General features: G+C 39.6%; 1 long non-coding RNA gene across 1 annotated transcript; it reads right to left on the bottom strand.

The window, feature by feature from the left end:
* Nucleotides 1-54862: 54862 nt before the first annotated feature.
* On the bottom strand, nt 54863-198463 carry LOC127544654 (uncharacterized). Its single transcript, XR_007949503.1, has 3 exons — nt 198102-198463; nt 87798-87903; nt 54863-54958 (listed from the first exon to the last, which is right to left on the bottom strand). It is a non-coding gene; the product is annotated as an uncharacterized LOC127544654 (long non-coding RNA).
* Nucleotides 198464-208203: the final 9740 nt, after the last annotated feature.

The following is a 208203-nucleotide window of genomic DNA, read 5'->3' as shown; positions in this document are numbered from 1 at the left end:
CCCAGCTTATCAAAATCCTTAATAATGATGGTAGATGGTACATGGTATTCCCTATGGCAGAATAGGGATGCTATCACCTCTTATTCCTAGAAGCTGTATATCTCAATGTAACCCCAGAAGATGACTTTTTTTGGTTGCCACCTCACAATGCTGACTAATTGAAACCCCTAACCCTGATTCCCCAATCCTCTACTTGTGAAGTTGATTTTTTTGAAATCAAATATAAGACTACATTTTTTTATTGAGTTTAATTATATTAGGTTTAGTCAAATATTCAAATCCATCAAAGTTTTTTTTTTTTTTAATCCTGTCATTTGAATAATTTGGCTCTTCCTCACAGCTTTGAATTTGTAAATTTGTTGAGTAAGCCATTTATGCTGTTAAATTCTGGGTTGTGACCCCATATGAAGTCACTTAACTGAACATGGGAGTTGAAAAATTATGATTTATTATCAGTGATGTTTTATTTGTATATCTATTTTATATTTCTGCCCAGCAATGCATAAAAATTTCTCAGGTGAAAAGGATTCCTAAGTGGAAAAAGTTAAAGAAGCCCTGATTGATCTATACCTATCCAAGTTATTGATAAAAGTGTTGACACAGCCAAACATGGATCCTACTACAGATCTGCCAAGGTGACATTGAACTATTGTTTTAAGGAAAAGTCCATTTATTCCTATACTCTCTAGTATTTTTAATAGGAATTAATGTTGGATTTTATCAAATGTTTTTTCTGCATCTATTGAGATAATCATATGGTTTTTGTTAATTTGGTTATTGATATAGTCAATTATGCTAATAGTTTTCCTAATATTCCTAATTTCCTAATATGCAGTCCTGCATTCCTGGTATAAATCCTACATCTATGACAAGCTGATCAGGGCATATGATGTGATTTTCCTAAGCCAATTATATTTCCGAATTGCTCTCCAGGACTTCCTGACTCCGGGTCCCACATCATATCTATTCATGCCAATACCTTGTTCCTTCAAATAGCCAACGTTTATAAAGTGCTTTAAGATTTGTAGAGTCCTCAATTACTCCATCATTTGATGAAACTCCATAAACGTATAGTTTGCATTGTTGCAGTTTGAAAATGATCATTCCTTATCTTCCTAATATTCAGCTCAGCTCAGTCATCCCTGCTTCCCAGAAGACTTTCCTGCTCCCACCGATTGAGATTTGTCTCTCCTGTCCTTCATTGCACGGCTTGACCTCCCCCACCCACTTATCCTATTGTAATCATAATTCTGTCTCTCTCTCTCTCTGGGTCTCCGAATCTATGTTTCTCTCCGTGTCTCTTCCTCTTACTAGGTCTCTATCTCTGTCTGTCTGTCTGTTTCCCCTTCCCTGCGTGTCTCTGTCTCTCCCCCTCTACTCTGTCTCCCATTGCTGAAAACCAAGCCCTTCCTATAGAAAGCCCCTAATACATGCTTGTTGTCTTGAAACTGGATGCTCGGGATGAGCAGCGCACCTTTTCAGTGAGTGGGTGCCTTCCCCTCCCCCCCGGGATCCTGTGATCGGTTTCCATGCGGTTTGTTCCTCCGCTCTAGTTAATTGCAGCCTGTCACCAACAAAGCCACATGGGGCACAGACAGGACGGAGGGACCACAAGGAACAGACAGAAGAAGAACCCGCGGCGGCAGACACCCCCAGTTTAAGGTTTTGTCAGAGACTGTCCCTAATGCTGCCTTGTACAGCCTTTATCTTGAGTCTCACTTTCCCTTCCCAATAGCTTTTGATTCCACATCACCTTTTTTTTTTTTTCATACAACAGAACTGCTTCCAGTCCAGTCCATCTGCAGACAGTTCACATGTTCTGTGCCCAGATATTGCTCTAGAGCGCCACCTCCTGGGTGACAGTGACCAAGGTTTGTCATCTGTCCCGCCCCTACCCAATGGGCTTCTGCCATTTCACAGTCACTGACTTTCTGTAGCTTAGTTGAGCTTTCACTTTCAGACAGAACTCTGGGATCTCTCCCATAGATGCCGAGGTAGGCAATGTCCCAGACATCCCTAAGTCTCCTGGCTTTGGGCGGGTTTTTCTATGATAAGATGGGCGGACTGGGGGAAGGGGGAGGGGGATGGCGAGCCAGGTGCGAGTGTTTCGGGAGGGATGTTGGACTTAAGCATCTCCAAGGTCCCTTCGGGACGCTCAGTGCTGTGATGCCCCCGCCCGCATCTGCCCTTTCCCCAGTACTTCATTGAGGGAAATGGACCAGAAAGCCTGAGCCTTGGGAGAGGGCTCTTGGGGAGGTCCAGGCGTCTGCTAGGGGAGGGGTGTGTGTGAGAATGTGGGGCAGAGGCGGGAATAGCCGGGAGTGGAGAACACAGGAGGGGCGAATAGAACCTTGGAATCCAGGAAACACGGGCTCCTGTCCTGCAGCGGACTCTGTGAGTGTGGGAAAAGTTCTTCAAGTCTTTGATGATTACTGAATTCGGTTTTGAAACGGAGACAATGAGATGTCTGCAACTCGGAATTCTGTGTGATTTACTTGAGGGGAGCAGAGCCAGGACGGCGGAGAGTGCACGGGGCTTTGTCTGACCCGTTCCTGCTTTCCCTCAGATCAATACCACATCCAGCCTATGAACAGATTTTGGAGTATTAGGAACCGCAAATATATGGAGTGTAACACATTTCCAGCAGAGGAACTTTTGGAAAAACTTCATAAAAGGTCTGTTTCAAAAAAGATTTACTTGAAATCATGTCTATAAAATGTTTTGCAATTTTTAATTGTTGTACAAAAAGTTTATTACTATTATTATTTGAGAAAGAATGACTATTAAATTCTTCTCTTTATGACACCTCGGGTCACATGATATTAGATTCAAATAGATTCAAAATATAAATTCTGGTCATGTCTCTAATAGACGTTGAAATGCTTCAGGCTTTTGAATGGACACAAAGACTCAGGACCAAAACAGAGCTAAAGGAATTTGCAAATTGAAAGCACTTCAGGAATAGGGGACTAAGCAGACTCAGGAGATGAGGGACTGAATTGTTAAAAAATAATATTGTTTTATTTTCAATTGGGGTTAAGTGACTTGCCTAGGGTCACACAGCTAGAAAGTGCTAAGTGCCTGAGGCCAGATTTGAACTGAGATCCTCCTGACTTCAGGAGCTCTAACCACTGCACTACCTAGCTGCCCCTAAAGATAGTTTTCAACATTCATCCTTGCAAAAAGGTAACTAGGATTAGTAATTAATAATCATTCTAGCAGCAAATTAGCAGTTGCCATTTTCCAATGTGAAAGCTGAATTCCTTTTCACAAATGGGACTCACTCAGGAACTGGAAGCAGCCTTTAAGTACTGATCCTTTCCAATATCTCAGAGGGGGGCACTTTTCACCTTTGAGCTCAGGTCTGTTCTCAGGTTTCTAACATCATCCATGATCAAAGATCCACAAGAGGGAGAGGCAGCATCAGAGGCTAGCCTGAAGGGAGAGGCCCAGACACAGGATCTACCATGTCGTAGCTCTTTTCTACCTAAGAAGGAGAGGATAGAGTATCCACTTCCCCAGACAGGGCACATTCTCTCTCAGGAAGGAAACAACTCCCTTCCCATAAAACACAGAAAAGAAATAGATACTAAGTCACCCTCTCCTAGAAAGGAAGAAAGTATATCATGCCCATTTGGCGATATCTGAACCTAATTATATGGTCTTGAGAAGAAAGACAGCTTCTCTCTATCAGACAAAGCCCTGACCATCACCCCAACTTCAACACATACAGTGGGACCATTGTATAGAACATGACTTATCTCTATTTCCCCAATAAATTCTTGTCTCTATCCCAGTTTACATTTCTGATTCCTGGGGAATTGAACTTAAGTTAGATGTGTTGTCACCCTCCCCCAAAGGATTCACTCTCCCCAAGGAATGTCCTCTTCTCCCTAGGCTCATATTGGTCAATGCTCCTGAGACTGGTTAAGGATGCTACCTTCCTTCCCTCAAGTTTCATACACCATCTCTGCTTGAATCTCTGGGGCCAGACTTGCTCCCTTGCTCTTTGTTGGAAACATGTATGAAGAGACACAGACATCCTTCTACAGAGAAGGAAGCTGATCTTGATCCAGATTCAAGTCAGAGTTATTTGCATTTAACTCAGAGATGCAGCTTATCTGTGTCTTTTTCAAAACCTTCCTCTGTCTTCAAGGAAAATTACCCCAGGCCATTACTAGCAGTTACTTGATCCTAGACTTATAATTGATATACTTGTACCATTTACTGATTAGCACTCCTCCTATAAAAATCATTTATTTTCCCTACTCTCCTCCATGTCATAAAGACTGAATCTCCATATCCCTGTCATAGACATGGACTTAGTTATGTTACCATGTTAACACCCCATGTTTCATCACCAGTACCAACTCCCTGTCTTCCTATCACACATTTCCATTCTTCTCTCTTCTGTTTCCTCCAGGTATAATGAAGACTATCAGACCATGGGGCTCCATTTTCTCACTTTTTTCAGTTTCCTTCTTCTTCCAGATGCTCACATTGACCTCAGGTAAGATTTCTGCTCTTATTCATTTTCCAGGACTTAAAAAATGTTTCTTGAGAACTGAATTATGATCCTATTAAGATTTGGTTCTCTCTGCCACATGATCACTTGTTGCAATCAACAATTCTCTTATTACCAAAAATTACTCCAAGTTCTTTCATATTTCTCCCTATTTTTCCTTTTCCCCCTCTTGGATTCTTCCTGGGACCCTATCTTTTTCTACATATCTAGCAAACCTGGATTTCATCTCAACATTTGAACAAAGCATGATGATGATATTTAAGCTCCTAGCTATTATGTCTAGTTAGAATTCTTGAAATCTTTTTTGCCTCTTCTGTGATTATCTGGTAACAAAGAATGATTATTCAAGGAGTTTGCCACATTGGAATGAATCAGAGGGCTGGGTTTAAGTCACATTTCTGATACTCACTTATCTACCTAACCTCCCTAGATACTCACTTATGTACCTAACCCCCCCGGATGTTTCCTCATCTATATTACTGGTGTTGGCATAAATGCCTTGTAAGGTGCTTTTAGCACTAGCTATATAATCCTAAGAATGGCCTCTTCTACCACCATACCTCCAATCTGTTCTACAACGCACAGGATAGAGGTTCTTCACTCATCCTTTAATCCTTTGTTCAAACATAGACAATCAGAAAGTGTCAGCATAATGTTAGGTGCTCAAGTAGCATACCCAGGTATTGGGTGAACTTTGAATGTCCCACTCATATTATATCCCTAGTATTATGGAAATCCTTAGACAATATATTAGTTCTCGGCTTTGCCCCCCGAAAGGAGAAGACATAAAAAAAATTTCCCCCAGCACCACCACACTTTGATACTTGAGACACTCCAACGGTGTCATTTTCTTGTAAACATTATAAATTGTCTATTGAGCAATTTCCTTAAAATTTCCAAAGAGTCATATGGCATGATATTCCATAGTGAGAGAGAGTTCAGTCTTATTTATCTGTTAGATAACACTCTACTAAAGCCAAGAAGTCTCTTGTGAGCCATGAGACATCTTTCCAAAAGACTGTAGTATCCACTCTGTCAATCGAAAGTATGTGTTATGTGTTAGACATTTTTCTAAGGGCTGGGGATATAAAGGAAGGTAAAATATGGTACCTATTCTCAAGGTCTTGACAGTCTAATCAGCAAGACAACATATAAATACTTATTTACATACAAACTAGAATTAAAGGGGACAGAGAAAGACTTCCATTTGAAGGAAGAATTTTGAACTGATAGCTGAAGGAAACTAGAAGCTGGAGAGAGGAAGAGTCGGCATGCCAGAGAGTCATGCAAACAGCCAAAGAAAATGCCAAGGGTCAGGATAAATTGTCTTATTTGAATAACTGCAGTTAGGCCAGTGGCACAGGATTGCAAAATATCTCTGAGTGTGAAACATCTCAAAAGAATCATTCTGGGACAGCAAGTGTTTTTGCCAATATAGAAATAATTGGTTTTTTTATATTTACTTTAAACCATCAAAAACCAATCAGAAACAAACATCAAAAACCAAATGAGGCTTGTGCTCAGGTCAATTATTGTCCAGTCATTGAGAACAAGAGTGATAAAGGCATCATCAAGAAGCTCTATTTGAATCCCAATGATCTTTATTAATGCCTGCTTTATTTATTTATTTAAAAAAAAAAGAAGCCAAAACTAGATGACTGAAAAGAGTTAAATGACCTTGTTCATGTGTGTGCATAGAAAATGACAGTACAAATAAATAAATAAATAGAGAAGAAGAAAAAAAAAAGTTGCCAAACCCAAAGATATCCCACAAAGTTTAAGCAATCAAAATGACATGTCAGTATATGATTTCTCAGGTGAACAGAAGGGGGAAAGAAAGAGAAGGGAAGAGGGGAAAGAATAGGAGCAAGAGAAAAAAGATGAGGAAGAGGAAGAGGAGGGAAGAAACAGCAGCATTGCTCAACTGAAAGTGCTCACTTTGGTGCTGGGAGAGGGAGAGATAGGAGGAGAAGGGCAGGTACTACTACTCACAGATTGCTGTTCCTCTTCTATTCTGGAAGAGGATCAGTGACACATCAGAAGGATGATATTTTGTTTTCTTTAGTAACTTTTTCTTGACAGAACCCATGCCAAGGTAATTTTTTTACAACATTATCCCTTGCACTCACTTCTATTCTGATTTTTCCCCTCCCTCCCTCCACCCCCTCCCCCAGATGGCAAGCAGTCCTTTACATGTTAAAAAGGTTACAGTATAGGATGATGTTTTTACTTGCAAGTGAATTGGATTTAAGTGAGACAGGACTGCAAAGAAATCTGCCTCACATCTCCAGAATCAACAAAGTCTAATAACAAGACATACATCAGGATGATTGAAAATGTCGCCACTTCTAGTGGATTTTAGCTAAAAAAAAAAAGAAGAAGAAGAAGAGATAACTGGGATCAATGAGCCAAGTGAGGGGTTTTTGAGGATGGGTGTTTGTGGGAACTGAAGAAGTGGCCAGTAAATACATCACTGAGAGAGAGAGAATAATAGAAATGAACTGAACTATAATGGGCTTACTTTTGCATGTAAGCTGTCTGCCTTTGCAAGAAAAAGAATGAAGATAGTAACAGAATCATCTGAGTGATGTGGGAGGAGGAGGAGTGAAAAAAGAGTTATTAATGAATCCCCTCAATTCTTTTTTTCAGTAAAATATGGGTCAGAGTTTTTAGCTAGGAGGGGAGGGGAAAACAGGAAAGAAGAGGTGTAAGTTTTGGAAGAGCCATAGTGAAGAATAGAATAGTGAGATGATGTGCAAGTTGGAAATGAATATCCTTTCTTAAGGCTCAAATGAGGTTATAGAACATCAATTTGTAATGAACCTAGTCAGCAGAGTTTCCTAATTTTCTCCAGCTTCCTTCAGCAGCAGTGTGTAGTAGACAAGGAAGCAAAGAGTGGGAGTAATCCCAGGGTGAAGTAAGGCAGTGCAAGGTTTGCAAGAGGATGAGGGGTAAAGGACTCAGAGGAAGAGAAATGGCCACCAGTGGGCACACACATTTCACATCTTGATCAAAATATCTGCTTGGCCATGATACCTCTAGAGGCACTATCCTGTTCTTAAAATCTCTTTGGTCAGTCAACTAAATCTGTTTCTCACATTCAAAGGACTCAGTTACTCAACTTATTCTGTTCATATAGTCAACTACACCTAGCAAAAATGAACAGAAAAAAACAAGTACTTCTACATGGAACCCTTATCATCCCCCCCTTTTCTCCCTCCTCCCCTTCCCGCCCCCCCCCCCCCTCCAATCTGCTCCTACACTCACAGGCAATGAGTGTAGGATTAAAGGCCAGTCATATTCAGTATCTTAGGGAATGGGAAGCACTACAGGAAAGATCTACCTCCTCTTTTATTTCAACAACTAATTGGACTTTTAATAGTTGCTAGGCCCAGCCACCCTAGTCTTGATCTTCACGGGCCTCAAGTTGAGGGAAACACTGGTCATGGTCTCAGCTTTTCCTTCCCTGGCCCCAACACCAGAAGAAAGAGTCTTGGCCTAAACTCCAGCCTCATGGTTCCAATTCTAAAGTGTCAATCTGAGGATGACCTTCACAGCTTGATTACCCTGCCCCATGGGGCAGCTTTGGGGTATACAAAACCCTAGGGCACAATGAAGATAAATTTCGTTTATCTAGAGTAACAAGGCTTAACAAAAGTTACTTTTAAACGTTAAAGAACAATTCAAATGGAACTAGAAATTTTGGATTTAAAGTCTCTGTCCAAAAAGGTGGAAGAGAAGGGGAAGAGACAGTGGGAGGAGAAAAAAGAAGCTTCTTCCATCACCTAGATTCATGGTTGGGGCTGAGAAGGGAATCCATGAATGATCAGGCTTATCTTCTATTTTGGTGCTGCCATCCCGGAATCTCCCTACGGCAGATGAAGGCCTTAGTTGCCATGGTGCCAGACTCTACACCAGGTCCCCATATTTGCCACAATCACTGGCTGTCTCTGTCTTCTTCCTTATTCAGTCAAACCTCCTTCCTCATTTCAACTATCTCTTGTGTGCCTCATTCTCATCTCTTAGTTCCCAATATTTCCCTGGGCAGGGAAATGGGCAAAACTCCAAATTACAAAATTTTCAGAGCAGTTTTACATTACTTCTCCCATAAGATTTCTAGCACTGCCCTCTTAATCCAGAAAGGGATCAGATATATAAATTTTTTTGTTTATTCATTTCCCACAACATGATTAGAAATTGAGTAGAGAAATCATTGAAAACTGAGAAAGAAAGTTGAAAGATTCTATTTTTCCTTCCCATAATCTTTCAAGTCATAAAATGTATTATTATTTCACAACTTTCCCAGTAACTAATCCTGGATTCCTCTCTTTGTCTCTTCTTTCTCTCTCCATGTCTTCACTAAGCTATATCTAGCCACTTTTTTGCTGCTTCTAAGACGTCACATAAGTGAAAAAGACAGTTTTGGGAATTCTTATTATCTAGAAGATAAAGACTGAATGTGATTCTGCCATTATATGAACCAAAATGCTCTCGAATTGATAACTAGTTGCTATTGAGGAGATCCAGGATGTTTTTTCCCCTTCTCATTTTCTCATTCTTTACTAGCTCAAATCAGTCCCTGAAAAACAGGACTAATAAGGAAATTGGACTTAAATGCCCCTCAGTCTTCTTTAGCCCCCACTTTTCTCCCTGGGAAGCCTATTGTCTTCTACTCAGGCTTAAGTGGCTAAGAGTGGGGGAAAATCCTTCATTTAGATATTCAAGTGCTTTGGGATGGTCTGGGAGTAACAGTGACATGATCAAAGTCATCCCTCATTAGAATAAATCAGTCTCTCAATATGATATTCATTCTTCTCATTAATTGTTAACTACTCAGAGTTGATTGCCATCTCTCTGAAACATCCACTCTTCTAAGGGCATATAAGCCAAAATAGGTTTCTATGATCCATCTTTGGTTTCTGAGAGACAGCAAATTACTATCCTTTAATCAATTATTCACTAGTTGCAATTAAAAAACAATAAATTACCCAGAAAATTTGTCTCTCAAACTTTTTCATCTGTCATATGAGAATGGGGGAACAGATTTGTTCTGTTTTCTGATGAGACAAGACTTTGAATTCTGTCTCTTGGTAGCATGGAGTCACTCTTCATTAAACAAATATGTCCTCTTAAACAAGAGAGACAAAAGGATTCTACTCTGAGGGAATATAAGCAGGGCAGTTCCAAGAATAACCAAAGCTAAAGAGCTAGACTGGTGTGGCAAAGGAGTTTGTAACTCTGATGTGATGTCAAAAAAATTAGTCCCAAGTTGGTCTTGGGAAACACACCATGAAGGGTGTGTTCTAGGTAAGATACCTTATTCCTCTCCTGCACCTCTCCTGCACCTATGTAGATGTGAGATTTCATTCCCAGTTTTTTTTTTTCAATGTAGTGTTAAGTTCCAATGTTAATTTTTCAGACTTAAACAGACAGGGGAAAGAAAAGGGGAAGATTTAGAGGAAGAGAGAGAAAAGGGGAAACCAAGAAAGAAAGAAGAAAGTAGCCAGGGAAGGATATAGAAGAAGCATCATTTTGCCCAATTTCTAGTTATCCAGTACACATATATACACAAAGTGGAGGGGGGAGGAGAGAGAGAGAGAGAAAGAGACAGAGAGAGAGAGAGACAGAAAGAAGAAGGAGCTAGTATATTGATAAGATGGAAGAAGTATCAAATACCAGACATTCCCAAATCAATTTGAGTAAAGCATACTTTGGGTCTTTAAATATCCTGAGAAAACCCATAATTCTAATTAGAATAGGCCAAGGGATATGGCATAGGATTAAGGAACCTTGATGATGTTGAGTTAGGGAAAGGGAGGACCCCAGAAGTTTGGAATCCCAGACAGTGTTGCCAGGTGTCTCAAAAGAATTTGCAGGCTCGAACACATCTCCTTAGCTAAGGGGCAAAAAATTTATTGTAGTACTAAGGCCATTACAACTGTGGGCTGGAATTCTAAGGGCTTTCCACAGAGAAAGAGAAGCAAGGAGATACATTTATCCAGCTTTCAATCATAGATATGCTAATTCCATGGCTCATAGATAGGAAGGAGTGGTCTCCAGAATTTGGTTCTACCATTGGCATATTAATTGTATGGCCCAAGGGTAGGTCTAGGGAGGAGTCTCTGGAATTTGGTTCTCAATGACCAGATTATTGGTCAGCAATGAATTGTGGGGTGGCTCTGGAACATGCGTTCCATTGATAAGATTATCAGTCATCAATGAACTGGGAAACAGTCTATTCAGAATCAGACAGATTGTTGTCCTCAGTTTGGGAATTGTAGGAAGTTTCTGAGGCAGACTCCAAAACCAAAAGATTTAAGATTTCTCTACTTAGTGTTAGAACAGAAGCCCCCCCCTTAAATCAGAGAACCACAAAATCATATTTTATCAGTGGAATTACCAAATATGTTACCTTGCTGTTATTTTGTAGGAAGTGGCTGATATTATTCTGATCTGAATAAGTATTACATTTATTTGATACATACAAGATTTTAATGGCTAATAATTTAATGGGAAAAGATTCACTGGTCGGAACATTATTTCTTGGTTCTCTTCCTCAGAGGTGCCATAAAACACAGTTAAGGAAGTGAGACCCTGAACACAGTGGTTGGAAAGCCTGGCTTATTTGACTATGGTCTCTCTTCCATCTATGTTCAGCTAGATCTTCACCTTTCTCTCTGAGCTAGACCCAGAATATTCCTCTCTTCTGGAAGGATGTCTTTATAACTGACCTTTTCCTTCTTGGGGAGAAGATTCCCAAAGACCAATATGAAATGCCTTTTTCTGTGCCAAGACAGAGTTTGAAGGTCACATTATCCTCAGTTGGTATGATGTGTTTCAGGTGAGGAAGAGATGATGTCAATGGATCCCGAGGTGGGAAAGATTATGAGGAATGTCATTAGCTTCTGGATACTATCACAAATATTTAGTACAGCTATATTCCTCACTGATGAATGTAAGTATGATAAAAATTAAGGCAGAGAATTCATCTTGATCCCCATCGGGCAGTTTGAGTAGGAAAGGTACAAGGATATGAATGCTCACTGCCTCCCCCTTTCTCTAAGCCATTTAACACAACAATAGCAACAGTAGGCTCTGTAATAAACAATCTTTGGGGTTTTCTAGTGTGCTTAGCTCATAAACTAATAAATATAGAAAATTACAGGAGCACAAGATGTATCACAGTCCTAGAGTTCTTTTTGCTCAGGGATCTATGGCTAGAGTCAAGGAATTCTTTCTGAGTCCCTGGAACCTCCCAGTCTTTTAACCCTGGGCTTGGATGTCTCTTTCCTCTTCTGGAATGTTCCCTGTATGAGAAAAAAAAATGGGTGCAAAGAAGTGGTAATGAGCTGTCTTTGGAGACCATAAGATCATAGGAGATTCATGTCTCTCCACTTCAGTACCTTCCCTCCTCAGCAGGAGAGCTGGGCTAATGGTCATCTTTTATGAGACAGATTTAGTTGGAGAAAACTCCTGCTCCCAGTTTTTTAAAAGCTCCTGAGTCCTTTAGACAGAATTGACAGTTCAGAGGGTGGGGGAAAGTCTGAGTAGGTGCCCTTGACTCTTAATTACTTCTTGCAGTGTTATGCCACAGTTCTCTTTAACTGTCCTGACTCAGTTTCCCTGTCCCAGTTTCATTTACTGTTCTGTCTCTTCGCTCTCTCGGGTTATAAATTAGCAAGATAAAAGAATAGATCTCCTGATTCTTTTATGGATTTACAATATTCCTTTAGAATATTCCAACTTTACTTCTTTGTCTCTGGAATTTTTAAGTTTTATGGCTTCCCCTCCCTGATAAAAACTTTCCCTCCCTTTCTCTTCTTTGTCTCCAAAAAGGTATTTAAGAAGTTGGGGTTCCTCCATTCATGGCTGGAGAATGGCGTCTGGCAGCTGTATGCTGGACGCTGGATTCTTTGGGTCCTCCAGCCCTGGGACCAATATGGATTCCTTGATCCCAGTATACTTATCTCTGTCTGACTGGATAATCTGAGATGAGAGTCCTGTCCAGTCAATCTTACTCTCCTATTAATAAAATATTAAAAACTCTCTAATCTCTCTCCTGCCTCAGTTTCTCCGGCATTACAATTTGGAGGTCCTACCGAGATAATAGAAACTGAGAACTGGATTAGAGATTAGAGACCTTTCTGTCTCCACCTAGGCCTGGGCTCAGGACCTGGGTCTGTTCCTTGGGATCAGCACTCTGGATAGAAAAGGAAGCAGTTCTTCAGCCTCAGTCCGGCCTACAGTGGACAATGAAATTGATTCGGCATTTGGGAGAGTAAGTCTGTCTGGGTACCTTTTGGGGTACCATCTGGTTCTGGTTCTGGTTCTGGTCTGTTCTGTTGCTAGCAACCTGTGGTCTCAGAATAAATACCGACGGGTTTAAAAATTCTGAGACGGGTATTTTCTGGGATGCTGGAAAATATCCTCTGGGTATGTTATATGTTTGCTTAATGTTGTAACTGTGTAGTCTGTGTGATATATGTTCTATGTTCTGTGTGGTTTGTCTGTTATGTTGTTGGTTGGAAAACAACATTGCAACTGTGCATAGTAAATTGGAGCTCCATGTTTGTCTGTGTGTGTCTGTGCTAAAATTTAGGAACCTTGTAAGAGATAAGGATTCAGCCTCTGTGTTGCTGCAGGCTTAGAAAATATCAAGAAGTTGAAAAATCTTTCTCTCTCTCTCTCTGTCTCTGGCTGACTGCAGCAGCCTGTGAGAAAAAGGGAGAAAAGGGAGAGAAAGGAAGAAAAAAAGGAAATGAAAAAAAAATAGATTGAAAGGGATTTGAAAGTTCGGAAAGTTAAAAAATATATATAGAAGAGCAAGTGCTAACATTTAAAGGAAAGACTTTTGGGAGTAGGTGAAGAGGTGGGGGAAGGAGTCACCCATCCCCACTGCCTTCTTCTACTTTACCAGAGGAGCATCTGGGAAGGAAAGTTCTTTAAGGAGATTGTTCATGTAGTCAGGGAGAAAGAAAGTTGGAACTGGGTGGATTTGGGAAGAAACCTGATCTTGGGAAACTGATGGGTTAAATCTTGAAAAGGATCCCCATGTAGGAAATTGAGTGGGGAACCTGAGGGAAGTTTTTTCTAGGGGGCAGGAGTCGGGGAAGGGTGGCCACGTGGAATCCTCTCCTCCCCTCACCCCTCTAAAGTGTGTTCCTGCCGTTTTTTTCTTATCTGATTATGGCCAGTTCAGCAAACTGACTTTTAAGGACATGCTTACTTTTAGGTTAATTGATTGAATATTTGTTTCTTCATAAAGGTTTTCTTGGTTGAGGAATATGGTCATAAATGTGATCCATACGTTGGTACGAATATTTCTAAGAATTTAATTGCTATGTTTAAAAAACCTTGAATTCTTTTATGTGGAATTGGGTGTTTTGTATAAGTTTAAATTGATTGTATTGGGTCATTCTGAGGTTATTTAAAGGGCCTCTGGACATAAGTTTTTCTTTGTCCTTTTGAAAATGTTTTTGTTATGGACAATATGCAATTTGGGATATTTTTCTATGTATTGGGTATTTTAAAAGCAAAATGATTTGTATGTATAATGTTCACTTATGTAACATCTACTCAGATATGATAATTGTTCTAAGTTGTGAACTTACTGAGACAAAATTTCTTTCTGTTATTGCTGTAAAGTTATGATAAATCTTTATTTAAGATTTATCAGAAATTTGATTAATGAAATTTGTTATTGGAGGCAAAAGTTTTTGGGCTTAGAGTTAATTAGCTAATGCTATTTGGGAGTTTTAAAGCTCCACCCTCTGACAATTACTGGGACAATTGATAAGCAGTTAAAATTCAACTGCTTATGTTATTATGTTCTTGCATTTTTCCTTATGTAACTGATCTCTCTGATCAGAGCAATGGTCAATAGAATTGTGAATGCAATTCAATTATGTCATGCCTTGCTATTTTAGTCTGGTTGGTTATATGTAATCATTGTATCCTAAATGCTTGGGCAACTATTTCGCCTGGTCATCTGTGTGTTACTGGATATTTATGTTTTGTTTCTATAAGGTTTCTACATAAGTGGACAATTAACAGGGGTCTGTAAGACTGCAGCCGTTTGCTTGGCCTGTAAAGCAAACTCGTCTCTTCACACAGGAAACTGCTGGCCAATCCATTTTGGCCTCCTCATGTTTTGCAGCAGTCTGGTGAACAGAGTCTTTCTATCTGAGACTGATCCAATCTTTATTTGCTAGATCTGTGTTTTTGTTCTAGATTTTGATCAAATTACAGATATTGGTTTGCTTCTGGAACCTGGATCAGCTTTGATCAGCTTTGATTGTCAGCATGACGCACCCACTCTGCATGGAATAAGAGACTCCTATCACTTCACAGCCTGAAGCAGCAGTTTTAAATGAGACCATGGACTGGACCCTGCATCGACTGTACTTTGGACTGATATGAGGGACTTTGGGAATGGTTGATGACTGACTGTTAAACCTTGCCTGGATCATCTATTACTGTGTGTTTAAGACTTGGGATGGGATTTGTTAAAACTGTGTAATTATTGCTGTTATGTTTGAGGGCTTTTAAGGAAATGCTATTGTATTAGTCTGTTATGTACAGGGATTTTGATTTGCTCTTGGGATTTATATGGGGAATGGTCATTTGATAATTCCTTTCCGTGAGAAAAAAAAGAGGGGGGAGGTAGAGATAGAACATTGGGGAAACTGGTATTTTTTTTCAAAATACCAAAAAGAATGGGAACCCCTAGCTCCTATTCACTTTGCCTTAGGCATTTCTGCCCCACCCCCTATCTCACTAGTTCAGATTGAATTTGGATGCTTTAGTTTTAGAATCCCTTATTTTGTTAAAAGTGCCCTGGCAGACTCAGTTTTTGGGATTATTTTTTTTAGAAAAGTTTTAGAAATCAGACACCTGTTGTGACACTAGCAGTCTCTCCGATCTGTTTTTCCATTCCTGTAACCCCAGTTCATTAAGTATTTCAGCATTTCAAAGGACCTTGAAGTTTGGAGTTTTCCTGCCTTGATGGTCTAACTGTGCATAATCTGCTCAGAAATCTGTATTCTAATAGCAGTCCTGTTTCTCTGGGTGGGGACGGGTGGAGCTACTACAAGCCTCATCCTTCCCCCATGCAGAGGGCTGCCTCTCTGAATGGGCCTTGGACCCTGCTGCTTTGTAAGCAGAGACTGAGTTAAGTGCACAAATGACCACAGACCTAACTGTCCATCTCAAACTGGATTCTCTGGCTGAGATGGTGCTCCAGAACTGGAAAGGACCTGACATGCTTGCAACAAGGGAGCCTTTGTACAGCTGTTAACTCTGGGGTTATCAGGGAGAGACTTGCTCTTGCCATATGAGTCCTTACATTTTTTCTAGTTTTATTTTTGGCTCATTTGCTTTACATAAGGTGGGACAAAGACCTCCTGGGTATCTAGAGGAAGGTGCTAAGATTCAAAGGTTTGAATATTTAGGAGAAAGAGTGTGGAATGTTATGCCACAGTTCTCTTTAACTGTCCTGACTCAGTTTCCCTGTCCCAGTTTCATTTACTGTTCTGTCTCTTTGCTCTCGGGTTATAAATTAGCAAGATAAAAGAGTAGATCTCCTGATTCTTTTATGGATTTACAATATTCCTTTAGAATATTCCAAGATTAACCCATGATATCTTTACTTCTTTGTCTCTGGAATTTTTAGGTTTTATGGCTTCCCCTCCCTGATAAAAACTTTCCCTCCCTTTCTCTTCTTTTTCTCCAAAAAGGTATTTAAGAAGTTGGGGTTCTTCCATTCATGGCTGGAGAATGGCGGCTGGCAGCTGTATGCTGGACGCTGGATTCTTTGGGTCCTCCAGCCCTGGGACCAATATGGATTCCTTGATCCCAGTATACTTATCTCTGTCTGACTGGATAATCTGAGATGAGAGTCCTGTCCAGTCAATCTTATTCTCCCATTAATAAAATATTAAAAACTCTCTAATCTCTCTCCTGCCTCAGTTTCTCCGGCATTACAGCAGATTTTAAGAAACATGCCGCTGCATGGCAGATAAATGGGATCCTGGCAGTGACAGGCTCACTGGAAGTGTGTATTTGTATTTGTTATTTGTGGACAAGGCACAGTTGTTCAGGTAATGGTGACTGGGGGCAGAAACTGGGGGATGGTAATTGTGCAATAATAAAGGGCAGTCTTCATGAAATACTCCCTTTCTACATTCTGTTCTTACTCCAACCTCCGTACAGTTCTGATCCCAAGGGTCCTTTTTGTTTCCTTTCAAAGGCAGATGTAAGTTAACGCAAGTTCCCACTTGTGGATTTTTCTTCTTCACATATATTGTGACCCAGAGATCTCTTGAAGAATTTGGGGTGGGGAAAGGGGAGGGTTCATGAGGATGGAACAGATTGTATATAACAATGTGTTAGGTAATTCAGAGATGGAGAAATCTAGCTGTGGGCTATCACTGGGAATGAGGGAAGAGAGAAATGATTCCAGTCATCCTAGAGGTGGGCACTGAGAAGGGATAATAGTCTACCGTGCAACACTTTCTAAGAGGTAACAATCCTTGTTTTACTCTGCAGGATTTATTTTTAAGGAAGAATGGATGAACTGGTTTGTTTGGAGTGTCACGATGATCTTCATCTTACTCTTAGGAATAATAGTTTTGCAAAGTGGCTATGGGTATACTTCTTTTTTTATACTAATGCTTTCACTGGATTTCTACAGCACTGAGAGCATCATCTTTGCACTTCCTACAACAAGGATAGTTCTTTCTTTTCTTATTTCTGAAATGTAATTTAATAAGAAAACTACAGTGAAATTCTCTTCTTCCAACTGTAAAGGAGTTTCTGATTTAATTTCAATAATCAATACAATAACAGCTAGATTCCACAATGGTTGTATCAGTACCCAAATATTCTTACATCATTCTGAAGCATTTAATGTCCTGATTTTTTACAGATATATAGTTAATAAAAAACATATGACTATGCCAAATGCTCATTTACCTAATTGTTCAGGATATAATTACATATTTTCAGATTGAAAACAGATAGATCTATAATACTTTCCTTGTGCTCATGTCTTCTACTGACCATTGATTATAGAACTGGGCTTTGATTATAGAAATGGGCTTTAAAAGAAAAAAGAAAGTACACGATTATAAGAGAATCAAACTGATCCTTCAGCTTAAGTTTAAAGACACATGTGTGGCAGAATAAAGCATTCTCAGCTCAGCTTGACTTCAGGTAAGAGGCAAAGATGACAACCAATGATGCAATAACAAAGCAAGGGTTGTCCTTTGTAAGGGTCTGGAGAGGAAACTCACACAGTGCAATCAGGAAGTAAAGAGACCTTAATGTCTGAGACACCCAGATGTGGTCTCTGTGATCAACATGGACCATCTGGTGAGCAGAAGCTCTGGTTGCATTGAAATTGCATCATCAATGGGAGATGTCTCCTTCCCTTATTGGCTTTGTGTGTGACCTTGTAGATCCCATATAAGCAGTGGGGACCAGGAAGTAGGTGGAGTTCAACAGGATTCAGCGGGAGGCCAGTAAGAGTGCAGGATGTGAACACATGGAATAAAGACCTTAGCTTGCGAGCCTCTGTCTTTGGGTGCTCTGTTGGATGGGAGAACCACCACTCGGAGAGGTGGTGGCCAGAGATATCTGACAACCTATGATTAGGCAAGGTTGGTAAAGAACCACTGTACGAGACTGGCTAGAGATTTCTGAAGGCCTGGGAAATAGGCAAGACTGATAATTGATAACCTCTGTGTGGGAGGTTACAGTCCTTCTAGCTTTTATCCAGGTATAAACCTCCACTTCCTCTGGGGAGTTTATGGCATTTCTCTTGAATGGTGGATTACTGACTTGATGACCCATCAGGCAATCATATGTGAATTCAGAACTTGAAACAGTATCAATTATAGTTCCAAGAGATTTTATCTCAAATAGCAAGTTTTACTAGTCACAGCTTAAAGCTGAATGCAGTGATTTTTACTCCCTTGGAATAATAACAAGCAATAGAAACTTACCAGGAGTCACACGCATAAGAACTTTCATTTAGCATCTTTCATTTTCTTTTCTTTTCTTCTTCTCCTCAAAAAACTCACTCCCCCTGTTCCCCAAAGTGGAATACTTTGAATAAGCAGAACCAATCCAGATAAGGATTTCACTTCATCCTTTCCTTTCCACACACAGTAATTGCCAGTTTTCAGTTGTCACAATATAATGATAACCCCCCAAAATTTAATAATCTTACAATTTCCATAAGTCATAGCCCAATTGTTTTAGCTGTATCTTTCTCTTAACTATCAGCAGAGATCCCCAGCAGCCACTAGCAGGTGTCTCCCATAACAGTAGACAGTCATTTAATTTCTCCATTCTTTTTACTCATTTAGGTAGATGAGTATGATGAAAAGTCAAGGCAGAGAATTCCTCTTGAGCACTATGGATCAGATTAAGCAGGGAAAGTACAAAGATAAAAGAATCCTGTGCACTTCACCCAATCCATTTAACCCAATAATGGCACCAGTAACCCTTAGAATAAATGCCTTTGTGGTTTTTTGTGATTTATCATTTCAGTGTTTCTCTTTCCTGGGAGATCTATGACAGAAGCTAAGGAATTCTCTCTGCATCCCTGGATCCTTCTCCCTAACACCTTCTATCCCTGAGGCTGGTGGTCTCTATCATTTTTCTGGAATGTTCCTAGTATGAAAAAATATGGGTATAAAAAGTGGGAATGAACTTACTCTGGGGACCATGAAATCTCCCCACTTTGGTACCTTCTCTCTTCAATGGGAGAGTTGAGTGTGGTCATCATCTATGAGAGATTTAGTTGGAGAAAACTCCTAACCCCAGTCTTTTGGGAGCTCGAATCCTTTTGCCTGAGCTTGTAGTCCAGAGGGTGGGAGAAAGAGTCTATGTAGTTCTGTCCTTGATCCTTGGCGACCTCTCGCAGATTTTCAGAAAAATCCCTTTTGGTGTCAATTGGTCAGGATCTTGGCAGTGACTTAATCAACAGAAGTAAGTGTTTATATTTGTTACTTGTGGACATATATAGTTGCGAAGGTAATGGGGACCCAGAGGTCAGAATTGGGGAAGGGGAAGTGGGTAATATTGAAGGGTAGTTCTCATCAAATGCTCACTGGGTGTAGAGGGCCTGAGCTCTGGAAAGGTATACTTGAATCAAGGACAGCAGGATGCTTATAGTTAAGCACGTACTCAGTGTGAGATAATGGTTCTCTAAACATACCCTCAATGTAATATGGTGATGTAATAGTTGCACATGTTCAGTTGCTGTAGTGATGTAATTGTATTGAAATATTTAAGGGCTGGAAATACTGGGAATGAACCTCTTAGCCACAGATGCAAAGAATGCCCACAGCCACAGCCACAGACACAAAGAAGACTCCAGACTTCTTCTTTGATCATCCATCCTTGTGAGTCTCCTGCCTCCTTCACTCTCCACTAAGACCAAGGACTCAAGTCCTCCAGAGACCTAGTCAGGACATTTACAACTGGGTGTCAACTACCTGTCCTCATTCTATCCTCACTTCAATCTCTAGACAGCCCTGACTCCAAGCATCCGTTTTTCCCTCTCAAAGGCAGGTGTGACTTGTCCTAGTTTATCATAACAGCATCTGGATTTTCCTTCTCCTGTGGATTTCACTATCACCCGGATAGTTGACCCGTCCTGCAGGTCATCAGAGTGTGGGCCCTGAGGCTGGCATTTGTCTGTAAGGCTATGCCTGAAAAGTAATGGGGTTAGAAATGAGGAGGGAGACCAGTTGGGGTGAAACAAAGTCTCAGTTTAATGAGTGAAAAGAGTCCAGTTATATACATTTCTGAGTGGGGGGTTGAAAAGGTGAGGGGTGTCAAACCAAAAGTGTAGCAGACATTCTGGAGCCTGGAAATTATCTTGCACCTGGCTGATGGGGGCAATTTCCTGGGACTCACACTATCTTGTCTCAGGAATTTGGGAGGAATAGTTTTATTTATGGCAAGGTTATAGCTTCAGTGTCAGTGTGAGAACTTCCCGGGCTTTCTGGTTCCCAGGGCAGGCAGCTCTTTGATTCCAAGGACATGGTCTCTGGCATGTCCCCCTTTAATTTTTTATTTTTGTGCACGGGTGGGAGGCCTGTCTTAGGCTATGTGGCCGGCATCCATATTCAGTACCCAAGTAATCTAACCTGAAAAGGTCAGAAGAGGGCAGGACCCCTGTCTTAGGCTATGTGGGTGGCCCCCGTCCCAGCACCCCAGCATCAAACTTCCAGGGTGTGCATCTGGTAAACGGACCCACAATAATCCCGTCATCGGGTGTACCTGCAGCCGGTGGGTATGATGATCCTGAAATATGGGACCACAATAATCCCGTCATTGGCTCACCCACAGCTGGCACAGGGGGACTTCAGCCAAGCCCACCATCTACGGTACCAGGGGTCATTAGTGACCAGGGTAGAAAATTGTAAGGCTGCATTAGGCTCGTCGGTGGTAAGGTTTTCATGGGGGTCTGCCTTAGGAAGGTTTTGATAGTAGATTTGAACTTTCTTCTGAACAGCTGTGTCCACCTGAGATTTAACAAATGTGGTTAATCGAGAAAAGGCCCAGGGGCCGAAAGATATTAAAAGAAGGATACCAATGAGGGGTCCCAAGAGGCTTGTGAGCAAGGTAGTGAGCCAAGAGGAAGAGGAGAACCAATTTCCATACCAATACTGCTGTTGTTCTCGCTCATTCTTACGTTTTTCTAGACTATCTTTCACTTTCTGAATGCTGTTTTCCACTAGACCAAGTTTGTTTACAAAGAAACAGCATTCCTCTTTTAATGCAGCACAAAGACCTCCTTGGTGTAAAAATAACAGGTCTAATCCCCTTCTGTTTTGTAGAACCACTTCTGCTAAGGAGGCAACTGAGTCTTTGAGATGTTCTAGACCTGCCTGAAGGTCTTGGATATCCCTATCTATAGCAGCACTAAGTTGAGAATATTGCTGATTAGAGGTGATTAGGGAGGCTATCCCGGTACCGGCCCCCGCCAACCCAATTACAACAGCCAGTGAAATGGCGGTCAGGGGTTCCCTTTTGTATCTGGCATGGGGGAGGGTGCCCGTGTTCCAAAAAGACAGAAGGTCTTCAGGTGGACGAATGGTAATGTGGGGGAAGAGTGCGATGAGAACACAATAGTCCTGGGAGGAGATAAACGCTTGAGAGGGGACAAAGGTGGTGAGCCCAGAGGAACAAGCGAAGTAAGACCCATTTGGGGCAGCCACATATATGTAGGAAAAGTCAATTTCTATTACTGTACTACAAACAGGCTCAAGGGCGAGAGGGAGGGGTTGATGCGGAGCTGTTATACAAAGCCCAAAACCAGTAATCTTACTCAGGGTGAGTCCTTTGGTTGAGCCTGTATTCCATCGGAAATGGGAGGGGTCGTCTGTAAATATCAGGTCTCCTTGGCAGGCTATGCCTTCATAGAAGGGTGGCATGGCCGAGTAACAAATCCAGCATTCCTTATCATGGGTGTAATTAAGATTGTGCAGAGTATGCGCTGAGGTGTGCACAAGAGACAGTAACAACTGGGAGGAGGTCGAAGGACTGGTAGGTAAGGTAGGTCTAGGAGTAATAGAAAAGGGAGGTACTGCAGGGGATACAGGGATCACGGAACGGGGAGATCTGAGGAGGGGAGGGGAATTTTTCTTGAGCACAGTCTCAAGACTTATGAAAGGAGGGTAGGTTCCTTTTGTGGGCACAGGTTGGAAGCTTATGAGAGGAGGGTAAACTTCCTTTTTGGGCACAGTTCTGGGACCTATGAAAGGTGGGTAGATGTCTTTTCTGAGCACAGTTCTGGGGCCTATGAAGGGGGGATAGATTTCTTTTCTAAGCACGGTGCTATGGCTTATAGTTGTTATTGTTGGGCTCTGGCTAGGAACTTCCTTCCTAAGTTTTATAGTGAAGGATAGGCCATCATCATGACGTTCTTTATACAGTCTTAGTCCCCATGAGACACCTCGAGTCCATCCCTTATGTCTTTTGCCTGAGTCAGTGAATTGGATACGCAGGGGATGACACCATCCTGCACACTCTGGCAAATTTGTCCATCCTGCGGTTCCTGGACTGTGGTGTGTATAGTTAGCTTTTACAGTAATAAAATCCCATGTGGAGGAGGGGGCCCAATAAATGTCTCCTGTTGTTTCACACCCCCAACTACGGCAGTAAAAATCAGCTAAGCCACCGCATTTCGTATTCCAAGAACGGTCCCTATGGAAACCGGGGCAGACATAGAAGGTGATTGTTCTTAACATGCTTCTCCTGCTATGCGCACCACAGCCTCCCCATGGGTCAAGGCCGAGTCTCCCGGGAGGGGAGGGATAGGAGGGGGCCTTATGTTGGTCATAATATCCTTCTAAATCCCAGTTGGCAGGAGCCCCCAGGGCTAATTTACAAAGGTCTGGATATAATGTGGGCCACCAGGTCTCGTGTGTGAGTTTAGATGTGCTCCAGATAATATCACCTGCGCCATTACTGACTGTCCAGGTGTAGTTCATGATGGCGTACTGTGCCTCGATGATATGAACGATGTCCCAGGTCAGAAGGGAGATTAGCAGAGCGTAAACCGGAGCCATCTGAAAGAGAGCAGAGGAGAAATATAACCTCAGGGGGGGTCCCTGGGTGAATTAAAGAGTTTTATTAAGCGTTCTGGGAGCCATCTAGCATTTTGAGCTAGGGAATCATAAACACAGGCGTGTCCTTTTCCCCATATGAGGACAGGGTCTGGACCATGCCATTGGTTGGTTATTGGGTCTCTCCACTTTGCTTGTGCATAATTGTTTGCTGTGGAGGGGTGCCAAAGGCGATCTGCTGCAGACTTTCCATCTGCATCAAGAGTTAAGTAGTTCAGCACAAAAAGTGCATGGTGTAACAAGGTTTTTGAATTGCCAGCGCGAGGATATAGAATTTCAGCGCCTGATTGTAATTTTGAAATCATCCTTTTCAGAGTTTGATGGGCCCTTTCGACAATACCTTGGCCTTGAGGGTTATAAGGAATCCCAGTAATATGTTTGATACCCATGTGAGCACAGAATTGTTTAAAAGAAGTACTGGTATATCCTGGCCCATTGTCAGTTTTAAGAAGTTTGGGCTTAGGTACGGTAGCCAAAGATGCCAAGATATGATAAATAACATGCTTAGAAGCTTCTCCTGTCTGTAAGGAGGCAAAAATAAATCCACTAAATGTGTCAATAGAGACATGAATATATTTAAGTTTACCAAAGGATGGGAAATGGGTGACATCCATCTGCCAGAGGTCACCAGGGATAAGGCCACGGGGGTTGACTCCTAAGTGCTGTTCAGGTAACTGGACTAAACAGCCTGGGCACTGTTTTACTATTTGTCTAGCTTGTTCTCTTGTGAGCCCAAACTGCAGGCGAAGTGTTTGAGCATTGAGATGGTGTAACTCATGGGCCTTTGTGGCCGCAGACACAGAGGGGGTGGGGGTCATAGCTACTGCGATAGTGGTATCCCTGGTCGCTTGATCAACAGCATCATTGCCCTCAGCGAGAGGACCCGGAAGGTCAGAGTGAGCCCTGATATGACCGATAAAAAAGGGTTCTGTTCGACCAAGGATGAGCGTTTGGATTTTTGAAAACAAAGGAGAGGCATTGGAGGAGGGTTTGATATAAGGGACAGTTTCAAGTAAAGGAATAGAGTTGGCAATATAAGCACTATCAGTGTAAATATTTAAAGGTCCCGCAAATCTTTCAAAAGCCCAAATGACTGCAGAGAGCTCTACCAATTGAGCTGAGGTAAAGGGGGTTTGGAATGCTGTAAGTTTCCCATCTGCTTTAACTGCTGCTTTACCTGTGGAGGACCCATCAGTGAATATGAGATGGGCATCTCTGAGTGGAGAGGTTTTAGTAATGTGAGGGAAGACTATGGGGGTATGTTTGAAAAATTGAATAAGCTTGTCTGAAGGGAAGTGGTCAGAAATAGTTCCCATGAAGGAAACAGAGGCCGTTGCCCAGTCATCACTATTTTGTTGAAGCCATTGTACCTGTGTTGTTGTATATGGGCAGGCAATATGATCGGGCTCTTTCCCAAAGATTTTTACAGAGAGGATTCGTCCCTCTCTCATGAGGTCTGCAGTTAATTGGAGATAGGTGGGGAGAATTTTGTTGGGTGTAGCAGAGCCATGAACCCAGTATAAAGGACATTTTTGCCATAACAAGCCTGTGGGGGAAAGAGTGGTGGGAAATAAAAGAAGCCAGAGTGGCTCCTGTGGGTTAAAATAACCAATTCTCTGACTGTCAATAGCTTTTTCTACCTTTTTTAGCGCGATTTTTCCTTCCTGTGTCAGTTGTCTGAGTGATGTAGGGTCAGAATCGCCTTTTAAAATATCAAATAGGGGTTTGAGATCTCCTGTGGTGAGTTTCAAGTAGGGACGTAACCAGTTTATATCCCCTAATAATTTTTGGAAATCATTAAGTGTGCAAAGCTTATCAGTACGAATTTGAGCCTTTTGGGTGGTGACTCCGTTAGGTTGCAGCTCAAAACCAAGAAAAAAATGAGGAGAGGTCAACTGAACTTTTTCAGGAGAAATATAGAGTCCTCTGGCTCCTAGATCTGAAATTAATTTCCGAGAAATGATAGACAACTCCTGCTCTGAGGGGCCAGCAAGAAGGATATCATCCATGTAATGGATTATATACAAGTGGGGGTATTGGAGCCTGAAGGGATCAATAGTTTGGGCTACATACTTTTGACAGAGGGTGGGACTATTGGTCATGCCTTGGGGAAGGACTTTCCATTGAAACTGCGGGGAGGGACCTATGCAATTGGTGATAGGGATAGTGAAAGCAAAACGTTTAGAATCCTCAGGGTGCAAGGGTATGGAAAAGAAACAATCTTTGAGATCAATAACAATTTTTTGAAAACCAGCAGGAATAGCTATAGGAGCAGGCAGCCCTGGTTGCAGGGGGCCCATAGGGATCATAGTTTTATTAACAGCTCTTAAGTCGTGGAGAAGCCTCCATGTACCTGACCTTTTTTTAATAACAAAAATGGGTGTATTCCATGGGGAAGTGGATGGTACAATGTGTCCTGCGGTAAGTTGTTCTTGAACTAGTTTTAAAGCAGCCTCAAGTTTTTCTTTAGGGAGAGGCCACTGGTCAACCCAGACGGGGCTGTCAGATTTCCACGAGATTTTATCTGCCTGGAGGGCAGGGGGACCAGTGGCCCTTATAAAAAATGGTGCGGGTAGCCGAGGCCAGCGCGCCCAAGTTTGGGTTGTACCTGTAATGGCTGGGGGTCGCCTTGATTATGTTTACCCAGCCCTTGATTGGGGAGAAAGCCTTGGGCAAGCATTTGTTTAGTAACGACCGAATTAGGGCTGCACATGATTACTCCCATTTGTGAAAGTATATCTCTTCCCCACAGATTAACAGGGAGATTGGGGACTACAAAGGGGCGAACTGTTCCTTTATTACTCTCCATGTCTTCCCATTGTAGTAGCTGAGAAGACTGCATAACATCGGAGGTTTGGCCTATGCCTTGCAAATGGGTAAGGGACTGTTGCAGAGGCCAAGCAGGAGGCCAGTGATTGCTAGATATAACGGTGGAATCGGCCCCTGAATCTAAAAGACCTGAAAAAGAACATCCCTGAATCTTAAGGGTCAGTGTGGGGCGCTCTTGAGACAGAGCTTGAGCCCAGTAAATATCTGAGGACCCAGGGTTGGACTTTCCTCTTTGTTCTGATAGCGTGGGAAAAGTGGTATCAAGGGGGAGGGGCAAGGCTTGGGCTAGGCGCTGACTGGGTTGAATATCAATGGTACGATTAGCAGCTGAGGCAATGATCTTAATTTCCCCTTCATAATCATTGTCAACCAGTGTGGGGTGGATAATTAACCCCTGAAGGGTAGCGGAAGCGCGGCCAATGATAAGAAAAAAGGAGTTAGGGGGTGGGGGGCCATAGATGCCCGTGGGAATGGGCTGAGGACCTTCCTCAGGTTTTAATATCGTGTGGGTGGTGGCACACAAGTCCACCCCTGCGCTCCCTGCAGTTGCCCTGTACAGTTGTGGGAGGGCAGGTTGATCCCCGTGGCTGCCTGTGCATATCCTTAAGGGGTCCGGGGCTGACCCTGCTTCCCGTTTCCCGAAGAAGGGAAAAGGGGACACCCGTTTGCATCATGTGTGGATCGGCAAGTATTAGCCCAGTGAAGGCCTCTTTTACACCTTGGGCAGGGGGTGGTAGGGGGCGAGCGCTGGGGACATTGTTTAGAAAAGTGTCCTTCCAAGCCACATTTGAAACATGTTTTAGGAGCCCCGGGGTTTTGAAACGCGGCGCCGATAGCTAAGTGGGCTGCCGGAGGTGTTCTAGTGGGAGCAGGGTCAATGTCTCTACAAAGCTTAATCATATCATTTAAGGTTTTTTCCCTCCACTGACCGCGCAGCGCAGCACGGCAAGTTGCATTAGCATTTTCGTAAGCTAATCTTTTCATGATCTGATCATCAGCTGCATGCGCTCCCAATGTCCTTTCAGCAGTTTCAAGTAATCTACTAACAAATTCAGAATAGTCTTCCTGATTTCCCTGCAAGATTTTATTCAGGGGGGCAAAAGGAGACCCCGTCTGGGGTAACGCTCTCCACGCACCGATCGCTGCCCCAGTTGTCTGTGCCAGGAGGCCTAGGGGCAAGCGCCGCTGTTTAGATTCTGCATCATATTTGCCTTGACCTGATATCTTATCAAATGTCCAAGATCTTGTGGGAGCAGTTTTTAGATTAGTTTTTTGAGCTGCTTCGCATCTATCAAAGAATTCAGCTTTCCAGGAGAGGAACTGTCCCCTTGAAAGTGCTGCCTGAACTATCCTTATCCATTCTGCAGGCAATAGATACCCGCCCTGTCCGATTGCTTCTAGAGCAGACAAAGTGAATGGAGCAGTCGACCCGTAGGCCTTTACTGCAGAATGGAGATCCTTTATGCTTTTGAATTTAATACTCTTGAATCTACCACCCTTTTCTGCGTCAATATCAGCTTCGCTATCATGATCACTATCCTCTGCTATTTCTTCCTCTGAAGCCTCTATCTCTGCTTCATCCCCGCCTTCCTCCTCTATCTCCTTTGATGCTGCTGAAGCCTTTTTACTTTTTAACACAGGAAAGGCAATCTGCGCAGGGGCGGGGCCCTTGAATCTTGTGAGTGAGAGGGGAGTTCCCTTATTTCTCAATAGCCTTGCTATTTTGGGTAATTGTCTTTGGTGTTCCGACATGGGGAGGGACAGGTTTTTTCGTAAGGTTTGTTGTAATTCCGAGAGTTCCCCTGTCATTGGAACATATTGAGATTGCAAGTCTAGATACTCTCGGAGGTCTTTTAGTCTCTCAGTTAAATCCTGCTTAGCTATAGTGAGATCAACGATCGGGGGGAGCGCTGACTGTCTGAGCTGTGATTAAAGGCAGGCTCTGAGGAGGTGTTATATACCCTGCGGTTTTGCATTCAAATTCATCAATCTCTGGGGCGCTAGGGGCATTTTGAAATACACTTTCTTTCTTCATTGAGAGTTCGGTTTCTATAACAGGAAAGACGGGGAATGCGAGATTGCTCTCTGTCCTCTTTTTAGTCCTCTCTTTGGGGATTGGGGGGTAGATAGGTTTAACAGAGGAGATCTCAAGGATTTCTGGCTTGTCAGGGGGGTCCTTAATAATCCCTAGCTTGTCAAGGGGGGTTTCAATGGTCTCTGACTGAGGTTGCGGAGACGGCTTCTCTGTCTTTTGGAGAGACTGAGTAGAACCCGTTCGGGATAAGGGGCGGAGACAAGACTCTGCAGAGATGAGTAACTGACATGAATCCCCATCAAGGGAGGCACATTCTACAATGTCATTGATCAATTTCCAATATGAAAGAATCTGAACGGGTACTGACTCGGACCCTTCGGTTTTCATTTTGTTATTAAGATCTCTTCCCAGCATTTGCCATTTTGCAGGGTGGATGTCAGGGCCACTGATAATGAACCAGGGGCTAACTTTATCAATAAAAAGAAAAAATTGAATTAGATCTTTCTTTATGACTTTTACTCCTCTTTCTCTAATGCTACTCTTAAGGTCCTTAATAAAGGCCTGTTCTTTGGATAAACTAGTTCCCATGAATGCGGCAGATTATGTACTCACGTTTCAGTCGCGTACTCTTCTGTGAAGCGAACTGCGGGTCTCTGCTGCTCTCTGTGGAGCGTGGCTCTTTGCGGTAGAGCTGACTTGTCTGCGCTGCTCTCAGTGGAGCGTGGCTCTTTGCGGTAGAGCTGACTTGTAGTGGTCCGGCCGGACGAACTTCTTCTTCTCTCTTCTTAATCTGCCGGGCAAATGTTCAGCCTCGGTGCCCCACGTTGGGCGCCAATTGACCCGTCCTGCAGGTCATCAGAGTGTGGGCCCTGAGGCTGGCATTTGTCTGTAAGGCTATGCCTGAAAAGTAATGGGGTTAGAAATGAGGAGGGAGACCAGTTGGGGTGAAACAAAGTCTCAGTTTAATGAGTGAAAAGAGTCCAGTTATATACATTTCTGAGTGGGGGGTTGAAAAGGTGAGGGGTGTCAAACCAAAAGTGTAGCAGACATTCTGGAGCCTGGAAATTATCTTGCACCTGGCTGATGGGGGCAATTTCCTGGGACTCACACTATCTTGTCTCAGGAATTTGGGAGGAATAGTTTTATTTATGGCAAGGTTATAGCTTCAGTGTCAGTGTGAGAACTTCCCGGGCTTTCTGGTTCCCAGGGCAGGCAGCTCTTTGATTCCAAGGACATGGTCTCTGGCAGATAGTGAGTCGGATATCTCTTGAGAAATTTGTTGGTGGAGACAGGGAACCGTTCTTAAGGATAATTTGGCATATCAGTTAATACAGGGATGATAAAGACAATTTTAAGCTGTTACTGGAGGTGAAACAACAGACAAGTGGTTCCATTCATCCTATAGAAGGGCACTGGTCAGAGAAGCTAAATAGTTTATCTTGCATCAGTATCTAAGAGGTACTAAGCTTGGTCTACTCTGCAGGGATTATTCGCAGGGAGGACTGGATGGACTGACTTGCTTGGAGCCTCATGGTGATCTTTATCACCCTTTTAGGAATAATAATTTGAGAAACTCTTCCTAGATATTTCCCTTCTTTCTTATGATACTGATGTTTTCCACAAGTTTCACCAATATTGAGAGCAGAATCCTTGTGCTGCCTGCACTTCAGATAATTTTAACCCATAATCAGTTTATCTGCACAAGATAGGAATTCAGGTAACTGAGGTTTGTTCCCTTGATTGACTTATGTACTTAAAATACAGCCCTGGAGAAGTTTAGAGTCATCCAGAGCTCCACCTTCAGAGTCACTGATGTTCTACTTGGGAGGGAATGGATGAATGTTCACAAGGGGGAGGCAACCAGAAATGAATTAAGGGAAAAAAGGATGACTCAAGGAAGAAAATAATTCAGGAGGCCCAGCACACAACTTCAAGTCATCTAAGGAAGAAGGTGTGGACTATGATAATAAGATGACAATCCCTTTTTGTTCCCTGTCCCTACTCCTTCCCTCCTTTTTTGTCACTTTCTGTCATTATATCCATTTCCTTCACTTCTTCATGCTCACTCTTTCCTTTCTTCTGTCTAAAGCTAGAACTAGCACCTAACAATCAGGACTAGGTCCCTTATTCCTACATCCTTCCCGGGATGGGAGGGGTGTTGCTTCCCCCTTTCTGTCCTTTTTTCTTCTAATACCAGCTAGTCCATAACCTCACCATGCCTTCAACCCCCAAGTTCTTCATGGTGATATACTCCTTCCAAAGGGGAACAGAAGACTGCACTTCTCTCCTCCTACCTCAAGGAAACTGCTGATATCAAGATTTGTGCTTCTATTTCCAATTTGTATTAACAATACAAATTGGAGCAGTTAGTATACCTTGGACTTGGTCTCTAAAGCAACACATACTTTTCATATTCCTACCCTCCCCGCCCCCCCCCCCCCCAGGGAATTTGCCTCAGGACCTATAACTCCACATTAAGTCTCTTGTTTCCCTTGATCACTCTCTTGTCCTCCCTTCATCCTTCTCAGCAGAAGGAACCAGGACTCTGAACATGACTCTGTCATCTTTGCTCATTTACTAGGGGGAATGTGATGGTGCAAAATTTTATGGTATTTAGTCATTCCCCTGTTCATATTCGTTGACCAATCATCCACTAGGGAATGGCTCTTAGCCTGTCATACTTCTATTGGCTCCCTATACATATTGGCTATCATACACTTAGAAAAGAGATAACATGATGCCGATTCTTCCTAGTTGACAGTTTCTTTTTTAAATCCCTGTGATGTTCATTTTATTCACACAACACAATGTCAGTTTCATGTAACAGATTATTTATCTTTTGTTTGGTGATCAGTGTAATCCTCTCTGACTGACTGTTGCTCTGTCTCTCTCCTTCTCTTCCTCTTTCTTCCAATTATAACTGTGAAAAATACCTGATAAGCATTTTTAATGACATGCTCTTTAATATTCAAGTCACACATCTATGACAAGCTTCTTAGGCATATGATGTGATTTTCCTAAGCCAAATTTGTGTTCCCAAAATGCTTTCCAGGTCTTCCTGACTCCAGGTCCAACATTATATCTACTCACTACAACATCTTGCCCCTTCAAATAGCTAGTGTTTAAATAGCACTTTAAGGTTTGTAAAGTCCTTGATTCCTGCATCATTTAATGAGTCTGAGAAAAGGTACAGTTTGCATTATTGTGATCTGAGAACGATCATTTTTCATTCCTTAACTTTTTTATTTCCAGCTCAGTCATTTCTGCTTCCAAGAAGCCTTTCTTGATTCCACAGATAGGAAGAGATTCCTCTCTCCACAGCCTCTCATTTCATTGCATGACCTCCCCATCCACTTATCATATTGTAACCATAAGTCTCTTTGTCTCTGTCTGTCTGTCTGTTTTTCTGGGTCTCTGAATCTACCTGTCTGTGTCTCTCTGTTTTTCTTCCTTTTTACTAGGTCTCTGTCTGTCTGTCTGTTTTTCTGGGTCTCTGAATCTGCCTGTCTGTGTCTCTCTGTTTTTCTTCCTTTTTACTAGGTCTCAGTCTGTCTGTCTGTCTCCCCTTCTCTGCGTGTCTCTCTGTCTCTCCCCCTCTACTATTTTTCTTGTTACTGAAAACCAAGCCCTTCCTGTAGAAAGCACCTAATACATGTTTGTTTTCTTGAACTTGAATGCTTTGGATGAGCAGCTCACCTTTTCGATGAGTGTCTTCCCCTCCCCCTCACCCCCCTGTGATCCTGTGATCGGTTTGCATGCTGTTTATTCCTTCGCTCCAGTTAATTACAGCCTGTCACAAGCCAGAGGCCACTTTATCACTGAGCACAAATAGGATGGAAAGACCACAAGGAACAGACAGAAGAATAACCCGCAGCGGCAGACACCCCCAGTTTAAGGTTTTGTCAGAGACTGTCCCTAATGCTGCCTTGTACAACCACTGTACTTTATCTTGAGCCTCACTTTCCCTTCCCAATAGCTTTTGACTCCATATCACATTTTTTACACCAGAACTGCTTCCTGTCCAGAGTCCATCTGAATTCATGTTTCACATTTTCTATGCCCAGGTAGTGCTCTAGAGTTCCACCCACTGGATAACAGTAACCAAGGGTTGTCATCTGACCCTCCCCTAACCAATGGGCTTCTGCCATTTCACAATCATTGAGTTGACTTTCTGTATATTATTTGAACTTTCGCTTTTAGATGGAACACAGAATATAGCCACACTCTGGGATATCTCCCCTGGATGCCAAGGTAGGCAATGTCACAAATACCATGGGGGATCTTCCTTAAGTCTCCTCTTTTGGCTGTTTTTTCCTATGATGAAATGTGTGGACTGGGTGAATGGGGAGGGGGATGGCATGCCAGGTGTGAGTGTTTAGGGAGGGATGTTGGACTTAAGGATCTCCAAGGTCCCATTCATCTTTGTGACACTCAATGGTATGCTTTCCCACGCCCTCATTTACCCTTTTCCCAATACTTTATTGAAGAAAATGGACCAGAAAGTCTGATGACTTGAGAGAGGGCTCCCTGGAAGGTCCATCGAGTCTGCTAGGGGAGGGGAGTGTGTGAGAATTTGAGGTTGAAGTGGGGAATATCTGGGAGTGGAGAACACATGAGGTGGTGAATAGAAAATTGGAATCCAGGAAACATGGGCTCATATCCTGCTGGTGACTAAATTCTGTGTGTGTGGAAAAAGCCCTTAAAGTTTTTGATGATCAGTTATCTCAGTTTTACAAGAGATAATAAGGTACCTACAGGTCAGAATTATTTAAGATTTACTTTTTTTTGGGGGGGGGGCGCGGGGAGAGAGACAGGATGGCAGAGAGTAGACTGGTCTTTGATTTCTTCCTGCTTTCCCTCAGATCAATATCAGATCAAGCCTCTAAACCGGTTTTGGAGTGACAGAACCCACAAATATTTGGAGTATAACAAATTTCCAGCAGAAAATATTTTGGAAGAACTTCATAAAAGGTCTGTTTCAAAAAAGATTTAGTTGAAATGATATCTATAAAATGTTTTGCAATTTTCAAATTGTTGTACAAAAAATTTATTAGTATTATTATTTGAGAAAGAATGACTATTATATTCTTCTCTGTGAGACCCAAGGCTACACTATATCAGATACTTCCAAATAGATTCAAAATACAAACTCTTAGTCATGACCAAAACAGAAATTTGCAAGTTGAAGGCACTTCAGAAATAGGGGAGTATGGGGACTCAGGAGATGAGGAATTGGATTTTTTAATAGTAGCTTTTTATTTTCAAAATACATGTAAAAATAGTTTTCAACATTCATCCTTGCAAAACTTTGTATTCCAATTTTTTTTTCTCCCTCCCCTCCTTTTTTCCCTTGACAGCAAATAATCCAATATATGTGAAACATGGGGACACTGCATTAAGGGGTGTGAAGCCCAGTCCCTGAAAATTTTTTCAGAGCAGAGAAAGGAGGATAATGAGACTTTGGCAGGAGCCCTAGATGGAATTAACTAATATAAGAAATTATCTGTCCAAGTGCAAATTAGCAGTTGCCAGGCCAGTCAATGTGACAGCTGAATTTCTTTTGACAAATGGGACTCACTCACAAACTGGAAGCAGGCTTCACACCCTGATCCTTTCTCGGGTTCCTTCTCCCATATCCCAGGGTGAGGTACATTTCACCTTTCAGCTCTGTCTTCCTGTTTCTAACTCCACCCATGATCAAAGATCACAAGAGGGAGAGGCAGGGGCCTCTAAGAAGCTATCTTGAAGGGAGAAGGAATAGTTTGTTTGTTTTTTTTTTTTTTTTTTTTTTTTTTTATAATAAATTTTATTTTATTTAATAATAACTTCGCATTGACAGAATCCATGCCAGGATAATTTCTACACGACATTATCCCTTGCAATCACTTATGTTTCGTTTTTTCCCCTCCCTCCCTCCTCCCCCCCCCCCCAGGATGGCAAGCAGTCCTATATATGCTAAACATGTTGCAGTATATCCTAGATACAATACATATTTGCAGCACCAAACAGTTCTCTTGTTGCACAGGGAGAATTGGATTCAGAAGGTAAAAATAACTCGGGAAGAAAATCAAAAATGCAAATAGTTCACATTCATTTCCCAGTATTCCTTCTTTGGGTGTAGCTGTTTCTGTCCATCATTTCTCCAATGAAACTCAGTTAAGTCTCTTTGTCAGAGAAATCCACTTCCATCAGAATACATCCTCATACAATATCCTTGTCGAAGTGTATAATGATCTCCTGGTTCTGCTCATCTCACTTAGCATCAGTCCATGTAGGTCTCTCCAAGCCTCTCTGTATTCATCCTGCTGGTCATTCCTTACAGAGCAATAATATTCCATAACATTCATATACCACAATTTACCCAGCCATTCTCCAATTGATGGGCATCCATTCATTTTCCAGTTTCTAGCCACTACAAACAGGGCTGCTACAAACATTTTGGCACATACAGGTCCCCTTCCCTTTTTTAGTATCTCTTTGGGGTATAAGCCCAATAGAAACACTGCTGGATCAAAGGGTATGCACAGTTTGATAACTTTTTGGGCATAATTCCAGATCGCTCTCCAGAATGGCTGGATTCGTTCACAACTCCACCAACAATGCATCAATGTCCCCATTTTCCCGCATCCCCTCCAACATTCATCATTGTTTTTTCCTGTCATCTTAGCCAATCTGACAGGAGTGTAGTGATATCTCAGAGTTGTCTTAATTTGCATTTCTCTGATCAATAGTGATTTGGAACACTCTTTCATGTGAGTGGTAATAGTTTCAATTTCTTCATCTGAAAATTGTCTGTTCATATCCTTTGACCATTTATCAATTGGAGAATGGCTTGATTTTTTATAAATTTGAGTCAGTTCTCTATATATTTTGGAAATGAGGCCTTTATCAGAACCTTTAATTGTAAAGATGTTTTCCCAGTTTGTTACTTCCCTACTAATCTTGTTTGCATTCGTTCTGTTTGTACAAAGGCTTTTTAATTTGATATAATCAAAATTTTCTATTTTGTGATTGGTAATGGTCTCTAGTTCATCTTTGGTCACAAATTTCTTTCTCCTCCACAAGTCTGAGAGATAAACTATCCTATGTTCCTCTAATTTATTTATAATCTCGTTCTTTATGCCTAGGTCATGGACCCATTTTGATCTTATCTTGGTATGTGGTGTTAAGTGTGGTCCTTGCCTAATTTCTGCCATACTAATTTCCAGTTATCCCAGCAGTTTTTATCAAATAATGAAATCTTATCCCAAATTTAGAATCTTTGGGTTTGTCAAACACTAGATTGCTATAGTTGACTATTCTGTCTTGTGAACCTAACCTTTTCCACTGATCAACTAATCTATTTCTAAGCCAATACCAGATGGTTTTGGTGACTGCTGCTTTATAATATAATTTTAGATCAGGTACAGCTAGACCACCTTCGTTTGATTTTTTTTTTCATTAATTCCCTTGAGATTCTCGACTTTTTATTGTTCCATATGAATTTTGTTGTTATTTTTTCTAAATCATTAAAATATTTTCTTGGAAGTCTGATTGGTATAGCACTAAATAAATAGATTAGTTTAGGGAGTATTGTCATCTTTATTATATTTGCTCGGCCTATCCAAGAGCACTTAATATTTTTCCAATTATTTAAGTCTGACTTTATTTGTGTGAAAACTTTTTTGTAATTTTGCTCATATAATTCCTGACTTTCCTTTGGTAGGTAGATTCCAAATATTTTATGCTATCAACAGTTATTTTGAATGGAATTTCTCTTTGTATCTCTTGCTCTTGGATTTTGTTGGTGGTGTATAAGAATGCTGAGGATTTATGGGGATTTATTTTGTATCCTGCTACTTTGCTAAAATTATGAATTATTTCTAATAGCTTTTTAGTAGAATCTCTGGGGTTTTCTAGGTATACCATCATATCATCTGCAAAGAGTGATAGTTTGGTTTCCTCATTGCCTACTCTAATTCCTTTAATCTCTTTCTCGACTCTTATTGCAGAGGCCAGTGTTTCTAATACAATATTGAATAATAATGGTGATAGTGGGCAACCTTGCTTCACTCCAGATCTTACCGGGAAAGGTTCCAGTTTTTCCCCATTGCATATGATGCTTACTGAAGGTTTAAAATATATGCTCCTAACTATTTTAAGGAAAAGTCCTTTTATTCCTATGCTCTCAAGTGTTTTTATTAGGAATGGCTGTTGGATTTTATCAAATGCTTTTTCTGCATCTATTGAAATGATCATATGGTTTTTGTTTGGTTGGTTGTTGATATAGTCAATTATGTTAATAGTTTTCCTAATATTGAACCAGCCCTGCATTCCTGGTATAAATCCTACTTGGTCATAGTGTATTATCCTGGGGATGATTTTCTGTAATCTTTTTGCTAATATTTTATTTAAGATTTTAGCATCAATATTCATTAGGGAGATTGGTCTATAATTTTCTTTCTCTGTTTTCAGCCTACCTGGTTTAGGTATCAGTACCATATCTGTGTCATAAAAGGAGTTTGGTAGGACTCCTTCAATCCCTACTTCTTCAAATAGTTTATTTAGCATTGGAGTTAATTGATCTTTAAATGTTTGATAGAATTCAGATGTAAATCCATCTGGTCCTGGGGTTTTTTTCTTAGGGAGTTGATTGATAGTTTGTTCTATTTCTTTTTCTGAGATAGGAGTGTTTAGGATATTTACTTCTTCCTCTGTTAGTTTAGGTAAGCTATATTTTTGGAGGTATTCTTCTATTTCATTTAAGTTGTCGAATTTATTGGCGTAAAGTTGGGCAAAGTAACTCCTAATTATTGCTCTAATTTCCTCTTCATTAGTGGTGAGTTCTCCCTTTTCATTTTTAAGACTAACAATTTGATTTTCCTCTTTCCTTTTTTTAATCAGATTTACTAAGGGTTTGTCTATTTTGTTGGTTTTTTCATAGAACCAACTCTTAGTTTTATTAATCAATTCAATAGTTTTTTTACTTTCAATTTTATTGATCTCTCCTTTTATTTTTTGAATTTCAAGTTTAGTGTTTGATTGGGGGTTTTTAATTTGTTCCTTTTCTAGCATTTTTAGTTGCAAGCCCAATTCATTGACCTTCTCTTTCTCTATTTTATACAAATAGGCCTCTAGAGATATGAGATTTCCCCTTATTACCGCTTTGGCTGCATCCCATACATTTTGGTATGATGTCTCATTATTATCATTTTCTTGGATGAAGTTATTAATTATGTCTATAATTTGCTATTTCACCCAATCATTCTTTAGTATGAGATTATTTAGTTTCCAATTATTTTTTGGTCTACTTTCCTGTGGCTTTTTATTGAATGTAATTTTCAATGCATCATGGTCTGAAAAGGATGCATTCACTATTTCTGCCTTACTGCATTTGAGTTTGAGGTTTTTATGTCCTAATATATGATCAATTTTTGTATAAGTTCCATGAACTGCTGAAAAGAAGGTGTACTCCTTTCTGTCCCCATTACATTTTCTCCAGAGATCTATCATATCTAATTTTTCTAGTATTCTATTTATCTCTTTGACTTCTTTCTTATTTATTTTGTGGTTTGATTTATCTAATTCTGAGAGTGCAAGGTTGAGATCTCCCACTATTATAGTTTTACTGTCTATTTCTTCTTGCAGCTCTCTTAATTTCTCTTTTAGGAATTTAGATGCTACACTACTTGGTGCATATATATTTAATATAGATACTTCTTCATTATTCATTCTACCCTTTAGCAAGATATAGTGCCCTTCCTTATCTCTTTTGATTAGATCAATTTTTGCTTTAGCTTGATCTGAGATCAGGATGGCTACCCCTGCTTTTTTGGCTTCACCTGAAGCATAGTAGATTTTGCTCCAACCTTTTACCTTTAACCTGCATGTATCACCCCGCTTCAGGTGTGTTTCCTGTATACAACATATTGTAGGATTCTGGCTTTTAATCCATTCTGCTAACCGCTTCCTCTTTATAGAAGAGTTTACCCCGTTCACATTTATGGTTAAAATGACCCATTCTGTATTACTTGCCATCTTGTTAACCCCGGTTTATGCTTTTCTCCCTTCTTACTCCCTTACCCCCTCCCTTACCCCCCTTCCCAGTATTAAGCTTGTGAGCTCCCCTTGCTTCTCACAGCCCTCCCTTTTTCAGTATCCCTCCCCCCCCTTAGAGTTCCCCCCCCCCAACTTGCCCCTTTCCCTCCCAGTTACCGTATTCCCTTCCACTTAGCTTATTCCTTCCTTTTTCACTTTTCCCTTCTCACTTTTCAATGAGGTGGGAGAAGTTTCACCATAGATTGAATATGTCTAAAATTCTTCTCTTAATGCCAATTCTGAAAGCAGTAAAATACTCACTATTTTCATTCTTCTCCATTCTTTCTCTCAGATATACTAGGTTTTCTTTGCCTCTTCATGAAATATAGTACCCCCACTTTCCCTTTTTTCTAGTACAATGTCCTTTCCACAACTAGTTTCTAGAACAAGGTATACATGTATTCTTTATACATCTTTACAGCCGAAATATAGTTCCCAAGATTAATCTTTACCTTTTTAGATTTCTCTTGAGTTCTGTGCTTGTAGATCAAATTTTTTGTTAAGTTCTGGCTTTTTCATCAGAAATAGATGAAATTCGCTTATTTCGTTGAATGTCCATCTTCTTCCCTGGAAAAAGATGCTCAATCTCGCTGGGTAAGTTATTTTTGGTTGCATACCAAGTTCCTTAGCCTTTCGGAATATCATATTCCAGGCCCTTCGATCCTTTAATGTGGATGCTGCCAGATCCTGGGTGATCCTTATTGTGGCTCCTTGATACTTGAATTGGGTTTTTCTAGCCGCTTGCAGTATTTTTTCCTTTGCCTGAGGGTTCTGGCATTTGGCCACTATATTCCTTGGTGTTTTGATTTTAGGATCCCTTTCAGTAGGGGATCGATGAATTCTTTCAATGTCTATTTTACCTTCTGTTTCTATGACTTCTGGGCAGTTCTCTTTGATAATTTCCTGGAAGATAGTGTCCAGGCTTTTTTTTTCATCATACTTTTCTGGAAGTCCGATGATTCTCAGGTTGTCTCTCCTGGATCTGTTTTCCAGGTCTGTTGTCTTCCCCAGAAGGTATTTCACATTCTTTTCCATTGTTTGATTTTTTTGGATTTGCTTGACTGATTCTTCTTGTCTCCTCGAGTCATTCAATTCCAATTGTTCGACCCTGATTTTCAGTGAGGTATTTTCTTCACTCACTTTTTTAAGATCTTTTTCTAATTGTCCAATTGAGTTCTTTTGTTCTGTGGAATTTTTTTCCATTTCGCCAATTTTGTTTTTTAGAGAGCTGTTTTCTGTTTCCAGTTCACTAATCCTATTTTTCAAGGATTTGGTTTCTTTATCCACTCTCTCTTTAACTGACTTCTCCAGGCTCTTTTGCCAAGCCTCCCTCTCCTTTTGCAGAGCCTCCCTCTCCTTTTCCCATTTTTCTTCTAGCTCCTTGTGAGAGCCTTTTTAATTTCCTCCATGAGATTCATCTGTGCTGAGGGACATAAGGTCTCCTCCTTCGGGGATTCACCTGGGGACTGTTTGTTTTTAGTCTCCTCAGGGTTTGGAGTCTGCTCTTTATCTGTATAAAAGCTGTCCAGGGTTAAATTCTTTTTCAGTTTCTTGCTCATTCTGTCTATTTATCAAAGACAAACTATCAAAGAAACAGAAGGAAAAAAACCCCTTGAATGGAGGCTGCTTTCTTGGGGGAGGGGCAGGGTATTCGTGAGGCAGGGGTCCTACTGTGCTATGGCGCCTGCCCGCTGAGATCCGAGCGCTCTGAGATCCGAGCGGGCTAAGACACTGTGGGGGAGGGGTGGCCAGGTCCCGAGAGACTCCAGCTGTTTGGGATTGTATTCTTCACCCCTGGTGTTTTTAGCTTCTCTGCTGGGCTGCTGACTTGCTCCTATAGCAAAGCTCTCACCGCAGAGACGGCTGCGATCGCGTCCTACCCCCTCTCAGCTCTACCCGGTTCTGAGCTGCTATCTGTGCTCTGGTTGCAGCTGCTGCCCGCAGACTGCTTCCAAATACCGTCCCCGCCCTCGCGCAAAAACAGAACTTTCTTGACAAGTCTCAAGGATGGTTTCTCTTGGTAAGTAATTGTATGGTTTTTTTTCAGTCGAGCATTAATTCAGAGGCATGAAATGAAATGAATAGTGAGAGAAAAACACGGAGATTACACAGAAGTGTATTTCCTCTCCGCCATCTTGGCCGGAAGTCGAGAAGGAATAGTTTGTGCCCAGGCACAGGCTCCTCCACATAGTAGCTCTTTGAAAAGAAATCACTCTTAAAAGGGAGAGGATAGAGGGTCCACCTCCTCCAGACAGAGTTCATTCTCTTCCAAGAAGCAAACAGCCCTTTTCCTATAAACACATGTAAAAGAGATTGCCACAAGGGACCTCTCCTAGAAAGGAAGAAAGTATATTATTTGGAGGAATCTGAAAAATTGTACAGCCTTAAGAAGAAAGATTGCTTCTCTCTACCAGATGAAACCCTGACCCCAACTCTAACACAAACCGAAGGAACATTGCACAGAACTCTACTTACCTCCATGACTCTCAATAAATTCTTGTCTTATTACGTTCTATCCCAGTTCACGTTTCTGAGCCCTGGGGAACTGAGGGCAAGGTGAGAATGTAAGGGGAAAGGTATCTCTGTCACTCTGACCAAGGAATGTCTTCTTCTCCCTTAGGCTCATAGTGGTCAGTTCTCATGAAATTGGTTTAAAGATATTTCTCTCTTTGTCTCAATTCTCATTCACCATCTCTGCTTGTTTCTCTAGGGCCAGTGCTCCTGGGCCTGCCTCGCACAGACTTTCTCCCTCTATCCCTTGTTTTTTGTTAGAACCATGTATGAAGGGACACAGACATCCTTCTACAGAGTAGGTAGCTGATTTTGATTCGGATTCAAGCCAGAATTATTTACATGTAACAGAGAGCCTAGCTTATCTGCTTCTTTCTCGGTGCCTTCCTGAGTCTTAATGGAAAATTACTCTAGATCATTATTACCAGCTGCCTGTCCCAGAAGTGATCCACCTGTAGCATTTCTGATTAATACACCTCATATAAAATCATTAATTTTTTCTACTCTCCTCCCTATCATAAAGACTGAACCTCCATATCCGCATTACAGACATTGACCTATGTTCTCATTGCATTTAATAATTCCCTGGAAGTTCCATCACCAGGGAATATCTCCTTTCTCCCCATTTTCTGTTTCCTCCAAATATAATGGAGATCATCAGACCACAATTTTTCACCTTTTTCACTTTCCTTCAGTAATCCCATATTGAGAATATGGCAGGTAATAGTTTACAAGAGAATGAGATATAAGGGACTCAGAAAAAAAGAACAATGTAAACCAGTTCACCAAGAAGTCTAGATGGGGAAAGGAGGAGAGTGTAATTAGTAGAGGTGTGATTGCCTAGGAGAAACTGAAAGACTGAGAAACTGGGGGTCATAAACTGAATGTGGAACAGGGTTTGGGAGTTGCAAGGCAGAAGAAGAGAAGAAATGATAAAAGATTGTGATCAAATAAAGGAATTTTAAAATTTGTGAACAAAGAATTTGTATATCTGCAGATACAACCAGATTAAGGGTATGATCATTTTTGTAGATGGCTTAAATTGGTTAAAAGAATAATTTGGTCATGGGAAATAAAGAAGTTGAGAAACGAAGTATGTAGGGCATATGAGGAACTAGCACTTCATATATTGGAGTTCCTTACTATGAAAGAAGGAAGTGAGGAGAGATGGTGAGCTAAAGACAGAACTCAGAACTGGAGGTCTATAATCAACAGCTCCATAAATGAGGTAGATATGCATTGAGGGAACCTTAAAAGAGGAGAGATTACTGAGTGATAGTAGTAGAGAGAAAATCTGGAGATGGCAATGAGTATTACAACAATCCCATCTTGATCAGTAAATTGAAGGAAAAAAAGAAAATTCAGCCAGGGTTGTTAAGAGTAGCCAGGGAGTTCTGTTATCAAGAGAAAGGCAGGTCTCAGTGAGAGTCAAGTGATAGAAGGAGCGGGAAAGGAAAGGTTTGAAGATGAAAGCAAGATTGATACCTTTGGAGCAGGCATATCAGCGAACACAGTAGAAAGAGTGGATTACTGTAGAATAGGACCTTGGATGGGGTTGAAGGAAGGGGGAGTAGAGACTGGGGTTTGCATGATGACCAGGGATTTAGAGTCACTGAGAAGGGGAAGGGGATATGACTTTGAGGGAGTTTGTTATTATTGAGGAAAGCATTTAGGTAGATTTTCATTTTCCACTGGAGGGAAGGAAACAAGCATTAAGTACCTACTCTGTGTCAGTCACTTTGCTAAGCACTTTGCAGATATCTAATTTTGTCCTGGCAGCAACCCTAGGAAGAAAATGCTATCATTATTGCCATTTTACAATTGAGGAAAGTGAGGCAGACAAATCTTAAATGACTTGTCCAGGTTCACATAGTTAATTTGTCTAAAGTTAGATAAGAATTCAGAAAAGCCTATATCTTCTTGGAAGACTTCAGATCCTGTGCTCTATCTGCTATGCAACTTAGGTGTCTCAGTTAACACAAAGAGTTGGAGTCCTTTGGATGGAGTCCTCTAAAAGAATTTAGCAAAGGGGTGCTTGAAACTGAAATAGTAATATTGTTCCCCTTTCCTAAAGAAGAAGACCAAGCTGGAGATGTGGTAGAATAGCTACCAGTGGAAAAACAAGTTTGGCCTCTTGATCAAAATATCATAATTCTAGAGCCATTATCTTGTTTTTGAATCTCTTCTGTCAGTCAGTTAAATTTGCTTCCCATATTCAAAGGATACTCAGCATATTCTGGTCAGATAGTAGTTAACTACAGCTGTAAAAATGAAAAGAAAAAGTGTTTCTACATGTAGCCTTTTATCCCCATCTCCCATCTAATCCCACACTCCCAGGTACTGAATGAGATTAAAGACCTGTTTTATTCAGGATCTTAGGGAATGTATGGGAAGCACCATGGGAGAGAGGTACCTTCTTTTTCATTTCAGCAACTAATGGGATTTTCAGTAGTTGCCAGGTCCAGCCACTCTAGTCTTGATTTCCATGTGCCTCAAGTTGAGGGAAACACTGGTCACAGTCCCAGCTCTTCCTTCCCTGACCCCAACACCCAGAACAAAGGAGCTTGGCCTAAAGCTCCAGCCCCACAGTTCCAATCCTAAATGTCAGTCTGATGACCAGGAAAGTTTATAATCCTTGCCCCATGGGGTAGTTTCAAACCAATGACACAATAGAGATTAATATCTTTTATCTAGAGAAACCAAGTACCAGAAAACCTAACTTTACTCATTAAAGAACAGTTTAAATGGAACAGCAAATTTTGGGTTTAAGTTTCATCCCAAAAGAATAGAAAAGAAGAGGGGAATGAAGTGGGAGGAGGAAAAAAAAGCATTTCTTCAGCCACCTGGATTCATGGTTGGGGATAAGGAGGACATACATGAATGATAAGACTTATCTTCTATTTTTGGTGCTGTCATCCTATCTAGCCAGGGTTGATGCAGATCTTGGCTGCCCTGGTGCCATGCTCAACACCATCCCCCACCTCTGCCAGAGTCAGTGTCTGCCTCTCTATCTCCTTCCTGAAACTCGTGGAAAGACTGAAAGACTCATGGAAACTTGTCTCATTGCCATGTTAGTTCTGAATATTTTACTGGGTGGAAAAATGACAAAACTCCACATGTCAGAATTCTCAGATGTCTTGAACAGCAAGACCTCGTTACTCATGTGGGCTTCGAGGGGGGATCCAGCCTGAGGAGAAATGGGCGAGAAAGACGAGGGAGACGAGGCTGATTGTTGCCAAGGTCTCAGTTTATTGCTCTCAGGATACAACTTATATAGGAAAAAGCATGGGAAAGAGAAGTAGGGTGGTCTGGGAAAGGAACATGGGCTATAGCTGGTCCAGTGAGCAGGAACATAGTGTGGTGACAACTCAAGATTGATTCTTAAGACCGCTTTGCCCGGTTGCAGTTCTCAGGATTGTTTGACCACCTGCTCGATTCTGTTGCAGCAAGGGGTGGGGAAAAGGCACCTGGGCGGGGGCCTTCAGCTTCCAACATGTCCCCCTTTTTTCTCTCAAAGGCAAAAGGAGAAAAGAAAGAAAGAGAAGAAAAACTTTTGTCAAGGGCTGGTGGAAGGCCTGTCTTAGGCTATGTGGCCTGCATCCATATCCAGTACCTAAATAACCAGGCCCTCAGGGCCAGGAAAGGGCAGGACCCCTGTCTTAGGCTATGTGGGCTGCATCCGTCCCAGCACCCCAGCATTTTCTTTCCTGCCGGGGTGTGCATCTGGAAAACGGACCCACAATAATCCCGTCATTGGGTGTCCCTGCAGCCATAAGGTATGATGTTCCTGGATCATGGGGCCACAATATTCCCGTCATTGGCTCTTCCACAGCAATAGCCTGAAAATTATGGATGAGATTGTGTCTCCCGGAGGCGCCTCCACACCCTTAAATACCACGGAGACTCGATTTCATTGGCCAAGGTGGAAAACCGGAGGCCCTCAGGGGCAACGGTGGGGGATGGGAGACCCTCACGAGTGTCGATGTAATGGATTGCAATAGGTTCTCGCAGGGCCGAGTTGACCTGTGACTTAACGAAGCTGGTTAGTTTGTTAAAAGCCCATGGACCAAAAGAAAGCAATAGCAATAGGCCTACAAGGGGTCCTAGAAGACTAGGGAGGAGGATGGAAAGCCAGGGGGATGTAGAAAACCAGTTCTGATACCAAGATTCTTGTTGTTCCCTCTTGTTTTTTCTTTTTTCTAAGCTTTCTTTGATTTTTTGTATACTATTTTCTACAAGGCCAAGCTTATCAGTATAAAAACAGCATTCTTCTTTTAGGGCAGCACAAAGTCCTCCCTGTTGTAAAAATAATAGGTCTAGGCCTCTTCTGTTCTGCAAGACTACTTCAGCCAGAGAGGCAACAGAGTCCTTGAGATACTCAAGGCCAGACTGTAGCTCTTGGAGATCTTTGTCAATGGCTGCACTTAACTGGGCATACTGGTTATTGGATGTAACCAGAGAGGCAATCCCTGTTCCAGCACCCACAGATCCTAGTCCTATAAGGGCGGCCAAAGTGACAGCCGTCAAGGGCTCCCTTTTCTTCCTGATCCGTGGGTCGGTTCCCCGTTCCCAGAATCTTAAAAAGTCATCTGGATCATGGATTGTAAGGTGGGGGAAGAGGGAGACCACCACACAGTAATCCTTTTTGTTGACAAAGTGGGTTGTAACAATAAATGTGGTCAGGCCGGAGGAGCAAGCGAGGTATGAATCATTAGGGGCAGCCACGTACGTGAAGGCTGGAGTAATTGTAATGGTTTGGTCACATACCTCCCTTAGCTGTAAAGGAGGCGGCATGTTGGGTCCTAAAAGGCATAGTCCTAGGCCAGCAATTTTACTAAGGGTGAGGCCATGCTTATTATCACTTCCCCAATGTAAGGAGGAAGGGTCATTGGTAAACACAGGGTTTCCAAAATGGGCAATGCCTTCATAAAAAGGGGGGGAGGAAGAATAACAAACCCAGCAATCTTTCACGAGGGTATTGTTGAGCTTGCGGACAGCTTGGACAGAAGTGTTAATCAAGGAAAGAATGAGCTCGGCAGAAGAAGGGGGGCCCTTAGGGAGGGTTGGGCGAAACATTCCACCATAGGGGGGAGTAGGGGGAATAGGCGGTAGGGCGGGCTTATGAGCCTGTCCCTGACCAGGACCTGGGTGGAGTTCAGGATTAGGGCCAATGGCCACGGTTTTATACTGGCCAGGGGTACCTTTAAGGAGTTTTATAGTAAATATTAACCCATCATCATAGTAACTCTTGTAGAGTCTGAGGCCCCATGTAACACCTTGGGTCCAGGAAGTGTACTTTTTGCCTGGGTCGGTAAATTGAATTTTTAAAGGGTGACACCACCCGGAGCACTCGGGTATTTCGACCCAGCTAAAGATGTAGTAAGAGTGGTGGGTATAGTTGGCAGTAACTGTAATATAGTCCCAGGGGGAGGAGGGATTCCAGTAAGTATCACCCGTGGTCTCACAGCCCCAGTTATGGCAATAATAGTCATCGGGGCCTCCACACTCATGGGTTAAGGAACGGTCTCTATGAGTGCCGGGGCAAACATAAAAGGGGACTGTGCGCAGCTCAGTCCTTCTGTCCTGCGTGCTACAACCACCGGCCCCTTCCATATATGGACCATGAGTGTCTGAGGGAGCTTTTTGTTGATTAAGATAGTCTACCAGGTCCCAATCTGGTGGGGCCCCCAAAGCTAATTTACAGAGATCTGGGTATAGGGTGGGCCACCAGTCTGAGGCTGTGATTCGTGAAGTGCTCCAGATGGTGTCACCCCACATATTCATCACCATCCAGGTGTAGTTGAAAGCCTGATAGGATTGGCTTGCATCGGAGGGATTCCAGACAGTGCCCCAGCAGAGGAGAATTCCAAAGGTGAGTGTGCTCATCTTGTGGGTTCCTGAAAATAAGCACAATGAAAAGGCCTTCTCAGGGGATTCCCTGGGTGGGTTGTGAAGTTTGATTAGACGCTCTGGGAGCCCTCTGGCATTTTGTGCTTGTGAATCATAAATGCAGGCGTGTCCTTTGCCCCAGATGAGGACCGGGTCAGGAGCCTGCCACCTGTTGGACAAAGGGTCTCTCCACATGGCCTGTGCATAAGTATTGGCTGTGGATGAATGCCAAAGGCGATCAGCGGCAGATTTACTGTCAATATCATAAGTAAAAAAATTCAACACAAACATTGCATGATTTTTAAAATTACCCGCTTTAGGATATAACATTTCTTCCCCTGATTGTAATTTTGAGATCATATTTTTTAAAGTTTGATGAGATCTTTCAACAATTCCTTGACTCTGGGGGTTATAAGGTATGCCAGTAATTTGTTTAATTTCCATCTGGGCACAGAACTGTTTAAAGGTGGAACTAGTATATCCTGGGCCGTTGTCGGTTTTAAGAATTTTAGGTCTGGGGGCAACAGCTAGAGAGGCAAGAACATGACAGATCACATGTTTGGAAGCTTCTCCTGTCTGCAAAGAAGCAAAAATGAAGCCACTAAAGGTGTCTATAGAAACATGAATGTATTTTAGTTTACCAAAAGGTGGGTGGTGGGTGACATCCATTTGCCATAAATCACCAGGGACTAAGCCACGGGGGTTTATTCCCAAATGAGGCTCGGGCAAGAGGGTTAGACAGCCCTTGCACTGCCGCACGATCTGGTGTGCTTGTTCGCGAGTGATAGAATATTTCAGCCTAAGAGTATGGGCATTAAGGTGATGCAAGGCATGGGCCTGCTGTGCGGCAGCAAGCGGGGTGACTGAGAGGACGGCGGCTATGAGTTGGGTAGCTTGATCCACTTTGTCATTTCCCTCTGCTAGTGGCCCAGGGAGGCCAGAGTGGGCACGAATGTGACCGACAAAAAAGGGTTCGGTGCCGGCAAGGATTAGGTGCTGGAGTTCTGCAAACAAGGGGGAGGCATTGGTCAAAGGGCGAATATACGGTACTGTTTCCAAGAGGGGGACAGAGTGTGCCACGTAGGCACTGTCAGTGTATAAGTTGAAGGGTTCTGTTAACAATTCAAAAACTCTAATGATAGCAGCGAGCTCAACCAGCTGTGCGGAGGTAAAGTTTGTTTTGAAGCGGGAGACTTGACCTTCAATACTGAAAGCCGCAATGCCTGAGGCTGACCCATCAGTGAAAACTAGCCGGGCACCTTTAATTGGAACAGACTTTGTCCCCTGTGGGAAGACAACAGGCGTTCTTTGCAAGAATTGAGTCAATTTATCAAAGGGGAAGTGGTTATCAATAGTTCCCTGAAAAGAAATGGAGCTGGTGGCCCAATCATCATCATTTTGAACTAGCCATTGCGCTTGGGAGGTTGTGTAGGGGGAAACAATGTGGTCAGGGTCCCTGCCAAAGAGTTTCAAAGCGGCCCCCCTACCGAGGCGGAGGAGGGTAGCAACCAAGTGAGGGTATGTGGGTAGGATTTTGGAGGGAGATGCGGGTAAAATGGACCCAAAACAATGGTTTTTGTTGCCAGAGCAAGCTTGTCGGGGCAAAGGGAGTAGGGAATATGAGAAGCCAGAAGGGTTGATTAGGGGCATAATATCCTATGTGTTGTTCACGGATGACATGTTCTACTGTGGTCAGGGCTTTTCGTGCCTCAGGGGTGAATGAGCGTGGGGAGGAGGGATCGGGGTCCCCTCTTAAGATGTCAAAGAGAGGTTTTAATTCCCCCGTTGTGAGTTTTAGGTAAGGTCTGAGCCAATTGATATCACCTAGAAGTTTCTGAAAATCATTAAGAGTATGCAGACAGTCTGTTCGCAATTGGAATTTCTGGGAAAGGACTTTGTTGGGAAGTAGCTCAAACCCTAAGAACAGCTGGGGAGGTTTTAAGTTAGCAGCGGCCACGGACTGGCAGCAATCAAAAAAATCTGCCTTCCAAGTCAGAAACTGGCCCCGTGACAAGACTGCTTGAACTACACAAATCCATTCAGAGGGGAGCAGGTAGCTGCAGTGAGACATGGCCTCAAGGGCCCAAAGGGTAAAGGGAGCGTTAGGTCCGTAGGCTTTGACTGCGGCATTTAAGTCTTTTAAGGTTTTAAAATGAAGTTTACGGAACTCTCTTGGAGGGGTGTCTTGTGCAGCCTGATCATTTTCCTCATTTTCATTTTCATCTTTGTCATCCTCCTCCTCGCTATCTGACCCATCCTGAGTGTCTGTGCCTGCAGCGGGCACCTCAGCAGAGGATGAGGGGGAATTATCAGTGGGAGGGGCAGTGAGCTTGCCTAGAGCGAGTCATTACAGGAAAGGCCAATTTCAGGTTCTTTGATCTGCTAATAGGGACCTTTTTATGTGGCAGGGAGGGAGGGGCAGCCACTGGGCCTGAAATCGGGAGGACGGTTTGTTTGAGAGAACTTTGTAAGGAAGAAAGCTCTGTGGAGAGCTGGACATTTAAATCTTTCCCAATCTTTTGCCATTTTTTGGGATGGATGTCAGGCCCATTCACAAGAAACCAAGGGCAGGCATAGTCAACAAGCAAAAAGAATTTAACTAAATCAACAAACGAAAAGAATTTAACTAAATCAACAAACAAAAAGAATTTAACTAAATCTTTCTTTTTAACCCTAACTCCTCTTTCCCTGAGGGAGGCTTTGAAATCCTTTATGAAAGCCTGTTCATTACACAACTTATGGCCCATTTCTTATGAGACGGACGAAATCACTTACAGAGGACTGGGGCCTTCCTGAGCGGCGAAATAAGTCCTCAACTCAGGGGCGGGAAAGGGGCTCCGCAGAGAGCCAGCCAAACTCCCACTGTTAGGGAGTGTCAGCAATTTATCAAGCTCTCTACCGAGTCCCTCTCAGCAGCCGAAACTTTAAACAGCAGGGGTCCGGACGACTTCTCTGGGGTCCGTCTGGCAAGGGTCCCTGCCTCGAGCCCCACGTTTGGGCGCCACCTGACTCGACCAGCGAGACCTCGTTACTCGTGTGGGCTTCGAGGGGGGATTCAGCCTGAGGAGAAATGGGCGAGAAAGACGAGGGAGACGAGGCTGATTGTTGCCAAGGTCTCAGTTTATTGCTCTCAGGATACAACTTATATAGGAAAAAGCATGGGAAAGAGAAGTAGGGTGGTCTGGGAAAGGAACATGGGCTATAGCTGGTCCAGTGAGCAGGAACATAGTGTGGTGACAACTCAAGATTGATTCTCAAGACCATTTTGCCCGGTTGCAGTTCTCAGGATTGTTTGACCACCTGCTCGATTCTGTTGCAGCAAGGGGTGGGGAAAAGGCACCTGGGCTAGGGCCATGAGAAAGGCACCTGGTGGGGGCCTTCGGCTTCCAACACCCAGAGATGATTTAAACTACTTCTCCTAAGAGATTTCCACCACTGTCCTCTTATTCAGAGAGGGATCAGATATATCATTACTTTTTGTTTATTTGTTTGTTTTCTAGGGCCTAACTAAATATTGAGTAAGAGAATCACGGAGAGCTAAGAAAGTTGGGAGATTCTGGTCTCTTTCTTCCCCATAATCTTATTACTTAACAAATCCCAGCAACTATTCTTGGTTCATTTTCTTTGAATCTTCTTTCCCTCCATGTCTTCAGTAATTCATATGGAGTCACTTTTTTGCTGTTTCTAAGATACCATATAAATGGAAAAGATGATCTCTGCAGTCTATATGATCTAGAAGGCTTACAAGTATGTGTGTGAGCAAGAGAAATGATTATGGCTCTACTATATACATAACCACTTACAGTTGGGCAGATCCAGAATTTTTTTTTTCCTTATTTCCTCATTCTCTACTAGATCAAATCAGTTCATGAAAAATAGGTATGAAATTAAGATATGAAGATTAAATAGGTATGAAATTAAGAATTTAACACAGATGAGCATAGATATTTGTCTTGATGGCCCAAACTAGGAAAAGTTTGGGTGTAAGAGGAACATGATTAAAATCACCCCTCATTAAAGTAGCTCCACTTCCCATTATAATGTTCAGTTTATTCATTAGTTGTTACTCAAACAGAGTTGACTGCTATCTACATGGAATACTCACTTTACCAAAAGTATATATATCAGTGGTCTGCCACGATCCACTTTTGGCTTACAAGAAACAGTCAAATGACTATTCTTTTTTTTTTTTCTTTTTAAAAAAATTTAATAGCTTTTTATTTACAAGTTATATACATGGATAATTTTACAGCATTGACAATTGCCAAACCTTTTGTTCCAATTTTCCCGCTCCTTTCCCCCACTCTTTCCCCTAGATGGCAGGATGACCAATATATGTTAACTATATTATAGTATAAATTAAATAAAATGACTATTCTTTTATTAATTTTTCCTAACCACAATTAGTAATATAATTAATTACCAAGAATTAGATTTCTTGAATTTGGGGAAAGAGATTTGTTCTGATTTCTGGTGAGACAAGATTTTGAATCCTGCCTCCTGGTAGCATAGGGTTGCTCATGATTATGTCCACCTGTCCCATCAGAAGAAGAAATAGGTATGGTTCCATTCTGAGAAAGGATAAATAACATGTCAAACCACAGTTCCAATAGTAGGTAACAAAATCAAAGGAGATAGACCAGTGTGGGAAAGGGATTTATAGTTCCGGTATGAAGTCAAGAAAATTATTTCTAAGTATATATATCTGGGAGAAGGCATCATAAAGGGTGTGTTCTAGGTAAGATGCTGTTTTTATAGAACTACTTACATAAGGTGAACATTTTTCCTATTTCTTTCTCACTGTTCTGTTAGGGTTCCAGTGCCATTTTTAAGATTTCAACAGGAGAAAAATAAAGTGAGAAGTCTGGGAGGGAGAAAGAGAAAAGGGGGAAACCAAGGAAGAAATAAGAAAGTAGCAAGAAATGAGTGTGAAAGAAGTATCATTCTGCCCAGATACTAATAATCCAGCATACATACATACATACACACACACACACACACACACACACACACACACACACACACAAAGAGAGAGAGAGACAAACAAAGAGTGACAAAGAACCAGAGAGAAACAAAGAGAGGCAAAGAACCAGAGAGAAATAGAAACAGAGACAGAAACAGAGAAACTGTGACAGAGACAAAAAAGAGAAAAATAGAGAGACAGAGACAGAGCAATCAGTACTATATTGATAATACACTGGAACTGCCAAAGATCAGAAGTTTCCAAATTAATTTGACTAAGAAATACTTTGACTTTTCAAATATATTGACAAAAGCATAATTCTTATCAGGATACGATATATATTATGAGAAGCAACATGGGAGATCAAGAGTAAAGTTGGTATCAAAAATATTACTTTGCTGGTAATAAGTTGTGGGAAGTGGCTGATATTATTCTGATGTGGGAAACTACTGAATTTGAAAACATGATTTTAATGATTAATAAATTAATAGGAAAATATCATGGGTATCAATATTATTCCTTTGAACCCCTCTTCATGAGGTGCTGTAAAATAAGTTAAAAAGTGAGATTCTGAGTATAGCCTTGTTCAGAAGGAGCCGAGTGGTGTAGTAGGTGCTCAGAGTTGGAATAAGAAAGATCTGAGTTCACTTTCTCATCAATTTACTAATTAAGTGATCCTATGTCATTCCCTTAATCTCAGCCTCAGTTTGTTCATATGTAAAATGGAGTTAATAACAGTACATACCATGGCATTATTGCTGAGGTGCAATTGAGAATAATTCAATTCAATAAATATTTATTAAATCCCTCATATTTGCCAAGCACTGTGCTCACTAACAGGGAATGAAAGAAAAAAGGAAGAAAAGGAGGAAGGAGAATGAAGGAAGGAAGGAATGGATAAATGAACAGAGAGAGGAAAGGAGAGAGGGGAATGAATGACAGGGAAGCAAGGAAGGAGAGGAAGGAAAAACCAATGGAATGAAGAAAAAAGAAGGAAGGAAGGAAGGAAAAAAGAGAAAAGGAAAGAAGGAAAAAAAGGAGAGAGGAAGGAAATGATGGAAGGAAAAATGAAGGAAAGAAGGAATAAATGAACAGAGGACTTTCTTATTATCTTCAATATAGCATATTTGCACATAGCTGTTTGTAAATTGTTACTCCTTTAGATTGTGAGCTTCTTCAGAGCAGAAATTGTCTTTTACTTTTTTTTTTTATTTCCCACTCTTAGCACAATGTCTAGCACATGGAAGGTAATAAATGGTTATTAACTAAGTGCTTGGCTGACTCTGTAGAGTATAGAAAGAAGTACGTCATCATAACTAATACACTCCTTGTAGCCCCCTCTGAAGCCTAACTTTATTCTTAATACATATGCTCTGGAGCAGCTAGATGGCTCAGTGGATAGAGTACCACCCCTGAAGTTAGGAGAACTTGAGTTCAAATCTGATCTTAGAGAACAAGTCACTTAACCCCAATTGCGTCAGCAAAAAATAATCAAATAAATAAATAAATGAAAGAATGAATAAATGAATGAACAAATGAGTGTGGACAAGGAATGGATGCAAGGAATGGAAGGGGGAGTAGCAGGGTACTGAGAGACCTAGGGATGGAGCTAGTGTTGGGAAACCTGTAGTTAAGACCATGGCCTCTGTTTTCCCAATGCTCAGTCAGATGTCCATCCTCCTCCCTGAGCAGGGCCATCAATTCCCCTCTCCTGGAGAAGGATGTCCCTATAATTGACCTGTTTGGGAAGGAGATTCCACAAACTAATATGTAATGCCTTTACCTGTGCTAGGATAGAGTATGTGAGGCAGATTCTCCTGAGTTACATGATGTCTTTCAGGTGAGGAAGAGACAAAACCAATGGATCCTCAGGTGGCATATATGATAAGAAACATCACTGGCTTTTGGATATTATCATACATATATTATTCATTCAAATTTTTCCAAATGAAAAGTAAGTATAATTTTCATTATTTCAATATTTCATTATAAAGCAGGGCCCTAAAGACCAATTTTGAGAGGGATATGAGCACTGGTTGCCTCCACCCTTCCCCTAACTAATTTAAGCCAATAATAGTACCAGTAATCCCTGTAATCAACACTTTTTGGGGTTTTCTGGGGTGTTTTGCCTATAAACTAATACAGATAGAGAAGTTGTGGGACTATAAGACATATCAGAGACTGAAAAATCTTCTTTCCTCAGAGATCTGAGACTGGAGCTAAGGAATTGTCTCTGGATCCCTAGAACTACCAATAACACCTTCTATCCTGAGGCTACTGGCCTCTTTCTTATTTGGGATGTTTCCTGTATGAGAAGACATGGGTTCAGAAAAGTGGTGATGAGCTACCTTTTGGGGATCTATGGAATCTCAATTCATGTCTTTCCACTTCTGTGTCTTCAATAGGAGGGCTGGGCCAGCAGTCTTCTTCTGTGAGACAGATTTAGTTGGAGAAGGCTCCTACTCTCCGTTTTTTGGGAGCTCCTTTATCCAGAGCTGACAGTCCAGAGGGTAATTTTGAGCATTTGAGTGGTTATGCCCTTGACCCTTGTTGTTCTCTTGCAGAAAGTCTTCACAAAAACGCTTTTATGTGGCACCTGCATGGGATCCTGTCAGTGACTTATTCAATGGAAGTGGGTATTTGCATTTGTTATTTGTGGACAAAGCACAGTTGTCCAGGTAATGGTGACCTGGGAGCACGGATGGGTAGGGGGAGAGTAATTGGACAATATTAAAGGGCAATCCTCATAAAAATCTCAGTGGGTGTCAACTCCCTGTGCTCATTCTGTTCTTACTCCAATCTTTGGGTTGACCCCAGGTATCCATTTTTCCCTTTCAAAGACAGCTGTGACTGTGACTCTCTTCAGCTTTCCACAGAAACATGTGACCCAGAGATCTCCTGAGGAATTTGGGGGTGGGCAGGGGAAAGGCTCCTGAGGATGGAATAAGTTGTATATAATTCAGTGTGTCAGGTAATGCAGAGGTGGTAGAGAGAGTGAGTTCAGGGTGATGACTGGGAGTGACAGAAGAGACAAGTGTTTTCCCCTTCTTAGAGGAGCGATTTGGGAAAGGAAGCTATATAGTCTACCTTGGACAATTTCTAAGAAGTGTCTATCCTTTGTTTGGCAGGATTTATTCTCAAGGAGGTTTGGATGAACTGGTGTTCTTGGATCTTCATTTTGACCTTCTACATACTCTTAATAATGATGATTTTGAAATTTTTCCCTAATTATTTTTTCTCTATTTTTATATTACTGTTCTTTTCAGTGAATTTCGCCAATATTGAGGGCATTATGTTTTCGATACCTACATTCAGGTTATTTTTTACGGGGTTTCTTTCCCTTATTCTTTCAAAAATGAGCTCTACTTCTCGGAAATAAGGGGCCCTGTCCCAACCTTTCTGTGCAGTTCTGAGCTTTGGCTTTGAGCACAAAGGCCCCTTGGGTTTGCAGGGGCAAACTTTGACTGCTCTGTTCAGGAAACAGCCTGTTTCCCAGAGTTTGCCTTCTTAGCTGGAACTGGAAGCTGCCCCACTGATTTGTTCTTTGACTGAGTCAGGGCTAAGGGTCTTCAGTGTGATTTACTTTCATTAAGACCCTCTTACCAAACTTTCTCACAGTCTATCTGAGCTGGCCTGAAAACACTTTTCAACACAATTTTCAGTCTATGTTGAGCTGGAAAGTAGGTTCATTCCATTAGACTCTATTCAGAGGCTTGGTTTCATGTGATTTTCCAGGGAAACTGGGAGAACTGGAGCAGCTCCCTGACTTTATTCCACCATCTTGGCTCCACCTGAGAAGTCTTTTTTTCCTCTTCTTATTTAAAGTTTGAGTTCTAAATTCTGTCCCTCTCTCCCTGTTCTTCCCTCCCCAAGATTGTAAGCAGTCAGATATAGTTTATACATGTGAAACTATGTAAGACACTTCCATATTAGTCATTTTGTACAAGAAGACTCAAATGAAAGAAAAAAGCAATAAAGAGATAAATACCATGTTTCACCCTGAATTCAGCCAGTATGAGTTTTTCTATGAAGGCGGATAGTGTGTTTTATTATTATTCTTTTGGGATTATCTTCAATTGTTGTCAAGATGAAAATAACTAAGTCATTCAAACTAAGTGTACTTTTAACTTGTACTCGGCTTATCTTCACAAAACCTGGAACTTCAAGTACCTGGAACTTATCCTTTAGATTTGCTAACATGCAGAAAATGGCTAGACTGCCCTGGCGATCATTCAAGGCTTATCCCCCAGAGCCATTGATGCTCAGTTTGCTAGGAAATGGGAGGGTCCCAAGAGGAAGGGATAACAAAGATGAAGCCAGAGGAAAGGGAGGGTCCAAGGAAGAAGAGAAACCAGGAGTCTTAGAACCTGATCTGGAGGCATCTAAGGAACAAAGTTGGGCTATTATTTTGAAGAACAAGATATTTTTCTCCATCTCTACTCTTTCCCTCCATCTTTTTTCTTTCTCTTCTTCTCTCCTTGCTCATCTTCTTCCTGCTCACTCTCTGCTTCCTTCTTCCATTTAAAGCTAGAACTAGCATCCAAACTACACAGGATTCTGCCCCTATATGCCTATATTCTCCCCTGGAAAGGGAAGGGGATTGCTTCCTACCTTCTGTCCTTTTTCCCTTCTAATAATGCCAGCTAGTCCACAATCTCACTATCCTTCTGTATGGTCGGCAGATCCTAAGTCAAAATGACTTCTCAGAGGTCTCTCAAAGTAAAGAATAGAAGCTTTATTCAGGAATCTCATGAAAACCAGACATTCAATAAACTGGGGTTCCCCAGGAAAAAAGAGGTCACCCCTTCAGGAGTCAGGGAAGATTATACAGTCATAAGCCATAAGAAATCATGACAACAAACCCTGCACCTCTGCAAATCTGGTCTATTCTCATTATCTTGCTTAATGCCTGGGAAGTAACATGGACTTGTTAAATTTTGACCTGAATTTTATGCTGCTCAGTTTGACAAGTTTTACACCTGTTTTACTTTATCCAATATGAGCACTCTATTTCCCAAATTCCCCAGGTAGACTGAATCTAAGCTATAAATTCAATCTACCTTATTTAATGATTTTATAAGAAATCATATAATTTCCTCACAAAGAGGAGATTTGTTTAGAGGTAAGTAATCCATTAAACTAGAATAACTAAGGAGACTTGGTTTACCTCAGACTTCCTCAACAAATAGAGATTACCCAGTTTATAGAACCCTTAGAATATCTCCAGTTCATTCATTAGTTGGCTTCTTCTAAGAAGTTAAGTAGAGGTTCAGGAGGTCAAATATTTCTACTAGAAGAGCAAATCTTTTGTTCTCCTTTCCAGAGTGCTAATGATTAACAGACCTTTGAAATTGGGTCTGGAATTATTTGAGATATCCTCAGTTTCCTGTTATGCTCACCTCCAACTCCCAAAACTTCATGATAATCATGTTCTTTCCCTGAGGAAGAATGCACTTTGGTCATAAATTCATCCTTCTCCAAAGATCTGATAGGTAAACTATCCCTTGTTCCCCTAATTTGTTTGTGATATTATCCTTTATGCCCAAATCATGTATCCATTTTGATTACATTTTGGTATGGGATATGAAGTGTATGTCTATGCCTACACTTAGACATATTATTTATTTCTGACATATTATTGAAGTGTTTCCCAGGGCGGCAGTTAACCCAGATAATTTAATAATAATTATATGATAATATATATAATTATATAATATTAAATAAAGTTCAGGTCCAGCTGTTCGATTAACAGCTGGACCTGAACTTTATTTATATCTTATTCTTCTAAATCCCTGCCAACCTAGGACAATTTTTCAAAGAATTTATGCCTCACCCCAACCTGAACAGAATACAACGTCTGCCCTAGCTGGGTGGAAACTAGATAGAGGAGAAAGTTAGCTCAAATTTCAGAAACTAAATTTTAAAAATGTTTACAAAAAGAAGTTAACTCAGACTCTCTGAGTCATTGGTTATTAAGTTATTTCTCTTAGATACTGGAATGAGTTGCCATTTCTTTCTCCAGTGGATCCCTTTTCTATATGCAATTAACATTAAGTGATTTGCTCATAGACTCACAACTAGGAATTTTCTGAGATTGGATTTTAATTCAGGTCTTCTTGATGCTGAACCCAGTGCTCTATCCACTGCACCACTTAATTTCCTTTAACTAGAGATGTTTAATCAAAGACTTAATTGTCATGCTGTTATGCAGATTCTTTTGCATATATGGATTGAACTAAATGGTTTCTGAAATATTGTCTAACTCTGAAATTCTGTAATTGTGTTATATAATTCAATCTATACCTGAAAAGTAAAATCTGAGAAAAAATGTCTAATAAATAATCATTTATCCTTTGCTGGGGAATCTCTAATGGATATGTTCCAAATTTAGCCTGATTCAGACTATTTTAACATTGAAACAAAATGAAATACTTGTAAGCTTTTCAACAGTTAACCAAAAGATTGATTTAGCCATAGCAGGAAAAGAATACTCAACAAGGATACATATTAAGAAAATGTCAAATTGATTAATTTGAGGAAATCTCAGAACAAGATCCCAAACTGCATTGCAAGGCAGCAATCTTCAAAACTACATGATACTGAGAGATAGAGGGATGAATTAATGGAAAAGAATAAGTACACAAGACATGCTAATAAGTGACCATAATAACATAGACTTTGATAAATGTGAAACCCCCAGCTTCTTGGATAAGAACTCATTATTTGACCAACTACTGGAAAAACTGAAAAACAATATGGTAGAAACTAGGCATAGCTCAAAATCTTACTCTTTATACCAATTTAAGTTTAAAAATGGGTATATGATTTAGACATAAAAAGTGATACCATGAGCAAATCAAGAGAGCATCGAATAGTTTATCCATTAAATCTATGAAGAAGGGAAGAATTCATGATCAAACAAGTGACAGAGACCACTGCAAAATGTCAGGTAGATAATTTTGATTATGTCAAATTTAAAAGATTTTGCACAAATGAAAACAATGTACCTTAGAAAGAAAGCAGTAATCTGGAAAATAGTCTTTGCAGCAATTAAAGGCCTTTCATAAAGTTTTCCTTTCTCTAAAATATAAAGAATGAGTCAAATCTATAAGAATACTGGTCATTCACCAAAGGATAAGAAGAGGCAGTTTTTCAGACAAAGAAATCAGAGCTATCCATAGTCATATGAAGAAATGCTCTAAATCACTTTTAATTAGAGTAATGCAAATCAAAATAAATCTAAGGTACAACCACATATCTACCAAATTGTCTAATATGACAGACAAGGAAAGTGATAAATAATGGAGAGGATGTGGCAAAATTAAGACAATAAGGCATTGTGGGAGTTTTGAAGTGATTCAACTAGTCTGGAGAGCAATTTGGAACTGTGCCTGAAGGGCAATCCAACTGTGTATATCCTTTGATCAGCAGTAATACTGTCTACCATGAATAGATCATAAAAAAGAGAAAACACATGTACAAAAATATTTAAATCCACTCTTTTTATGGTGGTCAAAATTGATAAAATGCCCATTAATTTGGAAGTGGTTGAACAAACTGGCACATATTAGCATAATGAAATACTAATGTGCTGTAAAGAATGATGAGCAGCCAGATTTCAGAAAAAGCTGGTAAAATTAACATGAAATGATGCAAAGTGAAATGAACACAGCCACAACATTATACAGTAACAGCAATACTGTGTGATGATCAATTCTGCTTGATTTAACTATTTTTAGCAAAACAAAGAATGCAATTCCAAAGATCTCATGATGAAAAATGTTGTTAAAATTCATAGAACTTATGGACTTTGAATACAGATAGAAGTATACTGTTTTCACTTTATTTTGTGGGTTTTTTCTTATGTTCTCTTTCTTCTTTTACAACATGACTAATGTGTAAATGTGTTTTACATAATTGTACAATTATAACATATCAAACTATTTATCATTTAAGAAAATAATGTTTAAATACAATCTCAAAAAAGAAATACTATTTAGAATTAAAAATTCTAAAATCAAACAGGTTGCCCCCCCATCGACACACAGAAATATTCCCTTAAGACTGGGAGGGGCCATTTCTTACAGATAAAAGACATCTTCTACAGAAATCAAATTCTTATTTATTTGATATTTTCTAAAATGTATTTTTTAGATTTACTATTTTTTAAAACATTTTTGTCTTTTAAAATTTTTAGTTCCAAATTTTCTCCTTCATTCCTAACCCTCATCTACCTAGTCACTGAGAAAGCAAGTATGCTATTATATGTATTGGTTTTATATGTGAAATCTTGAAAAAAGATTTCCACATTAGCCATATTTTAAAAAGACCAAAAAATCAAGCTAAGTAAAGTGAGAAAATTATACTACAATTTGCACTAAGACTTCTTCAGTTGTCTTTGGGACTGCATATAATTTTTTCACCCTCTGTACTATCTTTGATCATTAAATTGATCAGAGTAGCCATGTTTTTCATAGTTGGTAATTATTATTAAATTGCTTATAATCTGCACAATGATCTCCCAGTTCTTCTCACTTGAGTTTTCATCAGTTCACATAGGTTTTACCATGTATTTCTAAAGGGTCCGTGACACTTAAAATATTAGAACTTCACACCCAGTGGTATAAGGCTATCTGTGAATTCAGCTGCTTTTTCATGGGAAATTCCTCTTCAAAGGCAGGAACTCCACTTGATTACCTTCCTAATGATTTCTCTGAACATTCAAACATCATGATTATGAATATCATAGAGAAAGGACAAACTGAAACTGCCAAAAGGAGAGGCCTTCCTTTGGGATGGATGGACACTGGAAGGCATATATGATAGAGATATAGCTCAGGCAGGGCACCAGATAGTCATTGGTGAACCAGGTCAGTACCCCTGTAATGATGTCTGGCTGCAAATCGTCTCCTACTCCACTTCCTGGCTGGGGGCTGTGACCATGAAAAATGGTATTCTCATTTTGGTCACCTAATCCACAGGGACAGACAAGAAAGGTCATAGATTATTGATTGCTCAAGGAAAATCGGAGAAGAAATTCCTGTAGGACACTTTTGAAGATCCCCTAGATAATCCCCCTCCCCACCCCTCACCTCCTTATCTGCGTTTGAGCCTGTATCTACCCTTGCCTGGATACTCTCCATCTCCATTTGAATTGCCACCTGAAAAACTCAAACCTCCTGAGTGTTGTTCTTCAGCACCAGACCCCTTGTCAGCTTCTCTTCATTCCCTTTTGCCTCCCTGACCTCCTCTTCTCCTCCTCCTTGAAAATGGGGACTTCATAAAGCCAGCACAGAAGTACTGGCTCCAGGTCCATTGCCTCCTGTCTCCCCTGTTTCTTCTGCACTGTTTCCCACTCCACCTTCCCCTTCAAAGCCTTTACCTCTCTCCTTCTTGTACCTGAGATAGAGTCTCATACAACGCTTTAAGATCTGTCCAGCCACCTCCAGTCCTCCCAAAGTCTGTTCTACCTCTAAGGGTAATGGTGGGCTCAGAGGGAGTCCCCATCCTAGCTTATGTTTCTTTTTCTAGGAATGATATATACAACTGAAAATGTCAGGATTCCCCTTTTTCTGAGAAACCACAAGCTGTGATTAACGTTCTTGAATCTGTTTTTCCTACCTACCAACCCATGTGGGATGACTGTCAGCAGCTTCTCACCACCCTCTTCACTACTGAGGACAGAGACAAGATTAACTGGAATGCTAGGAAAGCTGTGCTTGGACCTGGTGGGGGATCAATTGAAGAGCATCGTAATGAGATAGAAGCTAGTTTTCCCTCTGAAAGGCCTTCCTAAGTTTCTAACTGCCACCACGGTTGGTCACACAATGCTTTCTGCTTAGTATAGATTCTTTCTCTAAGGTCTTAAAGCTGCAGCCTGGAAACCTATTAACATGACTAAGATTTCTGAAGTTGTTCAGGGTTTGGATGAATCCCCTGCTGCATTCCTACAATATTTATATGAGACTTATCGAACTTATAGTACTATACACCCTGAAGCTCCCGAGAATTATACATGTGTGAATATTGCATTTGTGAGTCAGTCTGCCCCCCTATATATAGGAAGCTACAGAAGCAGGAGGGGTTTGAGGGCATGAATATATCTCAGCTAGTTGAGCTCTGAAAGTTTTTAATACTGAAACACACTGATTAAGGAAGCGGGTAAGCAGTACACCCAGGCAGTTGTAGCAGCCATGAGAAAATCAAGTAATTCCTCTAAGGGTCCTCTATGACGCCCCTGTGGATGGCAGTCATTGGGCTTGGACTAGTTTGCCTAGTAAAAGGAAACAGGCCATTGGAAAAACAAATGTCTGATCTGCAATTGACCTGAGAGTATATTCTCTCTTGAGGGGCCAGACTGAGGCAGCCCTGGTGCTCTTTCTCTTTTTCTAGACCCTGGAGAATCTAGGGTATGTTTACAAATTGGGAGTCATTTTGATAAGATCTAGATTTAGGGAACCAGAATGAGGTTAGGGTTTCTGGTGGTTAGGGAGTTAAATGATAAGGTCTAGTGGCAGAGTAGGGATTCAGGGAACCAAAGGGAGAGGTTTGGCTCCCCTGCAACCTCTTGGGATTCAGCACAAGGTTAGGGAGTTTTCTGGTGGCGCAGAGATTTTCTGTAAAGGAATTTATAGACCCAAAAACTTAGATTGATAAAAGAAGTTTATTATGAGGATTGGAAGTGAAGTTAGAAATCCTGACAGGCATAAAGTCTGGTTAGGGAAATAGGTAAAGATAAAGAGAGGATAACAGTGGAAAACAATATTATTCCAGATCTATGGAAAATGGTATTTTGCACTGAGAATGCAGTTTTCAGTGGTCAGAAGATCCTGGCAGCAAAGGGAGCTGCCAAGGTCCATCTGCAAGTTCCAGAGCAGGTTGGGGTGTGGTTTCTGTGGTGGAAAATTTGTAGGGAGAACTTTGCCACAGTGTGAGCTACTCTGCCCTGTCAGCAAGCCAGTAGATCAGCAGAGAAGCTATAAACACAGGGGGTAAAGACTACAACTCCCAAAATGCTATAGTCTGTCAGCACCTGGCCACACCCACCTAGCAGTGTGACTCAATGTGATCCAGGAGCAGCCAGAGTTGTTGGTCTCAGGGTAACCCTAGTAGCTACCTTTCTGCTGCTGGTAATTTCAGGACCTGATTTCAGGTCCCAGAGCAGCCAGTGAGTGCTGTTCCACTGCCCCTTCACTGTCACTTCCTGTTGTCTGTAGAGGTAGCTTGGAAATACCCCACGGCCTCCAAAAGCAGACTGTAAGTTTTATTTGTTTGTTTGTTTTAGCAAAAAAAAGCAAAGTATGCTCTAACTATAGATAGCTTCTATATAGAAAGAGAGCAGACCAACCACTGAGGAGATTAAAAACAGTTTGTCTTTAGATTCAAAGGTGGATATGATCTGATCCCCATCACACAAGACTGTCATAGAAGAAATTAAAAGGGATCTTAAAAGAGCTAGATGAAAAATGGGGAAAAGAAAGCAAAGGTTTGCAAGAGAGTCAGGGTAAGTCATTAAAAGATAGAGTGGATAAAGAAATCTACTCCCTGAAAAATAGAATTTGCAAATTGAAAACGATAAACAACTCCCAGGAAAATGGAATTTGTGAATTGGAAAAAGGAAATAATTCTTTTTTTAAAATTGGCAAAGTGAAAAAAAAATTCCATAGAACAAAACAACTCATTTAAAAACTCAATTGGACAAATGCAAAAAGAAATAAAAAAGCAAATAAAGAAAATAATTCATTAAAAATCAGACTTAGACAAATGGAAATGAATGGCTCAAGGAGACACCAAGAATCAGTCAAGCAAAACCAAAAAAAAAAAAGAAAAAAAGAAGAAAAAAATGTTAAATAACTATTTGGGAAAACAACAGACCTGGAAAATAGATCTAGGAGAGATAATCCAAGGATTATTGGACTCCCTGTAAATCATGATGAAAAAAGGAGCCTAGACACTATTTTTCAGGAAATCATCAAAGAGAACTGTCCAAGATGTTATAAAAACAGAGGGTAAAATAGACATTGAAAGAATTCATTGATCACTTACTGAAAGAGACCCCAAAATCAACACTCTAAGAAATATTGTGACTAAAACTCCACATCTATCAGACCAAGGAAAAAATACTACAAGCAGTTAGAAAAAAAACAATTCAAATACCAAGGAGCCACAATAAGGATCTCTCGGGATCTAGCAGCATTCACATTAAAGGATCAAAGGGCCTGGAATCTGATATTTCAAAAGGTAAAAGAACTTGGTATGCAGTCAAGAATAACTTACTCAGCCAAACTGAGCATTTTTCTAGGGAAGAAGATGGACATTCAATGAAATAGATGAACTGCATTTATTCCTGACAAAAAAAACCAGAGCTAAACAAAAAGTTTGACCTCCAAATACAGGACTCCAGAGAAGCATAAAAAGGTAAAAAAGAACTCTTTCAAACTGTATTTCTGTCATGGGTATAGATAAGGAGTACATGTATTATTTTGCTTTACTGTTATAATATAAAAAAGGAACTAGAAGTGGAAAGCAAATTGTACCAGTAAAAGGGGAAAGTGGAGGAGAAAAGAAGGAAACTACATCTCACAAAGAGGCAAAGGAAATCTATTCTATCTGAGGGAATGAAGGGAGGGGGAATGAACATAGTGTGAATCTTAACTCTCATCAGATTTGGCTCAAAGAGAAAATATTAGACATATTTGGTTTACATAGAAACTTCTTCCCCCTCATTGAAAAGTGGGAGGGGAAAACAAAAAGGGAAGGGTTAGAGTAAATATAAGGGAATACAGAAATAGTAAGGAAAAGGTTTGAGAAAGGGGGAGGGACTTCAAGGGGGAGGGAGGGCTGCAGGAGGCAAGTGGTGCTCATAAGTCTCATACTGGCGAGGAGGGTAAGAGGGAAAGGAAAGACAAAAGCATAATTTGGGGATAAAAAGATGGCAGGAAACACAGAATTAGTAGTTTTAACCATAAATGTTAATGGGATAAATTCCCCCATAAAGGAGAGGCAAATAGCAGACTGGATTAAGGCAGAATCCTGCAATATGTTGTTTACAAGAAACACACTTGAAGCAGTATGATATATACAGAATAAAGGTAAAAGGCTGGAGCAGAATATACTATACTTCAGGTGAAACCAAAAATCAGGGGTAGCCATCCTGATCTCAGATCAAGCAAAAGCAAAAATTGATCTAATTAAAAGAGATCAGGAAGGGCACTATATCTTGCTAAAGGATAGCATAGATAATGAAGCAATATCAATACTAAACATATATGCACCAAGTGGTATAGCATCTAAATTCCTAAAAGAGAAGTTAAGAGAGCTGCAAGAAGAAATAGACAGCAAAACTATAACAGTGGGAGATCTCAACCTTGCATTCTCAGAACTAGATAAATCAAACCACAAAATAAATAAGAAAGAAGTTAAAGAGGTAAATAGAACACTAGAAAAGTTAGATATGATAAATCTTTGGAGACAGAAAGGAGTACACTTTCCTCTCGGCAGTTCATGAAACCTATAGAAAAATTGATCATTAGGACATAAAGACCTCAAATTTGAATGCAGAAAGGCAGAAATAGAAAATGCATCCTCCTCAGATCACGATGCAATAAAAATTACATTCAATAAAATCCAGGGGAAAATAGACAAAAACGTAATCGGAAACTAAATAATCTCATCCTAAAGAATGAATGGGTGAAACAGCAAATCATAGACAAATTAAAATTTCACCCAAGACAATGACAATAATGAGACAACATACCAAAATGTGTGGTAGTAAAGGGGAAATTGTATATCTCTAAAGGCTTACTTGCATAAAATAAAAAAAGAGAAAATCAATGAATTAGGCTTACAACTAAAAAAGCTAGAAAAAGAGCAAATTAAAAATACCTGATCAAACATTAAACTTAAAATTCAAAAAATAAAAGGAGAGATCAATAAAAATGAAACTAAAAAAACCCTATTGAATTAATAAATAAAACTAAGAGTTGGTTTTATGAAAAAACCAACAAAATAGATAAACTTTTGGCAAATTTTATTAGAAAAAGGAAAGAGGAAAATGAAATTGTTAGTCTTAAGAATGAAAAGGGATAAATTTCCACTAATGAAGAGGAAATTAGAGCAATAATTCAGAGTTACTTTGCCCAACTTTATGACAATAAATGTGATAACTTAAATGAAATGGAAAAATACCTTCAAAAATATATTTTACCCAGATTAACAGAAAAAGAAATAAATTGGTTAAATAATCCCATTTTAGAAAAAGAAATAGAAAAAGCTATTAATCAACTCCCTAAAAAAATTCCCAGGACTAGATGGATTTACATGTGAATTCTACCAAACATTTAAAGAACAATTAATGCCAATGCTATATAAATTATTTGAAAAAATAGGTAATGAAGGAGTCCTACAAAATTCCTTTTATAACACAGACATGGTACTGATACCTAAACCAGGTAACGTGAAAACAGAGAAAGAAAATTATAGACCAATCTCCCCAATGAATATTGATGCAAAAATCTTAAATCAAATCTTAGCAAAAAGATTACAGAAAATCATCTTCAGGATTATATACCATGACCAAGAAAGATTTATACCAGAAATGCAGGACTGGTTCAATATTAGGAAAACTATTAGAGTAATTGACTAGATCAGTAACCAAATTAACAAAAAAAAATATGATCATCTCAATAGGTGCAGGAAAAGCATTTGATAAAACCCAACACCCATTCCTATTAAAAAAAATTGAGAGTATAGGAATAAATGGAATTTTCCTTAAAATAGTCAATAGCATTTAAGACCATCAGCAAGCATCATATGTAATGGTGATAAACTGGAACCACTCCCAGTAAAATCAGGAGTGAAACAAGGTTGCCCCCACTATCACCATTACTATTTGATATTGTATTAGGAATGATAACTTCAGCAATAAGAGATGAAAAAGAAATTAAAGGAATTATAGCAGGTGATGAGGAAACCAAATTATCACTCTTTGCAGATGATATGATGGTATACTTAGAAAATCCCAGAGATTCTACTAAAAAGCTATTAGAAATAATTCATAACTTTAGCAAAGTTACAGGATACAAAATAAATCCACATACATCATCAGAATTTTTATACATCACTAACAAAATCCAACAGCAAGAGATACAAAGAGAAATTCCATTTAAAATAACTAGGTCAATAGTATAAAATATTTGGGAATCTATCTGCCAGGAAAAAATCAGGAACTGTATGAGCAAAACTACAAAACACTTTCCACACAAATAAAGTCAGATTGTTTAGATCTGACTTTAAACAATTGGAAAAATATTAAGTGCTCCTGGATAGGTCAAGAGAATGCAATAAAGATGACAATATTACCTAAATTAATCTATTTATTTAGTGCTGTACCAATCAGAGCCCCAAGAAACTATTTTACTGATCTAGAAAAAATAACAACAAAATTCATCTGGAAGAATAAAAGTTCAAGAATTTCAAGGGAATTAATGAAAAAACAATCAAATAAAAGTGACCTAGCTGTACCTGATCTAAAACTATATTATAAACAGTGGTCACCAAAACCATTTGGTATTGTCTAAGAAATAGACTAGTTGATCAGTGGAATAGATTAAGTTCACAGGACAAAATAATCAATAACTATAGCAATCTATTGTTTGACAAACCCAAAGACCCCAACTTTTGGGATAAGGACTCACTATTTGACAAAAACTGCTAGGAAAACAGAAATTAGTATGGCAGAAACTAGGCATTGACCCATAGTTAACACTGTATACCAAGATAAGATCAAAATGGGTTCATGGTCTAGGCATAACGAATGAGATTATAAATAAATTAGAAGAACATAGAATAGTTTCCCTCTCAGACCTGTGGAAGAGAAAGGAATTTGTGACCAAAGAAGAACTAGAGGTCATTATTGATCACAAAACTGACAATTTCAAATATATTAAGTTAAAAAACTTTTGTATAAACAAAACTAATGTGGACAGGATTAGAAGGAAAGAAATAAACTGGGAAAACATTTTTATAGCTAAAGGTTCTGATAAAGGCCTCATCTCCAAAATATATAGAGAACTGACTCTAAATTATAAGAAATCAAGCCATTCTCCAATCGATAAATGGTCAAAGGATATGAACAAATAATTTTTGGATGAAGAAATTGAAACTATTTCTAGTCATATGAAAAGGTATTCCAAATCATTGCTGATCAGAGAAATGCAAATTAAGACAACTCTGAGATACTACTGCACACCTGTCAGATTGGCTAAGATGACAGGAAAAAAATAATGATGAATGTTGGAGGGAATGCAGGAAAACTGGGACACCGATGCATCATTGGTGGAGTTGTGAATGGATCCAACAATTCTGGAGAGCAATTTGGAACTATGCAAAGTTATCAAACTGTGCATATCCTTTAATTCAGCAGTGTATCTACTGGACTTATATCCTAAGGAGATTTTTTTTGGGCTTCGGCAATTGGGGTTAAGTGACTTGTCTAGAATCACACAGCTAGGAAGTGTTGTGTCTGAAGTCAGATTTGAAATCAGATCTTTCTGACTTCAGGGCTGGTTACTCTATCCACTGTGCCACCTAGCTGTCCTCCCAAGGAGATCTTAAAGGAAGGAAAGGAAACCACATGTGCAAAAATGTTTGTGGCAGCCCTTTGTGTAGTGGCAAGAAACTGGAAACTGAGTGGATACCCATTAGTTGGAGAATGACTGAATAAATCATGTATATCAATACAATGGAGTGTTATTGTTCTGTAAGAAATGACCAGCACGATGATTTCAGAGAGCTCTGGAGAGACATGAACTGATGCTAAGTGAAAAGAGCAGAACCAGCAGATCATTGTACACAGCAAAAGCAATATTTTATAATGATTTATTCTAATGGACGTGGCTCTCTTCAACAATGAGATGATTCAGACCAGTTCCAATGGTCTTGTGATCCAAAGAGACATCTACACCTGGAGAGAGGACTGTGGGAATTGAGTGTGGTTCACAACATAACATTCTCACTCTTTTTGTAGTTGTTGGCTAGCATTTTATTTTCTTCATCATTTTTTTCTGGTTTGATTTGATTTTTTTGCACAGAAAGATAATTGTATAAATCTGTATGCATTTATTCGATTTAACATATTTCTACCATGTTTGATATATATTGGACTACTTGCCATCTAGGGGAAGGGATGAGAGAAGTGGGGGGAAAACTGGAACACAATGTTTTGCAAGGGCTAATGTTGCAGAATTCTCTATACATATATTTTGAAAAATAAAAAGCTTTAATAAAATAATAGTTTCTTACTTAGGTTTATTCTTGGCATTTGTAGTGATATGTGGTAAGTCCATCAGAGTTGTGCTCCCTGCCACAGATTTTAAATGCCGGGCAGTTCAGCTCAAGAAGTATCTCAGTTCCTGTTTCTCATCGTGCCAGGTGATCTTCAGAATCTTCCTAAGAGAAATCAATTGGAAGCAGATCAATTTTCTGGCATGGCACTGATAGACCGGCCAGATTTCACATCCATACGATAATGAAGTTAGCACAATGGCTATGCAGATTTTCAGTTTGGTATGCAGCCTATCACCTCTACTCTCCCACACTTTCTTTTGGAGTCTGCAATCACTGAACTAGTTCTGTATGTATCAACTTCATCTTCTATATGGACATCCCTGGAAAGTATATTGCCAGGATAAATTAAATTAACCACAGAATTCAAATCTTGTAGCTGTGGCATTGGTTGATAATGATCTGTTAAGAACACCATGGAAATGTTCAGCCCACCTCTCCAAGATTGTGTCCTTATCACTAGTCAGTGCAGCTCCATCACCACTAAGTTACTAAGATGGCCCCCATGTCTTTGTATCATAGTCTTCAGAGCATTGTAGAAGCACTTTGGGTTGTTGCTGTCAGCATAAAATTGAATCTCATCTGCCTTCTTACTAATCCAAGAATCCTGAATCTCTCTGTTTTGCTTGTTTCTAGGGTCTATACTCTATAGTGCCTAATAAATAAATAAATATGTAAACGTCTTCCCACAAAAGTAGTATGGTGTAGTGACTAAATAAAGGAGGAGACAAAACATCTGGGCTCAAGTCCTAGAAATACCATTCACTGACTCTGAATGTATTGAAGTAGATGATCTCAAAGGTCACATCTAGCTCAAAGACCATGTAATTCTCATCGATTTTCTTAATACCATATATTTGGTTATAGCAACCAACTAGGTGCTTCCTCAGTACCGCCACTTGGGGGCAATGTCACCATGTTAATTAATGCTTTTAAAAGGCAAGTTTCTTTTGGGGTGTCCACAAGTCAAATTTTCACTATCATAAGTACTTATGAACTTTTTCTCATGATTGTGTAGAATTTTGCAGATTTCTAAGCTCCAGTCTGAGATAATGATAATATCAAAGCTAATGTCTTAGATTTTTACAGGGTTTCAAGGTTCCAAAGCATTTTTTCCAAAAATAATCTGTTGATGAATTAGTACAAACCTTATTATCCTCCTTTTCCAGATAAGGAAAATTCATCTAATAAGTAGTGAGTCCCAGATAGACTTAAATTGATCTGGTGATTTCTTCTCTTTCTGCTACCTCTTTCTGGATGATTTCATCAAATCCACTGTGCTCAATTAGCCTCTCTTTGCAGAGTATTCTCAGATTTATATACCTTGATCTTTTTTCCTAAATTCAGGCTCCAGAGATTACCAAAATTTACCTAAAGTACGTTTTCACATAGATATCTTGAATGTATCTCAAACTTGGTTTGTCTGAAATGTAACTCATTACCTTCTCTCCAAACCTGTAACTACTCTTCCCCTTCCTGAACTCCTAATGTTCTAGTCTTAGAGCTCTTTGTGTCCATCAAGATTCATTCCTGGTGATACCCCGTAGGAAAAACTTTTCAAATCCATCTATTCTTATTGCTTTTCACCACCTCACTTTATGGTTTTTTAAAAAAAATTTCTAGCATTCCCCTACTCACCCCTGTGTGGCTATCACTAGTAGCTTGTATATTAAAGCAAGAACTATTCTTTGCTATGACTTTTTTGTGCCCAAGGTTTAACTAGTCCAGGTCTTAGTTTTCTCTATGCTCTATTTTTTTCAGGAGCACTTTACAAAAAAGCAAGGGTGCAAGTGCTCTTTCCTCCTTTTCAAGTTAATCCATGAAGAGAGAATGTGAATAAAGAAACTGGCAGCCAGTGCTTCCTCCCTTTAGGGGGAGGAGGAAGGAAGTAGGAAGATGCTCTTGAGTGTAGTGATCTCTTCTTTTTCTAAAATATAATCATTTTCTGTGGAAGCAGGTTTCTTGGGGAGGTTTCCTGGAGGCAGCCTTAGTTTCAGTTCAAAGTAATAATCACCTCAAATACAGCCAACTGATAAAATCCAAATGTTTATTTTCTCCTTCCTTGATTCCAAGAGTTTTTGCAGCTTGTCCTTTGCCTCTGCTTTTTTCAGCCTCCAGCCAGCACAAAGGTAGAAGATGGAATGAATCTGACTGCACCTCCGAGAGTGGGCTTGTGGGCTCTGTATCTTCCAGAGTGCTCTTTGGCCCTGAGAGCTTCTTGCTTATATGCTGTTCACTGAGTACACACCAATCATTATGTCACTGGGAAACCATTATTTGTTGTATGATTAAATCAATGCTAAACTAGATTGAAACATTGTCTCCTCAATTCCACTTAGTACCTTGTTTCAAGTTCTGGCCCATGACATCTCCTTGTAGGATGAGATCAAGCATACTGAACCATGCTAAATTAGATAATAAGTGTCTCTATCAACTCTAATGAGTTAACACTTTGTAAGAATTCCAACACTTGAGGCTTTTCTAAGCATGTCCCCTTTTTGATAGACTAGCAGGCCTTCTCCTAGGTTGAGACAGCAGTTACTCTCCTGTACTTGACAAGTGTGTAGAGAAGACAAAGGCTTCTTGAAATAAGAATAGAGGCCAAGCCAAGAGAAACGAGGTTGGTCTCAGCAGGTGCTTTTGACTCCTTTAATATTTTACACATCTTACACTAGCACAAGGGGTGTGTGTGTGTGTGTGTGTGTGTGTGTGTGTGTGTGTGTGTGTGTGTGTGTGTGTGTGTGTGTAAGATATACTGGTTTATTTGGGCTCTGATACTTCTCATTCTTCTTCCTAAATCATATGAAGTCTAGAGCTAGTTGGGGATGATGGTCATCAGTTTATGCTTGGATCCATTGACTTTTTTTTTTTTGAGGCAATTGGGGTTAAGTGCCTTGCCCAGGGTCACACAGCTGGGGAATGTTAAGTGTCTGAGTCCTGATTTGAACCCAGCTCCTCCTGACTTCAGGGCTGGTGTTGTATCCACTGCACCACCTAGCTGTCCCCACCCATTGACTTTTAAAGGCAATGGTAACATACAAAGGACAATGATCAATGGGAATGATGAGTCCAGGAGAGACTCTGAGATCATTTCCATTGTTGTGACAGCTTAGAGTTTGCTAACCACTATCTTCATAGCAAGTCAAGGAAATAAGGAAGAAAGCAAGGAAGGAAGGAACGAAGGAAAGAAGGAAGGAAGGAAGAAAGGAAGGAAGGAGAGAGGGAGAGAAGGAAGGAGGGATAGAGGGAGGGAAGGAAGAAAGGAGAGAGCTAAGGAGGGAGAGAAAGAGGGAGGGAAGGAGGAAAGGAGGGAAGGAAGGAGGAAGAAGGAAGGAAGGAACAGAGAGAGGGAGGAAGGAAGGTGGTCCAGAGGGTGGGAGAAAGAGTCTGTATGGATATGTCCTTGATCCTTGGTGACCTCTTGCAGATCTTCAGAAATATACTTTTTGGTGTCACTTGATCAAGATCTTGACAGTGACTTATTCAACTGAAGTGAGTGTTTGTATTTGTTAATTATGGACAATATATAGTTGCCAAGGTAATGGGGATCTAGGGGCCAGAATTGGGGAAGGGTAAGTGGATAATATTGAAAGGAAGTCCTCATGAAATACTCACTGGGTATCAAGGATCCATCCTCATTCTATCCTCACTTCAATATCTATACAATCCTTACCCCAAAGTATCTCTTTTTCCCTTTCAAATGCAGGTGTGACTCATCCTAAGTTACTAGAGCAGCATTTGGATTTCTCTTTTCCTGTGGATTTCACTGTCACCTGGATACTGAGCTAGATATCTCATGAGGAATTTGGTGGTGGAGAGAAGGGAGGGTTCCTAAGGATGGAACAGGTTATGTATAATTTGGTGTATCAGTTAATCCAGGGGTGATACAGAAAGACAACTGTAAGCTGTGACTGGAGGTAGAAGAACAGACATGTGGTTCCAGAAATCTTATAGAAAGGAAGGGAAACTGGAAAAGGAAATTAAATAGTTTATGTTGGAGCACTCTCTGAGAGGTAATAAGACTTGGTCAACTCTGCAGGGATTATTCTCAAGGATTGGATTGAGTGACTTGCTTGGAACCTCATAGTGATCTTTATCACCCTTTTAGGAATAATAATTTGAGAAACTCTTCCTAGATATTTTCCTTCTTTCTTATGATACTGATGTTTTCCACAAGTTTCACCAATATTGAGAGCAGAGAATCCTTGTGCTGCCTGAACTAAAGATAATTTTAATCCATAGTCAGTTTATCTCCACAAGAGAGGAATTCAGATAGCTGGGGCTTGTCCCCTTGATTGGCTTGATTAGCTAAAATGACCAAACTGCCCTGGAGAAAAAAGTTTAGGGTCATCTAGAGCTTCACCTTCAGAGTCACTGATGCTCCACTTGGGAGGGAATGGGTGAATGGTTAGAAGGGGAGGGCAACCAAAAATGAAATAAGGGGAAAAAGGATGACTCAAGGAAGAAAGTAATTCAGGAGGCTCAACACATGACCTGAAATCATCTAAGGAAGATGGTGTGGACTATAATAAAAAATAATATCACAATCTTTTTTTTTTTGTTTCTTATCGCTACTCTTTACCTCCTTTTTTTTTTAACTTTCTGTCATTCTACCAATTTTTTTCTCTTCTTCCTGCTCACTCTTTCTTTCCTTCTTTCTTTCTAAAGCTTGAAGTAGCACCTAACAACCAGGACAAGGTCCCTCAATCCCACATCCTTCCCTGGGATGGAAGAGGTGTTGCTTCCCCTTTCTGTCATTTTTTCTTCTAGGACCAGGTAGCCCACAACCTCACCATGCTTTCAACCCCCAGTGCTTCATGGTAGACATGCTCCTTCCCTAGGGAAGTTTCCCAAAGTGGAAGAGAAGACTGCACTTCTCTTCCCCTACCTCAAGGAAACTGTTAATATCAGTTAATATCAGAAAATAATATTTCCATTTTATATCAACAATGCATAGGAGTAGTTATTGTATCCTAGATGCTACTTCTAAGTAACACATACATCCTATCCCTACCCTTTCCATCCCCAGGGAATTTGCCTCAGTACCTTTAACTCCATGTTAAGTCTCTTTTTTCCCTTGATCACTCTCTTGTCCTCCCTTCATCCTTCTCAGAAGAAGGAACCAGGACTCTGAACAGGTCTTGGGATATATCCTGAGGAATTTTAGGTCTCATTTTTTCCTCAGGAACTTAGCACTCTGAGATGATTGTTGACATGGGTCACCAAATGCACTCTGAATGCTGACCTGATTTATCCCAGCAGTCTGGTGGTCTTTGAAGATCTTCTGAGTTACAGACTTGATTCTCTATCACCTTTCCCCGTTATCTGCACTGAAGAGATATTGGGCCCATGGGAGTCAGGTCTCTCATTTAACATTCTAGGTTATGGGACAAACCAAATTTCTTTCAGTTATTAAACAGATGATTAATATGACTGGTTTTTGTAGTGTAATAGAAGTGTTGGCATCTAAACTACTGAAGGTTTCTTCACTACACCCCTGATAGCACAGAGAATGATGGGAATTATATATACTTTATCTTATTCCCACATGGTTCTGATGTCTGCCACTAGATAATTAAGTTTTGAACATTTTTATTTTGTGTAGTTAGAATATTATGAGAATTCAAAAAAAGCAATAAAAAATTTTATTGCATTATTTTTTTAAAAAATTAAATAATTGTTCCTAACCAGTTGTTCCTATTATTGTCCTTGGATCACAAAATGCCAGATTTAGAAGAGACTGCAATGAGACTAGGCTTATTCTATCTCACCCCATGGTGTAATATTTGGAAAAAGGGAATGAATGCTACAACGAGGCAAATTTCAGACTGATGCCAGAGAAAACTTTGCAACAGTTCAAACTGTACATTAGTGGAATGAGCTGCCTTATAGAACCATTGCATGAGATCATTAAACAAAAGCTTATTGGATATGCAGTAGTAAGAATGGTTTTCTATGCATAGGTCCACTAGGTCTCTGAAACCCTTGCTCACTTTAATATTATGCAATTCTGTGATATGGCACAATCTGTCTTTGAAAAAGAAATACAAATTTTAGTGTGCCTGACAAACAGCTATCCAGCCTCTACTTGATGGCTTCAATTCCTTCAATCACTCCTTGAGTCAGCCTATCCCAATTCTGAGATAGCTCTAATTGATAGGGAACTTGTTTTCACATCAGCTCTTAAGGATTCTAAATAATTTCTACCTATTGAACCAACAGAGTGAAGAAATGAATTCATTTTCAATGTGGCAGATCTTCAAGTAATTAGTTGAACACTATCATATTCCAGAATGCACTTCTACAACATTATTCACTGTACTGCAAATACTGCAAAATAATAGGATCTATGAACCACTTGAAGAAAAAGAAAATATATTTTATTGTCTAAAGCATACAATAATTAACTTGGACCATTAATTTTTAAAATGACTATCTTTTGATTTTACATCACCTTAACTTCCCATTTCATCTCTTTCTCCTGCCTAACAAGATATGCTCTGCAACAAATAAGAGAAAGAAAAAAATCAGCACAGGAAAACTAACCATCAAATTAACCAAATTTCCCAATAGATGCAATGCCCTGTACTTTTAGAAATAAATTATCATATCTCTTCTTTCAGACCAATTTACATAAAAAAAATTAAACAAGAATTGTGTATCGTTGTTTTCCTTTTATATTACTGTATTTATTATATGTATGGTTTTTTTAGTTCACCTTAATTCACTTTGAATCAATCTCTATTTCTTCTTATATTTCTCTGTATTCTTCCTATATACTTTCTTAAAACAGAGTAATATTCCATTATAGTCATGTGTAACAATTTTTAGCCAATCCACGATCAATTGGCATCTACTTTATTTCCAGTTCTTTCCTCCTACAAAATACTGCCATAAATATCTTGGTGTATTATATTTCTGTCTTTGTTTTCCCTAACAGTGGAATCTCTATTAAAACTATAGACATTTTAGTCATTTTCTTACCATTATTTCAGGTTGTTTTCCAGAATACTTAGACCAATGTGTACATTCCCCAGCAGTGTCTCGGTGTGACTATCTCCTCACAACTGCTGCGACATTGAATATTCCTCACTTTTGTCATCTTTGCTCATTTACTAGGGGGAATGTGATGGTGCAAAATTTTATGGTATTTAGTCATTCCCCTCTTCATATTTGTTGACCAATCATCCATTAGTGAATGGCTCTTAGCCTCTCTTACTTCTATTGGTTCCCTATACGTATTGGCTATCATACACTTAGAAAAGAGATAACATGACGCTGATTTTTTGTAGTTGACAGTTTCTTTTTTTTAATCCCTGTGATGTTCATTTTAGTCACACAACACAATGTCAGTTTCATGTAACAGATTATTTATCTTTTCTTTGGTGATCAGTGTAATCCTCTCTGACTGACTATTGCTCTGTCTCTCTCCCTCTCTTCCTCTCTCTTTCTCTCTTCCAGTTATAACTGTGAAAAATACCTGATAAGCATTTTTAATGACATGCTCTTTAATATTCAAGTCACACATCTATGACAAGCCTCTTAGGGCATATGATGTGATTTTTCTAAGTCAAATTTGTGTTCCCAAAATGCTTTCCAGGTCTTCCTGACTCGAGGTCCAACATTATATCTACTCACTGCAACATCTTGCCCCTTCAAATAGCTAGTGTTTAAATAGCACTTTAAGGTTTGTAAAGTCCTTGATTCCTGCAATATTTAATGAGTCTGAAAAAAAGGTACAATTTGCATTATTGTGATCTGAGAACGATCATTTTTCATTCCTTAACTTCTTTATTTCCAGCTCAGTCATTTCTGCTTCCAAGAAGCCTTTCCTGATTCCACAGATAGGAAGAGATTCCTCTCTCTACAGCCTCTCATTTCATTGCATGACCTCCCCATCCACTTATCATATTGTAACCATAAGTCTCTTTGTCTCTGTCTGTCTGTCTGTTTTTCTGGGTCTCTGAATCTACCTGTCTGTGGTTCTCTGTTTTTCTTCCTTTTTACTAGGTCTCGGTCTGTCTGTCTATCTCCCCTTCTCTGCATGTCTCTCTGTCTCTCCTCCTCTACTATTTTTCTTGTTACTGAAAACCAAGCCCTTCCTATAGAAAGCACCTAATACATGTTTGTTGAAACTGAATGCTCGGGATGAGCAGCTCACCTTTTCAATGAGTACGTGTCTTCCTCTCCCCCCCACCCCCATTCCTGTGATCCTGTGATTGGTTTCTATGCTGTTTATTCCTTCGCTCCAGTTAATTACAGCCTGTCACAAACCAGAGGCCACTTTATCATTGAGCACAGATAGGATGGAGAGGCCACAAGGAACAGACAGAAGAATAACCCGCGGCGGCAGACACCCCCAGTTTAAGGTTTTGTCAGAGACTGTCCCTAATGCTGCCTTGTACAACCTTTATCTTGAGCCTCACTTTCCCTTCCCAATAGCTTTTGACTCCTTATCACATTTTTTATAACAGAACTGCTTCCATTCCATTATAGAACCATTGCATGGTTCTGATGTCTGCCAACATCCAGAATCCATCTGAAGACATCTTTCACATTTTCTATGCCCAGGTAGTGCTCTAGAGCTCCACCCACTGGATAACAGTAACCAAGGCTTGTCATCTGACCCGCCCCTAACCAATAAGCTTCTGCTATTTCACAATCATTGAGTTGACTTTCTGTATATTATTTGAACTTTCACTTTTAGATGGAACACAGAATACAGCCACACTCTGGGATATCTCCCCTGGATGCCAAGGTAGGCAATGTCACAAATATCATGGGTGACCTTCCTTAAGTCTCCTCTTTTGGCTGTTTTTTTCTATGATAAAATGATGTGGACTGGGGGAATGAGGAGTGGGATGGCATGCCAGGTGTGAGTGTTTAGGGAGGGATGTTGGACTTAAGGATCTCCAAGGTCCCATTTATCTTTGTGACGACCAATGGTATGATTTCCCACGCCCTCATTTCCCCTTTTCCCAATACATTATTGAAGAAAATGGACCAGAAAGTCTGATGACTTGAGAGAGGGCTCCTTGGGAGATCCATTGAGTCCGCTAGGGGAGGGGAGTGTGTGTGAATTTGAGGCCGAAGTGGGGAATATCCGGGAGTGGAGAACACATGAGGTGGTGAATAGAAAATTGGAATCCAGGAAACATGGGCTCATATCCTGCTGGTGACTTAATTCTGTGTGTGTGGAAAAAGCCCTTAAAGTTTTTGATGATCAGTTACCTCAGTTTTACAATAGAGATAATAAGGTACCTACAAGTCAGAATTATTTAAGATTTACTTGGGGGGGAGGCAGGATGGTAGAGAGTAGACAGGTCTTTGATTTCTTCCTGCTTTCCCTCAGATCAATACCAGGTCAAGCCTCTAAACCAGTTTTGGAGCGACAGAACCCACAAATATTCGGAGTGTAACAAATTTCCAGCAGAAAATATTTTGGAAGCACTTCATAAAATGTCTGTTTCAAAAAAGATTTAGTTGAAATGATATCTATAAAATGTTTTGCAATTTTCAAATTGTTGTACAAAAAGTTTATTACTATTATTATTTGGGTTATATTCTTCTCTGTGAGTCGCAAGGCTACACAATATCAGATACTTCCAAAGAGATTCAAAATACAAACTCTTAGTCATGTCTCGAATGACCAAAACAGAAATTTGCAAGTTGAAGGCACTTCAGAAATAGGGGATTAAAGGGACTCAGGAGATGAGGAATTGGATTTTTTTAATAGTAGCTTTTTATTTTCAAAATACATGTAAAGATAGTTTTCAACATTCATCCTTGCAAAACTTTGTATTCCAATTTTTTTCTCTCCCTCCCCTCCTTTTTTCCCTTGACAGCAAATAATCCAATATATATGAAACATGGGGACACTGCATTAAGGGTTGTGAAGCCCAGTCCCTGACAATTTTTTCAGAGCAGAGAAAGGAGGATAATGAGACTTTGGCAGGATGGAATTAACTAGTATAAGAAATTATCTGTCCAAGTGCAAATTAGCAGTTGCCAGGCCAGTCAGTGTGATAGCTGAATTCCTTTTGACAAATGGGACTCACTCACAAACTGGAAGCAGGCTTCACACACTGATCTTTTCTCGAGTTCCTTCTCCATATCCCAGGGTGGGATACATTTCACCTTTCAGCTCTGTCCTCCTGTTTCTAACTCCACCCATGATCAAAGATCACAAGAGGGAGAGGCAGGGGTCTCTAAGAGGCTATCCTGAAGGGAGAAGGAATAGTTCGTGCCCAGGCACAGGATCCTCCACATAGTAGCTCTTTGAAAAGAAGACACTCTTAAAAGGGAGAGGATAGAGGGTCCACCTCCGCCAGACAGAGCTCATTCTCCTCCAAGAAGCAAACAACCCTTTTCCTACAAACACATGTAAAAGAGATTGCCACAAGGGACTCTCTCCTAGAAAGGAAGAAAGTATATTATTTGGAGGAATCTGAAAAATTGTACAGCCTTAAGAAGAAAGATTGCTTCTCTCTACCAGATGAAACCCTGACCATCACCCCAACTCTAACACAAACCGAAGGAACATTGCACAGAACTCTACTTACCTCCATGACTCTCAATAAATTCTTGTCTTATCACGTTCTATCCCAGTTCACATTTCTGAGCCCTGGGGAACTGAGGGCAAGGTGAGAATGTAAGGGGAAAGGTATTTCTGTCACTCTGACCAAGGAATGTCTTCTTCTCCCTTCGGCTCATAGTGGTCAGTTCTCATGAAATTGTTTTAAAGATATTTCTCTCTTTGTCTCAATTCTCATTCACCATCTCTGCTTGTTTCTCTAGGGCCAGTGCTCCTGGGCCTGCCTCGCACAGACTTTCTCCCTCTATCCCTTGTTTTTTGTTAGAACCATGTATGAAGGGACACAGACATCCTTCTACAGAGTAGGTAGCTGATTTTGATTCGGATTCAAGCCAGAATTATTTACATGTAACAGAGAGCCTAGCTTATCTGCTTCTTTCTCGGTGCCTTCCTGAGTCTTAATGGAAAATTACTCTAGATCATTATTACCAGCTGCCTGATCCAGAAGTGATTCACCTGTACCATTTCTGATTAATACACCTCATATAAAATCATTAATTTTTTCTACTCTCCTTCCTATCATAAAGACTGAATCTCCATATCCACATTACAGACATTGACCTATGTTCTCATTGCATTTAATAATTCCTTGGAAGTTCCATCACCAGGGAATATCTCCTTTCTCCCCATCTTCTGTTTCCTCCAAATATAATGGAGATCATCAGACCACAATTTTTCACCTTTTTCAATTTCTTTCAGTAATCCCATATTGAGATATGGCAGGTAATAGTTTACAAGAGAATGAGATATAAGGGACTCAGAAAAAGAGAACAATGTAAACCAGTTCACCAAGAAGTCTAGATGGGGAAAGGAGGAGAGTCCAATTAGTAGAGGTGTGATTGCCTAGGAAAAACTGAAAGATTGAGAAACTGGGAGTCATAAACTGAATGTGGAACAGGGTTTGGTAGTTGCAAGGCAGAAGAAGAGAACAAATGATAATAGATTGTGATCAAATAAAGGAATTTTTAAATTTGTGAACAAAGAATTTGTATATCTGCAGATACAACCAGATCAAGGGTGTGATCATTAACCAATTTGTTAAAGGAATAATTTGGTCATGGGGAATGAATAAGTTGAGAAACGAGGTATGTAGGGCATATGAGGAACTAGCACTTCATATATTGGAGTTCCTTACTATGAAAGAAGAAAGTAAGGAGATATAGTGAGCTAAAGACAGAACTCAGAACTGGAGGTTTGTAATCAACAGCTCCCATAAATGAGTGGGTGGTAGATATGCATTGAGGGAACCTTAAAGGAGGAGAGATTACTGAGTGATAGTAGTAGAGAGAAAATCTGGAGATGGCAATGAGTATTACAACAATCCCATCTTGACCAGTAAGTTGAAGGAAAAAAAGAAAATTCAGCCAGGGTTGTTAAGAGTAGCCAGGGAGTTCTGTTATCAAGAGAAAGGCAGGTCTCAGTAAGAGTCAAGTGATAGAAGGAGCGGGAAAGGAAAGGTTTGAAGATGAAACCAATATTGATATGTTTGGAGCAGGCATATCAGCGAACACAGTAGAAAGAGTGGATTACTGTAGAATAGGACTTTGGATGGGGTTGAAGGAAGGATCACAAAGGGGGGTTAGAGATTGGGGTTTGCATGATGACCAGGGATTTAGAGTCACTGAGAAGGGGAAGGGGATGATATGACTTTGAGGGAGTTTGTTATTATTGAGAAAAGAATTTAGGTAGATTTTCATTTTCCACTGGAGGGAAGGAAACAAGCATTAAGTACCTACTCTGTGTCAGTCACTTTGCTAAGCACTTTGCAGATATCTAATTTTGTCCTGGCAGCAACCCTAGGAAGAAAATGCTATCATTATTGCCATTTTACAATTGAGGAAAGTGAGGCAGACAAATCTTAAATGACTTGTCCAGTTTCACATAGTTAATTTGTCTAAAGTTAGATAAGAATTCAGAAAAGCCTATATCTTCTTAGAAGACTTCAGATCCTGTGCTCTATCTGCTATGCAACTTAGGTTTCTCAGTTACCATAAGGAGTTAGAGTCCTTTGGATGGAGTCCTCTAAAAGAATTTAGCAAAGGGGTGCTTGAAACTGAAATAGTAATATTGTTCCCCTTTCCTAAAGAAGAAGACCAAGCTGGAGATGTGGTAGAATAGCTACCAGTGGAAAAACAAGTTTGGCCTCTTGATCAAAATATCATAATTCTAGAGCCATTATCTTGTTTTTGAATCTCTTCTGTCAGTCAGTTAAATTTGCTTCCCATATTCAAATGATACTCACCATATTCTGGTCATATAGTAGTTAACTACATCTGTAAAAATGAAAAGAAAAAGTGTTTCTACATGTAGCCTTTTATCCCCATCTCCCATCTAATCCCACACTCCCAGGTACTGAATGAGATTAAAGGCCTGTTTTATTCAGGATCTTAGGGAATGTATGGGAAGCACCATGGGAGAGAGGTACCTTCTTTTTCATTTCAGCAACTAATGGGATTTTCAGTAGTTGCCAGGTCCAGCCACTCTAGTCTTGATTTCCATGTGCCTCAAGTTGAGGGAAACACTGGTCACAGTCCCAGCTCTTCCTTCCCTGACCCCAACACCCAGAACAAAGGAGCTTGGCCTCAAGCTCCAGCCCCACAGTTCCAATCCTAAATGTCAGTCTGATGACCAGGAAAGCTTATAATCCTTGCCCCATGGGGTAGTTTCAAACCAATGACACAATAGAGATTAATATCTTTTATCTAGAGAAACCAAGTACCAAAAAACCTAACTTTACCCATTAAAGAACAGTTTAAATGGAACAGCAAATTTTGGGTTTAAGTTTCATCCCAAAAGAATAGAAAAGAAGAGGGGAATGAAGTGGGAGGAGGGGGGAAAAAAGCATTTCTTCAGCCACCTGGCTTCATGGCTGGGGATAAGGAGGGCATACATGAATGATAAGACTTATCTTCTATTTTTGGTGCTGTCATCCTATCTAGCCAGGGTTGATGCAGACCTTGGCTGCCCTGGTGCCATGCTCAACACCATCCCCCACCTCTGCCAGAGTCAGTGTCTGCCTCTCTATCTCCTTCCTGAAACTCGTGGAAAGAGTGAAAGACTCATGGAAACTTGTCTCATTGCCATGTTAGTTCTGAATATTTTACTGGGTGGAAAAATGACAAAACTTCACGTGTCAGAATTCCCAGACATGATTTAAACTACTTCTCCTAAGAGATTCCCACCACTGTCCTCTTATTCAGAGAGGGATCAGATATATCATTTCTTTTTGTTTATTTGTTTGTTTTCTAGGGCCTAACTAAATATTGAGTAAGAGAATCACTTGAGAGCTAAGAAAGTTGGGAGATTCTGGTCTCTTTCTTCCCCATAATCTTATTACTTAACAAATCCCAGCAACTATTCTTGGTTCATTTTCTTTGAATCTTCTTTCTCTCCATGTCTTCAGTAATTCATATGGAGCCACTTTTTTGCTGTTTCTAAGACACCATATAATTGGAAAAGATGATCTCTGGAGTCTATATAATCTAGAAGACTTACAAGTATGTGTGTGAGCAAGAGAAATGATTATGGCTCTACTATATACATAACCACTTACAGTTGGGCAGATCCAGGATTTTTTTTTTTTCCTTTCTTATTTCCTCATTCTAAATCAGTTCATGAAAAACAGGTATGATATTAAGATTGAATTTAACACAGATGAGCATAGATAATTTGTCTTGATGGCCCAAACTAGGGAAAGTTTGGGTGTAAGAGGGACATGATTAAAATCACCCCTCATTAGAGTAGCTCCACTTCCCATAATAATGCTCATTTTATTCATTAGTTGTTACTCAATCAGAGTTGATTGCCATCTACATGGAGTACTCTCTTTACCAAAAGTAAAATGGTCTGCCACGATCCACTTTTGGCTTACAAGAAATAGTCAAATGACTATTCTTTTTTTTTTCTTTTTAAAAAATTGTAACAGCTTTTTATTTACAAGTTATATGTATGGGTAATTTTACAGCATTGACAATTGCCAAACCTTTTGTTCCAATTTTTCCCCTCCTTTCCCCCACTCTCTCCCCCACTGTCTCCCCTAGATGGCAGGATGACCAATATATGTTAACTATATTATAGTATAAATTAAATAAAATGACTATTCTTTTATTAATTTTTCCTAACCACAATTAATAATATAATTAATTACCCAAGAATTAGAGTTCTTGAATTTGGGGAAAGAGATTAGTTCTGATTTATGATGAGACAAGATTTTGAATCCTGCCTCCTGGTAGCATGGAATCAACTCATGATTATATCCACTTGTTCCCTGAGAGGAGGAAATAGGTATGGTTCCACACGGAGAAAATATAAACAACATGTTGAAACCACAGTTCCAATGGTAGGTAACAAAATCAAAGGATACAGACCAGCGTGGGAAAGGAATTTTCAATTCTAGTATGAAGTCAAGAAAATTATTCCTAAGTACATCTGGGAGAATGCACCATAAAGGGTGTGTTCTAGGTGAGATGCTGTTTTTGTAGAACTACCTACATAAGATGAGCATTTTCCCCATTTCTTTCTCACTGTTCTATTAGAGTTCCAGTGCTATTTTTAAGGTTTCAACAGAAGGAGAAAAATCAAGTGGGAAGTTTGGGAGGAAAAAAGAGAAAAAGGGGAAACCAAGAAAGAAATAAGAAAAGTAGCAAGAGATGAGTGTCAAAGAAGTATCATTCTGCCCAGATCCTAGTAATCCAGCGCACACATGGGCACACACACATACATGAAAAGAGAGAGAAACAGAGATAGAGAGGCAGACAGAAACAGAGAAATTGAGACAAAGAGACAGAGACAGAGACAGAAAAAAGAGAGACAGAGATAGAACAATTAGTATTATATTGATAGTACACAGGAACTGCCAAAGATCAGAAGTTTCCTAATTTGACTAAGAAATACTTTAGCCTTTCAAATACATTGACCAAAAAACACAGTTCTTATCAGGATAAGGCATGTGTCATGGGAAGCAACATGGGCGATCGAGAGTAAAATCAATATCAAAAATGTTACTTTGCTGATAATATGTTGTTGGAAGTGGCTGATATTATTCTGATATGGGAAACTATGGAATTTGACATGCACATAATTTTAATGATTAATACAATAATAGGAAAAATATCACTGGTATGAATTATTACTTTGAACTCCTCTTCATGAGATGCCTTAAAATAAATTGAGGAGTGAAATTCTGAGCATAGCCTTGTTCAGAAGGAGCTGAGTGGTGTAGTAGATGCTCATAGTTGGAATAAGAAAGATCTGAGTTCACTGTCTCATCCACTTACTAGTTATGTGATCCTATGCCATTCTCTTACTCTCAGCCTTAGTTTGTTCATATGTAAAATGGAATTAATAAAAGTACATACCACATGGCATTATTGTTCAGGTGCAATTGAAAACAATTCAATTCAATAAATATTTATTAAGTCCTTCATATTTTCCAAGCACTGTGATAAGTATTAGGGAATAAAAGAAAGAAGGAAGAAAAGAAAGGAAGCAAGGAAGGAATAGATGAAGGAACAGAGGGAGGAAAGGAGAAAGGGGAATGAATGAATAGGAAGAAAAGAAGGGAGGAAGGAAAAAAGGAAGGAAGGACAGGAAGGAAAAAAGAAGGAAGGAATGAAGGAAAAAGACTAGAAGAAAGAAGGAAGGGAAAGAGAGAGAAAGGAAATGATAGAGGGAAAATTAAGGAAAGAAAGAATAAATGAAGGAACAAAAGAATTCTTATCTTCAGTATAGCATATTTGCACATAACTGTTTGTAAATTGTCACCTCTTTAGACTGTGAATGCCTTCAGAGCAGAAATTGTCTTTCACTTTTTTTTTTTATCCTCTACTCTAAGCACAATATCTAGCACATAGAAGATAATAAATGGTTATTGACTAACTGCTTGGCTGACTCTGCAGAGTATAGAAAGAAATACCTCATCATAACTGATACAGTCCTTATAGCCCCTTCTGTAGTCTAACTTTATTCTTAATAAATAAGCTCTGGGGCAGCTAGGTAGCTCAGTGGATAGAGTATCACCTCTGAAGTCAGGAGGACCTGAGTTCAAATCTGATCTCAGATAGCAAGTCATTTAACCCCAATTGCCTCAGTAAAAAAAAAAAAAAAGTCAAATAAATAAATAAATGAAAGAATGAATGAATGAATACATAAATAAATGAATGAGTGAATAAATGAAGTGGACAAGGAATGGATGCAAGGAATGGAAGAGGGAGCAGCAAGGTACTGAAAGACCTAGGGATGGGACTAGTGGTTGGGAAACTTGGAGCCTGGAGTATATGACTATGACCCCTGTTTTCCCTATGCTCAGTCAGATGTCCATCCTCCTCCCTGAGCAGGGCTATGAATGTCCCTCTCCTGGAAAAGGATGTCCCTATAATTGACCTTTTGGGGAGGAGATTCCGAAGACTAATATGTAATGCCTTTTCCTGTGCTAGGACAGAGTATGCATGTCAGATTCTCCTGAGTTACATGTTGTCTTTCAGGTGAGGAGGAGACAAAACCAATGGATCTCCAATTAAGAAATATGATGAGGAACATCATTGCCTTGTGGATAATATCATATATGTTTAGTTCATACGTATTTTTCAAAACAATAAGTAAGTATAATGAAAACTTAGGGCAAGACCCTAAAGGCCAGTTTTGAGAGGGGAAGGTACAGCAATATGAGCACTGGTTGCTTCCATCTTTCCTTTAAACAATTTAAAACCAATAATAGTACCAGTAGTTTTTATAATCAACACCTTTGGGGGTTTTCTGTGGTATTTTGCCAATAAGTTAATACAGACAAAAGAGCTGTGGGAGTACAAGACATATCAGAAACTCAGAATCCCTCTTTCCTCAGGGGGCTGTGACTGGTGCTAAGGAATTGTCTCTGGATCCCTGGAACTCCCCCTAACACCTATTTGAGGCTACTGGTCTGGGATGTTTCCTGTATGAGAAGACATGCGTACAAAAAAGTTGAGATTAGTTACCTTTTGGGGGGGACTATAGGATCTCAATGTCTCTCCACTTCTTTGTCGTTGGTGGGAGAGTAGGCCAGTCTTCTTCTGTGAGACAGATTTAGTTGGCATTATTCTTTTAGAATTATCTTCAATCATTGTCAAGTTGAAAATAACTAAGTTATTCAAACTATGTATACTTTTAACTTGTATTCAACTTATCTTCATAAAACAGTACTTCAGGTGGAACTTATTCCTTAGACTTGTTGGCATACAGAAAAAGGCCAGACTGCCCTGGCAAAATAGTTAAGGATCATCCAGGGTTTATCCCCCAGAGCCTTTGACCCTCAGTTTGCTACACAATGGGAGAATCCCATGGGGAAGACTAACAAACATGAAGTTGTATTTAGTTGGAGAAGGCTCCTACTCCCAGTTTTTTGGAAGCTTTTTAGTCAAAGTTGACAGTCCAGGGGGTACAGGAGCATTTGAGTAGTTATGCCCTTGACCCTTGTTGTTCTCTTGCAGAACGTCTTCGGAAAAACCCTTTTATGTGGCATGTGAATGGGATCCTGTCAGTGACTTATTCAATGGAAGTGGGTGCTTGTATTTGTTATTTGTGGACAAAGCACAGTTGCCCAGGTAATGGTGACCTGGGAGCAGGGATGGGCAGGGGGAGAGTAATTGGACAATATTAAAGGGCAGTCCTCATAAAAATCTCAGTGGGTGTCAACTCCCTGTGCTCATTCTGTTCTTAACTCCAATCTCTGGACAATCCTGACCCCAGGTATCCATTTTTCCCTTTGAAAGAAACTGTGACTGTGACTCTCTCCAGCTTTCCACAGAAACATGTGGCTTAGGGATGGCCTGAGGAATTTGGGAGTGGGGAGAGGAAAGGCTCCTGAGGATGGAATAGGTTGTGTATAATTCAGTGTGTTAGATAATGCAGTGGTGATAGAGAGAGTGAGTTCAGGGTTATGACTGGGGGTTGGCAGAAGAGACAAGGGTTTCCCCTTCCATAGAAGAGCGATCTGGGAAGGGAAATTATATAGTTTTTCTTGCACCAATTTCTAAGCAGTGTCTATCCTTTGTTTGGCAGGATTTATTCCCAAGGAGGATTGGGTGAACTGGTGTGCTTGGATTCTCATTTTTATCTTTTTCACACTCCTCATAATCATTATTTTGAATTTTTTGTATGTACATTATTCCTTTTTTTTAATATTGCTGTTTTCAATGTATTTTGTTGATTTTGACAACATCATCTTTTTGATACCTGTATTTAGATTATATTTTTGGAGGATGCTTCACGATTTTCTTTGGAAAATACCCTCTACTTCAGGGAAATAAGGGTCCCTGTCCCAACCTTCCTGTGCATCTCTGAGCCTTGGCTTTGACCCAGATGCTCCTTGTGTTTGCAGGGGGAAGCTTTGACTACTCTGTTCAGGAAACAACCTGTTTCCCAGAGTTTGCCTTCTGAGCTGGGACTGGAAGCTGACTCACTGATTTGCTTTTATACTGAGCCAGGACTGAGGGTCTTCATTGTGAGTTGCTTTAAGACCTCCTTACCAAGCTTTCCCACAGTTTCTCTGAACTGGCCTGAATACACTTTTCGTCCCAATGAGATAGACTTTTCTTGAACTTTTATGAGTCCAAGTTGAGCTGGAAAGTAGGTTCATTCCATTAGACTCTATTGTTTTGTGCAATTTTCCAGGCAAACTGGGAGACCTGGAGCAGCTCCCTGACTTTATTGTCTTGGCTCTACCCCCAGAATTGTTTTTCCTATTCTTATTTAAAGGTTTGAGTTCCAAATTCTGTCCCTTTTTTCCTTCTCTCCCCTCCCCAAGATTGTAAGCAGTCAGATATTGTTTATACATGTGCAACTATGTAAGACACTTCCCTACAAAATGACTACAAGAAGATTCAAATGAAAGAAAAAACTCAATCAAGAGATAAATACCACGGTTCACTCTGAATTCAACCAGTATGCGTTTTTTCTCTGAAGGTGGATAGTGTGTTTTATCATTATTCTTTTGGGATTGTCTTCAATCATTGTCAAGTTGAAAATAACTAAGTTATTCAAACTAAGTATACTTTTAACTTGTATTCAGCTTATCTTCATAAAACAGTACTTCAGGTGGAACTTATTCCTTAGACTGGTTGGCATACAGAAAAAGGCCAGACTGCCCTGGCAAAATAGTTAAGGATCATCCAGGGTTTATCCCCCAGAGCCTTTGACCCTCAGTTTGCTACAAAATGGGAAAATCCCAAGAGGAAGACTAACAAAGATGAAGCCAGAGGAAAGGGAGGGCCCAAGGAAAAAGGTAGGCCAGGTGTCTTTGGACCTTATCTGGAGGCATCTAAGGAATAAAGTTGGGCTATTTTAAAGAACAAGATATTTTACTCCATCTCTACTCTCTCCCTCCATCTTTTTTCTTTCTCTCCTTCTTTCCTTGTTTTTATCTTCTTCCTATTCACTCTCTGCTTCCTTGTTCTGTCTAAAGCTAGAACTAGCATCCAAACTACACAGGATCTGCCCCTCATTCCTATATCCTCCCCTTTCCAGGGGAGGGGCATTGCTTCCTATCTTCTGTCCTTGCTCCCTTCTAGTGCCATCTGGTCCACAACCTCAATGTCCCTCCAACTCCCAAAACTTCATGATAGTCATGCTCCTTCCCTGAAGAAGTTTCTCAAAGGGAAAGAGAAGAATGCACTTCCTATGGAAAATCATCAAATAACCTACTAGTCTCAGGATTTATTTTTCTTGCTCCAATCTGTATCTACAGTTCATAGGAGTGGCCATGCTCTAGACTTGACATCTGACCAACATACTCTTCATGTCCCTATCCCTTCCTCACCCCAGCTTCCTAGTGAATTTGCCTCAGTAGCTTTAATTCCTTTGGGCTGTTTTCCTTAATTCCTCTCTTTTCTTCCTTATATCTTTCCCAGTGTCCTTGTCAGAACCAAGATTCTGCAGAGATCTTGGAATATATCCTGAGGAATCTAAGATCTCATGTTTTTCCATAAATATGATACTGAGAGCATTGCTGACATGAGGCACCAAAAGCCCCCTGGGGCCTTTCCTGATTGCCCCTTGCATTCTAGTTCTCTATGAGAATCTTCTAAGTCACAGACTTGATTTTTTATCACCTTTACTTATTACCTGTTATGTAGAGAGTATGAGCCCCAGGAGCCAGACCTCTCATTTAATATCCTCAAAAACAGAACTAACAAAATGTTCTTCTGGATATTAACATAAGTAGATCATCTTCCAGCCAAAATGGCGGAGAGGAGGCACACTCCTGTTTAACCTCTGCGTTTTTCTCTCACTATCCATTTCATTTCATGCCTCTGAATTAATGCTCGACTGAAAAAAAAAGATACAATTACTTACCAAGAGAAACCATCCTTGAGACTTGTCAAGAAAGGTCTGTTTTTGCAGGAGGGCGGGACGGTTATTAGATCGGAAGCAGACTGCGGGCAGCAGCTGCAGCGAGAGCACAGAAAGCAGCTCAGAGCCGAGCAGAGCGGAGAGGGGGTGGGGGGTGATCGCAGCCATCTCTGTGGGGAGAGCTTTGCTACAGGATTAGATACTTTGCTCCGGCAGCAAGTCAGCAGCCCAGCAGAGAAGCTAAAAACACCGAGGGTGAAGAATACAACCCCAAACAGCTGGAGTCTCTTGGGACCTGGCCACCCCTCCCCCACAGTGTCTCAGCACGCTCTCGGATCTCAGAGCGCAGGCGCCACAGCACAGTAGGACCCGTGCCTCACGGCTACCCTGCCCCTCCCCCAAAGAAAGCAGCCTCCATTCAAGGGTTTTTTTCTTCTTTTTCTTGGCTAGTTTGTCTTTGATTATTAGACAGAATGAGCAAGAAGCTGAAGAGGACTTTAACCCTTGACAGCTTCTATACAGATAAAGAGCAGACTCCAAATCCTGAGGAGACTAAAAACAAACAGTCCCCAGGTGAATCCCCAAAGGAGGAGATCATATGTTCCTCAGCACAGATGAATCTCATGGAGGAAATTAAAAAGGCTCTCACAAGAGAGCTAGAAGAAAAATGGGAAAAGGAGAAGGAGGCTTTGCAAAAGGAGAGGGAGGCTTGGCAAAAGAGTCTGGAGAAGTCATCCCACTCAGTTAAAGAGAGAGTGGATAAAGAAATTAAATCCTTGAAAAATAGGATTGGTGAACTGGAAAACAAAATTGGCGAAATAGAAAAAAATTGCACAGAACAAAAGAACTCAGTTGGACAATTAGAAAAAGATCTTAAAAAAGTGAGTGAAGAAAATACTTCACTGAAAATCAGGGTCAAACAAATGGAATTGAATGACTCGAGGAGACAAGAAGAATCAGTCAAGCAAATCCAAAAAAATCAAACAATGGAAAAGAACGTGAAATACCTTCTGGGGAAGACAACAGACCTGGAAAACAGATCCAGGAGAGACAACCTGAGAATCATTGGACTCCCAGAAAGGTATGATGAAAAAAAGAGCATGAACACTATTTTCCAGGAAATTATCAAAGAGAACTGCCCAGAAGTCATTGAAACAGAGGGTAAAATAGACATTGAAAGAATTCATCGATCCCCTACTGAAAGGGATCCTAAAATCAAAACACCAAGGAATATAGTGGCCAAATGCCAGAACCCTCAGACGAAGGAAAAAATACTGCAAGCAGCTAGAAAAACCCAATTCAAGTATCAAGGAGCCACAATAAGGATCACCCAGGATCTGGCAGCATCTACATTAAAGGATCGAAGGGCCTGGAATATGATATTCCGAAAGGCTAAGGAACTTGGGATGCAACCAAAAATAACTTACCCAGTGAGAATGAACATCTTTTTCCAAGGAAGAAGATGGACATTCAACGAAGTAAGCAAATTTCACCTATTTTTGATGAAAAACTTAACAAACTTAACAAAAAATTTGATCTACAAGTACAGAACTCAAGAGAAATCTAAAAAGGTAAAGATTAATCTTGGGAACTATATTTCGGCTATAAAGATGTATAAAGAATACATGTATACCTTGTTCTAGAAACTAGATGTGGAAAGGACATTGTACCAGAAAAAGGGGAAAGTGGGGGTACTACATTTCATGAAGAGGCAAAGAAAACCTATTATATCTGAGAGAAAGAATGGAGAGGGATGAATATAGTGAGTATTTTACTGCTTTCAGAATTGGCATTAAGAGAAAAATTTTAGACATATTCAATCTATGGTGAAACTTCTCCCACCTCATTGAAAAGTGAGAAGGGAAAAGTGAAAAGGGAAGGAATAAGCTAAGTGGAAGGGAATACGGAAACAGGGAGGGAAAGGGGTAAGATAGGGGGAGGAACTCTAAGGGGGGGGAGAGATACTAAAAAAGGGAGGGCTGTGAGAAGCAAGTGGTGCTCACAAGCTTAATATTGGGAAGGGGGGTAAGGGAGTAAGAAGGGAGAATAGCATAAACCGGGGTTAACAAGATGACAAGTAATTGTCATTTGGTCATTTTAACCATAAATGTAAATGGGGTAAACTCTTCTATAAAGAGGAAGCGGTTAGCAGAATGGATTAAAAGCCAGAATCCTACAATATGTTGTTTACAGGAAACACACCTGAAGCGGGGTGATACATGCAGGTTAAAGGTAAAAGGTTGGAGCAAAATCTACTATGCTTCAGGTGAAGTCAAAAAAGCGGGGGTAGCCATCCTGATCTCAGATCAAGCTAAAGCAAAAATTGATCTAATCAAAAGAGATAAGGAAGGGCACTATATCTTGCTAAAGGGTAGAATGAATAATGAAGCAGTATCTATATTAAACATATATGCACCAAGTAGTGTAGCATCTAAATTCTTAAAAGAGAAATTAAGAGAGCTGCAAGAAGAAACAGAGAGTAAAACTATAATAGTGGGAGATCTCAACCTTGCACTCTCAGAATTAGATAAATCAAACCACAAAATAAATAAGAAAGAAATCAAAGAGATAAATAGAATACTAGAAAAATTAGATATGATAGATCTCTGGAGAAAATGTAATGGGGACAGAAAGGAGTACACCTTCTTTTCAGTAGTTCATGGAACTTATACAAAAATTGACCATATATTAGGACATAAAAACCTCAAACTCAAATGCAGTAAGGCAGAAATAGTGAATGCATCCTTTTCAGACCACAATGCATTGAAAATTACATTCAATAAAAAGCCACGGGAAAGTAGACCAAAAAATAATTGGAAACTAAATAATCTCATACTAAAGAATGATTGGGTGAAACAGCAAATTATAGACATAATTAATAACTTCATCCAAGAAAACGATAATAATGAGACATCATACCAAAATGTATGGGATGCAGCCAAAGCGGTAATAAGGGGAAATCTCATATCTCTAGAGGCCTATTTGTATAAAATAGAAAAAGAGAAGGTCATTGAATTGGGCTTGCAACTAAAAATGCTAGAAAAGGAACAAATTAAAAACCCCCAGTCAAACACTAAACTTGAAATTCAAAAAATAAAAGGAGAGATCAATAAAATTGAAAGTAAAAAAACTATTGAATTAATTAATAAAACTAAGAGTTGGTTCTATGAAAAAACCAATAAAATAGACAAACCCTTAGTAAATCTAATTAAAAAAAGGAAAGAGGAAAATCAAATTGTTAGTCTTAAAAATGAAAAGGGAGAACTCACCACTAACGAAGAGGAAATTAGAGCAATAATTAGGAGTTACTTTGCCCAACTTTATGCCAATAAATTCGACAACTTAAATGAAATAGAAGAATACCTCCAAAAATATAGCTTGCCTAAACTAACAGAGGAAGAAGTAAATATCCTAAACACTCCTATCTCAGAAAAAGAAATAGAACAAACTATCAATCAACTCCCTAAGAAAAAATCCCCAGGACCAGATGGATTTACATCTGAATTCTATCAAACATTTAAAGATCAATTAACTCCAATGCTAAATAAACTATTTGAAAAAGTAGGGATTGAAGGAGTCCTACCAAACTCCTTTTATGACACAGATATGGTACTGATACCTAAACCAGGTAGGCTGAAAACAGAGAAAGAAAATTATAGACCAATCACCCTAATGAATATTGATGCTAAAATCTTAAATAAAATATTAGCAAAAAGATTACAGAAAATCATCCCCAGGATAATACAATATGACCAAGTAGGATTTATACAAGGAATGCAGGGCTGGTTCAATATTAGGAAAACTATTAACATAATTGACTTTATCAACAACCAACCAAACAAAAACCATATGATCATCTCAATAGATGCAGAAAAAGCATTTGATAAAATCCAACATCCATTCCTAATAAAAACACTTGAGAGCATAGGAATAAATGGACTTTTCCTTAAAATAGTTAGGAGCATATATTTAAAACCTTCAGTAAGCATCATATGCAATGGGGAAAAACTGGAGCCTTTCCCAGTAAGATCGGGAGTGAAGCAAGGTTGCCCACTATCACCATTATTATTCAATATTGTATTAGAAACACTAGCCTCTGCAATAAGAGTTGAGAAAGAGATTAAAGGAATTAGAGTAGGCAATGAGGAAACCAAACTATCACTCTTTGCAGATGATATGATGGTATACCTAGAAAACCCCAGAGATTCTACTAAAAAGCTATTAGAAATAATTCATAATTTTAGCAAAGTAGCAGGATACAAAATAAATCCCCATAAATCCTCAGCATTTTTATACACCACCAACAAAATCCAAGAGCAAGAGATACAAAGAGAAATTCCATTCAAAATAACTGTTGATAGCATAAAATATTTGGGAATCTACCTACCAAAGGAAAGTCAGGAATTATATGAGCAAAATTACAAAAAAGTTTCCACACAAATAAAGTCAGACTTAAATAATTGGAAAAATATTAAATGCTCTTGGATAGGCCGAGCGAATATAATAAAGATGACAATACTCCCTAAACTAATCTATTTATTTAGTGCTATACCAATCAGACTTCCAAGAAAATATTTTAATGATTTAGAAAAAATAACAACAAAATTCATATGGAACAATTAAAAAGTCGAGAATCTCAAGGGAATTAATGAAAAAAAAAATCAAATGAAGGTGGTCTAGCTATACCTGATCTAAAATTATATTATAAAGCAGCAGTCACCAAAACCATTTGGTATTGGCTAAGAAATAGATTAGTGGATCAGTGGAAAAGGTTAGATTCACAAGACAGAATAGTCAACTATAGCAATCTAGTGTTTGACAAACCCAAAGATTCTAACTTTTGGGATAAGATTTCATTATTTGATAAAAACTGCTGGGATAACTGGAAATTAGTATGGCAGAAATTAGGCAAGGACCCACACTTAACACCATATACCAAGATAAGATCAAAATGGGTCCATGACCTAGGCATAAAGAACGAGATTATAAATAAATTAGAGGAACATAGGATAGTTTATCTCTCAGACTTGTGGAGGAGAAAGAAATTTGTGACCAAAGATGAAATAGAGACCATTACCGATCACAAAATAGAAAATTTTGATTATATCAAATTAAAAAGCCTTTGTACAAACAGAATGAATGCAAACAAGATTAGGGAAGCAACAAACTGGGAAAACATATTTACAATTAAAGGTTCTGATAAAGGCCTCATTTCCAAAATATATAGAGAACTGACTCAAATTTATAAAAAATCAAGCCATTCTCCAATTGATAAATGGTCAAAGAATATGAACAGACAATTTTCAGATGAAGAAATTGAAACTATTACCACTCATATGAAAGAGTGTTCCAAATCACTATTGATCAGAGAAATGCAAATTAAGACAACTCTGAGATATCACTACACACATGTCAGATTGGCTAAGATGACAGGAAAAAATAATGATGAATGTTGAAGGGGATGCGGGAAAACTGGGACACTGATGCATTGTTGGTGGAGTTGTGAACGAATCCAACCATTCTGGAGAGCAATCTGGAATTATGCCCCAAAAGTTATCAAAATGTGTATACCCTTTGATCCAGCAGTGTTTCTATTGGGCTTATACCCCAAAGAGATACTAAAAAAGGGAAAGGGACCTGTATGTGCCAAAATGTTTGTAGCAGCCCTGTTTGTAGTGGCTAGAAACTGGAAAATGAATGGATGCCCATCAATTGGAGAATGGCTGGGTAAATTGTGGTATATGAATGTTATGGAATATTATTGCTCTGTAAGGAATGACCAGCAGGATGAATACAGAGAGGCTTTGAGAGACCTACATGGACTGATGCTAAGTGAGATGAGCAGAACCAGGAGATCATTATACACTTTGACAACAATATTGTATGAGGATGTATTCTGATAGAAGTTGATTTCTATGACAAAGAGACCTAACTGAATTTCAATGGATAAATGATGGGCAGAAACAGCTACACCCAAAGAAGGAACACTGGGAAACGAATGTGAACTATTTGCATTTTTGTTTTTCTTCCCGGGTTATTTTTACCTTCTGAATCCAATTCTCCCTGTGCAAAGGGAGAACTATTCAGTTCTGCAAATATGTATTGTATCTAGGATATACTGCAACATATTTAACATATGTAGGACTGCTTGCCATCTTGGGCGGGGAGGGGTGGAGGGCGGAGGGGAAAAATCGAAACATATGTGAGTGCAAGGGATAATGTTGTAAAAAATTACCCTGGCATGGATTCTGTCAATACAAAGTTATTATTAAATAAAATAAAATTAAAATAAAAAAATAGAAATGCTGGTATCTTGTAACCTGCAAGTCCCCTTGGAACACCCCAGGAAAGCTGGGACTACAGGACTTCCGCCCAGTTCAGGATCTTAGGGAAGTTAATAAATGGGTTGAAAGTATCCATCCCATGGTTCCAAATCCATATACCCTACTCACTTGCTGCCTCCTAGTCACACTTTATATACTGTTCTGGACCTAAAGGATGCTTTCTTTTTGATACTCCATTGTACCAGCTAGTCAGTGTCTTTTCTCTTTCCAGGGGATAGATCCCAAAAGGGGATTCTCAGGGCAGCTCACTTGGACCAGTTCCCACAGGGTTTTAAAACCTCCCTCACCCTGTTTGGTGAAGCTCTCCATCTGGACCTCCAACCCTTCCACAGGGAACATTCTTAGTGCTCTCTGGTCCAGTATGTAGATGATCTTCACCTTTGGATTCCCTCCTTTGCTGAGATAGCAAAACCCCTTTATTCTGCCACAGCCGGGCAGGACCCCCTTGTCTGGGACCCAATGAACAGCTGCCTTTGATCATCTCAGGACGGCCCTCACCAAGGCCCCTAATGTCACAAAGCCCTTTCATCTTTTTGTGTCAGGGGTTGGGGGTATTACGAAGGGCATTCTGACCCAAAAGCTTGGCCCTGGGCATCTCCCTGTTGCTTATCTCTCTAAGGCTTGGACTCTGTGGCAGTTGGGAGGCCCCCCTGCCTTAGGGCTGTGGCTGTGACCGCCCTCCTGCTGGAGGAGCCTGACAAGCTTTCCTTGGGCCAGTCTCTCTCTATCTCTGCCCCTCACTCTGCTGAGGCTCTGCTCAGGTCTGCCCCTGACCGGTGGTTCTCTGACGCCCGCATTACCCACTATCAGGCCCTGCTTCCCGACCATCCCCGCCCCATTTTCTCCGAACGTGCTCCCCAAGCCCTGCCACCTGGCTCCCAGACCTTGGCTCTGACCCGGCCCGTGCATGGCTGCTTCCAGCTCCTTGAGGAGTCCCAGTCACCAAGACCCGGCCTGTCTGACCCCCCGCTGGGGAACCCTGAGCTGATTTTCACAGATGGGAGCAGTTTTGCTGTGGAGACCCCCGTGTTTCTGGGGCAGCAGTGGTGGACTATCCCTCCCTCTCTACCCTGTGGTTTCCTTCCCTCACTCTGGCTCTTCTGCCCAGAAGTCGGAGCTTATCCCCTTAACGCAGGCCCTGAGCACAGCAGAAAGAAAAACGATAACACTTTCACTGACAGTTGCTATGCTTTCCCAACAGCTCACATCCTCGCCTCTCTTTGCAAACAAAGGGGCCTGCTGACCTCTCCTGGGAGGGAAATTAAGGCAGAATCACTTTCCTTACTAGACTCTGTCTGGTTACCCCTCTCTGTTGCTATTCTCCACTGCCCAGGTCACCGCTCTGGTGAGACAATGGAAGCAGCGGGAAATTGGGCTGTGGATGCAGTGGCTCAGTGAGCAGCCACCTCCCCCAGTTCTTCCCTGCCTCTGGCAATCCCCACTTCCTCCCTTACCTATATATTCTCCTTCAGAAGAGACCTTCCCATCTCAGATAGGAAAGAGGGAGGGTCCCTGGTGGTACATGCAGGACAAAATTTTATTGCACAAGCATTAAGCAGAATGCTGGTGAAGGGCTTGTGGTGATTTCACTTATTTGGGTGGAAAGAAAATGCAACAGTTACTGAGCAGATATTACATAAAGGATGTCAGCCAATTGATCAGAAGTTATATTTATAGATGTAACACCTGCACCCTAGTAAATGTAAAAAGAATTAAAGAGGCCCTTGTGGGAATCAGGCTTAAGGGACATATCCCAGGGGAGAGATGGGAGGTAGATTATCCTGAGATACAGCCCTCGACACCTGGGTACAAACACCTGTTAGTTTCTGTAGACACCCTCTCAGGGTGGGTTAGAGGCCTTCCCCACACAGAATGGAACGGCTCTCACAGCGGTCAAAAAGATACTAAATGCATTAATCCCCACTTCGGTCTTCCAGTAGCCATAGAGTCTAATAATGGCCCAGACTTTGTTGCCAGAATATCACAAGGCATTAGAGAGGCACTCAGGAGACAGTGAAAACTTCATTGTGCATACAGACCACAGAGCTCTGGGCAAGTGGAAAGAATGAATAGAACGCTTAAGGAGCTCCTTACAAAGCTTGTCTTAGAGACCCAAAGCTCCTGGGTGTCCCTGCTGCCATTAGCATTGCTTAGAAATAGATGCATCCCCACAGAGTGGGTCTAACTCCTTTGGAATTCTGTTTGGGAGACCACCACCTATCCTGCCCTTGGTTAGAGAGGACATAACTGCTGCAGTCTCTAACTCTTCCCTTGTCATGTTCCTACAGGCCCTGCAGAAAACTCAGAAAGAATTCTCACACCTCCTCTGGGAGGCTTTGAGAGGCTTTTCCTGTGCCTGTTACTGAGCCCACTCATTCATTCCAGCCTAAGGATGCAGTTCTGATAAAGAGATTTTCTACCTCTGGCCTGGAGCCCAGGTGGAAAGGACCTCATACTGTGATCCTCACCCCACTTATTGTTGTAAAGGTTAAGTCCATCCCTGCCTGGATTGACTATAGCAGCGTGAAGCCAGCAGTCACCACTGAATGGGAAATAGAAATTAGTGCAGATCCCCTGAACCTGAGACTGATCCACGCTCTGCTCCTTGATTTCCCCTAAATCTATGAAAAACATTGGGTGAAAAATCCAGGAGGATTAATCCTTGTAATCTCTGCTTTGTTGGTACTGTTTGTGATTGCCCTATTTGTCTGTATAGAGGCAAAATCATTCCCTAAGGGACCCCCCCCCCCATCCTTTCTCCAGAAGTGTAACTCCAGTGTCACTATGAGATTTTCCATAGTCCTCTTCCTCCTCCCTCTGGTTTCCAAAGCTTCAGGAAACCCACAGGCCCCAAAGCCCACATGGACAATGACCCTTAGTGACCTGGAGGGAGGTCCCTCCTTTTCTGCCATCTGCTACTCAGATTTAGAACCTTCTGACAGTAGATCCCACCCTGGCTCCCTGCTTCTACCTTAGAGCCCCCATGGCCCCTCCAGTCCGACTGTGCACTGATGCTGGGTGGTGCTCACTCCCTGGGCAAGTGGAAAGAATGAATAGAACACTTGAGTTCCTTACAAAGCTTATCTTAGAGACCCATCCAAACCGTTGATCAGCAGACCCAGTCTACTCTGCAACCCCTCCCCCTCCATCATCCTAACTATCCAGGAATCTTCCCACCAGAAATGGGAGAAGTCCCGAAGGTTGACCCTTTGGTCCCGGGCAGGGAGCAGTTTTCAATTCAGCCACTACCTTCTAGTTCAATGTATAGATCCACCCCCTTCAAAGGGCCCCAGGGGACCTCCGACTGCCTTACTAGTCCTTCCCCAACCTAGAACATCAGCCCTGGCTAGTCAGCCAGCGCCATCCCTGGCACCACCAGACCTTGCCCTGACCCAAAGTCCCCCTATTCTTCCTGACCCATCAGTTCCAGTTGACAGCCACCCTAAGTCCTTTGGTCCGCACTCCATGCTCGATTTATTGCCAATAGCCAGATAAGAACTAACTGTTTGAAAAAAATTGCTGGGAAATTTGGAAATTAGTATGGCAGAAACTAGGCATTGACCCACACTTAACACTGTATATCAAGATAAGGTCAAAATGGGTTCATGACCTAGGCATAAAGAATGAGATTATAAATAAATTGGAAGAGCATAGGATAGTTTACCTCTCAGACCTGTGGAAGAGGGAGGAATTTATGACCAAAGAAGAACTAGAGATCACTATTGACCACAAAATAGAACATTTTGATTATATCAAATTGAAAAGTTTTTGTACAAACAAAACTAATGCAGACAAGATTAGAAGGGAAACAATATACTGGAAAAACCTTTTTACAATCAAAGATTCTGATAAAGGCCTCATTCCCAAAATATATAGGGAATTGACTAATTTTTAAGAAATCAAGCCATTCTCCAATTGATAAATGGTCTAAGGATATGAACAGACATTTCTCAGACAAAGAAATTGAGACTATTTCTAGCCATATGAAAAGATGCTCCAAGTCATTATTAATCAGAGAAATGCAAATTAAGACAACTCTGAGATCCACTACACACCTGTCAGATTGGCTAGAATGGCAGGGAAAGATAATGCAGAATGTTGGAGGGGATGTGGGAAAACTGGGACACTGATGCATAGTTGGTGGAATTGTGAACACATCCAGCCATTATGGAGAGCAATTTGGAACTATGCTCAAAAAGTTATCAAACTGTGCATACCTTTTGATCCAGCAGTGTTACTTCTGGGCTTATACCCCAAAGAGATACTAAAGAAGGGAAAGGGACCTGTATGTGCCAAAATGTTTGTGGCAGCCCTGTTTGTAGTGACTAAAAACTGGAAAAGGAATGGATGCCCATCCATTGGAGAATGGCTGAATAAATTGTGATACATGAACGTCATGGAATATTATTGTTCTGTAAGGAATGACCAGCAGGATGATTTCAAAAAGTCCTGGAGAGACTTACATGAATTGAACCAGCTACACCCAGCAAAAGAACTCTGATTGATGACTATGAACCATTACATAGAACTCCCAATCCCTCTATTTTTGCCCGCCTGCATTTTTTATCTCCTTCACAGGCTAATTGTATAATATTTCAAATTCTGATTCTTTTTGTACAGCAAAATAACTGATTGGACAAGTATATATATATATATATATATATATATGTATGTATATATATATATTGTATTTAATTTATACTTTAACATATTTAACATGTATTGGTCAAACTGCCATCTGAGGGAAGAGGTGAGGGGAAGGAGAGGAAAAATTGGAACAAAAGGTTTTGCAGTTTTCCATACTGAAAAATTACCCATGCAGCTATCTTGTAAATAAAAAGCTATAATAAAAAAGTTTAATATTACCTGCTATGATGGAAGAAATAGCAGAGAAAAATAGAATCTCCTTAACAATTTCAAAAACAAAAAAGATTAAACCCAGGGGTTGTGTGTCCAGGATTGTAGGAAAGTAAGGAAAGCACAGTGGGAGCACAAGGCCCTATTCAGCAGCTGATAGGATTTCCATAGTTGCCTGGCTCTATTACCAACTTCAGGGTGTATGTACTAAATCCAAGGGCACAACAGAAATTGGATTCTTTTATCTAGGAAAAGCAGGATTAACAAAAGTACCTTTAAACATTCATGAGTAGCTTAAATGGAACGGGGAGTTTGTAGTTAAATCTCTGCCCAAAAGAATGGAAGGAAGGAGGGGAAGAGACAATGGGAAGAGAAAACAGACACTTCTTCAGTCACCTGGATTCATGTCTAGGGATAAGGAGGATATCCAAGAATGATCAGGCTTATCTTTCACTTTCTCTGCCATCCTGTCTACCCAGGGTTGATGCAGACCGTGGCTGCCCTGGTGCCATGCTCAACACCATTTCCCATGTCTGCCAGAATAAGTATCTGCTTCTCTCTCTCTTCTTCTTGAAACTCATGGAAAAACTGGAACATTCATGGAAACTTGCCTCATTACTCTATGTTAATTCTGAATATTTCTGAAGCAGAAAAAGGAGCAAAACTCCACATCCCAGGATTTTCAGAGAAGATTTAAACTACTTTCCCTAGGATCTCTCCAACACTGCCCTCTTACCCAAAGAAGAATCACATATATCATCACTTTTTTTGGTTTGTTTGCCAGGACCTAATTAAGAATTGAGTAGAAGAACTACTGAAAGTTGAGAGAGAAACAGAGATTCTGTTTTTCTTCCTTCCCACATCATCTTTTTTTTTTTTAATTGCCTAACAACTTTCACAGCAACCACTCTTGGTTCCTTTGCTGCTTCTTTCCTTTTCCATGTCTTCATAAATCCATATGTGCTTTTGTCTTTTTTGACTAGGCAAGAAGACCATTGTTTCCCTCATTTCTTGACAATAACTTAATCACTGAATGGGTGTTGCTCCAGCCAAAGTGTGACCTGTTAAATAGCTTAACTTAAAATGGCCAAGGTTTCCCATTGCATGGAGGGCCATCTCCAGTTGCCCCGATCTGTCTCTTGTCACTGAATCCAGATGGCTCTGGAGGAGAAAGTGATACTAGTGACTTTGCACAACCCTCTCTCACTTAAATCTAATTCACTTGCATGGCATGGCATCACCTTCCTAATGTCATGGTCCTCTTGGAGAATGAAGGACAAACAACAATAACAACTAACCCATATGGAGCCACTTTTTTGCTGCTTCTAAAACTTCAGACAATTGGAAAGACAAGCTTGGAAGACTTTATGATCTAGAAGGCTTACCAGGCTGTATGTGATTCTGCCATGGTATGAACCAAATGAGAGAAAGAATTATTGCTCTCTTGTATTAATAACCAATTGCCATTGGGGTGATACACAATGTTTTATTGCCCTTCCTCATACGCAACTAGATCAAATCAGCTCCTGAAATAAAGGGCTAATAATGAGATTGGATTTGATATTCTCAATCTTTTTCAGTCCCCACCCAGATATGGAAGCCTATAGTGTTGTACTCAGTTTTAGGGGTTTGGGAATGATGTTGGATTAAGAATGACATAAGAATAGACACCACTTATTACAATAAGACCACCATTCATTATATTTATTTATTTTTTTATTAATTGTTAACCAATCATAGTGCATTGCCATGTATCAGGTACACCCACTCCTCCAAAGCATACAGAAATCTGTAAAAATGATCAATTTTTGATTTATAAGAGAACCAAATGACAGTCCTTTTATTATCCACTACAACTAATCAATTAATTAATAATGTGATTAATTACTCCCAAAATTTGTCTCTCAAATTTTAAAACATCACACGAAAATGGAAAGACAGTCTGATGAGATAAGACTTTGAATCATTCTTCCTGTACCATGGGTTCACTTTTTATTAGACATACCTATCATCTGAGACAAAGGAGACAAAAAAATCTGGTAATGTTCTGAGAGAGTATAAACAATGTGTTGCACCAGAGTTTCGAGGGTAACCAAATTCATGGGGCTAGACCAGTGTGGGAAAAGAGCTCATAACCGAAGTCAGGAAAATTAGTCCTAAGTAGTCTGGGAGAACACACTTTGAAGGGTGTGTTCTGGGTAAGATTCAGGTTTGTTTTATTCTTCTTCTGCACCTGATACCTTCTACATATGTAGAGCTGAGAGAGTCTTTTCCTATTTATTTCTCACTGTTGTATTAGGTTCTAATGCCAATTTTCAGATTTCAATAGAAGGGGGAAAAGAAAGTGGAAAGATTGGGAGGGAGAGAGAGGGGAGGAAACAAGGAAGAAGGTAGAAAGCAGCAAGAGAGGAGTACAGAACAAACATTATTTTCCCCAGGTCCTCGTGACCCAGCATACTCAAAACACACACACACACAGAAGGTGAGGGAGATAGGGAGACAAAGAATGAGAGTGCAAAGTTGAGGGCGAGAGCAGGAGCGAGAGAGAGACAAAAAAAGAGAGAGACAGAGAGACAGAGAGGGAGAGACATTGGGAGGAAAAAGGAAGTGTCAAAGACCGATTTGAGTAAGAATTACTTCCAGCTTTCAAATAAATTGAGAGAAACATCATTCTAATTAGGCTGGGCCTTGGAATATATCTGACATTAAGGAAGCATGATGAGAGAAGCTAAATAAATTTGGTAACAACATGTTATCTTGTTATTTTGATGTGGGAAGTGGCTGATGTATTCTGATGTTGAAAACTATTGCATTTATTTGACACATACATGATTTTAATGACTAATAAATTAATAGGAAAAATATCACAGACACCAACATTTTCTTTTTGAACCTCTCCTTGTGAGGTGTTATTGAGGAAATGAGATCCCTAGCACAGCTCCATTCAGAAGGAGCTAAGAGGTGCAATGGACACTGAGTGGTGAGTGGAGCCAGAAAGATCTGAGTTTATTTTCTGCCTCTTCCTTGATGTGTGACCCTGGGCCAGTCCTTTCATCTCTGCCTCAGTTTCTCATATGAAAAATGTTAACAGCAGCACATACCACCCAAAATTCTTTCTAAGGATCAAGTGAAAAATATTCAGTTCACTATTTATTTGGTGGCTTATATGTGCATACCTTTTGATCCAGCAGTGTTACTTCTGGGCTTATACCCCAAAGAGATACTAAAGAAGGGAAAGGGACCTGTATGTGCCAAAATGTTTGTGGCAGCCCTGTTTGTAGTGACTAAAAACTGGAAAAGGAATGGATGCCCATCCATTGGAGAATGGCTGAATAAATTGTGATACATGAACGTCATGGAATATTATTGTTCTGTAAGGAATGACCAGCAGGATGATTTCAAAAAGTCCTGGAGAGACTTACATGAATTGAACCAGCTACACCCAGCAAAAGAACTCTGATTGATGACTATGAACCATTACATAGAACTCCCAATCCCTCTATTTTTGCCCGCCTGCATTTTTTATCTCCTTCACAGGCTAATTGTATAATATTTCAAATTCTGATTCTTTTTGTACAGCAAAATAACTGATTGGACAAGTATATATATATATATATATGTATGTATATATATATATTGTATTTAATTTATACTTTAACATATTTAACATGTATTGGTCAAACTGCCATCTGAGGGAAGAGGTGAGGGGAAGGAGAGGAAAAATTGGAACAAAAGGTTTTGCAGTTTTCCATACTGAAAAATTACCCATGCAGCTATCTTGTAAATAAAAAGCTATAATAAAAAAGTTTAATATTACCTGCTATGATGGAAGAAATAGCAGAGAAAAATAGAATCTCCTTAACAATTTCAAAAACAAAAAAGATTAAACCCAGGGGTTGTGTGTCCAGGATTGTAGGAAAGTAAGGAAAGCACAGTGGGAGCAAAACTGGGCATTTGTATCTTTTATAAAGTTCAGCTAAGTTAACGCTGGGCACAGAAAAGGCAATCCTTTTCATATCTTCCTTATCTAGAGGGATAGAATAGAAACAATCCTTAATATCTATAACCCAGAGAGCCCATTCTCTAGGCAACTGAGTAGGAGACGGAAGTCCAGGCTGAAGAGTTCCCATAGTTTCCATCTGTTTATTTACTTTTCTTAAATCAGTCAACATTTTCCATTTTCCAGATTTCTTTCTTACAACAAATACTTGGGAATTCCAAGGACTTAGAGAAGATTGTAAGTGTCCTTGGTCAAGTTGTCTTGTCCTATATCTCATAAGGCCTGAATTTTATCACTAGTTAAGGGCCACTGTTCTATCCACTCTGGTGTATCACTTTTCCATTGGATAGGAACAGGTGAAAGTGTTGGCAGCCCTTTAACAGCAGCACTGCCTAAAAAACCTAAGTACTCATTTTTTTTATTAGCTTTTTATTTACAGGTTATATGCATGGCTAATTTTACAGCATTGACAAACCTTTTGTTACAATTTTTCCCCTCCTTCCCCCCACTCCCTCCCCTAGATGGCAGGATGACCAATACATGTTAAATATATTAAAGTATAAATTAAATACAATATAAGTATACATGTCCAAACTGTTATTTTGCTGTACAAAAAGAATCGGGCTCTGAAATATTGTACAATTAGGCTGTGAAGGAAATAAAAAATGCAGGCAGGTAAAAATATAGGAAAAAATAACTGGGTGTAGCTGGTTCAGTTCATTACTGCTCCATTGGAACTGATTTGGTTCATCTCATTGCTGAAGATGGCCAGGTCCAACAGAATTGATCATCATATAGTATTGCTGTTGAAGTATATAATGATCTCTTGGTCCTGCTCATTTCACTCAGCATCAGTTCATGTAAGTCTCTCTGGGCCTTTCTGAAATCATCCTGCTGGTCATTTCTTACAGAACAATAATATTCCATAATATTCATATACCATAATTTATTCAGCCATTCTCCAATTGATGGGCGTCCATTCAGTTTCCAGTTTCTGGCCACTACAAAGAGGGCTGCCACAAACACTCATGCACATACAGGTCCCTTTCCCTTCTTTAATATCTCTTTGGGATATAAGCTCAGTAGAAACACTGCTGGATCAAAAGGTATGCACAGTTTGATAACTTTTTGAGCTTAGTTCCAAATTGTTCCCCCCATTACTGGAAGTGATTCAGCTCGGCTGAGCTAAGGAAGTGCCCAGTGGAGAACCCCACTGTGTGGTTTAGCGACTGCCCTAAGGCTAGAAACTAAGCAGTGAGAGTGTCACTATCAGAGGCCAAAGCCCCCTGTGGGGCTGTGGGTATTAGCAACTGACCATCGAATAGCCCCGTCAGACCAGTAGTGTCTCTGCCCTGAAGCAAGTTGTGATGTGAAAGTTCTATTGCCCCAGGCCGAGCCCCCCACTGTGCAGATCAGAGGCCAACCTGGGCTATGTCCTTGTGCTGTGCAGGTTTGTAACTGCCCCAAGGAAAAGCCCTATACTGCAGGTTGTGGCTGCAAGGTTGTGCTGTGATCTGTGCTGTCACTTCCAGTTTGGGGTGTGTACAACAAGAGCCTGTTAGGTTCTGGTGTTTTTTAGAGCTTTGATTTCTCTGCTGATCTATTGTTTTGCAGAACATTGCCAGTGTCGTCTCTGTAATTTTCTAACCACAGAGACCCCTCCCACCTGGTCTGCACAATATGTTAGCCTCTAGTTCTCTCCCTGCTTGTGCTGATCTTCTCCCTGACCCCTCAGAACAAACCTTTTTGGACATGGGGTTTTGGGTCTTGTTCTCTCACCCTCTTTTCTCATTCTGTCTCTATGCCGACATGGAGCTTTCTAATGTCGTACTGTGAGGGATAGGACTCCTGTCCAAAAATGACTACTCAGAGACTTCTCAAAGTAAAAAAGCAGAAAAGTTGTTTATTAATAGATTCTCATGAGAATGAGCAATTCCACCGCGAGGAGGGAAAGAGAGAAAGCTCATGGTAGAAGGGCTAAAGAATAAGGAAAGATATACAGTTTTTATAGGTTTGGTTACTAGGGATTACATCATAGGTTGGGGAGCATTAAGAAAATAGGTGCCCTCTCCCCTTAATTGAATGTTAGACATAGGTGCTAACAGACCTTCAAAATTTAGATTACTAAGCTAACAGCATTCAACTAATAGTCTAAATATTGATAACATTGAATAGTAATAAATGTCATTATTTCAGGTTACATAAATATATCGAAAGTTTAAGTAAAATTGGCTAACACACAACATACTTATGCAAGTCACAGAGACATAAAAATAATCAATAATAAAATACAGAAAAAGAATTTAAACATTCCTGGAAGTTCTTCACCATATCTCTCCATCCATACACTACTTTACCCCATTGAAGGCATTGATGAGTCTCTCTGGAAGTCCCTTCCCAAAAGGGACCCTGTCTTCCCATGTTTGAAACTTGGGAAGTCTGTATCATAGCCTGGCTATAAAAGGCATTTGTGCCCATTGTGGCACAGTGTCTTATGAGCTCCTCTAAAGGAACATCTTTGCGCAGTCCTAGTATAATTCTTCTACAAACATCATTAGCATTTTCTTTAGCAAGTTGCCTTATCATAATGTCTGTTACTGCATTTTCATTAGTAGTTCGTATGACAACTGTCTGCAAACATCCCACAAAATCAGCAAAGGGTTCATTTGGCCCTTGTGCAATTTTCATGAAGTCCTCTCTTCTGTCCTGTTCACCTGGGATAAAACCCCATGCTTTTATAGCAGCAGTAGCAATTTGCTCATCTGCTGCTATGGGGTAATTAATCTGTACTGAAATGTCTGCATAAGAATCTACACCTGTTAGTTGGTCACAGGTGATTGGAGGATTAACTCCAGTTTGCCAATTTCATTGGCTTGTATCCTACAGAGTTCACTATGCTCTGAAACCCACAACAAGTTTTGTCCAGGTTCTAAGCATGTCCTTGCTATAGATTTCCAATCACTAGCGATTAAAATTTCATAAGCCAAATTCTGTAATAACATCTTAACATAAGATGATGTAGAACCATAAAGAGTGCAAGCTTTTTTAGATCTTTGAGGATTTCTATATCCAAAGGGCATATCTTCTACTTTCTTGACCTGAAGAGTTAAGCTGTTTAATCACAGGATACATTTCTATTCTCAAATAAGCTGTATTCTTTCCTTCTTCTGTGGCTTTAAGTAATGCCTTTTGTAATGTAATCATAGGAGGGGGTAATTGAGGGGGGAAGGTGCTGGTGGTATCACTGTCCCTCCCATTACTCCTCCTCCCTCCATCCTAGAAGGTGAAGTTGATGGAGGAGGGTCAAGACCCTGCTCGAGTGTAGGCAGAGTTGAAGCTGGGCTGTGAGAGCAAGAATCACAGTCTTTAAGCTCACTTAACTCCCCATGCCCTCTGCTGAGATTTCCATTATCTTCTCCCTTCTCTTCCTCTTTCTCCTCCTCATCTGGCTGTTCTTAAAACTTTTCTTTTTTCTAGAACTTATGGGATTTTTAAGGCCAATTGTATTATGCTGTACATATAGAATGTTTCCTCAGAAATTGAATCAGGACCTTTATCACTGTAATATTCACACAGTTGATCTTCTACTAATTTCCAATTATCTGCCTCTATTTCTTCTTCCTTGAAGAACCAAGGGACATACATTCTGATGTATCCATGAGTCCATCAATCTGCTCCCGTGTTACAATCAAACCTGTCCTCTTTATCAGTCTGAGTATGCTTCCTGGACATCTCCCTCAGGGTGGGGTTGGAGTTGGGGGTGGGAGTGGGGGTACATCTTTTCCTAATGTCTGCCCCATTTCAGCAAAAACCAGAAATTACTAGTTTAGCTCTTAACAAAGTAAGTTCCCTGTTTGTCTATTAAAATACTCATCTTATTTCCTAGTTACAGGGAATTCTTCAGTGAAATTAGGGTCCTTGGTCCATGTAGGGTGCCAATTGTTAAGTGCGGGCTAGCTCCCTGAACGGCTTCAGGGTCAACCAGAGTCAGGATGAATGAGAGTCCTTAGTCTTTAGGGGAGAAGTGAAAGAAACTGCCAGGCAGAATCCGGGATTCAGGAGTCCAGATTCACCAACTTCTCTGCTCCTCATCCTGCCACCAAGTCACTCTCTGCCCTCTCTCCCTCCACCCTCCATCCTTGCCTACCATTATCTTAACACCAAATATTCAGCAAACACCAATGGTGAGAAGAGCCATTTATCCAAACATATGCTAATAGAGTCATTGTCTCACATTAAATAGGTAATTAGCCTTAAGTGCTCATTGATCCAATTATATCTTTTCATAGTTTCAGCCCTCAACATCAGTTGATCAGGATACTGGCAGTGACTTGTTCAACAGAAGTGAGTGTTTATATTTTTAATTATGAGAAATATACAGTTGTCATGGTAATGGGGACCTGGGGACCACAATTGGGGAAGGGTAAGTGGATAATATTGAAGAGAAATTCTCATGAAATACTCATTGGGTATCAACTACCCATCCTCATTCTATCCTCACTTCAATCTCTACACAGCCCTGACCCCAAGTATCACCCAGATAGTTAGCCAGATATCTCATGAGGAATTTGGTGGTGGAGAGAGAGGAGGCTTCCTAAGGATAGAACAGGTTGTGTGCAATTTGATGTATCAGTTAATATACAGAGGTGAAACAGAAAGACAACTGTAAGCTGGGACTGGAGGTGGAAGAACAGACATGTGGTTCTAGCCATTCTATAGAAGGGAAAGGAAATTAAATAGTTTATGTTGGAGCAATCTCTGAGAGGTAATAAGTCTTGGTCTACTCTGCAGGCATTATTCTCAAGGAGGATTGGATGGACTGACTTGCTTGGAGCTTCATTCTGATATTCCTCACCCTTTTAGGAATAATAATTTGAGAAATTCTCCCTGGATATTTGTCTTTCCAAGAGAGGAATTCAGTCTCAAATGACCAGACTGCCCTGAAGAAGAAGTTTAGGGTCATCTAGGGCTTCATTCAGAGTCACTGAAGTTTAATTTCGGAGGTAATGAGTGAATGGTCACAACAGGGAGACAACCAAAAATGAAATAAGGGGAAAAAAAGATGACTCAAGGAAAAACGTAATTCAAGAGGCTTAATACATGGCCTGAAGTCATCTATGGAAGAAGATGTGGACTATGATTTAAAAAAATAAGTTCACAGTCCCTTTTTGTTCTCCATCCCTACTCTTTACCTTTTTTTTTAAAAGTTTTCTGCCTTACCGATTTCCTTCGCTTCTTACTGCTCACTCTTTCTTTCCTTCTTTCGATCTAAAGCTAGAATTAGCACCTAACAATCTGGACAAAGATCCTTATTCCTACATAGTTCCCTGGATGGGAGGGGTGTTGTTTCCCCCTTTCTGTCCTTTTTTTCTTACCACTTATTCCTCAATGTCTCCATACCTTCAGCCCCCAACTTTCATGGTAGACATGCTCCTTCCCTATGGAAGTTTCCCAAATGAAACTGCTAACATCAGGATTCATGCTTCCATTTCCAGTTTTTGTCAACAGTGTATAGGAGTAGCTCTACCCTTGACTTGATCTCTAAGCAACACATCCTTCATGCCCCTACTTTTTTCATGCCCCTGGGAATTTGCCTCAGGACCTATAAATCCATGTTAAATCTCTGTTTCCTCCCTTCATCTTTCTCAGCAAAAAGAATCAGAAATCTGAACAGGTCTTGGGATATATCCTGAGGAATCACAGGTCTCATATTTCCCCCTAGGCTATGGTACTGTGAGATTACTACTGACATGGGTCACAAATGCACTCTGAAACCTGACTTGATTGATCCCTGTTGTCTGGTGCTTTTTGAAGATCTTTTTTTGTTACTGACTAGATTCTTTATCACCTTTACTCATTATCTGCAGTGAAGAGAGAATGCGCCCATGAGAGTCAGGTCTCTCATTTAACACCTTATACTACAGGGCTAACCAGATTTCTTTCACTTATTACATAGATGATTAATATGATTGATTTTTATAGTGTAATAGAAGTGTTGCATCTAAACTGTGTCTTCTGTAGGTTCACTGAAGACTGTGTCAGGACACCTCTGATAGCAGAGAGTTTGATGGGAATTATATATATTTTGTCTTGTTCCCACATGATTCCGATGTCTTCCACTTGATAATTCAGTTTTGAAAACTTGCATTCCATGTTGTTAGAAGATTGAGAATTCAAAAAAGTAAGTATTAAAAATTTTAATATATAACTTAAGAAATTTTTAAAATAATTGTTCCTAATCAGTTGTTACTATTACTGTTCTTGAATCATAGAATCACAGAGTTAGAAGAGACCTCAATGAGATTAGGCTTATTCCATCTGACCCTATCATATAGTATTAAGAAAAAGGAAGTGAATGCCACAAAGAAGTAAATATTAGCTAGGTGCAAGAGAAAACTTAATAAAAATTGTGTATACAGTAGTAAGAATGTTTTTTTCTTCATAAATCCATTAGGCGATCTCTGAATGTCCTGCTCACTCTAATATTGTGTAATTTTGTGATATGGTACAATCTGTCCTTGAAAACAAAATACAAAGTCTAGTGTGCCTGACAAATAGCCATCCAGCCTCTGCTCGATGGCTTCAATGACTTCAATCAGTCCTTGAGGCAGTTCATCCTCTTTCTGGGGCTTCTCTAATTGATAGGGGGCTTTTCTTCACATTAGCCCTAAATGTGATTCTAAATAATGTCCACCTATTGAATCCACTAGTAAAGAAACTAATCCGTTTTCAACATGGCAGCCCTTCAAGTACATAGCTGAACATTACTATCATATTCCAGAATCCTGTTCTACAACTTTATCCAGTGTACTACCTAGTGGCCCTGATATGCAAAGATAACTTAAGAATCATAGTTTCCCCAAGAGATGTAAAACAAATCAAAAACATGAATTCCATAAAAGAGAAAATAATACTGTCTAGATTTTTTCAATAAATACAGCAACAAATAGGATTTATGAACCACTTGAAAAATGGGGGAAATATATTTTAGTGTCTAAGGCAAATAATAATAAAATTATACCATTAATTTTAAAAATTGTTATCTTTCGATTTTATATCATCTTAATTTCCCACTTCATATTTTTTCCTGTCTAGTAAGACATCCTCTGCAACAAGTGATAAGAAAAAGAAAGAAAATAACATAACAAAAGTAACTAGCAAATTAACAAAAGTTTCCAATAGATACAACAGCTTGTTCTTTGAGAAACACATTATCCTCTATTCTTTTACAACAATTTACATCAATAATATTAAACAAGGATTGTTTATTGTTTTTGGTTTCCTTTTCTATTACTGTTTTCATTGTATGTATAGTTTTTTCAGTTCCCCTTAACTCACTTCGCATCAATCTCTATTTCTTGTTATGCTTCTCTCTATTCTTCCTATATACTATTTCTTAAAACATAGTAATATTCCATTATATTCATGTGTAGCATTTTTTTAGCCAGATCATTTGGCATCTGCTTTATTTCCAGTTCTTTTCTCCTACAGGATGCTGCTGTAAATATCTTGGAATATTATATTCCCGTCTTTGCCTTTATGATATTTTCCCTAGCACTGGAATCGCTGTTAAAGCTATAGACATTTTAGTCATTTTCTTAACATTATTTCAAGTTGTTTCCCAGAATACCTGGACCAGTTTGCAGATCCACCAGCAGAGCTTCAGTGTGACTATCTCTTCACAGCTGCTGAAACAGTGAACATTCCTAACTTTTGTCATCTTTGCCAAGTTACTAGGGGAAATTTATCTGCTGCAAATGTTAGTGGTGTTTAGTCATTTACCATTCTTTTGCTCATATTCACTGACCAATTATCCATCAGGAAATGGTTCTTAGTCTCTCCTACTTCTATTGGTTCCCTATACATATGACTATCATAGCCTTAGAAAAGAGATAACATGATGCAAATTCTCCCCAGTTGAAGCTTCTTTTTTAATCCTGGTGATGTTCATTGTATTCACACAACACAATTTCAGTTACATGTAACAAAGATTACTTATCTTTTCTTTGGTGATTAGCATCATCCTCTCTGACCAACTGACTTAGTCTCTCTTTCTCTCATTCCACCTCCTCTCTAACCTATTACTGGGAAGGATTCCTGATGAGTATTTTAATGACATGCTCTTTGATATTTAAGTCATATACACCTATGACAAGCTGATCAGGGCATATGATGTGATTTTCCTAAGCCAATTATATTTCCGAATTGCTCTCCAGGACTTCCTGACTCCGGGTCCCACATCATATCTATTCATGCCAATACCTTGTTCCTTCAAATAGCCAACGTTTATAAAGTGCTTTAAGATTTGTAGAGTCCTCAATTACTCCATCATTTGATGAAACTCCATAAACGTATAGTTTGCATTGTTGCAGTTTGAAAATGGTCATTGCTTATCTTCCTAATATTCAGCTCAGCTCAGTCATCCCTGCTTCCCAGAAGACTTTCCTGCTTCCACCGATTGAGATTTGTCTCTCCTGTCCTTCATTGCACGGCTTGACCTCCCCCATCCACTTATCCTATTGTAATCATAATTCTGTCTCTCTCTCTCTCTGGGTCTCTGAATCTATGTTTCTCTCCGTGTCTCTTCCTCTTACTAGGTCTCTGTCTGTCTGTCTGTCTGTCTCCCCTTTCCTGCGTGTCTCTGTCTCTCCCCCTCTACTCTGTCTCCCATTGCTGAAAACCAAGCCCTTCCTATAGAAAGCCCCTAATACATGCTTGTTGTCTTGTCTTGAAACTGGATGCTCGGGATGAGCAGCGCACCTTTTCAGTGAGTGGGTGCCTTCCCCTCCCCCCCGGGATCCTGTGATCGGTTTCCATGCGGTTTGTTCCTCCGCTCTAGTTAATTGCAGCCTGTCACCAACAAAGCCACATTGGGCACAGACAGGACGGAGGGACCACAAGGAACAGACAGAAGAAGAACCCGCGGCGGCAGACACCCCCAGTTTAAGGTTTTGTCAGAGACTGTCCCTAATGCTGCCTTGTACAGCCTTTATCTTGAGTCTCACTTTCCCTTCCCAATAGCTTTTGATTCCACATCACCTTTTTTTTTTTTTTTAATACAACAGAACTGCTTCCAGTCCAGTCCATCTGCAGACAGTTCACATGTTCTGTGCCCAGATATTGCTCTAGAGCGCCACCTCCTGGGTGACAGTGACCAAGGTTTGTCATCTGTCCCGCCCCTACCCAATGGGCTTCTGCCATTTCACAGTCATTGACTTTCTGTAGCTTAGTTGAGCTTTCACTTTCAGACAGAACTCTGGGATCTCTCCCATAGATGCCGAGGTAGGCAATGTCCCAGACATCCCTAAGTCTCCTGGCTTTGGGCGGGTTTTTCCTATGATAAGATGGGCGGACTGGGGGAAGGGGGAGGGGGATGGCGAGCCAGGTGCGAGTGTTTCGGGAGGGATGTTGGACTTAAGCATCTCCAAGGTCCCTTCGGGACGCTCAGTGCTGTGATGCCCCACGCCCGCATCTGCCCTTTCCCCAGTACTTCATTGAGGGAAATGGACCAGAAAGCCTGAGCCTTGGGAGAGGGCTCCCGGGGAGGTCCAGGCGTCTGCTAGGGGAGGGGTGTGTGTGAGAATGTGGGGCAGAGGCGGGAATAGCCGGGAGTGGAGAACACAGGAGGGGCGAATAGAACCTTGGAATCCAGGAAACACGGGCTCCTGTCCTGCAGCGGACTCTGTGAGTGTGGGAAAAGTTCTTCAAGTCTTTGATGATTACTGAATTCGGTTTTGAAACGGAGACAATGAGATGTCTGCAACTCGGAATTCTGTGTGATTTACTTGAGGGGAGCAGAGCCAGGACGGCGGAGAGTCCACGGGGCTTTGTGTGACCCGTTCCTGCTTTCCCTCAGACCAATACCACATCCAGCCTATGAACAGATTTTGGAGTATTAGGACCCACAAATATATGGAGTGTAACACATTTCCAGCAGAGGAAATTTTGGAAAAACTTCATAAAAGGTCTGTTTCAAAAAAGATTTCTTGAAATCATGCCTATAAAATGTTTTGCAATTTTTAATTGTTGTACAAAAAGTTTATTACTATTATTATTTGAGAAAGAATGACTATTAAATTCTTCTCTTTATGACACCCCGGGTCACATGATATCAGACTCTGGTCATGTCTCTCATAGACGTTGAAATGCTTCAGGCTTTTGAATGGACACAAAGACTCGGGACCAAAACAGGGCTAAAGGAATTTGCAAGTTGAAAGCACTTCAGGAATAGGGGACTAAGCAGACTCAGGAGATGAGGGACTGAATTTTTAAAAATAATAACATTTTATTTTCAAAATACATGTAAAGATAGTGTTCAACATTCATCCTTGCAAAACTTTGCATTCCAAAATTTTTCCTTCACCTTCTCCCCCTAGACAGCATGTAATCCAATACATGTTAAACATGGGGGCACTGTATTAAGGGAGGAAGGGGACTACAACCCAGTCCCTGAAAATACATTCAGATTAAAAAAGGGAGGATAATGAATGAGACTGTGACGGGAGTCCTAGAGGAGAAGGAATTAACTGGGATTAGGGAATAATCATTCTAGTAACAAATTAGCAGTTGCCGGTGTCCAGTGTGAAAGCTGAATTCCTTTTGACAAATGGGACTCACTCAGGAACTGGAAGCAGCCTTTAAGCACTGATCCTTTCTCCGGTACCATCTCCCATAACTCAGAGGAGGGTACTTTTCACATTTGAGCTCAGATCTGATTTCTGGTTTCTAACACCACCCATGATCAAAGATCCACAAGAGGGAGAGGCAGGCATCAGAGAGGCTAGCCTGAAGGGGGAGACCCAGAGGCAGGATCTACCATGTGGTAGCTCTTTTCTACCTAAGAAGGAGAGGATAGAGTATCCACCTCCCCCAGACAGGGCACATTCTCTCCCAAGATGGAAATAACTAAGTCACCCTCTCCTAGAAAGGAAGAAAGTAAATCATACTCATTTGGCAGTATCTGAACCTAATTGTATAGTCTTGAGAAGAAAGATAGCTTCTATCAGACAAAGCCCTGATCATCACCCCAAATCCAACACATACAGTGGGACCATTGTATAGAACATGACTTATCTCTGTTTCTCCCAATAAATTCTTGTCTCTATCCCAGTTTACATTTCTGATTCCTGGGGAATTGAGGATTAGATGGGAACTTAAGGTAGAAGTGTTGTCACCCTCCCCCAAAGGATTCACTCTCCCCAAGGAATGTCCTCTTTTCCCTAGGCTCATATTAGTCAATGTTCTTGAGACTGGTTAAGGATGCTTCCTTCCTTCCCTCAAGTTTCATACACCATCTCTGCTTGAATCTCTGGGGCCAGACTTGCTCCCTTGCTCTTTGTTGGAAACATGTATGAAGAGACACAGACATCCTTCTACAGAGAAGGAAGCTGATCTTGATCTAGATTCAAGGCAGAGTTATTTGCATGTAACCAAAAGATGCAGCTTATCTGTGTCTTTTTCAATACCTTCCTATGTTTTCAAGGAAATTTATCCCAGACCATTACTAGAAGGTACTTGATCCTAGACTTGTAATTGATATACTTGTATAATTTACTGATTAGCACTCCTCCTATAAAAATCATTTATTTTCCCTACCCTCCTCCTGTCATAAAGACTGAATCTCCATATCCCTGTCATAGACATGGACTTAGTTGTGTTACCATGTTAACACCCCATGTCTCATCACCAGTACCAACTCCCTGTCTTCCTATCACATATTTCCATTCTCCCCTCTTCTGTTTCCTTCAGGTATAATGAAGACCATTAGACCATGGGAGAACATTTTCTCACCTTTTTCAGTTTCCTTCCTCTTATTCCAGATGCTCACATTGACCTCAGGTAAGACTGGCTGCTCTTGTTCATTTTCCAGGACTTGAAAAGTGGTTCTTGAGAACTGAATCATGATCCTACTGAGATTTGGTCCTTTCTGCCACATGATCATTTGTTACAATCATCAATTCTTTTATTACCAAAATTACCTCCAAGTTCTTTCATATTTCTCACTATTCTTCCTTTTCTCCCTCTTGGACTCTTCCTGGTACCCTATCTTTTTCTACATCTCCAACAATCCCTGATTTCTTCTTAGTATTTGAACAAAGCATGGTGATGATATTTAAGTTCCTAGCTATTATGTCAAGTTAGAATGCTTCAATTTTTTGCCCCCTTTGTGATTATCTGGAAACAAAGAATGATTATTCAAGAAGCTTGGTATATTGGAATGAATCAGAGGGCCTGGGTTCAAGTCTCATCTCTGATGCTCAGTTATCTACTTAACCTCTCTGGATGTTTTCTCATCTATATTACTGGATTGGGATAAATGGCCTGGGAGATGATCTAAGCACTAACTATATAATTCTAAGAATGGCCTCTTCCACCAAAATACCTGCAAGCACTTCCACAACACTCAGGATAGAGATTCTTCACTCATTCTTTTATCCTTTGTTCAAACATAGACAATCAGAAAGTGTCAGGATGATACTCCAGTAGCCTACTCAGGTATTGGGTGAACTTTCTATGTTCCACTCATATTATACCCCTAGTATTATGGAAATCCTTAGCTAATAAAATAGTCCTCTGCTCTGCCCCCACTCACTCATAGAAGTGAGCAAGACATAAAAAAGCTGTTAAATGTAAAAATTTTCCCCAGCACCACCACACTTTGATACTTGAGACACTACAAGGGTGACACTGTCTTGTAAACATTATAAATTGTCTCTTGAGTGATTTCATTTTAACTTCCAAAGAGCCATATGGCATGATCTTCGATATTGAGAGAGAGCCTAGTCTTATTTATCTGTTAGGTAACGCTCTACTAAAGCCAAGAAGTCTCTTGTGAGCCACAGACATAAAAATGAGACATCTTTCCAAAAGACTGCAGTATCCACTCTGTCAATCGAAAGTATCTGCTATGCGTTAGACAGTTTTCTAAGGGCTGAGGATAGAAAGGAAGGTAAAATATAGTCCCTGTTCTCAAGGACTTTATAGTCAAATCAGTGAGACAACATATAAATACTTATTTACATAAAACTATATACATAATAAATGGGAAATAATCAACAGAGGGAAGATACTAGAATTAAAGGGGACAGAGAAAGACTTCCTATAGAAGAAAGAGTTTTGAACTGACAGCTGAAGGAAACTAGAAGCTGAAGATAGGATGAATTGGCTTGCCAGACAGGCATGCAAACAACCAAAGAAAATGCCAGGAGTCAGGATAAATTGTCTTATTTGAGTAACTGCAATTAGGCCAGTGGCACTGGATTGCAGAATGTCTCTGAGTGGAAGACATCTGAAAAGTATCATTCTAGAAAGGAAGATTTTTTGCCAGTGTAGAAAAATTGTTTTTTTTTTACCCTGAACCATCAAAAACTAAACACAAACAAACATCCAAAACCAAATGAGGCTTGGGCTCAGGTCAATTTTGTTCATTCATTGAGAACAAGAATGATTTGTATTTAAAGGCATCATCAAGAAGCTCTGTTTGAATCCCAATGAGCTTTATTAATACTCATTTATTTATTTATTAAACAAAAATAGATGACTGAGAAGAGTTCTTGATCTTGTTCATGTGTGTGCATATAAAATGACAGCATAAATAAATAAATGAAGAAGAAGAAAAAAGTCCCCAAACCCAAGATATCTTGCAAAGTATAAGCAATCAAAATGACGTGTAAGCATATAGTTCCTCAAGTGGACAGAAGGGGGAAAGAAAGAGAAAGGAGGAAGGGAAAGAATAGGAGCAAGAGAAGAAGAAGAAGAAGAAGAAGAAGAAGAAGAAGAAGAAGAAGAAGAAGAAGAAGAAGAAGAAGAAGAAGATGAAGAAGAAGAAGAAGAAGAAGAAGAAGAAGAAGAAGAAGAAGAAGAAGAAGAAGAAGAAGAAGAAGAAGACGAGGAGGAGGAGGAGGAGGAGAAGAAGAAGAAGAAGAAGAACAGGAGAAGAAGAAGAAGAAGAAGAAGAACAGGAGAAGGAGGAGGAGGAGGAAGAGAAGGAGGAGGAGGAGGAGGAGGAGGAGGAGGAGGAGGAGGAACATGAGGAGGAGGAGGAGGCAGAGGAGGAGGAGGAGAAGGAGAAAGGAAATAGCAGCATTTAAAAAAATTCATTTATTTATTTATTCAGTCATTCATTTATTTATTTATTAATCCTTTTTATTTACAGAACATATGCATGAGTAATTTTTCCAACATTGACTCTTTTAAAACCTTTTGTTCCAAAATTTCCCCTCCTTTCTCCTACCCCCTTCACTAACTGGCAGGTAGTCCAATACATGTTAAATATGTTAAAATACATATTAAATCCAATATATGTATACATATTTCTACAGTTATCTTGGTGCACAAGAAAAATCAGATCAAGAAGAAAGAAAAAGGAAAACTGAGAAAGAAAACAAAATGCAACCAGATAACAGAGAGTGGGAATGCTATGTTGGGTTCCACACTCAGTTCCCCCAGTCCTCTCCCTGAGTGTAGATAGGTCTCTTTATCACTAAACAGATGCAACTGGTCTGAATCATCTCATTGTTGTAGAGCACCACATCCATCAGAATTGATCATTATATAACTTCTTGTTGTCCTGTATAATGATCGCCTGGTCTTGCTCATTTCACTCAGCATCAGTTCATATAAGTTTCTCCAGGCCTTTCTGAAATCATCCTGCTGGTCATTTCTTATAGAACAATAATATTCCATAATATTCATATACAACAATTTAGTCAGCCATTCTCCAGCTGATGGCATTCATTCAGTTTCCACTTTCTTGTCCCTACAAAGAGAGCTGCCACAGACTAAATAGCAGCATTGCTCAACTGAAAGTGCTCACTTTGGTGCTGGAGGAGGGGGAGATAGGGAGGAAAAGGGCAGGTACTACTACTCACAGAATGCTGTTCCTGCTTTATTCTGGAAGAGGATCAGTGACACATCAAGAGTGTGTGTGATATTTTTACTTGCAAGTAAATTGGATTTAAGTGAGGCAGGACTGCAAAGGAATCAGCCTCATGTCTCCTCCAGAATCAACAAAATCTAGTAACAAGACATAGATCAGGGTGATTGACAATGACCCCCACCTTCTCATGGACTTTAGCCACAAAAGAAAAGAAGAGATAATTGGGATCAATGGGTCAAGTGAGGGGTTTTTGAGGATGAGTGTTTGTGGGCACTGAGGAAGTGGCCAGTAAACAAATCAGTGAGAGAGAGGGAATAATAGAAATGAGCAATCTGCTGAACTAGAATGGGGTGAGATGATGTGGGAGTTGTTAATGAATATCCTTTCTTCAGGCTCAAATGAGGTTAAAGAACATCAATTTGTAATGAACTTAGAGTTTCCTAATTTTCTCCAGCTTCCTTCAGCAGCAGTGTGTAGTAGACAAGGAAGCAAAGAGTGGGAGTAATCCAGGGTGAAGTACGGCAGTGCAAGGTTTACAAGAGGATGACGGGTAAAGGGCTCAGAAGAAGAGAAATGGCCACCAGTGGGCACACACATATGGCATCTTGATCAAAATATCTGCTTGGCCATGATACCTCTAGAGGCCCTATCCTGTTCTTAAAATCTCTTCGGTCAGTCAACTAAATCTGTTTCTCATATTCAAAGGACTCAGTTACTCAACTTATTCTGTTCATATAGTCAACTACACCTAGCAAAAATGAACAGAAAAAAACAAGTACTTCTACATGGAACCTTTATCACCCCCTCTTCCTCCCTCCCTCCCCCCCCCCCCCCAATCTGCTCCTACACTCACAGGTAATGAGTGTAGGATTAAAGGCCAGTCATATTCAGTATCTTAGGGAATGGGAAGCACTACAGGAGAGATCTACCTCCTCTTTTATTTCAACAACTAATTAGACTTTTAATAGTTGCTAGGCCCAGCCACCCTAGTCTTGATCTTCACGGGCCTCAAGTTGAGGGAAACACTGGTCATGGTCTCAGCTTTTCCTTCCCTGGCCCCAACACCAGAAGAAAGAGTCTTGGCCTAAACTCCAGCCTCATGGTTCCAATTCTAAAGTGTCAATCTGAGGATGACCTGGGCAGCTTGATTACCCTGCCCCATGGGGCAGCTTCGGGTATCCTAGGGCACGATGGAGATAGATTTCGTTTATCTAGAGTAACAAGGCTTAACACAAGTTACTTTTAAACATTAAAGAACAATTCAAATGGAACAAGAAATTTTGGATTTAAGTCTCTGTCCAAAAAGGTGGAAGAGAAGGGGGAAGAGACAGTGGGAGGAGAAAAAAGACACTTCTTCCATCACTTAGATTCATGGTTGGGGCTGAGAAAGGAATCCATGAATGATCAGACTTATCTTCTATTTTGGTGCTGCCATCCCGGGAATCTCCCTACGGCAGATGAAGGCCTTAGCTGCCATGGTGCCAGACTCTACACCAGGTCCCCATATTTGCCATAATCACTGGCTGTCTGTGTCTTCTGCCTTATTCATTCAAACCTCCTTCCTCATTCCAATTATCTCTTGTATGCCTCATTCTCATCTCTTAGTTCCCAATATTTCCCTGGGCAGGGAAATGGGCAAAACTCGAAATTACAGAATTCTCAGAGCAGTTTTACATTACTTCTCCCATAAGATTTCTAGCACTGCCCTCTTAATCCAGAAAGGGATCAGATATATAATTTTTTTTGTTTGTTTCCCACAACAAGATTAGAAATTGAGTGGAGGAATCACTGAAAGCTGAGAGAGAAAGCTGAGAGATTCTATTCTTTCTTCCCATAATCTTTCAAATCATAAAATTTATTATTATTTAACAACTTCCCCAGTAACTAATCCTGGATTCCTCTCTTTGTCTCTTCTTTCTCTCTCCATGTCTTTACTAAGCAATATCTAGCCACTTTTTTGTTGCTTCTAAGACGTCACGTAAGTGAAAAAGACAGTTTTTGGAATTCGTATTCTCTAGAAGATAAAGACTGAATGTGATTCTGCCATTATATGAACCAAAATGCTCTCTTGAATTGATAACCAGTTGCTATTGAGGAGATCCAGGATGTTTTTTCCCTTTCTCATTCTCTACTAGCTCAAATCAGTCCCTGAAAAACAGGACTAATAAGGAAATTGGACTTAACATGCCCCTCAATCTTCTTTAGCCCCCACTTTTCTCCCTGGGGAAGCCTATTGTCTTCTACTCAGACTTAAGTGGGTAGGGATGGGGGAAAATCCTTCATTTAGATATTCCAGTGCTTTGGGATGGTCTGGGGGTAACAGTGACATGATTTATTAGAATAAATCAATCTCTCAATATGATATTCATTCTTCTCATTAATTGTTAACTACTCAGAGTTGATTGCCATCTCTCTGAAACATCCACTCTTCTAAGGGCATATAAGCCAAATAGGCTTCTATGATCCATCTTTGGTTTCTGAGAGACAGTAAATTACTATCCTTTAATCAATTATTCACTAGTTGTAATTAACAAAACAATAAATTACCCAGAAAATTTGACTCTCAAACTTTTTAATCTGTCACATGAGAATGAGGGAACAGATTTGTTCTGTTTTCTGATGAGACAAGATTTTGAATTCTGTCTCTTGGGAGCATGGAGTCACTCTTCATTAAACAAATGTGTCCTCTTAAATAAAAGAGACAAAAGGATTCTACTCCAATAGAATATAGACAGCATGTTGCAGGGCAGTTCCAAGGATGACCATATCTAAAGAGCTAGACTGGTGTGGCAAAAGAGTTTATAGCTCTGATTTGAAGTCAAGAAAATTAGTCCCAAGTTGGTCTTGGGAAACATACCATGAAGGGTATGTTCTAGGTAAGATATCTTATTCCTCTCCTGCATCTCTTCTGCACCTATGTAGATGAGAGATTCTATTCTTAATTTTTTTTTCAATGTAGTGTTAAGTTCCAATGTTAATTTTTCAGATTTCAACAGAGAGGGGAAAGAAAAGGGGAAGATTGAGAGGAAGAGAGAGAAAAGGGGAAACCAAGAAAGAAAGAAGAAAGTAGTCAGGGAGGGATGTAGAAGAAGCATCATTTTGCCCAATTTCTAGTTATCCAGTACACATATATATACAGAGTGGAGGGGGAAGCAGAGAGAGAGAGAGAGAGAGAGAGAGAGAGAGAGAGAGAGAGAGAGCTAGTATATCAATAACACAGAAGAGGTGCCAAATACCAGACATTCCCAAATCAATTTGACTAAAGAATACTTTGGGCCTTTATATATACTGAGAAAACTCATAATTCTAAATAGAATAGGCCAAGGGATATGGATAGGATTAAGGAAGCATGATGATGTTGAGGTAGGGAAAGGGAGGACCCCAGAAGTTTGGAGTCCCAGACCAGTGTTGTCAGGTGCCTCAAAAGAATCTGCAGGCTTGAACCCATCTCCTTAGCTAAGGGACAAAAATTTATTGCAGTAATAAGGCCATTACAACTGTGGGCTGGAATTCTAAGGGATTTCCACAGAGAAAGAGAAGCTAGGAGATATATTTATCCAGATTTCAATCATAGATATGCTAATTCCATGGCTCATAGATAGGAAGGAGTGGTCTCCTGAATTTGATTCTACCATTGGCATATTAATTGTATGGCCCAAGGGTAGGTCTAGGGAGTAATCTCTGGAATTTGGTTCTCAATGACTAGATTATTGGTCAGCAATGAATTGAGGGGTGGCTCTGGAATGTGGTTTCCATTGATAAGATTATCAGTCATCAATAAACTGGGAAATAGTCTATTCCCAGTTCTCTTGGGAACATGTCTCTTGGGAGCATGGAGTCACTCTTCATTAAACAAATGTGTCCTCTTAAATAAAAGAGACAAAAGGATTCTACTCCAATAGAATATAGACAGCATGTTGCAGGGCAGTTCCAAGGATGACCATATCTAAAGAGCTAGACTGGTGTGGCAAAAGAGTTTATAGCTCTGATTTGAAGTCAAGAAAATTAGTCCCAAGTTGGTCTTGGGAAACATACCCAAACAACTTCCCCAGTAACTAATCCTGGATTCCTCTCTTGGTCTCTTCTTTCTCTCTCCATGTCTTTACTAAGCAATATCTAGCCACTTTTTTGTTGCTTCTAAGACGTCACGTAAGTGAAAAAGACAGTTTTTGGAATTCATATTCTCTAGAAGATAAAGACTGAATGTGATTCTGCCATTATATGAACCAAAATGCTCTCTTGAATTGATAACCAGTTGCTATTGAGGAGCAATTCTCAGATTGGTTCTCAGATTGGTAATTGTAGGAAGTCTCTGAGGAAGACTCCAAAACCAAAAGATTTAAGATTTCCTGATTATTGTTAGAACAAAAGCCCCCCTAAAATCAGAGAACCACAAAATCACATTTCATCGGTGGGATTACCAAATATGTTACCTTGCTGTTATTTTTTTTTTAATATATTATTTTATTTTATAATAACTTTATATTGACAGAATCCATGCCAAGGTAATTTTTTTTTACAACATTATCCCTTGCACTCGCTTCTGTTCCTATTTTTCCCCTCCCTCCCTCCAACCCCTCCCCTAGATGGCAAGCAGTCCTATATATGTTAAATATGTTGCAGTATATCCTAGATACAATATATATGTGCAGAACGGAGCAGTTCTCTTGTTGCACAGGGAGAATTGGATTCAGAAGGTAAAAACAAGTCGGAAAGAAAAACAAAAATGCAAATAGTTCCCATTCATTTCCCAGTGTTCTTTCTTTGGGTGTAGCTGCTTCTGTCCATCATTTATCAATTGAAATTGAGTTTTTGTCAAAGAAATTCACTTTCATCAGAATACATCCTCATACAATATCGTTGTTGAAGTGTAAAATGATCTCCTGGTTCTGCTCATTTCACTTAGCATCAGTTCATGTAAGTCTCTCCAAGCCTCTCTGTATTCATCCTGCTGGTCATTTCTTACAGAACAATAATATTCCATAACATTCATTACCATAATTTACCCAGCCATTCTCCAATTGATGGGCATCCATTCAGTTTCCAGTTTCTAGCCACTACAAACAGGGCTGCCACAAACATTCTGGCACATACAGGTCCCTTTCCCTTCTTTAGTATTTCTTTGGGATATAAGCCCAATAGAAACACTGCTGGATCAAAGGGTATGCTCAATTTGATAACTTTTTCGGCATAATTCTAGATTGCTCTCCAGAATGGTTGGATTCGTTCACAGTTCCACCAACAATGCATCAGTGTCCCAGTTTTCCCGCATCCCCTCCAACATTCATCATTATTTTTTCCTGTCATCTTAGCCAATCTGACAGGTGTGTAGTGGTATCTCAGAGTTGTCTTAATTTGCATTTCTCTGATCAATAATGATTTGGAACACTTTCATATGAGTGGTAATAGTTTCAATTTCATCATCTGAAAATTGTCTGTTCATATCCTTTGACCATTTATCAATTGGAGAATGGCTTGATTTCTTATAAATTTGAGTCAGTTCTCTATATATTTTGAAAATGAGGCCTTTATCAGAACCTTTAACTGTGAAGATGTTTTCCCAGTTTGTTGCTTCCCTTCTAATCTTGTTTGCATTAGTTTTGTTTGTACAAAGGCTTTTTAATTTGATATAATCAAAATTTTCTATTTTGTGATCGGTAATAGTCTCTAGTTCATCTTTGGTCATAAATTTCTTTCTCCTCCACAAGTCTGAATGATAAACTATCCTATGTTCCTCCAATTTATTTATAATCTTGTTCTTTATGCCTAGGTCATGGACCCATTTTGATCTTATCTTGGTATATGGTGTTAAGTGTGGGTCCATCCCTAATTTCTGCCATACTAATTTCCAGTTATCCCAGCAGTTTTTATCGAATAATGAATTCTTATCCCAAAAGTTAGGATCTTTGGGTTTGTCAAACACTAGATAGCTATAGTTGACTATTCTGTCTTGTGAATCTAACCTTTTCCACTGATCAAGTAATCTATTTCTTAGCCAATACCAAATGGTTTTGGTGACTGCTGCTTTATAATATAATTTTAGATCAGGTACAGCTAGACCACCTTCATTTGATTTTTTTTTTTCATTAATTCCCTTGAGATTCTCGACTTTTTATTGTTTCATATGAATTTTGTTGTTATTTTTTCTAGATCATTAAAATATTTTCTTGGAAGTCTGATTGGTATAGCACTAAATAAATAGATTAGTTTAGGGAGTATTGTCATCTTTATTATATTCGCTCGGCCTATCCAAGAGCACTTAATATTTTTCCAATTATTTAAGTCTGACTTTATTTGTGTGGAAAGTTTTTTGTAATTTTGTTCATATGATTCCTGACTTTCCTTTGGTAGATAGATTCCCAAATATTTTATGCTATCAACAGTTATTCTGAATGGAATTTCTCTTTGTATCTCTTGCTGTTGGATTTTGTTGGTGATGTATAAAAATGCTGAGGATTTATGGGGATTTATTTAGTATCCAGCTACTTTGCTAAAATTGTGAATTATTTCTAATAGCTTTTTAGTAGAATCTCTGGGGTTCTCTAGGTATACCATCATATCATCTGCAAAGAGTGATAGTTTGGTTTCCTCATTGCCTACTCTAATTCCTTTAATCTCTTTCTCGACTCTTATTGCAGAGGCTCTTGCTGTTATTTTTATGTAGGAAGTGGCTGATATTCTGATCTGGAAAAGTATTGCATTTATTTGATACATAGAAGGCTTTAATGGCTAATAATTTAATTGGAAAAGTATTACTAGTCTGAACATTATTTGTTTGTTCTCTTCCTCATGAGGTGCCATAGAACACAGTTAAGGAAGTGAGACCCTGAAGACAGTGGTTGAGAAGCCTGGGCTGTATGGCTATGGTCCCTCTTCCTTCTATGTTCAGCTAGATCTTCATCTTTCTCCCTGAGCAAGATCCAGAATGTTCCTCTCTTCTGGAAGGATGTCTCTATAACTGACATTTTTCTGCTTCGGGAGAAGATTCCCAAAGACCAATATGGAATGCCTTTTTCTGTGCTATGACAGAGTTTGAAGGTCACATTATTCTCAGTTGGTATGATGTGTTTCAGGTGAAGAAGAGATGATGTCAATGGATCCCAAAGTGGGAAAGATGATGAGGGACATCATTAGCTTCTGGATGGTATCACATGTATTTAGTACATATGCATTACTCACTGACCCAGGTAAGTATGATAAAAATAAAGTCAGGGAATTCATCTTGAGTCCCATTGGCCAATTTGAGTAGGAAAGGTACAAGGATATGAATGCTCACTGCCTCCCCCTTTCCCTAACCAATTTAACACAACAATAGCAACTATAGGCCTAGTAATAAACAATCTTTGGGGTTTTCTATTGTGCTTATCTCATTATCCAATAAAGACAGAAAATTACAGAAGCACAAGATATATCACAATCCCAGAGTTCTCTTTGCTCAGGGGTCTATGGCTGGAGCTAAGGAATTCTCTGAGTCCCTGGAACCTCCCACTAACATCTTCTGTCCCTGAGTTTGGTTGTCTCTTTCCTCTTCTGAAATGTTCCCTGAATGAGAAAAAATGGGTGCAAAGAAGTGGTAATGAGCTGTCTTTGGAGACCATGAGATCATAGGAGATTCACATCTCTGCACTTCAGTACCTTCTCTCCTCAGCAGGAGAGCTGGGCTAATGGTCATCTTCTATGAGACAGATTTAGTTGGAGAAAACTCCTGTTCCCATTTTTTTAAGAGCTCCTGAGTCCTTTAGCCAGAACTGACAGTACAGAGGGTGGGGGAAAGTCTGAGTAGGTATGCCCTTGACCTTTAGTGTCCTCTTGCAGATATTAAGAAACATGCCTCTGCGTGGCAGTTAAATGGGATCCTGGCAGTGACAGGCTCACTGGAAGTGGGTGTTTGTATTTGTTATTTGTGGACAAGGCACAGTTGCTCAGGTAATGGTGACTGGGGCAGAACCTGGGGGATGGTAATTGTACAATATTAAAGGGCAGTCTTCATGAAATACTCCCTTTCTACATTCTGTTCCTACTCCAACCTTTGGACAGTTCTGATCCCAAGGGTCCTTTTCTTTTTTTCCTTTCAAAGGCATAGATGTAAGTCAACCCAAATTCCCACAACAGCATGTGGATTTTTCTTCTTCATATAGATTGTGGCCCAGAGATCTCTTAAAGAATTTGGGGTGGGGAAAGGGGAGGGTTCATGAGGATGGAACAGATTGTATATAACAGTGTGTTAGGTAATTCAGAGGTGGTGGAGAAATCTAGCTATGGGCTGTCACTGGGAAAGATGGAAGAGACAAGTAATTCTAGCCATTCTAGAGGTGGGCACTGAGAAGGGAAAGTAGTCTACCATGCAACACTTTCTAAGAGATAACAATCCTTGTTTTACTCTGCAGGGTTTATTTTTAAGGAAGAATGGTTGAACTGGTTTGCTTGGCGTATCATGCTAATCTTCATCTTAGTCTTAGTAATAGTAGTTTGGAACAGTGGTTATGGGTATGCTTTCTTTTTTATGGTGGTATTTTCACTGAATTTCAGCAGTATTGAGAACATCGTCTTTGTATTTCCTTTAATAAGGGTATTTCTTTCTATATTTATTTCTCTAAATGTAACATAATAAGAAAATGGATTGCAGTAAAATTCTCTTTTCCAAACTCTAAATGAATTTGTGATTTAATTTAAATAATCAATAGAATAATAGCTAGATTCCACAATGGTTGTATCAATACCCAAATATTCTTACATTATTCTGAAGCATTTAATGTCCTTATTTTTTTACAGATATATATTTAGTAAAAACCATGTGACTATGCCAAATGCTCATTTACCTAATTGTTCAGGATATAATAACTACATGTTTTCAGATTGAAAACAGATATATCTTTAATACTTTCCTTGCGCACATGTCTTCTACTGATCACTGATTATAGAATTGGGCTTTGATTGTGGAAATGGGCTTTAAAAGAAAAAGGAAGGTACATGATTATAAGAGAATCAAACTGATCCTTCAGCTTAAGTTTAAAGACACATGTGTGGCAGAATAAAGCATTCTCAGCTCAGCTTGACTTCAGGTAAGATGCAAAGATGTCAACCAATCATGCAATAACAAAGCAAGGGTTGTCCTTTGTAAAGGTACAGAGATTGCACAGTGCAATCAGGAAGTAAAGAGACCTTAATGTCTGAGACACCCAGATGTGGTCTCTGTGATCAGCACAGACCGCCTCGTGAGCAGAAGCTCTGGTCACATTGAGATTGCATCATCAATGGGAGATGTCTCCTTCCTTTATTGGCTGTGTGTGTGAGACCTCATAGACCCTATATAAGCAATGGGGACCAGGAAGTAGGTGGAGTTCAATAGGAGTCAGCGGGAGGTCAGTAAGAGTGCAGGATGTGAACACGTGGAATAAAGACCTTAGCTTGTGAGTCTCTATCTTCGGGTGCTCTGTTGGACAGGAGAACCACCTCAGGGAGAGGTGGTAGCTGGAGATATCTGATAACATATGATTGGGCAAGGTTGGTAAAGAACCACTGTACGAGACTGGCTAGAGATTTCTGAAGGCCTGGGAACTAGGCAAGACTGATGATCAATAACCTCTGGGTGGGAGGTTACAGTCCTTCTGACTTTTATCCAGGTATAAACCTCCACTTCCTCTGAGGAGCTTGTGGCATTTGTCTTGAATGGTAGATTACTGACTTGATGACCCATCAGGCAATCATATGTGAATTCAGAACTCAAAAAAGTACCAGTTACAGTCCCAAGAGATTTTATCTCAAATAGCAAGTTTTAGTAATCACAGCTTAAAGCTGAATGCAGTGATTTTTACTCTCATGGAATAATAATAAGCAATAAAAACTTACCAGGAGTCACATGCATAAGAAATTTCATTTAGCATCTTTCATTTTCTTTTCTTTTCTTCTTTTCCTCAAGTTTAAACTCATCCTAGTATAAGGCAAGCATTACAAATGATTTCTATATAATAAACTTGTAGATTCTAAGAAAACCCATTTCTTATTTGGGAACTATACAACCCAAAAAATCTCTTTTCTCCTGATGCCCACTCCTAGACCCCAAAGTGGAATGCTTTGAATAAGCAGAATCAATCCAGATAAGGATTTCATTTCATCCTTCCACACACAGTAACTGCCAGTTTTCAGTTTTCACAATATGATGAAATAAAAATTTAACAATCTTACAATTTCCATAAGTCATAGCCCAATAGTTTTAACTGTACCTTTCTCTTAACTATCAGCAGAGGTAAAAATATCCAATTAACCAAATAGCACTTACAAAACATTATAAAACAGGGTTGGTAAGAATGATAAATTAAGATAATAGATTTTAAACAAAATTTTCATTGTCTTTTAGTGATTCAGTTCTTAAAATTCCAATAGAATATAATTCATTGCAAAAATGGATATAATTTATTCAGGTATCCAATCACACACATCAATTTAAATATTCCTATACAATTGACCGCTACTTAACTTTGGTTTGTAGGACTCCCCAAATTGTTACTCAGTGTTCTTATCAAATTGAATTATCTTTCGATTGTTTCCCAGTTCACACAAAACTTTTCTCTTTTTGTGAGTCAGGAAAGAGTTAAATGCTAATTCTCTACCAAAGGGCAAGCCCTTTTCTTGGAATTTTCATTAACACAGTTCTTTTTTTTTTTATTTTAATTTAATTTTATTTAATAATAACTTTGTATTGACAGAATCCATGCCAGGATAATTTTTTACAACATTATTCCTTGCACTCGCTTATGTTTCGATTTTTCCCCTCTCTCCCTCCACTCTCCCACCCCCCCCCCAAGATGGCAAGCAAGTCCTATATATGTTAAATATGTTGCAGTATATCCTAGATACAATACATATTTGCAGAACCGAACAGTTCTCCTATTGCACAGGGAGAATTGGATTCAGAAGGTAAAAATAACTTGGGAAGAAAATCAAAAATGCAAATAGTTCACATTCGTTTCCCAGTGTTCCTTCTTTGGGTGTAGCTGTTTCTGTCCATCATTTATCCATTGAAACTCAGTTAGATCTCTTTGTCATAGAAATCAACTTCCATCAGAATACATCCTCATGCAATATCGTTGTCGAAGTGTATAATGGTCTCTTGGTTCTGCTCATCTCACTTAGCATCAGTCCATGTAGGTCTCTCCAAGCCTCTCTGTATTCATCCTGCTGGTCATTCCTTACAGAGCAATAATATTCCATAACATTCATATACCACAATTTACCCAGCCATTCTCCAATTGATGGGCATCCATTCATTTTCCAGTTTCTAGCCACTACAAACAGGGCTGCTACAAACATTTTGGCACATACAGGTCCCTTTCCCTTTTTTAGTATCTCTTTGGGGTATAAGCCCAATAGAAACACTGCTGGGTCAAAGGGTATGCACATTTTGATAACTTTTGGGGCATAATTCCAGATTGCTCTCCAGAATGGTTGGGTTTGTTCACAACTCCACCAACAATGCATCAGTGTCCCAGTTTTCCCGCATCCCCTCCAACATTCATCATTATTTTTTCCTGTCATCTTAGCCAATCTGACAGGTGTGTAGTGATATCTCAGAGTTGTCTTAATTTGCATTTCTCTGATCAATAGTGATTTGGAACACTCTTTCATATGAGTGGTAATAGTTTCAATTTCATCATCTGAAAATTGTTCATATCCTTTGACCATTTATCAATTGGAGAATGGCTTGATTTCTTATAAATTTGAGTCAGTTCTCTATATATTTTGAAAATGAGGCCTTTATCAGAACCTTTAACTGTGAAGATGTTTTCCCAGTTTGTTGCTTCCCTACTAATCTTGTTTGCATTTGTTCTGTTTGTACAATGGCTTTTTAATTTGATATAATCAAAATTTTCTATTTTGTGATCAGTAATGGTCTCTAGTTCATCTTTGGTCACAAATTTCTTTCTCCTCCACAAGTCTGAGAGATAAACTATCCTATGTTCCTCTAATTTATTTATAATCTCGTTCTTTATGCCTAGGTCATGGACCCATTTTGATCTTATCTTGGTATATGGTGTTAAGTGTGGGTCCATGCCTAATTTCTGCCATACTAATTTCCAGTTTTCCCAGCAGTTTTTATCAAATAATGAATTCTTATCCCAAAAGTTAGAATCTTTGGGTTTGTCAAACACTAGATTGCTATAGTTGACTATTCTGTCTTGTGAACCTAACCTTTTCCACTGATCCACTAATCTATTTCTTAGCCAATACCAAATGGTTTTGGTGACTGCTGCTTTATAATATAATTTTAGATCAGGTACAGCTAGACCACCTTCATTTGATTTTTTTTTCATTAATTCCCTTGAGATTCTCGACTTTTTATTGTTCCATATGAATTTTGTTGTTATTTTTTCTAAATCATTAAAATATTTTCTTGGAAGTCTGATTGGAATGGGTTGACTTGGGAAGCTCTAGGTTTCTTCTTGCTATTGCTATTGTAATTCACTTGTGTCTGTTTCTTTAGGACTCTATGGACCTCTTTCCATGCGGTTTCTTAATAAAAACATGTCGGGGGAAATAGAACCAAGATGGTGGAGAGGACACACACATCTTCCTAAACTCTCCTTTTCCCACAATCTATTTTAATGATATTCAGCCTTGGAATTAGTGCTTAACTGTCAGAACTCAAGAATATTGGGAGTACAACACATTACCAACAGAAGATGTTCTCCAAATTCACCAGAAAAGTCTTGTTTTGCTCCTGGGTGGGGACTGAATGGGGGTAGGCTAGGCACAGACCTCAGGCATGCAGTGAGAGCATGGGAAACAGTTTATGCTGAGCAGACCAGAGTGGGGTGGAGTGTGGTCTTTGTGGAAGAAAATCTGTGGGGAGAACTTTACCACAGTGTGAACTACTCTGCCCTGGCAGCAAACCAGTAGATCAGCAGAGAGGCTATAAACACAGGGGGTAAAGACTACAACCCTCAAAATGCTATAGTCTGTCAGGACTAGGCCACACGCACCCAACACCTTGAGTGACTTCAGTGTCATCCAGGTACAGCCAGAGTTGTTGGTTTCAGGGCAGCCCTAGTAGCTGCCTTTCTGTTGCTGCTGATTTCAGGACCTGATTTCAAGTCCCAGAGTAGCCAGTGAGTGCTGTCCCACTGCCCCTTCACTGCCACTTCCTGCTGTCGGTAGAGGCAGTTTGGAAATATTCCACATCCTCCAAAAGCAGGCTGTAGGTTTTGTTTGTTTATTTTAGCAAAAAAGCAAAGTGTGCTTTAACTATAGATAGCTTATATGCAGAAAGCGGGCAGACCAACCTCTGAGGAGATTAAAAACAGTTGTCTCTAGATTCAAAGGTAGATATGATCTGATCCCCATCAAAAGGCTTCATAAAAGAAATTAAAAGGGATTTTAAAAGAGAGCTAGATGAAAAATGGGGAAAGGAAAGGAAAGCTTTGCAAGAGGGTCAGGATAAGTCATTAAAAGATAGAGTGGATAAAGAAATCTACTTCCTGATAAACAGAATTTGCAAATTGAAAAAGATAAACAACTCCCAAGAAAACAGAATTTGTTAATTGGAAAAAGGAAATCTTTCTTTAAAAAAAAAATTGGCAAAATGAAAAAAAATTCCATAGAACAAAACAACTTATTTAAAAATCCAATTGGACAAATACAAAAAGAAATAAAAAAAGCAAATGAAGAAAATAATTCATTAAAAATCAGATTTGAACAAATGGAAATGAATGGCTCAAGGAGATACCAAGAATCAGTCAAGCAAAACCAAAAAAAGAAAAAAATGTTAAATAACTACTTGGGAAAACAACTGACCTGGAAAATAGATCTAGGGAGAGATAATCCAAGGATTATTGGGCTCCCTGAAAATCATTATGAAAAAAGGAGCCTAAACACTATTTTTCAGGAAATCATCAAAGAGAACTGCCAATATGTTATAAAAACAGAGGGTAAAATGGACATTGAAAGAATTCATCGATCACCTACTGAAAGAGACCCCAAAATCAAAACTCCAAGAAATATTGTGGCTAAATTCCAGAACTATCAGACCAAGGAAAAAATACTACAAGCAGCCAGAATAAAAAACAATTCAAATATCTAGGAGCTACAATAAGAATCACTCAGAATCTAGCAGTGTCCACATTAAAGGATTGAAGGGCCTGGAATCTTATATTTTGAAAGGCAAAAGAACTTAGTATGCAGTCAAGAATAACTTACTCAGACAAACTGAGCATTTTTTTCTAGGGAAGAAGTTGGACATTCAATGAAATAGGTGAATTGCATTTATTTCTGACAAAGAAACCAGAGCAAAACAAAAAGTTTGACCTCCAAATATAAGATTCACGAGAAGTATAAAATGGTAAAAAGAACTCTTAAGAACTGTATTTCTGTTATGAGTATACATAAAGAGTGGATGTATAATTTTGTTTTACTGTTATAATATAAAAAAGAAACTAGAAGTGGAAAGGAAATTGTACCAGAAAAAGAAAAAAGTGGAGATAAATAGAAGGAAACTACATCTCACAAAGAGGCAAAGGAAATCTATTATATCTGAGGGAATGAAGGGAAGGGAAAGAACACAGTGTGAATCTTAACTCTCATAAGATTTGGCTCAAAGAGAAAATATTAGACATATTTGGTTTACATAGAAACTTCTCACTTCTCATTGAAAAGTGGGAGGGAAAAACTAAAAGGGAAGGGTTAGGGTAAATATAAGGGAATACAGAAATAGTAAGGAAAAGGTTTAAGAAAAGGGGAGGGATTTCAAGGAGGAGGGTGGGATTCTAAAGAGGGAGGGCTGCAGGAGGCAAGTGGTGCTCATAAGTCTCATACTGGGGAGGAGGGTAAGGGGCAAAGGAAAGAGAAAAGCATAATTTGGGAATAATAAGATGTCAGGAAACACAGAATTAATATTTTAACCATAAATTTAATGGGGTAAATTCCCCCATAAAGCAGAGGCAGATAGCAGACTGGATTAAAAGACGGAACCTGAAATATGCTGTTTACAAGCAACACACTTGAAGCAGTGTGATATATACAGAATAAAGGTAAAAGGCTGGAGCAGAATATACTATACTTCAGGTGAAACCAAAAAAGCAGGGGTAGCCATCCTGATCTCAGATCAAGCAAAAGCAATCATTGATCTAATTAAAAGAGATCAGGAAGGGCACTATATCTTGCTAAAGGATAGCAAAGATAATGAAGCAATATCAATACTTAACATATATCTATCATGTGGTATAGCATCTAAATTCCTAAAGGAGAAGTTAAGAGAGCTTCAAGAAGAAAAATATAATAGTGGGAGATCTCAACCTCGCACTCTCAGAACTAGATAAATCAAACCACAAAATAAATAAGAAAGAAGTTAAAGAGGTAAATAGAACACTAGAAAAGTTAGATATGATAGATCTTTGGAGAAAACTGAATGGAGACAGAAAAGTGTACACTTTCTTGTCAGCAGTTCATGAAACCTACACAAAAATTGACCATATGTTAGGACATAAAAACCTCAAATTCAAATGCAGAAAGGCAGAAATAGAAAATGCATCCTCCTCAGATCACAATGCAATAAAAATTACATTCAATAAAATCTAGGGGAAAATAGACCAAAAAGTAATTGGAAACTAAATAATCTCATCCTAAAGAATGAATGGGTGAAACGGCAAATGATAGACACAATTAAATGTGTGGTATGCAGCCAAGGCAGTAATAAAGGGGAAATTGTATATCTCTAGAGGTAATCAATGAATTAGGCTTACAACTAAAAAAGCTAGAAAAAGAGCAAATTAAAACCCCCCGATCAAACACTAAACTTGAAATTCTAAAAATAAAAGGAGAGATCAATAAAAATGAAACTAAAAAAAGTAGTGAATTAATAAATAAAACTAAGAATTGGTTTTATGAAAAAAACAACAAAATAGATAAACCCTTGGCAAATTTTATTAGAAAAAGGAAAGAAGAAAAGGAAATTGTTAGTCTTAAGAATGAAAAGGGAGAAATTTCCACTAATGAAGAGGAAATTGAAGCAATAATTAGGAGTTACTTTGCCCAACTTTATGACAATAAATATGATAACTTAAATGAAATGGATGAATACCATCAAAAATATATGTTACCCAGATTAACAGAGGAAGAAGTAAATTGGTTAAATAGTCCCATTTTAGAAAAAAGAAATAGAAAAAGCTATTAATCAACTCCCTAAGAAAAAATCCCCAGGACCAGATGGATTTACATGTGAATTCTACCAAACATTTAAAGAACAATTAACTCCAATGCTATATATACTATTTGAAAAAATAGGGAATGGAGGAGTCCTACCAAATTCCTTTTATGACACAGACATGGTACTGATACCTAAACCAGGTAGCTTGAAAAGAGAAAGAAAATTATAGACCAATTTCCCTAATGAATATTGATACAAAAATCTTATATAAAATCTTAGCAAAAAGATTACAGAAAATCATCTTTAGGATAATACACCATGACCAAGTAAGATTTATACCAGAAATGCAGGACTGGTTCAATGTTAGGAAAACTATTAGCATAATTGACCATATCAATAACCAAATTAACAAAAACCATATGATCATCTCAATAGATGCAGAAAAAGCGTTTGATAAAATCCAACATCCATTTCTATTAAAAAAAAAACTAGAGAGAATAGGAATAAATGGACTTTTCCTTAAAATAGTCAAGGGAATGTAATAAAGATGACAATACTACCTAAATTAATCTATTTATTTAGTGCTATACCAATCAAACTGCCAAGAAACTATTTTACTGGTCTAGAAAAAATAACAACAAAATTCATCTGGAAGAATAGAAGTTCAAGAATTTCAAGGGAATTGATGAAAAAAAAAATCAAATGAAGGTGGCCTGATCTAAAACTATATTATAAAACAGCGGTAACCAAAAACATTTGGTATTGGCTAAGAAATTGACTAGTTGATCAGTGGAATAGATTAGGTTCACAGGACAAAATAGTCAATAACTATAGCAATCTAGTGTTTGACAAACCTAAAGACCCCAATTTTGGGGATAAGAACTCACTATTTGACAAAAACTGCTGGGAAAACTAGAAATTAGTATGGCAGAAACTAGGCATTGATCCATACTTAACACTGTACACCAAGATAAGATCAAAATAAATTAGAAGAACATAGGCTAGTTTCCCTCTCAGACCTGTGGCAGAGAAAGGAATTTGTGACCAAAGAGAAACTAGAGGTCATTATTGATCACAAAACAGACAATTTCAAATATATTAAGTTAAAAAGCTTTTGTACTAACAAAACTGATGTGGACAGGATTAGAAGGGAAGCAATTGTAATGGGCTGAGGCTTGAGTTGTTGCACTGAGGTCCCAAGCACATGAGGCTAAATAGTAATTGGACCATACTCTATTAATATATAAGCTTGGAGAAAGAATGGCCCCCGCCCACTCTTTGTGCAAGTCCTGATGTGTTGTATAGGAAATGACGATTCTGGTGGGTGGAGGCAGGGGAGTGAAAAAGGAAGGGGAGGAGAGCTCAGGCCCCACTTTCTCTGCTAGCTGCCTTCCTGTCACAGCTGCCCATATTGCTATCGCAATCTTTTTTCACCTCTTCACTTCAACAAAGACTGAAGATTTTTCCCTTAACCTGAGTTCCTGACTCCGGCTGATTTTAAATATGCGATCATTACAATTGGCGCCCAAGTGTGGGAACCAAGGACCCTACTACTGAAGAAGTCTCCAGTGACCAGGAACTTAGGTGAGTATAAGACAAACAGGGAACTTATTTTCTTAAAGACTAAATTAGTAACCTTTTTTGGCTGAAATGGGACAGATCCTAGGTAAAGATTCTCCATCCCCCACACCAACCCCCCCAACCCCAGCCCCACCCAGGAGTGGTGCTATAGAAAGCCTGCTTAAGCTGATAGAAGATCAAGGGCTACTTGTAACTTGGGAACAGGCCGCTAGACTTCTGGGTACATTAAAACATACCTGCCCTTGGTTCTTAGAGGAAGAGCAAATCTCTCTAGATAACTGGGCATTGGTTGGTCAACAGCTCTCCGCATATAACAATGAAAACGATCCTCATTCAGTTTCCATCGAGGCATTCTATTTATACAATATGATACAGTTGGCCTTAAGATACTGTATAAGTTCTAGGAGAAAAGGTAAAAATTCTAGGAATAGCCAAATGGGGAAGCCTGAGATAAAGGAGGAAGACAAAGAACAGATTAATGGCCATATCCCCACAGGGCATAGAGACTTAAGTGAGGCTCAAGGGTGGGGTGAATCTGAGGCAGCTTCAGCCCCACCTAAGGAGCAGGTAATTGACTCTCCTCCATCAACTCCACCCTCCGGGATGGAGGGAGGAGGGGTCGTGGGGGGGGGGGCAGTGACAGTACCAGCACCTCCCCCCCCAGCATCCAGCACCTCCCCCTCCCCCCCAGCATCTAGCTGCTCCTATGAGTAGATTGCAAAAGGGACTAATTAAGGCCAAAGAAGGGGAAAATGTATCAGGATTTCAACACCACATTTTTCCTGTAATTCAACAGTTTAATTCTTCAGGTCAAAAAAGTAGAAGATACTCTCCTTTTGATATAGAAATCCTCAAAGACCTGAAAAAAGCTTGCACTCTTTATGGGGCTACATCAGCTTATGTTAAGATGCTATTACAAAATTTGTCTTTTGAAATCTTGACCCCTAATGACTGGAAATCTATAGCAAGGATATGCCTAGAACCTGGACAAAACTACTTGTGGCTTTCTGAATATAGTGAGCTCTGTAGGATACAAGCCCAACAAAATAGTCAAAGTGGAGTTCATATTGCAATCACCTGTGACCTACTAACAGGTGTAGGTCCTTATGCAGATGTCGCAGTACAAATTAATTATTCTGTAGCAGCATATCAGCAAATTGCTGCTAATGCTATCAAAGCGTGGGCTTCTCTCCACAATAAAGATGAAAAGGGTGGGGCTTTCACAAAAATAACACAAGGGCCAAATGAACCCTTTGCTGACTTTGTGGGATGTTTGCAGACAGCTATCACAAGAACAAATGGAGAAAATGCAATAACAGACATTTTAATAAGGCAACTTGCTAAGGAAAATGCTAATGAGGTTTGCAGAAGAATTATACTAGGACTGCACAAGGATGCTCCTTTAGAGGAGCTCATAAGACGCTGTGCCACAGTGGGCACAGGTGCCTTTTATAGCCAGGCTATGATGCAGACTTCCCAAAATCCAAACATGGGAAGAGAGAGTCCTTCTTGGCAAGGGACTTCCAGAGAGACTCGTAGATGCTTTCAGTGTGGAAAAGTAGGGCATCTGAAAGCTCAATGTTGGTATAGAGATAGTATGGGAAAACAAGGTGGGAGAACAAGACCTAATACCCCATGTCCAAAATGCAACAGAGGCTTCCATTGGGCCTCAGAATGCAGACAAATTCAGGGAAACGGGATGAGGAGCCCAGCTCCAGGGCCTAAGGCAAAAAACACTTGGGGAATGATGGCAGCCCCCAGAGAGTGCCTAGAAGTCCAGTAGCCAGACATGACCAATCAGCCAGAAAGCCATATGATGGGAGAAGGGGATTACACAGCCAACCAGCCAGGAAGCAACTTGATGGCAGAAAGGAATTACAATTAGGGAGAATAGAGCTGTATGCAGCTGGGACAACTGAGATACTCCCTGGAGAGGTGAAATCTGTTCCTCTTCAGCCTATGGATCCCTTACCTCCAAGCATAGTAGGCTTGACCATTTCATACATACAAAACAGTGTCCATCCACACACTGATGTGGGAAACTGGGGAATGTGTAGATAATATCCCAGTCACTAATACAGGTAGATAGTGTGTGACTTATCATCCAGGAGAAGTAGTAGCATCAGGTTTACTCATACAGAATCCTAATAAGCAACCTGGTGATAGTCACCTAGATTCTGGCTCCAGACCACAAAATCCAGAAATATACTGGACAACAGCTGTAACAGCTGACCGACCTATGCTCACAATCTATATAAATGGCCTACTATTGGAAGGATTGGTAGACACAGGTGCAGATCGTACAGTGATTAGAGATGCCAGTTGGCCCAGTCACTGGCCAAAGATTAAAGCAGACACCTATATGTCTGGAGTAGGAGGATCAATAGCAGCTGAAGTTAGTGCTGCCCCTATGAGATGGACTTTTGAAGGCAAAATAGGAGTTTTTACTCCTTTTATAGTTGAAAAAATCCCCATCAATCTGTGGGGAAGAGATGTTTTACAACAATTAGAGTTTAAAATGAGTACTTTGGTTTTTTAAGCAGGGCTGCTGTTGAAGGCCTGCCAACACTTTCACCTGTTCCTATCCAATGGAAAACTGATACACCAGTGTGGATAGAACAGTGGCCCTTAAGTAGCAACAAAATTCAGGCCTTATTAGATATAGTACAGGAGCAGCTTGAACAAGGGCATTTACAACCTTCTCTAAGTCCTTGGAATTCCCCAGTGTTCGTTGTAAAAAAAAAAAAAATTGGGAAAATGGAGGATGCTCACTGATTTAAGAAAAGTGAATGAACAGATGGAAACTATGGGAACTCTTCAGCCTAGGCTTCCATCTCCTACTCAATTGCCTAGAGAGTGGCGTCTTTGTGTCATCGATATTAAGGATTGTTTCTATTCTATCCCTTTGGATAAGGAGGATATGAAAAGATTTGCCTTTTCAGTGCCCAGCGTTAACTTAGCTGAGCCTTATAAAAGATATGAATGGATAGTTTTGCCACAGGGAATGAAAAACAGCCCCACTATGTGTCAAATGTATGTTGCTGCTGCTCTTGCTACAATAAGAAAAGCATTTCCAAAAGTTATGCTATTACATTATATGGATGATATATTGGGATGTGCACCTGAGGAACAAATGCTAGAAGCATGTCTACAAAAGACGATAGAAACACTAAGATACTACAAATTATACATAGCTGAAGAGAAAATTCAAAGACATGCTCCTTTTCAATATTTAGGATATGAAGTATACCCTAAGGTGCTCACAGTACAAAAACTGTCCTTAAGAACAGAGAAGCTAAACACCTTAAATGATTTTCAGAAATTGATAGGAGATATCCAATGGATGTTACCAGTGTTAGGCTTGACTACCTATCAGTTACAACCATTATATGATATTTTAAGGGGAGACAGTGTTTTAAATTCACCACGCCAGCTTACAAAAGAAGCTCAAGAGGCTTTGAGAGAAGTTGAACTGGCTTTATCCAATGTGGTTGAAAGAGTCACTCAAAACCCCCTGGAAATATCAGTTTTTGCCACACAAGAGGCATCCACAGCAGTCCTTCATCAAGGAGACAGTGTGATAGAGTGGGTGAACCTCCCGGCACAACCAGAACAAAGCCTTACTCCTTACTCAGTGATTGTGGCTAGAATTTTGTTAAAGGCCATTAAGTGAGCAGTACAATTATCTGGGGCAAGACCTGATAAGATATACACCTTTTACACCAATACACAAATTAATGTGTGTTGTGAGACCATCCCAGAGTGGCAAATTTTATTAGCCATGGCTCCAAATTTTACACATAGGTCTCCATTAAAGACAACCAGACTTTTACATAATTGGCGATGGATTCTTGAAGAAAAAGTTTCTAATGTTCCTCTTAAAGGACTAACTATCTTTACAGATGCGTCCAAACACAATATTTGTGCTGTATACTCTCATGACTTAACGATAAAGATAGTAGTCAGAACTCCTTTTCAGTCCACTCAGCAAAACAAATTATATGCCATTATGTTAGCTCTCACTTATTACCCAGGCGACATAAATATAATATCTGATTCAGCCTATTCATTAGGTGTGGTACAAAGAATTGCCACAGCCCAAATAAAATTTGCAGCTTCTAATATATATCAGCTCTTTAAGGAACTTCAGGAGCAAGTGAGAAAACATCCAGGTAAGATTTATATCTTGCATGTCCACTCACATAATGGACTCCCAGGCCTATTTTTGATGGGAATTCAAAGGCAGATAGCCTTTTAACTATGTTAGCCAGTACGCCTTTATTTCAGGAGGCCCAGGAATCCCATTCTAAATACCATCAGGCTGCTCAAGCTTTGCGTTTACAATTTGGGATTACAAAAGAGGAAGCTAGGAGCATAGTAAAAAGCTGTACAGCTTGCCTTCCTTTCCACGCTCCTACACTGCCTCCAGGGAAGAACCCTCGTGGTTTGAGACCCAATGAAATCTGGCAAATGGATGTGACCCATTATAAATCTTTCAGTCGTCTGTCTTTTATCCATGTTGTGGTAGACACCCTTTCAGGATTCACTTTTGCCATACCAGCAGCAAAAGAGACAGCCCGAATGGTCACTGAATTCCTCACGCAAGCATTTGCCATTATGAGAGTGCCACAAGCAATAAAAGCAGACAATGGTCCTGCATACACCTCCAAACATTTTGCACACTTTTGTGCACAGTATAAGATTTTACACACCACTGGCATACCCTTTAATCCTCAAGGACAGGCAATAGTAGAGAGGAGAAACAGAGACATTAAAACGCTGCTCCAAAAACAAAAGAAAGGGGGAGCCACAGGTAACCCTAGAGAGCTTCTAAATCTAGCTCTTTCCTTAATTGATCAAAGATGGAGAGAAGCAGCTACACCCAGAGAAAGAACACTGGGAAATGAATATAAACTGCTTGCATTTTTGTTTTTCTTCCCGGGTTATTTATACCTTCTGAATTCAATTCTCCCTGTGCAACAAGAAAACTGTTCGGTTCTGCACACATATATTGTATCTAGGATATACTGCAACCCATTCAACATGTAAAGGACTGCTTGCCATCTGGGGGAAGGGAGGTAGAGGGAGGGAGGGGAAAAATCGGAACAGAAGTGAATGCAAGGGATAATGCTGTAAAAAATTACCCTGGCATGGGTTCTATCAATAAAAAGTTATTAAAATTAAATAAATAAATAAACAAATCTAGCTCTTTATATTATTAACTTCTTGATTTTTGACAAAGATGCACTGGCTCTGGCAGACAGGTTTTATAACCCACTGGAAGGGCAGTGTCCAGTGCGAGCAGCTCCACTATCTTTAGATAATCGCCAGGTAATGTGGAGAGACCCAGAAAGTGGTGAATGGAAGGGACCAGATAGGCTAACTGCTTGGGGGAGAGGGTTTGCTTGTATCTCTACAGATGGAGAAGGAATCAGATGGATGCCAACAAGCCATATTTGCCTTGTCCATCACAGAGAGACGGAGCAGATCCTTGAAACGAAGGAGAAGACCCAAGAAACATCGGGTGGTTCTGTAGCTGATTGTGCTCACCATTGAAAGAGTGTGGCAGTTATGGCGTTTGACTTATGGACATAGAAAATCATTGGACTTCAAAACCTTCAGAAATCATTGGATTCTCTGAGACATTAGATTGTTGTAGGACTTTAAATCCCTCAGGAATCATTGGATTCTTTGAGACTTAAGACTTGAAAGCCCTCAGGAATCATTGGATTTTCTGAGAAATGATAAGACTGTCACAGGACTTCAAAATCTGCTGGAATCATTGGATTCCCTAAGACATAAAAAGACTTTTGCTGGACTTCAAAAACTTGGGGGGATCATTGGATTCCCTGACATGTGAAGCAATGGATAATAGATTGGTTTTGGACTATCTCTTGGCTGCTGAAGAAGGTGTATATATGACTGCTGGTTACATACTCTCCTTCTAGGACTTCTGGCAATCTTTTACAACACAATGTTGATTTATATTGTTTGTTATACCGTTAATTGGGTGAATAATTCATGTTTGTTACACCTCATCAAGCCTGCACTGACTGTGGGGAGAGTCATCACTAATAGCCTCTGCGTTGTTGCTATGTGCTTATGTAATACTTCCCATGCTGATGGGTTTGTGCATAATAAGACCCTTGAGCCCAGAAACCTGCTAGCAATCCCCACTTCCCTTTGGTGCTTTTCATCTCCCTTCCTGAGATGGCAGGGAGGGCATGATTATCTCCTTTTTAGTGCTTTCACCTCCCTTCCTGAGAAGTCAGGGGGGTCGTGTTCACCTCCTTTTCGGTGCTTTCACCTCTTTTCCTGAGAAGTCAGGGAGGATGTGATCACCTCCCTTTGGGGGCTCTGACCTCCCTGAGGAGTCAGGAATGGCATGATCACCTGTGTTCTAAAACAAAAGAAAGCGGGAGATGTAATGGGCTGAGGCTTGAGTTGATGCACTGAGGTCCCAAGCACATGAGGCTAAATAGTAATTGGACCATACTCTATTAATATATAATCTTGGAGAAAGAATGGCCCCCGCCCACTCTTTGTGCAAGTCCTGATGTGTTGTATAGGAAATGACGATTTTGGTGGGTGGAGGCAGGGGAGTGGAAAAGGAAGGGGAAGGAGATGGCTCAGTGGGTAGAGCACCAGCCCTGAAGTCAGGAAGACCTGAGTTCAAATCAAGCCTCAGCCCATTACACACCTTAAAGGTGGGAAAGGAAACCACATGTACAAAAATGTTTGTGGCAGCCCTTTGTGTAGTGGCAAGAAACTGGAAACTGAGTGGATACCCATTGGTTGGAGAATGACTGAATAAATTATGTATTTCAATGCTATGGAATATTATTGTTCTATAAGAAATGACCAGCAGGATGATTTCAGAGAGTCCTGGAGAGACTTACATGAACTGATGCTAAGTGAAATGAGCAGAACCAGAAGATCATTGTACACAGCAAAAGCAATATTTTATGATGATTTGTTCTAATGGATGTGGCTCTCTGCAACAATGAGATGATTCAGAACAGTTCCAATGGTCTTGTGATCCAAAGAGACATCTACATCTGGAGAGAGGACTGTGGTAATTGAGTGTGGGTTACAACATAATATTCTCACTCATTTTGTAGTTGTTGGCTAGAATTTTCTTCATCATTTTTTTCTGGTTTGATTTGATTTTTTGCACAGAAAGATAATTGTATAAATCTGTATGCATTTATTAGATTTAACATATCTCCACCATGTTTAACATATATTGTACTACTTACCATCTTGGGTAGGGGATGAGAGAAGTGGGGGGAAAGTGGAACATAATGTTTTGCAAGGGCTAATGTTGCAGAATTATCCATGAATATATTTTGAAAAATAAAAAGCTTTAATAAAATAATAGTTTCTTACTTAGGTTTATTCTTGGCATTTGCAGTGATATGTGGTAAGTCCATCAGAGTTGTGCTCCCTGCCATAGATTTTGAATGCCAGGCAGTTCAGCTCAAGAGATACCTCAGTTCCTGTTTCTCATCATGCCAGGTGATCTTCAGAATCGTCCTAAGACAATTCAAATGGAAGCAGATTAATTTTCTGGCATGGCACTGATAGATCACCCAGATTTCACAGCCATACGATAATAAAGTTAGCACAATGGCTATGCAGATTTTCAGTTTGGTATGCAGCCTATCACCTCTACTCTCCCACACTTTCTTTTGGAGTCTGCAATCACTGAACTAATTCTGTATGCATCAACTTCATCTTCTATATAGACATCCCTGGAAAGTATATTGCCAGGATAAATTAAATTAACCACAGAATTCAAATCTTGTAGCTGTGGCATTGGTTGATAAGGATCTATTAAGAACACCATGGAAATGTTCAGCCCACTTCTCCAGATTGTGTCCTTATCACTCGTCAGTGCAGCTCCATCACCACTAAGTAACTAAGATGATCCACACGTCTTTAGACCATAAATAGTCTTCAGAGCATTGTAGAAGCACTTTGGGTTGTTGCTGTCAGCATAAAATTGAATCTCATCTGCCTTCTTACTAGTCCAAGAATCCTGAATCTCTCTGTTTTGCTTCTCTCTAGGATCTATACTCTATAGTGCCTAATAAATAAATATGTAAACCTCTTCCCACAAAAGTAGTATGGTGTAGTGACTAAATAAAGGAGGAGACAAAACATCTGGGCTCAAGTCCTAGAAATACCATTCACTGACTCTGAATGTTTTGAAGTAGATGATCTCAAAGGTCACATCTAGCTCAAAGACCATGTAATTCTTGTCAATTTTCTTAATACCATATATTTGGTTCCAGCAATTACTAGGTGCTTCCTCAGTACCGCCACTTGGGGGCAATGTCATCATGTTCATTAATGCTTTTAAAAGGCAAGGTTCATTTGGGTTGTCCACAAGTCAAATTCTCACTATCATAAGTACTTATGAACTTTTTCTCATGATTGTGTAGAATCTTGCAGATTTCCAAGCTCCAATCTGAGATAATGATAATATCAAATCTAATGTCTTAGATTTCTACAGGGTTTCAAGATTCCAAAGCATTTTTTCCAAAAATAACCTTTTGATGAATTAATACAAACATTATTATCCTCTTTTTGCAGATAAGGAAAGTTCATCTAATAAGTAGTGAGTCCCAGATAGACTTAAATTGATATGGTGATTTCTTCTCTTTCTGCCACCTCTTTCTGGATGATTTCATCAAATCCACTGTGCTCAAGTAGCCTCTCTTTGCAAAGTACTCTTTATATACTTTAACCTTGATCTTTTTTCCTAAATTCAGGCTCCAGAGATTACCAAAATTTACCTAAAGTACGTTTTTACATAGATATCTTGGATGTATCTCAAACTGGGTTAATCTGAAATGTAAGTCATTACCTTCTCTCCAAACCTGTAACTACTCTTCCCCCTCCTAAACTTCTAATCTTCTAGTCTTAGAACTCCTTGTTTCCATCAAGATTCATTCCTGGTGATACCCTGTAGGACAAACTTTTCAAATTCATCTATTCTTATTGCTTTTCACCATCTCACTTTATGTTTTTTTTTTTTTTTTTAATTTCTAGCATTCCATTATTGTTCTGTAAGAAATGACCAGCAGGATGAATACAGAGAGGACTGGCGAGACTTACATGAACTGATGCTAAATGAAATGAGCAGAACCAGGAGATCATTATACACTTCCACAACGATATTGTATGAGGATGTATTCTGATGGAAGTGGATTTCTTTGACAAAGAGACCTAACTGAGTTTCAATTGATAAATGATGGACAGAAGCAGATAAACCCAAAGAAAGAACACTGGGAAACGAATGTGAACTATCTGCATTTTTGTTTTTCTTCCCAGGTTATTTTTACCTTCTGGATCCAATTCTCCCTGTACAACAAGAGAACTGTTTAGTTCTGCAAACATATATTGTATCTAGGATATACTGTAACATATCTAACATATATAGGACTACTTGCCATCTAGGGGAGGGAGTGGAGGGAGGGAGGGGAAAAATCGGAACAGAAATGAGTGCAAGGGATAATGTTGTAAAAAATTTACCTGGCATGGATTCTGTCAATATAAAGTTATTATAAAATAAAATTAAATTAAAAAAATAAATTTCTAGCATTCCCCTACTCACCCTTTTGTGGCTATCACCAGTAGCTTGTATATTAAAGCAAGAACCATTCTTTGCTATGACTTTTTTGTGCCCAAGGTTTAACTAATCCAGGTCCTAGTTTTTTATTCTATTTTTAGTAAATATATCGAAAGTTTAAGTAAAATTGGCTAACACACAACATACTTATGCAATCACAGAGACATAAAAATAACGAATAATAAAATACAGAAAAAGAATTTAAACATTCCTGGAAGTTCTTCACTTTATCTCTCCATCCATACACTACTTTACCCCATTGAAGGCATTGATGAGTCTCTCTGGAAGTCCCTTGCCAAAAGGGACCCTGTCTTCCCATGTTTGAAACTTGGGAAGTCTGTATCATAGCCTGGCTATAAAAGGCATTTGTGCCCATTGTGGCACAGTGTCTTATGAGCTCCTCTAAAGGAACATCTTTGCGCAGTCCTAGTATAATTCTTCTACAAACATCATTAGCATTTTCTTTAGCAAGTTGCCTTATCATAATGTCTGTTACTGCATTTTCATTAGTAGTTCGTATGACAACTGTCTGCAAACATCCCACAAAATCAGCAAAGGGTTCATTTGGCCCTTGTGCAATTTTCATGAAGTCCTCTCTTCTGTCCTGTTCACCTGGGATAAAACCCCATGCTTTTATAGCAGCAGTAGCAATTTGCTCATCTGCTGCTATGGGGTAATTAATCTGTACTGAAATGTCTGCATAAGAATCTACACCTGTTAGTTGGTCACAGGTGATTGGAGGATTAACTCCAGTTTGCCAATTTCATTGGCTTGTATCCTACAGAGTTCACTATGCTCTGAAACCCACAAGTTTTGTCCAGGTTCTAAGCATGTCCTTGCTATAGCTTTCCAATCACTAGGGATTAAAATTTCATAAGCCAAATTCTGTAATACCATCTTAACAAAAGATGATGTAGAACCATAAAGAGTGCAAACTTTTTTTTTAGGTCTTTGAGGATTTCTATATCCAAAGGAGCATATCTTCTACTTTCTTGACCTGTAGAGTTAAGCTGTTTAATCACAGGATACATTTCTATTCTCAAATAAGCTGTATTCTTTCCTTCTTCTGTGGCTTTAAGTAATGCCTTTTGTAATGTAGTCATAGGAGGGGGTAATTGTGGGGGGAAGGTGCTGGTGGTATCACTGTCCCTCCCATTACTCCTCCTCCCTCCATCCTAGAAGGTGAAGTTGATGGAGGAGGGTCAAGACCCTGCTCGAGTGTAGGCAGAGTTGAAGCTGGGCTGTGAGAGCAAGAATCACAGTCTTTAAGCTCACTTAACTCCCCATGCCCTCTGCTGAGATTTCTATTATCTTCTCCCTTCTCTTCCTCTTTCTCCTCCTCATCTGGCTGTTCTTAAAACTTTTCTTTTTTCTAGAACTTATGGGATTTTTAAGGCCAATTGTATTATGCTGTACATATAGAATGTTTCCTCAGAAATTGAATCAGGACCTTTATCACTGTAATATTCACACAGTTGATCTTCTACTAGTTTCCAATTATCTGCCTCTATTTCTTCTTCCTTGAAGAACCAAGGGACATAACATTCTGATGTATCCATGAGTCCATCAATCTGCTCCCATGTTACAATCAAACCTGTCCTCTTTATCAGTCTGAGTATGTTTCCTGGAGATCTCCCTCAGGGTGGGGTTGGAGTTGGGGGTGGGGGTGGGGGTACATCTTTTCCTAATGTCTGCCCCATTTCAGCAAAAAAACAGAAATTACTAGTTTAGCTCTTAACAAAGTGAGTTCCCTATTTGTCTATTAAAATACTCATCCTATTTCCTAGTTACAGGGAATTCTTCAGTGAAATTAGGATCCTTGGTTCATGGTGGGTGCCAATTGTTAAGTGTGGACTAGCTCCCTGAACAGCTTCAGGGTCAACCAGTCAGGATGAATGATAGTCCTTAGTCTTTAGGGAGAGAAGTGGAAGAAACTGCCAAGCAGAATCCTGGATTAGGAGTCCAGACTCACCAACTTCTCTGCTCCTCATCCTGCCACCAAGTCACTCTGTGCCCTTTCTCCCTCCACCCTCCATCCTTGCCCACGATTATCTTGACACCAAATATTCAGCAAATACCAATGTTGAGAAGAGCCATTTATCCAAATATATGCTAATAGAGTCATTGTCTCACATCAAATAGGTAATTAGCCTTAAGTGCTCATTGATCCAATTATACCTTTTCATAGTTTCAGCCCTTTACATCAGTTGATCAGGATACTGGCAGTGACTTTTCAACAGAAGTGAGTGTTTATATTTTTAATTATGAGAAATATACAGTTGTCATGGTAATGGGGACCTGGGGGCCACAATTGGGGAAGGGTAAGTGGATAATATTGAAGAGAAGTTCTCATGAAATAGTCATTGGGTATCAACTACCCATCCTCATTCTATCCCCACTTCAATCTCTACACAGCCCTAACCCCAAGTATCATCCAGATAGTGAGCCAGATATCTCATGAGGAATTTGGTGGTGGAGAGAGAGGAGGCTTCCTAAGGATAGAACAGGTTGTGTACAATTTGATGTATCAGTTTATATAGAGGGGTGAAACAAAGACAACTGAAAGCTGGGACTGGAGGTGGAAGAACAGACATGTGGTTCTAGCCATTCTATAGAAGGAAAAGGAAATTAAATAGTTTATGTTGGAGCAATCTCTGAGAGGTAATAAGTTTGGTCTACTCTGCAGGCATTATTCTCAAGAAGGATTGGATGGATTGACTTGCTTGGAGCTTCATGCTGATATTCCTCACCCTTTTAGGAATAATAATTTGAAAAATTCTCCCTGGATATTTGTCTTTCCAAGAGCGGAAATCAGTCTCAAATGGCCAGACTGCCCTGAAGAAGAAGTCATTCAGAGTCACTGAAGTTCCACTTCGGAGGTAATGAGTGAATGGTCACAAGGGGGAGACAACCAAAAATGAAATAATGGGAAAAAAAGATGACCCAAGGAAAAAAGTAATTCAAGAGGCTCAGTACATGACCTGAAGTCATCTATGGAAGAAGATGTGGACTATGATTAAAAAAAAAATAAGTTCACAGTCCCTTTTTGTTCTCCATCCCTACTCTTTACCTCCTTTTTAAAAAGTTTTCTGCCTTACCAATTTCCTTCTCTTCTTACTGCTCACTCTTTCTTTCCTTCTTTCTGTGTAAAGCTAGAATTAGCACCTAACAATCTGGACAAAGACCCTTATTCCTACATAGTTCCCTGGATGGGAGGGGTGTTGTTTCCCCCTTTCTGTCCTTTTTTTTCTTCTATTCCACAATGTCTCCATACCTTCAGCCCCAAACCTTCATGGTAGACATGCTCCTTCCCTATGGAAATTTCCCAAAGGGGAAGAGATTTTACTTCTCTTCCCCTACCTCAAGGAAACTGCTAACATCAGAATTCATGCTTCCATTTCCAATTTTTGTCAACAATGTATAGGGTAGCTATACCCTTGACTTGATCTCTAAGCAACACATCCTTCATGCCCCTACCTTTTTCATGCCCCTGGGAATTTGCCTCAGGACCTATAAATCCATGTTAAATCTCTGTTTCCTCCCTTCATCCTTCTCAGCAAAAAGAATCAGAACTCTGAACAGGTCTTGGGATATATCCTGAGGAATGAGAGGTCTCATATTTCCCTCTAGGATATGTTCACAGTCCCTTTTTGTTCTCCATCCCTACTCTTTACCTCCTTTTTAAAAAGTTTTCTGCCTTACCAATTCCAGTGGTAATGTGGTAGGATATGGTACTGTGAGATTACTACTGACATGGGTCACAAATACACTCTGAAACCTGACTTGATTGATCCCTGTTGTCTGGTGCTTTTTGAAGATCTTTTTTGTTACTGACTAGATTCTTTATCACCTTTACTCATTATCTGCAGTGAAGAGAGAATGGGCCCATGAGAGTCAGGTCTCTCATTTAACACCTTATACTACAGGGCTAACCAGATTTCTTTCACTTATTACACAGATGATTAATATGGTTTATTTTTGTAGTGTAATAGAACTATTGCATCTAAACTGTGTTTTCTATAGGTTCACTGAAGATTGTGTCAGGACACCTCTGATAGCAGAGAGGATGATGGGAATTATATAGATTTTGTCTTGTTCCCACATGATTCTGATGTCTTCCACTTGATAATTAAGTTTTGAAAACTTGCATTCCATGTAGTTAGAAGATTGAGAATTCAAAAAAGTAAGTATTAAAAAATTTAATATATAACAAGAAATTTTTAAAATAATTGTTCCTAATCAGTTGTTACTATTACTGTTCTTGAATCATAGAATCACAGAGTTAGAAGAGACTTCAATGAGATTAGGCTTATTCCATCTGACCCTATCATATAGTATTAAGAAAAAGGAAGTGAATGCCACAACGAAGCAAATATCAGCTTGATGCAAGAGAAAACTTAATAAAAATTGTGTATACAGTAATAAGAATGTTTTTTTTTCATAAATCCATTAGGTGATCTCTGAATGTCCTGCTCACTCTAATATTGTGTAATTTTGTGATATGGTACAATCTGTCCTTGAAAACAAAATACAAAGTCTAGTGTGCCTGACAAACATCCATCCAGCCTCTGCTCGATGGCTTCAATGACTTCAATCAGTCCTTGAGGCAGTTCATCCCCTTTCTGGGGCTTCTCTAATTGATAGAGGGCTTTTCTTCACATTAGCCCTAAATGTGATTCTAAGTAATGTCCACCTATTGAATCTACATAGTAAAGAAACTAATCCATTTTCAGCATGGTAGACCTTCAAGTACTTAGCTGAGCACTACTATCATATTCCAGAATCCAGTTCTACAACTTTATCCAGTGTACTACCTAGTGGCCCTGATATGCAAACATAACTTAAGAATCATAGTTTTCCCAAGAGATGTAAAACAAAATCAAAAACATGAATTCCATAAAACAGAAAATAATACTGTCTAGATTTTTTCAATAAATACAGTAACAAATAGGATTTATGAACCACTTGAAAAAAGGGGAAAATATATTTTAGTGTCTAAGGCAAATAATAATAAAATTATACCATTAATTTTAAAAATTGTTATCTTTTGATTTTATATCACCTTAATTTCCCACTTCATATTTTTTTTTCTGTCTAGTAAGACATCCTCTGCAACAAGTGATAAGAAAAAGAAAGAAAATAACATAACAAAAGTAACTAGCAAATTAACCAAATTTTCCAATAGATACAACAGCATGTTCTTTGAGAAATACATTATCATCTATTCTTTTACACCAATTTACATCAATAATATTAAACAAGAATTGTTTATTGTTGTTGGTTTCCTTTTCTATTACTGTTTTCATTGTATGTATAGTTTTTTCAGTTCAGCTTAACTCACTTCGCAACAATCTATATTTCTTGTTATGCTTCTCTGTATGCTTCCTATATACTATTTCTTAAAACATAGTAATATTCCATTTTCATGTGTAGCATTTTTTTAGCCAGATCATTTGGCATCTGCTTTATTTCCAGTTCTTTTCTCCTACAGGATACTGCTGTAAATATCTTGGAATATTATATTCCCGTCTTTGCCTTTATATTTTCCCTAGCACTGGAATCGCTGTTAAAGCTATAGATATTTTAATCATTTTCTTAACATTATTTCAAGTTGTTTCCCAGAATACCTGGACCAGTTTGCAGATCCACCAGCAGAGCCTAAGTGTGACTATCTCTTCACAGCTGCTGAAACATTGAACATTCCTAACTTTTGTCATCTTTGCCAAGTTACTAGGGGAAATTTATCTGCTGCAAATGTTAGTGGTGTTTAGTCATTTACCATTCTTTTGCTCATATTCACTGACCAATTATCCATCAGGAAATGGTTCTTAGTCTCTCCTACTTCTATTGGTTCCCTATACATATGACTATCATATCCTTAGAAAAGAGATAACATGATGCAAATTCTCCCCAGTTGAAGCTTCTTTTTTAATCCTGGTGATGTTCATTGTATTCACACAACACAATTTCAGTTACATGTAACAAAGATTATTTATCTTTTCTTTGGTGATTAGCATCATCCTCTCTGACCAACTGACTTAGTCTCTCTTTCTCTCATTCCCACCTCCTCTCTAACCTATTACTGGGAAGGATTCCTGATGAGTATTTTAATGACATGCTCTTTGATATTTAAGTCATATACATCTATGACAAGCTGATCAGGGCATATGATGTGATTTTCCTAAGCCAATTATATTTCCGAATTGCTCTCCAGGACTTCCTGACTCCGGGTCCCACATCATATCTATTCATGCCAATACCTTGTTCCTTCAAATAGCCAACGTTTATAAAGTGCTTTAAGATTTGTAGAGTCCTCAATTACTCCATCATTTGATGAAACTCCATAAACGTATAGTTTGCATTGTTGCAGTTTGAAAATGGTCATTGCTTATCTTCCTAATATTCAGCTCAGCTCAGTCATCCCTGCTTCCCAGAAGCCTTTCCTGCTTCCACCGATTGAGATTTGTCTCTCCAGTCCTTCATTGTACGGCTTGACCTTCCCCATCCACTTATCCTATTGTAATCATAATTCTGTCTCTCTCTCTCTCTCTGGGTCTCCGAATCTATGTTTCTCTCCGTGTCTCTTCCTCTTACTAGGTCTCTATCTCTGTCTGTCTGTCTGTCTGTCTGTCTGTCTGTCTGTCTGTTTCCCCTTCCCTGCGTGTCTCTGTCTCTCCCCCTCTACTCTGTCTCCCATTGCTGAAAACCAAGCCCTTCCTATAGAAAGCCCCTAATACATGCTTGTTGTCTTGTCTTGAAACTGGATGCTCGGGATGAGCAGCGCACCTTTTCAGTGAGTGGGTGCCTTCCCCTCCCCCCCGGGATCCTGTGATCGGTTTCCATGCGGTTTGTTCCTCCGCTCTAGTTAATTGCAGCCTGTCACCAACAAAGCCACATTGGGCACAGACAGGACGGAGGGACCACAAGGAACAGACAGAAGAAGAACCCGCGGCGGCAGACACCCCCAGTTTAAGGTTTTGTCAGAGACTGTCCCTAATGCTGCCTTGTACAGCCTTTATCTTGAGTCTCACTTTCCCTTCCCAATAGCTTTTGATTCCACATCACCTTTTTTTTTTTTTTTTAATACAACAGAACTGCTTCCAGTCCAGTCCATCTGCAGACAGTTCACATGTTCTGTGCCCAGATATTGCTCTAGAGCGCCACCTCCTGGGTGACAGTGACCAAGGTTTGTCATCTGTCCCGCCCCTACCCAATGGGCTTCTGCCATTTCACAGTCATTGACTTTCTGTAGCTTAGTTGAGCTTTCACTTTCAGACAGAACTCTGGGATCTCTCCCATAGATGCCGAGGTAGGCAATGTCCCAGACATCCCTAAGTCTCCTGGCTTTGGGCGGGTTTTTCCTATGATAAGATGGGCGGACTGGGGGAAGGGGGAGAGGGATGGCGAGCCAGGTGCGAGTGTTTCGGGAGGGATGTTGGACTTAAGCATCTCCAAGGTCCCTTCGGGACGCTCAGTGCTGTGATGCCCCACGCCCGCATCTGCCCTTTCCCCAGTACTTCATTGAGGGAAATGGACCAGAAAGCCTGAGCCTTGGAAGAGGGCTCCCGGGGAGGTCCAGGCGTCTGCTAGGGGAGGGGTGTGTGTGAGAATGTGGGGCAGAGGCGGGAATAGCCGGGAGCGGAGAACACAGGAGGGGCGGATAGAACCTTGGAATCCAGGAAACACGGGCTCCTGTCCTGCAGCTGACTCTCTGTGAGTGTGGGAAAAGTTCTTCAAGTCTTTGATGATTACTGAATTCGGTTTTGAAACGGAGATAATGAGATGTCTGCAACTCGGAATTCTGTGTGATTTACTTGAGGGGAGCAGAGTCAGGACGGCGGAGAGTGCACGGGGCTTTGTCTGATCCGTTCCTGCTTTCCCTCAGATCAATACCACATCCAGCCTATGAACAGATTTTGGAGTATTAGGAACCTCAAATATATGGAGTGTAACACATTTCCAGCAGAGGAAATTTTGGAAAAACTTCATAAAAGGTCTGTTTCAAAAAAGATTTACTTGAAATCATGTCTATAAAATGTTTTGCAACTTTTAATTGTTGTACAAAAAGTTTATTACTATTATTATTTGAGAAAGAATGACTATTAAATTCTTCTCTTTATGACATCCCGGGGCACATGATATCATATTCAAATAGACTCAAAATACAAACTCTGGTCATGTCTCTAATAGACGTTGAAATGCTTCAGGCTTTTGAATGGACACAAAGACTCAGGACCAAAACAGAGCTGAAGGAATTTGCAAGTTGAAAGCACTTCAGGAATAGGGGACTAAGCAGACTCAGGAGATGAGGGCCTGAATGTTTAAAAACAATAACATTTTATTTTCAAAATACATGTAAAGATAGTCTTATTTTTTTTCTTTTTGTTTTTTGCTGAGGCCATTGGGGTTAAGTGACTTGCCTAGGGTCACACAGCTGGAAAGTGTTAAGTGTCTGAGGTCAGATTTGAACTGAGATCCGCCTGACTTCAGGAGCTCTAACCACTGCACTACCTAGCTGCCCCTAAAGATAGTTTTCAACATTTATCCTTTTTTTTTTTTTTTTTAAGGAATTCAGTGATCACTTTTATATAGATGGTTCTGAATCTCTATTTCCCTAACTTTTTTTTAAATAACTTTTTATTGATAGAACCCATACCAGGATAATTTTTTACAGCATTATTCCGTGCATTCACTTCTGTTCCGATTTTTCCCCTCCCTCCCTCCACCCCTTCTCCCAGATGGCAAGCAGTCCTTTACATGTTGAATAGGTTACAGTATATCATGGATACAATATATATGTGTAGAACCGAACAGTTCTCTTGTTGCACAGGGAGAATTGCATTCAGAAGGTATAAATAACCCGGAAAAACAAAAATGCAAGCAGTTTATATTCATTTCCCAGTGTTCTTTCCTTGGGTGTAGCTGCTTCTGTCCATCTTTGATCTATTGAAACTGAATTAGCTCTCTTTATCGAAGAGATCCACTTCCATCAGAATACATCCTCAAACAGTATTGTTGTTGAGGTATATAATGATCTCCTGGTTCTGCTCATTTCACTCAGCATCAGTTCATGTAAGTCTCGCCAGTCCTCTCTGTATTCATCTTGCTGGTCATTCCTTACAGAACAATAATATTCCATAACATTTATATGCCACAATTTATTCAACCATCCTCCAATTGATGAGCATCCATTCAATTTCCAGTTTCTAGCCACTACAAACAGGACTGCCACAAACATTTTGGCACATACAGGTCCCTTTCTCTTCTTTAGTATTTCTTTGGGGTATAAGCCCAGTAGTAGCACTGCTGGATCAAAGGGGGGTACTTTTCACCTTTGAGATTAGGTCTGTTCTCTGGTTTCTAACAACACCCATGATCAAAGATCCACAAGAGGGAGAGGCAGCATCAAGAGGCTAGCCTGAAGGGAGAGGCCCAGACACAGGATCTATCATGTCGTAGCTCTTTTCTACCTAAGAAGGAGAGGATAGAGTATCTACCTTCCCCAGACAGGGCACATTCTCTCTTAGGAAGGAAACAACTCCCTTCCCATAAATACACAGAAAAGATATGGATAGTAAGTCACCCTCTCCTAGAAAGGAAGAAAGTATATCATGCCCATTTGGCGATATCTGAACCTAATTATATGGTCTTGAGAAGAAAGACAGCTTCTCTCTAACAGACAAAGCCTTGACCATCACCCCGACTCCAACACATACAGTGGGACCATTGTGTAGAACACGACTTATCTCTATTTCTCCCAATAAATTCTTGTCTCTATCCCAGTTTACATTTCTGATTCCTGGGGAATTGAACTTAAGGTAGATGTGTTGTCACCCTCCCCCAAAGGATTCACTCTCCCCAAGGAATGTCCTCTTCTCCCTAGGCTCATATTGGTCAATGCTCCTGAGACTGGTTAAGGATGCTTCCTTCCTTCCCTCAAGTTTCATACACCATCTCTGCTTGAATCTCTGGGGCCAGACTTGCTCCCTTGCTCTTTGTTGGAAACATGTATGAAGAGACACAGACATCCTTCTACAAAGAAGGAAGCTGATCTTGATCCAGATTCAAGTCAGAGTTATTTGCATTTAACTCAGAGAAGCAACTTATCTGTGTCTTTTTCAATACCTTCTTCTGTCTTCAAGGAAAATTACCCCAGACCATTACTAGCAGTTACTTGATTCTAGACTTGTAATTGATATACTTGTACCATTTACTGATTAGCACTCCTCCTATAAAAATCATTTATTTTCCCTACCCTCCTCCTGTCACAAAGACTGAATCTCCATATCCCTGTCATAGACATGGACTTAGTTGTGTTACCATGTTAATACCCCATGTCTCATCACCAGTATCAACTCCCTGTCTTCCTATCACACATTTCCATTCTCCCCTTTTCTATTTCCTCCAGGTATAATGAAGACTATCAGACCATGGGGCTCCATTTTCTCACTTTTTTCAGTTTCCTTCTTCTTCCAGATGCTCACATTGACCTCAGATAAGACTGGTTGCTCTTATTCATTTCCCAGGACTTAAAAAATGTTTCTTGAGAACTGAATTATGATCCTATTAAGATTTGGTTCTCTCTGCCACATGATCACTTTTTGCAATAAACAATTCTCTTATTACCAAAAATTACCTCCAAGTTCTTTCATATTTCTCCCTATTTTTCCTTTTCCCCCTCTTGGATTCTTCCTGGGATCCTATCTTTTTCTACATATCTAGCAAACCTGGATTTCATCTCAACATTTGAACAAAGCATGATGATGATATTTACGCTCCTAGCAATTATGTCTAGTTAGAATTCTTCAAATCTTTTTTGCCTCCTCTGTGATTATCTGGTAACAAAGAATGATTATTCAAGGAGTTTGCCACATTGGAATGAATTAGAGGGCTGGGTTTAAGTCACATTTCTGATACTCACTTATCTACCTAACCTCCCTAGATACTCACTTAAGTACCTGGATGTTTCCTCATCTATATTACTGGGGTTGGGATAAATGGCTTGTGAGGTGCTCTTAGCACTAGCTATATAATCCTAAGAATGGCCTCTTCCACCACCATACCTCCAATCTGTTCTACAACACACAGGATAGAGGTTCTTCACTCATCCTTTAATCCTTTGTTCAAACATAGACAATCAGAAAGTGTCAGCATAATGTTAGGTGCTCAAGTAGCATATCCAGGTATTGGGTGAACTTTGAATGTCCCACTCATATTATATCCCTAGCATTATGGAAATCCTTAGATAATATAATAGTCCTCAGCTTTGCCCCCCAAAAGGAGAAGACATAAAAAAAATTTCCCCCAGCACCACCACACTTTGATACTTGAGACACTACAACGGTGTCATTTTCTTGTAAACATTATAAATTGTCTATTGAATGATTTCCTTAAAATTTCCGAAGAGTCATATGGCATGATATTCCATAGTGAGAGAGAGCTCAGTCTTATTTATCTGTTAGATAACACTCTACTAAAGCCAAGAAGTCTCTTGTGAGCCATGAGACATCTTTCCTAAAGACTGTAGTATCCACTCCGTCAATGGAAAGTATCTGCTATGTGTTAGACATTTTTCTAAGGGCTGGGGATATAAAGGAAGGTAAAATATGGTACCTATTCTCAAGGACTTGACAGTCTAATCAGCAAGACAACATATAAATACTTATTTACATACAAACTAGAATTAAAGGGGACAGAGAAAGACTTCCATTAGAAGGAAGAATTTTGAACTGATAGCTGAAGGAAACTAGAAGCTGGGGAGAGGAAGAGTCGGCATGCCAGAGAGTCATGCAAACAACCAAAGAAAATTCCAAGAGTCAGGATAAATTGTCTTATTTGAATAACTGCAGTTAGGCCAGTGGCACAGGATTGCAAAATATCTCTGAGTGTGAAACATCTCAAAAGACTCATTCTGGGACAGCAAGTGTTTTTAATATAGAAATAATTGTTTTTTATATTTACTTTAAACCATCAAAAACCAAGCACAAACAAACATCAAAAACCAAATGAGGCTTGTGCTCAGGTCAATTATTGTCCAGTCATTGAGAACAAGAGTGATAAAGACATCATCAAGAAGCTCTATTTGAATCCCAATGATCTTTATTAATGCCTGGTTTATTTATTTATTTAAAAAAAAAAAAAACTAGACGACTGAAAAGAGTTAAATGACCTTGTTCATGTGTGTACATAGAAAATGACAGTACAAATAAATAAATAAATAGAGAAGATGAAAAAAAAAGTTGCCAAGCTCAAAGATATCTCACAACGTTTAAGCAATCAAAATGACATGTCAGTATATGATTTCTCAGGTGAACAGAAGGGGGAAAGAAAGAGAAGGGAAGAGGGGAAAGAATAGTAGCAAGAGAAGAAAGATGAGGAAGAGGAAGAGGAGGGAAGAAACAGCAGCATTGCTCAACTGAAAGTGCTCACTTTGGTGCTGGGGGAGGGAGAGATAGGAGGAGAAGGGCAGGTACTACTACTCACAGATTGCTGTTCCTCTTCTATTCTGGAAGAGGATCAGTGGCACATCAGAAGGATGATATTTTGTTTTCTTTAGTAACTTTTTATTGACAGAACCCATGCCAAGGTAATTTTTTACAACATTATCCCTTGCACTCACTTCTATTCTGATTTTTCCCCTCCCTCCCTCCACCCCCTCCCCCAGATGGCAAGCAGTCCTTTACATGTTAAATAGGTTACAGTATAGGATGATGTTTTTACTTGCACGTGAATTGGATTTAAGTGAGACAGGACTGCAAAGAAATCTGCCTCACATCTCCTGAATCAACAAAGTCTAATAACAAGACATAGATCAGGATGATTGAAAATGTCCCCACTTCTAGTGGATTTTAGCTACAAAAAAAAAAAAAAAAGAGATAACTGGGATCAATGAGCCAAGCGAGGGGTTTTTGAGGGAACTGAAGAAGTGGCCAGTAAATACATCAATGAGAGAAAGAGAATAATAGAAATGAACTGAACTATAATGGGGTTACTTTTGCATGTAAGCTGTCTGCCTTTGCAAGAAAAAGAATGAAGATAGTAACAGAATCATCTGAGTGATGTGGGAGGAGGAGGAGTGAAAAAAGAGTTATTAATGAATCCCCTCAATTCTTTTTTTTCAGTAAAATATGGGTCAGAGTTTTTAGCTAGGAGGGGAGGGGAAAGCAGGAAAGAAGAGGTGTAAGTTTTGGAAGAGCCATAGTGAAGAATGGAATAGTGAGATGATGTGTGAGTTGTAAATGAATATCCTTTCTTAAGGCTCAAATGAGGTTATAGAACATCAATTTGTAATGAACCTAGTCAGCTGAGTTTCCTAATTTTCTCCAGCTTCCTTCAGCAGCAGTGTGTAGTAGACAAGGAAGCAAAGAGTGGGAGTAATTCCAGGGTGAAGTATGGCAGTGCAAGGTTTACAAGAGGATGAGGGTTAAAGGACTCAGAAGAAGAGAAATGGCCACCAGTGGGCACACACATTTGGCATCTTGATCAAAATATCTGCTTGGCCATGATACCTCTAGAGGCACTATCCTGTTCTTAAAATCTCTTCTGTCAGCCAACTAAATCTGTTTCTCATATTCAAAGGACTCAGTTACTCAACTTATTCTGTTCATATAGTCAACTACACCTAGCAAAAATGAACAGAAAAAAACAAGTACTTCTACATGGAACCCTTATCACCCCTTCTTCCTCCCTCCCCCCTCTCCCCCCAATCTGCTCCTACACTCACAGGTAATGAGTGTAGGATTAAAGGCCGGTCATATTCAGTATCTTAGGGAATGGGAAGCACTACAGGAGAGATCTACCTCCTCTTTTATTTCAACAACTAATTGGACTTTTAATAGTTGCTAGGCCCAGCCAGCCTAGTCTTGATCTTCAAGGACCTCAAGTTGAGGGAAACACTGGTCATGTTCTCAGCTTTTCCTTCCCTGGTCCCAACACCAGAAGAAAGAGTCTCGGCCTAAACTCCAGCTTCATGTTCCAATTCTAAAGTGGCAATCTGAGGATGACCTGGGCAGCTTGATTACCCTGCCCCATGGGGCAGCTTCGGGGTATACAAAACCCTAGGGCACGATGGATTTCGTTTATCTAGAGTAACAAGGCTTAACAAGTTACTTTTAAACATTAAAGAACAATTCAAATGGAACAAGAAATTTTGGATTTAAGTCTCTGTCCAAAAAGATGGAAGAGAAGGGGGAAGAGACAGTGGGAGGAGAAAAAAGACACTTCTTCCATCACCTAGATTCATGGTTGGGGCTGAGAAGGGAATCCATGAATGATCAGGCTTATCTTCTATTTTGGTGCTGCCATCCCGGGAATCTCCCTACGGCAGATAAAGTGTTGGGGGCTGGGATAGGGATTAGGACTTAGTAACCGCCAAAAGAGCACAGATTTGCTAAACTCAGGATCACCTTTTAAGGATGAAGCTATATCAGACATCCTGATTGGTGCTGTAAAAACCAAAAAGGCTATAAATACAATGTACTTCCTAGAGCACGCTCTCTTTGACCTGATGTAGCTGTGTAAGAATAAACTCCGTTTGACCTCTGGCAACTCGGCTCAGTGTTTAGTTCTTCCTCGGAAGCCGGTGACGACCGAAGACCCAGAAGATGGGTAAGTAGAGGGCAGATACTCCGCTCGTGAAAGGAGTCACGTTACAATAAAGGCCTTAGCTGCCATGGTGCCAGACTCTACACTAGGTCCCCATATTTGCCACAATCACTGGCTGTCTGTCTTCTTCCTTATTCAGTCAAACCTCCTTCCTCATTTCAACTATCTCTTATGTGCCTCATTCTCATCTCTTAGTTCCCAATATTTCCCTGGGCAGGGAAATGGGCAAAACTCCAAATTACAGAATTCTCAGAGCAGTTTTACATTACTTCTCCTATAAGATTTCTAGCACTGCCCTCTCAATCCAGAAAGGGATCAGATATATAAATTTTTTTTTTGTTTATTCGTTTCCCACAACATGATTAGAAATTGGATGGAGGAATCACTGAAAGCTGAGAGAGAAAGCTGAGAGATCTTATTCTTCCTTCCCATAATTTTTCAAATCATAAAATGTATTATTATTTAACAACTTTCCCAGTAACTAATCCTGGATTCCTCTCTTTGTCTCTTCTTTCTCTCTCCATGTCTTCACTAAGCTATATCTAGCCACTTTTTTGCTGCTTCTAAGAGGTCACATAAGTGAAAAAGACAGTTTGGGGAATTCTTATTATCTAGAAGATAAAGACTGAATGTGATTCTGCCATTATATGAACCAAATGCTCTCTTGAATTGATAACCAGTTGCTATTGAGGAGATCCAGGATGTTTTTTCCCCTTCTCATTTTCTCATTCTTTACTAGCTCAAATCAGTCCCTGAAAAACAGGACTAATAAGGAAATTGGACTTAAATGCCCCTCAGTCTTCTTTAGCCCCCACTTTTCTCCCTGGGGAAGCCTATTGTCTTCTACTTAGGCTTAAGTGGCTAAGAGTGGGGGAAAATCCTTCATTTAGATATTCAAGTGCTTTGGGATGGTCTGGGAGTAATAGTGACATGATCAAAGTCATCTCTCATTAGAATAAATCAGTCTCTCAATATAATCATTCTTCTCATTAATTGTTAACTACTCAGAGTTGATTGCCATCTCTCTGAAACATCCATTCTTCTAAGGGCATATAAGCGAAAATAGGCTTCTATGATCCATCTTTGGTTTCTGAGAGACAGCAAATTACTATCCTTTAATCAATTATTCACTAGTTGCAATTAACAAAACAATAAATTACCCAGAAAATTTGTCTATCAAACTTTTTAATCTGTCACATGACAATGGGGGAACAGATTTGTTCTGCTTTCTGATGAGACAAGACTTTGAATTCTGTCTCTTGGTAGCATGGAGTCACCCTTCATTAAACAAATATGTCCTCTTAAACAAAAGAGACAAAAGGATTCTACTCCAAGGGAATATAAACAGCATGTTGCAGGGCAGTTCCAAGAATAACCAAATCTAAAGAACTAGACTGGTGTGCCAAAGGAGTTTATAGCTCTGATCTGAAGTCAAAAAAAATTAGTCCCAAGTTGGTCTTGGGAAACACACCATGAAGGGTGTATTCTAGATAAGATAGCTTATTCCTCTCCTGCACCTATGTAGATGTGAGATTTCATTCCCAATTTTTTTTTCAATGTAGTGTTAAGTTCCAATGTTAATTTTTCAGATTTAAACAGACAGGGGAAAGAAAAGGGGAAGATTGAGAGGAAGAGAGAGAAAAGGGGAAACCAAGAAAGAAAGAAAAAAATAGCCAGGGAAGGATATAGAAGAAGCATCATTTTGCCCAATTTCTAGTTATCCAGTACACATATATACACAGAGTGGAGGGGGGAGGGGAGAGAGAGAGAGACAGAGACAGAGACAGAGACAGAGAGACAGAAAGAAGAAGGAGCTAGTATATTGATAAGATAGAAGAAGTATCAAATACCAGACATTCCCAAATCAATTTGAGTAAAGAATACTTTGGGTCTTTAAATATCCTGAGAAAACCCATAATTCTAATTAGAATAGGCCACGGGATATGGCATAGGATTAAGGAACCGTGATGATGTTGAGTTAGGGAAAGGGAGGACCCCAGAAGTTTGGAATCCCAGACAGTGTTGCCAGGTGCCTCAAAAGAATTTTCAGGCTCGAACACATCTCCTTAGCTAAGGGGCAAAAATTTTATTGTGGTAATAAGGCCATTACAACTGTGGGCTGGAATTCTAAGGGCTTTCCACAGAGAAAGAGAAGCAAGGAGATACATTTATCCAGCTTTCAATCATAGATATGCTAATTCCATGGCTCATAGATAGGAAGGAGTGGTCTCCAGAATTTGGTTCTACCATTGGCATATTAATTTACTGGCCCAAGGGTAGGTCTAGGGAGGAGTCTCTGGAATTTGGTTCTCAATGACCAGATTATTGGTCAGCAATGAATTGTGGGGTGGCTCTGGAACATGCGTTCCATTGATAAGATTATCAGTCATCAATGAACTGGGAAACAGTCTATTCAGAATCAGACAGATTGTTGTCCTCAGTTTGGGAATTGTAGGAAGTTTCTGAGGCAGACTCCAAAACCAAAAGATTTAAGATTTCTCTACTTAGTGTTAGAACAGAAGCCCCCCCGCCCCCCCCTTAAATCAGAGAACCACAAAATCATATTTTATCAGTGGAATTACCAAATATGTTACCTTGCTGTTATTTTGTAGGAAGTGGCTGATATTATTCTGATCTGAATAAGTATTACATTTATTTGATACATACAAGATTTTAATGGCTAATAATTTAATGGGAAAAGATTCACTGGTCGGAACATTATTTCTTGGTTCTCTTCCTCAGAGGTGCCATAAAACACAGTTAAGGAAGTGAGACCCTGAACACAGTGGTTGGAAAGCCTGGCTTATTTGACTATGGTCTCTCTTCCATCTATGTTCAGCTAGATCTTCACCTTTCTCTCTGAGCTAGACCCAGAATATTCCTCTCTTCTGGAAGGATGTCTCTATAACTGACCTTTTCCTTCTTGGGGAGAAGATTCCCAAAGACCAATATGGAATGCCTTTTTCTGTGCCATGACAAAATTTGAAAGTCACATTATCCTCAGTTGGTATGATGTGTTTCAGGTCAGGAAGAGATGATGTTAATGGATGCTCAGTTTGGAAAGATTATGAGGAACATCATTAGCTTCTAGATACTATCACAAATATTTAGTACAGCTATATTCCTCACTAATGAATGTAAGTATGATAAAAATTAAGGCAGGGAATTCATCTTGAGTTCCATTGGGCAGTTTGAGTAGGAAAGGTACAAGGATATGAATATTCACTGCCCCCCCCTTTCCCTAACCCATTTAACACAACAATAGCCACAGTGGGCCGTAATAAACAGTCTTTGGGGTTTTGTAGTGTGCTTAGCTCATAAACTAATAAATATAGAAAATTACAGGAGCACAAGATGTATCACAGTCCCAGAGTTCTTTTTGCTCAGGGATCTATGGCTAGAGTCAAGGAATTCTCTCTGAGTCTCTGGAACCTCCCAGTCTTTTAACCCTGGGCTTGGATGTCTCTTTCCTCTTCTGGAATGTTCCCTGTATGAGAAAAAAAAAATGGGTACAAAGAAGTGGTAATGAGCTGTCTTTGGAAACCATAAGATCATAGGAGATTCACATCTCTCCACTTCAGTACCTTCTCTCCTCAGCAGGAGAGCTGGGCTAATGGTCATCTTCTATGAGACAGATTTAGTTGGAGAAAACTCCTGCTCCCAGTTTTTTAAGAGCTCCTGAGTCCTTTAGCCAGAATTGACAGTTCAGAGGGTGGGGGAAAGTCTGAGTAGATATGCCCTTGACCTTTAGTGTCTTCTTGCAGATATTAAGAAACATGGTGCTGCATGGCAGATAAATGGATCCTGGCAGTGACAGGCTCACTGGAAGTGGGTGTTTGTATTTGTTATTTGTGGACAAGGCACAGTTGTTCAGGTAATGGTGATTGGGGGCAGAAACTGGGGGATGGTAATTGTGCAATAATAAAGGGCAGTCTTCATGAAATACTCCCTTTCTACATTCTGTTCTTACTCCAACCTCCGTACAGTTCTGATCCCAAGGGTCCTTTTTTTTTCCTTTCAAAGGCAGATGTAAATCAACGCAAGTTCCCACTTGTGGATTTTTCTTCTTCACATATATTGTGGCCCAGAGATCTCTTGAAGAATTTGGGGTGGGGAAAGGGGAGGGTTCATGAGGATGGAACAGATTGTATGTAACAGTGTATTAGGTAATTAAAGGTGGTGGAGAAATCCAGTTGTTGGCTATCACTGGGAATGAGGGAAGAGAGAAATGATTCCAGCCATCCTAGAGGTGGGCACTGAGAAGGGAAAATAGTCTACCATGCAACACTTTCTAAGAGGTAACAATCCTTGTTTTACTCTGCAGGATTTATTTTTAAGGAAGAATGGATGAACTGATTTGTTTAGAGTGTCACGATGATCTTCATCTTACTCTTAGGAATAATAGTTTTGCAAAGTGGCTATGGGTATACTTCCTTTTTTATACTGATGCTTTCACTGGATTTCGACAGCACTGAGAGCATCATCTTTGCACTTCCTACAACAAGGATAGTTCTTTCTTTTCTTATTTCTGAAATGTAATTTAATAAGAAAACTATAGTAAAATTCTCTTCTTCCAACTCTAAAGGAGTTTCTGATTTAATTTCAATAATCAATAGAATAACAACTAGATTCCACAATGGTTGTATCAGTACCCAAATATTCTTACATCATTCTGAAGCATTTAGTGTCCTTATTTTTTACAGATATATATTTAATAAAAAACATATGACTAATGCCAATGCTCATTTACCTAATTGTTCAGGATATAATTACAAATTTTCAGTTGAAAACAGATAGATCTTTAATACTTTCCTTGTGCGCATGTCTTCTACTGACCACTGATTATAGAATTGGGCTTTGATTATAGAAATGGGCTTTAAAAGAAAAAGGAAGGTACATGATTATAAGAGAATCAAACTGATCCTTCAGCTTAAGTTTAAAGACACATGTATGGCAGAATAAAGCATTCTCTGCTCAGCTTGACTTCAGGTAAGAGGCAAAGATGACAACCAATGATGCAATAACAAACTAAGGGTTTTCTTTTGTAAGAGTCCGGAGAGGAAACTCGCACAGTGCAATCAGGAAGTAAAGAGACCTTAATGTCTGAGACACCCAGATGTGGTCTCTGTGATCAGAACGGACCGCCTCGTGAGCAGAAGCTCTGGCCACATGGAGATTTCATCATCAACAGGAGAAGTCTCCTTCCCTTATTGGCTGTGTGTGTGAGACCTCATAGACCCTATATAAACAGTAAGGACCAGGAAGTAGGTGTAGTTCAACAGGAGTCCGTGGGAGGTCAGTAAGAGTGCAGGATGTGCACACATAGAATAAAGACCTTTGCTTGCGAGCCTCTGTCTTTGGGTGCTCTGTTGGATGGGAGAACCACTTGGAGAGGTGGTGGCCAGAGATATCTGACAACCTATGATTGAGCAAGATTGGTAAAGAACCACTGTACGAGACTGGCTAGAGATTTCTGAAGGCCTGGGAAATAGGCAAGACTGATAATTAATAACCTCTGTGTGGGAGGTTACAGTCCTTCTAACTTTTATCCAGGTACAAACCTTCACTTCCTCTGAGGAGCTTGTGGCATTTCTTTTGAATGGTGAATTACTGACTTGATGACCCATCAGGCAATCATATGTGAATTCAGAACTCAAAAAAGTACCAGTTACAGTCCCAAGTGATTTTATCTCAAATAGCAAGTTTTAGTAATCACAGCTTAAAGCTGAATGCAGTGATTTTTACTCTCTTGGAATAATAACAAGCAATAGAAACTTACCAGGAGTCACATGCATAAGAAATTTCATTTAGCATCTTTCATTTTCTTTTCTTTTTCTCCTCAAAAAACTCACTCCCCCCTGTTCCCCAAAGTGGAATGCTTTGAATAAGCAGAACCAATCCATATAAGCATTTCACTTCATCCTTTCCTTTCCACACACAGTAATTGCCAGTTTTCAGTTGTCACAATATGATGATAACCCCCCAAAATTTAACAATCTTACAATTTCCATAAGTCATAGCCCAATTGTTTTAGCTGTACCTTTCTCTTAACTATAAGCAGAGATGAAAATATCCAGTTAACTAAATAGTACTTACAAAACATTATAAAACAGGGTTGATAAGAATGATATATTAAGATAATAATTTTAAACAAAATTTTTGTCTTTTAGTGATTCAGTTCTTAAAATTCCAATAGAATATAATTCATTGCAAAAATGGATATAATTTACAGTCAGGTCTCCAATCACACACATTAATTTAAATATTACATTAAAATTGACCACTACTTAACTTTGGTTTGTAGGACTCCCCAAATTGTTACTCAATGTTCTGATCAAACTCAATTACCTTTTGATTGTTTCCCAGTTCACAAAAAACTTTTCTCTTTTTGTGAGTCAGGAAAGAGTTAAGTGCTAATTCTGTGCCAAAGTGCAGGCCTTTTTCTTGGAATTTTCACTAACACAGTCTCCAAATCTGCCTTTTGATAATAATACAAATGCAGGCTGTTCACTGTTGGAGACAGGAAACAAAAAAGAGCCAAGAAGAACGTGACGACCTGTGCATAAACTCTAATACGGTTAGCTAAAACATTGTGAACAAACAATATGTCCTAAATTCCTGAGACAAGATAAAGAGTGTGCCCCAGGAAGTCGGCCATATCCGTCCTGGAGCTAGATAACAAGTATACCCCAGGAGGTCAGCCACACCCGTGTTCTGACATTCTTCTCTTTACATTGTCACCCCCCCCCCCACCCAGAAAACGCACGTAGTCAAACCATATATAACTAGGCTCCTTCTTTCAATAAATGAGACCTTTTCCCACCGCAATGTAGTCTCCCTCCTCTTTCTCGCCCATTTCTCTTGCAGGTCTTGTCTTCCTCGACACCCCACGAATAATGAAGTCCTGCTGGATGGGACAAGTGGCGCCCAACGTGGGGCTCGAGGAATGGCCTCTCGACCAGGTGGACCCCTGAAGTCGTCCTCGTGGACCCCTGCAGCCGTCCATATCCCTAATTCTGGTGAGTAGTTTCGTCCACCTCATTTCAGTTATGGGCCATAAGCTTTCTAAGGAACAGATCTTTGTTAAATATCTTAAGGATTCACTCAGGGAAAGGGGAGCAAAGGTTAAGAATTCAGCCTCTGTGTTGCAGGCTTAGAAAAGATTAAGAAGTTTGAAAAATCTTTCTCTCTCTCTGTCTCTGGCTGACTGCAGCAGCCTGTGAGAAAAAGGGAGAAAAGGGAGAGAAAGGAAAAAAAAAACAGATTGAAAGGGATTTGAAAGTTTAGAAAGTTAAAATATATATAGAAGAGCAGTGTGCTAACATTTAAAAGAAAGAAGTTTGAATGGAATATCTAGGCATTCTCTGTGAAGGCAGAGAAAAGCACTAAATGGGCTTGGAAGTTCACAGAAGCCCCTTAAGATTCTGGAATGGGAAAAGGGAATTCAAGGTGAAACAAACCTCTCTCTGGGGGTGGAGGTCTTGGAAACAGCCCCTAGTCTGTTTGCTGATTTAAGAGCTTTGCTAAGTTTTAAGAACAATGATTAAGGAAAATTTGCTTGTGATTTTAAAACTTTTAACCTGTTGTACTAATTTTGTAAGTACATGGAATTTAGCTATTTTAAATGGACAGAAAAGGTTTTTTTTCCCCTTGAAACAAAGCCTACTAGAGTAAAGAGCAATAAAATTCAAGCTTAGCCTGGCCTGGGCAATAAAAAGCTCTGAAGATAAGATGCTAATAGCTGTTAGAAGAAATGTGGTAGAAAAGAAAAAAAAAACTTTTTAAAGACAGCTGTATTAGTTTGATTCTGTTTGTTACCTTCTGAAATATATTGAGTTATTTGAAAAACATAAGTTATACCTTAAATCCAGCTCTGCTGGACATGTATGGGTTTTGTGGAGGTTTGGGTTATTCACTATAGTGTAAATCTTACAGGTTTTTGAAGGGAAAAGGAAAGAGGAATGCAGGTGATTTAAGAAGGACTGATTTGTAGGAACAATTAGAGGTTTGCAAGGTTTTAGGAAAGTGAAAAACTTTTGGGAGTAGGTGAAGAGGTGGGTCAGGGAGCCACCCACCCCTACTGCCTTTTGCTACTTTACCAAAGGAGCATCTGGGAAGGAAAGTTCTTTAAGGAGATTGTTTAAGTATGTAGTCAGGGGGAAAGAGAAAGTTGGAAATGGGTGGATTTGGGAAGAAACCTGATATTGGGAAACTGATGGGTTAAATCTTGAAAAAGATCCCCATGTAAGAAATTGAGTGGGGAACCCGAGGGAAGTTTTTTTCCTAGGGGGCAGGAGTGGGGGAAGGATGGCTATATGGAATCCTCTCCTCCCCTCACCCCGCTGAGTATGTTCCTGCCGTTTTTTTTTAACTGATTATGGCCAGTTCAACAAACTGTGATTTTTAAGGGCATGCTTACTTTTAGGTTAAATTGATTGAATGCTTGGGTTTTTTTTTTTTTTGATAGATAAAAGTTTTCTTGGTTGGAGAATATGGTCATAAATGTGATCCATACTTTGGTCTGAGTATTTCTAAAAGTTTAATTGCTATGTTAGAAACCTTCTTGAATTCTTTTATGTGGAATTGGGTCTTTTGTATAAGTTTAAATTGATTGCATTGGGTCATCCTGAGGTTATTTAAAGGGCCTCTGAACATAATAGTTTTTTTCTTTGTCCTTTTGAAGATGTTTCTGTTATGGACAATATGCAATTTGGGATATTTTTCTATGTATCGGGTATTTTAAAAGCAAAATGATTTGTATGTATAATGTTCACTCATGTAACATCTACTTAGATATGATAATTGTTCTAAGTTGTGAACTTATTGAGACAAAATTTCTTTCTGTTATGACTATAAGGTTATGATAAATAATTGTTTAAGATTTATCAGAAATTTGATTGATGGAATCTGTTATTGGAGGTAAAAGTTTTTGGGCTTAGAATTAATTAGTTAATGCTATTTGGGAGTTTTAAAGCTCCACCCTCTGACAGTTACTGGGACAATTGATTGATAAACTGTTAAAACTCAACTGCTTATGTTATGTTATAGTTATGTTCTTGCATTTTTCCTTCTGTAACTGATCTCTCTGATCAGAGCAATGGTCAATAGAACTGTTAATGCAATTCAATTATGTCATGCCTTGCTATTTTCAGTCTGGCTATATGTAATCATTGTATCCTAAATGCTTGGGCAACTATTTCGCCTGGTCATCTGTCTGTTACTGGATATTGGTGTTTTGTTTCTTTAAGGTTTCTACATGATAAGAGGACAATTAACAGGGGTCTGTGAGACTCGCTGATGTTCCAACTTGGGACTGCACCCGTTTGCCTGTCTTGTAAAGCAAACTTTCTTCTGACTGCTGGCCAATTTATTTTGGCCTCCTCGTATTTTGCAACAGTTTGGTGAACTGAGTCTATCTGAGATTGATCTAATCTTTATGTGTTAGATTTGTGTTTTTGTTCTAGATGTTGGTCAAATCACAGATATTGGCTTGCTTCTGGAACTGGGATCAGCTTTGATCAGCTTTGATTGTCAGCATGACCGCATCCACTTTCTTCAAGGAATGAGAGCCTCCTATCACTTCACAGCCTGAAGCAGCAGTTTTAAATGAGACCATGGACTGGACCCTGCATCTACTGTACTTTGGACTGATATAAGGGACTTTGGGAATGGTTGATGACTGACTGTTAAACCTTGCCTGGATCATCTATTACTGTGTGTTTAAGATTTGGGATGGAATTTGTTAAAACTGTGTAATTATTGCTGTTATGTTTGAGGGCTTTTTAGGAAATGCTACTGTACTAGTCTGTTATGTATAGGGATTTTGATTCACTCTTGGGATTTATATGGGAAATGGTCATTTGATAATTCCTTTCCGTGAGAGAAAAAAAAGGGGGGGGGAGTAGAGATAGAACATTGGGGAACCTGGTATATTTTTTCAAAATACCTGAAAGAATGGGAACCCCTAGCTCCTATTCACTTTGCCTTAGGCATTTATGCCCCACCCCCTATCTCACTAGTTCAGATTGAATTTGGATGCTTTAGTTTTAGAATCCCTTATTTTGTTAAAATTTCCCTGGTAGACTCAGTTTTGGGATTATTAATCCTGGTATCAAAACTGGTTCTCAACCTCCCCCTGGCTGACAACCCTTCTCCCTACTCTTCTGGGACCATTTGTGGCTATTCTCCTTATTTCTTTCGGACCTTGACTGTTTGCTAAGTTAACTGGTTTTGTTAAGTCCCAGGTGGATGCTGCCGTTCAGAAGAGTACTCACGTGTTCTATCAAAGGCTCCATACTCCTGAGTCATTGGAACAAATGCAAAATCCACTTTTGAGCCTCTGCAGTTTGCCAATTTAGAGGCCGAACTCAACACCTCCTGGTATCGTAGATGCTGTCGAGATAGTTAGGTGGGCCTAAAGCTGTGGAGGAGCCCATGATGGGATTATTGCGACTCTGTGATCTGCTATATGCTGGCCTTATGCTGCAGGATTATCCAATGACGGGATTATTGTGAGCCCGCCCCTAGTAGGGGTGGTGTCAGCTCGCATAGCCTAAGACAGGAGTCCTGCCAAATGAATTAGGTAGGCCGCAGGTCCAGATGCACATCGCATAGCCTAATACAGGCCCTCCACCGACCCATAATTCATCGTGCATATAATAAGGAAGGGGGAGATGTTGGAGACAGGAAACAAAGAAGAGCCAAGAAGAATGAAACGACCTGTGCATAAACTCTGATACGGTTAGCTAAAACATTGTGAACAAACAATACGTCCTAAATTCCTGAGACAAGATAATGTGTGTCCCAGGAAATTGGCCATATCCACCCTGGAACTAGATAATGAGTATGCCCCAGGATGTCAGCCACACCCGTGGTCTGACATTCTTCTCTTTACATTGCCACCCCCCACCCAGAAAACGCAGGCAGTCAAACCATATATAACTAGGCTCCTTCTTTCAATAAATGAGACTTTTCCCACCGCAATGTTGTCTCCCTCCTCCTTCTCGCCCGTTTCTCTTGCAGGTCTTGTACTCCTCGACACCCCACAAATGACGAGGTCCTGCTGGCTAGGACAAGGGGGGGGCCACTTGTCCCGTCCACCGGGATCTAGTCGTGGGGTGTCGAGGAGTACAAGACCTGCAAGAGAAACGGGCGAGAAGGAGGAGGGAGACAACATTGCGGTGGGAAAAGTCTCATTTATTGAAAGAAGGAGCCTAGTTATATATGGTTTGACTGCCTGCGTTTTCTGGGTGGGGGGTGGCAATGTAAAGAGAAGAATGTCAGACCACGGGTGTGGCTGACATCCTGGGGCATACTCATTATCTAGTTCCAGGGTGGATATGGCCAATTTCCTGGGACACACATTATCTTGTCTCAGGAATTTAGGACGTATTGTTTCTTCACAATAAGGTTTTAGCTAACCTATCAGAGTTTACGCACAGGTAGTCACGTTCTTCTTGGCTCTTTGTTTCCTGTCTCCAACATATTTCTGTTATGGGTATAGATAAAAAGTACATGTATAATGTTGTTTTACTGTTATAATATAAAAAAGGAACTAGAAGTGGAAAGGAAATTGTACTAGAAAAAGGGAAAAGTGCCTCTCACAAAGAGGCAAAGGAAATCTATTCTATCTGAGGGAATGAAGGGAGGGGGATGAACATAGTGTGAATCTTAACTCTCATCAGATTTGGCTCAAAGACAAAATATTAGACATATTTGGTTTACATAGAAACTTCTCCCCCCTCATTGAAAAGTAGGAAGGAAAAACAAAAAGGGAAGGGTTAGGGTAAATATAAAGGAATACAGAAATAGTAAAGAAAAAGTTTAAGAAAAGGGGAGGGACTTAACGGAGGAGGGAGGGATTCTAAAGAGGGAGGGCTGCAGGAGGCAAGTGGTGCTCATAAGTCTCATATTGGGGAGGAGAGTAAGGAGCAAAGGAAAGAGAAAAGCATAATTTGGGAATAATAAGATGTCAGGAAACACAGAATTAGTATTTTAACCATAAATGTTAATGGGGTAAATTCCCCCATAAAGCAGAGGCAGATAGCAGACTGGATTAAAAGACAGAATCCTGAAATATGTTGTTTACAAAAAACACACTTGAAGCAGTGTAATATATGCAGAATAAAGGTAAAAGGCTGGAGCAGAATATACTATACTTCAGGTGAAACCAAAAAAGCCATCCTGATCTCAGATCAAGCAAAAGCAACCATTGATCTAATTAAAAGAGATCAGGAAGGGCACTATATCTTGCTAAAGGATAGCAAAGATAATGAAGCAATATCAATACTAAACATGTATCCACCAAGTGGTATAGCATCTAAATTCCAAAAGGAGAAGTTCAGAGAGCTGCAAGAAGAAAAATATAACAGTGGGAGATCTCAACCTTGCATTCTCAGAACTAGATAAATCAAACCAAAAATAAATAAGAAAAAAGTTAAAGAGGTAAATAGAACACTAGAAAAGTTAGATATGATAGATCTTTGGAGAAAACTGAATGGAGACAGAAAAGTGTACACTTTCTTGTCAGCAGTTCATGAAACCTACACAAAAATTGACCATATATTAGGACATAAAGACTTCAAATTCAAATGCAGAAAGGCAGAAATAGAAAATGCATCCTCCTCAGATCACGATGCAATAAAAATTGCATTCAATAAAATCCAGGGGAAAATAGACCAAAAAGTAATTGGAAACTAAATAATCTCATCCTAAAGAATGAATGGGTGAAACGGCAAATGATAGACACAATTAAACAAGAGAATGACAATAATGAGACAACATAGCAAAATGTGTGGTATGCAGCCAAGGCAGTAATAAAGGAGAAATTGTATATCTCTAGAGGCTTACTTGCATAAAATAAAAAAAGAGAAAATCAATGAATTAAGCTTACAACTAAAAAAGCTAGAAAAAGAGCAAATTAAAAACTCCTGATCAAACACTAAACTTGAAATTCTAAAAATAAAAAGAGAGATCAATAAACATGAAACTAAAAAAAGTATTGAATTAAGAAATAAAACTAAGAGTTGGTTTTATGAAAAAAAAATAGATAAACCCTTGGCAAATTTTATTAGAAAAAGGAAAGAGGAAAAGGAAATTGTTAATCTTAAGAATGAAAAGGGAGAAATTTCCACTAATGAAGAGGAAATTGAAGCAATAATTAGGAGTTACTTTGCCCAACTTTATGACAATGAATGTGATAACTTAAATGAAATGGATGAATACCTTCAAAAATATATGTTACCCAGATTAACAGAGTAAGAAGTAAATTGGTTAAATAGTCCCATTTTAGAAAAAGAAATAGAAAAAGTTATTAATCAACTCCCTAAGAAAAAATCCCCAGGACCAGATGGATTTACATGTGAATTCTACCAAACATTTAAAGAACAATTAACTCCAATGCTATATAAACTATTTGAAAAAATAGGGAATGAAGGAGTCCTACGAAATTCCTTTTATGACACAGACATGGTACTGATACCCAAACCAAGTAGATTGAAAAGGGAAAAAGAAAATTATAGACCAATCTCCCCAATGAATATTGATGCAAAAATCTTAAATAAAATCTTAGCAAAAAGATTACAGAAAATCATCTTCAGGATAATACACCATGACCAAGTAAGATTTATACCAGAACTGCAGGACTGGTTCAATATTAGGAAAACTATTAGCATAATTGACTATATCAATAACAAAAACTATATGATCATCTCAATGGATGCAGAAAAATCATTTGTTAAAATCCAACACCCATTCCTATTAAAAAAAAAAAAAAAACTAGGGAGGATAGGAATAAATGGACTTTTCCTTAAAATATTCAAGGGAATGTAATAAAGATGACAATACTACCTAAATTAATCTATTTATAAAGTGCTATACCAATCAGACTCCCAAGAAACTATTTTACAGATCTAGAAAAAATAACAACAAAATTCATCTGGAAGAATAGAAGTTCAAGAATTTTAAGGGAATTGATAAAAAAAAAATATCAAATGGAGGTGGCCTAGCTGTACCTGATCTAAAATTATATTATAAAGCAGCAGTCACCAAAAACATTTGGTATTGGCTAAGAAATTGACTAGTTGATCAGTGGAATAGATTAGGTTCACAGGACAAAATAATCAATAACTATAGCAATCTAGTTTTTGACAAAGCCAAAGATCTCAACTTTTGGAATAAGGACTCACTATTTGACAAAAACTGCTGGGAAAACTAGAAATTAGTACGGCAGAAACTAGACATTGACCCATACTTAACACTGTACACCAAGAGAAGATCAAAATAAATTAGAAGAACATAGGATAGTTTCCCTCTCAGACCTGTGGAAGAGAAAGGAATTTGTGACCAAAGAAGAACTAGAGGTCATTATTGATCACAAAACAGACAATTTCAAATATGTTAAGTTGAAAAGCTTTTGTACAAACAAAACTAATGTGGACTGGATTAGAAGGAAAGCAATAAACTGGGAAAATATTTTTACAGCTAAAGGTTGTGATAAAGGCCTCACCTCCAAAATATATAGTGAATTGACATTAGTTTATAAGAAATCAAGCTATTCTCCAACTGATAAATGGTCAAAGAATATGAATAGACAATTTTTAGATGAAGAAATTGAAATTATTTCTAGCCATATGAAAAGGTATTCCAAATCACTGTTGATCAGAGAAATGCAGATTAAGCCAACTCTGAGATACCACTACACACCTGTCAGATTGGCTAAGATGACAGGAAAAAATACTGATGAATGTTGGAGGGGATGTGGGAAAACTGGGACACTGATGCATCACTGGTGGAGTTGTTAATGTATCCTACCATTCTGGAGAGCAATTTGGAACTATAGAAAGTTATCCAACTGTGCATATCCTTTGATTCAGCAGTGTTTCTACTGGACTCATATGGCAAGGAGAGGTTTTTTTTTTTTTTTTTTTTTGGCTGGGGCAATTAGGGTTAAATGACTTGCCCAGAATCACACAGCTAGGAAGTATTATGTCTGAGGTCAGATTTGAACTCAGGTCTTTCTGACTCAGGGCTGGTTACTCTATTCACTGTGCCACCTAGCTGTCCTCCCAAGGAGATCTTAAAGGAGGGAAAGAAAACTGTATGTGCGAAAATCTTTGTGGCAGCCCTTTGTGTAGTGGCAAGAAACTGGAAAGTGAGTGGATACCCATTGGTTGGAGAATGACTGAATAAATTATGTATATCAATGCTATGGAATATTATTGTTTTGTAAGAAATGACCAGCAGGATGATTTCAGAGAGTCCTGGAGAGACTTACATGACCTGATGCTGAGTGAAATGAGCAGAACCAGAAGATCATTGTACACAGCAAAAGCAATATTTTATGATGATTTGTTCTAATGGATGTGACTCTCTTCAACAATGAAATGATTCAAACCAGTTCCAATCGTGTTGTGATCCAAAGAGACATCTACATCTGGAGAGAGGACTGTGGGAATTGAGTATGGTTTACAACATAACATCCTCACTCTTTTTGTAGTTGTTGGCTAGCATTTTATTTTCATCATCATTTTTTTTTCTGGTTTGATTTGATTTTTTTGCACAGAAAGATAATTGTATAAATCTGTATGCATTTATTCGATTTAACATATTTCTACCATGTTTGATATATATTGGACTACTTGCCATCTAGGGGAGGGGATGAGAGAAGTGGGGGAAAAACTGAAAAACAATGTTTTGCAAGGGCTAATGTTGCAGAATTCTCCATGCATATATTTTGAAAAATAAAAAGCTTTAATAAAATAATAGTTTCTTACTTAGGTTTATTCTTGGCATTTGCAGTGATATGTGGTAAGTCCATCAGAGTTGTGCTCCCTGCCATAGATTTTGAATGCCAGGCAGTTCAGCTCAAGAGATACCTCAGTTCCTGTTTCTCATCATGCCAGGTGATCTTCAGAATCGTCCTAAGACAATTCAAATGGAAGCAGATTAATTTTCTGGCATGGCACTAATAGACCAGCCAGATTTCACATCCATACGATAATGAAGTTAGCACAATGGCTATGCAGACTTTCAGTTTGGTATGTAGCCTATCATCTCTTCTCTCCCACACTTTCTTTTGGAGCCTGCAATCACTGAACTAGTTCTGTATGCATCAACTTCATCTTCTATATGGACATCCCTGGAAAGTATATTGCCAGATAAATTAAATTAACCACAGAATTCAAATCTTGTAGCTTTGGCATTGGTTGATAAGGATCTGTTAAGAACACTATGGAAATGTTCAGCCCACTTCTCCAGGATCTTGTTCTTATCACTAGTCAGTGCAGCTCCATCACCACTAAGTAACTAAGATGGCCCCCATGTCTTTGGACCATAAATAGTCTTCAGAGCAGTGTAGAAGCATTTTGGGTTGTTGCTGTCAGCATAAAATTGAATCTCATCTGCCTTCTTACTAATCCAAGAATCCTGAATCTCTCTGTTTTGCTTCTCTCTGGGGTCTATACTCTATAGTGCCTAATGAATAAATAAATATATAAACCTCTTCCCACAAAAGTAGTATGGTGTAGTGACTAAATAAAGGAGGAGACAAAACATCTGGGCTCAGATGTCCTAGAAATACCATTCACTGACTCTGAATGTATTGAAGTAGATGATCTCAAAGGTCACATCTAGCTCAAAGACCATATAATTCTCGTCAATTTTCTTAATACCATATATTTGGTTCCAGCAACCAACCAATTACTAGGTGCTTCCTCAGTACCGCCACTTGGGGTCAATGTCACTATGTTAATTAATGCTTTTAAAAGACAAGGTTCGTTTGGGGTGTCCACAAGTCAAATTTTCACTATCATAAGTACTTATGAACTTTTTCCTCATGATTGTGTAGAATCTTGCAGATTTCCAAGCTCCAATCTGAGATAATGATAATATCAAAGCTAATGTCTTAGATTTCTACAGGGTTTCAAGGTTCCAAAGCATTTTTTCCAAAAATAACTTTTTGATGAATTAGTACAAACCTTATTATCCTCCTTTTGCAGATAAGGAAAGTTCATCTAATAAGTAGTGAGTCCCAGATAGACTTAAATTGATCTGGTGATTTCTTCTCTTTCTGCCACCTCTTTCTGGATGATTTCATCAAATCCACTGTGCTCAATTAGCCTCTCTTTGCAGAGTGTTCTCAGATTTATATACCTAGCCTTGATCTTTTTTTCCTAAATTCAGGCTCCAGAGATTACCAAAACTTACCTAACATACGTTGTCACATAGATATCTTGAATGTATCTCAAACTTGGTTTGTCTGAAATGTAAGTCATTACCTTCTGTCCAAACCTGTAACTACTCTTCCCCTTCCTGAACTCCTAATGTTCTAGTCTTAGAGCTCTTTGTGTCCATCAAGATTCATTCCTGGTGATACCCCGTAGGACAAACTTTTCAAATCCATCTATTCTTATTGCTTTTCACCACCTCACTTTATGGTTTTTAAAAAAAATTTCTAGCATTCCCCTACTCACCCCTGTGTAGCTATCACCAGTAGCTTGTATATTAAAGCAAGAACTATTCTTTGCTATGACTTTTTTGTGCCCAAGGTTTAACTAGTCCAGGTCTTAGTTTTCTCTATGCTCTATTTTTTTCAGGAGACTTTACAAAAAAGCAAGGGTGCAGGTGCTCTTTCCTTCCTTTTCAAGTTAATCCAAGAAGAGAGAGTGTGAATAAAGAAACTGGCAGCCAGTGCTTCCTCCCTTTAGGGGGAGGAGGAAGGAAGTAGGAAGATGCTCTTGAATGTAGTGATCTCTTCTTTTTCTAAAATATAATCATTGTCTGTGGGAGCAGGTTTCTTGGGGAGGTTTCCTGGAGGCAGCCTTAGTTTCAGTTCAAAGTAATAATCACCTCAAATACAGCCAACTGATAAAATCTAAATGTTTATTTTCTCCTTCCTTGATTCCAAGAATTTTTGCAGCTTGTCCTTTGCCTCTGCTTTTTTCAGCCTCCAGCCAGCACAAAGGTAGAAGATGGAATGAATCTGACTGCACCTCCGAGAGTGGGCTTGTGGGCTCTGTATCTTCCAGAGTGCTCTTTGGCCCTGAGAGCTTCTTGCTTATATTCTGTTCACTGAGTACACACCAATCATTATGTCACTGGGAAACCATTATTTGTTGTATGATTAAATCAATGCTAAACTAGATCGAAACATTGTCTCCTCAATTTCACTTAGTACCTTGTTTCAAGTTCTGGCCCATGACATCTCCTTGTAGGATGAGATCAAGCATACTGAACCATGCTAAATTAGATAATTAGTGTCTCTATCAACTCTAATGAGTTAACAATTTGTAAGAATTCCAACACTTGAGGCTTTTCTAAGCATGTCCCCTTTTTGATAGACTAGCAGGCCTTCTCCTAGGTTGAGACAGCAGTTACTCTCCTGTATTGACAAGTGTGTAGGGAAGACAAAGGCTTCTTGAAATAAGAATAGAGGCCAAGCCAAGAGAAACGAGGTTGGTCTCAGCAGGTGCTTTTGACTCCTGTAATATTTTACACATTTTACACTAGCACAAGGGGTGTGTGTGTGTGTGTGTGTGTGTGTGTGTGTGTGTGTGCGTGTAAGATATACTGGTCTATTTGGGCTCTGATACTTCTCATTCTTCTTCCTAAATCATATGAAGTCTAGAGCTAGTTGGGGATGATGGTCATCAGTTTATGCTTGGACCCATTGACTTTTTTTTGAGGCAATTGGGGTTAAGTGCCTTGCCCAGGGTCACACAGCTGGGGAATGTTAAGTGTCTGAGTCCTGATTTGAACCCAGCTCCTCCTGACTTCAGGGCTGGTGTTGTATCCACTGCACCACCTAGCTGTCCCCACCCATTGACTTTTAAAGGCAGTGGTAACTTACAAAGGACAATGATCAATGGGAATGATGAGTCCAGGAGAGACTCTGAGATCATTTCCATTGTTGTGACAGCTTAGAGTTTGCTAACCATTATCTTCACAGCAAGTCAAGGAAATAAGGAAGAAAGCAAGGAATGAAGGAACGAAGAAAAGAAGGAAGGAAGGAAGGAAGGAAGGAAGGAAGGGGAGAGGGAGAGAAGGAAGGAGGGATAGAGGGAGGGAAAGAAGGAAGGAGAGAGGTAAGGAGGGAGAGAAAGAGGGAGGGAAGGAAGGAGGGAAGGAAGGAGGAAGAAGGAAGGAAGGAAGGAAGGAAGAGAAGGAGGGAGGAAGGAAGGTGGTCCAGAGGGTGGGAGAAAGAGTCTGTATGGGTATGTCCTTGATCCTTGGTGACCTCTTGCAGATCTTCAGAAATATACTTTTTGGTGTCACTTGATCAAGACCCTGGCAGTGACTTATTCAACTGAAGTGAGTGTTTGTATTTGTTAATTATGGACAATATATAGTTGCCAAGGTAATGGGGATCTAGGGGCCAGAATTGGGGAAGGGTAAGTGGATAATATTGAAAGGAAATCCTCATGAAATACTCACTGGGTATCAACGATCCATCCTCATTCTATCCTCACTTCAATATCTATACAATCCTTACCCCAAAGTATCTCTTTTTCCCTTTCAAAGGCAGGTGTGACTCATCCTAGGTTACCATAGCAGCATTTGGATTTCTCTTTTCCTGTGGATTTCACTGTCACCTCATATTGAGCTAGATATGTCATGAGGAATTTGGTGGTGGAGAGAGGAGAGGGTTCCTAAGGATGGAACAGGTTATGTATAATTTGGTGTATCAGTTAATCCAGGGGTGATACAGAAAGACAACTGTAAGCTGTGACTGGAGGTAGAAGAACAGACATGTGGTTCCAGAAATCTTATAGAAAGGAAGGGAAACTGGAAAAGGAAATTAAATAGTTTATGTTGGAGCACTCTCTGAGAGGTAATAAGACTTGGTCAACTCTGCAGGGATTATTCTCAAGGATTGGATTGAGTGACTTGCTTGGAGCCTCATAGTGATCTTTATCACCCTTTTAGGAATAATAATTTGAGAAACTCTTCCTAGATATTTTCCTTCTTTCTTATGATACTGATGTTTTCCACAAGTTTCACCAATATTGAGAGCAGAATCCTTGTGCTGCCTGAACTAAAGATAATTTTAATCCATAGTCAGTTTATGTGCACAAGAGAGGAATTCAGGTAGCTGGGGCTTGTCCCCTTGATTGGCTTGATTAGCTAAAATGACCAAACTGCCCTGGAGAAAAAAGTTTAGGGTCATCTAGAGCTTCACCTTCAGAGTCACTGATGCTCCACTTGGGAGGGAATGGGTGAATGGTTAGAAGGGGAGGGCAACCAAAAATGAAATAAGGGGAAAAAGGATGACTCAAGGAAGAAAGTAATTCAGGAGGCTCAACACATGACCTGAAATCATCTAAGGAAGATGGTGTGGACTATAATAAAAAATAATATCACAATCTTTTTTTTTGTTTGTTTCTTATCGCTACTCTTTACCTCCTTTTTTTTTTTTTAACTTTCTGTCATTCTACCAATTTTTCTCTCTTCTTCCTGCTCACTCTTTCTTTCCTTCTTTCTTTCTAAAGCTTGAAGTAGCACCTAACAACCAGGATAAGGTCCCTCAGTCCCACATCCTTCCTTGGGATGGAAGAGGTGTTGCTTCCCCTTTCTGTCATTTTTTCTTCTAGGACCAGGTAGCCCACAACCTCACCATGCTTTCAACCCCCAGTGCTTCATGGTAGACATGCTCCTTCCCTAGGGAAGTTTCCCAAAGTGGAAGAGAAGACTGCACTTCTCTTCCCCTACCTCAAGGAAACTGTTAATATCAGTTAATATCAGAAAATAATATTTCCATTTTGTATCAACAATGCATAGGAGTAGTAATTGTATCCTAGACGCTACTTATAAGTAACACATACATCCTATCCCTACCCTTTCCATCCCCAGGGAATTTGCCTCAGTACCTTTAACTCCATGTTAAGTCTCTTTTTTCCCTTGATCACTCTCTTGTCCTCCCTTCATCCTTCTCAGCAGAAGGAACCAGGACTCTGAACAGGTCTTGGGATATATTCTGAGGAATTTTAGGTCTCATTTTTTCCTCAGGAACATAGCACTCTGAGATGATTGTTGACATGGGTCACCAAATGCACTCTGAATGCTGACCTGATTTATCCCAGCAGTCTGGTGGTCTTTGAAGATCTTCTGAGTTACAGACTTGATTCTCTATCACCTTTCCCCGTTATCTGCACTGAAGAGATATTGGGCCCATGGGAGTCAGGTCTCTCATTTAACATTCTAGGTTATGGGACAAACCAAATTTCTTTCAGTTATTAAACAGATGATTAATATGACTGGTTTTTGTAGTGTAATAGAAGTGTTGGCATCTAAACTACTGAAGGTTTCTTCACTACACCCCTGATAGCACAGAGAATGATGGGAATTATATATACTTTATCTTATTCCCACATGGTTCTGATGTCTGCCACTAGATAATTAAGTTTTGAACATTTTTATTTTGTGTAGTTAGAATATTATGAGAATTCAAAAAAAGCAATAAAAAATTTTATTGCATTATTTAAAAAAAAATTTAAATAATTGTTCCTAACCAGTTGTTCCTATTATTGTCCTTGAATCACAAAATGCCAGATTTAGAAGAGACTGCAATGAGACTAGGCTTATTCTATCTCACCCCATGGTGTAATATTTGGAAAAAGGGAATGAATGCTACAACGAGGCAAATTTCAGACTGATGCCAGAGAAAACTTTGCAACAGTTCAAACTGTACATTAGTGGAATGAGCTGCCTTATAGAACCATTGCATGAGATCATTAAACAAAAGCTTATTGGATATGCAGTAGTAAGAATGGTTTTCTATGCATAGGTCCACTAGGTCTCTGAAACTTTTGCTCACTTTAATATTATGCAATTCTGTGATATGGCACAATCTGTCTTTGAAAAAGAAATACAAATTTTAGTGTGCCTGACAAATAGCTATCCAGCCTCTGCTTGATGGCTTCAATTGCTTCAATCACTCCTTGAGTCAGCCTATCCCAATTCTGAGATAGCTCTAATTGATAGGGAACTTGTTTTCACATCAGCTCTTAATGATTCTAAATAATTTCTACTTATTGAACCAACATAGTGAAGAAATGAATTCATTTTCAACGTGGCAGATCTTCAAGTAATTAGTTGAACACTATCATATTCCAGAATGCACTTCTACAACATTATTCACTGTACTGTAAATCCTGCAAAATAATAGGATCTATGAACCACTTGAAGAAAAAGAAATATATTTTATTGTCTAAGGCATACAATAATCAACTTGGACCATTAATTTTTAAAATGGCTATCTTTTGATTTTACATCACCTTAACTTCCCATTTCATCTCTTTCTCCTGCCTAAAAAGATATGCTCTGCAACAAATAAGAGAAAGAAAAAAATCAGCACAGGAAAACTAACCATCAAATTAACCAAATTTCCCAATAGATGCAATGCCCTGTACTTTTAGAAATAAATTATCATATCTCTTCTTTCAGACCAATTTACATAAAAAAAAATTAAACAAGAATTGTGTATCGTTGTTTTCCTTTTATATTACTGTATTTATTATATGTATGGTTTTTTTAGTTCACCTTAATTCACTTTGAATCAATCTCTATGTCTTCTTATGTTTCTCTGTATTCTTCCTATATACTTTCTTAAAACAGAGTAATATTCCATTATAGTCATGTGTAACAATTTTTAGCCAATCCATGATCAATTGGCATCTACTTTATTTCCAGTTCTTTCCTCCTACAAAATACTGCCATAAATATCTTGGTGTATTATATTTCTGTCTTTGTTTTCCTTATGGTATTTTCCCTAACAGTGGAATCTCTATTAAAACTATAGACATTTTAGTCATTTTCTTACCATTATTTCAGGTTGTTTTTCAGAATACTTAGACCAATGTGTACATTCCCCAGCAGTGTCTCGGTGTGACTATCTCCTCACAACTGCTGCGACATTGAATATTCCTCACTTTTGTCATCTTTGCTCATTTGCTAGGGGGAATGTGATGGTGCAAAATTTTATGGTATTTAGTCATTCCCCTCTTCATATTCGTTGACCAATCATCCACTAGGGAATGGCTCTTAGCCTCTCATACTTCTATTGGCTCCCTATACATATTGGCTATCATACACTTAGAAAAGAGATAACATGACGCTGATTTTTTGTAGTTGACAGTTTCTTTTTTTTAATCCCTGTGATGTTCATTTTAGTCACACAACACAATGTCAGTTTCATGTAACAGATTATTTATCTTTTCTTTGGTGATCAGTGTAATCCTCTCTGACTGACTATTGCTCTGTCTCTCTCCCTCTCTTCCTCTCTCTTTCTCTCTTCCAGTTATAACTGTGAAAAATACCTGATAAGCATTTTTAATGACATGCTCTTTAATATTCAAGTCACACATCTATGACAAGCCTCTTAGGGCATATGATGTGATTTTTCTAAGTCAAATTTGTGTCCCCAAAATGCTTTCCAGGTCTTCCTGACTCCAGGTCCAACATTATATCTACTCACTACAACATCTTGCCCCTTCAAATAGCTAGTGTTTAAATAGCACTTTAAGGTTTGTAAAGTCCTTGATTCCTGCAATATTTAATGAGTCTGAGAAAAGGTACAGTTTGCATTATTGTGATCTGAGAACGATCATTTTTCATTCCTTAACTTCTTTATTTCCAGCTCAGTCATTTCTGCTTCCAAGAAGCCTTTCCTGATTCCACAGATAGGAAGAGATTCCTCTCTCCACAGCCTCTCATTTCATTGCATGACCTCCCCATCCACTTATCATATTGTAACCATAAGTCTCTTTGTCTCTGTCTGTCTGTCTGTTTTTCTGGGTCTCTGAATCTACCTGTCTGTGGTTCTCTGTTTTTCTTCCTTTTTACTAGGTCTCGGTCTGTCTGTCTATCTCCCCTTCTCTGCATGTCTCTCTGTCTCTCCTCCTCTACTATTTTTCTTGTTACTGAAAACCAAGCCCTTCCTATAGAAAGCACCTAATACATGTTTGTTGTCTTGAAACTGAATGCTCGGGATGAGCAGCTTACCTTTTCAATGAGTACATGTCTTCCTCCCTCCTCCCCCCCCCCCCACACACACTCCTGTGATCCTGTGATTGGTTTCTATGCTGTTTATTCCTTCGCTCCAGTTAATTACAGCCTGTCACAAACCAGAGGCCACTTTATCATTGAGCACAGATAGGATGGAGAGGGCACAAGGAACAGACAGAAGAATAACCCGCGGCGGCAGACACCCCCAGTTTAAGGTTTTGTCAGAGACTGTCCCTAATGCTGCCTTGTACAACCTTTATCTTGAGTCTCACTTTCCCTTCCCAATAGCTTTTGACTCCTTATCACATTTTTTATAACAGAACTGCTTCCAGTCCATTATAGAACCATTGCATGGTTCTGATGTCTGCCAACATCCAGAATCCATCTGAAGACATCTTTCACATTTTCTATGCCCAGGTAGTGCTCTAGAGCTCCACCCACTGGATAACAGTAACCAAGGCTTGTCATCTGACCCGCCCCTAACCAATAAGCTTCTGCTATTTCACAATCATTGAGTTGACTTTCTGTATATTATTTGAACTTTCACTTTTAGATGGAACACAGAATATAGCCACACTCTGGGATATCTCCCCTGGATGCCAAGGTAGGCAATGTCACAAATATCATGGGTGACCTTCCTTAAGTCTCCTCTTTTGGCTGTTTTTTTCTATGATAAAATGATGTGGACTGGGGGAATGAGGAGTGGGATGGCATGCCAGGTGTGAGTGTTTAGGGAGGGATGTTAGGGAAGGATCTCCAAGGTCCCATTCATCTTTGTGATGCTCAATGGTATGATTTCCCACGCCCTCATTTACCCTTTTCCCAATACTTTATTGAAGAAAATGGACCAGAAAGTCTGATGACTTGAGAGAGGGCTCCTTGGGAGGTCCATTGAGTCCGCTAGGGGAGGGGAGTGTGTGTGAATTTGAGGCCGAAGTGGGGAATATCCGGGAGTGGAGAACACATGAGGTGGTGAATAGAAAATTGGAATCCAGGAAACATGGGCTCATATCCTGCTGGTGACTTAATTCTGTGTGTGTGGGAAAAGCCCTTAAAGTTTTTGATGATCAGTTATCTCAGTTTTACAATAGAGATAATAAGGTACCTACAGGTCAGAATTATTTAAGATTTACTTGGGGGGGAGGCAGGATGGTAGAGAGTAGACAGGTCTTTGATTTCTTCCTGCTTTCCCTCAGATCGATACCAGGTCAAGCCTCTAAACCAGTTTTGGAGCGACAGAACCCACAAATATTCGGACTGTAACAAATTTCCAGCAGAAAATATTTTGGAAGTACTTCATAAAAGGTCTGTTTCAAAAAAGATTTAGTTGAAATGATATCTATAAAATGTTTTGCAATTTTCAAATTGTTGTACAAAAAGTTTATTACTATTATTATTTGGGAAAGAATGACTATTATATTCTTCTCTGTGAGACGCAAGGCTACACAATATCAGATACTTGCAAAGAGATTCAAAATACAAACTCTTAGTCATGTCTCGAATGACCAAAACAGAAATTTGCAAGTTGGAGGCACTTCAGAAATAGGGGATTAAAGGGACTCAGGAGATGAGGAATTGGATTTTTTTAATAGTAGCTTTTTATTTTCAAAATACATGTAAAGATAGTTTTCAACATTCATCCTTGCAAAACTTTGTATTCCAATTTTTTTCTCTCCCTCCCCTCCTTTTTTCCCTTGACAGCAAATAATCCAATATATATGAAACATGGGGACACTGCATTAAGGGTTGTGAAGCCCAGTCCCTGACAATTTTTTCAGAGCAGAGAAAGGAGGATAATGAGACTTTGGCAGGATGGAATTAACTAGTATAAGAAATTATCTGTCCAAGTGCAAATTAGCAGTTGCCAGGCCAGTCAGTGTGATAGCTGAATTCCTTTTGACAAATGGGACTCACTCACAAACTGGAAGCAGGCTTCACACACTGATCTTTTCTCGGGTTCCTTCTCCATATCCCAGGGTGGGATACATTTCACCTTTCAGCTCTGTCCTCCTGTTTCTAACTCCACCCATGATCAAAGATCACAAGAGGGAGAGGCAGGGGTCTCTAAGAGGCTATCCTGAAGGGAGAAGGAATAGTTTGTGCCCAGGCACAGGATCCTCCACATAGTAGCTCTTTGAAAAGAAGACACTCTTAAAAGGGAGAGGATAGAGGTTCCACCTCCTCCAGACAGAGCTCATTCTCCTCCAAGAAGCAAACAACCCTTTTCCTATAAACACATGTAAAAGAGATTGCCACAAGGGACTCTCTCCTAGAAAGGAAGAAAGTATATTATTTGGAGGAATCTGAAAAATTGTACAGCCTTAAGAAGAAAGATTGCTTCTCTCTACCAGATGAAACCCTGACCATCACCCCAACTCTAACACAAACCGAAGGAACATTGCACAGAACTCTACTTACCTCCATGACTCTCAATAAATTCTTGTCTTATCACACTCTATCCCAGTTCACATTTCTGAGCCCTGGGGAACTGAGGGCAAGGTGAGAATGTAAGGGGAAAGGTATCTCTGTCACTCTGACCAAGGAATGTCTTCTTCTCCCTTAGGCAATATATTGGTCAGTTCTCATGAAATTGGTTTAAAGATATTTCTCTCTTTGTCTCAATTCTCATTCACCATCTCTGCTTGTTTCTCTAGGGCCAGTGCTCCTGGGCCTGCCTCTCACAGACTTTCTCCCTCTATCCCTTGTTTTTTGTTAGAACCATGTATGAAGGGACACAGACATCCTTCTACAGAATAGGTAGCTGATTTTGATCCAGATTCAAGCCAGAATTATTTACATGTAACAGAGAGACTAGCTTATCTGCTTCTTTCTCGGTGCCTTCCTGAGTCTTAATGGAAAATTACTCTAGATCATTATTACCAGCTGCCTGATCCAGAAGTGATTCATCTGTACCATTTCTGATTAACACACCTCATATAAAATCATTAATTTTTTCTACTCTCCTCCCTATCATAAAGACTGAACCTCCATATCCACATTACAGACATTGACCTATGTTCTCATTGCATTTAATAATTCTTGGAAGTTCCATCACCAGGGAATATCTCCTTTCTTTCCATCTTCTGTTTCCTCCAAATATAATGGAGATCATCAGACCACAATTTTTCACCTTTTTCAATTTCCTTCAGTAATCCCATATTGAGATATGGCAGGTAATGGTTTACAAGAGAATGAGATATAAGGGACTCAGAAAAAGAGAACAATGTAAACCAGTTCACCAAGAAGTCTAGATGGGGAAAGGAGGAGAGTCCAATTAGTAGAGGTGTGATTGCCTAGGAAAAACTGAAAGATTGAGAAACTGGGAGTCATAAACTGAATGTGGAACTGGGTTTGGTAGTTGCAAGGCAGAAGAAGAGAATAAATGATAATAGATTGTGATCAAATAAAGGAATTTTTTAATTTGTGAACAAAGAATTTGTATATCTGCAGATACAACCAGATCAAGGGTGTGATCATTAACCAATTTGTTAAAGGAATAATTTGGTCATGGGGAATGAATAAGTTGAGAAACGAGGTATGTAGGGCATATGAGGAACTAGCACTTTATATATTGGAGTTCCTTACTATGAAAGAAGAAAGTAAGGAGAGATGGTGAGCTAAAGACAGAACTCAGAACTGGAGGTCTGTAATCAACAGCTCCCATAAATGAGTGGGTGGTAGATATGCATTGAGGGAACCTTAAAGGAGGAGAGATTACTGAGTGATAGTAGTAGAGAGAAAATCTGGAGATGGCAATGAGTATTACAACAATCCCATCTTGACCAGTAAGTTGAAGGAAAAAAAGAAAATTCAGCCAGGGTTGTTAAGAGTAGCCAGGGAGTTCTGTTATCAAGAGAAAGGCAGGTCTCAGTAAGAGTCAAATGATAGAAGGAGCGGGAAAGGAAAGGTTTGAAGATGAAAGCAAGATTGATATGTTTGGAGCAGGCATATCAGCGAACACAGTAGAAAGAGTGGATTACTGTAGAATAGGACCTTGGATGGGGTTGAAGGAAGGATCACGAAGGGGGGTTAGAGATTGGGGTTTGCATGATGACCAGGGATTTAGAGTCACTGAGAAAGGGAAGGGGATGATATGACTTTGAGGGAGTTTGTTATTATTGAGAAAAGAATTTAGGTAGATTTTCATTTTCCACTGGAGGGAAGGAAACAAGCATTAAGTACCTACTCTGTGTCAGTCACTTTGCTAAGCACTTTGCAGATATCTAATTTTGTCCTGGCAGCAACCCTAGGAAGAAAATGCTATCATTATTGCCATTTTACAATTGAGGAAAGTGAGGCAGACAAATCTTAAATGACTTGTCCAGGTTCACATAGTTAATTTGTCTAAAGTTAGATAAGAATTCAGAAAAGCCTATATCTTCTTAGAAGACTTCAGATCCTGTGCTCTATCTGCTATGCAACTTAGGTTTCTCAGTTACCACAAGGAGTTAGAGTCCTTTGGATGGAGTCCTCTAAAAGAATTTAGCAAAGGGGTGCTTGAAACTGAAATAGTAATATTGTTCCCCTTTCCTAAAGAAGAAGACCAAGCTGGAGATGTGGTAGAATAGCTACCAGTGGAAAAACAAGTTTGGCCTCTTGATCAAAATATCATAATTCTAGAGCCATTATCTTGTTTTTGAATCTCTTCTGTCAGTCAGTTAAATTTGCTTCCCATATTCAAATGATACTCACCATATTCTGGTCATATAGTAGTTAACTACATCTGTAAAAATGAAAAGAAAAAGTGTTTCTACATGTAGCCTTTTATCCCCATCTCCCATCTAATCCCACACTCCCAGGTACTGAATGAGATTAAAGGCCTGTTTTATTCAGGATCTTAGGGAATGTATGGGAAGCACCATGGGAGAGAGGTACCTTCTTTTTCATTTCAGCAACTAATGGGATTTTCAGTAGTTGCCAGGTCCAGCCACTCTAGTCTTGATTTCCATGTGCCTCAAGTTGAGGGAAACACTGGTCACAGTCCCAGCTCTTCCTTCCCTGACCCCAACACCCAGAACAAAGGAGCTTGGCCTCAAGCTCCAGCCCCACAGTTCCAATCCTAAATGTCAGTCTGATGACCAGGAAAGCTTATAATCCTTGCCCCATGGGGTAGTTTCAAACCAATGACACAATAGAGATTAATATCTTTTATCTAGAGAAACCAAGTACCAAAAAACCTAACTTTACCCATTAAAGAACAGTTTAAATGGAACAGCAAATTTTGGGTTTAAGTTTCATCCCAAAAGAATAGAAAAGAAGAGGGGAATGAAGTGGGAGGAGGGGGGAAAAAAGCATTTCTTCAGCCACCTGGCTTCATGGCTGGGGATAAGGAGGGCATACATGAATGATAAGACTTATCTTCTATTTTTGGTGCTGTCATCCTATCTAGCCAGGGTTGATGCAGACCTTGGCTGCCCTGGTGCCATGCTCAACGCCATCCCCCACCTCTGCCAGAGTCAGTGTCTGCCTCTCTATCTCCTTCCTGAAACTCGTGGAAAGAGTGAAAGACTCATGGAAACTTGTCTCATTGCCATGTTAGTTCTGAATATTTTACTGGGTGGAAAAATGACAAAACTTCACGTGTCAGAATTCCCAGACATGATTTAAACTACTTCTCCTAAGAGATTCCCACCACTGTCCTCTTATTCAGAGAGGGATCAGATATATCATTACTTTTTGTTTATTTGTTTGTTTTCTAGGACCTAACTAAATATTGAGTAAGAGAATCACTGAGAGCTAAGAAAGTTGGGAGATTCTGGTCTTTTTCTTCCCCATAATCTTATTACTTAACAAATCCCAGCAACTATTCTTGGTTCATTTTCTTTGAATCTTCTTTCTCTCCATGTCTTCAGTAATTCATATGGAGCCACTTTTTTGCTGTTTCTAAGACACCATATAATTGGAAAAGATCTCTGGAGTCTATATAATCTAGAAGACTTACAAGTATGTGTGTGAGCAAGAGAAATGATTATGGCTCTACTATATACATAACCACTTACAGTTGGGCAGATCCAGGATTTTTTTTTTCCTTTCTTATTTCCTCATTCTCTACTAGATCAAATCAGTTCATGAAAAATAGGTATGATATTAAGATTGAATTCAACACAGATGAGCATAGATAATTTGTCTTGATGCCCCAAACTAGGGAAAGTTTGGGTGTAAGAGGGACATGATTAAAATCACCCCTCATTAGAGTAGCTCCACTTCCCATTATAATGTTCATTTTATTCATTAGTTGTTACTCAATCAGAGTTGATTGCCATCTACATGGAATACTCACTTTACCAAAAGTAAAATGATCTGCCACGATCTACTTTTGGCTTACAAGAAACAATCAAATGACTATTCTTTTTTTTTTTTCTTTTTTAAAAATTTTAATAGCTTTTTATTTACAAGTTATATGTATGGGTAATTTTACAGCATTGACAATTGCCAAACCTTTTGTTCCAATTTTTCCCCTCCTTTCCCCCACTCTCTCCCCTAGATGGCAGGATGACCAATATATGTTAACTATATTGTAGTATAAATTAAATAAAATGACTATTCTTTTATTAATTTTTCCTAACCACAATTAATAATATTATTAATTACCCAAGAATTAGAGTTCTTGAATTTGGGGAAAGAGATTTGTTCTGATTTCTGATGAGACAAGATTTTGAATCCTGCCTTCTAGTAGCATGGAGTCAACTCATGATTATATCCACTTGTTCCCTGAGAGGAGGAAATAGGTATGGTTCCACATGGAGAAAATATAAACAACATGTTGAAATCACAGTTCCAATGGTAGGTAACAAAATCAAAGGAGACAGACCAGCGTGGCAAAGGAATTTACAATTGTAGTATGAAGTCAAGAAAATTATTCCTAAGTATATCTGGGAGAATGCACCATAAAGGGTGTGTTCTAGATGAGATGCTGTTTTTGTAGAACTACCTACATAAGATGAGCATTTTCCCCATTTCTTTCTCACTGTTCTATTAGAGTTCCAGTGCTATTTTTAAGGTTTCAACAGAAGGAGAAAAATCAAGTGGGAAGTTTGGGAGGAAAAAAGAGAAAAAGGGGAAACCAAGAAAGAAATAAGAAAAGTGGCAAGAGATGAGTGTCAAAGAAGTATCATTCTGCCCAGATCCTAGTAATCCAGCGCACATGCGGGCACACACACATAAACACACACACACATACATGAAAAGAGAGAGAAACAGAGATAGAGAGGCAGACAGAAACAGAGAAATTGAGGCAAAGAGGCAGAGACAGAGACAGAAAAAAGAGAGACAGAGATAGAACAATTAGTATTATATTGATGGTACACAGGAACTGCCAAAGATCAGAAGTTTCCTAATTTGACTAAGAAATACTTTAGCCTTTCAAATACATTGACCACAAAGCACAATTCTTATCAGGATAAGGCATGTGTCATGGGAAGCAACATGGGTGATCGAGAGTAAAATCGATATCAAAAATGTTACTTTGCTGATAATATGTTGTTGGAAGTGGCTGATATTATTCTGATGTGGGAAACTATGGAATTTGACATGCACATAATTTTAATGATGAATACAATAATAGGAAAAATATCACTGGTATGAATTATTACTTTGAACTCCTCTTCATGAGGTGCCTTAAAATAAGTTAAGGAGTGAAATTCTGAGCATAGCCTTGTTCAGAAGGAGCTGAGTGGTGTAGTAGATGCTCATAGTTGGAATAAGAAAGATCTGAGTTCACTGTCTCATCAACTTACTAGTTATGTGATCCTATGCCATTCTCTTACTCTCAGCCTTAGTTTGTTCATATGTAAAATGGAATTAATAAAAGTACATACCACATGGCATTATTGTTCAGGTGCAATTGAAAACAATTCAATTCAATAAATATTTATTAAGTCCTTCATATTTTCCAAGCACTGTGATAAGTATTAGGGAAGAAAAGAAAAAAGGAAGAAAAGAAAGGAAAGAAAAAGAAAGGAAGCAAGGAAGGAATAGATGAAGGAACAGAGGGAGGAAAGGAGAAAGGGGAATGAATGAATAGGAAGGAGAGAAGGGAGGAAGGAAAAAAAGGAAGGAAGGAGAGGAAGAAAAAAAAGGAATGAAGGAAAGAAGACTAGAAGAAAGAAGGAAGAAAAAAGAGAGAGGAAATGATGGAGGGAAAATGAAGGAAAGAAAGAATAAATGAAGGAACAAAGGAATTCTTATCTTCAATATAGCATATTTGCACATAAGTGTTTGTAAATTGTCACCCCTTTAGACTGTGAATTCCTTCAGAGCAGAAATTGTCTTTCACTTTTTTTTATCCTCTATTCTTAGCACAATATCTAGCACATAGAAGATAATAAATGGTTATTGACTAACTGCTTGGCTGACTCTGCAGAGTATAGAAAGAAATACCTCATCATAACTGATACAGTCCTTATAGCCCCCTCTGTAGTCTAACTTTATTCTTAATAAATAAGCTCTGGGGCAACTAGGTAGTTCAGTGGATAGAGTATCACCTCTGAAGTCAGGAGGACCTGAGTTCAAATCTGATCTCAGATAGCAAGTCATTTAACCCCAATTGCCTCAGCAAAAAAAAAAAAAAAAAGTCAAATAAATAAATAAATGAAAGAATGAATGAATGAATACATAAATAAATGAATGAGTGAATAAATGAAGTGGACAAGGAATGGATGCAAGGAATGGAAGAGGGAGCAGCAAGGTACTGAGAGACCTAGGGATGGGACTAGTGGTTGGGAAACTTGGAGCCTGGAGTATATGACTATGACCCCTGTTTTCCCTATGCTCAGTCAGATGTCCATCGTCCTCCCAGAGCAAGGCTATGAAAGCCCCTCTCCTGGAAAAGGATGTCCCTATAATTGACCTTTTTGGGGAGGAGATTCCGAAGACTAATATGTAATGCCTTTTCCTGTGCTAGGACAGAGTATGCATGTCAGATTCTCCTGAGTTACATGTTGTCTTTCAGGTGAGGAAGAGACAAAACCAATGGATCTCCAATTAAGAAATATGATGAGGAACATCATTGCCTTGTGGACAATGTCATGTATATTTAGTTTATCTATATTTTTCAAAACAATAAGTAAGTATAATGAAAACTTAGGGCAAAGCCCTAAAGGCCAGTTTTGAGAGGGGAAGGTACAGAAATATGAGCATTGGTTGCTTCCATCCTTCCTCTAAACAATTTAAGCCAATAATAGTACCAGTAGTTTTTATAATTAACACCTTTGGGGGTTTTCTGTGATACTTTGCCAATAAGTTAATACAGACAAAAGAGCTGTGGGAGTACAAGACATATCAGAAACCAGAATCCCTCTTTCCTCAGGGGGCTGTGACTGGAGCTAAGGAATTGTCTCTGGATCCCTGGAACTCCCCCTAACACCTATTTGAGGCTACTGGTCTGGGATGTTTCCTGTATGAGAAGACATGGGTGCAAAAAAGTTGTGATGAGCTACCTTTTGGGGGGGACTATAGGATCTCAATGTCTCTCCACTTCTTTGTCATTGGTGGGAGAGCTAGGCCAGTCTTCTTCTGTGAGACAGATTAAGTTGGCATTATTCTTTTGGAATTATCTTCAATCATTGTCAAGTTGAAAATAACTAAGTTATTCAAACTAAGTATACTTTTAACTTGTATTCAACTTATCTTCATAAAACAGTACTTCAGGTGGAACTTATTCCTTAGATTTGTTGGCATACAGAAAATGGCCAGACTGCTCTGGCAAAATAGTTAAGGATCATCCAGGGTTTATCCCCCAGAGCCTTTGACCCTCAGTTTGCTACACAATGGGAGAATCCCATGGGGAAGACTAACAAACATGAAGTTGGATTTAGTTGGAGAAGGCTCCTACTCCCAGTTTTTTGAAAGCTCTTTAGTCAAAGTGACAGTCCAGGGGGTACAGGAGCATTTGAGTGGTTATGCCCTTGACCCTTGTTGTTCTCTTGCAGAAAGTCTTCAGGAAAAACCTTTTATGTGGCATGTGAATGGGATCCTGTCAGTGACTTATTCAATGGAAGTGGGTGCTTGTATTTGTTATTTGTGGACAAAGCACAGTTGTCCAGGTAATGGTGACCTGGGGGCAAGGATGGGTAAGGGGAGGATAATTGGACAATATTAAAGGGCAGTCCTCATAAAAATCTCAGTGGGTGTCAACTCCCTGTGCTCATTCTCTTCTTAACTCCAATCTCTGGACAATCCTGACCCCAGGTATCCATTTTTCCCTTTGAAAGAAACTGTGACTGTGACTCTCTCCAGCTTTCCACAGAAACATGTGGCCTAGGGATGGTCTGAGGAATTTGGGAGTGGGGAGAGGAAAGGCTCCTGAGGATGGAATAGGTTGTGTATAATTCAGTATGTTAGATAATGCAGTGGTGATAGAGAGAGTGAGTTCAGGGTTATGACTGGGGGGTGGCAGAAGAGACAAGGGTTTCCCCTTCCATAGAGGAGTGATCTGGGAAGGGAAATTATATAGTTTACCTTGCACCAATTTCTAAGAAGTGTCTATCCTTTGTTTGGCAGGATTTATTCCCAAGGAGGATTGGGTGAATTGGTTTGCTTGGATTCTCATTTTTATCTTTTTCACACTCATAATAATGTTTATTTTAAATTTTTTGTATGCATATCTCTCCTTTTTTTTTACGTTGTTGTTTTCAATGAATTTTGTTGATTTTGACAGCATCATCTTTTTGATACCTGTATCTAGAATATATTTTTTGTGGATTCTTCACAATTTTCTTTGAAAAATATGCTCTGCTAAATTAGGCATGGACCCACACTTAACACCATATACCAAGATAAGATCAAAATGGGTCTATGACCTAGGCATAAAGAACGAGATTATAAATAAATTAGAGGAACATAGAATAGTTTATCTCTCAGACTTGTGGAGGAGAAAGAAATTTGTGACCAAAGATGAACTAGAGACCATTACTGATCACAAAATAGAAAATTTTGATTACATCAAATTAAAAAGCCTTTGTACAAATAAAACTAATGCAAACAAGATTAGAAGGGAAGCAACAAACTGGGAAAACATTTTCACAGTTAAAGGTTCTGATAAAGGCCTCATTTCCAAAATATATAGAGAACTGACTCAAATTTATAGGAAATCAAGCCATTCTCCAATTGATAAATGGTCAAAGGATATGAACAGACAATTTTCAGAGGATGAAATTGAAACTATTACCACTCATATGAAAGAGTGTTCCAAATCATTATTGATCAGAGAAATGCAAATTAAGACAACTCTGAGATACCACTACACACCTGTCAGATTGGCTAAGATGACAGGAAAAAATAATGATGAATGTTGGAGGGGATGCGGGAAAACTGGGACACTAATGCATTGTTGGTGGAGTTGTGAACGAATCCAACCATTCTGGAGAGCAATCTAGAATTATGCCCAAAAAATTATCAAATTGTGCATACCCTTTGATCCAGCAGTGTTTCTATTGGGCTTATATCCCAAAGAAATACTAAAGAAAGGAAAGGGACCTGTATGTGCCAAAATGTTTGTAGCAGCCCTGTTTGTAGTGGCTAGAAACTGGAAAATGAATGGATGCCCATCAATTGGAGAATGGCTGGGTAAATTGTGGTATATGAATGTTATGGAATATTATTGTTCTGTAAGAAATGACCAGCAGGATGAATACAGAGAGGACTGGCGAGACTTACATGAACTGATGCTAAGTGAAATGAGCAGAACCAGGAGATCATTATACACTTTGACAACGATATTGTATGAGGACATATTTTGATGGAAGTGGATTTCTTTGACAAAGAGACCTGAGTTTCAATTGATAAATGACGGACAAAAGCAACTACACCCAAAGAAAGAACACTGGGAAACGAATGTGAACTATCTGCATTTTTGTTTTTCTTCCCGGGTTATTTATACCTTCTGAATCCAATTCTCCCTATGCAACAAGAGAACTGTTCGGTTCTGCAAACATATATTGTATCTAGGATATACTGCAACATATCCAACATATAAAGGACTGCTTGCCATCTAGGGGAGGGGGTGGAGGGAGGGAGGGAAAAAAAAATCGGAACAGAAACGAGTGTCAATATAAAGTAATTATTAAATAAAAATTTAAAAAAAAGAAAAAGAAAAATATGCTCTGCTTCTGGGAAATAAGGGTCCCTGTCCCAACCTTCCTGTGCATCACTGAACCTTGGCTTTGACCCAGAGGCTCCTTGTGTTTGCAGGGGGAAGCTTTGATTACTCTGTTCAGGAAACAACCTGTTTCCCAGAGTTTGCCTTCTGAGCTGGGACTGGAAGCTGACCCACTGATTTGCTTTTATACTGAGCCAGGACTGAGGGTCTTCATTGTGAGTTGCTTTAAGACCTCCTTACCAGACTTTCCCACAGTCTCTCTGAGCTGGCCTGAATACACTTTTTGCCCCAATGAGACTGACTTTTCTTGAACTTTTATGAGTCCATGTTGAGCTGGAAAGTAGGTTCATTCTATTAGACTCTATGGTTTCATGCAATTTTCCAGGCAAACTGGGAGACCTGGAGTAGCTCCCTGACTTTACTATCTTGGCTCTACCCCCAGAATTTTTTTTCCTATTCTTATTTAAAGGTTTGAGTTCCAAATTCTGTCCCTTTCTTCCTTCTCTCCCCTCCCCAAGATTGTAAGCAGTCAGATATGGGTTATACATGTGCAACTATGTAAGACACTTCCCTAGTAGTCATTTTATACAAGAAGATTCAAATGAAAGAAAAAACTCAATCAAGAGATAAATACCATGCTTCACTCTGAATTCAAGCAGTATGGGTTTTTCTCTGAAGGCGGACAGTGTGTTTTATCATTATTCTTTTGGGATTGTCTTCAATCATTGTCAAGTTGAAAATAACTAAGTTATTCAAACTAAGTATAGTTTTAACTTGTATTCAGCTTATCTTCATAAAATAGTACTTCAGGTGGAACTTATTCCTTAGACTGGTTGGCATACAGAAAAAGGCCAGACTGCCCTGGCAAAATAGTTAAGGATCATCCAGGGTTTATCCCCCAGAGCCTTTGACCCTCAGTTTGCTACAAAATGGGAGAATCCCAAGAGGAAGACTAACAAAGATGAAGCCAGAGGAAAGGGAGGGCCCAAGGAAAAAGGTAGGCCAGGTGTCTTTGGACCTGATCTGGAGGCATCTAAGGAATAAAGGTGGGCTATTTTAAAGAACAAGATATTTTTCTCCATCTCTACTCTCTCCCTCCATCTTTTTTCTTTCTCTCCTTCTTTCCTTGTTTTTATCTTCTTTCCTATTCACTCTCTGCTTCCTTGTTCTGTCTAAAGCTAGAACTAGCATCCAAACTACACAGAATTCTGCCCCTCATTCCTATATCCTCCCCTTTCCAGGGGAGGGGCATTGCTTCCTATCTTCTGTCCTTGCTCCCTTCTAGTGCCATCTGGTCTACAGCCTCACAGTCCCTCCAACTCCCAAAACTTCATGATAGTCATGCTCCTTCCCTGAGGAAGTTTCTCAAAGGGAAAGAGAAGAATGCACTTCCTATGGAAAATCATCAAATAACCTACTAGTCTCAGGATTTATTTTTCTTGCTCCAATCTATATCTACAGTTCATAGGAGTGGCCATGCTCTAGACTTGACATCTGACCAACATACTCATGTCTCTATCCCTTCCTCACCCCAGCTTCCTAGTGAATTTGCCTCAGTAGCTTTAACTCCTTTGGGCTATTTTCCTTAATTCCTCTCTTTTCTTCCTTATATCTTTCCCAGTGTCCTTGTCAGAACCAAGATTCTGCAGAGATCTTGGAATACATCCTGAGGAATCTCAGATCTCATGTTTTTCCATAAATATGATACTGAAAGCATTGCTGACATGAGGCACCAAAACCCCCCTGGAGCCTTTCCTGATTGACCCTTGCATTCTGGTTCTCTATGAGGATCTTCCAAGTCACAGATTTGATTCTTTATCACCTTTACTCATTACCTGTTATGTAGAGAGTATGAGCCCCAGGAACCAGACCTCTCATTTAATATCCTCAAAAACAGAACTAGCAAAATGTTCTTCTGGATATTAACATAAGTAGATCATGTAATTGTCTTTGTAAAAGAATAAGAATGTTGGCAAATAAGTTCATCTCCTGTACACTCATTGGACAACCAATTGTACAATGGATAATGATTTCTTCCATTTAATGTCCTATCTTTTGGAAACTGTCTATCCAAGTAGTTTAAATATCATAAGTATTCAGGGTAATTACATCTATTGAAAATTGTTCTTAATTTTACATATCAGTAATTACTGTCATCATCATCATTGTCACAGAATTTCAGATTTGGAAGGCCTGGCCTAGAGCCAGGATGATCTGAATTCAAATTTGGCCTCCTATACCTACTTGTGTGATTCTGTGCAAATCATTTAATCTGTGTTTGCCTCAGTTTTCTCAAATATAAAATTAGGATAATTTTGACCTTTTGAGAATCAAATGAGTTAATGTTGTACAATGTTTAGCACAGTGCCTGACACAAAGTAAAGCCTATATAAATGCTATCATCATCCTCATCATTTTTATAATCTCTGTCTGATTCCACTTTTTGGTCCCAAGAAACCGAACAGCAATGGGTGAAAGTCATAAAGTGGACAACTGAGTTTTGATGTCTGGAAAAATGTTCCTAATAAGCTGAATAAAAGTAAATTGTGAAGCCTTGGAAGGAATTAGGATCCTCTTGATCAGAGCAGGGTTTTGAAGAAGAGGTGTGGCAGGATTAGGTGAGTGATCCTTGTTCTCCAAGGCGTGGGCTCCTAGTGAAGAAAATTCACTTATTCAAAGGCTGTGATAAAAAGGCTTTTATTGTTAGAAAGACATCAAGATAAGGGTGTTCTTGCCAGGCAATATCATTCTCAAGAGAGAAGTGATTTTTGCAAAGAGACATTTTCTGAAAGCCTACTTTATACAAAAATCTAAGAATAGGCAAGACCACTTGAGTTTGTATATGAAAAGAGACATTCTCTGGATATTCATCTTCCTGGTTCCAGAGGATGTGAGACCATTTATGTTTGTATAACTTTTTGTTGGTGATTTTATATAACTTTTCAGGGCTGTCTCGTTTTGCTCTCATCACTCTTACTACTATTATTACTGTTCACTTTTGTCTGACTCTGTGGACCTCTGTCCATGAGGTTACTTGGCAAAGACATATTTCATTTAAAGTGCTCAAGATTTAATTTCTGGGTATTTTAATTATTTTATTAATAGTGTAAGCATTTTGACAAAAGAATGGCTATTCGGCCATCTCTCTGTTAGACCAAAGAAAATCATGATAGCTCACAGTTTTGATGTCCTTTTTTATTTTTTAATTTTTAATATACATTGTTTTATGAAATGTTGGGAAAGAAAAATCATGGAGGACATTTAAAAAAAAAACAGAAAAAGAAGTGAACATAACATGTTCATTTGCGTTCATTCGCCTTAGTTCTTTTTTCTGGATGCAGATGGCATTTTCTGTCTAACGTCTATTCAGATTGTTTGGATCACTAAATCCCTGAGAAGAACCAAATCTTTCATAGTTGATTGCAGCACACATTCTTGTTGTTATTTTGTACAATGTATTCCTGGTTCTGCTTGTTTTACTCAGCATCAGTTTATGTAAATCTTTCCAGCCATTTCTAAAATCAACTTGTTTATTATTTTTTAGAGAACTATAATATTCCATTATCTTCCCAGACCACAACTTATTCAGCCACTCCCCAATTAATGGTCATCTATTCTTTGTGGGTTGCTTTTCTTGTCCTAAGTTCCAAGTTATGTCTTTGATCTATTAAATGGCTGAATTTGCATTTTGCTTCTGTCACAAGAATCTTTATCAATGTGTTAAATAGGTCTGTCTCTATTATAAATTAGGAAGGGAAATCAGCGAGCCAAGTGACTATAAGTTTCAAAACCTGAAATGGATTTTTACCTCCTGGCCCTCTACAATTATACCTTTTAATTAGTTCTATTTTTACTTTGGAGTAGTGAGGTAATACAATGGATAAAATACTAAGCCTCAAGGCAGGAAGACTCATTTTTCTGAATTCAAATAGAGCTTCAGACACTTACTGATGCAGGTGTAGTCACTTTAAGAATTGACCTATTCCTTTCTTTCTGATTCCCAACCCCTCCTAGTTGATGTAATTATCAATCAAGGACCTTTTGATTCACAAATCCTGGTCCCTTTGAATTCCAATAGAAGATCCAGGCCTGTCCCACACCTACCCAGATCTGAGCCAACTTGGGACTCCTCCCATAGGCCCCTCTAGCAGAATCTCTCATTATAAAAGAGTTAAGCTGTAATCCTCTCTTTGCAGAAGTTCCAAACATGCCAGCCTTATGCCTGGCATGACAAGACCCTCTGTCCACTGGAACCCTGTTTCTGGTGCCCTTCTTATCTCTTTATCTTCATCCATTTCCTTAACTATACTTTATACTTTAAACTTGCTTCCAAACCCCATAATAAGCCTTGTTTATCAATCTAGCTTTTTGGACCAATGAATTCCTTTATTGGGAACTCTTGTGCCACTACTAGACCTCATTTAAATCTGTATCCTTGTGCCAAATCCAAAGGGGTTGCAGGGGAGTTCTATTTGATTCCCTGTACCCCAAACCTGCCACTAGACCTCAACTAAACCCTAATTTCATTTAGGCACCCCATATCTAGACCTTATCATTACTATATGTGTGACTTTGGATAAATTACTTAACTCTTGTTTGCCTTAGTTTCCTCCTCTGTAAAATGAGATGGAGAAGGAAATAGCAAACCACTCTAGTATCTTTGCCAAAAAACAAAAAACAAATGAGATCACAAAGAGTAAGACATAACTGACCAAATTTTATTTTTGTCTGAGTTTATGGCTGCTACTCTTGTACTTTTTCTTCAAAGAAATCTGCTAGAAGAGTAACAATAAGAAAGGGGCATTGACACTTCTAAGATATTAGGAGTTTACCCTTAGTGATATAAGGCTATCTGGCAACTCAGCTACTTTATCATGGGGAATTTTGCTTCAAAGGCAGGAACTCCACTTGAATTACCTTCTTTATCATTTCTCTGAAACATTCAAACATCATAATTATGGAATATCTTGGAGAAAGGATAAACTAAAACTTTTGCCAAAAGAAGTGGCCTTCACTATATATGAAGATAAGGTCAAAATGGGTTCATGATTAAGGCATAAAGAATGAGATTATAAATAAATTAGAACATAGGATAGTTTACCTCTCAGACCTGTAGAGGAGAAAGGAATTTGTAACCACAGAAGAACTAGAGATTATTGATCACAAAATAGAAAATTTTGATTATATCAAACTAAAAAGCTTTTGTACAAACAAAACTAATGCAGACAAGATTAGAAGGGAAGCAATAAATTGGGAAATATTTTTACAGTCAAAGGTGCTGATAAAGGCCTCATTTCCAAAATATGTAGAAAATTGAGTCTAATTTATAAGAAATCAAGCCATTCTCCAATTGATAAATGGTCAAAGGATATGAACAGACAATTTTCAGATGAAAAAATTTAAACTATTTCTAGCCATATGAAAATATGCTCCAAGTCATTATTAATCAGAAATGCAAACAACTCTGAGATACCACTACACACCTGTCAGATTGGCTAGGATGAGAGGAAAAGATAATGCTGAATGTTGGAGGGGATGTGGGAAAACAGGGACACTGATACATTGTTGGTGAAATTGCGAACACATCCAGCCATTCTGGAGAGCAATTTGGAACTATGCTCAAAAAGTTATCAAACTGTGCATACCCTTTGATCCAGCAGTATTTCTACTAGGCTTATACCCCAAAGAGATACTAAAGAAGGGAAAGGGACCTGTATGTACCAAAATGTTCATCCCTTTTTGTAGTGGCAAGAAACTGGAAATTGAATGGATGCCCATCAATTGGTGTAAAGGGCTGAAACTCTTAAAAGGTGTGCTTGAATCAGATAACTGAGCCTTAAGGCTAATTGCCTATTGGACAATGACTCTATTAGCATATGACTCTAAGAGCATTGGAAAAATGGCTCTTCTCTCCATTGGTGCTGGCTCAATGTTTGGTGTATATAGATAATCATAGGCAAGGATTACAGGGTGGAGTGAGACAAGCCAGACTCACTTTTCAGCAGGAAGAGGAGTAGAGAAGTTGGTGACGAGCTTTCTGGCAGTTTGTCTGTCTCCTTCACTTCTGCTCCTAAAGACCAGGATTTTTTTACTTATCCTGACTCCGGCTATTATTGAGGCCTCCAGGGAGCTAGCCCAGACTTTACAAATAGGAGAATGGCTGAATAAATCATGGTATGTGAGTGTTATGGAATATTATTGTTCTATAAGAAATGACCAGCAGGATGATTTCAGAAAGGCCTGGAGAGACTTGCATGAACTGATGCTGAGTGAAATGAGCAGAACCAGGAGCTCATTATATACTTCAACAACAATTCTATATGATGATGAATTCTGATGGACGTGGCTCTCTTCAACAATGAGATGAACCAAACCAGTTCCATTTGCTCAATAATGAAAAGAACCAGCTATATCCAGCAAAAAACTATGGGAAATGAGTATGAACCACAACATAGCATTTCTAATCCCTCTTTTTTGTCCACTTTCATTTCCTTTTCAGGTTATTTTTACCTTATGTCTAAGTCCAATTTTTCCTGTGCAGCAAAATAACTGTATGGACATGTATACATATATTGTATTTAACATATACTTTAACATATTTAACATGTATTGGTCTACCTGCCAACTAGGGAAAGGGGGGTGGGGGAAGGAGGGGAAAAGTTGAAAAAGAGGGTTTTGCAAGGGTCAAATTACCCATGCATATATCTTGTAAATCAAAAGCTATAATAAAAAATTCAAATTACATAAAAATAAAAAATAAAAACAAAACAAAACAAAAGGAGTGGCCTTCCTTTGGGGTGGGATGGACACTGGAAGGCACATATGATAGAGATATAGAGCAGGCAGTGTACCAGATAGTCACTGGTGAACAAGATCAGTACCCCTATAATGTCTGGCTGCAAATAGTCTCTTACCCCACTTCCTGGCTGAGTGCTGTGACCATGAAAAATGGTATCTTCATTTTGGTCACCCAGTCCATAGGCACAGACAAGGGAGGTCATAGATTATTGGTTGCTCAAACAAAACTGGAGAAGAAAATAGTATAGGACACTTCTGAAGATCCCCTAGATAATCCCCCTCCCCACCCCTCACCACCTTATCTGGGTTTGAGCCTGTATCTACCCTTGCCTGGATACTCCCCATCTCCATTGGAATTGCCACCTGAAAAACTCAAACCTCCTGAGTCTTGCTCTTCAGCACCAGAGCCCTTGTCAGCTTCTCTTCCACTCCCTTTTGCCTCCCTGACCTCCCCTTCTCCTCCTCCCTGAAAACAGGAGCTTCATAAAGCCAGCACAGAAGTACTGACTCCAGGCCCATTGCCTCCTGTCTCCCCTGTTTCTTTTGCACTGTTTCTCACTCCACCTTCCCCTTCAAAGCCTTTGCCTTTTTCCTTCTTGTACCCAAGGCATAGTCTCATACAATGCTTCAGGATCTGTCCAGCCACCTCCAGTCCTCCCAAAGCCTGTTCTACCTCTAAGGGTAATGGTGGGCTCAGAGGGAGTCCCCTTCCTAGCTTGTGTTTCTTTTTCTAGGAATGACATATACAACTGAAAATGCCAGGATTCCCCTTTTTCTGAGAAACCACAAGCTTTGATTAAATTCCTTGAATCTGTTTTTCATACTCACCAACCATGTGGAATGACTGTCAGCAGCTTCTCACCACCCTCTTCACTACTGAGATGAGAGACAAGATTAAAGGGGAGGCTAGGAAAGCTGTGCTTGGACCTGGTGGGGGATCAATAATCATCATAATCAGGTAGAAGCTAGTTTTCCCTCTGAAAGGCCTTCCTAAGTTTCTAACTCTCACCACGGTTGGTCCCCAGTGCTTTCTGCTAGATTCTTTCGCTAAGGTCTTCAAGCTGCAGCCTGGAAACCTATTAACATGACTAAGATTTCTGAAGTTGTTTAGGGTTTGGATGAATCCCCTGGTGCATTCCTACAATATTTATATGAGACTTACCAAACTCATAGTATTATAGACCCTGAAGCTCCCGAGAATTATAGAGGTGTGAATATTGCATTTGTGAGTCAGTCTGCCCCCCATATGTAGGAAGCTACAGAAGTGGGAGGGATTTGAGGGCATGAATATATCTCAACTAGTTGAGGTAGCTCTGCCTGACTAAGGAAGCATGTAAGCAGTACGCCCAGGCAGTTGTAGCAGCCATGAGAGAATGAAACAATTCCTCTAAGGGTTCTGCCTAGCACCCCTGTGGATGGCCGTCATTGGGCTTGGACCAGTGTGCCAGTTAAGGAAACAAAATTTGTTTTTCCAATGGGAAAAACAAATGTCTGATCTGAAATCGACCACAGAATATCCTCTCTCTTGAGGGGCCAGACTGAGGCAGCCCTGGTTCTCTTTCTCTTTCTCCAGACCCTGGAGAACCTAGGGTGTGTTTACAAATTGAGGGTCAGTTTGATAAGCTTTAGATTTAGGAAACCAGAATGAGGTTAGGGTTTCTGGTGGTTAAGGAGTTAAATGATAAGGTCTAGTGGCAGGTTTGGGGTTCAGGGAACCAAAGGGAGAGGCTTGGCTCCCCTGCAACCCTTTGGGATTCAGTGCAAGGTTAGGGAGTTTTGGGGAACTCACTTCTGGTGGTGCAGAGGTTCTCTGTAAAGGAATTTACAGATCTGAAAACGTAGATTGATAAAAGAGGTTTATTATGAGGGTTGGAAATAAGGTTAGAAATCCTGACAGACAGAGGGGCATAAAGTCTTGTTTCTGACAGAAAGGCATAAAGTCTGGTTAGGGGAATAGGTGAAGATAAAAAGAGGATAACACTGGAAAAGAATATTATTCCAGCGGGCAGATCTATGGAAAATGGAATTTTGCACTGAGAATGCAGTTTTCAGTGGACAGAAGGTCCTGGCAGCAAAGGGAGCTGCCAAGGTCTATCTGCAAAGACCTTCATTGATGGGAGCTATTATATGGAGTGTCATGGTGGGGTTTAGGAAACCCAAGCAGATCAGAACCAGTCAGGGAGAACCCAAGGTGGATCAGAACCGGTGGGGGTTGGGACAAGCCCGGATCTCCTATTAGAATTCAAAGGGATGCTTTTTGACCAGGATTTATAATTGAATCAAAGGCTCTGGCATCCTGGAAAGGCAACTTGTCTGGGGAGGATATACCTCAGCCAGGAGAGGCTGAGAATCTGAAAAGAATCTCAGATCAATAGGAAATACAGTTTCTTAAAGGGACCACAACCTGCTTCAAGTTCCTGGTTGATAATGGAGCCACTTCCTCTGCTCTAACAAAACCTCTGGATCCAGTATCTCCAAAATCCATCCCTATACAAGGTGCTACTGGCAAAATCATTTCTTGCCCCTGGACTACTGAACATACAATCCATCTAGGGCTCAGTAGGGTCACCCACTCCTTCCTAGTCATGCCAGACTGCCCATATCCCCTTCTTGGTGGGGACTTGCTTCAAAAACTTTAAGCAACCATTTCCTTCTCTGAAGACCAGGCTTCTCTGACCCTAAATCCTCCCAGTCCAAAGCGTCTTCTTGTCATCCTACCCTTCCAGTTTGCACATATCTTAGTGGCTTCCCCTGCGTCTCCCGCTCCCGCTCCCTCTCCTGTTCTCTCTCAGCTGCAGGCAGATTTCCCTCAGGTGTGGGCAGAAAATAACCCTCCAGACCTGGCTGCTCATCATGCACCGGTGGCTGGGCAGCTTCTGGCCACTGCCTCTCCTGTGTCTGTCAGGCAGTGCCCTGTGCCAAGGGAAGTCCTCCTGGGAATTTCTGCTCACATTAACCAATTGAGAAATGCTGGTATCTTGTAACCTGCAAGTCCCCTTGGAACATCCCAGGAAAGCTGGGACTACAGGACTTTCGCCCAGTTCAGGATCTTAGGGAAGTTAATAAATGGGTTGAAAGTATCTATCCCATGGTTCCAAATCCATATACCCTACTCACTTGCTGCCTCCTAGTCGCACTTTATATGCTGTTCTGTACCTAAAGGATGCTTTATTTTCCATACCCCATTGTACCAGCTAGTCAGTGTCTTTTCTCTTTCCAGTGGATAGATTCCAAAAGGGGATTCTCAGGGCAACTCACTTGGACCAGGCTCCCACAGGGTTTTAAAACCTCCCTCACCCTGTTTGGTGAAGCTCTCCATCTGGACCCCCAACCCTTCCACAGGGAACATTCTTAGTGCTCTCTGGTCCAATGTGTAGATGATCTTCACCTTTGGATTCCCTCCTTTTCTGAGATAGCAAAACTCCTTTATTCTGCCACAGCCGGGCAGGGCCCCCTTGTCTGGGACCCCCTGAATAAGCTGCCTTGTTCATCTCAGGACCGCCCTCACCAAGGCCTCCGCCCTAGTTCTCCCCGGG

The sequence above is a fragment of the Antechinus flavipes genome, chromosome 1 (assembly GCF_016432865.1).
Source record: "Antechinus flavipes isolate AdamAnt ecotype Samford, QLD, Australia chromosome 1, AdamAnt_v2, whole genome shotgun sequence".
NCBI classification, from domain to species: Eukaryota; Metazoa; Chordata; class Mammalia; order Dasyuromorphia; family Dasyuridae; genus Antechinus; species Antechinus flavipes.
Note: the sequence above shows the minus strand (reverse complement) of the source record. Positions and strands in the feature narration are given on the sequence as shown.